Here is a 286,701-nt window from a genome sequence, read left to right on the forward strand (position 1 = left end):
GTCTCACAGCCAGGAAAATGAGGTGTGAGAACCCCAAATGTGCCCAGAACACCGGGTAGAGCTGGCCATGGCAGAGCTGGGCTGGGCTGGACCAGTGGTCAACTGCTCTAGGGTTGGCCCATCTCACAGATGGACTCTAGGTGGCGCTGTGGCTGCAAAAGTTTTGGGCGGATGAATTTTTGGCAAAGCTGTTAGGACTCTGGGAAGAAGGAGGGAAGGGAGAGAAGCAAAGAAAGAGGAATAGTGGACTGGATTGAAGGAGGGTGGGGGAGGAAGAGAGAGAGAAATAGAGAGAGATATAGATGAACAGAGACAGACAGACAAGAACTAGTAGAGAACCAAAGAGAAGAAGAGAAAGGGGACAGAGATGCTTCAGCAGGTTCTTGGTCCAGAAGAGATGAGACAGGCAGAGGGCTCATTCATTCATTCACTCAACAAGCATTAACCAAGGCCCACCCTCTGCCTGTTGATATGGTAGATGATGGGGATAAAATGGTGGACCGAGAGGCTCATCCCCAGGGTCACGTTGCATAGGAAAAGTGAGAGTGAACAACATTAATCAACCCACACATAAGTGACTAGTGGCACCGTCTAGATGGGCCCTGAAGATAGGAATGAGGACCTATGAAGGCCTGTGATTAAGGAGGTGACCTGGTTTTGGAGGAAGAGGAGAATTGTCAGAGGTGATTGCCCAGTGGAAGGTACTTGAGGTGAGATTTGAAGGCAGCCAGGAATGAAGAAGAGGGGAGGGAAAGGGAGGCATCCGGACGGGGACAATGACGTGTGCAGAGCTGGTAGTGAGAAGAGACGGGGCGTATCTGAGGACGTGAAAGGAGATCTTGGCCAAACCAGAGAAGGAGAGGGAGGAGAAGAGGCTGCAGGGAGGATGGGTCCAGTCCTTACAGCACCTTATTCACACCAGAGGTTTTGGTCTTTATCTTAAGGGCATGCAAAGGGGCTGGAGAGTATCATGCAGGGTGGATGACATGCTCAGAGTTGCTTTTGGAGACCACTCTGGTTTAAGCATGGAGACAGAGGGAAGGGTTTGACTAGATACGGGGAGACTGGTTGGGAGGCAATGAAGCAACCAAGTGAGTTGCTTCAGCTAAACAGCGACTGTGGCAATGGAGGGGAATGGATGAGCCCAGAATACTGAGGGGTAAAGTTGGCGAAACATGGTCAGTGAGTAAGATGATCCTACTGCTGATTCCTGGCATGGACGTCTGGAAGTCTATCTGCACCATCGCTGAGATAGAGGATCTTGGAAGATAACTGAGATGGAGGAAGAAGATCATGAGCTTGATTTTGGACACATTTATGGGGACAACCAACTCTCTCCCCGGTGTTCCTACACCATGGAGCCCCCAACCTTCTGGAAGAGTCAGGAAGAAAATTTCCCTCCTCTTCTGCTTCCTCCTTTATAAGGAAGTAGACAGTGACTGATCTGTTAGAGAGATGACAACAGCCAGGCATGACCCTGCCACCTCTTTCTCGCCGGGCTCCACCTGGGGATGGCTGTGTTCTGCTCTGCTCCCTCTTTCATGTGGACAGCACGTGGGGACAGGGTCCCGTCTGCTTCTAGAGGTTATCTGGAAGTCAGACCCTCTTTGCTCCTGTTACTGTGGCTCAGTGTAAAGATGTGATTCTGCAGAATTGCGTTTGCTCAGCTGATCCAAATTCCCTCCTGGGTGGGTCACCCCAAGGACCGGAGTCAGGGTAAATTTTAGGAAGCAGAGTTGTGGCTATGTATTCAAGCAGTATTTCCCATCTGGATTCACTAGCGCTAAAGCTGCCATTTTTATCTTCACCTACATGATTCCCATATCTTTCTCTCAGTTGGTTTAGAGTGGAAGAGACAGGTGTGCCTTATTGCCTTAGAGACATCCACGTGCAGATGTCAAACAGGTCTGAAGCTGGGAGAAGAGGTCTGGGCCAGAGAGATAAATATGAGTCACCAGCGAAGAGGCAGAATGGGGGAGAGAAGAGGCCTTTAGACTGAGTTTTGAGGAGCTTCAGCATTTAAAGGCTGGGTAGAGAGGGGTGATCTTGCAAAGCAAACAAAGCAGGAAGAGTAGAAGGAAAGTCAGGTGATACTGATGCTTGTTGAGAAGGAGAGAGTGGCCAACAAGGGACATGTCTGTTAGATTAAGTGACAGGGAGGCTACTGGTGACCTTAGTAATCCATGTTTGGGGGGGTGATGGGGGCCACATAAGCCAGATTGCAATGGAGGGAGGAAGTGGGAGGTGGAGCAGACATGACCGGTGGAAACCACTCTGGAGAAGTTTGTGTGAGCTGTAGACGTCGACAGCTGTCATTCCTTTTGGTTGCCCAGTAACCACCTCACTGCCCTATGTTTGGGGATCTCCCTACCTATGAATCTTGCCTAGAAGCAGAGCCTGCCTCTCATTGGGTATGAGGAAGGTGCCAGATACTTGTCTTCCCAGCTGGCCTTGAGCTGGGATGAGCAAAGGACAGGGCTTGCTAACCAGAAGCATCACTTGGAATCAGGAGTTAGTGAAGCACAAGAGGAAGGACACAGAGGAATGTTTTCTGAGAGCAGCGGTCGTCATGAAAGGAAGAGTTCCTTGGCTAGTGGACCAGCAGGGCTTGTTGGTGAGAGTGGTGTGAGTGGGTCTCACCGTGGCACCAAAAGAAAGGGCCATGGTGGTGATGGTGGTTATAGAAGCAGACCCAAGCTGGTCTCTCTATCCTCCTGGCAATTCTCTAAGCAAACCAAATGTCTACCTGCCTATCTATCTATCTATGTATCTATCTATCTATCTATCATCTAGCTATATTTCTGTAACTTTTAAAGTCAACTTTAGGTATGGTAGTTTATGTACTAAAAATGAACTTGAGGTACAGTTCAATGAGTTTTAAAAAATGTATATGCCCGTGTATCCACTACTCTAATCAAGATTTAGAACACTTGCATCACCCCCCAAAATTTCCTTGTGCCCCTCTGTGGTCTTGCTTCCCCCACCCCTGGTCCCAGAGATGTTTCTGTATCTATAGATTAGTTTTACCTGTTTTAGAATTGTACACAAATTCAATCAGTATTCTGTGTCTGGCTTTTTTTCTTCAGCTTAATGCTTTTTAATATTTGTGCATGTTGGGATATGTTTACCAGTAGTTCATTCCTTTTTGTCGCTGACTAGTATTCTACTCATTAACATACCACACTCACCTGTTCATGCACTCACCTGTTGGTGACTGTTGAAGTTGTGTCCAGTTTTGACTGTTATCAATAAGGCTGCTGTGAACATTTGTGTACTAGTCTTTTTGTGGACATGTGTTTCAATATCCATTTAATCAGTTACATTTTTGTTTAAATCAGCAAGGGCTGGCTTCTGTCACTTGTAGCCAAGAAATCTGACTGCAACAGAAGGGCAGAAGAGAAATGAGTTGGCAGCTGGAAGGGGATATTGGATCAAGGAGAGGATTTTATTTTTAAGATACAAAAGACTTAAACATGCTTGAATATTGATGCTCATGATCTGGTTGAGAAGGAACTATTGAGAGAAAAGAAATTGATCACATGAATTTCTGTGAAGGTGGGAGGGGAGAGGCTCTGAAGTCCAGTAGCAGGAATGGCTTGAATGCAGGTGGGGCAGAGCCTCAAGTGGAGCAAGGGGTATACCCAGAGGACGGGGTAGGTGGGTATGTAGGTATGGTATTTGGAAGTTCAGGGAGATTTCATCTGAGAGCTTCAACTTTTACCATGAACTAGCAGTCAAGTTAGGAGACTGTGCTGAAAATCCTTGCCCTACCCCCCAGGATCTAACTCAGCGCCCTGCATGTGGCAAGTTAAATATTTTTTGAATGGGTGAATGAGTTTAGAGGTCAGGAGAAATCGGAGCTTAACACTGGTCTGGCCCAACTTCCTTACTGTATAGAGGAAAAACCTGAAGTACAGAGAAGGGAAGGGTCTCGGCCAAGGTCATGCAAGCCGGTGGCAGACATGGGACTTTTCCTCAGGTCTGTCTGATCTCAAGTCCAGTGTTCTTTCCACTAGTGCTTCTGTCACTTTGAGTAGACAGAGGTCTGCTTTCAGTTCTTGTCTCTGGCACTGGCTTGCTGTATGACTTTGGGTTAGTCACTAAAATTCTGGAAAGCCTTATTTCCTCCATTTTATAGATGTGGGTGCTGAGTCTCAGAGAGGTTAAACCATTAGTGTGAGACCACACAGCCGGGGGCAGGTAGAGCACATTCTTTCACTTAGTCAATATTAACTGGGTATTGGGATGGATTAAGTTATTGGACCCAATTCTTCATTCCCTTGTAATAGGATTATGCATCCATGCTTTTTGACGTGCACTTTAAAATTTTATCTATTTTATTTATTTTTATTTTGGTTAAATATACATAACATAAAATTTACCATCTTAACCATTTTTAAGTGTCCAGTTCAGTGGCACTAAGTACATTCACATTGTTATGTAGCCATCGCCACCCCCCATCTCCAGAGCTCTTTTCATCTTGCAAAATTGAAACTCTGTGGTCATTAAATAATGACTCCCCAACCCCTCTTCCCCAGCCCTTAGAAACCATCATTCTACCTTCTCTCTAAGAACTTGACTACACTAGGTAACTTATAATATAGAATCATATAATATTTGTCCTTTTGTGACTGATTTATTTCACTTACCGTATTGTTCTCAAGGTTCTTCCATGATGTTCCACATGTCAGGATTTCCTTCCTTTTTAAGGCTGAGTAATATTCCATTGTATATATGTACCAAATTTGTTTATCTCTTCATCCATTGATGAACATTTGGGATGCTACCACCTTTTGGCTATTGTGAATGAGGTACAAATATCTGTTTGAGCTGTTGCTTTCAATTCTTTTGAGTCCATACCCAGAAGTGGAATCGCTGGATCATATGGTAGTTACTATATAGAAATACAGCTGACTTTTGTATATTGATTTTGTATCCTAAAACTATACTGAATTTGTTTATTAGTTCTAACAGTTTTTTTTTTTTTTGGTTGAGCTTTTAGGGTTTTCCATACGTTGAGTGTTTTATCACAAAGGGGTGTTGCATTTTGTTAAATGTTTTTCTGCATCAATCAAGATGATGTGTATTTTTTCCCCTTCATTCTGTTAATGTGGTATATTACATTGATTACTTTTCATATGTTAAGCCATCCTTGCATTCCAGGAATACATCCCAGTTGGTCAAGCCACATAATCCTTTCAATGTGCTGTTGAACTCTGTTTGCTAGTTTTTTTGTGTTTTTTTTGAGGATTTTTGCATCAACATTCATCAGGGATATTGGTCAATATTTTTTTTTTTCCAGTGTCTTTGTCTGGCTTTGGTATCAGAGTAAAGCTGGCCTCACAGAATGAGTTTCGAAGTATTCCCTCCTCTTCAAGTTTTGGGAAGAATTTGAGGGGGTTGGTGTTAACTCTTCTTTATGCCATGTACTTTTGCAGTGAGGGGACTTCCTCCTTTCATTGACACTGGGCATGGTATGTGAATTGATTTGGCCAATGGAAAGTTGGTGAATGTGATGCAGGCAACAGACTTAAAGGAACTTGACTTCTGGTGATTGCCACAAGAAGAACAGCTGTAGAAAGCCACCGTACCTTCAGCCTGCCACACATGGACCAGACCTGAACCCAACCTGCAGCCTGGAGCTCACCCAGATGACCTTCAGCCTGAGCAGATCTACCCACCTAAATCCAGACTAAACAGCCAAGCTGAAGGTGACCTGCAGTCTCATTAGCAGGGGAATAAATGCCTGCTATTTTAAACCACTAAGTTTTGGACAGCTTGTTTATAGTATTATTGTTGCAATTACTAACTGATACAGGACCAGATCCTGTGGTAAGTGCAGACTTGGGTTCCAGAAATGAATCAGATACTGTCTCAATTTTCTGGAGCTCACAATTTAGTGGGGGTGAGGATGGCATAACTCAAATAATTTTTCAATTAAATTCTAATATCTAAAATTCATATACAAATCAAAGAGGCAAATACAAATTTTTTCAATACTTCTTTTACGGCCAGCCTTAGAATATACTTGGAAGACAAAGTCAACAAACTAGAAGAGAACTTGCTGAGTGTATACAGCATACAAATGGCAGAGTCTAATTTGTGATCACAAGAGGCATCCAAGCTGGCAAGGTGCCTTTCTTGAATGACACCATCTAACAGCACATTTAATGAGCCTAAAGACAAACAGCTGGTTTAATGAGTAAAGTTAACTTGAATTTTTACCCTTGAGTTGTATGAAAACATAAGTATTAATGATTTGGCCATTTTTATTTTTTTATTTATTTAGTTTTGGTTGTGTTTTTGCTCAACGTATGATGACATTTGTGAAAACATATTATTTTGCAAAATACTTGAAGCAATTTTCAACAAAACATGAGTTTTTGGTGAAGGTTGAATCCACTGGATGAATACATGGCTGTGTGAGCCGGGGTAGACGGGGAGGGAGTGCTTGCATCCAGGCCACTGCATGCGCTCATTCACTGAGAACACCTCACCTCCGTGGGTCTGCTTCCTAATGTTAATGGTGTCTTTCAAAGGTAGCCCAGAGGATGGATTTTATTGAAATATACAAGTAGTGATTTTACTATTTACCCCATAGAGTAAATTGTAATGAAATTAGAATTGATTTGGAAAGCACAGATGCTCTTTGGAAAACCCATAAGAAGATGTATGTCAATGTTTTCAATCTGAGGGTCAAGTTGTTGTATTTGTTATTCCCTTGATGGCTTGAGTGATGTGCTAAGGTAGAAGGCACTTGAGCCTGATTTTACACTGAAGGAAGGAGCCAAAGAAGAGGGAGAGGCTGAGGATGGAGGAGAGGGGGAGCCTGATGGATCAAGGCCCTGAAGAATATGATGGGAGAGTGTTCAAGAGGAGGGACCAGCTTGGAAATGGAAGATTGATCCCCCATAGTTGAGATTGGGGTTGACGATGTGGAAGTCAGTTTGGCGTATCTAGGTTGGGTTGGAGCAGGGCAGAAGGTTGAAGAACTTCAAACCAAAGGCCTCAGAGAAGTAGGAGGCAAAGATCTCCCCTTGTGAGTGAAGGCCATGGGAGCAGGAAGAAAACAATAAAGGAAGTGGTAGCAGAATGAGGCGATTGTCTAGGGACCAGGAGCTGACAGAAGTGCAGGTGGAGGAGTGGGTATCCTGATGAGGCTGCCTGAATTTCTAAGCTCCTGTCTGTTCAGCTGTGTATCTTTGTCTTTCAGGAATGCTTATTCTTCATGATACAGCTTCTACAGTGCCTCCTCCAGGAAGCCTTCCATGATTTCATTCCCATGCACACACACTCTGCCTCCACAGGCTGGGTGGGCTCCCTCTGGGATGCTCTGGAAGCCCCGAGGGTTTCTTTCTGATAGTAGCCTTCCCAAGGTTTGCAGGTCCCCTTAAGCTTTGTGTTCCCAGCCTGTGCAGGACACAGATGTAAGCCAGTCCTGGGCCTTTGATAGTCTGGATGAGGAGGCCAATTCCCCTCCTTCCCTCAGTCAGACCCAGGCTGAATGGCTGATGTAGGGCAAGTCTGCTTTTCCTGCCCGCTGCCCCTCCCCCCACCTCTCTGACCTCTCCCCTGGGGCCCTGTCTACTTTCTCTTCTTTTTGTCTTTTTAAAGATTTTTTTTTTTTGATGTGGATCATTTGTAAAGTCTTTATTGAATTTGTTACAATATTGCTTCTGTTTTACGTTGTTTTTGGTTTTTGTTTGTTTGTTTGTTTGTTTTGGTCATAAGGCATGTGGGATCTTAACTCTCTGACCAGGGATTGAACCCACACCCCTGCATTGGAAGGTGAAGTCTTAACCGCTGGACCATCAGGGAAATCCCTGCTTTCTGTTCTTACTTTGACTCTCCCTTGGCCCTCATATGACGCAAGTTCCAGCATTCCTGCGAGGAGCCCAAGTTCTTGTCCTCAGGAACTCAGTTTTCCCATCTGTAAAAGGAGGATAATAACGCATCCTCTTTAGGGTTGTGGGGAGGTGAAAATGAGGCTCCAAATGAAGCACAGAGCACAGAGCCTGGTGCTGTGAATGGGGGTCCCACTCCCCTCAGCTGCCTCTCATTCCTCTACCCCCTGCTCTCTGGCGACATCACTAATTTGCGTGACTTTTCCCTCTCTGGGCCTCAGTTTTTCCATCTGTAAGTCACCACCCTCAACATATTTATTTGTGCTTCACCAGAGTGTGAACCCCTTGAGGGCAGGGCCTGTGCCTGATTCACCACCCACAGCATCACCAGCACTCATCACAGGGCTGAGCCTATAGATGGGCTCAATCAGTGCTAGTTTCCATGGCTGTTATTACTGTTTCTGTGGTGGTTTCTGTCACTGTAACCTGGAACTATGCCTTTACTTGTGCATGAGGTGGTAGCCCATGATTAAGAAACCCTGCTGTTAACTGGTGGTCCACTCACGTGGGGCCAGAAAGAAAATTCTTTACTTCTGAGTCCAGTCATATCCTGAGGAGCATGTATTATTTATCTGTGAGTCCTCGGGGTCTGGCCAAGCAATGACACAGAGCATACGTCTGACATCCGGCCAGTGGGTCAGTCCCTGAATTAGGGCCTGGGGGCCAGGCCTCCAAATTGCCTGTAATTATACACATCTCTTTAAAAATGTAACCCTAGTTTTACCACAAACAGAGGTTTCAACATTGACGCCATAAACATTTTTTGAGAGTGGGCTCTGAGACGGAGAGTGGAGGTGGAGCAGGGAACGTGCAGAGAAGGCGTGAGACGTGGGGGACTGACATTCGAGTCCTCCTGGGGCTGCTGAGTGGAGACATCAGGCACAGGAAGAAATCTGTCACATAAGGTCAGGGAGTGAATATGATATGAAGAAAACCAATATAGGATAAGGGACAGAGAGAATCCTGGGGCAATATTTTGCATGGATGACCTTCTCTCCAAGGTGACATTCAGGCAGAGACATGAAAGGAGCCATAGGAAGTCAGCAAAGACCTGGGGAAAGAGCCTTCTGGGCAGAACAAATCCTAACAATTGAAAGACGCTGGGATGTTCCAGGACTGATAAGGAGACCAATGAGGCTGGTATAGAGTAAGCAAGGAAAGGAGGGTCAGGAATGACATCAGAGAGGCACCCGGGTCAGGGAGGGCCAGGTAGGCTGCAGTCAAAATGGGGATTTCATTCTAAGTCTGGTGGGAAAGCACTGCAGATTCTGAGCAGGGGACTGCCACAACCTAACTTACATTTCAAAGGATCACTTGACCATGTGGAGTGTAGAGTCAGGTTGGGAACAACAGGGAAACCAGCTGTGAGGCTGGAGAGATGAGGGTGGCTCAGCTCAGGCGGGGGGAGGCCTGTTTCTGTATATATTCTGATTCTGTATATATTCTGAAGTGACAGGATGGCAAGGATATAGGAGATGAGGGGAGAGACATCACGATGGACTCCACAGTGTCTCCTCTGAGGGACCAGGTGAGTGGTGGTACCATTTACTGAGGTGGGATGCTGGGGGAGAGCAGATTTTGGGGGCAGAAATCACAAGTTTGCTTTTGAATATGGTGACTTGGAGATACCTTCTGACATCCAAGTGTAGAGGTCCTGGTAGCAGCTTGATGTCAGTGCAGAGGTTGGGCTGGTGTGTGGCTTTGGGACTCATCACAGAGTATTTAAAGCCTTGGGACTGGCCGAGGTCACCAAGGGAGTGAGTGTGGACAGAGAGGAGGCCCCAGACACAGGGAGTCATTAAAATATATCCAGCTACCTATAAATGGGATTCCATAATACTGACTGACATGAGTTGTAAGATGGCAAGCAGTGTACAGTGATGGGGGTCACGGGAGAAGGAAGATACCCCCAGCAATCCCGGAGGGTTGTCTGAAAGATGGAGTTGGGCTGGGGGCCAAGAGTGGGTAGATCCGGGCAGGGCAGAGTTCTGGGCTCCAAAAAGCAGGGGCTGGGGCTGGGCCAGCCTCTGGCTTAGGGTACTTGAAAAAGCACAGATTAGAGTCTTATGGGCCTTAATTCTCATTTTTGCAGCTACTTCCTAGCTGTGAGGCCCCAGGAAAGATCCCTCATCTTTCCAAACCTCAGTGGCCTGGGCTATGCAACAGGGCGGGTAGCACTGACTTCTCAGGGCCGTTGGCCATGTGGGTGAGAGAATGATACCCAGCACCCTGCCCGGGAACTCCACGAGAACGAGGGCCCTGAGAGAGTGGGTGTCAATGGACGGTGGACACAGGCCTCTTCCGTGTGAGACATGAGCTTGAGTGCCAGGTTTTTAAATCAAGGTCTCACTTTAAGACAAAGAGAAGTCATTTTCAAGGGTTTCATATAGAGAGTCCTTTGACTAAATGTTTTACCACGCCTGCTAGATGATGAATTGGTTCTCTCTGGACTCTAATGGTCTACCCAGTTCAGACTGTCCACACAACAAAATCCTCAGGCTTTTTTTTTTTTTTTTTTTAACTTGGACTTTCATTTTGGGAGTGTTTGAGCCATCCCTTGGAATGAAAATTATACACAGCTTACTATGTAGTTAACACAATCATAATTGGATTTAATGGTTCTAAAGTGCCACATCAGTGACTTTTGAGATGCGTCTTCCATGCTCCCTCACAAGTGAACTGGTAAGAATAATTACCAGGGCAGCTGAGGGCAGAACCCCGTGATGGTCTGCTTTGGATTCTCTTTTGCCTTGTCCTGCCTGATGCTTCTTGTGTGGCCGACTCCACTGGCATGCTTTCCTAATGTAACCTCTGATTGATCTGGTTGGACCCAGTGGGGTACAAAAAGGAAACGAATTTAATATTTTTCCCCAACCACTCCCCTCAACTGGCTCAGTGTTCCCTCCTCATCCGTGGATGACCTCTTGTACAAACCCACCCAGTAGCTTTCCTGTCACTATCAGGTATTAGAAGAGTCTCCTTTTCACGTATTAAACACTCACACCTGATTGAAATCAATCTAAATTTCCCATCAAATTCACGGTGGAGGCTCCTTCCCTCGCTGGAGGCTGCAGTGATTCCTGCAAGGCTGGGCAGGGAGGCGAGATGAAAGGAAGAGAGACACCAGTGCCCTCTGTGTAGCAGCTGTCCAAATGCTGGCTCTTTCTCTGGTTGGAGACATAACGCGTGAATTTCTTCAGAGCTGCCGAGCTCCTCCCTGATGTGGGCCAAGCCTCCCCTGGCTGGCATCTTCCAGCTCCCCTGCGGCTCCTGCTCTGAGAGTCCGTTCCTCATTCCCTCCACACCCCCATCCCTGCCCCGAGGGGCCTCTGGCCTCAATCCTACGCATAGGTGGGTTGGCTGGAGAGGGGTGGTATATGGGTGCTGGTCCAGTTTTGCTATCCCTCAGCAAGCCCTGCAGGGGTGGTCTGGCTTCCTTCTTCTGAATTGGGACACATTGTCTTTAGCTTTGGGTCCTCAGCTATGACTCCCTGGACACCAGGAAAAGTTCCAAGTAACATTGTATTATACTTTAGTTTCTTTGTCGCAAATGCTCAAAGAGTGGTTAAGTGTGTAGGTTCTGGAGTCTGACGTTGGCTAGGTGACCATGGGCAAATCATCTAACTTCTTGGAACCTCAGTTTCCTCATCTGTAAAGCAGGGACAATGGTCTTTAGTCTCCAGGACGTTGTGAAGGTTGAATTGTTCTTTGTCTGTCAGGTGGCACATAGCAAGCCCTCAATAAGTAGAAGCAAATATCTGTGCATTTCTGAGGAGTCCTCACTTCCTCCAACCCAGACTGGGTGTCAGTTCTTCTTGCTAATGCAGAGGTGCCTCCCTCCCGCCATCTGTCTGGCCTGCAGGGCTCTCTTTGATAAAAACAGCATATCTTGAGCATCCTTATCTCATTTACATCTCATAACAAGCCTGCAGGATACATATTACGATCGTTCCCATCTACAGATAACAAAACTGAGGCTCAGAGAGGTTGAGTCCCTTGCACAGGGTCAAATAGCTTGTCAACAGCAGAGCTGGGATTTCATCCCAGGCCTATTCAATTCCAAAGCCTGCATGTGTTCTACCACTCATTTTACCTCCCTAACCTCCTTGCTCTTTATCCTGTCTCTTTGTTCCCTCTGCCAAGAGCTCTCCTTTGCTCTGTGCATATAACAGGGCATCCCTCTGAGGGAGGACACTTCCTGCCTGGAGTGCACCCTGGAAATGGATCCCTCACTGCTCAGTAGAATGACATTTCCTGTGTTGCATGGTAACAGATCCCCATGGCAGCTGCTTAGAGGTAATATTGACAACATCCATTTCCTGTCTACTACTATTGAAGTTATATAAAGTTGCATTTTCATGAAAAGCATCTAGTTGGCATTGACTCAGCATCAACCTTGTGTCCAACACTGGATTAGTCACAAAGGGGAAGGTGTTTTTTGATATTAAGTCTAGAATCTATTTTGACAGATTAGATATGTAGGAATGCCGCCAGCCATGCCAAGATGTATGTGGTAGACCCCCGTGAAGGGGTGGAGGGTGTCAGTACCCCAGGAGCTCAAAGGCAGAGCAGTCTGGTGGCTGGGTGGGTGGGGAGGTGTCAGGTCTGGGAGAGGAAGCCAAAGAAGGCTGCCTGGCACCTCTGGGGCTGGTCTGAGCCTTGAAAGCAGTAGGAGTTGTATGGGTGAGGGGAAGGAGACGTGTTTGGTCTGTTTGTGGCAACTAGCGAGCAGGGGCTCAGACAGGCAGGAACCCAGCATGGGTGCTGGTACAATTCTTCCAAAGGAGCCTCTCTAGCTTCTCTTTTATAACCACGAGCCTCTTTGCTACCCGCTTGGGGGATTTTTATGACCCCATCCATCTGTTTGCAGTCAGCCTCAGGTTTGCTTTGAAATTCAAAAGCTGAAAGGGAAGTGTTGTGTTGGAGCCAGAGCAGCGGGCTGGGCAAGCTGTCTGTGAGGAGGGAGTGGCCTCATGCAGCATAACCACAGCAGGCAAAGCACCTCTTCTGGTTGGCCTGAGTCCCTGGGAGGCATGAGACCAGGAGTGCTTGGAGGGATGCTGGATGATAGTCTCCTGGAGGGACTTCTAACGTGGGTCTGAGCTGGCAACCTGTGTGCCCACCAGCAGGCGGCCCCCGAGAGTGCTAAGGCTAAGCATGGACATTCTGGGGTCCTCCGGCAGGGACTTCGTGCCTGATTGGGATCGGTCGGACTGTGTTTGTTTCTCTATCCTGCTCTGGCAGACGGGCTGGGGCCTGCTGTGAGAGTTGGCTCAGCCCTCCGTGCCTCCTGAATTCCCTGGCCCAGCTGCACCCCCTGCATTTCCTCAGGAGCCTCAGTATCCCAGAGGGACAAGATTTTTTCCATCTTCTCAAATAAAAGACTTCTAGTGACAGTCACTGATTAAATCCAAAATCCACAGCAGGGACTTCCACGGCGTGCTCCAGACCCCTCAGTGCTCCCTCAGTTCTACGTCCCTTAAGACTACCTCCTAGCGCAAATCCTTTGCTGGGCCCCAGATGCCCCCCTGTAGCACGTCTCTCTGTGCCCTCCTTCCTTGTCATTTACACAGCCAGCCACCGGGGGTTCAGATCCACCTCTTGGGGAAAAGTCCTCCTGAGGGGCTCCCTCTTACCGGTCCAGTCCCCCTCCCACACTCCCATTGCTCTCCTCGCCTCCCGCTCCAAACACCCCCTGAGTCTGTTCTCCATGCCACAACCAACCATGTTTGCTGGGTGTGCCTTTGGACCTGTTTAAAGATGGGCTCTGCTGGAATGTGGTTTGAGTCCTTTTAACGTGGAGCCGGGGCTTCTCACCAAGCCCTAAAGAAGTCCAATGCCCCTTTAAAAGCCAGTCGAGCTGCTGGGCTGGGAGCTGCTAAAGGCAGCAGTGAGTTGGTGAACTTTAGCGTTTGATGCAAACCAACTTTTTAGAGGGGGGTGGTTTCAAAGCCCGGGAGCTGAGCTGAGAGGTTGGAGCGTGGAGAAAGATCCTGACGTTCCAGCCTTTCAAAGCTAGAAGGCTCTCTAAAGCTCATCTGCTCTAATTCCTGCCTTCCTCAAATGGGGAAACTGAACCTCAAAAACGGGATGCCATTGGCCTGGTGTTATTTATGAAGTCAGTGGCAAGGCAGGCCTGGAACCCAGTTTGGGTTTGAGTTAAACATAATCTCCCATTTACACCGCTTGGGGTTCCTGAGTGAAGGTTGGGGTGATTGTGAAAATTCAGGGCACCTGCTTCTTTCCTCTTCCAACAATCACGATAACCTTCATTGATGTTGACTTTACATATGAAGCACTTCTGATCTGTTGTCTCAGTTAATCACCATTCCAAGCTATAAAGTAAGTTATCTTTATCCCCATTTCCCAGATGAGGCAAATAAGACTGAGGGTTAAGTCACATGCCCAAGGCAAGATAACCAGTAAGTAGCAGAAGAGTCTTCAGCCCAGGCCTGTTGCTCTTTGCAATTTATCACACTACCTCCTTATCTTTCGAAAGGTGCTAATCTCTTGGCAAATCATTCAGAAAAGGCTAGCGTAGAAAATAGGATAAAAGGTCATTAGCTCCAGATTCTAGGGACTGGTCCAACATCATAGGATTTTTCACTTCTCAGATTTGAAAGACACATGTAGAACAGGGGTTCTCAACCAATGTCCCCTTTTATTACAAGTACTTTATAATGCTCCTTCTATACTGAAATGAAATATCTGGATAATATAACACACCTACACATATGATTTTAAAGTTTAATTGAATGCTCTAACTGTAAGGAAAAAGGAAAATAGTTGATAATAAAATATTATGTAATTTGTTCTGTTAATGTTGGGTGTAAGAACACTAGCAGACGTGATGCAGTAGTCAAAAGCTCTCACCTGTCGACTGGAAAAAAATGCACAACCTAAAAGTTGAGAATTACGTTTTATTCCGCAAACTGAGGACTTAAGCCCGGAGACAACCTCTCAGCTCTGAGGGGCTGTTCTGAAAAGGTAAGTGGGGAGCCAGAATATAATAGGAGTTTTTGCAACAAAAACCAGGTCGTCAGAACATCAAAAGATTACTGTTAATTAAGGAAAAACCAGACATCTCCAGTTAATGAATTTAGCACTTCTCTCTGTATGGGAAGATGCAAGAGTCTGGGCCCATTCCTTTGATATGGCTGGAGAGATTGGCTGGGTGAACTGGGAAGTAGGATTAATAGGGAAGGAGAGGGGAAAGGAGGGATGGAAGGAGGAAGCCATTGTGCTTCCAGATCAACTGTAAGTCCTGAGGACGGCCCCTGCCCTCAGGGTACGGTCACCTGTTGTACTGGTACTCCTCCCACCCACTTCCCCTAAGCTGTAGGCTCTGGGAGAGCAGGGAGGACCAGCTCTCTAGTTGGGAGCTCAATGCACAGCATAGTGTAGACGTTCAATAATTCTTCATTGGGTGGATGAATATTTTTGAACAAATCTACACATGCCCAGTTCTGAGCATAGGGCCTGGCCCCCCTGCGGATTCAAGTTTGTAACGGGGGAAGGTTTTGGAGGCTGAGGTGAACCAGACCCTGGCCCATTGCCCTATATCCAGGTGAGCCACAGTGTGCCGAGGCCAGAAGGGCACATGGGAGCCTGGAAACTGAGGCTCTGCTTCCGCCTTCAATGTGCCAGCAGGACTTGGGCGAGTCTGCCCTTGGTGGTCCCATTATCAGTTCCCAAGCCCAAAGGTCCTCTCCAGCTCCCAAATGGAAGCCTGGCTTCTCCAGGTCACCTGTTCAGAGCCGGAGGTCACAGCCCAAGTAGCACTACCCCCTGGTGGCAGCTGCCAGATGGCAGGAGAGCCTTCAGCAACCAGCACCATCCAAGTCCAATCCCTGCTGAGGTTGGCCTCGGAGGCTCCTGGTTCTGTGCCTTTGGGTCTGGCTCAGATGGGCTGCTCCAGAGAGGGTGGGGAAGGAGAGCTTCGCAGCCAGTCATTAGGGCACTCACAGAGGAAAGTCCCTGGGACCACGAGACTTCATGTGTCATTGTGTCGCCGAGACCTGGCATAGCCTGGGGGTAGGCGGGGCTCAGTAAATAACTTCCTCCTTCATCACCTTCATCATCCTCATTCACCACCACCACAAAGCACTCAGAGCACTTAGGTTCTACGAGCACAGGCACTTTATCTGAAGTCCTCATGGGAACTCTGTGGGGTTGGGGTTTTCTTCTCCCAGTTTGCTGATGGGAACACTGAGACTCAGTGGGAGGAAGCGATCAGGCCCAGGCCATCAGGCTTTTACACCACATCGAGGCACTTTGTTTTAAAGCTGTCCATGGCTTCTGCTGCCCACAGGGCAAAGTCCCAGTGCCTTGCAGGTTGCAGCCCTTCACACCTGACCCCAGGCCCCTGCTGCAACCTTCCCTGCATCCTTCAGGTCCGAAGGCAGTTAGGTCTCCTCAGTTAGGCCCCCGAGGCCACCGATCCCTGTGACAGTGGGCACATCTCCCGCTCCACATCTGAGAGCTTAGGGTCAGGATCCATCTCGGGGTGAAAATAAACTCCCGAAGGCCAGACTTGCCCCTCCACCGACCTCCGCCTTCCTGCCCTAATCCAGGGCACAGGCACCCTTAAGGCTCCTCCACAGGACAGCCAGGGTGATTTGCAACATCACAGATCCACCAAATACCATAATGCCAGGGGAAGAGAGAACTTAGGTGACGTGCTCAGGGCCACACAGCTAACCTCAGTGGCTCCCATTGCCTTCCTGATAAAGAACCAACTTCTAAATGTGTGCAGCGAAGTGGTCCAGGCCTGCCCCTGCTCACCACTTGGGCAGGCAATCGCCATTGGCTGTGCCTGGAACCCTCCCTCCGGGGCTGAAATGCTTGCTTCCCCCTGCGGGGGCTGCTTCCCAATCCTCCACCTGGCTGCTGGTCTCTGCTGTCTGCAGGGGCAGAAATAACCTCTAACGTGTGTCGGGCCTTGGTTTCCAATGCATTTTTTTAAAAAATTTTATTTGTTTATTTATTTTTGGCTGCGTTGGATCTTCATTGCTGCACGCAGGCTTTCTCTAGTTGCGGCAAGCGGGGGCTACTCTTTGTTGTGGTGTGCGGGCTTCTCACTGCGGTGGCCTCTCTTGTTGCAGAGCACGGTCTCCAGGCACGCAGGCTTCAGTAGTTGTGGTTCGCGGGCTCTAGAGCGCAGGCTCAGGAGCCGTGGCTCACAAGCTTAGTTGCTCTGCGGCATGTGGGATCCTCCTGGACCAGGGCTCGAACCCGCGTCCCCTGCATTGGCAGGTGGATTCTTAACCACTGCACCACCAGGGAAGCCCTCCAATGCATTTTTATATCCACTATCTCATTACAACCTTATTGCAACCTGTGCCAGGACTATTTTTATTATCCCCATTATAGCGATGAGGCAGTTGAGGCTGAGAGAGGGACGGGACTACTCGGGGGCAAAGCCAGGGCCAGGCCCCAGGACCCCTGACGACCAGCCCATGACTTGGGCTGAGCCTGGAGAACCTTTGTTGGAGGATAAAGGGTAAGGGACTGCTCTACTGAATAAGGGGAACCAAGTAGGCAATTCGTGTTTTCAATTTCCCTGGGAGGGGGAGACTGTTTGCTCCCAGGCGTGCTCCTAGAGGCCCGTCCGTCATGGCTCCTCGTCCCAGGCAGCAGCCTGTGCTGGGAACCCACTCTGGGGCCATCTTATTCTGGCCGAGACCCTGCTGAGTTCTGACTCCAGGTGGTCCCGTCCCTCCCCCTGGGCCCTCTCTCATCTGTGTGTTTCTTTCTCTCCACTCAAGCCTCTTCTGACTACTCTTTCATTCTCCTCTTCATCTCTCCCCAGCACGGTCTGTCTCTCCCTTGATCCCTCACTCCTTCTGGATCCTGACTCCATCTTTCTGTACTGTTTTCTTTCTTGTTCACCTATCTCCTCCTGCATTCCTCGGCCCTATCCCCGTTACCATCCTGCTCAGCTCCCTTTCCATGCTTCCCGAGTCTCAGGGAAGAGGAGGTGGGTGGGAACCAGGGAGGGATCGTCTGGGAAGCCTGTGAGTCTCCAGTCTTTGTCTGGGGACTTGTGTCTTCAGGTTGGAAATTTTCTTTTTTTGTGGCTGATCAGGGAGGAAGAAATGGAAAATACAAAGAGAGAAAGCACAGGAACTGTTTTGCAAGCCCAGAACTGACATAAAACAGGGTTTTATGAATATTTTCTGAAAATAATTTCTTTTTATGATGCTGTGTAACAGGGGCTGGCCCGCTTGCCTGGCTTCCTGGCTGCAGCGAGCTGCAGTTGGAGGCCCCCAACTCTCTCGCCCCTCCCAGGCCCATCCAGCCAGGAATCATCCAGGCCAGGGTGTTTCCTCCACTGCGGCAGCCCTGGAAGGTAATGATGAGGTGGAGGTGGGGGACATGCGGGCGGGGGAGGTCCTGGACGACTCAGGGAGCCCTGGAGCTCCCCAAACTCTCAGCTCGTGGGCGTCCAAGGCTGGCAGGTCTAAGCTTGTGATTTCTGTCCACTTATAACCCAGACATGGCCAGGACATTCTGGCTCCAACACCCCTTGTTAAGATGGTCCTGGACACCAGCTCTGTGGCTGGAGTCCAAGCCCTCCTAGAGTCGGTGGATTCCCTGGGGCTCACACTCAGGTGGTCTTCTGGGCCTCCAGCTCCCTGTCGTTGACCTTGCCACCTCTGCTTCACCCCCTGTAATCTTGGCAGTGAAAATCAGCCCCTTCCATGGTCCCCCACCCCCATCCCAAATCTTCACAAGCAATGGAGAATGTACTGGAAATCAGCAGAGCAGACGGAGTTAGGGTTCTCACTGCAGCCAGGAAATGACTATTATCTGCAGGTTTTCTCCCCACCCAGGAGGCGCAGTTCCCACCTCCCTTAGTTTCTCTATCTTCCCAGCTCCTCCCTTCCCTTCCTTCCTTCTCTTGATTCCTTCTTTCTCTTGCCCTCCCTTTCAGAAGCAAAATGACAAAATTCCTCCCCCTGGTCATAAAGACGATCTTCCCTCCACCTCCTTTGAGGTGGGAGAAGGTGGTGATTTTCCTTCCTACCTCAGGCGCCCATGAGGCAGCCCTCCAAACGAAGATGGAGGTTGCTGTTTCTCAAAGGAATTTTAGTGACTACAATTGACTCCACTTCCTTTCATGCAGAGAAGGAAACAGGTCCGGAGAGGGGCAGAGCTTGCCAGAGGCCACAGAGCCGGCAGGGGTCACAGGCCACAGCAGGGATCTTCACACTATTGATGTCAACCCTAAAGACCATCACGGTGGGGTGGGGAGCAGGAGGCTTCTTCTCTGGAGCCTCTTCCAGAGCTGGTGGGTGGGACAGAGGTCTGGGCCGGCTCCGGGACATGGAAGGGGCTCATCGCATTGGGCCTCGGATGGGACCTAACCTTACCCACCTGGCCTGTGAAATGGGGATGCAGAGGCCTCCTTGCCCACCTCACAGTCTGCAGCCCACACATGACAGCACAGCATAGTTGAGTAAAGGTTAAGAGAATAGTCCTGGAGCTTACCCACTTGGGTTCCAATCCTGGCTCCAGTATTTACAAGCTGTGTGATTGTGTACTAGTTACTTAACCTCTCTGTGTCTCAGTCACTTCATCTGTAATATAGAGTTAAGGAAGAATAGTTGTGAGAATAAAACAATCTAAGACATAAATGTGTAGAATGTTGTCTGATGCATAATAGATGCTCAACCAACGTTAGCTTCCAGTTGCGTCATCACCTTTACCTGGGGGGGGGGGGGTTCCCACGTGCAGTCCGCATTACTCTTGTAGGAGCCAGCAAGGACTCGTTAACCATGGCCAATGAATCGCCTCTGGTGAAGGCTCTGGGGTTTCAGAACTAGAGACCTCGCCCACTCCAAACCTCTCAGTGACCTGCCCCCCTTCCCCCACCAAGTCCCAGGGGCTATGTTTTCTTCCCTGGCGGACCCTGCAGCACAGACCCCTTGTGCAGATCCCAGCCAGCTAATACTTGAAGTGTGATGTCTGATATGATATAAAAGCTCTATATTTTACCTGAAGTCTTCCCTCCCATTCTTCTTCCTTTCCTTCTTCATTGACTGTGTCTTTCTTCCACGAGCACCCACTAGATGTCAAATCCTGTGCTTTGACAATACGGAGATGACCAACCACGGTGCTGGCCCCTGGAAGCCAGGGCGAAGGACAGGCACATAAAGGTCATTTCCGTACAACCCAGGTACACAGCGGATGCGGTGCTGTGGTGATGGAGGGGAGGAGGGGCTAACTTGGCTTGAGGAGTCGGGGAAGCCTCGTGGAGCAGATACCACTGGAGCTGGGTTGTGCAGGATGTGTAGGAGCGATGAGCGAGGGGTAGAGATGCAGAAAGACAAGGGGCGCTGGGGGAACAGTGTGTGCAAAGGCAGAAGATGGGGACAAGCAGGAAGAGTTCAGGAAACACTGAGGCAGCCAGCAACCCTGGAGTGCTGAAAACCAGGAAAGGAATGGGTCAGATGGGAATTTCATGCTGGGGACGTGGGCAGGGGCCTGGTCTCAGAGCACCTTGTGGGACCTTGACCTTTGTCCTGGGAACAGTGAGGAGACATGGGTGAGTTTTAAAAAGCCAGGGAGGTTCGTGGTCATTGTTGTGGCTTACAGAGCTCACTTTAGCTGCAGGGGAGAGAGTGGGCCGGAAGGGACACAGCTGTAGGGGGCAGGGGAGGGTGAGGAGGCCTGGACCAGGGTGGAGAGAGGTGGAGGGATTAATGAAGTCGAATCAGTAGGTGTTGGTGAGTGAGGATTGAGGAAGAGGGGGCCCCGAGGGTGAAGCCAGGTTCTAGGTTGGTTGCTCAGGTGAACATGGCTGGAGAGGGCTCTCCAGACCCCACTTGGCATGGAGCCTCTTGAGCCACTGGACCCCTGCCCAAACTACCCTCCCAGAACCTGCCTGTGTTTTTGCGTAGAAAACGGGCCCATGCCAGTTCCTCTGCGTCACCGCCTCAGGTCCTGGCCCTCCCAGGAAAGGCGATTTCCCACACGTTCCCCGGCAGTAGGAGGGGAGACATTGGCATGCAGAGACACCATCACGTTAAAGTCGTCATGTCTTTTATTAATATATTATGCTACAAAAATATTTTTGGCAAAATAACATTAATAGCATCTTTCTTTGTCTTCTATTATATTCTTAAAGAACTCTTCATGAGAATTCACAGAGGTGAAGGGAAGAGGTGATTGAAAGAACAACAGCACGAATACCTTTCCAATACATTAAGATTTGAAGCTTGTGTCACACAGTGAGAGTCAGGCCAGGACGTCCTGCAGTCTCTTTGAGGCCCAGGAATGGGGCAGGGGTTCTGGCTTCCCCTGCTCTGGCCTAGGACATCTCTTGGCCAAGAATCAGCCCCTGCTGCCCCAGCCAATGGGGGCCCAAGATGTCTGAGAGCCCCGCCGCAACTTCTTTGACTTGGGTCTTGTTCAAAGCCCACTTTCCCCGCAATGGGACTTGGGATGGAGGGGCCCTTTGAGGCGTGCTACTCTTTCCCTTCCTTGCCTGCCACATGCTCCCCGTTCCATGGTGGCCCACAGGTCCTGGGAGGAAAGCCGAGCACTGGGCCTGGGGAGGGGGCGGCACCTCACCTTTGTGGAGCCTCAAGACTGTGGAGCCCCGGGGCTCCACCCAACCCCTAGAACAGTCCAAGCAGGAAACAAAGTCTCTGCTTGACAGATGAAGAGATAGAGGCTCAGAGAGGGGCAGGGACTTGCCCCAGGTCACTCAGCAACGTGAAGGAGTATCTAGAGCATCTCTGGCAAGGGAGAGCCCACGTTTGGAGACAGAGCAGGAAGAGCTGAGGGTGTGCTGATGCCCCTGGGAAAGGGCCAGGCAGGGCTCAGTCAGTTCTCATATCCCCCTTTTCTCTCCCCCAGGGTCGGGGGTGGGCAGGGAGGGAAGGAGCTCTGGGCTGGGAACAGGGGCTTAGGTTCCGGTCCAGCCCTCCCCCACTGCCTAGAAGTCCCCCTGCCCCAGGGCAGCAGGCAAGCCTGCCAATTCCCGTCAGGCCCGGCTGGGCTGTTGAAGAAAGGGGGTGGGGGGCGGGCGGGGAGGTGAGGCTGGACTGATTTCTGAAACTTACTGGTTTAGACAGCCAGGCCGGGTGATTTTTTTGGCTGCTTAGATGAATTTTTGGAAAAATAACAATGTCCAAAGAACCTGAGCATTAAAGAGCCAGGAGGGACCCTACCCCACTCCCTTGCCAAGACTTCAACTCTCCTGCCACGTCTCCAGCCAGTGTGCTACTGCCCCTGCTCATACACTGCTCCTGACGGGAAACTCAGCACTTCTAGGGGCACCTGCCATCTTCCCACAGCTTTGGCTTTGCAAAGACTATTCCACTAGCAGAGTTAAGGTCTGCCTCTCTTCCTCTTTCTTTCCTTCATTCCTTTCTTCCTCCGTCCCTCTCTACACATCTCTTGAGTGCCACCTTTATGTCTGATGAGGATACAAAGATGAATTCACATGATCCTTGCCATCGAGGAGCTCACAGTATGATAGGAGAACAGAGGCATAGACGGTCTCAACACAGAAGGCTTCCTGGAGGAGGTGCTATCTGAGTTGATCCTCAAAGGATGAGCAATTAAGGGTAATAGAAGGGCGTTTCCAGGCCTAGGAAGCAGCATGTGTGAAACATCCTGTCTATTCAGGAAATGACAAATATGCTTCAGTCTGGCCAGGCACAGAGTGGGAGAGATGAGAAGCGAGGCTGGCATGGTCAGCAGGGTCTGACTGTGGAGGGTGTAGAAAGCCAGGCTGAGGAACACGTCACCAGCCCCAGTTCTGTTCTCTGCCACACAGGGTACCAGCAAAGCTGCAATGCCCAGGTAGAACCTCTCTTGTCCTTCATGGCATTTTCCTATACTTTCCCTTTGGTGGAGGACCTTTCTTTGGGATCCCTTGTGATCATGGCCCCAGGATGGAGACTGGGCAGGTGGGACAACGGTCCTGAGTCCCTGGGCCAGCCCAACTCTAGCTGAGGCCAGGGACTGGGTGACAGAGCATTTAGTGTGAGGAAAATCTGGTCATAGTTTTTCTGTGCAAAGGCAAACTTGCCAGTCAGCACAAGCTTCCATGCTTCATAGACTCTAGATCTTTGACTCTCAGAGCCGGAGGGGCCCTCAGTGGCCCTCTGCAGCTCCCTGCAGCTTGACTCACACACCTTTACCATCCCTGCCTTCACCGGGCTGCTGGTGCTCAGAACAGCCCAGAGGGAGATTAGGAGACAGGGCCATTCTGACCTGACCCAGAAAACCCCTTGGTCATTTAGTCAGTCGTCCTGAGAGACGGGACCCGGGGCCACCACTAACATGCTGGCTCTCAGTCCTTGATCTTCTCTGCCTGCCTCAAGGTCAAATGTAAAAGTCTTAAGACGTGGACGCGATGCTCTCAGAGCAACAGGGGCATTTTATGAGGCGAGGCACACAGAATGTGCTGGAAAAAATGTCAGCAGCAGTGGTGGATAGATCATCCAAAGCACGTGAGTGGCTGTGGATGGGATGATGGTTCCCGGGCCCAGGAAGAGAGAATTCAAGTGCCCCAGCCATGCAGATTTCTGTACATGTGCCTCGGGTCTTCTGCGACATACATCAGCAAGTTCAGTTCATTTCAAACCCTGGCCAGCGGGTGGTCCTCAGGGACCAGTGAACTTAGGCTGCAGACGTCTGCCTAACTCACACTGGCTCTGGCTGTCCCATCAGCACATGTCTACCTGATCAATTGGCCCATCCATCAGCTGCCCACGTGGCTTTCTTTAAACACTCGAGTGCTTGGTGGAGGGAGAGTTTGGGATCTCCCAGCCTGCCCAGAGGAGGGATCTGGGGGCATCTGCCTGTGATCACGGGCCTGGACAGAATGACCTTTAAAGTTCCTTCTAAGAACCTAGGATTGGGCTGCTTGTTGCATCTTGATGATGAGTTCCTCTAGGCCAAGGAAGGCGGCTAGATTTGGCCCCAACACAGAGCCTGGCACTGTGTGTGTTTGATAATCACACACTGCATTAATTTACCTCTTTGGCACCGTGCCTGGTACAGATCTGGGCATGCGGTCAGATGCGTGGACTGTTTACCAAATGCTTCATCTTTAATTAACCTCAAGCTCCATCTCAATACATCTCATGCCACACTCTGCCCTGAACAGCGGGAAATCTGGCCTGTGTGTTTCTAATTCCTTTACACTTATCTCATCCAAATAGCACTCTGCACGATGTATTTGATGTCCAGCAGGCCTTCTGAGTCTGCTTTATAAGTCAGCTAAGCCCCTTCCTGCTCAGAAATAGGAAGTCACATTTCTGCCAAGGATAAACGGACTCCAGCCTTGGCTGGGGTCAAGTTCAGTTTACAGTGTGGTACCCATGGGGCTGGCTGGACCCTCTGAAGCAGAGCTCAGGGCTCCTGCCAGATCTCAAGTTCAAACACATCCATCTGGGTCAGAGCTAAAAAGAATTCAGCTGCCTGCCAAGATGCCTGTGGGACTTCTGACCATCCAACGAGCTGCCCAGAATTCTACTGTCTCAGAAGGGAGACAGCTGCCAAGCTAGGCACAATGGCCCTGATTCTAATCAGACACTACCAGGCCTGCCAGGGAAGCCCATGGTGCAGTCATGCTGGGGAGCACTGAGCTGGGAGTCAGCAGACCTGCTCAGCTGTGCAGCCTTGGGGAAATGCCTCACCTCTCTGGGCCTTATTTTTACTCTCACTGTTATTATCTGTCAAACGAGGGGCCCTTTCTGCTCTTGGGTTCCGGGACTCTGTAATTGATGAGCTGCCAGCCCAGTGAGGGTTCAGGGCTGGGAGGCAACCAACCTGGGTCCTCTGCCTTCTCAGCCACCACCTTGAGGACAGAGGAGCTGGTCAGTTTCTCTGAGTCTCAGTGGCCTGCTTGCCTCTCTTTGGCTGCTCTGCCTTACCAGGCCCATCACAGCTATCCTCCAGCCTCTCTGATTCGGCAGGAAAACCTCTCATCGGCTTCAAGATACGACAAGTCCGGACATGGGACACGTGGGAGAGCCTGTTGCCAGAGCCCTTTGGCTAGAGGGACCAACATGATTACTGTAGCCAAGTGGTCTCTCTGGCTGGAGTAAGAAGCGTGAGCCGGCCCATCTGGGTGAGACCTGCCTCCCTTGGAGATTCCCTGTGCAAAGAGACCACCACAGACTATGATCTAGGAGACAAGCATTGCTTTTGAATCACACTGATCTAGGGCCACGTCCGGGCTGGGTGACATTGAACAAGTCCCTTTATCTCTTATGGGGGTTCAGTTTCCTCATCTGTGAAACGGGGCCAATCACATCTCACAGAACTGGCGTGAGGATCTGTGATAAAGTGAATGTGCAAAATGCCTGCCACACTGCAGGCTCTGGACAAATGGCAGCTCTCATTACAAGTATCATTACCATGGGATTCCTAGAGGCCCTGCCTCTAAAACTGCCCTTCAGTGCCCACTCCTGTCCTTCGGCTCAGCTCACTCCACTTGGCCGTGACTTCAACAGCCTCTCCTGTAAGCCAAGCTGGATTAACGATATCAGAACAGGGAGGTCTGGACTCATGGCCCTGATCTCCCACTTGCTTTGTGACCTGGGGCAACAACCTTACTCTCTTTGGTGAGTTTAACCATGTGTCACATGGGGCTGTGGGACCACTTCCTTCAGCACCAACATCCCTTCCCCCACCCAAGTGCTTTGGCTGGAACACATACCAAGAGGTCTGGAGGGCCAGTTCACAGACACTCAGGGTTTTCAAAATAGCAGCATTCTCTTTCCTAAAGTACCTTCCCAGCCCCAGGATTCATCCAGGGGAAGGAAGGACCGTTAGCGTTCACATCTCTGGCTCCCAAATCCAGCTTCACAAAAGCTAAGCCTGTCTGCCTGCCCCTCCCTCTGAGGTCCCCGCAGTGGGGGAAGCCAAACCTGGTTGCTGGAGGCTTCCGCTGATCCAGAAGCAAGCCAGTTCAAAGCCACGGTCCCCATGAGGTCGCAGATGTCCTGGCAACCTGGGTTCACCTCCTGGGTTGGCGATGGGGCTAGTTAAAGTGTTATTAACATTAGCCACATAAAAATAGTTTCATCAGTAGAATAAATACATTTTCCTTTTTTAATATGGACACATATTTTACAAAACAGCCCCATAGCACTATGGGAAATTAAGATCCTTCTACAAAAAAGAAGATGTAACTCGGGTACAGTAAAGCTCTAGTGTTCTAACGGATCCCGTCTGGACTACCCATGAGGTGTCCGGCGCCCCTGGAGGTGGTGGCAGGGGCCGTGGGTGTGGCCGCAGACCCTCCCGTCGGTTTCTCTGGCTTCTTTCTCTGCACCCGGCAGGGAGGTGGGCGGCCGAGGTCAGGAGAGCCCGAGGGTGTGCAGCAGGAAGGGGGCTGTGATGCCGGCAGCGATGGCGGGGAGGAGGCCCAGGGCGGGCTGTGAGCGGCTGGGCGCTGAGCTGCTGGCCAGCCCCGGCTCTTCCTGCTGCTGGCGCGGGTCGGACAGCTGGAAGGGGGGCTTGGCCGTTCCGGAGCTGTGCGTGGTCTGGAAGGGCAGTGGTGGTGGCGAGGCGGTGGTGCTGGAGGGAGAAAAATACGTGGAACGTGGAACAGCCTCTCAGCAGCCTTGTCCTGGGCTGTGGTCTTAGGGTTCAGATCCAACTTTTTATTGAATCTGGTTTTTTCCTCATAAAATGGAGAAGGAAACAAAGGGCTCAGACAGGGAAAGTGAGCAGCCCAGAGCCACACAGCCAGCCTCAAGGGTGACCACTCAAGAGTACTGGGTCCCAGGCAGAGAGAACTGAAGTGTTTCGGAGGAGATCCATCTGGGGTCACGCTGCAGCAGGCAGCCCTCACACCTCTGCATGCAGGTGCCCCTGGCCTCCTGCTGCCCTCCCCTCCCCAGTCTGAAATAAACAGAAAACAAAACAAAACACACAACCGCCCCATCTCACCCTCATTATCACGGCTATCGTTTACTGAGCGCCCCCTGGGAATCCGCACTTTATAAGTAGCATCTCTGGTCCTCAAAACAAACGTTCGACGGGGCGCACCACCCCCTTTCACCAGATGAGAAAACGGAGGCTCAGCGAGGCTCCCTGGGCCAGGTCACAGAGGGAGCGGGGCGGTGCCTCGGGGGGCAGGCGCCCTGGTGGGCTCACTCTGCCTGATCACAGGGAGTGTCAGTGAAGGCGGTCCCTCATGAACGTATAAAAATAGAAGCCAGTTTGGAGGTCATGGGTGAGGTTCTCGGCTCAAGGAAGCCTACGTGAAAGAGAGGGAAGTACCGAGACAGAGAAATAAAAAGAGATGGAGTGCAGAAGGAATTGGCGGGCCGAGGCCAGCACTTGGTGGCATCGGGAAGTCGGGGGGAGGGCAGGGGCCAGGACCAGGTTACCGGCTCAGGTCCTGGATAGAGAGATAGGAAATGATGAACAAAGAGAGGGGCAGAGAGCAGGACAGGGACTGGGGAAGAGAGTTGACAATGATGGAGGCATAACAAAGAGAGACCAAGGGGGAGAAGGCTCTGGGATGAAGGAAAGGGCTGGGCCCCAGAAGCGTTGAGCCCACACCTGCCCTGTGCAGCCCCTGGGGGCAGGAGGCAGAGCGAGATGCAGGGGGAGGATCCGACAAACCCCATCACCCCAGAGGGTCAAAGATGGGAGGGGAAGGCCAGGGGCAGGGGGCGCACAGAGGGGCCCCAACCCAGTGTGGAGCCCGGATGGCCTCCTGGAAGAGGTGACACTGCAGTCAGCCGTGAAGGCCGCGAGTCCAGCTTGCACATGGCTGAGGGCACTCCCGGCGGCATCTGTGCCCAGCACATAGGACCCGTTAACATCTAATCCTCATGACAACACTACGAGGCAGGTAAGACTATTATCCCATTTTACTTGTGAAGAAACCAAGGCACAAAGAGGGTAAGTAACTTGCTCCAGGACACACGGCAGGGACAGGATCTGAACCGGGCACCCAGTGGGTGCTCACCAGCAGTTGATGGCGGGGCAGGAAGCTTGCACCTCCCTGGGCATCTGCAGAGCGGGCAGCCTCCTTCACGTGGGACACTGCCTGCTCTCCAGTGCTTACCCTCCCTCCCTGATGGGCCGTTCACTCCCCAGGTCAGCTGGGATCCCCCCCCCTCCCCGGTCCCACACTGGCCATGTTTCCACATGCTGGGCATGAGGCCCCGACAACTGGCCATATCACCACGGTGAGCTCTGTAATCATCACCACTGCAGCCCAGCCCCACCTCTGTCCCGGCCGGACCCTCTCACACAGCCTGGTTCAGCCTCAGGGGGTGGTGGGCAGGGACCCCGGGGGTCATAAGCACATCCCTGCCTGCACGGGGTCTGGGACCTCTGCTCTGGCATCCGTGTCCGTGTGCCCTCAGAAAAGGAGGGGTTTGTCACTCCCTGTCCTGTCCCTCCCCCTCTGCTCTAGTCCTGGTCATGCTGTGGCCGCAGGAACCCACCACATCCTTGTGTGAGGTCCTTCTCACCCTGGACTCTACAGTTGTGATGTGTGTTCCTCTGTCTATAGAAATTCCCAGAGAACTAATCAGGAGAGGAGGGAGCAAATGCTTGTCACACACCATGGGTGGCAGGAAGGTGTTCCTGAACAGAAATTGTGTGGGAAGCACCGGAAGGGAGGGGGCAGACCAGGCAGCTTCGAATGCCCCTTATGACTCCCCCAAATCCGGCACATTGTACCTCTCACCCCATGCCGGCCTTCAGAGCACCCAAGACCTCTCACATGACCTGGTGCAGGCTGACCTCACCTTTCTGGTCTCTCCCAGCACACACCACCATCCCCAGTCACACCTAATGTCCTGCTGCCATTTTCTGACTCACCTTTGAAGGCCTGATTCAATGTCTCCTCACCTGGAGGCCTCTTTGATCTGTCCTCCTGCCCCTAAGGCCACCTGGGAGAGTTGAGGCTCCCATGAAGCCTTGCGCATTTCTCACTGATCACACTGTGTCATTGGCACCTATTTATGCGCACGAGGTTTGAATGGGTTTCATATGTAAGGTGCTTAGAACATTGCCAGGCGCACCGGAAGTGATGTATGGTGTTGGCTATTTTTAGCACTATTATTATGTGTGTGTCCTTGTCTCTCTCACTAAAAGCATCCTCCACTTATGGAGCACTTCCTGTGTGCCGGCAGACACTGTGCTTGATGCTATACATGTGTCATCTTATCATTATTCCCATTTTCAAGATGGGGAAACTGAGCCTGAAGACGTGCACCAGGCTGTCTGCCTCCCCAGCCCCAGCTGGGCTGTGGTGCCGTCCCTAACTGCGGAGACAGAGAGCACGGGAGTGAAGCATGGTTCTTCCTGCAGAGACCTCGCACACCCATGGGTGGAGGCTTGCCAGGGTCAGAGAGGAGGCCCCCTGTGGCCTCAGCCCCTGGAGGGTATTGTGCCCACACCCAGCAGGATCACTACCGCAGTCCCTTCCCTCCCCTTCTTTTCTAATGAAGGGTTCCTCCCAGCTGCTGCCCCATCTTTCCAGCCCGAGCAGCTGGGAGGCCAGGAAGGCTGGCCTCAGGAGAGGAGGCTGAGCTGCCACTTGGGGTGCCCAGAGAGGGGCCCAGCAGCCCCCGCTGTCAGAAGAAGGACCAAGTAGGAATCATGAAAACTATGTCTCACAAGGCGCCCAAAGGCATTTGCTTTCACACTTTGAAAACCAAAGATGCAAACTCCCCCTTGGAGCCTGAGTGGGGGAATTATTGCTTGGAAGGAGTCCCAGGAAAACGGGGTGAGGTTAGTGGGGTGTGGACAGAAAGCCCCTCCAAATGCCCCCACCTCTTGGGCCCACTCTGCTCACAAAGCCCAGTCCAGATCCCAGCCCCACCCCAGGCCCATGCTGGGGAACAGCGTCTCATGGCAGAGTGGCCTCGAAGCCAAACCAAACACTCTGAGTGTTCCCAGGCTCCGCAGACGGCTGGCACCAAGGGCCGAGTGCGCTCGGAGCCGACAGGGCCCCTTGTGTGGGAAAAGGCCCTCTGCCTGGGTGGAAGGCAGAGCCCGATGTCCCCGTTCGCTGTGTGACTTTGGGCAGGTCCTGCCCTCTAGGCCTCAGCTTCCCCGTGTGTACAACGAAGGAGCAGGATCAGACCCTTGGACTTTAAAATGTTTTCTAGCAGCAGAAGCCAGAAGTGAGATCATAGGCAGAAGCCCAAGGTATAAAGCACAGGAAAGCAGGGCTGGTGCCTGAGATGTGTCAGCTGGCTGCCTCAAGTCTCATCTGTAGGGCTTCCTGGAGTAGGGCCCCAATCCTGGCACTAGAGGGTCTCTAAGAGCCATCAGGGCTGGGTCTGGGGAGTCTTGGAGCTGTGGCTTTCTTGCAATACGAAGGTGGTGGGTTCCTCAGAGGATTCTGAGGAGACAAAGTGGAGATGGAGCTGGGGGCACGAGGGCCCGGCTGACGGGTGGCCCTGCTGGCTGGGGTGGAGCTCGCGATGTGATCCGGCTGGAACTGTCTGGGCAGACCGGTCAGACGCAGGCAGAGATCTAAAGTGACCGGCTTGCCCATAGCTCCCTGTCCTGGTATCTAAGGCCCACGCCAGCCTCCAGGCCTTTGGCCACATGGTCTTCTCTGCTGGGAATGCCTTCACTCTCCCCTCACTGGGTCACTTCGACCCTCAGGGCCCCCAGCCCTCCAGCCCTCGCTGGCTGGATTCCTCGCCAGGCACAGGCAGAGTGGCCGTGACTCCAGGGCTCTTTCGGCTGCACCACAGGGTCTGGCCATGACCCACGACTCTTCCTGCTCTATCCCCACCAGCACTGGACACGGGCTGGGCACCCTGCGTGTAGCCAACTCGCTCCTGTTTAACGATGTGCTCACCCAGGGGCTCATTTAAGCCTAATATGCACTGAAGGCCCAGGAGCCGCTTCCTGCTGGGAGATGGGGCGTGTGGCATCCTAGACCAGACTCTGAGAGTCAGCTACCAACGCTGAGGACAGCTGTTACGGAGTGTCACCAGGGGTCTGAGGCCAGCTCACCGCTTTATAAGCACCATCTTTTTATTCTAAGCCTCCGAGCAAGTACGAGGAGGGGCTGGGGATTCTGCCTGAATTCATCTGAGCTTTTATCCGCTGAGTGACCCTGCTCCCCATTTCTCCTGGGCGTATCGTCCTCTAATCAGACGAGGTCCTGGCCTCATGCAGAGATGCTGAGCACCCTGAAGGGTACCAGGAGAAAGCCTGGCTGTGCTGGGGGAAAGGTGAGCTGGAGAACCTCAGGGCAGGATGGCAGGTCAGAGGGAGGCGTGCAGAGCCCTCCCAGGGGCCCAGGGGGAGGGGAAACGGTTCTCTTCCCCTCTGCGGGGGCTCGGGCCATCTGCTCAAACCTCTGGAGAAACTGAGGCCCAGGAGGCCAATGACCCCCTGTGCATGTGTGTCCTGCACCCCCGTCCCTGCATGGTGGCACCTACAGGGCTCTGCAGTCACCACACACAGACGCCCACCTCTGCACCTGGCTTCCGGCCAAGCCCGGAGCCCGGGAAACGCTCTCTTCCCTGCACCTGCCCCCTCATGACTGTCCTTCCCGATGGCCCAGTGCTCTGCTCCCTTGTTTATCCAACCCACTGGGGGACTGGGAGAACAACAGAGCTGGCATGACCCCCAGAGGTCAGTCAAGGCCCTAACTGTGCAAAAGGAGAAACCAAGGATTGTCACAGATCCGAGTGATTGGGGCAGTGCCCTGCACACAGCTAGCGTGGCAATGGTCTCCTCCCTGGCGTGCCCCCTGGTCACAGCCCTGCTGCCTGCTCCTGGCTCTCAGATGCGGGAGTTCCCTGAGACCACTCTGCCGCTGCTGCACAGCCATCTGCGGACACATGCCGGGCCCCTTTCACAGGTCCCCATAAATCATCCTGCCACGGGCTGCTGCTTCTCTAAACTTCCTTCGGTGTGTTTACATCTGGGGTAATGAGGGGCGAGGCGAGGCCAGCCTGCTCCAGGTGGCACTTCGGCCCTCTCCCCACTCTCTCCCCTCTTCTCTCACTCATGCATGCAGTCAACAAACCCTCAGCGAGGCCTCCGGTGACCCAGAGAAGTCCAGCCCAGCTCTGGTCCCCAGGGCCTCCCGGCCTAGAAACACAAGCGAGCGACTGCCATCTGTGGAACTGTGCCAGGACAGGGGCACCCACGGGATACCCACGGTCGGCAGGGGGAGGCTATGGGATGCAGGGGAGAGGAGCACAGGGAACACGCTGTGGGGAGGATGGGGAGAGGGGAGGAGACGCTTGCCAGGCGAGGGCAGCAGGGGCGTCTGCGTGGTGCTGGACGAATGTGACCCTCAGCATCAGACAGCCCTGATTCTGTAGGTTCTGACTCCATACCTGACTTGCTGCAAGATCTTGGGCAAGTTACCTGACCTGGCTGAGCCTCAGTTTCCTCCTTGGTCAAGCGAAGCCTACTTCCTGGACTCTTGACAGGGCTGGGGGATGTGAGGGATGTCAGTGGCTGGCACAGCAGGAGCTCAGCAAGTGTCCACTCACATCCACCCCCCGCAGAGAGAGAAGCAAGGACAAAGGTGGGGGTGGGCCGTGCATGGTCCACTGCAGGGCAGCACACAGCTTGGCCAGGACGGGGCCCAGGTATCCCGCAGGAGGAGGGCCAGCAGGTGAGGCGGGAAGGAGGCAAAGGCTCTGCATCCAGGCGAGCAGCAGGAAGTTTACTTGGTGGGGCGGGCGAGGGAAAGCACTGGGAATCTCAGGCTGAGGAGGGTAATGTGCTGGGACACAGCTAGGGGCCAGAGACCTGTTAGGGCCCCGCCGTAAGATCACAGGTGGAAGATGAGCTGGGAGATGAGCTGGGAGAGGGGATGGAGAGCAGGGGATGGACCCGGTGGGATTTAGGGGGAAGCAAATGAGAAAACTCTGAACGGAATTAAAGCTCCAAGGAAAACAATACTGTCAGAAGGGCTACAAATGGGCCCCAGGTCTCCCTCCAGAGAGCTCTCCTCTGCTCCCTATTGGAGAATAGGAAACTTGGGAATGCTAGGAGGATGGGTGGGGTGAGACCCAGGAGTGACGGAAGCTGTGCCCTGCACCTGGGCCCCTCTGGGACCTCAGGGCCGACTTCCCTGCGACGCAGAGAAACTTTCAACAAATAGGCTGCCGGTTGGTGGAAATTTCCTTCTCCAACCCAACCAGATGGAAGAAAGTTATCCAGCCACAATTTACCTGTTGGGACTGAGAAGGGGTTTCCTCTTGCCAAAGAAAAGCTGTTTCCTTCTCCTGAAACCAGGTTCTGTGTTTCAGAGAGACGTGTTGTGAAAAGGAAACTGTTTGGAGTCATTTGCTGAAATTTACATTTCAGGCGTGGTTAGGGGCTGGGGGTCCGTGGCTGGAGCTGGCAGCCCAGCCTCCTGTCACCCTGTGGGCTGGACCCACTGCTGGCAGGGTCTGGTTGCCCAGCGGGTTGATCGGGGCCCTGGGGGAATGGCCTGATTGGAGTGCTTTATGGGCTGCCAGCGCCTCCCCGGCAGCCTGCGAGCCTCCCCAGGGCTGAGAAGTGGTTCTTGGTAACTCTGTGCCCTCACTCCCGGTGGGAAGGAAGCAGCCCATGCTGGGCACACGAGCCAACTGTGTCGAGGCCAATATAGCTACAGCAGTGCCTCCACCTTGGGCAGGCTGGGCCGGTGGGGCCTCTGCAGAAGCACGTTTCCCAGGAACCCAAGTTAGGCGCTTTGAAGCCAACACAGGCCCAAAGGAGGAATGGACTCTTACTTTACTTGCTGGAAGTCTTTTTAAGACAGCGCACACCCTGTACTTTAAGACAGTGGATTGGACTATGTCAACTTTTTGTCTATGACTCAGAGACCTGGCTGAGGGAAGGTCATGAAGGGGGTTCCTGTATGACCCTGGACAAGATCCCACCCCGGGCCTTGGTTCACCATCTATAAATGCAGAGCTGGGTCTGCGTTTCCCAAAGCTGCTCAGAAGACTCAGTACACATTCAGCACATGGCTTCCCAAGCCCCTGTGCCACACATTCCAATACACGAGGTCTGTGGTGGGGCCTGGGGTATTATTTAACAAGTATCCAAGGTGATTATTTCCGGGGATGCTGAGGAAAATCCCAGATGATGATTTGTAGGGTCCACGTGGAGACTCTGAGTCTCCGAGGGCCCAGTGCTGGATCACAATGTCCAGGGCAGGGCTACTGCAGTGGGCAGGACTCTGTCCTTCCCTGACAGTCACTCCCTGGGTGCTCTGGTGATGCTATTCACCAGATGTGGAGATTTCTGCCCAAAAGTGCAATCAAGGGAGACCGCTCTGTGCTGAGCCTGCAGGTGGAGGTTGGAAGACGGCATCTTGGTTACAGCAGGAGCTTTGGTGACAGACAGGCCAAGGGAGTGGTGCAGGCAGACACACAGGCAGAGGACAGACAGGTATCAGTACAGTAGGATGATTTCTGCACCTGCCCATCTCCAACAAGGTTTTATCACAAATCCCCCAGCCCCTCCTGAGACAGAGCCCACGCCATCATCTGCCATGTCTCTCTTGCACACAGGATACCTCTTGCAGCCTCCCTGCCATCGTGTCGGCTGCTCAGGCCATCCAGGCCCAGAGAGCTCACAGCTTTCTGATTTGGCCGGCCTGTTCCATTTTCTCCTGCTTTCACCTTCTGGCCCATGGGACAAATGGGGTCCGCTTTGCACCCATCATGCATCCAAGAAAGCTAAGGGCAAAGCAGACTTTTGTCCACTGCACCTGAAGGAAGCTTCTATTCCTTCACCTTTAAATGGAGAAAACTGGAAAGTCAGGTGTAAGCGTGCTCTACGAACCCCGAAGGATGAACAGGAGGAGCCTCTGTGAACAGGGACTAGCCAGTTTCCGATCGAGTACCCACCTGCCACGCTTCCTTAGAGCCAGGCGTGCGGATAACAGAGTGTGTCTGGCCCTGGGAGGGTCTCAGGTAGGCTGACCAGACAGAGGCCCAGCTCCCGGTAGACCTGCCCCTCCCAGCTCACCTGTCCTCGATGCGGACCCAGAGGTCATTGAACTGCCGCGGCCGCTGGTGTTTGTTCTGCCTCTTGTGCCATTTCTTCTGCCGCCCAAACTCCTCCAGCTGGCTGAGGCTGTCGGGGAGCAGGAGGTGCGGGGACAGGGCTGGGTCCTCCTCCTCAGGCGGGGCCGTGGGGGCTGCCGAGGGGACCGCAGGGATGGCAGCAGCTGGGGTCGCTTGGGCGGGGCTCGCCGACGTCCCCTCGGGTGGAGGTGCCGGGCTCCGGGCAACAGGGCTGGAAAGGGGCAACCGCACATGAGGCACGCGTGTTGGGGCATGTCATTCAGGTGCGACGGGGCACGCGATTCAGTGGGAAAGTTGTCACGGCAGGAGAAGATGCCAGGGTGCCCGGCTGAGGGTCACCCAGGAAAACCATCGCCTGGTGTTGCGAGATAGAGCTTCGGTTCATTCTTTCATTTATTGATTCAGTAGATATTTATGGAGCATCTACCTGGCACCAGGAACTTTTTAGGTGATGGGTGTTAATAGTGATCAAAATAGACAAAGCCCCTGCCCTCTTAGCGCTTACATTCCGAAGCGGGAGACAGAGAGTAAGATGGGCCAGATGTCAGATGGTGATAACTGCTGAGGAGAAAAATAAAGCAGGGGCAGGAGGGAGAGCGTGGGCCGTGGGGGGAGGGGGCGTTGTTGGCAGGGAGGACAGTCTGGTCCCTGTTGGTGACATTTGAGCCCAGACTAGCAGGAGTGAGAGAGTGAGCCCTGGGCAGGTTTCTGGGAGCATATCTGATCTTGGTCAGGGTCTCGTTCATTCAACAAGCTCTGGCTGAGGGACTTGAGGCGAGTTACCCAACTTCCCTGTGTTGTGCCTCAGTCTCCTGCTCTGGAAAATGGGGATATTACAGCTGGTACTTCCTAGCGGCATCACAATGATTTTGTGAGTTAAAACAGGAAAAGCACTCAGAACAGTGCCTGGCAAATAGCAGCTGAAACACTTCAGTAATTAACTTCCTTAAATATGAAATATTAACGTTGTTGCTGTGTCATTTGTCCAACCGTCCACTCATGCATTCAACACTGGTCTCCTGAGCACCTTTTCAGGGGAGGCAGGACAGTGTTGAGCAGGGTGGAACTCAAGGTGGAGGCAGACAGACACGGGTTCACATCCTGGCTCTGCACCTTCCAGGCTATGTGACTAAGGGCAGGGACACAAGTGTCCAAGCAACAGCTGGCTATAAACGGAGTTAATACTACTCACTTCATAGGGTTGTCATGAGGATGCAAGAGACGAGGTCTTAACATAGTGCCTGGCACAGAACCGGCCTCTCTTTAATGTCACCCTCGAGCAAACGGAGCTGTCTGCAGCAGGCACTGACGTGCGGTTAAGTGTGTGGCGTGGACCCCACATTCCATACAGCGGTGCGCAGACACCCCTTGGCCCGGGAACACCCTCTGCTCCTCTCCCTTTTATTCTTCCCTCTCTGTGGTCCAAACGGAGTTCCTTCTGGGGACATCTGACCCTGGGGGAAGTTGGTCCTGGTCCCGAGAATTGTAAAGGCAAGCCGGCGCCCAAGGGAGGCTGTCCCCCGACTCCGCTCCCGCGGGCACGATGGGGTGAGGGGCTTCTCTCTCCTTGAAGGACAGAAGGCCATCAGCTCAGCCTGCCCTCCTCCAGCCCCCACGGCAACCCCAGATTCCCAGGGTCCAGGAGATGCCGCAGCTGCTGGGGAGATAATTCAAAACAGGCAGACAAAAAGACGGATCCAGGAAGCACCTGTGGCTGATGATGGCTTTTATTGTTGGGGCCTCCTCGGCATCTCCGCCCCCCTCACCCCACCCACAGGACATCAGCCTGCACTCCGAGACTCCGGCTGAGAGCGGGGCCTGCGGGGAGTGGGGGGATACCTGTTCCAATGCCCGGGCTCTGAGATGAATAGGAGCCGAGGCAGCCTCGCCGGCCTGCCCGCCCCCCGCCCCGTCCGGACCCACACAATGAGCTTTGAGGTGGAGGTCCTTGGGGCTCTGAGGAGGAGCTTGAGGAAGGCCTTGTCCCCGAGGCTACCTTGGGTCCCTCGTCCCTCCAACTCACGCCTACCCTTGGCCCGGTACAAACTGATCTGTGCTGGGCTCCAGTGGTCAGGAAGAGCGGTCTGGTCAGGCTGACTCAGAAGATGAGAAGAGGGAGGAGTCCAAGGTGAGAACGTTTATAAGTTCCTCCAGAAGTGCCACAGAGACGGGGGAGGGCATCAGCCTGGAGCTGGGAGACCAGAGGCCCAAGGCCCCAGGCCTCATCTTTGCAGAGTGAAGAGCAAGGCTGCAGTCATTTCTGAGCCCTCCCACCCCTGAGCCCCACCCCCAGCCCCTGAGGCAGTACAGGTTGTGGTGAGGACCTTAGGAAGGCCCTAGAGCTAGACTGCCATTGACATGAGCTGTGTGTCCTTCTGCAAGTGGCTTCACCTCCCTGGGCCTCAGCTTCCTCAACTTTAAGGTGGGGATACTCATAGTTCCTGCCTCACGGGGTTGTTGTGAGGATTTAATGAGTTAAAAGCGCTTAGAGCCCAACACACAGTGAACAGTCAATAAACATTAGCTATGATTATTCAAGCTTCTTTTGGACTCTGGATTTTATAACATCACGGACAGGGGTCGAAATCACACTCTGGCCACCCCTGTGAGGAAGGCTCCTGCACCGGTTGGTGCACAAGTTGCATGGAAGCCCCGGGTTTCAGGGTTCTGTCATTGTCTTCTAGCACATGCTGATGCCTCTTCGTGCCCGGCCTGGTGCTGGCACTGTGGGCCACAGGTGAACCCAGCTGGCCCCTGCCCTCAGGCAGCTTCCAGCCTGAGGGGGACAGAAAACCCACAAAGGAAGAGAGGCTGGCCACTGTATGCGCTATACGGCTCTCTGGGCGGAGCGAGTGTGCCCTGGCAAGAAAGTCAGGTGAGGGAATTGCTGCCAAGAGGCAGCAATGAGAAGGTGTGGTCAGAGGAAGGTGAGGACCAGGTGTGGGCAGGGCTGGGACACAGGGAAGAGGCCTGGCCAGGGCTCGTCCTAAACGTGGCCCCATCTCGATTCAGGGCCTGGGCATCCACCAGGTCCTCTAGGCAGCAACCCAGGAGCCCTACAGAGTTCTTGCTCCCCACCAATCGCCAGTCTCTAAATCTTGAACATCTCTCGAAACTTAACGCTCCTCCCATTCCCACCTTCACTGCTTTCCCACCGCCCTGACCTCCTGCCACTATTGCACACCAACCTCCTTCCCGGTCTCCCCACCTCCAGCCTAGCCCCCACTCTTGGGTGCCTGGCGAAGGCCAGTTGCTAGGAGGCCCCATCTCACTAGAGGCTCCTTCAAGACTCTGCCCTGCAGGCCTGAGCGGGAAGGCAGGGTGCAGCCTGCCATACAGCACGTGGTCAGCAGGGCCCGTGGACCAGCAGCAGTGGGCCAGCAAGTCCCACGCCCCCAGATGCCCCAGTTGCTTACCTGTGGATGGTCTGTCCCGCGGGCGTGTGCTCCACCTCCAGCCCTGCCTGCCGAAGGACGTCGATGACTGTGTTGTTCCCCAGAAAGTGACCTGGAACACAAGAGACAAAGTGGGCTCAGCCACATAGCAGGTCATCAGCAACTGGGGACAGCCTCAGGCCAACGACCTACACCAAAGGCAAGGGCCAGCCTCCCTGAAAGGCAGTATGGTGTAGCTGGAAGATGGGCCGGTGCCACCCTGCCTGGGTCCAAATCCTGGCTCTGCTGCTCATTGGTTGTACCATGCTGTGCCTCAGTTTTCCCATCTGTAAAGTGGGAACAATTGTATGAGCAGTCTCTAGGGCTGTTGTGAGGACTCCGGGAACAGTGGCTGGCATGCAGCAAAGGCTCACAGTGTTTATTTACTGTTGCATCACTGTGCCCCACACCGTCAAGCTGACCCCAGCCCTGGACTGTCCAGGCAGGGACAACCTCCAGTAGTCAGACAAGGTCCAGGTCTGAGGTCTATGGCTCATCTTTGTCAGTTCCACCAGCAACTTGAGGCTCCCTGCCTTAGCATGGGAATGGGGTTTGGTGTGGGCACGTCTATCTCCTCACCAGGCTCCATGGGGCAGAGACCGCATGGCTACCGCCCCCCACGTGCTCAGTATGTGTTGGCTGGATCTAAGACTTTGAAGGTTCATTTGTTCACCATCTATCCAACATTTATGGATCACACACTTGACCCAGGCCCTGGGGCGGGCCCTGAGGACTGAATGAGGTGTAAGATTCTGGGGAAGGAGTAATAGAACCCTGTGTGGGACGCAGAGGGGGCTGGTCTCCATCTCAGTCTCCACCCACTAACCATTCATTCAACAGACATTTATGACGCGTTTGCTCTGCGGCCAGCCCTGGGCTAGACACTGAGAATATAGAAATGAATCATTTGGTCCACAGCCGCAGATGAGACCAGGCAAGGCCCTCTGGCTGGCTGCAGGCTCGAGGTCTGAGAACACGGCGGAGGCTCTCCCAGGCTTCGGTTAGGGAGACTCCTCGCGAGGCCAGTCGCTGTTGGGAGTCAGCCCCGGGCAAGCCCCTCCTCCTCGCTGGGCCTCAGTCTCCCCACTCGTTCAATGTGGGCAGAGTGGTGGTGGCCCCTGCGCCCTCCCAGCCCGTGTCCTTCCCTGCAGCCCCACTCCCACGGGCAGTTCGCTCCCCTCCTGCTCACCATTCATCCCAGAACCTGGGGGGAAATTCCTGCACTATTATTCTAATTGCCTGTGACGGGTGGTGACAGGTGGGAAGCTGGAAGGTCAGTATGCTGACAGCCCCAGGGAGGTGTGAGGAACACAGGAGGTGGACGAGCTTTTGGGGAGTGGAGAGGCTCCGGCGCAGAGGAAGTGAGGCTGGGAGTGCACAGCGGCTGGAACAGGGGGGCGAACCCCACAGTCCGCTGCCGCCCAGCCCTGCGCACCTCTGGGCTGGTTTCAAGACTCCCCAGCAAGTGCCCCACCCAACAGTGTCTCTCTCGGTGGCCTGCCACAGCCCCTGAAATCCCACCTCTGGATCACTGCAAAAAAAATCACAGGTCTGGGAATGGGAGACTTGGACCAGAACCCACCACACTGGCTCTGGGACCTTGGGCAAACCCATTACGCCTGTATGCTCTCGGTGTCTCTCTGTGTACAGGGAGGGATTGGGCTGCGCCATGGGCTCCCCTCGTTTTCACATTCATGGGGAAGGCATTAGTTTGACTCCAGAGACCCTTATGAAATTGTACTCTCCCTCCCTCCCTCCCTCCTCCTCTCCTTTTCTCTACCTATTTATTGCATTTATCTGACGAACACTGATTGAGTGCATATCCAGTGCTGGAGGGTGATGAACAGGTAGGGGCTTGTTCTAGGCACTCAGGGTCTTGAGAATCAAGGTCTTTTGATCCAGGGTAAGTACTATGCCGAGGGAAGCACACAAGGTGGTGAGCGTGCACAGGAGGCCTCTAATCTAACCTGGGGGGCAGGGTAGACTTCCTGGAGGAGGCATCCCTAGCTGAGGGATGGGATCAGAGTTAACTAGGTGAAGATGAGAGTGGGGTGGCACAGGGTGGGGCGGGGCGTGTTCCAGGTAGGGGGAACAGCATGTGCAAAGACTGTGAGGTCAGTGAGGCTCACCTGGGAAGCCAGCTGCAGAAGACACACAGACAACGCCTGCGCAGCTCTGGCCCTGACCCAGTGCTGCAGAGGATGGAAGACCCAGGCTTCTGCCAAAGCTCTGAGTCTCCCATACGTGATCCTGAGCAATTAGCTGCCCTGCTGCCAGCCTCAGTTTCGCTGTGTGTCAAATGGGCCTGGATCCCTGTGGCTGCCTCCTTGGGGAGGCTGTAAAGTCCTAACGAGGCAGAAGGAGTGACCGTCCTTTGGAAAAGCCCAGCGTGCACGCTTGAGTGAGGGGCTGAGCCATCCCTGGCTGTGGCCACGGGGTCGACCCCACTCTTGCCTGCCCCCCGAACGTGATCAGGCTGGAACTGGGCGTGGTGGCCCCAGCGCACAGGCTGCAGGAACTCCCTGCCCACAGCTCTTGGAATGCACTCCTGGCAGCAAAGCAATTCCTTCCTTGCCTCCATGGAGACCCATTTAAAGACAGGGGCCTCCAGGCCCAGCAGTGGTCCGCGCAGAAGATTTCAAGAGCCGTAGGGAAAACAGGCCACCTCAGGCTATACCGGAGTAGCACGAATATTTACTGATGGCCGTGTGGCCGCTCTAATAGGAGCATTCCTGGAGCTGACAGAGGGGGCATTCGGAGGAGCCCAAGCCTTACAGGATGCTGGCCGGACCCTGAGCACTGCCTGGCAACGTTTCAGTGTCTGGTCTGCACCCTGCCCATTCCCTCAACCTCAGTGGTTCCAGGCCCTTACTGTGTATTTTAAGACCCTAAACAGAAGACTTTAGATACTTGGAGAAATGAGAAGCAGTCAGCAATGATTTTTCCAAATTCCTATCCCCTCCGTCTCTAAGCCACACCGGCCTTCACCTCCTTCCCTCCAGGGTGGGAAGGTGTCCGCCCCCTGCCAGGGGCAGCTTCTGCAGGAGGCCCCTCCCATGGGGTTCCTGCCCCAGGACCGTCCAGAGCAAGCCCTCACTCCCGAGACCAGGTTCCCATCGCGACCCCCTCTTTGCCCTCTTTGGGGCTTGTTTTTCTCAGGACCCCACGACACCACAATTTCTGTCCTGTTTTCTTCGTGCTCCTCTCACTGCTCCCTCTCTGTCCTCCTCGTAGGTTCCTCTTTCCCTTGCCCGATAAGTGTGGGTGTCCCTGGGAACCCTTTCCACAGCCTTCTTTTCTTCTCACTGTATTCACACTCTGTGGAATGTGAATCCATCCATTCATATGGTTTCAGTTACCACTCTGGACCTGCTGCCCTAGCCCAGACCCATTTGTCCAGCGGCCTCCTGGGCATCTCCACCCAACATCCTCCAGAGCCCCCCCACCTCCCCTCCTGGATGTGTCTCAGCTGAGTTCCACTATCCAACACAGATGGGCCCGTCTTCACTCTTCCTTCTCTCTCCTCATCCTCATCCATTCGGTCACCAGAATACCCTGGATGTTACCTCCTAACCATGCTCGACCCTGGCCCAGGTCATCATCACCTTCCGCCTGAATCACTGCAGACAGCATCCGCCTTGCTCTCTCCGGTTCACCCTCTTCACCATGGCTGGAATGAGCTCCCCACACCCTGGAGCTGCCTCTGTCAGAATGTGTCCCCAACAAGCCACTTGAGGGGAGACCAAGAGCTTTTCGAGGGCAGGGGCCACGCCTGATCCATCTTTGTCCCCAGGGCTGAGATCATGTCTGGCACAGGGTGCTGGCTTTATGAGTGTTTGTTGAATGAATGAATGACAGACTCTGTCACTCCCTCTCCTTTCTGTGATCTCATCTTATCCCCAGGAGACCTGAGCTTGAGGATCCCTTCCCCTCATAGCCGTGGCCCAACCCCTTGGTGATGCTCCTGCAGATCCCACCAATCCCAGGAGCCTGGCTGTCAGAGCAGCCCCGGAGTCAGGGCCCAGTGCATGCCGTCCCCAGGGGCTGGCAGACAGGGCTTGGGCTTGCCTCCAAGGTCACAAATCCCGAAAAAGGCACCACATCCATCCTGGAACCTGCAGGGAAGGTGTGGAAAGTTTCCAAAGGGGCCCCTCGGTGTCAGAGCTTAGCCCGCATGGCTTGCCCAGGCTCCCGGCTTCTCCTGGCCGCTGCTCAGCAGCTCCTTCCAGCACTGACGGCTGCTCTCTGGCCAGCTCTCTGCAGGAAGGAATGTCCCATTTCATCTGCTGAGGCCGTGTGGACCAGGAGACGAGGGAAGAGAGGGAGGACAGTGGGGGCGGGGCACACAGAGCCACAGAGTGGGAGAGAGGGACACACGGAGAGAGGCAGAGAAAGAAGAGACGCTCAGAGACAGATAGGGAGGGGGAGAGAGCTCCAGAACACAGGGAGACAGAGAGAAGAAAGAAGAGAGGAGGTGACAGGGGCTGGGAGACAGGCTGCAACAGACACAGAGACACAGAGACAACAGTAAAGAGAGAAGGAAAAGGAGAGATGTCGGGACAGAGAGAAAGAGATACAAGGAGACAGAGACAGAGAGGGAAGGAGAGGAGGGAGAAAGAGGAGAGAGGAGAAAGAGAACCCAGAAACAAAAACAAAGGGCACGGAGGAGAGATCCATACACCAAAGACACCGGGAAGGCTTCCTGGAAGAAGGGCCCAGAAAGGGTGGATTCAAGCAGATATGGGGGGGGGGGGGAGTTGGGAAACAGGCAAGGGGAGGAGCAAGGGACTGGATGAGGATTATAGGTTTGACAAATTGTAAGGCTGGTTTGGTGATTGTGTCCCCTGACCATGCAAGCCGGAGTGCCACTTAAGGGACATCATATACAGGCAGGGAAGGTGTCCTGCTCTGAGTGGGCAGAGGCCCATGATGTTTTAGTGCAGAGACAAAGGCTCCCCTTCTTCCAGGCACAAGCAGGCCTGTGCTAGGGCACAAGGCTCAGTGAGCAGAGCATAGGCTGGGTCTAGTCCCTACCCATCAGCTGGGCATAGCCCAACAGCCCCCATTTACCCTCCGACATGAAAGGCAGGGTAGGACAGAGCTAAGAATCCTGTCCTGAGGTTAGGACAGAAAACCTGGCTCAACAGCCAACCAGCTGTGTGACCTCAGGCAGCCTCCTTCCCCTCTCTGTCTCAGTTTCCCTACAAAGGTCTCATGGGTCCTCCCACCTCTATGATTCCATCATGTGATGACCTGAAGGCAAACTCCTCCTCAGTGAGTCTCCTGGGCACAAGATGCTTTTCAAATATTATTTCATTTCATCTTCACAGCAGCATTTCCAGGTACTCCCAGTTTACAGATGAGGGAACTGGAGCTCAGCGAGAGGACGGGACTTGCTCAAGGTCACACAGCCGGTAAAAGGCAAAGCTTGGGCTTCCATCCAGAGATGTCCTAGTTGGCTGCATGGCCAGTACATCTACTCTGAAGTACTGGCGGCTGCGAGGGATCCTGAGCTCACGTTTTGGGGGCGGTGAATTGTCAGAAACATGTGTCCCCTCCAGGTTTCACCAGATCAGAGAGGAAAGTGTGTGAGTATTCAGCTCGAAGAATATGCCAATTAACAGGGCAATTTCCAGACAGTATTGGGGGGCTTGGTGGAGGGGAGGAGGGGAGAACCAGATGTTCCCACAAAAGCTCCAAAGTAACACGGGCTCCCCTCGGCCAGCACACATGTTTTCTCTCCAGTGAGTCCAATGGGTTTCCAGTTTTCTCTTCCTGGAAGAGGGAGTCCAAGCCCATATTTATGCTCCGTCTGAAATTAATGCAAGGGGAACTTTCAAGTGTTACTCTCGCTGCCAGGATCAGCCGCCGGGTATCAAGCAACAGCGGTGTTTGTTTACCCGAGGAAGTGTGACAGGAGAGCTAGACAGATGGACCTGGGGGTGGGTGGACAATTGGGGGTACCTCGGGGCTTCAAACCTTCCAAAGAGGGTCCGTCTGGGAAACTGGCAGGGCCGAGCTTTCTTTCTCCTGCTCTGCCGGCCAGGCAGGGCTGGACTGGGGCCTTTTCAGTTCAGCAAAGACTGAGATGATGTCTCCCCTGTACCCAGTTTTGTGCCAGGAGCTGAGACACATGGTCCCCACCCTGGAGGACATCACAGGGTGGAGGCGAGACGGGCACGCAAACAGTTACAGGGCAGTGTGAGCTATGCAGTGAGGGAGGGACGCCGGGGCTACGGGGCTGAAGAGGAAGGGACAGGACACAGACTAGGGGGTGAGCCTCCCCCTTGGGCCCTGCCCTTGTCCCACAATGAGGACATAAGCCCTGGGGGTTTTGGGGAACCTGTACCCTAAAGGCCTGGAGCCGCACAGCCTCTTCATGTCAAGGGACCTCCTACATGTCAGGCACGTGCCAAGCCCTGGGGACCCTGAGATAGGTCAGACGTGGGGCCTTCCCCTCCTGGGGTCTGACACCACCCCAGACTCGGGCAGTGACTGCGCAAAGTGATTGGAGGTCAGCACGAGGCACTGCGGGGAGAGCCCTGGTTACGGAGCCTGTGATGGGTTCTGTGACCTGCAGGGGCAGCGCCCGGCGCAGGGCTCGCTGCGGTCATGGTTACCACTCTTTATAAATCCAGAGGCTCCTTTCCCAGAATGTCAGCCCCCAGCACCCAGGAGAGCACCCTGTTGGCCAACCATGCAGGCAGGGACGGGGCCCAGCGCCCTGAGCCTCACCGTCCCTTGGAGCTGAGACCGGCCGTGGGGGTCTCCCTGCAGGGTCCCAGCTGGGTCCTCAGAGGCCACCGAGCACTTCTGCCCCATCCCCTGGGGGGGAGTCCTGTTCTTGGAGGACCGTGGGCTCTGAAATAATACTGACGACGCAAGAGCTCACGTGCACCAGGCCTGAGCTGCACATGTGCTGCCCACTGACGCCAGGCTCCTCTTAGAGGGACTCTGAGGGCCGAGAGAAGCCAAGTACCTGGTCTGCCCAGGCTCCTTCCTACGAGGACAGGCGCTGAGCTTCTCACGCGGGCAGTCAGGCTCCGAAGCCCATGCCCTTCACCTAGGACACTCTCTCCTCCCCCTGCCTTCCCCACATGCCCAGCAAGAGTGCTGAGCCCTTAGCTGACATTCCGGATGCCCTGGCTCACAGACAGAGGTCCAACCTGGTCCAGTGGGCAGGGCTGGCTCCAGTTAGGGCCAAGCTAGCAGATGGGATGTTCCTCTGGCTGGCTGGGTGCTCTGGGCTGAAACAGGAAGGGTGACTCTGGCCAAGGATCTCAGCCTGGAGCAGGCGTGCCAACTGCCAGATGTGTACATGGTGGGGCGGCAGGGCCCTTTGAAACACCGTCGGAAAACTCTGAAACACTTCTGGACGCTGTGGCCTCATGTTCCAAAGTGGGGAGAATGGCAGGCCATGGGCATTTGCCCGGGAGGAGAGAAAGTGGCTGGGCGTGTGCTATTTGCTGGGTCCCTCGTTTCTAAGGTTACCAGGGCCCTGCATGGGCTGTGGCTGCTCTTCTGTGCTCAGCCATGAGCTCTGAGGAGTTTTTGTTCCTGAGGCCCCCGAGTGGAGAACCAGGGGGGGAAGGAGGTGGCTGGGGTCTTGCCCTGAGGACTGTGGGGATGAGGAGAGGAATTGGAAGGCAGCTGCACATGCATCAGGGAAATTTCAACCAACCAATTCTCACCTCCTCCAGGAAGTCTTCTCTGACCTACCCTCCCCTTCCTAGACTAGAAGATGACAAATGTGCTCAGCATGAGCAGAGCTGTGATAGGGAAATCCTGTGGGACTATGGGATCCCAGAGAAGAGGTCACAGAAGGCCCAGGCAGGAGAGGGGAAGGTCATTCTCAGGAGAACAGAGGGCCCAAGTAGCAGCTGGATGGCTTTTTAGGGAGACGGGCATCAGAAAGAATGGCCTAATCAGTGTTGACCATTGTTCCACTCCAGTTCTAAGATTCTCTCACTTCTCATCTCTACCTTGATTTACCCATCTGCCAAATGGAATAATAAATACCATCCTGTCTCCCTCCAGGAGGCACTGAGGACATGAAAGCCACATAAGCTGATGGATATGGGTGTTTTTCAAGCAGGATGGTGCCCACTCTCCAAGGAGCAATTGCTGCTGTTTTTAATTTTTAAATGTGACTGGTGTTCTGTGTGTCGGGCTTCTATCTCGCCCTTCTCTCAAGCCCGGGTCTTCACCATGAGTCAACTTCTGTGTCCCAGCCCCACAGGCGTGTTCCTGATTATGGGCCTGTGGCACTTCAGCTGGGGCTCAAGAGAGGCTGGCGCGGCCTGGAGGCTGGGCGTGCTGGATGTGCAGGTGCTCGGGGTAACGGCTACAGCACCTCTGTCTCCGATGCTCACACAGCCTGGCTTTGAACTCTTCAAATCCTGCTTTATGCTTGGACTTCTGCTTCCTGTGGGTGGGTGGTGTGGGGCACAGGTGGCAGTAGTCCTATGTGGAGGAATTTCCAGGCCCTAGAGGGCTCTTAGCTCCATACTCCTCCCAAGGAATCCAAGAGAGATGGAAGCAAACTCTGCTAGAGGGTTAGAATTCTATGATGATGGAAGGCTGGGATATCAGAACCACACAGTCTTAGAACAACAGACTGTTAGGGTCAAAGGACTTTGTAAGGTCAGAAGTTAGAATTATATTCAGACTGTAGCACACTGGGGTTACAGAATATACCAGTGGCTCTCAGAGTTCACAATGAATGGGCCCTGCAGGTTAACTGGTCTACCCTTGAGTCTGGCTCGTGTCTCCAACCCAGCTCAGCCAGCCCCCACATTATGCATTCTGTTCCAGATTTCAGGATGGCTGCACAAGTGAACACAACCTGAGAAAGCCCCAGTTCCCTAGAGCTAGGGACGAAACTGTAATTTTCTTCTAGTGCCTGGGACTGAGACCCCCTCTCCCTCCACCCCAGAGGCCTGAGGCCCAAGAGATACCATGTGACTGAATGGAATGAACTTGTTTCTGGGTGATTTGGTCTAGTATGTCTTTATAGAACATCTCCTGGGTGTTGGCAATTCTGCGGAGATATGGGCCCTGCCCTGGAGTAGTTCACAATCAGTGGGATGCTTATTGAGCAGGGGGTGCTAGGATGAAATCATGAAAAGGCCTGGAGTGTAGATGCATCTACCTTTACACCCTAGATGTCCAGTGCTGCTGTAGAAAATCTTACAAGCTGTGATTTGGGACCACTGCAGGTTCACAGGCCCTCAATCACCAATCAGCATGGTCTATGTTCCCAGCAATCAGAGCAGATATGGGGCAGGCATGTGGCCTAATCCAGGTCCACAGCAGACGCCCCTAATCAATCAGACCTCTTCTCTGCTGAGCTTCAATATGGTCTTGTCATCCTTTATATACCGCACTCCAGGCAACCATACCAATCAATCACAGTTGGCTCAGGATATGAAATTCATTTAACTTCCTGTCAATGTCAGTTCTTGTGGCCAATCTCTCTTACATTTATGTCAAATGTTCTCCTGTCTTCAAACCAAGAACAAGCTCCCAGCCCCCTCTTTCTCTGCACATGACTTCAACTTCTACTTTACAGAGTGGAGCTCTGATTAGAGGCCATCAGGTCACCTTTCCACCACCAAATTACCTTCCTGCCAGCCTTCTCCCTTCTCCAATTACAGGTGAGGAAGTGCTCTTTTCTATCCACGGCCATACCCTCTACCTGAGCTCTGGCCGCCCCCTTTCTTGCCTTCTTGGAAACTTGGGCTAGTCATTTTTCCCAATTTCTCTCCTGTATCATTGGCCTCACCCCTCCTACTGTACGCTTTTCATCATGTTTTAGGCTTGCTCGATTCTCTCCTATCTGAAGAGAAGGCGGGTGGGTGGGAGAAACAATACAGTTACCAACTTTTAATTTTGCCAAACGAGGGCTTTGAAAGCCCTGTTTGTCTCATATCACCACTATTTTCTTTTTAAAGCGAAAGATGTTTAACTTCAAACACAGTAGAAAGAAGATAATTTCAGAATGTAAGCCTGTAAAGTTAATACACTTCATTAATAAAAAATTCACCGTCTTGTACTTATTTTTCTCAGTTATTTGTAGGCCAGAGGAAATCCGAGGACACACTTAAGATCTCTGAGGACACTTAGGCTCAGCTTGTCAAACTGCATGGGCCTGGCAGTCGGGAATCAGCCCTCCCCTAACCCTGGGCTGGTGCATCCCTCCATGGCAGTGGCCTGGCTCCTTCCAGAACATCCAGGTTTGCACAGTGGCCACAGTCACCTCCCAAGGAGGGGGGGCTTCCGTCTGGGTCCCCAGCTGTCACCCAGGCCTGCTCAGAGTTGTCACACATGTCCACACCCCAACTGCCCTGGAACCTGCTGAATAACTTCCAGAAGAGGTCAAACAGCTCCTGGATACAGAAGCATCACAAACGCTAAGGAGAGTACTCTTCTGTGGGATGTAGCAGCTAAAAAGACACTCTCCTACAAAATCGTCAACCTTTCTGGAAGTATACAGCAAGGGCACCATGTACGGGGGGAGATGGCCAGGACTAGGACCCAAGAGGCCAGGATTCAAGTTGAAGGTCTGCCTGCAAGGCCTTGAGGAAGCCATTCATCTGCTCTGGGCCTTAGTTTTCATCTGCAAAATAAGTATAATAACCCCCTTCTCGTGGGCTTATTGTGAAGATAAGAGGTGATGTAATCTAAGAGCCTGGAATGGTGGATGGCCCACAGGAGGGTCTCTATGATAAGGATCCCTCCACCACGGTAGGGGGTGTAATGCTATTATCTAAAGTACATCTAGCACAGTCTGATGAGGCAGGTGTATTATCCCCATTTTACAGATGAGAGACTGAGGTCCTTGGAGGTGAAATGGCTTTCCCAAGCTCTCTTAATTAACAGTGATGGAGCCTGGCTTTATACCCAGGCATCCTGACTCCAAAGCTCTGACCCTTTGCATCAAATCTCCCTGTAGAGCAGAACAGAGGATGGGCCGGTCGGCCTGCAGCACTGGGAATCCCAGTCTGTGCTGTGGACTCTCAGGAAGGGGTTCTGGAGCAGGGGTGGGCTGGGGAAGGATCTGGATAGGCACGGGGGGTGGCCAGGCAGGTGGAGGCTCTTTCTCTCCCTCACCCCAGCGAGCCTGAGGCTGGTCTCAGGCTGGTCTGCTGTAAAATGGCAGAACCTCAGGCTATAGAATGACAGGATGGGCAAGGCCAGGCTGTGGGTGGCCGGGAGTCTTATAATCATATTTCTGTGTCCTAAGCTATTTCCCAGAGACATTCATGAAACTGGATCTGAGAGACTGTTGCACGAACAGACACCCTCTGGGGGATGGCGAGGTGTATTTCCAGGGGCACAGACCCTCCCTCCCTCCCACAGCGCCTTCTTTGAGGGCCGGACAGGGGATGGGCAACGAGTCAGGCTGACTCAGATGCCCAGTGCTCGGGGGTCTGGGAAGGCCTGAGTTGGAAAAGGCACCCAGACGGGAACGTGTGTCATGGAGCCGGTGCGTCTGTAGGTCGCATGCTGCCAAAGAGCGCTGGGCCTGTCCCTGCATGTACGTCCTCAGCCTGCCTTTGGATGTGGGACTCAGGAGCTATGTGGCCATAAGGACACAGCAAGGCAGGCGTGGACTTCTGTCACCACGAGTTGTGTGTGGACGTGTCCCATGCTGACACACTGTTACAGCTCCTCTCAGCTGGCTCCCTGACCGCACGTGAGAACAGAGCCCCTGACCACAGCTCTGGGCCCGGGGACCAGTCCTGGCTCTGTCCCCAACTCGCCATGAGCTTCACCCACGTCCTGGCTTCTGTGGAACGCAGTCTGCCCATGGCTATGATGAGGTGGGCAGGCTCGAGCTTGGAGGCTGAGTCCAGCTTTGAAATTCTCAGGTCGAGGGTAGATTTGCAGCACCGAGCAGGCCATTTGCTCCAGGTGTTGCTGAGCCAGAAGTGGCAGCTGCCGGCAAGACGTGCCCACAACCCCGGGCCTGTTGCTATAGGACAGAGGGTCTCTAAGAGCCAAGGTGGGGCTCCCATTGCCCTCACTTTACTGCTGGGCTGTTCTAAGCTCTCCAGGCCAGGAGACCAGGATTGGAGGATCTGGTCAACATTCATTCACCTGTTCCTTCCTTCACTCATTCATTCTTTCATACCTTCACTGAGCTCGAAACATATTACACATGACTGAAAAACACAGGCATGTTGAAGTGAAGCCTGCCTTCCTGGAGCTCAGGATGCTGGCGGGAGAGAGAGCCAGCACCCTGCACTGGCTCCACCGTGGGGAGCAGCCTGGAAGCAGGGAGAGGACCAGGAGGCCGGAGCTGATGGAGGATCGGACCAGGACAGTGGCAGTGAGGATGGACAGAGTAGACAGGGGTGAGGTCTTTCTGGTGGTCTGTCAAAAAAATTGACCAGGTCCGCGCTCTCCGACTGCCAGCGATGGCAGGTCTGGGCCCCACGCTCCAGCGCCATCCATTTTCAGGCCTAGTTGATTCGGCAGAACCTCCAGAATGACCATGATCCTGCCAACATCTTGATTTCAGCCCAGTGAAATCCATTTCGGAGTTCTGAGCTCCAGGACGCCGTGTGGCTGACAGAGTCTTGGTGCTCTGGCCTGAGCCTCTGAGGTGGGAGAGCCGAGTTCAGGACACTGGACCACCAGAGACCTCCCGGCCCCATGTAATATCAATCTGTGAGAGCTCCCGCAGAGATCTCCATCTCAACGCTAAGACCCAGCTCCATCCAACGTCCAGCAAACTACCAGTGCTGGACGCCCCATGCCAAACAACTAGTAAGACAGGGACACAACCCCACCCACTAGCAGAGAGGCTGCCTAAAATCATAATAAGTTCACAGACACCCCAAAACACACCACTGGACATGACCCTGCCCACCAGAAAGACAAGATCCAGCCCCACCCACCAGAACACAGGCACCAGTCCCCCTCACCAGGAAACCTACACAAGCCACTGAACCAACCTCACCCACTGGTGGCAGACACCAAAAACAACAGGAAATATGAACTGGCAGCCTGCGAAAAGGAGACCCCAAACACAGTAAGTTAAACAAATGAGAAGGCAGAGAAATATGCAGCAGATGAAAGAGCAAGGTAAAAACCCACCAGACCAAACAAATGAAGAGGAAATAGGCAGTCTAACTGAAAAAGAATTCAGAATAATGATAGTAAAGATGATCTAAAATCTTGGAAATAGAACAGAGAAAACACAAGAAACATTTAACAAGGACCTAGAAGAACTAAAGAGTAAACAAACAATGACGAACAACACAATAAATGAAATTAAAAATTCTCTAGAAGTAATCAATAGCAGAATAACTGAGGCAGAAGAACGGGATAAGTGACCTGGAAGATAAAATAGTGGAAATAACTACTGCAGAGCAGAATAAAGAAAAAAGAATGCAAAGAATTGAGGACAGTATCAGAGACCTCTGGGACAACATTAAACACACCAACATTTGAATTATAGGGGTCCCAGAAGCAGAAGAGATAAAGAAAGGGTCTGAGAAAATATTTGAAGAGATTATAGATGAAAACTTCCCTAATATGGGAAAGGAAATAGTCAATCAAGTCCAGGAAGTGCAGAGAGTCCCATACAGGATAAATCCAAGGAGAAACATGCCAAGACACATATTAATCAAACTATCAAAAATTAAATACAAAGAAAAAATATTAGAAGCAGCAAGGGAAAAGCAACCAATAACATACAAGGGAACCCCCATGAGGTTAACAGCTGATCTTTCAGCAGAAACTCTGCAAACCAGAAGGGGGTGGCAGGACATATTTAAAGCGATGAAAGGGAAAAACCTACAACCAAGATTACTCTACTCGGCAAGGATCTCATTCAGATTCGATGGAGAAATTAAAACCTTTACAGACAAGCAAAAGCTAAGAGAATTCAGCACCACCAAACCAGCTTTACAACAAATGCTAAAGGAACTTCTCTAGGATGGAAACACAAGAGAAGGAAAAGACCTACAAAAACAAACCCAAAACAATTAAGAAAATGGTAATAGGAACATACATATCGATAATTACCTTAAATGTAAATGGATTAAATGCTCCAACCAAAAGACATAGACTGGCTGAATGGATACAAAAATAAGACCCGTATATATGCTGTCTACAAGAGATCCACTTCAGACCTAGGGACACATACAGCCTGAAAGCGAGGGGATGGAAAAAGATATTCCATGCAAATGGAAATCAAAAGAAAGCTGGAGTAGAAATTCTCATATCAGACAAAATAGACTTTAAAATAAAGACTATTACAAGAGACAAAGAAGGACACCACATAATGATCAAGGGATCAATCCAAGAAGAAGATATAACAATTGTAAATAATTATGCACCCAACACAGGAGCACCTCAATACATAAGGCAAATGTTAACAGTCATAAAAGGGGAAATCGACAGTAGCACAATAATAATAGGGGACTTTAACACCCCACTTTCACCAATGGACAGATCATCCAAAATGAAAATAAATAAGGAAACACAAACTGTAAATGACACATTAAACAACATGGACTTGATCGATATTTATAGGACATTCCATCCAAAAACAACAGAATACACTTTCTTCTCAAGTGCTCATGGAACATTCTCCAGGATAGATCATATCGTGGTTCACAAATCAAGCCTTGGTAAAGTTAAGAAAACTGAAATCATATAAAGTATCTTTTCCGACCACAACGTTATGAGACTAGATATCAATTACAGGAAAAAAAAAAACTGTAAAAATACAAACACATGGAGGCTAAATAATACACTACTAAACAACCAAGAGATCACTGAAGAAATCAAAGAGGAAACCAAAAAATACCTAGAAACAAATGACAATGAAAACACGATGACCCAAAACCTATGGGATGCAGCAAAAGCAGTTCTAAGAGGGCAGTTTATAGCAATATAATCCTACCTCAAGAAACAAGAAAAATCTCAAATAAACAACCTAACCTTATACCTAAAGCAATTAGAGAAAGAAGAACAAAAAACCCCCCCAAAGTTAGAAGAAGGAAAGACATCATAAAGATCAAATCAGAAATAAATGAAAAATAAATGAAGGAAACAATAGCAAAGATTAATAAAACTAAAAGCTGGTTCTTTGAGAAGACAAAAAAAAATCATAAATCATCAGCCAGACTCAGCAGGAAAAAAAGGGAGAAGACTCAAATCAACAGAAATAGAAATGAAAAAGGAGAAGTAACAACTGACACTGCAGAAATACAAAGGATCATGAGAGATTACTACAAGCAATTATATGCCAATAAAATGGACAACCTGGAAGAAATGGACAAATTCTTAGAAAAGCACAACCTTCCGAGACTGCACCAGGAAGAAATAGAAAATATAAACAGACCAATCACAAGCACAGAAATTGAAACTGTGCTTAAAAATCTTCCAACAAACAAAAGCCCAGGACCAGATGGCTTCACAGGCAAACTCTATCAAACATTTAGAGAAGAGCTAACACCTGTCCTTCTTCTAAAATATAGCAGAGGGAGGAATACTCCCAAACTCATTCTACGAGGCCACCATCACCCTGATACCAAAACCAGATGAAGATGTCACAAAAAAAGAAAATTACAGAAAAATATCACTGATGAACATAGATGCAAAAATTCTCAACAAACTGCTAGCAAACAGAATCCAACAGCATATTAAAAGGATTGTACACCATGATCAAGTGGAGTTTATCCCAGGAATGCAAGGATTCTTCAATATACGCAGATCAATCAATGTGATACACCATATTAACAAACTGAAGGATAAAAACCATATAATCATCTCAATGGATGCAGAAAAAGCTTTTGACAAAATTCAACACCCATTTATGATAAAAACTGTCCAGAAGGTAGGCATAGAGGGAACCTACCTCAACATAATAAAGGCCATATATGACAAACCCACAGCCAACATCATTCTCAATGGTGAAAACTGAAACCATTTCCTTTAAGATCAGGAACAAGACAAGGTTGCCCACTTTCACCACTATTATTCAACATAGTTTTGGAAGTTTTAGCCACAGCAGAGAAGAAAAAGAAATAAAAGGAATCCCAATTGGAAAAGAAGAAGTAAAGCTGTCACTGTTTGCAGATGACATGATACTATACATAGAGAATCCTAAAGATGCTACCAGAAAACTACTAGAGCTCATCAATGAATTTGGTAAAGTAGCAGGATACAAACTTAATGCACAGAAATCTCTTGCATTCCTATACACTAATGATGAAAAATCTGAAAGAGAAATTAAGGAAACACTCCCATTTACCATTGCAACAAAAAGAATAAAATACCTAGAAATAAACCTACCTAAGGAGACAAAAGACCTGTGTGCAGAAAACTATAAGACACTGATGAAAGAAATGAAAGATGATACAAACAGATGGAGAGATATACCATGTTCTTGGATTAGAAGAATCAACATTGTGAAAATGACTATATTACCCAAAGCAATCTACAGATTCAGTGCAATCCCTATCAAACGACCAATGCCATTTTTCACAGAACTAAAACAAAAAATTTCACAATTTGTATGGAAACACAAAAGACCCTGAATAGCCAAAGCAATCTTGAGAAAGAAAAACGGAGCTGGAGGAATCAGGTTCCTGGACTTCAGACTATATTACAAAGCTACAGTAATCAAGACAATATGGTACTGGCACAAAAACAGAAATATAGATCAGTGGAACAGGATAGAAAGCCCAGAGATAAACCCACGCACATATGGTCACCTTATTTTTGATAAAGGAGGCAAGAATATACAGTGGAGAAAAGACAGCATCTTCAATAAGTGGTGCTGGGAAAACTGGACAGCTACATGTAAAAGAATGAAATTAGAACACTCCCTAACATCATACACAAAAATAAACTCAAAATGGATTAGGACCTAAATGTAAGGCCAGACACTATAAAACTCTTAGAGGAAAACATAGGCAGAAAACTCTATGACATAAATCACAGCAAGATCCTTTTTGACCCACCTCCTAGAGAAATGGAAATAAATACAAAAATAAACAAATGGGACCTAATGAAAACTTAAAAGCTTTTGCACAGCAAAGGAAACCATAAACAAGATGAAAAGACAACCCTCAGAATGGGAGAAAATATTTGCAAACGAAGCAACTGACAAAGGATTAATCTGCAAAATATACAAGCAGCTCATGCAGCTCAATATCAAAAAAACAAAAACCCAATCCAAAAATGGGCAGGAGACTTAAATAGACATTTCTCCAAAGAAGATATACAGATTGCCAACAAACACAAGAAAGGATGCTCAACATCGCTAATCATTAGAGAAATGAAAATCAAAACTACAATGAGGTATCACCTCACACTGGTCAGAATGGCCATCATCAAAAAATCTACAAACAATAAATGCTGGAGAGGGTGTGGAGAAAAGAGAACCCTCTTGCACTGTTGGTGGGAATGTAAATTGATACAACCACTATGGAGAACAGTATGGAGGTTCCTTAATAAACTAAAAATAGTACTACCATATGACCCAGCAATCCCACTACTGGGCATATACCCTGAGAAAACCATAATTCAAAAAGAGTCATGTACCACAATGTTCATTGCAGCACTATTTACAATAGCCAGGACATGGAAGCAACCTAAGTGTCCATCGACAGAAGAATGGATAAAGAAGATGTGGCACATATATACAATGGAATATTACTCAGCCATAAAAAGAAACAAAATTGAGTTATTTGTAGTGAGGTGGACGGACCTAGAGTCTGTCATACAGAGTGAAGGAAATTAGAAAAAGAAAAACAAATATCATATGCTAACACATGTATATGGAATTTAAAACAAAAAAATGGTTCTGATGAACCTAGGGGCAGGCAGGAATAAAGATGCAAATGTAGAGAAAGGACCTGAGGACACCGGGAGGGGGAAGGGTAAGCTGGGATGAAGTGAGAGAGTGTCATGGACATATATACACTACCAAATGTAAAATAGATAGCTAGTGGGAAACAGCTGCATCGCACAGGGAGATCAGCTCGGTGCTTTGTGACCACCTAGAGGGGTGGGATAGGGAGGGTGGGAGGGAGACGCAAGAGGGAGGGGGTATGGGGATATATGTATACGTATAGCTGATTCATTGTGTTGTACAGCAGAAACTAACACAACATTGTAAAGTAATTATACTCCAATAAAGATGTTAAAAAAAAACAGAAACAAAAATAAAAACTGACCAGGAATCAGCTAGATTTCAGAGATGGGGAAGAAACTGGAGGTGGGTAGGAGGCCAGCGTGCTGGCCTGGTGCCTGAGTGGACATTTGTGCTGCGGTGCACTTGGGGTTTCAGTGTCAGTGGTTGCCTGGGCCATAGTGATTTTCATCTCTAGGCTCTCCTGTTTCCACACCCACAGGAAGAAGCAGGTATTAGCTACCCCCAGCCCCTGGGTGACTGGTCGTGAGCCCTGGAGCAGGTGGGGCAGGTAGAGCATGCAGAATGCTGGACCCCTTACTGGCCTCCGTCAGTGACCAGGCTCTCTAGGGGCTCGTCTTAGGCTAGGGGAGGAGCCTGGGGGCTAGTTGAGCTCCCAGTGGTGCCCCTTTTGTGGTCAGCTGTGGGCCGTTTTAGCACACGATACACTGCCCAGATGCCCATAGGAGGGAGGGCTGGGGAGCCTGCTGGGATGGTGAGTGAGGGAGAGTGCGTGTTGGGGAGCACTTACTTCCCTGCATGGTCCCCAGATCTGTTCTGACTCATGCCAGGTCCCCAGCAGGTGTCCTGCAGTCCAAGTCCTGCTTCTACTGGCTCCTTCAGGCAGCCCCTCCCACCCCTACAGGAACCGCGCTCTTCTCAGAAGTCTGTTTGAAAAGCTCCTAGAATCGCGGATGGCCCAAGTGAGTCCTGGCTGTTTCTGCTCAGATGAGTGAACTGAGGCTGCCAGAGGGGAGGGAAGAGGCACATCAGGCCGTGGCACAGCTGCAGCGTGAGCCCAGAAGTCTCCGTCCAGCTGCAGGTGTGGTCTTATAGAGGCTGTCCCAGAGGTCCTGCCTTTCTGAGGCCCTCCCATACGCCTCTGCCGTGCTGAGAGCTGAAGGGGAGGGAAGACAGGTGCAGACACACACAAACCCTGGATCTTGCCCTTGAAGTATTTGGGGTTGAATAGTGGGGGTGGGTGGGTGAGGCAGACCTCCAACAGTGGACATGCCCTGTTATGAATCAGGATGTCCATACAGGTCCTTCTGCGTTAGACAGGCTGCTCGGCTTGATCTAACTCAGCCTGACGCAGGCAGGCAGCGTGTGGGTAGCGGGGCAGGGAAGGGAGGGGAGAGAGAGGACGGCCCCAGCGAGCACAACGCCCACAGGTGCGACGCCTGCCAACCACCTCATTTAATTCTCACAAAACAGGAGGTGAATTCGTTCAGCCCAAATTGCAAGCAATTGGAGAAATACGTTTGTCCTTGTAGCTCCAGAGCAAAAGCTGATAAATAAAGGAGGCAAATGCAGTATCTTGGTCCCAAGGTGGACATCAGGAGAGACAACCATGGAGAAAGGAAGACAGAGTGAGGGAGAAGAAGCAGGAGAGGAACAGGCAGAGAGACGCTGAGCAAGTCCTGTACCTGTACCTGCGTGTCTGGACTTCCCAGAGCCCCAGAAGGAGCATCAAGGTCATGGTCCATATGGTGATGATAAAATTTGTATTAACTGTCATCATCATAATGATGCCGGTCATTGTGGCTGCCATTTTGAGTTCCTACTATGTGGTACGAATCTTTGCAACTATTCTACAAGGTAGGTCTTTTCAATTCATCACATAATTATTGTTATCACTGCCCATTCATAGAAGAGGGACTTGAGCCCTTGAGGAGGTCCCCTCCGAAGCCATGCAGTCTGCAGGGGGTTGGGCTGGGATTTAGAGCCAGGGCTGTGGGATGCCAGAGCCGCCTTCTCCCCACTGGGCCACGTGGCCCTCACTGACGTGGCTTTGGCTCTGAGGGGTGGGCCCGAGCCTGGGCTGGACGCTGGGAGCTGGCTTCAGTTCTGGGCTCTCAGCATGGCCTCCTGGGGCATGAAGGAGACACAGAAGTTATCCTGGTTTTGGCAGTGGTCACTGCCCTTGTCCATGGGGACTGTCACAAAAGATCACTTGACCAGAAGCAGGGGACCTGCTTTGGATCCCAGCTCTGCTGAACACCATGTGGCTTTTCCTGCTCATTCGGGGCCTCAGCTTTTCCCTTTATGAAGTAGAGGTCAGAAGAGGGTCCAGCAAACCTCCCAGCCCTTAAGGATTTGGCAAATAATCCCTTCCCCACTCCGGCCCAAACCTGCTCCGAAGGCAAAGAAGCAGATCTTGTCTTCGTTCTCCTGCAGAAGAGTCATGACCCTCTTCCCCATCCGCTCATTCCTCTTGTAGATGAGCTCCTGGCGGAAGTAGCTGTCGATCTCCTGGGCCGTGACCTGCTCGTGCGGCGGAAGGGTGGTGTTGATAAAGTTGGGCAGCTGTAAAGGCAAGACAGAGACTGCTGCCTTCAGTTCTTCCTGGAGCAGAGTGGCTTCCAATAAACACACACAGCCCAGTGTGGGGCTGGGTAACTTACCTTTATTCAGGTAATTGATGCTTTTCATCAGTTCCAAGATGCTTTGAGATGACTGCTGTTATCCCAGTATCACAAATAAAGAAAGAAGAGCGAAAGATCCAGACAGGTGGAGAGCCACACAGCTAACTAAATGGCAGAGCCAGGCTGGAGCCCTGGACGCCACCCTCACACACGTATCACTCCCGCGTCTCTGCCTTGTTGAACCTCGGCTTCCAGACACAGAGATCCTGGGAGGATCTCACTGTAGCACTGACCCTGTCCCTGGCACGTACAGGGAATCTGGTTCAGCAAGCAGGTGTGGAGGGTCAGCTGAGCTGTCTGCCTTGTGTAGCAAAAAGGCTGACCTGGGCTTCAGGCCTTGTTCTGATGCTGTGTGACTTTGGCCAAGTTACTTAACTTTTCTGAGTCCAGGTTTCCTCATTTACAAGATGGGGCTGATGGTATTGCAGGGGATTGCATGAGATGATGGGTGCTGTCGTGGACACCTTTCAGCCCACCCCACCTTACAGAGGTCAGAGGAGGGGTCATAACCTTTGGTTCTCCCAGTGTATCAGCCGTGGTTGGCCACCTTCTGTTGCCACCACTATCTCTGCATGACCAGCTCCACCGCTGCTCAGGATGTAACTGAAACCCTCCATCCCTTCTTGAAAATTTCAACTCCAGGACCAAGGCTTCCTTCCATAACAGTGGCTTGTTCAACAACCTGCCTTGGAGCTATCCATATTTCCCAGCTCTTGGCCCCATGTCCACACTCAGCCGCATGGCCTGGGGCCAGCATTTCTGACGTGTCCTTGAATGAGGCAGAGAGCTCCCTGAGTTCAGGGACAGCACCTCTGTCGTCCCTGGGCCCCTGCTGCCCGGCACAAAGTAGGTGCCCAGCACAGGTTTCTGGAGCCTTGAACATAAAGACGTGCCATCCCTCCTCACCACATCACCTCCTCCTGTTCTTCCGTTCCCAACATGTTTCCTCTCTAACCTGCTCCAGTGCTGTGGCCTTCAGCATGTGGCTGGGGTGGGAGAGGAAGCCATGGACCACTGAGGACCCTGAGGCCATGAGTAAGAATACCTGCTCTTTCCCCACAATCCACCAGTGTGATTCTAACCTCCAAGCCCTTGCTCACAAGGGGTGCCCCCTTCACCACTCTGTCTTCACCAACCCAGGCCCAAAGCACAGGACACAAGGCCTAGCTGACTTCTGAACTGGCCAGATGGAGAGTCTAGCACGAGGAGACTAAGTTCCTGCAGGTTTTAGCCCAGCCACATGGATTCTAGAGCCACTGACGAGTTCTCAGCCCTCTTTCTGAGGAAAATGGAGGCATCAACAGAGGCTGAACCCAGAGGGACTCTGGGGAGGCTGGGACATCTGCCTCTGCTATTTGTTGGCCAAGGACCAGGGCATTCCCTGAGTGAGAGGAGCTTCTCTGCCAGAAAGGCCTGATACGCTGTTCTGGGATGAGCAAGACAATGATACGACCGGTATGCCCTAAACTTGAGCAGTGCACAACCTAGGTAGCTGTATGCAGCAGCTCTGCCAGTGCCCAATCAGGGCCAGCACAGAGTTGGTGCTTGGGGACTGTTTGGCAAATGGATATATGAAGGAATAGAGTTCTTACTCCCTCCCCTAACCATGGAGCGGATGCTTGGCAGCCCTGATAAAACAGGCCACACTTGGACTTGATGCCACTATAGGAAACACTGCAGGCTTCTGAGTAGGGGAGGAGCACAAGAGAGGCTGTGACTCAGGAGGGTTATTTCTGGAAACCTGGCCCTCGCAGGCTTCTCTCCATTCCTTGGGTATGGAAGAGAACGTGGGACGATGTTGCACCGACAAATAAATATTTGTTCAACGAGTGGATGCATGGATGAATGGACGGGCTCGCAGGCAGCAGCTCTGGAGGCTGTGAATGTGAGTCCTGAAGTCAGACAGCTGGGTCAGCTCGGGCTGGAATCCTCCTTTTGCCACTTACCAGCTGGGTGGCCTCTGTAACTCACAAGTTACTTGGCCTCTCTGAGACTCAGTTTCCAAATTGGTCATGTAGGGGTTATATATATTGTTATAGGAATTAAACAAGATCGGTTTTGGAAAGTGCTTAGCACAGTGCATGGCACAAAGGAAGTCTTGACTAAACGTCAGCTTTGTACAACTAGCCTGGAGGATGGGGCTGGCTGCATCATCTTTCCCCTCTGATGGCAGGGGCTACAGTGAAGGGTGGCCTTGGACAGGGGATAGAGATGGAGATGACAGAGAGATGGCCGTCAGAACCCTCAGAGAGCCTGAAGGCAGCATTCTGCTTCCCTTCCCCTCTTCCAAGGGTCCAGGCAGAGGCCTCCTCCCTGTGATGTGTCCAGCCCTCCCTCCTCAGGTCCCTGACCATGAGTGTGCATTTGTGGATGATGAATCTCCATTCAATCTTTAGGGAGCTTGAAAAAAAAAAAAAAAAGAAAGAACAAGAACTAGAAAGTTCCATGTCAAAGCCACAAAGACGCTGGGCTAGCCACTGGGTTCCCTGGGCTGCCCTGCAGCTGGCTGACATTCTCTGCATGTTTCATGCTGATGGGTCCTGGCTCCACGCCAAGGATGAGGCCTGGCTGGATGGAAACAAATTAATGATGTGATTAGACTTGTTGGGAGTCTTAAATCTCTTGCAACAAGTTCAAGTGCAGGACGTACGATAACATTTTAAAGAGGACACGTCGGGTCCCCAGGACCCTAAAGTGATAGGTCCAAGATGGAGTGATGAGAAGATGGGCCAGGCAGAGCTGGAGTGGGGCTGTGAGGCTCCGCTGACCCCCGACCAGGACTGGGTCAGGTCTAGTGGTCAAGGGCTCAGGCCTGCTGATGTCACAACCTCAATGTCCTCATCCCTTCTCTTTATCCTGTCCATCCAACAGACACCTTCTGAGAACTTCCATGGGTCCAGCCCTGTGTCCAGCTAGGAGGCCACAGACAACCCTCAGACAGGGTCTGCTGCCCTGGCTGAGGCTCACAGCCAGTGGGGATCAGAACACTGGGGCACACATGTGTTAGAGGGCAGCGAGGGATGTGGGAGCCTGGAGGAGGCCCCTAATAGGATGACGTGTCTTGGTTTGTTCAAGACAATCCAGGTTCATGGCTACGGTAGATGGCTGCATGCCTATGAATTATTCTGACTCAATTACATTTGACCTTTTACTCTCAATAGTGTCTGAGTATGGACAATAAATATATATGGCTATTCGACACCTAACGCAGGCTGGGGGCTCAGAGAGGGCTTCCCAGGGGAGGGGCCTTTGGATCATCCTGCTGATTTGGGGGCCCTGACAGTGCTCGTGACCGGAGAGCTGCGGGAGGCCAGGGCCTCAGCCATTTCTGAAGGTGAGATGGAGGGGGGATGAGGTGAAGCCGACCAAGGGTGAGGTGTGCCTGGCCCCTGTCCTCCAGTATGATCATCCTGGGCCCTGCATCTGTCCGGCCCCGGCCTCCAGAGGCCCCTCCAGCATCCTCGGCACTGCAGCCGGAGGCATCTTTCTGACCACGTCCCTGTCTGGCTTAAACACCCCAGGGTGTCAGCCCCTCAGTGAACATTCTCACCCCCATATGGTCTGCCGTCTGCTTTGCAGGTCATTCCTCAGGACCTCCCACTGTCCTGTGCCCCTGCCACGCAGCTAGCTCTGCCTGCCAGCCCCTGCCTTTGTCCACACCTGGCCGGACTCTACTCTCAAGCCTGGTCCAATACCACCTTCACCTGCAGCCCTCCCCAGCTGCAGGCGGTGACTGCCCCCTCCAGCCCCTGTGACGTCGGGACCTCCAGCCGCAGACCCCTTCTCTGTTAGCACGCGGGCACTGGATTTAGCCTTGCTGCCCTGACACTAGGCTTGTCTGTGTCTGGGGGCGGGGCTGCCTAGTCCCTCCCTTGAGGGCTAGACTCGGCCTGTGCACCCCTGGGTTGCTATTCTAATCTGGGTGGGCCAATCTACCTGTGCCCTCTGCTCTACTTCAAGTACAGGCACTGCCAGGAGACCCCCGACGTAGTTCACCTGTCAGAGACACGCCAGTGGTTCTGGACACCGTGCAAAGAAAATCTGAACTTGTCATCCCCCGGGGTCACCCCATTCTTCCCTCTCTCAGCTTAGTGTCCTGCCCTCTGTGGCCAGGGCTCTGTCCTGCACACCACTCTCCCCAGCCTGGCCATGTCACGGCCAGGCCATCCTGAGTGGTGAGGGGTACCCCTCAGGCACACAGCTCCCTGGCTGCTCAGGGCTCGCCAGCCTCTGCCCAGCGGAGATTGTAAGTGCTAGGCTCTGTCACAGGGTGGATGGATGGCTGGTGAAACGTCTGTGAGCCTCGTGCTGCCAGGGTTCTCCTCCCTCTCTCCTCTACCAGAGAGAGTCAGGGCACCCGGAATCCCAGCCTTCTGTGCAGGGCCTCCGCATCCTTCCTCTCCCTCACTCTCTGCACTGCACTGAGCACAGCACACGCCTGCGTTTGCCCGTGCAGCATCGCTCACTGATACTCGCTCTGTGCCACGCCCTGTGCTGGGCAGCGCGACGAGAGTGGACAGCACACCCTTGCTCTCGAGGAGCTTGGGGTCTAGCGGGGTCCCTGGCTATGCCTCCAGCCCAAACTCTCACCCCTCCTCCTGCTGTCTCTTGCCTCCAGCTCGTCTGCGTGGTTTCCTCTGCCGGAATGTTCTTCTGCCTCCTGTCTGTGGCCAATTCAGGTTCTTCTCTGACCTCTCTTATTTCAGGAGTCTTTCCTTCTCTCCCCAGCCCTGCCCCACCCCTACCCCCAAGCCCACCTAAATTCCTGCTCCTGCCACAGGCTCCAAGGGCATCCTCTACTCCCCCTCGTAGCAAGGGTCATGCTTTGGTGCAGTTGCTTGTTGAATCTCCCCTTTTTCCCTATGAGACCCTCAGCCCCATGAGGGCAGCTCTCTCTGGCGCCCCGCCATATCCCTTTCCATAGCACTGTGCCTGGCATTTAAAAACTATTTCCTTCATTCATCCAATATCTACTGAGTTGTGCTCTGTCCCAGGTGCTGCTCTAGCCAATTATCAGTGAATAAAACAGACCCGAAACCCTGCCCTCAGGGAGTTTATGCTGTAGTGGGAAAGGACAGACAATAAATAATGATTGATCAATGAATCAAGATATATAAGTACGCGAGAAGATGATAAAGGCCATGAGGAAAAGTGGAGCATAGTAAAGGGGACAGGTTGGCGGGGGCGGGAGGGGCGTCAGGTTGCAATTCTAGACTGGGTCAGGGCCCGCCTCACTGAGACGATGACATTTGCATTATGTCTTGAAGGCAGAGAGGGGGTGAGCCATGGTGACACCTGGGGAAAGGCCTTCCTGGCAGAGGGAACAGCCAGTGCAAAGGCAAAGTGTGTGGGTGGGCTCATGGGTCAGCAGGGAGGGCTGCACAGCTGGAGTGGCATGTGGCAGGCAGGGGGGGAGGCAGAGGACACGGGGTGGAGGCTGGGGAAAGACCACGGGACCACACAGGCCATCACAGAGACTCTGGCTTTATCCTGAGAAAAATCGGGAGCCATTCAGTGTCCTGAGTGGGGAGGTGGCCTGTTCTGACTAATTCAGCTGCCTCTTGAATGAATGGATAATCAAGCACCAGACACAGAAAGCACAGGGGGCCTAGAGGTGCCCGGGAGAGAATCTAACTCCACCCAGGGTGTCAGGGCGGTTTCGCAGGTGAGATGACACTGGACCACGGCCCGAGTGGGAGGAATCTGGGAGGGAGGAGCCTGAACCAAGGCAGAGCTGTGGGAAAGGGCAAGGTGCATGGGGGAAGTGCTACAAGTGGCAGAGGTCAGCAAAATGAGGTCTTTGGGGCGGGGGACCTGGGCTGTGATGAGGTCCATGGAGGGTAGGACATGGAGAGGGGGCCTTGACTGCCTACGAAGTATCTTGGAATTTATCCCGAGGGCAACGGGAGGCCTGGTGGAGCCATGCTCAGCTCCTCGGCTCCCACTCACTGTATGCCCAGCCTGGGGGGAATCTTTCCTCTAGGACTCGAATCGAGGCAGAGAGTCCTGGGCTGGACTCAAGCCCAGGCTCTGAGCACCTGTGAGCTTTCCCTTTCCTGGGCTTTAACCTCCCCAGATGCTGGACTAAGCCTCAACGAGGCCTCCCTGTTCTTACAGGCAAAGCTTCCAGGGTCTAGGCCCCTGAGTCACACACACCAGGCTCAAGCTCTGCTCTTGACAACTTGATAACAACTAATAAGTGGTGTGGCCTTGGGCAAGTCTCTTCCCGTCCTTGAGCCTCAGTTTCGCCCATCTATAAAACAGGGATGCCAAAGCTCCTGCTTGCCATGGCTGGAGAGATGATTGCCTGCACCTGGCACACAGTAGGTGTCTAATAAATGCCTTCCTATGGGCCTGGCCTTGGGAACTGGTGTCCCGGAGGCTGCCCGGGCTGGGGGAGGGGAGCCTCACCTGGGATGTGTCGTGGTTGAAGATGACGGCGTTGAGGTCCCCGCAGTTGTAGTGCTTGATGAGGTCCTCGGTGGTGTAGGGTGCCTGCAAGCTCCCGGCCCGCACACTCTCGTGCTGCAGCAGGGTCTGGTTCAGGGCAAACAGCACCTGCGCAGAGGGAGGAGAGGCGTCAGGGCTGTGCTCAGGGACCGTGGCTGAGGCCCCTGACCCCTCCAGGACCGGCCCTCCTCCCGCTGGACTTTGGGGCAACAGGCCTGAAACAGGGTGTGTGAAAAGATGGGAGGGGCCTGACACCAGCTGGCACGGCCTGAATGTTGCATGTCTCCCGCTTTTCACTCACTGGGCTCTCACCACGTTCAGCCTGCTCTCATCTCCAGCCCTTTGCCCTCACAGGTCCCCAGTACTGCTCTGGGCATCAATATCTTATCTAATAATAGTTGTGTCCAGGTTTTGGAATGATGGGCGAGTTTTTCTTTTGACTCCTTTCTTCTCGAGTGCCTAGATAAGTTCTAGAAGGAGCACAGACTCATTTTGGAATCAAGAGCACCCCCAAACAAAGCAAAACAAACAAATGAACAAAAAACCAGAAAGCCCATTAGATGTCAAGGCCCAACCCAAATGCCACCTCCTCCAGAAGCCATCCTCACACCAGGCAAAGGCCTTAGGAGCTGAGCCCCCAAGTCAGATCCATGCTGCCATTCAGCATGTGTTTCCTCCAGTCCCTCTGTGCTCTGGGCCACCGTGCCAGGCCCTGGGGACACAGCTGTGCCCAGCCAGACCTGCCAGGCATCAGGATCACTTGGAGTGCTACACAAAAATATCAGAGATTCCAGAATTGGAATCTCTGAGGTGGAGCCCAGGATGTGTATTTTTAACAGGCTCCCTGGGAACCTCTTTAGCGGTCCAATTGCTTCTGGCATTTGAGGACCGTGGCTCTAATGGAACATGCCCTGCCCAAGGCACAAGGCCCTGAGAGATGATCTAAAATGTCCCATTTTAGATGGGGAAACTGAAGCCCAGGAGGGGAGGGGAAGTGGCCAATTCTGCACGGCTGGGACTAGAGCCAGCTTCACACAGCTATGCATCCCAGACTCCTTTGGCCAACAAAAGGGAGGAGCTTGACCAGTCAGTGGGTTATTTAGCACAAATAGAGGGAAAAACAATTGCAATTCCTGTGCAAAACGCCAGGAGGTGGTCTCGGGCCACCTGTCCTCGCTGTTTCCCCAGCTCCAGCCTCCCTGGCAGTCCTCAGGCCCTGTTCATCCTGTCTGCACACTGTCTTGGACAACACAGCCCCAGCCTTAGTCCACACCAGTTGAGGCCCAAGCCTCTCTCACTGGGTCCACTGCAACCCATGCTCCTCTCTGGAGACTCCCCCCACCCCTTCCCACCTATCCCATATTCTTCTGCCACAGCTATCCTTTAAAAACACAAATCTGATGGGCTTTATCTTTCTTTTTTTGCTCAAAACTTTCATGGATGCCTCCTGCCCAGGGGATAAAAGCCAAGCTCTTTGCTGGAGCCTGCAAGGCAGTGGCCTGGCCACTGCTGTGGTCAGCGACCTCGTTTCCAGCCCCTGTGTCTCCAAATGCTAAACTACTCAGCAGTCTTTTGTCTCTGTGCTTTGTATATGCTGTTCCCTGTGCATGAGAAACCTCCCGCCTCTGTTTTCCACTTGCAAACCGAGACTTGGCCTTCCAGGGTCTGCTCAGATGTCTCCTCCATGAAGCTTCTCTGACCATCTGGGGGCTGGGTGAGGCCCCTCCCCAGAGCTCCCACGGTCTCCCTGTGTGGCAGAGTGATACAGTAATGGCCCCAAACCTTAACCCCTCCCTATATACATACCCTTGGCCACGGAACTCTGTAGCTCCTTCACATTCTGACTCTGGACTTGCTGCATTACACATGGAGGCCAGCATGACAAGCCTCCATAGCCAAATGGAGGAAGCGTTACACATGTGCTGCTGTCTTTTACACGTCCACATTGCCTTGAGAGCAGCCCAGGCTGGCCTGCTGGAGGGTGAGAGGCGTGCATGGCAGAGCCCAGTTGTTTGCGTCGTCCCACCAGGGCGGTCCCAGTCCGGCAGACGGCCAGCCGGCTCCCAGACAAGCAAGTGAGCCCAGCTGAGCCCACTGAGCCTGCCTGCCTGCCTGCCTGCAGCTGGGTCCAGACATGTGAGTAAATGCTTCACAGCATAGCTATGGCGAGAGATGAGGGACCCACCCTGCTTCCCTCCAGCAGGACGTGAACAATAGATTGTAAATGCATTTTAGCTACCTGTCTCCCCCCTTAGGCGATGAGCGGCTTGAAGACAGGAATTGCATCCTATTTATTTTTGCATTGGCAGAACTCAGCACTGTGCCTGGTAGAGGGTGTCACCCATCCTTTCTTCGGTGCTTTGACACCTGCTGTGGTCAATTCATAGTTCAAGGTTGCTCAGTAAGCCCTTCAGACTAGCCCCTAGAACTCCGGCATTCTGTCTGCACTTGGGGCACGCTGCCACCACGTGGCAGAAGTTTCCGCCAAGTGGCATTAGCCACGTGGTTCCAGAACACATAATCTGAACAAAAAAGCTCAGGTAATAGGTACACAAAGTCTGGCTAAAATACTGTCTTGGGCGACTGGGCCAAGCTTGTGCTTGTGAGAGCACCTCCACCCATCCCCTTCTACTTTTGTTTCTGGGCGGGCAGGAGAGCTGGATTGCACTGAGCTCTGGCAGCCCAGCCTGCTTCCCATAATGAGCTGGCTGGAGATGAGGTCAGGCCCCCACCACCCCACCTCTGGGCCTTCTCCAGGCTTCCAGGTTCTGGCCACCACCCCTGAAATCCAATCTGCAGCCACCTGGCGCAGGGTGTCCACGGCAGCAGGGCAGCTGGGGATGGATCGCAGCAGGCAGTGGCCTTGTTGCCGTGGACATCGCTAAGGCAACAGGCACTTCCTCCTGCATAGCAGATGCCTGGGATGAAAGCGTCCAGGCGGGCTGGAGCTCCCTCCTCCTCTGGGGGCTGGGACACACAGACTTCCTGTGACCACACCCTGCGCTGCACACACCTGCCCTGCTGCTTCTCAGCACTGGCCCCACCTGGCCTGTGCTGAGGTCATCGGCTCAGGCGTCCAGAAGACCTGGCTCGGGGGGGGGAAATGGCCCCCCAGACCCTCTTAGACACATGGAGTCACTTCTGCAGTCATGTGGCCCTCGTGGAGCTGGGAGGTGTTCTAGTGAATGAAGCACGCTACAGTCTGCAGGGCGCTGAGAACAGTCCTGGCATGTAGTAAGTGTGGAATAAATGCTTAGAAGAAAATAGTTAGACCTAAACCTTCCCTGATTGGAGCTAGAAGGGCCCAGCAGTTTTTCAAACCTTTTGTAGCCATGGAATCCTTTTCTGTTGTTATGGTTTTCCAGAGGAAACTTACTTGGAACTCAAAATGTGTAGCAGATAGAAATGGGAACTTCCCTCATTGAGGTAAAGGAGGCAGGCTATTTACCTGAAGTCCCGCCGGCTCAATGCCCACCCCCCCCCACCCCATGACAGGCTCCCAGTGCTTCTCTGTGGAACCCACAGGTGCCCTGGAGCCTCGTTTGAGAACCACTGATCTCTTCGTATGTCCTCTTCACATGGAAGAGGAGAAAAGACAGGGGTCCAGAATAGGCAGGATGAAGCTTGCCCAAAGGCCACACGGCGAGCTGGGGGCAGAGTGGGTTCCCTGTTCCCTGACCCCCAGTCTAGGACCTTTTGCTGTGCTCTGGACCATGTCTGGGGCTGGATTTCCCGAGGTCCAAAGGCACAGTCTACATTCATCCCCCACACCTTGCCATACCCATTTTCTTTCAGGAGCCTTGTGAAATAGCCAAAAAACAGCTAGGGAGAATTTATTATTAACATGTTTAGAGGTAGAACACTGAGATCAGATTATTCAAGAAGCACCTCTAGAGTGGCACAGCCGGGATGTGGTGGAGTCGGGACTGAAATCCAGCCCGTCACTCCAGACTCCCCTCAACCCCCATCACAGACCCCGGAGCTTCCCTTGGTTGTGGCACTTATCCCACTGAGATGTCCATTTCAGGTAATTCCCTGTTCCCTGCCTGTCTAGACTGAGAGATTGGTGAGGGCGGGGAGCCTGCCTCTCTGGTCACTGCTGAACAGCAGACACTCGAGAACTATGAGAGGGAAGGATGCTGACCTTGAATCCCATGACCTTCCCCCTCTACCTCCTGCCTCGTATCCATCCTTTGCAATTTGTGAAGCAGTCCTCATCCATTGATTACTAGGGTCACTATGTTTATTGAGCACTTACTATGCGTCAGAAACTCTCTAAGCCCATATTAATTTATCTAACCTTTACAGCAACTCTAAGGTAGGGCTAGTATTAGCTCCATTTCATAGATTGGGGTGGCGGGAGGGGGCAGTTGCAGCAAAGAGATATTAAGTAACCCACTGAAGGTGACAAAGCTGGAGAGGGGCGGATGTGCATTCAAACCTTGGCCATCCAGCCCTGGAACCCATCCTCTTAGTTCACCACTGCCCTCGGGACTTCACTCTGTTCTCCTTGGGAGAGAGCGGGCAGGGAGGTGTCCCTATTCACAGATGGGAAAACAAAGAAGCAGAGGGGAAGGGGACCCAAGGCCACATGGCTTATAAAGGACAGAGCTGGGCTACGAAATTACTTTTGTCTAGCTCCAACCAGGTTCCCATGACCAGGACTTCAAAGTAATACGTGCTTCTTCATGTGCATTCTTGGTGCTTCCAACAGACATAGGGAGGTAACACTCATTCATTCATTCAACAAACATTTACTTTCTAGTGATTCTCTGCAGGCATCTGGGGTTGTTGGATTAATTGGACTTGGTTTCCATCCACACGGAGCACCTTTTAGAGGCAGATATGCCAACGGGCCTTTATAGTAGAGGATGGCTGGAAAGTGGGGCCTTCAAAGCCCAGTGCACAGGCGCGAAGAAGTGCCTTCTTGCTCTGATTTCTGTTTCCCTGTCATTCACCCTGAATCCTCAAGCCTGGCCCTGCTCAGACTCCCAGGCCTCAATGCCTTCTGCCCCCCGGCCACTTCAGAATAACCAACCCGCCTCGCCCCTAGCCTCGGTGGCCCACTCTAGGATAATGTTTATGATAAGGCTTTGACATGAAATAACAAACACGGGGTGAAGGCGAGAGCCGCCTCACTTCCCCTGGACGGCCGTGTGTGGAGGCCCGGCCACCAAGAGCCCCTGAACATCCTGGTGGCACGCCCCTCACCGGTACTTGCAGGCCAGGAGCTGGCCCGCAGCGTCTGCTGAGTGTAGGCCTGGAATTTAAACACATCTTCAAACATGGGCCTCGGATGGAGGGAGGCAGGCGCCAGGAGGGTGGGGACAGGTTTATTGTTCCAGATCAGTCTATAAACAGTCCTGGATGGGCTGGGAGGGTGAACACCGAGGCCTTGTCGGCCCAGCAGCGTCATCGTGAGAAGGCCAGACCCGCTTCGTCAGGAAGGATGTTTGAGACAGGCCTGGCTCTCAGGCTGGGACCGTCACTTCTCACCCACCCCGAACTATAGGGAAGTGACAGCAAAGGCCCCAACCCACTCGGCGGTGCTTACTGAGCACCTGGCATGGGCCACGCGCTGTTCTAGGTCAGGGGATTTAGTCAGGGACAGAACAGACCCAAATCCTGCTCTCACTGAGCTTATCTGCTGGGGAGGAAACAGAGAATAAATAAAATAATTAGTAAAATGTTAGTATTTAGTATGTTAAAGATACAACAAGAGTTCCATTGAACTGGAAGTTCAGACTGCCCGCTGTCACTTTGGGCTCCTCATGCCTCTAAACCAACAGGCAAAGCAGGGAGTTACTGGGCTGGCTGGGGGCCTGGTCCTGACGACCAAGGGGGAATTGGAGGTGAGGGAGAGCGCGTCTGCGGCATAGGATATCCCTTAGGGCGTCTCAGTATTACCAGGCCCTGTGGGTAACTAATGTCAGTGGGAAACTTCAACGACCCAGTGTAGGCAGTCTAATGGCCCAGACCCGTCAGGAATGAAGGTTTGGGTCATCCCACCAGGTAAAGAACCACAACTAGCTGAGGAGCTTGCAGAAGGCAAAGGGAATAGGTAGTGATGGGGGTAATAGAAGAAGGTAGTTATAAATGCCAGCCTGACCACGTGACCAGTTACAGAAACAAGGACTCTCCTTGTCCGGAGTATTTCTTCCTTAATTTGTTAAGAATGTGTGCGTGTGTATAAAATCTTTGTTTTCTCCTGTCTCTTCTTTTTCTTTTCTTCTCTCCTATCAAGTAACATAAGACATATTTATTGACTTTATACCATAGTGTTTAAATATTGTTAACTCAAGTACTCTTAAGTATCGCATTTAAGTTATGGTACCTCAAGGAGAAAAGTAAATAAATACCACCCAAAGACTTTGCATCCTCTTTTGGGGAAGGCATTAACTTGTTTTGGTTGCAGGCAGACTTGTAATTGTTAGGCATAAGTGAGACCTTGTTATTATCTATTTGGAGATTAAGTATGATTTAAGGAGATACTGTATGAATGCCAACTTGACAAGGGGTGGACTTGTGATGGTTAATTTTGCCGACTTGACTAGGCCATGGTACCCAGATACTTGGTCAAACATTCTAGATGTTCTTGTGAAGATAGTTTTTAGATAAGATTCACATTTAAATCAGAAGACTTTGAGTCAAGCAGATTATGCTGTATAATAATTGGATGAGGTAGGTCTTATCCAATAAGTTGAAGCCCTTAATAGATAAGACCAACCTCCCTGATGAAGGGAATTCCGCCAGCACAGTGACTTTGGACTTGAACAGCAGCATCAGCACTTCTTCCCTGGATTTCCAGCCTGCCACCTCACCCTGTAGATTTTGGACTTGCCAGCCTCCACAATGCATGAGCCAATTCCTTAAAATAAATCAGTCTGTACGTATATATGTATATGTCTGCCTATCTATCTATCTATTTATCTATCTACACATGCTCTTGGTTCTGTTTCTCTGGAGAACCCTAACAAATACAGTATGTGTTACAAAGAATAAAAGAAGCAGAAAAGGAGGGCAGAGAGTGATGAGAGAAGGGGCAACAGCAGGTGCAAAGGCCCCGTGCATATGCAAGGAGGAGCAGAGGTCAGGGTGGCTGGAGCTGAGTAAATAAGGAGAGTGATAGGCGATGAGGTCAGAGTTCATTGGCATGCCAGGTTCCATGGGCCACAGTAGGGATGTTGAGAAACCATCCCACACCTTTCAGAGAATGGACTGTTATTCCCACATGACATATGAAGAAACTGAGGTCTTGAGGATGGTGAAAGTACTTGCACAAGGTCTCACATTGAAGAACTGGAGCTGGAATTCAAACTCAGGTCCAGCTGACAGGTGTTGGGTTCTTTCTGCTGCCCCTGGGCCTGGCCCACCAAGCTGCCTCCACCCAGACACAGGTAGGAAGAACAGACAAACAGACAAACAGACAAGTAGGGGCCAGTGTGTGAAGCCCAAATTCTGAGTGGTCAGCTGGGAAAGAGGAGGGGTGCTAGGACCTCAGTCATAGGGCCTGCTTAGAGCTGACATACGGGGAGAGGAAAGAGGTCACCTGGCTAAGGAACCCCACCTGGAACATGGCCTCCTGCGCTGTTTCTACTCTTTGCCCTGCCTGATCGTTCGGCTCCAGCCTTGTGCCGAACTCATCCTCCCAGCCTCAGGACCACCTCCCTTGCTCCCCCTTCTGCCTGGAAACTTCTTCCACCCACCAGCTCTCACTCCCCTTTCACTTGGCTGCAGAGGTTCCCTTCTCAGGAGGACTTCCCTGGACCATGGGCCGGGCAGGTCCCCCAAAGCACTGTCACTTCCTGGACCATTGCACTCACCCTGCTTCATTGCTATTTAATGCTCATTCTTCCTGCTTGATGGTGAACGCTCCAAGGGCAGGCAAATTGCCTTTCTTGGTCGTGGCTGTTTCTCTAGCAGAGGGCACAGTGCCTGATACTTACATAGTAGATGCTTGAGAAATACTTGTAGAATGAGGGAATGGATGGATGGATGAAAAGCTGCACCACTCATCCCAGGACCCCGTCCTGAGCAGCTCCCTGCTGGAACCCAATACCCCCAGGGCACAGAGGTGGCAGCTGAGCCCCCTGGACCCTGGGCCACATGTCTGTCAGCCCTGAGGTGGGCTGGGGTGAACGGCAGCTCTGCTTCACAGGAAGGTTTCTCCAGCCTGGGGGAGAATTCCTCAAAGGTTAGAGCCTGTCAGGCTCTGGCTGAGGTTTATTTATTCATTCATTCTCCTTGCTCCATTGACAGCACCAAAGCAGTGCTGACGACTTCCCCGTTTCCTTCTCAGTATGTTGAGTCCCCCGGCCCCTGGCACAGAATCCTGTCTCCGGACACTGCACCACTGAGCAGCAGGCCACCAAATAAACACAAGGCTTCCTGGAGCCGGGGACTGGCTCTGTGCTGGCAGGTAGGACCAGAGCTCCCGTCTCCATCTGAATCTCTACCACAAAGCCCTGGGCAAGCCATTTTCCTTCCCTGGGCCTTGGTTTACCCACCTGCGAAAAGGACCAACTCACACATTCATTGAATAAATACTTATTGACCACTTCTGTACCAGATGCTCTTCTACACCCTGAAGGGACAGCAGTAAACACAGCAAATAAAGACCCTTGTTCTAATGAAGCTTTCATTCCAGTAGGAGGAAGCTGACAATAAACAAAAATAACCAGTAAAATATGTTACAAAGTGATAGTTGTTAAGGAGAAAATAAGGCAAGGAACATAGGAAGTGTCTGTGTGTGTGCTGGGGGTTGACATTTTATATAAGATGCCCAGGAAAGGCACAATGAGAAGTGACATTCGAGAAGAGATCTGAAGGAGATGAGGGAGATGGTCATGTGACTATCTGAGAGAAGGAAGGATGTTCTGGGCAGAAGGAACAGCAAGTGCAAAGGCCCTGAGGCAGAAGCGAGCCTGATGGGTGTGAGGAGCAGGAAAGAGGCCAGCGTGGTTGGAGAGGAGTGAGCTAAGGGGAACTAGTCGATGAGCTCTGTCTCAGGCAGAGACCCAGCAGCAAATAGATGGTGCACTGCCCGTGCAGTGAGCTCCAATGAGGTAAGTTCAACTGAAAGGGTAATTGAAGCACAATGAATGATGGGAATATTCACAGAGGTGTGGACAGGAGACGGTGGAGCGCTGAGGAACAGCGGCAGTGGGAAGCTTTCCTGCCCCTAAGCCTTAAAGGGAAAGGGGGTTCAGGGACCTGAACCCAGCCAGAGCCACGGCGGTCAGAGGGGACCACAGCTACTGCTCCACGGCCTGGACCACAGTGGCCAGCAGGGAGGAGGGCGTGGGTGGGGGGGCAAGAAATATCCCAGCTTCCTTGCCCTCCTGCCTGTTCATCCCCTGCCAATGCTTCCCACTGAAATCAGGATAAAGGAGGCAAGGTGATGTTGTGTCACTGCAGGGCTCAGAGCTGGGAGAACACAGTGTCGATCTGGAAAGGCAAGGGGGATTTCCAGGACGCAGTCAGAAAGGTAGGGCGGGGTTGGTGGGGAGCACGTCCCGTGGGGCCTGTGGGCCTCAAAGGCCTCGGGCTTCCCCCAACGGGGATGGGAAGTCCCAGAGAGGCTGAGCAGAGGTGGCTGCAGTAGCTCTGTTGACATGGAATCCGGGGAGATAGGCGTGAAGCAAGGAGATGAGACTGAAGATGAGAGGGCAGCTGTCTTCCTCCTAAAGAGGGATCTCTGAGCACGTTCCTCCCTCCCCTCCCCTTACCCTGTCCCCAGCCCCAGCCACAACCCAAGAACTTGGGCTTGGCTTCTAGCACAGACGGTCCCTGCTCCGTGGACGCCCACCAGTTGGACCTGGGCGATGCGGCCACGTCCTCCAGCTGCCCTGCAGTGTGGGCTGGCTGAGCCTTCTGTGCTTTCCCGGGCGGGCAGCGGAGGCTGACTCACCCTAGCTTTCTTTCCTTCTTTTCTCTGGATGCCTAGTCTCTCCACCCGAAGACCACCCTTAAAGATCCCAGCATTCCTCTTCTGTCCTTCAAGTCATGCCAGGAAAGGCTCATAAATCCAGAGCCACCCACAGGAGGAGATTAGCATTCTGCTGGGTAGGGAGCTAACAGCCGGGCTGAGGCAGGGGCTGGGCTGGGGGTGGGGACAGGCCCAGAGGCTTGGGGTCTCCAGGAAGGGAGTTCGTGTGGGGTCTGCCCTGTTGGATGGCAAAAGGGTCCCTTGCTCTTCAGTTTTAGGCACAGGTAAGCCCAAGGGAGGCTGGAGACCTAGATTCTGGTGCTGCAGGCTCTGACTCCAGACCAGTTGTGGGCCCACTTTCTGGTCACAGGTTCCCTCTCTGAGACACGAGGATGTAGGAGTACTTCTCAGCTCTGCTTGTCATGTTCTATGAGCCCAACATTTTGGGACGGTGACACCCCACCATGTCATGATTTAAACTGTCTATGGTTCTAGGCACTTGGCACATGGAAGCTCATTTATTCTTTATAACAGCCCTGTGAGGCCAACATTACTGACCCCATTTTACAGACGGGGAAACCAAGGCTCAGAGAAGTAGGTGACATCACATGCTCCCCCACTGTCAGGGCTACGTGGCCCCAGCCTTAGCTCTGCTCAGTGTGCCAAGCCCTCCCTGACCCTGGGGTCAACTATCTGTCATGAATTTTTTTTTGCTCCCCAATAATCATTTCTGATCTCCTAAGTTGAATACATACCGTGAATAGAGGAAAAAACCAAAATGTATCAGAAAGTCCCACAGAATCATCTAGGCCGGCCTATTTCCAGTTATAAAGCTTTGAGGAACTTCAAGGTGGTAGATGAGTTGGAGAGAGAAACAGGTAATTATAAAACCCTGGGGTAAGTTAATGATAAAAGGGAAAAACAGGGGCCTTTGGGGTCGCAGAGGGGGTTTGTGATGCAGCCTGGGAGTTGGTGAAGGAATCAGGTTTTAAGCTGGGCTGTGCAGGATGAGTGGGGTCGAGAGAAAAGCGTGTTCAAGGCAGAGGGGCTCGGAAGTGCATGATGTGTTTAAAGATGTGTCAGGAGTTAGGCCCGGAGGGGACCCGGTGGCGAAGGGCCTTCGGTCTCAGGGGGAGGGCTCCACGCTCCACCCAGCCCTTCTCTGCTGGATGTTCTGACAGTGGGCTGGTCACCTGTGGTGGCGGAAATAGCTGGGGAACCACAGATGAGCAGACTGAGACTCTCAGAGGGACAACGGTCTACTGGGCAGGCAATCAGTTGGCGGTGCCCATGGTTACCATTATCATCATCATTATTGTGAAGCGGCTGCATCCATTGGTTGGCAGTATGTAGTTTTTATTTTTCCTGCTGTCTCAGACCTGCCTGCTGACACAGCTGCCTAGACTTCAAAAGGCAAGTCTCCATTTTCATTTGCAAAATCAGTATGAAATTCCTAGAGGGCTTGTCTAATTCCTTCTGGTCTGACCACACAGCAATTACCAATTTGCAAGGAGGAGTGGGGGGAGCCTCCCGAGCCCTAGCAGGGAGGGGACCTCTGTTCTGCCTGGGGCCTGGGCAGCAGCTAGGGACAACGGATTTGGGGTGGACAGTTCCAGGTGGCCTGGGGTGGGAGGTCGGGGGTGCCGGCTCCGTGAGCACTCGGTGCTGATGAGTGAAATTGTTTCTCCGCTAAGTCACAGGCTACAAGTGCCTCGGAGACCAACCACATAGAGCAGCAGAAGGGGCAGGGCTTGACCCTGACTCAAATCTGGGTCCTGCTACATACAGGCTGTGTGAGGTTCCCATTCTGGTGATGTGCTGCCATGGGAACATGGGCCAGGCCCTTCTCTTCTCCAGGCCTCCGTTCACCCATCTGCCAAGTGGGGAGAATTGTACTTGTCTGCCCTGCCTAGGGAGCTAGCGCTCTAAAAACCTTGGAAAACATTCCTGTGCTTCCTTAGGGAATTTTAAGAAGCTTCTGTTCCCTAAGCAGCAGCGGGGCAGCTCTGCAGGGGAGCAGGAGCCAATGTGTGTGGATTATTCCCATTCACCCCTCAAAGATCAATATGGATTTGTGCCAGGCCCAGTGCTGGGTGCTGGGGCCGTGGAGCCACTTCTATCCTCAAGGAGCTCAAGGTCAAGGGTAGGGTGGAGCATGGCAGGAGGCACCCAAGGAAGGCTTGCAGCCAGATGCTAACATCACTTGTGAATCTGGGCACAGGGATGGACACAGTGCAGTGGGAGCCCAGCGGAAGGGGGGCTCATCCAGCCAGGGGAGGACCGCACACGGGACTCACGGAGGAGGTGCTCTGCAGTGATACCTTGTGAGAGCACACATCTACCATGCAGAAGAGAAAGAAGAGGAATTCCAGGCAGTGTCAAAGCCCACGTAAAGGCTGGCTGAACCTGGCCAGTTCGGGGAAGTGCCGATGATCCCCTGGTCTAAGCGCAGCGTGTGTGGCTGGTGAAGGGCGTGAGCTGGGACTGGAGCAGGGAGCTGGGGTGAGATCCGGAGCTCAGACTTTATCTAGAGGACTATGGGAAGCCATGGAAGTTATACAGACGGGAACGACCAGTCAGACTTTCGATTTAGAAGCTGCCCTCTGGCTGCTTCGCTGAGAAAGGATCAGAGGAGCACAGGTTCCAGGCAGGAGACAGTCTTAGCCCTCTTGGGGCTGGGAGAGGTGAGGAGGCCCCACCTGGGCCTGGGGGGCTTTGGGGATGCATGGAGGAAGTGAAGGCAGGCTAGAATTCCAGCTCCTTTCTGGCTTGGTTGTTCTAGAAGCCTACAACTCAGGGCTCTGAGTCTCTCCCCTTTCCCGCCACTGGCCCATCTCCCCTGCCCTGAATTTCAGGGCTGGGTCCTCACTCTCTCTTCTTCCACTCCAGGAAGCCTTGAGCCCCACTTGGGGGAGCAGCTGGACGGAAGAGGAGCAGGCCCTGAATGGCAGGAGGAAAAGGAGACAGCCTGGGACTGGCATGGGACCTGCAGCCTTGAGAGCCCAGGGAATGGACACTCTCGCTAGAGTACATCAAAGGCAACAGCTGCATAGAACTTGGCCTCATGGACAAAACTACAATACAGTCCCAACCTCTCCGGCTTTTCGCCTGTTTAGTCACAGGAGGCAATTCTTGGCAGCAGGACGGGAGCGTTGGAGACTCTGGCTCTGCCAAGAGAATGTCAGTTGAGGGAGGGCCCTTAGATCCTGTGTGGGATCTCACTGTCTAGAGAGGATGCGGTGGCCCAGAGAGGGCAGGAAGGTGCCCAAAGCCACACAGCAAGCAGGGGGATGCAGACTAAGACAGGAATGAGGCTTTACTTGAGCAGTTTGGGTCTCTTATGCCCCCTTATCCCTTCCTTCCCCCCACCACAGAAAAGGAAAATGTTTTTAGACCGGAGGCAAAAGAATGTGAAGTTGAAATCTGAGCCTTGGGTCTTGGGAAAAGAATACAGAGAAGTCAGACGTATTCTGGATGAGCAGAGATCTGCTTACCCTGCAGACGGGAAATACTCAGGGCTGTCCAAGGCCTCCTTCTGCGCAGGTCTGACCTGGGAGGGCAGGCCGAGTGTGAGCCGATGGGAACAGAGAACGCCTGTCAACACTGCTAGGTAAAGGGCCAATCTACCACAGGCAGAGGGAGGCGTGCTCAGCCTCTTAGCTCCCTGCCTGTAACCTTCTCTTGGGGCCTCAGGTCCATGCTGGCATATTCCACTGCCCGGCCTGGAACTGCCACCAGGGCCCTGGCAGATCAGGGGCAGGAGTTCTCGCTGGCCTCCACTTGTCCACACCCATACCCTTTCTGCCCCGCCTAGAAGCTCACCTCCTCTAAGAAGGCCTCCCTTCAGCTCCAGTCTTTGTCTTCTCCTTCTGTGTGCTTCTGCAGTTGAGAAGGGCAGCAACAGGCCAGAGTTTCTTTCTGCCTTGTGGTGTCTGGGGCTCTAAGAGACTGTGGGTTGTGTAAGAATGTGTGTGTAAAAGGGAGAGACCAGATGGAGATAGAGATAGACAGATGATCGACAGATTCAGGACAGGTGTTTGGACTGCCCTGTGCACTATCCACGTCAGTAGGAGTCCTAACCTGACTTACGTTCACACATGTACCAAAAAACCCCTCTATGCCAGGCGCTGTGCAGGACTCCCAGGAAGACTCAAGTAAATGTGATTTAGTTCTACTCCTTCCTGACACCAAGGCGCCCCATCAATCATTCTCCACGGTTCAGTCTTAACGCTGGCCCACCAAGGTTCTCTGCGGTCTGGCCCCCGCCCTGTTTGGGTCTGCACCCTCATCCCCCTCTACCCTCTTCCTGTTACTTTTATTTCCACGTGCTGTTGGAGGGCACTGCAAAGAATGATCTCGGACCTTGAGGCCCAGGATCCGGGCTGTACCCGGTACGTTGAGCATCCCTGACCTGATGCATGCCCACTGGTTCTGGGCCTAACAGGGAAAGGGGATGCTGTGTGTGGGCGTGATCTTTAAAAACCATAAATGAGGTCACAGCACTCCCAGGCTCAAATCCTTCTTGGCTCTGCTCTGCTCTCGGCATAACCTCTGACTCCTTCAACACGCCTCTCAGCTCTGCTTGGTGGGCCTGCCTGCCTCCTCAGATTCACCTGGTTTCCTGCCCTCCTCGCTCTGTGTTTTCAACATGCTGCCTTGACAGGCTTTATTTGAATGTGTTCTTTTGTTCCCACTTCAGGGCCTTTGCACATGCTGGTCCTTCTGCCAGGTGTGCGATTCCTGTCATCCCTCTCTTTTTTGCCCCATTAACTCCTACTTATCTTTCAGATAGTGGTTCAAGCATCACCTCCTGAAAATGTCTTCCCTGATGCCCAGATCAGTTCAGGGGCCCCCATTCAAGTCTCTGCTATACCCTGTACTCTTTCTTCAGCCTACTCATAATAGTCTGCTTCATATATTGACACATATAATCATTTGTTTAATGTCTGCTTCTCCTAATAATAATTTTAACTACCATTGATTAGCCACTTGTTCAATGCCAGACACTGTACAAAGCTCTTTACAAATATGATTTCATTTAAGTCCCCAACAACCCTCGGCAGTAGTTACCATTTTTATCACATTTTACAGATGAGGCAAAGGAGGCACAGAGTTGCTAAGTGACTTGCCTGAGGTCACACAGCCAGTAAGTGGTGGATGAATCAAGATAGTCTGGCCATTTTAGCCACGTGCCAGTCTTCCGCCCACTGTTGTGGAGACACGATGAGGGTGGGGACCATGTCTTCTCTGCTCATCCTCACATTCTCAGCACCTAATCTGGGACCTGGACTCACAGCCACCCACTAAAGGGAAGGAAGGAAGGAGAGGCTGGGGTGCCAGCTGTTGGAAAGACAGCCAGGAGCAGCCTCCAGAGGCCACGTCTTCCCTGCCTCCTGGCTCCTGAATTGGGGAGAGTTAGTGTTCAAAACCAGTAAGTGTGTTTTTGCAAAAGAGATGGGGCAGGCAGAGAATGCAGACGTGGAGCCAGAGCTGGGCAAAAGCCCAAATGTGGACCAGAGCCTCGGGGTTTGGAGGGGCCTCAGAAATCATGCAGCCCAGGGCTTCTCAGCTGCGGGGTTTCTTTTCAAAGTCCACTCCCTCCAGGGAGTGTCTCCCTGGGGACGTGCCGCAGGTCCAGGCAGAGGGCTTGTCAGTGTAGTGGCAGCGCTCATCTCCCACCCACAGGCCAGGCCATCGCAGGGCACCGACATGGACCGTGGAAAGTGATCTCCTTCTACAGTCCTGATGTCTGTCTCCTGGAGGCTGTTCCCTTCCGCTGGAGGAGCTGACCTGCTTCTGAGACTGGCATCTGTTCTGGAGATGAGGGCCCAGTCCCTTCAGGGGACACAAAGGGGGCCCCTCGCCGTCCTCCCCTTTGGCCGCACCCAGGCCCTAGCAGCCCGTGGCCCAGGAGCAGGCCTGGGAGGTCAGTAAGCCTGGGAGGCTTCCCCCCAGCTCCCCGGCCCCCCTTTGAAGGGGATCAGGTTCCCCCACAAACATAATTGAACAAAAATATGAGAGAAAAGGTCTTTGTTCTCCCATTTACAGCGTCAGAAAATATGTAACAAATTAGCTGTTTATGAGGTAAGAGAACGGGGCTGTGCGCTGTGGCCAGGAGGCATGGCCACCACACAAGGGGCCCTTTCAGCACACTGAGTGCAGGGGGCAGCCCAGCCGGGAAGGACAGCTCACCGGGCCTGGCACCGGCAGGGCAGACGGAGGCCCCACCTGACCCCTGGCTTGGACGGGGTGAAGCCTGGTGAGTGGGCACAGGGCCCCAACCAGTCAACAAAGAATGTGGCCCTGGGAAGGGCCAGGCAGCCGGCGAGCGGGAGCAGGGACCTGGGGAGGCCTGGCTTCCCAACCCACCTCTGACCAGTGCCCCCGAGCGACCCCGCTGGCTTCCTCCCCTGCTGGGGACCTGCTTCTCCACCCCGAACAGGAGGGCCTGTCCGATGCTCTCGGGGCACACGTCCACCTGCAGAAAAGCCTGGGTGATGGCTTCCCTGCCAGTTCCTCTGAACCTTAGCGGTGGGGAGGTGGCTCTTGGCAATGTGCAGGGACTAAAAAATCAAAATATCTTTGATTTTTCTTCTGGGGTTTGATCAAAAATTCCATCCGAAGCACCAAACAGAGGATGTCGTTAAGGCCAAGGAGAACCAGTGAAGGGGTGGTTGGCAGAGCAGGAAGCAGCAGGGAGAGGGGAGAGGGGAGAGGGGAGTGGGGAGAGGGGAGAGAGCTTCTCTCTTCAACCTTGCCTTGGCCGTTATTTGCTTCACCAGCGTGTCCAGAATAGCAAGGGGCGGGCTGAGAGCATTTGGAAAGAGCTTCTTTGGGCTATCCTGCTTGGTGATTCTTGGAGTTGGGATTTCACATGCCTTACTTGTCCTACTGTGGTTCTGATGCCCTATGACCTTGGCTTTGGCATCTCACGATTTGGTATTTCTTTTTTGTTTCTCAGGTTTGCATGATTTCTTTTTTTTTTTTTTAAGATTTAATTCTTTTTAATTATTTAATTATTTATTTATTTATTTATTTATTTATGGCTGTGTTGGGTCTTCGTTTCTGTGCGAGGGCTTTCTCTAGTTATGGCAAGCGGGGGCCACTCTTCATCGCGGTGCGCGGGCCTCTCACTATCGCGGCCTCTCTTGTTGCGGAGCACAGCCTCCAGACGCGCAGGCTCAGTAATTGTGGCTCACGGGCCCAGTTGCTCCGTGGCATGTGGGATCTTCCCAGACCAGGGCTCGAACCCGTGTCCCCTGCATTGGCAGGCAGATTCTCAACCACTGCGCCACCAGGGAAGCCCGATTTATTTCTTTTTTTTTTAAATTTTTCATTTTTTTATATAGCAGGTTCTTATGTTATCTATTTTATACATATTAGTGTATATATGTCAATCCCAATCTCCCAATTCATCCCACCACCATCACCCCCCCTCCCACGATTTGGTATTTCTGATTCTGTAGTTACCATGTGTTCCTGGGGCCTGTATTTCCCCCGTGTCCTTCACGCTGCTGCAGGGCTAGGCACATGGCAGGCCAGTAAATACCCTGCAGGAGTGCGGGGCTGGAGTCTCCCCTGCTGCAAGCCGTGTCTGGGACTCTCAGGCACACTGTCTGTGCTCACACTGGCCTGTACTTTCCTCTCCAGCCTCACAGGGGCAGGAGGCTCATGACGGCCCCAAGCCTCTAAGAGCACATGCCAGTGAGATCATGGGTCCATGCCGGTCTGGTGTAAGGAATCCCCGCGAAAAGCGGGGTGCTAGGCTTCGGCATGAATATCCTGAGTGTTTTGTCTGCAGTCACAAACATCGCTTTCCTGGATCTGATTTTATTTATTTTGATTGGATCTTAACAGTTCTTTACAAGACTGAAACCAAAGCTGCCTGAAGTCCCTGGGAGACTTGCTAAAACTTCAACTGCACCCAGTTTAGCAGAGCAACTTGAAAGTCAATCAGTGGTGAGGGACAATCTGCCTCATTATTTCCAGCCCTGGAATCTGGCAGCAGATGGAATTCTGGGCCTGGTGTGGACGCGGCACAGGGTGAGGAACACAGCAGGGTCTGTCGCCCCCGGCTATGTGTGTGCAGGGTCTGGGGCTGGCTGGACTGATCTTCCCTCTGAGTGTGGGTGATGCCAGGAAGGATTTCCCACGGGGGGAAACAAGGGCCATAAGCCCCCCAAACTCCAGGTTCAAGGCTGCTACTCCAGACCTGTGTGGATCAATCCTGTAGATACAGGATTCAGAGCACCTATGTGGGCTGAGCCCTTGGTTGGGTTCTGAGGAAGGAGGGATGGAACTGGACATAGTTGCTCTCCTCCAGGAAGCAGCCGGGAGACACTGGGGCAAATTCTTATAGAAGAAGGGAGTCAAGGGCCCTGGGAGCACCCAGGAGGGAACACCTGGGGCTGACGCCTTCTCCATCAGGCCTCGCTTTCTCTGTGAGGTCCACGCCACCCCCAACTTAAAGAGGTCACCCCCCCTCCCCAGGCACTATCATTTTCTCCACTCGCCACCTTTGAACACGTGATGCTAGTCACTGACTTATCACATCTCCTCCCACTAGAAGGTAAGATGCTCCATGAGGGCTGGGATATTTGTTTTGGTCACTAATATCTCTCCAGCCCCAGTACATAAAATGTGCTCAGTAAATGTCTGGGACATGAATGAATGAATGAACCTAGTGGCATTTTAATACCAGTGACCATTCCCGGGGCCTCCTGTGCAAGTCCAGTGCCCCAAATCTCTATCCCTTTAGCAGCAAGGTGCTGGTGCCGAGGAGGAGGGAAGATGGGGCTTATATACCACCACATCCAACTGCTCACTTGACAGACAAAGCTCAGAGACGGGTAGGGGCCTGTCTAAGTTCATACAGCACAGGAGCACATGTTTGGACAGACCTTAGGATGTGTCGGTGGATCCTTCTGCTTCCTTGCTGGCCCGTGCAGGCCTGGCCCACTTCAAGCTCACCAGGGCACCAGGAAAGAGCCCGTGCAGGGAAGGAGGACCAGAGGCTCTTGGCAAGGCCGGCAGTGTGGGCCCCACCTTGCTTCCTGACCATCCTCCTCTGTCGGTCTCACTTCCTGCCCTCCCTCCCTCCCAGCGTGGGAATAACAGAAAGTCAACTGATGCCGTATATCACATACTGAGAACTTTGTACACGCACATATAAAATCTCAATGAATCCTCTCCCCAGTTCTGTAATGATGAATATTTCAGTTTGAAAAGTAACAAAACTAGGCTCAGGGAGGTGGAACAACTTGCCAAGGTCACACAGGGAGTGGGGGAAGTTTTGACCTGAGTGTTCTGTCCTTGCTCCTGGGTACCCCCGCGCCCGATGTTTGTGGTGCCCGGCCTGGCATCCCTTTCCCTCCCCTCCCTTCCCCTCCTGCAGGAAGCCCCTCTGATGAGCACAGGTTCTCCCCCTCAGCTGACAGGGGTCACTGTGTGAGAAGATCTAGGGCATCACTTTCACACAACGATACTAATCGCAGGCAGTAAGGGAGTCGGAGGCTACCCGGCAAGTGCTGTTCTGTATAAGGCTCTGCGCTGCGGAGCCTTGCGAGGCGGACAGAGAATCACTAGCAGTCAGAGGCTCTGGGTTCAAGTTATGGTGGATCAGTTCACCTCTCTGAGTCATCCACGTCCTCCTCTGGAAAATGGGTAGAAGAAAGCCCAGGGCTGTTGGGAGTCGTCGTGGGTGGCCCGTGGGAGCCTGATTCAGCTCGGGACTCGGCTTTGGGAGCAGGAACTACGCATGGCTCCAGCTCTCGGGGCGGGAAGGAGCCCGCCTGTCTCCCAGGCCTGGAGGTCCGGGCAGTGCTGCTGCCTGGCAAGCAAGGGGTTGGGGGGGTTGGTGGCGGCGTGCCACGCCTCTGCGCAAGAGTGAGGGCTCCTGAGCGGCTGCAACCCACCCCAGACCACTGCAACTTCCAGAAAGTGCTTTTCACACCGAACTGGACCCTGCCCGCCCATCTCAGTCCAGCCTACCGGCCCCCAGAACCAGTCTATGCTCTGTGACCTTGGAAAGGCTGCAGGGATTTGGGGTGGTAACCACCCCCTGTGTGGTCAGCCTCCTCCAGATGGACGCCTGGCCTTGAGAGCCTGTCCCCTCCGGGCCAGCACAGACTGCAGACCCCCCAACCCCGGGCACCCTCTCTGTACGCCCCCCAGGCTGTCAGCATCCCATCCGAAAGCAGAGGCAGACATCTGAGGAAGAAAATATTCTACAGGGGTGGGAACAAGGAGGTGCTGCTGATTAAGTCTCAGCCAACCAGAAAACGTAATTAACCTCACTGCCAACCCCAGCGCTGGGCAACATGCTCTCTCTCTCTCTCAGACTTTCACACGGAGACGCACGCGCGCACACGTACAAGTGCACACTCCCACTCACGTCCATACTCCAAAGCACACCACAAGATCCTGCGTAAAGTCTCCCGTAGACACACACCTAGATGGACACAGGTCCCCAGGCACACAGACACAGAGTCTCACACACACACACACACACACACATACAGTCACACACAGTTATACACACACACACACACACACACAGACATACAGTCACACACAGTTATACACACACACACTGTCACACTCATACACACAGTCTCACGCACATGGTCACAAACACACACAGTCACACACACACACCCCTCGGGGGAGATCCTGTATGACCCTAGGTCTGACCCTAGGCCTACTACGCATTGTTCTGGCTTTTCTTCCTCCCACACACCTGTGGGCTTGCCCTGGGGAGAAATCTCTCTCTCCCTCTGCTCTGGGCATCTCTGATCTCCAAAACGAGGTCGCTGCTTAGGTGTTCAGGTTCTGGTGTGAAGGGCAGATCCCAAGTCAGCTATCTTGGGCTCAAATAGCCCCCTTCTGGTACACGCCCCACTGAGTTTCCTCATCACAGGCAGGATGTTGGTAGAGGATGGACAGACAGACTCCTACTCACTCAGTGATCTTGGGCTGGCCCCTCCAAGGCGTTTCCTCCTCTGTTTCCTCATCTCTTTCCTCATCTCCCCTCCCAGACCAGCAGTGCCCCTGCTCCCTCTGTATCAGCAAACACACACTTTCGTTCTCAAGAACCAAGCCCGTCCACCGGAGACCCATCCTCCCTGCAGCCCTAGGCCTTAGTGAGCCCCCCGTCACAAGGGGAATGCAAGCAGAGGACATCTTTCTTGCAGGGTTGCTGTGAAAGTTAGAGATAATGTACATACTACACTTTTCATTTAATTCTTTTAATTCCCTTAACGACCTTATGAGATGGGTGCTATTATTATCACCATTTTAAGGTGAGGAACCTGAGGCACACAGACCTTAAATAGCAGACACGCTTGTGACCATTATCGCAGCATTACCCGTCCCCGAGATGCCTTTACGGTTTTGTTCTGGCGCGGAGGGTCAGGAAACCAGTAAGAACACGCTAGTGGGCACTGTTTACCCCTGAGCCAGGTGGTCTTGCAGGAGAGGCTGTGGCCCCTTCAAGCACATCAGACAGAGAGCGCGCCACCCTGGGCTACACCCTTAGGTCCTGGAGTTGGTCCCCTGGGGCCATGGCTTCCCTGGTGTGGGTCCCAGCCTCATTGCCCTATGCTGCCGTTAGGGCCATGTGAGGGCCCAGGGTGGGTCTGGTTGTGGACGAGCAACGCCGATGAGGTCACCATGCACTGTGCTGTCAGCATATCAGCAGAGACAGTGCTGGGGCACAGGGTCTGGGAACACCTGTGACTTCAGATCCTGGGGCTGGGACACTTGACCCTCCCTGAGTATCTCCAGGGTGTCTTCTGCCCTGAAGCCCCTTGTCCTATGGGCGGAGTCCTCCATCCTGAGGGAACAGTGACTGAGGGGACACAACGCTGGGGAGGCTTTCGGGAGTGAAGTGCGAGCCGGGGCTGGCCCGGCAGAGCCATCACTGTATTGGTCTCGTGCTGTTCTTGCATTTCCTGGGGTACAGGGTTCTCCCTGGGGCCTGCTCTCTGCCGAGCTGGTGCAGGCCGGGCAGGCAGAAGTCCTGGACGCGTAGCTGCATGGAAGAAGCAGGCGGTGGAAAGCTGGCCAAGTTGGTGCAGTGTCAGCACATTCTTGGACCAAGGCACTGAAAAGCTCATCTTCTGACTTCACTTCCAAGCGGGAATGGAGGCCTCGCTGCCCCGGAAGGGTCGTGCCCAGTCCCTGCTTGAGGCTGGAGGCTTCGTGGGGTAGGGAGAGGCCTTGGCGGCCCCTTCTGATCTCCCTGACCCGGAGCACCAGCCTCTGCTTGCATTCCCCTTGTGACGGGGGGCTCACTAAGGCCTAGGGCTTCAGGGAGGATGGGTCTCCGGTGGACGTGCTTGGCTCTTGAGAACGAAAGTGTGTGTTTGCTGGTACAGAGGGAGCAGGGACATTGCTGGTCTGGGAGGAGACTGAAGCCTGAGAACAGGGTGGTGGGAGAGCCCTTCAGCCCTGCTGGAGCAGGAAGAGCAGCGTCAAAGCTGCAGAGGCCTGTGGAGAGCTTCCTTCTGGCCCAGCCCTCTGAGTTTTCACAGCGTGGGATGGAGGTCCAGAACCGAAGCCGCTGAGCTCCTGTTCAGAACTCTTTCTGCTGGGAAGCCACGTAAAGGGTGAGATCAGAGGGGCACCAAGATTCACCCCCCACCCCCCCGAGGAGGGCTGCCCAGAGCCGACTGAAGTGTAACGTTGATCCCTCTTGGGAGGGTGGCTGGTGTCGATTCATGTGGGCAGCTCCCCAGGCTGCCCCCCTGGGTGGGCAAGTCCTGTCCTGAGGGCCCGCTCCCTGCCCCGGGCCCTGGGAGGGATGTTGGCAACTCTCTCGTCCTTCTTGCACCTGGCTTTCCTCACCTGTAAAGTGGAGGCTGTTAAACTGCCTCACCGTGAGGGTCAGCGGCACACAGGAAATCAGCCGGCGTGGGACCCGACGTGCACGACCGGGTGTGGGTCAAGGGCCGAGAGCAAGGTGGCCGCCCCACAGGGTTGGCTGTAACTGGGAGAGAAGGGGCTCCCGGCCTAGTCATTCCTGGTCCTCTTCCCTCAGTCTTCCCGTCCACCTGCCCAGGCAGGCGGCCTCCTTAGGCAACACAGATCTGTTAGGTCCAAATCCCACCAATGCTGCAGAGGCAGGGCTGGTGGGGGGTCCTCCAGCAATGAGGGTTATCAGCTCCCACTCTACATTCCGCAAATTCAGTCCTGGATTCTGGTGAGCACCTACTGACCACCCACTCTGTGGGGTGTGTGTTCTCCAGCCCATGATCTTATCGGTCATCACTGGATCCTATGGATGGACAGGGTTGTCTCCCCATTTCACAGATGATGAAACTGAGGACCAAAGAAGTGCAGCGATGCTCCCAGGCATATAGCTCACCTAGCAGGTGGGGGAAGTGGCACTTAAACTCATGTCCAGAGCCCAGGCCCTATTCACTCCCTCCTCCAAATTGCTGGAAGCAAGGACAAAGGCGAAGGGCTGTGTAGCAGAGAGGTCCCCGAAACTAAGAGGGACAGCGCAGGTGCAAGTGACAGGATGAATTCCTGCAGGTGACATTTGAGGCTCCTGGACCTTTAATAGTTTCTTCCCTTCCACTCTGTTCCGTCATCCCCAGGCCCTGGAGCTGCCTGTGGAGTGGCTAATCATGGGCAGTTACCACACTGACACATCGTAAACAGTCTGTAAAAGGCCCGGGAGCTCAGCTCACACCACACAGAGCCAGAGAGCACCCCCCCACACACACATACACACAGCTGCCCATGGGAGGAGGCCAGCCCGGCCAGCACCGGCCCTGGACTTGCTGTGTCCTCACCTCGGAATAAGGTCCCGTGAAGAAGATGGACGGCCCGCCCAATTTTTCCTCTGGGGGTCTCGGGCTCAGAGAAAGGGGGTAACTTTTACAAGGTTACAGAGTGGGCTATGGGCGGAGCAGGACTAGATGTCTTCGTTTCAAAACACATGAGCAGGAATAAAGGCTGACCCCACTGGTCATTTCCAAAGCACTTCCAAATCTGGGTTCTCATGAATTCCCAAAATAGCTGTCTTGGAAATGCGGGAAGTGAGGCTCAGAGAAGGAAAGCCATAGTCCATCCCCAGCACAGTCACTGGAGTGACCTTCCCACAGCACAGGTCTGACCACGTTGCCTCGCTCCAAAGCCCACCGTGGCTCCCCACTGCCCCCCTACCCACACACCTGACACGTCCTGCTTTAATTTTTATTTATTTATTTATTTATTTATTCATTCATTTATGGCTGTGTTGGGTCCTCGTTTCTGTGCGAGGGCTTTCTCTAGTTGCGGCAAGTGGGGGCCACTCCTCATCGCGGTGCGCAGGCCTCTCACTATCGCGGCCTCTCTTCTTGCAGAGCACAGGCTCCAGACGCGCAGGCTCAGCAATTGTGGCTCACGGGCCCAGTTGCTCCGCGGCATGTGGGATCTTCCCAGACCAGGGCTCGAACCCCTGTCCCCTGCATTAGCAGGCAGACTCTCAACCACTGCGCCACCAGGGAAGCCCTGACACGTCCTGCTTTAGATTCACCTCCCACTCACCCGCATTATGGTTCTGAAGAGTCAACTAACTACTCATGAGTCCCCAAGACACCATTCTCTTTCACACCTCCACACTTTTGCTTAAGCTATGCCCTTTGCCTGGAAAATTCTCCTGCCACTCCACTCCTCCGGCTGGCTGACCCCATCTGGATTGAGCATCTCATCTATTCTTTATGAGTTTCCACTGAAGAATTCTTGGATCTCTGGGATTGGACGCTGAGCTCTGCAAGGCCAGGAACACCCAGCCTGGTACAAAGCAGGCGTATAGAAGGGCTCTCATTTCTGGGAGCTCTGTCTATCCTCCCAGGAAGCGCCCAGCCCCTCAGCCCCTACGAGAGGACTCCCCATGGGCTCAGGGAACCCTCTGGGGGCACTAAGTGGGAAGAAGCTGCTGAGTTCCCAGCATGTAGCTCCACCCCTTCAAGGGAAGCCCTCGGTCTGAGGCTGCAGTGGTGGGTGGGGCCTTGGGCTGGGAGACAGGTGGCTAGTTCATGTTCTGCCTCCACCACTGACTTCCTGTGTGGCACTGGGCCTTGGTTTTCTCGTGTGTTCCATGGGGAGAGATCTGAGGCTCCAAGAGAATAGAGACTAGGTCTGTGTGCCCCTCAGTGTATGCTTGGTGCCCGGTAGGTGGTAGAGTTCAGCAAAGACCTGGTAACCCACCAGCTGGGATTCTCAGTGGGGTGGGTGGGGTGTCGGGCTCTTGCTGGGGGTTGGGTGGAAGGTCGCATGTACTTAGAGTGTTAAGCAGTCCACCTGGCTTCAAGCGGCCTCCGCTGGGCTCCATCCATCACACACAGGACACGGCAGAAGGGCAGCTGGAGCTGAGCCCACAGACATAACTGTGGTTGACGGAAAAATACTTGTCTTTCTAGATGAAAAGACATTCTTAATTTTACCACTGCTTTTGGTTGTGGTTGAACTCATGATATATAATTTAATATAAAATGTATTTAACTCAGGATATAGAATGTACTTTACAAATGTCATTTATTTCAAAATATACATTTATTTTGAGTAAATAAAAGAGGGTCTGAGATGTTCGTGCTGAGTTAGAAGGAGCCATGGTGTTCAAAATACAAAGAGTTGAGAGACACTGTCCTGGATGAAGGAATGCTTGTAGGAGGACATTCTAGTAGCAGGTGCTCAGGAAGCCACCAGGAAGTACTTGGGCAGGGTCGCTGGGTTATGTCTCTGGCGTGACCTCATATGCTGGGAGTCCCTGGGCAAAGCTGGGAAAACCTTGGGGCCTCATGGTCTCACTCACGGGTCCAAGCTCCATGCAAGACCCTGCGGGATGGGTGTGTGACTACAGAGTGGGGAGGGAGAGGGTGGGGTTGCCCAGGGTGCTGCCCAGGCCTCTCGTCCCCCTTTATCATCCCAGGAGGCTCCCCAAAGTCAGCCTCTGACCTCTGAGAACTGGAAGGCGTGTGATGGGAGAGGCAGCCAGTGGATTCTTCAACCTATGACCTCGGGACTCGGGAACCATGAACTGATCAGGGAAATCTGCAAGCGGGTTGCTTGATTCCTCACATCGGCAGGCATATTTGGAGCATCTGTATGTGCTCCACGGTCAGACCTCTGGGTTCCAATGCCCACGTCACCTCCTCTGTCTATGTGGCCCTTGGCAGGTCCCTTGGCCTCTGTGCTCTGCATGTGCGGCCCTTAAATTTTCTGGACGAGAAGCACAGGGCGTGGAGATGGCTGATGGCATTCCCAGAGGGTCCGGGGCCTGAAAGAGGCATTTTCCTCTCCTCAGATTCCTGAGGCACCTGACTTGTCCTGTGGTGGGGAGGGCAAGGCCTCTCGCAGCCCAGAGGAGACAAAGGGCAGATGGAGAAGGGGCCTGTTAGGGAAAAATCATCCCAACAGCACCTTATCACTGTGCAGAATGGGAGCTGAGGCCCCAGCAGGGGGATAGCCATCAACACTTTGGCCCGCAGACTGGTCCCCTCCTTTTATAATAGGAGGGATTTATTTATTTTAAAATTAATTAATTAATTAATTAATTTTTGGCTGCATTGGGTCTTATTTGCTGCACGCGGGCTTTCTCTAGTTGCGGCGAGCGGGGGCTACTCTTCGTTGCGGTGCACGGGCTTCTCATTGCGGTGGCTTCTCTTGTTGCGGAGCACGGGCTCTAGGCGCGCGGGCTTCAGTAGTTGTGGCACACGGGCTTAGTTGCTCCGCGGCATGTGGGATCTTCCCGGACCGGAGCTTGAACCCGTGTCCCCTGCATCGGCAGGCGGATTCTTAACCACTGCGCCACCAGGGAAGTCCAATAGGAGGGATTTAAATAAGTGATTTACTCAAGCTGGGGTCATCACTACCTCGGGACAGCCACTCCAAAGGTGCCACTTCAAGGCTTCATCAGGACAGGTGGCATGCTGGGGCTTAAGGAGGTGGAGTCCCAGCAGGGCCAGCAGGGCTGTGACCTCAGGCCAGGGCCCCCGGCCGGGAGCCTCGGTTTCCCAGTGTTAGCTTGGGGAGAGCGAGCCCTCCCTCACAGGCTTGCTCCTCGCAGTATGTTCCCCAAAGGGCAGATGCTCCCTCCTCCTTGCTAGGGCTCTAGGGCTCAGCTCCCACCCTCTGCGTTCCCACCCCAATGGGGCAGCACTTTCCCTTGCTGGCTGGTCCCCTGGAATTCTGAAGTCTTCTGAAGTTTATCTGCCAAACAGACCCCTGAACCGAAACTCCCTCCCTAAGGCCGGATGGGGGTCTCTTCTTCTCTAATGTGGCCCCCACAGCAAGGGAGGGACAGTGCACACAGGAGGGTGGGGACAACCAAGTCGCTGTCCCTCCTGCCCTCTCACCCCCACTTCTACTCGGGAGAGCGTCGCTGTGAGTGGAAGGTGCACTCAGGCCACTAGGCCAGCAGCTGCTGCAGCCTTTGACGGGACATAGGGCCTCAGTTCACAGAAGAAATAACGAAGAAAGAATAGTTGGTGAACGGTGCCCTTTAATGGCTGAGCTCGCAGTGGCCGGAGGTGTGAGCCCCCTTCACCGGGGCCTCTATCTGAGCCGCTCCTTGCCAGGGGGTGGGGTCCCAGAGCAGCTCTCTGGGCTCAGGCCTCTCCCCAAAGCTGCCTGTGGCCTCTGCTATTCTAGATGGACTGAATATAACCCAATGACAAAATGAGCCTCAACACTGAGAACCTACATCCTAGAAAGGGGGACCCTTCAAAGGTCAGGGAGCTGCAGCCCCTCACGGGACAGGTGCCGCCTAGAGGGGTCTCACAGCAGGTGGGCAGCAGAGGGAGGGCCAGAACCCAGCCCCCTTCCTCCCTGGGCTCTCGGCGACAATAGGCTGCCTCTGTCCTGCGTCTACCTGCTGGGGTCTTGTTGGGTGACAGGCTATAGCCATGACAGCAGTGCTCATGGGGACTGTGGTTGGAAGATGGTGCTCTCATCCGGTGTGATGCCACCCTGAGCCTGTGACACGGGCAGGACAGGGAGGGTCATTACAGCTGAGGAAGCCGGGGCCCTGAGAGAGAACGACTGGCTCAAGGTGACCCAGAGAGGCCCTGTGCTGGCCTGGTCCGTTATGCTCAGACATCAGGACTGACCTGGCCTTGACTTTCCAAATTCTTATAGGAAGCTAATTTTAAATATCCCAGGGGGGCAAGACACGAGGAATGTGCTGGCTTCTCAGACCTCGAGGCTGTCCATAGAGCCCTATTTGGCCTCGAGGAGAAGCGTCCAGTTCCTGGGGGAGCTCTAGGCGTCACTCACCCCCTCCCTGGGAGAGAGGCCCAGCTTGGGCAGGGTGGGAGGGGAGAGGGAGGAACTCAGGGGCTGCGGCTCCAGGGACTGGGGTCTGCAGCTCAGATCCTGCCCCAACTCGTAGGGGGATGCTGGTGTATCGCTCCTCTGTGCCTCAGTGTCCTTAGCTGTCACACGGGGCTCACGATCCAAATCTACCTGCAGGAACAGATGCCCTGGTCTGGGGGTCAGCCTGGTCCCCAACCCCCACTGGATCCCCAAGTCCACCTTCCAACTCTTCAACCCACCACTCCTCTCGGCCTCTGCTCCCCTGTTCAGGCCACCTCTTGGGTCCTCCCTCCCTCATCCCTATCTGCTTCACTTCATTCTCCATCAGTTCTAAGATCCTAATCAGAACACAAACACTGATGGTACAGTCAATGAATATTCTATGAATGAAATCCTACATGACACTTAAGACACTCCTAAAACACACTGACAACAAAAAGTCATTTGCTGTACCCCACCTTTCTTAGGACAAAGTCAAGTTGTCACCCAGCGTCAGGGACCCTGGCCTCTCCCTTCTCGTCTCTCACCACTGCTCACCCTACAGTTATGATCTGCTGCTCTTTTAAAACATCAGGCCCTCTCTGGCCTCTGGCCTGTGAACCTGCTTTTCTCTTCTATGCCTTCTGCTTAACTTATGTCCATCCTTAGAAATCCCACCTAAGCATCACGCCTGAGGCCTTTCCCTGCCTGGTCAGAAGTCCTCCTGTGCGCTCAGGAGGACTGGTCTTTCCGGGGTCTCACTGGCTCACCCCGGGCCAGCCCTCTCCCTGGACCGGACCTCCTGAAGGCAGCGGTGTGCCTCCTTCATTCACCCCTGACCTTGTTCCCAGCCCCAGGGACGGGCCTGGCCCAGAGCATGCCCTCGATGCATCTTAGAGGAGCAAATGAAAGACAGATCTCTTCAATGACATCAAATACGACACTCTTGGTGGACAGCTGGGGCCAGGGAGCTCAGGGGTTCACACACACCACGCATTTGCTTTACTACTGATAAATGAAGCGGCTGAATACACTCTCCTGGGTGAGAAAACCCTCCAGGCTGGCAATCAGAAGGAGCTGGGTTCGAATCCCAGATCTGCCTCAAAGCCAAATCGCCTCCCTCCTCCAGGGCCTCAGTTTCCCCTCCTAACAAAAAGGACATGACCCCACTTTGCACTTTTTTGAGGATCAGACAAGATAATGGTGGTGAAAGGGGCTTTGACAAGTACAAAGCTCTAGCTAGACGTATAGGGTGATGGATATTATTCAGGCACAAAGAGAGGGTTCTCTAAAGCCTGTTATCTCGTCTTTATTTTCTTTCAAGGAAATCAGACCAGCCCGCCTGCATTATTGTTGGCACTGTGCACCAGGGGAGAGGGAAGCAGAGAGGGAGAAGGAATCTTTAAGAGAGACTCTCTGGGGGACACTAATATTTTTAATAGTGTGTGGGTTCTGAAGCAAATCTCTGTTCTCCGTATTATATATCTCGGCCGAGCCTGAAGAATGTTTCCAGAGTCTTTAATGAAACTGAAGCAGTAACCCAGCAGAGAGAGAGAAAGGAAGAAAGAGGAGATTTATTTGCAGAGATGTTTGCTCAGAGAGAGGAGAAAGCAGCCGGAGGCGGGGGCCCCAACTCAGCCGCATTCCCCCACCATCCAGTGCCCCTATCCTGTCCCTGGCCGCCGCCAGATCACCTGTCCTCACCTTTGAAGAGCATAGGCGGCGGCCGAGAGCATGGCCTCCTCTCTCCAGGGCTGGGGTGGGGGGGGGGCGCCTTGCTTTCCCCTCTAATCTCTGGAGAGGAGGGCGAACTCGCCAGCAGTGGGGGTATTGGCTTTTACTGCACGTAAGAGAGCCGGCTGCAGCAGACCCTCGGTGGGAGAGCGGAATTATTAATAGGTCCTACCGAGGCCTCGGGAAAAATGCAGGACTGTGTGGAGTTTAAAAGGTCAGTGTGAATAACAAAAACAGACTTTCTGGGGAGTCAGAATGGATTTAAAATACACTCAGAGGAGCCTGGGGCTCCTTTGCCACGGCGGGCGCAGCCTGACCGGCTTTGTGTGTTTGCAGGCGTGTGTGCACACCTCTGGGTTCTGGAGAAGTTTGTCAGCTCCCAGGGCGCTTGCTGGAGATTTCTCCCTCACAGGGTGTGTGCTCTGGGCAACTTTTGAGTGCCGAGAATGGCAGCTCGGCAGCCGAGCTGTTGTGCGCTGGGGTGTCCGCTCACCTCTCTCTCTATAAAGTGAGGAGAGTGGATTAGCTGGGCCTGAGAACATTCCCCACGTGGATAGTCAAAGCTGTGGAGGATGGTAAGGACCTGGCCCCAGCAGTGCGTGGACCAGGGTTCAAATCCTCAGCTGTCACCTAACTGGTTAGGGGACTCTGGGCAAGTTGGTTCCTTCCCTTTGGCCTCTGTGTGTCCTTCCCACCCACAGGGCTGCGGTGGGGATGAAGTGAGCAGAATGTGGGATGTGCCTGAACGCTTTGAGGTGTTCAAGACACGTGGTTCTGTGGTTCTTTCTCCTTGTGCCAGGCCTCTTCTTTCAGTCTGTCATCACTTGTCCTCTCTCTGCATTTTAGGAGCTTCGTTCATTCAATTAGACCAATATTTATTGAACACCTAGTATGCTCCAGGTGCTGTTTGAGGCCCTGGCATATGGTCAAAACCTCCTGTCCTCTGGAGCTCACGTTTTATGATCACTGGTGTCCGCCTGTCCTGGGTTGAAGGAGTCAGACTCTTACAGAAGGGGTTGGAGGTGGGAGCAGAGGCTGGGAACCCCAGGACTTGGGTCCAGTCAGACTTACCATATCGTGATCCCAGGTCAGCAGGGAAGAGGACACATCACAGATGAGAAGATGATGCTAGGTTGTAAGGTAAAGTCTCAGGTCCTACCTGGCTGAGCAAGTCAAAAGGTACAGCCTAGAAGAGAGGCTGGAATTTTGGAGATGGAGCAGTGGCATTTGGTTGAGTTCAGATAACCAAGACCCCAGCCAAAGGTCTGGCCAGTCAATGAGCACTGGCAGAAGAGGTTGTCAGGTGACAGAAGATGCTGGGATGGGTGAATGCACCTTCCCTCTTGGCAGTCATAGCAACCCAGGATCTCAGCTCCTCCAGGAACATTTATTTGTAATTCAGTCTACCTCAATCATACCTTTCTGAGGACTCCTATGACCTTTATTATAAACATGCCTTTTGGCACCGGCTAGACCTTCAGGATATGGCCTTCTGGTTCTCCTACACCCAACTCTCCCCTCATGCTCACGGATCCTTCGTCCAGGCAAACACGCAAGGAGTTGGACATCAGTGAGCCATGTGGTGGAGTAAGGACTTCTCAAAATTCTCCCTTCCACAAAAGCAACAAAAATACTGGAAAAAAAAAAATGAACAGAATCAACTTTTACAGAACTCTGGAAATTAGCCAAAGGCTTGCAGCGATCCAAGGAGCATTTATTCAAGAAAAACAGCTTAATTTTGGTAAGAATAGCAAATTTTCTGGCCTTTTAACTTTCCCTGTTCCCATCCCCTACACTCCCTTGGTGGTAACCTTGAAAATCAACACCTGCAATCACAATGAAAATTAGCAGCTTGACAGCCACTGGAGGGTACAAAACAGTATCAAGGGAGCTCCTTCGTAAGTCTCATATCTAGAGAACTGCCACTCTATGACCTGCCTGGTAATTCCTTGGCAAGGCCCCACTCTCAAGGCTGTATGTATTTGACCTAACTTGGAGCGCCCCTAGGGACACTTTTCCCCAGGAATGTTTGCTAAAAACAGAGGCAATTGTTTAACGTCAAAGCACCCTGAGACAATGATAACTGTTGGGACAAACAAGAGCTTATTAGCTGACCATTAAAGCTAACTTGAGCAAAGACTTCAGTTGACCACACATGACAAAAAATACACACATTATATAATTGGCTCAGAAAAGCCACCAGGGAAACAGTAATAACAACTGTTATTACTGTTATTACAACTGATCAATAGAAAGTAACCCTGAGGAAGTGCAGTAGTTGTACTTACTAGACAAAGACTTTAAATTAGCTGTTTTAAATATGTCTAAAGAATTAAAGAAATCATGTCTAAAGAACTAAAGGAAAGTATGGGAATGATGTCTCACCAAATATAAACTATCAATAAAGAGAAATTATTTTTAAAAAAGAAATAGACATTCGCACACTGTATAGTTGAAAAGCACAATAAATGAAATGAAAAGTTCACTAGAGGGGCTCAACAGTAAATTTGAGCAGGCAGAAAAAAGAATCTGCAACCCTGAAGATATGTCAATTGAGATTATTCAGCCTGAGGAACAGAAAGAAAAAAGAATTTACAATGAACAGAGACCCGTGGAACACCATCAAGGTACCAACATAGACATAATGGGAGAGTCCCAGAAGGAGAGGGGACAGAGAAAGGGGCAGCAAGAATATCGAAGAAATGATAGTTGACAACTTCCCAAATTTAATGAAAAACATTAATCTATACATCTAAGAAGCTCAATGAACTCCAAGCAGTATAAATTCAAAAAGATTCACACTAGACCTATCATAACCAAATTGTTTAAAGCCAAAGATAGAGAATCTTGAAAGCAGCAAGAGAGAAATGACTCATCATATATCTGAATAAAATTAATAGCTGACTTCTCATCAGAAATCACAAAGTTGGATGATGTATTCAAAGTCCTAAAAGGCAACAAATGTCAGTGAAGAATTCTATATCCAGCAAAACTATCCTTCAAGAATAAAGGAGAAATTAAGACATTTGCAATAAGATAAACAAAAACGAAGAGAATTTGTTGCCAGCAGACCTGCCCTACAAGAAATACTAAAGGGATTCCTTCAGCCTGAAATGAAACGACACTAGACAGTAACTTTAATCCATGTGAAGAAATAGAGGAATGGTAGGTAACTTTATAGGTAAATATAAAAGGTAGCATACATTACTTTTTGTAACTTCTTCCTTACTGTCTGATTTAAAAGGCAACTGCATAAAACAATAATTATAAATCTGTGTTGATGAGCTTTATAATGCCTAAGGATAAAATGTGTAAGATAGTAACAGCACAAAGGCGAGGGAAAGAAGCTATATAGAACAAAGTTTCTTATACTATTGTAATTTAAGTTGATATTAATCTGAACTAGGCTGTTATAAATTAAGATGTTAGTTATAATACCCAGGGAAAATATTAAGAAAATAACTCAACATGCGAGTAGTCTTGGACCTGGGTTGTATGATCAGGCCACCTAAGATGGCTGTCCTCTTGCTCTCTGTACAGCCCCTGCTCGACCAGTCCCTGCTTCACCTGCACCTTTACTCACAGGACTGACCTTCCCTGTTAATCACAGAGCCTCATCAGTAAATGCCTATATACTTGCCCTGGCCCCAGCTAGTGACTGTTCTAATTATTAGATCAGGAATATCTCCACTATGATAGTTTATCAAAGGGGCGATGAGGGATGTGCCGCTCTGCTGGTTTCCCTGGTAACCAATGAGCCAATGTGACGTCAATTCCCTCTGTAACTGGTAACCTCCCTCTCCTCCCCCAACCTCCCTCCCCTGGCAGGGAAGACTGCTGCCGTGTCCTGCTTGCTGTCTGCTGCACTGGGTGGGCCGTCACTCCAGAACCTTGCTTCAGTCATGTAAGAGCCCCCATCTATTAAACCACCGATGTCTCTGTCACTGCCTCCTGGCTCTTTCTTCCGTCTTGAGGCTGGGCGAGTACAGGGCTTGCGGGCCTGTGGGGTACAGTCCAAAATGGGCTCACACCACAGGGCTGTCATTTTATTTACTTATTTTTATTTATTTATTTATTTAAATTTATTTTATTTATTTATTTATGGCTGTGTTGGGTCCTCGTTTCTGTGCGAGGGCTTTCTCTAGTTGTGGCAAGCGGGGGCCACTCCTCATCGCGGTGCGCGGGCCTCTCATTACCGCGGCCTCACTTGTTGCGGAGCACAGGCTCCAGACGCGCAGGCTCAGTAACTGTGGCTCACGGGCCCAGCTGCTCTGCAGCATGTGGGATCTTCCCAGACCAGGGCTCAAACCCGTGTCCCCTGCATTGGCAGGCAGACTCTCAACCACTGCGCCACCAGGGAAGCCCGGGCTGTCATTTTATTGCTGGATGACCTTGGGTAAGTTACTTCCCATTTTAGAGTCTTAGTTTCCTCAACGGCTCTAGTTAATCCACAGGTTTATCCATTTCCCCAAGGCAATAGATGTGCTGTGCATATTGAAGGGAAGAGGCTGATCCCTTCCAGTGGATTGTTGGGGACACACTGGTAGCCAGGTTGTGAACTTGTTCCTCAGTCTTCTTAGTTGTATGACTTTGGACAAGTTATTCAACTTCTCAGAGCCTCAGCTTCTTCTTGTGTACAGCGGGGACACAACAGTCTATATGGAATTACATGGGGCCATGCACACTGTCCTTATTCGGCAGAGTGCCTGGCGTATAGTATTATAGGTATCCAATAAATGTTGGCGATTATTCTGAACGGTGAACAACCTAAGGGCAGGGATGCTCTTTCATCACCTCTGGGTCCCTGAAGCCTGGCATAGAGCAACTGCCTGGCAGATGGAGTGTTCATTCAGTGGAACTGTAATTTGCTGTCCCTTTTGTCATCCAGACAGAAGCCGAAGATCCTGTGAAAGTTCACACCATAGGGAAGAGGCCTGGGGCTCACGAGGCCAGGGTTGGAATTAGGAGAGAAAAGTCACTGGTGGGATCCATCTCTGTCCCCTGCTGGGCTCTGGGCGTCCAGGGCCAGGCTCAGCAGGACCTCAGCAGGAAATGTGATAACCTCGGCACCAAGAGGGGGCGGATTTGCGTTTTTCCCACATTAAGACATCTTGCTAAGAATGGGTTCCAGGCCCTGAAAGATATCTGGGATTCAAGGATGACCAGGCCCATTTAAAATTTCTTAAAGGGACCACATCCTCCCTCCTTCACAGCCGTCCTTCCTGACAGCCTCCACTTGCCACCTCCCCTTCTCTGCCCATGTCACTCGGTCTTCCTCCCCAGGTCTCCAAGAGGCTCCTCATGACTGAGGCCAAGCCAAGCGCCTTGGACCCACCTCCAGTCCTACTGTATCACCTGTACTGTCAGGTCTCTGCAAGTCCTGGAGAGGGGCTAATCGGGCTTCTGGGGAACTCTCCCTCCATGGGTTGAGAGTCCCCCTGGAAGCTCTAAGAGTGATGCGTTGAAAAGCATCCCAGAGGGCAACAGTGCTCAAATCTCACAAGGTGGGCAAAGAAGCAGGGAAGCAGGAATCACATTGCTCATTATGAGCCCCTTCCAGGCCCTTCCTATGGTGTCCTCACTTAATACTCAGCGGCCCTACAAGGCTCATCATCCCTTGAGTAATCTGAAGCCCAGAGAGGTTCAATACCGAGCTCAAGTCGCAGAGCGAGGGAGTGGATCCAGGACTGGCATCCACGCAGTCTAAGGGAGAAGGTCACACTCTCAACCAGAACCCACGTAACAGCTCAAGGTAGGATATCGGCTCCGAGCAGGCCAGGGAGGGCACCGGGGCCCTTGCCTTCGCTTAATTTAGGGCTAATTCACAACTTGGGATTGAGTTTCAGGAAAACAATCAGCTTCAAAGAAAGCAGCAGCAGGAGAATGAGAGAGGAGGGGAGGGTACAATTTGTTTGCAACTGTCCTTGTCCTCCCTTTCCACCCTACCAGGGACTCTGGTTTTCCTTTCTAGAAGGCATTCGCCCAGGGACCTGGAGACGTCTTAGCAAGAAAGAATGTAAACTGTCCTGCTTGGATGATGGGACATGTGCGGGGAAGGCTGAGGCCTCTGAGGGAATCATCCAGTATCTCTGAAGGGGGGTCAGCAGTCTGCACGCCTAAGGAGTGAGGCCACAGATCATTTCTGGGGTTCCTGCCGGCTCTCTGAGGCTCCGAGTGCCTTCAGCTTACTGGGTGTCCTCGGGCACTTCATTCACTTCGCATCTCCCGTTTGCTGCTCAGTAACACGAGGGTGTTAAAAAATTCTTTCTCGGGTCACTTACAGCTCATAGGGTTAGATATTCGCCCCCAAGTCATCCCCAGGAGAAGACTAAATCCCTTGGTAGCACTTTTAAAGAGACACAGTGTAACACACAAACCAGCAGCACCGGAAGGGACTTGACTACCCGCTGGTGCAACCCCACGACCGACAGACGGGAACAGAGGCCCAGAGGGACAAAGGACTAAAGGAGGGCCATGCAGCAGACTCAGCACGTTGGGACCTTGACTGAATGTGGGGGGAAAGAGACGGAGGAATGAGGGACTCACTCATAGGGTCAAGACTGAGCCCCAAGTGCTCCCAAAAGGGGATCAGGGAGGAGAGCAAACCGGGGGCTCCAGCGGGTAGGGCACGCGGCCTGCTGCCCGGGGCAGGTCACTGGTGGCCCCTGATACCCTCGGAGAGCTTCATGGGGTGGGGGCACTGGCCAGGCCTGGAGGCCACCCGTCAGTCCTGCTTCTCCCTCTATCTTGAGGGGGCTTCAGGCCCTGGGAACGGGCTGGGCTCACAGGCCGGTGCGAGATCACGGATGTGAAATGCTCTGGTGACAGGGCGTGCCACACAACGCAGTAGGTGTTACCGAGAGGCCTCAACCCCACCAGAGTCTATTTTGAAAGAAAAGCCCACTGCATAAAGTGCAGGGCTCTGACAGGCACAGCAGGGACCAAGTGCAGGGGTGGCAGGGGACACGGGGGACCTCCCTGCTTGGACCATCCTCCACTTCACGTGCCAGGAGCCTGGCCTCTCCTTTAATCCTATCCCCCTACACACACACACACACACACACACACACACACACACACACACACACACTTGCATTCACACACCAGAGCACTGACATACACACATGCACACACTCATGCACTCACTCACACACACATACATGTGTGCACACACACTCACTCATCTACCCAGTTTCCTAGTCGGTCTAAGCTGGCCTCTTAAATGTCTCTGGATGCCAAAGCTGATACCGCCTGCTGCCAGACTTCCTCGCCGGGTCCCTGCAACCCATGCTCCATCCAACCTGCAGCCAGAGGGAACTTCATGGAATGCAAATCACACCTCTGAGGGGAAGGGAAGAGAAAGAAAGAACTAAGGACATTCAAACCCGACAGCTCGACAGCTCGGGAGCAGGCCCAGCTCCTGCATGAGGCGCTGGGTGACTCGGGGGAGGCTGGCAGTTTCCCCCCACTCCACGACTCCGACTGCCTGGAACTCGACTACTTACTGAGCACAGTTGAAGGGCCGTGTGCTTAGCATCTGTAGCACTACTGAACCTCTCCTAGACTCTGCACAGCTGTGGAGCAGAGACCCTGTCTACCTGGTGGAATAAAGGCGAGGATGATAAGCCGACAGGTGGGCAGTGTGGAGTGTGGTGTCTGGCCCTCCATCCATGGCCAAGCTTGTTTCTGTCACTGCCATCAACCTTCCTGTAAATCTCAGCTGGCGTGGGCTTCCCCACTGCGGACTGTGAGTTCCAGGCAGGGGGTTACCTCCTCAGATTCAGTTCTGGGCCCTGGGTTGCAGCTTGAGCCTGGCCAGAGACTGAATGAACGAGCCTTTGTCAGCTCATCAGAGCTCAAAGGGGCAGAAAGTGACCAGAGGGCAGGGTTGGCAAGTCCATTTCACAGATGAGCAAAGTGAGGCTCAGAGATATTTCAGGATGGGTGTGTGCTTCCCCTAGCAGTTTATCCTTATAGAGAGGGGTTGCTTTATCCTTTTACACATGGGTGCTCTCATGCTGGGAATGAGGAGGGTAGGTGGGCCTATTCCAGGGCCGTCCTGTCATTCACCGTGGGCATCCACTGTGCACTGAGCCCTTTCACGGACATTGTCTCAATTAGTCCTCAGCACATCCTGTCCATTTTCAGAAGCACAGACTCAGAGGCTCTGAGCATTTCAGTAATGTGTTCAAGGTCACATCAGCCAGGCTGGAAGTGGTAAGAGCCATGATTCAAATCCAGATCCCCCTGAGACCAACCTTCTTTTCTTTGCTCATACACACCCTATTGCCCAGCTCCTTGGCCCTCCTGGAAACAAGACAGGGTCTAAAGCCAGCCCCAGACCTGGTCCCCAGCATTCCCCAGAGCACTCATGTTTGAAACAGAATTTGGCAGACCTACTGGGATTAATTAATTACAGGCCTATCTCCAGGGTGGCCCTGTCGGCTATCGCAGCTGCTGCATACCTGTTGATTGCATAATCCATAAATACATTTGACATCTTTAATTGGAATCAGGCCCCCCAGGCCCTGCCCGCAGTTGAGTTACGAGCTCCGAACTCCCTGTTGGCAGCCTTGAGCTTCTGCCTGAATCAGGGCCCAGGGAGGAGGAATCAGCTTGGGGCTTGATGACATTTCTCCGGGATTAGGAAGCAGAGAAAAAGATCATTGCTCTAGTGTAAGGAAGGGGATCTTCCTCCAGCTCTGGGGCTTTGGATCACCTCCAATCCCATCTCCCCACGTCCAGAAAGCCCTCCTGGGCCTTCTGCACCCTGGGCTGCTGGACCCACGTGATAGTAGAACAACCACATTGGGTTAGACATGTGGGCTTTGGGGACTCTTTTGCTGGAATCCCACAGCGTTCTGCATTGCCCATCTCATCTCCCAAGGCAGGCCCAGCCCCTTCCACATACAGATGCTGCAGCCACAAAGTAAGATGCCCTGTTTGCACGGACACTGCAGGGGTGCCCAGGCTAGTCTGAACCCTGAACTGTCACCTGCCTGGTTTGTAACTTTGCACAAGTGACACAACCCATCATAGCTTTGTGCACTCCTTCATTCCCTCCCTCACTCAGTGTCATTGGATGCCTATCACCTGCCAGGCTGTCTGAGGGGTGTGACGTAGGGGTGGAGGGGAACTGTACTCGCTGGGCAGAGCACTGTCTGGAGGAGTCCACAGCCCAGAGGGCAGAGTGTGGAGAGAGGGACCGGGTGATGCAAGGCTGAGGCAACCACCTCAACTTCGGGAGGGCTGGGCAGAGGGAAGAGCAGTTCCCAGAGCCAGGGACTCGAGCTGAGCTGGCCTTCCGGGACAGATCCTGCAGGGCCCACCCCACCGTCTCCTCTGCCTTGCTATCTTGATAATAAAGCAGTTGTTGTGAAAATTTAAACAAAAAACTTGTAGAAAGTGCCTGGTACAATACAGCTGTATTGACATTGGGCACCAAGATTTTTCCCATGTCTTGTGGAAAATGACAATATTGGGCACACTGGGATAAAAGGTGGGAGCTCTGGTCACCCCAGACCTCGCAGGACCACCCAGAGGGCTCACCTGTTGGGAAGTTCTGCCTCTGGGCATGAGATCACACACCCCCAGTCTGCCTCTAAGAGTTGACCGCCCTCCCCAGAGCATTGCCCAACCTCCTGCCTTGCTTTCTCACTCTGCTTGGTTCCCCATGGGGGCTTGGACCTCCCAGAGGGGACCGGTCCTACAGACACCGTCTCTTCCTCTCCCTCAGCACCAGCCACTGCAGAAAGTTTCCAGGTGACATGGTGTGGAAGCCCAAACTCCAGGAAAGAGAAGGCGTGTTCCACGACGGGACATGGGCGGCCAGGGCTGGATTTAGCTCCTACCATGGCTGTGTGCTGGCTGTTCGAACCCGGGCAAGTAGTTTACTTCTCTGAGCTTCATTTTCTCCTCTCCAACTCTTACCAAATGGTTAACCAGGTTATTCATTCATAGGAATGTGTCTGCTCTGTTCAGAAACTGTTTTAGATCCCAGGGATATGGCAGTGAACAAAACACTCTCCAACAGTTGAAATTATGTTCTAGTGGAAGAGGCAGGAATTAACAAACAAGTAAATATTTTGGATGGTGGGTGGTGATACCCACTGGGAGAACACAAGGCAGGGAAAGGGAGATTGGGAGGGTGTGTGGGGGGGGCTAGTTGAGTGAGTGTGGTCATGCAAGGCTTCCCTGAGAAGGGGACGTTTAGCAGAGGTCTGAAGGGGGTGCAAGAGCAGCCATGGGGGATATCTGAAGAACATTCTAGACCGAGGGAGTCTCCAGTGTGAGGACGGCGCACCACTGGCCCGTCTGAGGCACAGCAAGGAGGCCAGTGTGCCTGAAGTGCAGTGAAAGGGGTGGGGAGGAGAGGTGTTAGGTGCCGTAAGCACGGAAACGTGGGGTGATAAGTAGGACCTCAGGCCATCCTGAGCACCTTGGCTCTTCCTCAGAGCAAGGGGGAGGCCCTGGAGGGCTTTAAGTCAGGGGCGGGGAGACTTGACTTGTATTTTAGAAGCTGGCTGACCGCTGTGTGGAGAACAAGATGCAAGGAGACCAGGGCAGAAGCAGGGAGACCGGGAAGGGGGCTACCTCACGGTGGGGCTGGGGATGGGGCGGGTTCAGCCCCAGGGAGGTGGAGGGGAGACAGTGAGGGGTGGGTGCTCTGGACCCACCATGGAGGTAGAGCCAACGGGATGTGTTGAGCAGCTGGACATGCGATGTGAGGGGAAGGGGGGAGTTGAGGACGGCGCCAGTTGTCTGGGCCAGAGCACCCGCTGGAAGGAAGGGAGGCTCCACTTCCTGAGATGGAGAGGTTGGGAGCAGGTGTGTGTGTGGGAAGACTCAGAGTTTGGTGCTGGGTGGCTAATTCGGGGGCGCCTGCCAACAGCCGGACGGAGGCGTCGGGACACAGCTGAACACAAGGCTCCGGGGTGGAGGAGGGAAGTCTAGGACGGAGACAGACATTGGGGAGATGACTTCAGAATCGAGTGGAGATGGGGAAGAGGTTTGAGGACGAGCCCCACCCAGAGCCCTCGACGTGCAGAGGTCAGACCGTGAGAAGGAGCCAGGCCACTGGGAAGGAGAGCCAGGCTGGCAGGAGGCGAAGACAGGGGCGGCCTGAAATTCAAGTAGAAACTCTTCAGAAAGAAGAAATTATCAACAGAGTCAAGGCTGCCGACAATTAGACACCCTCACAGGGGAAGACGGATGAGGCGTGTGTGGACCTGAGAAGCAGAGGGACCCAGACTCCGGGTCATTCACCTCCCTCCCAGGACCCACACTCAGAATGGGTCTTTCTGGAAATGGAACGGCAAGGTTGTCGAATCTCTCTAGATGGGCTCCCGGCCCCAGGCCCATAACCGTGGAAGAAAGGCCCAATAGAGGCCGACGTGAGCCCTAACTCCTGGAATGTCTTGGAGCCCCACAAGGAAAAGCGGGAGCTCGGAAGCCGGTAATTTTAGCCAAGTGCACAGTGTTTGCTTAGAGTTTGGGTGCAGCAACCGGTTAATTACACAAGTAAATCATGTCACATCCCTGCAGCCGCCGTGCAATAACACCGTGCTGACCACACTTTTAAGGGTGATAGAAGCCTCTGAGTGCGAGCTAAGAGGTTTTATAGGCCACCCTTGAATGGGCCTCTTTCTCACAGAGCTCACAGGAGTCGTGTGAGTCTATGCCCGCTCAGTGGTGGTACCGGAAGGTGGCTCTTGGGGGCCACCTTCTTAGACAAGGTCCATATGACTTGGGGCCAGCCTAGGGCTGGCTGGTAGCCCAGCCGGGAGGTGGAGAAGTCCATCTCGTGTGTCCTCTGCTCAGGTCATTGTGATGTGTTTCTCCCACTGCCCAGACACCACTCAACCCTCCAACTCAAATCCGTATCAGGTCAACAAACATCGAGGCGGCCTGGCCCTGCGCTGAGTGCTTAGAAGCCAGGAGCCGAGCGAGGTATGTCCTCACCTCCAAGCCAACGCAAGAGATGGGCAGAAGCTCTGCTCTGAGGGGACAGCAGAATGAAGTCAGTGTTTCACAAGAGGCTAAAAAGCATAATGCCATGTGAGCACCCAGGAGGGGGCGCTGGATTCTGGAACATCTGTTCCTACAAGGCCTACAAAAATAAGATTCCAACAGACAGGATTTGGGGATAAAGGACTTGCAGGCGGGAAAGAAGCGTGAGCAAAGGCCCAGGGACAAGCTTAGACCCCTTGACTCAGACACTCAGAATCAAAGGCTCTCAGGTTGCTCCATGAGTCACGGACCGACGGGACCCTAGAATGCAGGAATTTCAGCTCCTTGAGGAAGACAGAGGACAGAGGCACACCTGGTCAGATCTCTACCCCCAGGGCAGCAGATCCTTTCACCAGTCACCAACAGGTGACACCTTCCAAGACGGGTAGACACATGGGTCAGGGTTCCATCCTGCACAGGCATCCGCTCAGCACCTTTGTCCCCATCCATCAATCTCCAGACACTGACCAGGTGCGTGCTTATGAACAGGTTTATCCCACGGTGTGCTAACGTCTCTGCCCTGACCCTTCCTCCCAAATGCGAAGCTCCCCTTCCCACCAGGGCTGGTGTTTCTGCTGCAGGTCAGGGAAAGAGCTGAGTCCATTAGCGTGCTAGTAACTGATAATGGTCTAGGACCTCGGTTAGAAGCTAGGTCTCTGGTCTAACAGTACCTTGATATATTTGATCTCCTCTTCCTTAATATTAGGATAATAGTGGGCAATTATTTTGCTCTAAGTAAGTGTTTGGCACTGGGTTAAGAGCTTTACAGGCATGATTTCTGCTAAACAATCTGTGAGAGGGGCACTACTATTCTCTTCTTTCATATTGAGAGACTGAGGCACAGAGAGGTAAAGGAATTTGCCCATGGTCACCCAGCTAGTAAACGGTGGAATTGGGATATGGACCATGGGAGTCTGACTCCAAAGCTTGCTATTAATGGTAATAATAATAATATTAATAATAATATCCTTTCCCAGGAGTACAGTGGGTGTTTGAAGTCTGTCTTTAGGGGGTTTGGATATAAAGTATATAAACATATAAGCATATGGCCCGAGGCAGTGTGACTGCTGAGAAACTGTTATTTTTTTTCTAGTGAGAAATATATTTTTATAATCTGAGTAATTTCCTTCTAATGTGTTTACTCCCCATTAAACTATGGGCCTCTTTGGGGAAATAAACATGCTGCAGTCAACTTGAAATCCCCAGAACGATGCCCAGCACACAGTAGGTGCCTAGTAGATGCTTGCCAAATGAACTGAGCTTCCTCCCAGACTCACACAGTGGGTTTCCTTTCTCTGGCACTGACCTGCATGCCCGGCACGTCAGGGGGTGGAGGGAGCACATCTGTCCTTCTGCATCTGCACTGGGGGTCTGGGTGCATGGCCAGGCATATGAACCTCCCATGTCTGGTTTTATGGCAATACTTTAACAGCTGCTGTGCAAAGACTCCTAAGCCTCTCAATGCAGGAGTTAAAAAAAAAAAGACCCAATATATAGCTAAGATGTGGTTAATACATTCAGCATGCCTCCCCCTCCAGTTAATTAGAAAACTTTATTATAGGAAAGTTGAAGTGGCTTTTTTCCCAAGGGAAATGTACCAACTTCTGAGAAGCGGGAAAGACGGATGCCAAGAGCTGCTCCATCATCATTTCGATCCTGCGCTTCTCTGGGTCTGCTGACGCTCACCCAACCACCCGTCCAGTCTGGCTCATCTGTGAAATGGGCTCAGCTCGCACCTGCACCGTGAGATGGAGCAACCTGGTAGAAATGATGTATGCCCATCCAGGAATCAGAAAGCCTGAGTTCTGGTCCTGTTTCTCCAATTTGTTGCACGTCCACAGCAGGGGGTGCAACTGTTCTGGGCTTGGTTTCCTTACCTGTTGAAGGGACTGATAGCTGCCCCTACCTTTGAGGTGCCTGGGAGGTTGTGTAAGATGGTGAGTGAGGTGCATGAAATACGGAGGCTGGGTCTCAGGGATGCCAGCACATCTGGTCACTTCAGGGAACAAAAGAAAAAACTCCCTGCAGGGTCTCATTAGGTCCTATAGACTAAGCATCGAGGAACTCACTGGGTTTTTCACAGTTCAGACCACTGTTGAGCTGGTACAGTGACAATGGGTGATCAGAGAGGGCTGTAACACCCACCTAGACTGGGAATGATTCCCATCCTGTAAGACATTCTGGCTTAACATAATGCAGGCTAGGTTAGGTTAACGCACACACACTCACTCAAAAATGAGGGCTGGGTGCCCGCTGATCCTCAGTTCAATAGCTCCCTCCCGGGCAGTGATCGTCGGGAGATAGGAGCGTCCACATCAAAGGATGGAGACGGGCAGATTTATGGGTGTGCAGGGGCTTCTCCCAGGTGTTTCTGCTCCAAACCCCTCCCCGCTGGACCATCTGGAGAGGAAGTGTTGGCCTTGGGATGGGAGACAGAAAAGGGCTTTTCCTAGAGCCAGCCCCTTCTCTGGAGTGTCGCAGGGGACCCTGGAGGTGGTCCTGCACTCAGGGAAGCTGGGCCCACTACCAAGAGGACATCACCTCAACTGACAAATCTTGAAATGGGTCCTTCCTGGCCAGGCAAAATGCTTCCCCTTCATGCTGCTCTTTGCAAACGCCTCCCCCATGAAGCCTTCCCTGGTTCCCACAGAAAGGATCAGTCACCTCCGTGTCCTCAAAACACGCAACTCCTTTCATAGAGCTCCTCTTGGAGGGAGGCCCGTATTTAATTTATCCTAGTGTCTGCAACGCCCAGCGCAGTGCCTGACATGGGGCAGTTATGCACAAAATAAGTGTAGGAATGCACTCGTTCTTGATATTATTATGCAGACCGACCTAAATAGTGCCCTCTCACTGGAAAGATGGGGAAACTAAGGCCTAGAGAGGGGAAATCACTGCCTAAGGTGGCTGCCGGGAGTTAGCAACTGATGCAGGACAGAACTCAGGACTCCCTCACGCTTGCTGCAGCGCTGGGCGGTTCCTGCACTGATCTGGGTTTCAGAAGAGACTTCTCCCTCCTTGCCCCGCCTTAATCCGCTCAACTAGGCTGTGCACAGCCCAGCCAGGAGGGGGAAATGTCCACATTACAAAAATCATACGAAAGAAATTATGGATGGAAAAATCATTACCTTATAAATCGGCTGAGCTGCTCAGAACGTGTAGGAAACAGGGCATATAAAATTCATACGGCACATTGGGGCTTTGATAGAGCCTCATTACGACCCTCAGACTCCAGTGAACTACGTCCTCACCCAGAGAGGGCTAATTTTCCTTTATTAATGACACGGGGCGGGGCTGACGCCATAAATTTCAGCTACCTGAGGGCCCTGGAGCTTGGGACAGACTCTTGTGAGCGACGTGTCCCTCAAGGCTGTACTTCCCACCACACCCCTTGACTCTGCTGCACCCACAGGAAGCAAGATGGGGAAGACGGCCTCCCGCTGCCCTAGGTCCCCAGCCCAAGGGCCACAGAAATACAATGGAGAGAGACAGAGGAGTGGGGCTCTCTTTTCTCTGATGAGGGCCCGACCCGAAGTGTTAAATAAATCAGCCCCTTAATGGGAGATGGAGTGCTGAGAAGGGGATCCACATATTACCCCCGATTTTAGGTGTGATTCCTATTAATGGGAGCAGCATGCACGACACAATCTGCACTCCTCATGGCCGGGCTGTGACCAGGGTCAGGACTCAGGCTATTCCAAGTGGGGCAGAACAGCGCTCTGGTCACAGGCCCACAGAGGATCCAAGAATATAGAGTCCTAGACATAAGATCAGAGAACAGTCAGCCAAGCCTGGTTTCTGGAAGCAAACTTGGCCCCTAGCCCGTGGTTTTGCCTTTGTTACAGCTGTGGTCAGCACCCAGGCTTACACAACTGAGAAATCTTCTAGGTTAAATTCTCTCCTTGCTCACGATACAAATGAGGAAACGAAGGGCCCACCAATATTCCCTGAATGCACAGCGGCCTGCAGGGCCAGGGAGGGTGAGCCCAGGCCACCTGACCCGTCACCCCCAGCATGGTTTCCCGGCCGCCCACACTCCCTCTGCAGCAGAGAATGATGGTAAATGCACAGTCACAGCCTGACCCACAGTCCTGGCTCCTGGCTCTTCTTGACCCTGTGCCCCGGGGAGAGAAGGGAAGGGAGAGTTTGTCTGTCTTCCCAGATAATCAATCACATGTCCCAAAACATCTCCCCTATGGCCACAGCTTCCTGAAACGCCCCAGCTGCCTTTGTCCCTTTGGGTCCACAATGAGCAACCTTCACACCTGTATGTGGTGGTCACAGGTTGCCTAGTCTGAGCTCTGGAGCAGTTTTAGACCTGGGTCACAGGTGGGAAATTTGAGGAGCAGGGCAACTGAGTGGATGTTATGGGCTGAATTGTGTCCCCCCGACTTCGTGCGGAAGCTCTGATCCCAGTACCTGAGAATGTGACTGCATTTGGAGACAGGGCCTTTAAAGGAGTAGTTAAGTTACAATGAGGTCTTTAGGGAGGGCCCTAATTCAATCTGACTGGTGTCCTAATAAGAAGAGGAGATTAGGACACACAGAGAGGCAGCACACATGCATGCACACAGCACGCGTGCATGCACAGAGGGACGGCCATGCCAGCACTCTGTGATCTCGGAAAATCACAGAAAATAGACGTCTGTTGTGGAAGCCCGCAGTCTGTGATATCTGCTAGGGCAGCCCAAGCTGACTAAGAGTGGTTTACCCAAGATTTACCAAGATGAGACCTGAACCCAAGTCTTCTGACTCCCGGTTCTGATTCTTCCCTACTGACAAGGAGGCACCTCTTGACGCCCCAAGTAGCTAGAACGTGAGTTCTGAGATGACAGATGTTGCCTCTTTGCCTTGATCTCTCCAACACCTGGCAGCGGGCCTGACAGGCAGCGGGGGCTTTGTGAGTCTTCACTGCTTTGTTGAACCATGTGTGAGCCTGTGATGTTGGCTTGCTGGGTGAGGGGATGGATGAGGCTGCCCTGGGAGCTGGGGGGGAGGGAGGAAGGACAGGGCACGCCTGGCCCCTGAAGGCAAACTTGGCCCCGACCCGTTGCTTTTGCCTTTGTTACAGTTGTGGTCGGCACCCGGGCTTACACAACCGCCCTCTCCCTCATTGTCCACCCCCGCAGCAGAAAGCAGAATCCCTTGATGGGACATTTGGCACAATGTGGGGTTTCACAGGCCTGTTCCTTCCAGAAAGAGCTGCAGACCCGGCCGACGCTGGCCCACAGATTCACAGGAGAATTGCAAAACCAAGGCGTTCACCCCAGATCAAATTCCCGGCCTTGGGTCTCTGAGACACTTGTTTATACAGAAGAAAATCTAGTTCCCACCCTCAGCAGGGAGGCAGCTGGACACACACAATTGTGTCATTGGGCCATGGCAAAGGAGGCGTGGCTTCTCAGGGGATCTTCTGCCATTCCAAGTCCTCAGAAGATGCTGCAGGCTTCTCCCCCAAGCTGGCCCAGGCCCCTTGGCTGGGGCAAAGGACAAAGGCCCGGACACAGAGTCAGTGGACACAAATGACAGTGATGAAGGACTTTCTCGCAGTCTAAGCTGTCTCACGATGCAGCAGGCTCCCCCGGTGGTGCTGAGTTTGCCGGCAAGATGGTATGAAAGCTGCTGCTGGAAGTTGAAGAAAGGACCAAACATCACATGGCAGGTTGGCCAAATGATCCCAAAGGGAGAGAGAGCCCTGCCTTGAGAGAGTATGAGTCCAAGAATCTAGATTCATCCGATCAGTGAACATTCATCCAGTACCCAAGCCCTGCACTGTGACAAATGAGACTCTGCCCTAAGGAGCTGGCGGGAGAGAGGGAAATGGACGACTACAGTCCAGAATCATGTGTGCAGTGGCAGACGTCCAGGACACTTCCATGGTAGACACTACCCACAGCTCATCATATCCCCTCACCCTTAAACACTCCTGGCCAACTTCCAACATAGAGCCCCTGTGTTTCTCCGCCTGAGGGCTTCTCTGACCACCAGGTGCCCCTCCCTCTGAGCCGGCCAGGGCTGGGGGAAGGAATGCTGTCCTCTGGACCAGACAGGACGGACAGGAACCAGGTATCGCTACCTCAGATCCCCTGCATCGTGGGTGAATAACTGTGAGACGCGTGCCCTATGCCATTCCCAGGGTGTCCCAGCATATTGGGCTCCCTCTGACAAGCTCACTTCCCCACCCCCTGGTCCAATTTCAAAAAAATGACTTGTACTCAAATCCTTCACTCACGGTCTGCTCAGGGTTTAGAGTCATAGATCTGGGAGGTGGGGGTGGGGGCAGGCAGGGAGGGGAAGACAGAGAGAGGGAAAAGATGCTTTTTGACATTATGCTCAGTAAGAAATGTAGGTCTTCTTTTGAGTGACACTTAAGCTGGAGAAATATCAGACAGTTTTCTAGAGTCAGAGGCTTCTGGTCAAGTCCTTCTCTGTTACTTGCCAGGTGAGTGACCTTAGGTGATGACACTCAGTCTCCCCAACCATAATGGGAGTGATACCTCCAACTTCACAGGGACACGGAGAGAATTAAATGAAGGGAGCACGTGTGTGTGTATCTCACAGACGCTGGCTGACTGAGTACTAGATGTGAGCAAATTACTCCACAAGCACTGCTTTCCTGACTCCTCTCGTTGACCCTTCGAGGCAGGGACTGTTATTGTCACCATTTTATTGATGAGGCAGCTGAGGCTCAGAGAGGTCAAGTGACTATCCCAAGATAACTCAGCTAATAGCTACTGCAGGTGGGATGGGAAGCCGGGCCAGGTGGCTCCAGAATCCATGCCCTTAATCAATGTGATCAACACACTAGGTCCTTGAAATGACAAAGGAGCAACGAGAGCCGGCCCAAGCCGAAGCAGGGGAAGCTGTCAAGAGCCATTTCAGAGCTCTCTGCTCAGGGCTAAGCTAGGAAAGCTAAACAGAAAGACGGAAACTGTCCAAAAAAATAACCCTGAATCCAAACACCCGCAAGCCACGATGGCGGTCCCTGGCATGGCTGGGCTCCCAGGAAACCTCGAGGGCTCTGGAACTACAGCTGGACCCAGACTGTGGCCCGAGTCAGACGGGAGGCAGGGGTCAGGGCAGAGCTGCTTGAGGAGGCCTGTGGGGCTCTCTGCCCCAACGAGCCCCACTCCTTGGAACTGGAAGGCTGCCTTCATGCTGCTGGAGACCAGGAATTCCAGGCCAGTGCGGTCTAACCGCCTATGAACAGAGTTGAGTTGCGGTCTCCCCCCCACCTCCCGACCCACCATGGGATTCATTTTCACGATCCCCTTGGAATGGTGTGAGCTGGAGAGAGCTGGAAATGGGGCCCCTGGGGGCCCACAGCACTAGGAATCAGCACTGTCCCTGTAGCCCACCAGGGCCACCACTGCCGGACAAGTCTGGCCAGACTCTGCGGGAACTTAAGCTGTTGGCAGGCCCAACAAACTCTCCAAAAACACTGTGACTGCCCTTAGCTTACCGTGAAGCAATCCACTTCTGCTTATCGAGCGCCAGCTATGTTCTGGACACTTATTATAAATTACTTCACTTAATCTCACAGGAGGAGGTACTATTGTGATCTCCACTCTGTTGATGAGGAGATGGGGTGGGAGGTGATGGTGTTAAAGTTACGTAATTTGTCCAACTTCACTTTCCCAAGTGTCTTGGACTCAAAGGCTCTTAACAACCACAATACCTGCCCCAAAGCTGAGTGACTCAGAGTGTATTGGTCATCTTTAAAATGGGGATGATGGGACTGATACCTCTCTGAGGGCCTGGCTGACTTGTCGTACTCTCGTTGATGTTTAAGCGTTTTACTTCCATGGCTTCGCAAAGGCAGCCAGTACCGGGTGGGGCAGGTAAGGGGTGGGGGGTTGGGTGGGAAAGCCCCCCCACGCCCCGCACACCCTGGAAACACACCAAACAGAGAAAAGCCTTTTCTAATGAATAGAGGCTAAGCAGAGCGGCCCCTGTGCAAATACCTTGAACGGGGGCTTGCTTGGTGCTGGGGCCGAGGGCCGCTCACCGGGGGTGGTCGAGCCGGGGATGTCAAGCTCCGGGGGATGAGCAAACAGATTCCCACAGAGTCCACATTCCTCAGCCTGCAGCCTAGGGCCCAGACCCACCCATGCGCCCTGGCATTGTCTGGCAGTGGCCCGGTTTGGGCAAGGGGCAGGATCCATATTTGCTGGTGCACATTGGGTCCCACCTTCAGCAGCATCTGTGTTTGGATAGCCCTGCCTCCCACTGCCCAGCATCTCCTTCTTCACATACTCTGGGCCCAGCAGGTCCCTACCGGAGGGTGGAGGGTGGGCATTAGACTTGGAGCCCGTGGGTTGGGAAAACTCTGGTGGGATTTCCTACAGTGTCTGACCTCTAAGTTGTGCAAGGAAGAGTCTAAAAGGAACTTGGGGAGCCTGGCTCAGGGCCTGCTTGCAGACCATGTTATTTAATATGAGATATTCTTTTTCTCTCCTTCCAAACCCTACCATCTGTCCATCCATCTATTGGTCCATCCATCCATCCATCCACCCTTCCAATATTTATTAAGCTCTAAATAGCTCTGAAAGTTTGTTTCTTCTCAATTGTCACAGGCCCTGCCCAAGTCCAAGCCCTTCCTGCTTGGGTAACTGTAAACACCTCCTACCTAGACTCCCTGCTTCCTGCTTCCCTCCCTGCAATTTATTCTCCAGGTGCACCCAGAGTGGACTTCTGAACCACCAGGACGATCACGTCTCTCCCTGCCTAAACCCTGCAACGGTTCCCACGCCTGCAGGACAAGCTCAGCTCCTCAGATGGCTTGCAGAGATCTTCTTGCTTTCATTACTGCTTCCTTCTTTCTCTGGCCTCATTCTGGCCTCCTCTCCACAATAATATGATGTAACGGTTATGAGAGAGACTTTGGAATCAGAAAGACATGGCTTTCAACCCTGCCACCTAGCCATGTCCTTTTGGGCAAGTCGCTTAAATTTCTGAGCCCCTGTAAAATGGGGATGGATTCTTGGTATTTCGAATTCTTAGCACAATGCCTACCACCTACAGAGCTGGCTACCAGCCAGAGAACAGGGAAGGGGCCGCATGACGGTGTTTGAGCGTTCTCTCTGTGAAAGGAGACTTTCACAGCCCGGTTCTCTTCCTTCCCCTGATCTCTCCACTCCAGAGATTCTGGTTCACTTTTGATCAGGGAAGGAAATTATCAGGGATGATGCGTCTGAACTAAGATTTCCTTCCTTTGAGGTTGTATAATCAATATGCAACAGAGCTGAAATGTTTTATCCAGCCAGTGAAACGGAATCATTTTGCTAACTGTCTAGAATAAGCCACAGTCCTCTATGAATTGATGGCGAGGGTCTCAGCTCTGAGTGTCAGGCACCACAAGCAAGCACTTTAACACATATTAACAACATGGACGAGGGCAGTTTAGGTTCTGCTAGGGAAGCCACGGAACAACTTGCATTTTGCCCCGAGGGCAAGTGAAGCTCCAAGTGGAAAGTAGTTCTCAAAGGTCACAGCCAGCAGGTAACAGAGGCAAGGTTCACGGTCAGGCTCTGAGCTGGTTTTCATGTTGTTTGGTGCTTGTTTGAGTTGAGTATATTTTATTAAGAAAGGCAGTTTGTATAGGCGGTGAGAGGTGGAGGAGAGAGCATGGCCTTGGGGTCACATTATCAGAGTCTGACCCTCAGATCTTCCACCTAATAGCTGTGTGACGTTGGGCAAGTTGCTTGCCCCCTCCGAGCCTATTTCCTCATTTGTGAAACGAGGATAATAAACCCCTTCTTGGAATGATGGGCAGATTAAATGTAAAAAGGTTTAATGGAACACCTTGCACAGGCCTGGCACTTCAGAGGTCCTTAGACTGTGGTTCATGTGGGTTTTCGAGTCAGACTGTCTGGGTTTTGTTTAAACATCTTTATTTAAAATGAAATATTTCAAACCAACAGAAAAGTACAGAGTACCTAACAAATACCTATGTATTTACCACTGAAATTTAACACACATTGATCTTCTACCATCTTTGCTTTGCATATGCTTTAAAATAAATAAAATATCAGAAGTCCCCTTGCCCTCTCCTTGATCCCATTCGCCTCTCTTCCCCCCGCCAGAGGTAAACACTTCTGAGGTTGGGGGTGTATCCCTTTTGTCTGCATTTTTATTCTTTTATTACATGCATATGTGTGCATAAACAATATGGAATGTTGTTCTGTTTTTAGATTTGCATAAGTGGTAGGAGACTGCACATTTTGTTCTCTGATTTGCCTTTTTAACCGGATATTATGTAAGTGAGATTTACCCGTGTTGACACATGTAGGTCATTCATTCTAACCGCCATGTACTGCTCCATCACAGGGATAGAGCATGCTTTATTTATTCACTTGACGGACAGCTCCCCAGCCTCCTGCCCATGCTGTTTTCACTAAACTATCATGAGGAAGAGAGATGGGAGAAGAGAAGCCACTTTCTCTGGAGAATGGACAAGCCACTTGCTGAGCATGTGGCTGGACACAAACAAGGTTCCCTTAAAGGCTGACCAGTCTCGGTGAGGGTTACCAAGGCAGCACAGTTTCTCCTTCCACTGTAAACACAAGCTGTGGCATTCTCTGCTGGGGGGGGAGAGAGAAGAACGGACAGGACCCCTGTCCCCTTCTGCTCATGCCCCCTCCACACACTGAGGAGTGCGCCTTGCCCCTGTGCTGAGGTCTTTCCCATGCTCCCCATGGACCCCAGGTCCACCCTCTGCTGCCCTGCTGCAGGCTCCGTGCTTGGCACACAGTAGGTGCACAGTAAATATTAGTGATGGGTGCAGAAGAGAGTGGAGTAAAAATGAATGAATGTGTGAATGATGAAGGGACTAAGTGGAGGAGTGCCATTCGTTCTCATATTTAATTTTGGGCTTAGAGAGCTGTCTTCATTGACCTTGGGAAGGCAGATTGGAGCCGGCTGAGATTTCATTCTCGGTTCTAGGCCCAGCTCTGCCACTGATGGCCAGTGCTCGCCCGCACAGCATAGCACCCAGCTGTGTTGTCCAGGGCTCTGAGCCGTGTCCCCGGGTTGCACTGTCCTGTCTGCACTCTCCGTTTTCAAGAGCACGGTCTGGGATGAATTCCTTGCTCACCACCGACGGTAAACGAGATTTATTACCCCACAAACTCTTTTTATGCTCCTGCTTCCCAGAGACTTTGATGGATTTCATCTTGATAAATGATGAGGCCTGGGCCCTGCGGGCGGGGACAGAGGTGGGCGGGGAGCTGTGAGCCTGGAAAGGAGAAGGAAAAGTAAAAAGTACTGGAGGCTCTTGCTGTTGATGTGCAGGAGGGGCTATCACTCAGAGCTCCTCCAAAGCTGGGAGATGGTGCCTGAATAGACTTTTGGACAATTCTGGCAAAGTCCCAACAACTTGCTGGGTGACGACCACAGTGTCTTCCTTGTTGGCACCCTTTGTGCTTTGGACTTGAACGTCAAAGAGGCATCTTCTGCATCTAAGTCTTGGTGCAAAGCAAGGATTTTCCTCAAGTGGCCTCTCCTTCTATCAGGCCTGGGCCTTATTCTGAGCTCGAGGCCAGACCACAGTTGTAGCTTCAGCCCTGCCCTACTGTGTGTACCCACCTGGCACCCTCCTACCTGTCCTTCCAGGCGCAGGGCTACAGACCCCTCCTCAGTACCTACCCTGGGTATCCCTCCAGGTCCCTCCTGACCACTCTGCCTGGGGCCTGGCCGTTCACCTGTCTGCCTCCTCAGGTGATCTCCTGGGGCATCAGGGCTGATCCACGTCAGCATCCCAGGGTCCGGCACAGGCTGTGCACAGAGAAGGCCTCCAAGAATGCGTAAAGGAGGTGAGGGCACGAGAGGACTCTCCCTGGGATCCTGTCCCTACCTCTAGAGGGTCGGCTCCCTGGACATGGGGAACATCCTTTACTTCTCTCAGCATCATGTTTGCCATGTAGGTGACGCTCAGTCAAAGGTAACTGCTGCTATCGGTGTCTGTGCGTTAGGCACCGCACCAAGCACTTTAGTTCTCATTTAACACTCTAATAGCTGGAAAATCAAGACTTCTCCCCCCATGCGTCAGTCAGTGAGTGTGAGCCTGAGCAGGGGGAAGCGACTTCTGAAGTTCACATGGCTCGGAAATGCAGAGTCAGGTTCAGATGTGACAACCCTGGCCCTGAAGCCCCTGGGCTCTTCACTCTGCCTCATCCTGCACTGGTGGGCAGTGGGAGCTGAGCCTTTCCAGAAGCCTGCCGGGAAAGAAGGGCTTGCCGTTGCCTTCCTGGAGGGGCTGAGCCTGCAGATACCCTGGAGAAGGGCCTCAGGCTGGTGGCCTGGTGGGGACTGGAGGGGTGACGGGGCACAGCGGGGAGCTCCTGACTGGGCATGGGGACCGCAGTGGCACTGCCTGCTCCCCAAACCAAATGCAGCCACAAATACCCCACCCCCGGCCCTCCGCCCACATACATATGCTGTCCCCCTCACCGCCAGCACACACGGCTCCTTGAGCCTCTTGGGAGGTGGTCTTTACAACCAAGCAAGCTCGGTGAGGAGCCGTGGGGCTCCTGCTGGGAGTTCATTCACCATTTTCTCAGACACGAGGCTGCCCAGCCCTTCATTCCAGCAGAATGGCTGGAATGGGTTTATTTTTTTCAGAAGTGCTGTGTGGGGTTGGTCTCTTCTCTGCTGTCCTGTTGCCACTGTCCTGTCCAGGCCCGTGTCACTCTGCCCCTGGCTGGGAGCCCTAGACTCTCCCTCCCAATTAACTCGCAGGCCTTCCTCCCCACTCCCACCGTCAGAATGGCTTTTCGGGCCTGACCCTTTTGCTTCCCATCCTTCCTTTCTTTCTCCTCCTCCTGCCCTCTCTTCCCCATCTGGCCTGCGCCTCCCACCTCCGGATGCCCTCCCAGTGCCAGCGCTGTGGTCCTGGTGGTTACCTAGAGCCAGCCACACCTGGCGGGACATGCATGTGGTGACCAGGGGCCCATCCAGCCCAGCTGGCCCATGTGAGCTCTAGTCGGGCCCCAGGCCCTGCGTCCAGGATCAGCCCGCAGTCCGGTCTGCCCCCTACCCTCCATTTATAATACCTCCTCCCAACAACTGTGTCTGAGAATAGGCTCACGGGCCCCCGGGCATGACCTGCCTTGGTTTTGACTTGTAAAGCTCTGGCCGTGGAATTCAGAAGTCTTCCTGCAGCGGCCCCTTTCTGGCCTGGCCCTGGGGTCACGGCGGCTTCTGCATGCACCAGCAGGCACACGGGCAGCGCCCAGGCAGGGCCAGAAGAGCGGTCCACGCAGGTGGAGAAGCAGGGATCACGTTGCCTGGCCCAGAGTGGCCAGTTCCCCACCAGGCCCACCTGCCCGAATGGGACAAGGCTTCTCCCAGCTGCCCCCCAGGAGGTGAAGTCCTCAGCACTTTCCAGTCCTGGCACCCCTGTCTCAGAGCTGATCGCATCCCACTCGGTGTGGTAACGATCATTTCTCATGCCAGGCAACTCTTCGTGGTTAACCAAACTCTCAGGGGCCCCTGAGCTCACTCAGCCCCACACATCCCTGGGGCGCCTGTTGACAGGTGGAAATGCAGCTCAGGGAGGCATGGCCCAGCTGGGGAGGTACTGGGCTGAAGATGTGAACCCACCTGGTCAGACGGCATCCCCGTGAGCGCCTGCGCGTCCCGGCTCAGGTGCTGGGACCGTGATGTTGCACAAGGCCCTGGTCCTTGCTGCCCTGCGGCTCCCACTCTCCTGGAGAGCTAAATGCTAGGGGGTCTGAGCCGACGTGAACTGCTGCCTCCACTTCTTCGTTCTTGCCGTTTCCCTCTCCTTAAACTCTCCTGCCTCTTCCCAAAGGCTCAGCCTAAGTCTCCTTTCTCCAAGAATTCTTTTCCACAGCGACCCGAGGCCCCGCCAGGCCCGCACAGCTGCACAGCCTCACCCCGTTGCGTGCAGCCAGCCTGTGACCCGCGCTGAGCTGAACCTCCTGGAGCAGCCCTGTCTCCTCCTGTCTCTTAACCAGCGCCTCCCGGAATCGGGCACAGGGCTGGGCACCTGGAAAGAATGCCTGATACACGAGCCAGGCACTTGAGTCTGTGAGGGAAACGGTTCCAGCCGCTGCATCCTTGTTACGAATGACACGGAGGACTGAAGAGTTCCGGACTCCTGAGTGACAGCAGGCGCCCTCCTTCTCTCCCCTGGGCCCCAGCATCTTTTTAGTAAACCGAGCGTCTCGTAGGCCAAGGGAATGCTAGCCTTGGTGAGTAGCTCTTTCAACACTCCCGTGCTACAGCTGGTCTGACCTAGGTGACCCCAATAATCCCTCCCAGGTTTAAATTCTTCGATTGTCTTCAGCCGTGCTTCTCAACCTGGAGGCAACTTTCTGCCTCCAACCCCTAAGAGACATTCAGCAACGTCTGGGGACATCCTCGGTTGTCATAATGGGGGAGGGAGTGCTACCGGCATCAGGTGGGCGGAGGCCAGAGATGCTGTACAACATCCTACAGTGCACAGGACAGCGCTCACGACAAAGAATGACTCGGCCTAGAACACCAGCAGTGCTGAAGCTGAGAAGCCCTGGTCTACACTAAGGAAAGTTACATGCTTTTCTCAAAATTTTCTCCCTCTTGTATCTGTGGCTTTTTCCCAGAGTGGTCTGAAGCCGTCTCTGTTTACTTCTTAGGAACAGATGGTGCCTCACTGGATTTTTTTTCTTCCGAGGAGCCTCATTCAAAATCCACATGGCAGCATCTCCTGGTGATGTGGTGAGGTGGCCCAGACCGAGACACAGCAGTGGGGAGAGGCCCTGCTGCCTGAGAATCAGTTTCCAGCTGAGAGGGGGCAGGACTGGAGGTACTGACCGGGGCACCTCACGAAGGGAGTGAGGAGCCAGACCTGTGTTGAAATCTTAGCTTTCCCACTCGCAGCTGTGTGTTCTTTAGCAAATCCTCGACCTCTCTGAGCCTCAGTTTCCTCATCTGCAGGTTGGGGATGATAATATCTGCCGCCTGGGGTTACTATAAAGGTCAAGTGAGATGCCTGTGTGTGTGTGTATGGCAGGGGTGGCGGGTGCCTGACTTAGGACCTGGCACTGAGCAGTTGTTCATGTGGGTCACTGATCTCCAGCACCTCCATCTCCTGTCCTCACCCCGCTCAACACTCCCACCCTACCCTGGCCTGGGTTTTCACATTTCCCACTGAGTAAAGAATTTGCAGAAAGGTAGGAACCGAGGCATCACCTTCACCTCTTCCCTCCCTTCCTGGTCTCCAGTCAGCTCACCAGCAGGTTCTGAGGGTTTATTTTTTTCAGAAGTGCTGTGTGGGGTTGGTCTCTCCTCTGCTGTCCTGTTGCCACTGTCCTGTCCAGGCCCGTGTCACTCTGCCCCTGGCTGGGAGCCCTAGACTCTCCCTCCCAATTAACTCGCAGGCCTTCCTCCCCACTCCCACCATCAGGCTACATTCTGAAGGCCCACTCGTCTTTCCCGAGAAGAGCTCCCACCCCGCTCAAGAGCCTCTGCTCGCCAGCCCCTCGGTGCCTGCAGGAGAAAGTCCAAGGGCTCTGCTCGGATGGGAGACTCTGCCCTTCTCCTTCAGCTCTCATCCGCCCAGCCTGAGACGCCTGTGAACACCGCCCTCCTGCGTGTGCCGGCAGCTCCTCTAAACACCTGCCACGTCTCCCAGCACTGCGAGCAGGCAGAACCCCTGCCCGAGTGCCCACCCCACGGCCCGCGGTCAGGCTCCGGCTCACCCTGCAGCATCCGCTCCAGGGTCAAGGATGCTGTCAGCCCCCAGCCCCCCTCAGGCCCACCAGGAGACACTACTGTCACAAGGACCACCCTGTGTCCTGAAGGGTCTAGACGGTGAGCTTTCCAGGGCACGGGCTGTGCCTTGGGTGTGTCCAGGAGCCATGGAGAACACAGCACAGAGCAGGCTGGACAAACGCCTGTAAGTGGCCTGAGTGAGGACACGAGCCATGAGTTACACGCTCCACCGTGTAGCAAAACCGCCTTCCATGCATTCTCTTTGACCCTCACAAGAGTCCTGTGCTGGGTGTGTGTTACAGAAACTACACCAAGGGGAAGAGCCAGGAACTGTTCCCAGAGATCAGAAGTGATGCTTCTTTTTTGTATCAAACATAGCTCTCCAACAAAGCCACCCAGGAGGCCAAGGTGGCATTAAGAGCCGGCATCTTTTAGCCAGTAACAGTAGCAGCCAGCAGGAGCCCGCTTCCTGAGCCAGGCACCCTGTGTCATCTCACGGACCCGCGTGATGGCCCTAGCAGGTAGGTAGCACTATCTCCATTTTGCAAATAAAGAAGCTGAGGCTCAGAGAGGGAAAGAGATGTGCCTGGGGTGACACAGCACATGGAGCTGAAGGGTCAAGGGGAGCCGCCCTTCCCACTTGGTACCTTGCCCCCAGACTGGCAAGTCTGCCAGCTCCGGGCAGAGGATGTCACAGACTTGTCCCAAGTGACCTTTGCCAGAGCAGGGCGTGTCGCTGTAGAGGAATCTGGCCATGCCGTCTGCCCAGAGGGCCTGCCTTTCTCCTCCCTCTCCAGGAGCTGGGCAGATAAGTGAGGTGCAGGTACCTCAGAAGCTTCCAGGCCTCCCCTTTCCTGTCCAACAGCCAATCCTGAACCCCACCCCCATGCCCCATGCATATTGCCTGGGGCCAGACGCCTGGCCTCGGCCTCGATGTTCTTAGATCACGGTGCAGGGGGGCGGGTTGGGGGGAGCAGGCTGGGTCTGCAGGAAGGCCTGAGTGCTGAGGGAGAGGAGGCTGAAGGGCGTCCTGGGCACAAGGCCTAGCAATCCACCCCCTTCCCCGGAAGCGGCTCTTCTGAGAAACAGTCCTCTGTGAGGTCCCAGCCTGCCTTCAGCAGCACACTCTGTCCCAGGCATCCTCTCCGAGAGGTCATCCCCTTGGCCTGCAGTGGGGACCAGAAAGCCAGGAGGGGGAAAAAGGAGGCCCGGCCTCCTCCTCGCTGGTGGGCTTCCCGCCACTGCCAGGCCTCCTTTGCTCACTACTTCTCCTTCTGTGAACTAACCTGAGGGCCTCTCTCTCCGAAGTTCAGGTTTATAGGGACTGAAGTCCACTCAATCACTGGCACTCAGGGCCTGCTGGTGGACTCTTTATTTACTAACGCTCACAACAAAGTTTCACCCAAGGTTTAATGATTAAATGGAATTTCGTTGGACGTTTGATGGTTCACCTTTATGGGAAAGAATAAAATTTTATGGCATGGGCAGTGTCCCAGAGTTCAGGAAACACGGCTGGAAATTCAGAAGAGAAGTCAGGACACTGGTTCCAGCTCTGGTCCCCACCCCCTCTCTGAGCCTTATTTTCTCACTAGTAAAGGAACGAGTTTGCACCAGTTGGTTTCTAATGGCCCTCCAGCATCCTGGGCCCCTGTCACTTCCTTCGCATGGTGGTGATAATTCTGGCTAGACCACTGCTCTGAGATAAACACGCAAACTAGTGAGAGAGGCAGACGCTCCTGGGAGGCAGAAGGACATTACTCTGCACACAGCGGATTAGAAAGCTGTCAGGCCTGGGGCTCAAATCTCGACTTTCCACTTACTGACGGCTACCTATGCAGGTCTCTTCACTCCTTCAGTCTCCTCGTCTGTAACGGCAGATGCTAAGGACTGTGTAAGGACTAAAAGTCAAATGAGGTCTGGACATAAAGGGCCTGGCACAGTGCATGAGTTATTATCACTACGATGATTGTTAATCCTCATCACAGGTCAGGGAACTCATTCGCATTGGCCCTGTACTGGGGCCCTGAGCGCAAGCAGGAAGGTGAGCCCTGCCCGCGCGCTCGGGAGCTTCTAGTCTGTCAGGAGATCAGCCTTGACACAGGAAACATCAGGGAACTGGCAGGACTGTGCAGACCCAGTTCTAACTTCAGCATCTGAAGTGCTTTGTCCCTCTGAAGTCATAGTCTGAGGGAGGCAGACACAGGCCATTTAGCTCAGCTCATGGCTGGCTAAGGTTGTCAAGAGCAAAGAGAACAAATTTCTGTGTAAGTCCCAAAAGGGAGCTTTAATTCCTAGGAGATCAGAGGAGGCTCAAGAGACATAATTTGCCTCTGGGAGTCCTGACTGTTTCCCTATACCTTACTTCCTTCTGGGGTACTGTGAGGTAAAGGGGGGCCCATCCTGCCTGCTTCCCGGAGATGAAGGCTCCTGGTCTGGGAGAGGGATGCTGGTTCAGTTTCCATGAGACTTCTGAACCAGTGAGCGGCCCAGACAGGACAGCCAATCCCACTATCACCAGCACAGACCTCCCAAACCCTTCCTAGTCCAGGAGAATCCTGGAAAATTCCCAAGGCATGTGCTGGGATGAGGGTGAAGGATAAGCCAGAGGAGGCCCCTTGGCTGTATTCCTCCTGTGCTTTAGAACTTGGCTGTGCCTGTGATGCAATTCAGTGGACCCCTCTCCACCCCACCCTTCCCGTCCAAGCCTGTTATTCCCTGACTTTCTAACAAGCGCCCAAATGAAGGCAGGCTGAAAGGCCCCAGGGGCCTCGACGTCCAGAAATGGGCTATTAGTGTATTTCAAAGGCCCAGATCTGACTGCAGTGCTGCAGCCAGCTAGACCCTCACTCTCAGGCCCTGTCATAGCCAATCGGCCCCTCACTAGCTGGTAAGAGGTTTCCCTACACTCGGCTCTACAGTCAGACTTCAGAGCCACCTGCCTGTCTCCTGCAATGACAACTGCGTTTACAGAGCTGCCCTGGATCGTGAACCCAGATGCTCTGAAATCATGCTTGGCTGTAATGTTTGCAGTGGTACATCCGCTTACAAATGAGAAAACATCGTCTTTAGCCGAGAGGGAAGGAGAAAATGTCAGTCCTTTTCTGGCTTATACCAACATCCTTTTCTACAAAATGGAGAAAAATGGTGTGGCATCAGGGTGTAAAACTAGCAGTCACTGGTGGGAGTGAGGGAGCAACATGATAAAGATGCAGCAAAATGAAGGCTGCATCTGGCGTTTCCTAGCTGGGCAACCAGGGTCAAGTTCATCAGCTTGTCTGAGCTTCAGAAGGGGCTGTTGGGAGGATTAAATAAGGTAATGTTTGTAAAGCACTTAGCATTACATACACTGGCTTCCTTCCATTTTTCTGTAAGGAAGAGGTAAGGATGGAGGGAGTGAAGAAAGAAAACGGTAATCTCTTCCAAGGACAGGCAAACATGCCCAGTGGATATCAGAAGTGTAAAACTGTGCTTTTACAGGCTCCAGAATAACCTTCCTGTAACATTTTGGGTTTTAATGGATTCCAGAAACCTGAAAATTTCTCTACAGTCAGAACAGGATGTTTAACTTTTGTCCTTCATGAAAAAAAAAAAAACAAACCAAAAACCCAATGCACTCTCTAATCCCTTCATTCACTGGAAATATGTGGGAAACAAGAAATTGGGCTTAAAAAAAAAAAAAGCCAACATGAAATGTTCTGTTTTTAAATACGAGCAAACAAGAGCGTTGCAAAGCGTGGCTGGAATCAATAACAAAACTTTTGGAGATGAACCATTGAAAGTTGATGCTTTATTAGGGGCAAAATGCTTGGGACGCTCCAATTCTGGAGGCCTTAAATGGAGTTTGACTTCCTTTAGTACCTCAAAGGCAGAGAGAGGAAATGCTTTTATCAGAAGGGGACTGGAGGTGAACTGGCTCACCAAGAAAGCACCATCTCCTTGCTCTTTTCTCTTAAATTCCTTCCTAATGGGAAATGGGGAAAAGGAAACTATTTCACAGAAAACATCAATGTGGAGAAACTCAGCGGTCCCCAAGCACCATTGGCATTTGGTACCTAGAGGGACAGTATCACTGTTTAGTTTAAAATAATGTGAATTCCTGAACTAGATGCTTTATGAAGCCAAGATGCGTTGACCTTGCCCGTCACTGTTCCCTGGACACAGGGCCGGTGCTAAGGAAATGCTTTTGAACGAAGGACGGAGGGAAGAGGAACTCACTGAGATCATGGGTGGGACACTGCTTTGTAAACTCGAAAGCATGATCCAAACTGGGGGACATCACTCTGCTCAGCTGCAATCGGCCTGGAAACAGATGGGGATTTAGAACTGCGGGGCTTCACCTTCCCCAGCTTGGCAGATGTTCTCAGTCATTTTTGTAAAAAGCCAAATGCCCATTCTCATTTGCTGGTAACCAGGTGACCCGTCCTAATCATTCCCAGTCTCTGGGGTCTTGCTCTGGACTCTGCCTGTGAGCATCACACAGTGGTCAGGGAAAGGTTCCATGCCTCTGGGAAGATTCCTGATTGGTCCCCCTTCCTCTTCCTTCCTTCTCTATTTCCCCCAAATGAGCTAGGTTCATCCTCTACCTGTGCCTCCCCCAAAAGAACTCCACATCGTGGAACTGTCTCTTGAAACATCCATTTCTCCACCATTTCTCCCAGGACAAGAGCTGTTTTATCTCCATTGCCCAGAATTTAGCTGCTTCTCAATAAAAGTTTACTAAATAAATAGGCAGATATTGCTATGATCAGCAGGAGAAAGAAAAGGAAAACTCTCAAGATCTGTCAAACACAAAACACATCAAGGGGACTTCCCTGGTGGGGCAGTGGTTAAGAATCCGCCTGCCAATGCAGGGGACACGGGTTCGAGCCCTGGTCCGGGAAGATCCCACATGCCACAGAGCAACTAAGCCCATGCGCCACAACTACTGAGCCCGTGTGCTGCGACCACTGAAGCCCATGCGCCTAGAGCCCATGCTCCACAACAAGAGAAGCCACCGCAATGAACAGCCCTTGCACCGCAACGAAGAATAGCCCCGACTCGGCGCAGCTAGAGAAAGCCCGCGCACAGCAGTGAAGACCCAACGTGGCCAAAAATAAATCAATAAATAAATTTATAAAAAAACCCAAAACATCAAAATGTTTTCTGATTTTGAGCTACAGACCCGCCATGCTCTGGAGAGTGAACTTGTCCTAACCACCAGGACAGTCAGCCAAGACAGGCGTGTTCACCGTGTCTCCAAGAGAAAGTGACGCTGCCCTGGTGTCACCCTGGTCTCCATCCTGGATGCCCACAGGCTCCTAGGCTCAGAGATCCAGCCGGGGCCGTTTGGCCAAGTCTTGGGGCTGTAGAGTTGAACAATTCTTGGCCAGGGCTGCTTCCTCTTTGTCAAGGGAGAAGGCAGGGAGAGAGCAGGAAAAGAAGGCTTGAAGAACATATTTCTGAGGCTCAAAGCCCATCAGATATCTCTCCAAATCACACTGCCTTTGAGCACAGGGGAGCTGAATCAGAAACACATGACACACATTCCCTCCCAGTCACATACGGTTTGAGAAATCAAGGCAAACCGAAGAGTACTTGGAGGCCACGGAGGCAACTAGAGCTGGGTCCCAGTCAGTGGCTGTTCTAGGGAAGGAGGGTAGGGTGTGGAGGGGTATGTCCTCTTTAGAGCTGACCCATCAGACCAACAAGAAACGGGGCCCCAGTGTATGGGTCAGGATCCAATCCGGAGACAGACACTGCATGGACTGAATGTGTATGACCCTCCCCGCAAATTCGTATGTTAAAACCTAACTCCCAGTTTGATGATGTTTGGAGGTGGGGCCTTTGGAGTTAATTAAGGTCATTAGGCAGAGGCTTCAGGAATAGGACTGGTGCCCAGAGAGTTCCCTCACCCCTTCCACCAAGTGAGGACACACACACTGAGATGACAGCAGTCTCCGAACCAGAGAGCAGGTCCTCAGCAGACACTGAATCTGCCGGTGCCTTGATCTTGGACTTCCAGCTTCCAGAATTGTGAGAAATGCATTTCTCTTGTTTAAAAGCCCCCCAGTCTATGGTAGTCTGTTGTAGCAGCCCGAACTGACTAAGACAGAACCACACAGAAATTTGAGCAGGTGTAACCGGCACACGGATGAAAAGTCTATACTAGTATCTACAGAAGAATTCACACTTTTAAAGCACTTTCGTAAATAGCTGAGAGACCACAACAACCTCTGGTCATCCTCTCAATTTCCTGCCTCTGCCCTCTCCAGCCTCAGTCAGGATGAACCCTCTGGTGAGTCCCCAGCTCTGTCCGTCCCTCACTGAGCTCTTCGTTACCATGCGTTAGAATCACTTGTGCACACGTCCCCTCCCATCTTCCAGCACACACTTAAGGAAAGAAACGAACATTGCTCACACCCCCTGCCCCAGGCCCCGTGCTTATGTTAGAGACACAGGCGTAGGTGAATCACTCTGGAAACAGGCAGGTGAGGAGGTAAAGTACCAGCCCGCACGATATACACCCAGTGCGATCCAGGTGCAGCAGGCAGCACAATCAGGGCATGGTCAACGGATCCACTAAGGGTGTTGGAGAGGACGGACCAGCTTGAGCTGAATCCGAAGGGTGAGTAGGGGTTTTCTAGGCAGATCAGACAAGAAAGGGCATTTAGGCAGAGAGAACAGCATGAAGTTCGCAAAGTATCAGGACAGCAGGGGCATGTTCCTTGGGGTTAGAGCGCACGGCACATGATAAGCATAATCACAGTAGTAATGACAGCTACACTCAGATATTCTGTATATTGTTTTATATATGCCAGACAGGATTCTAAGTGCCTTACATGTGTTAACTCTTTTAATCCTCATAAACAAGTCTATGAGGTAGGCACTATTATTTCCGTTTTACAGTTGAGGAAACTGAGGCACAGTTGCTCACCCAAGGGCACACCAGTGGTAAGGGGCCAAAGTTACCAGGGCCGAAGCTAGAGAGGTGGGCAGGAGCAGGGGGATGGGGTGGGGGTGAAGGACCCAGGAAGCCCCTGCACACCTGCCGATCAGAGGGGCCCCTCCCCTGCTCGCTCTCCCTGCTCTAACCAGGACCAGACCTGGATCAGGTTTGAAATCTGATCAGAGGCAAGACGGCTTGGGGTCAGCACGGAAATACATTCACTTCCAAGAAAATTATACTGTTGTTTAACAGGAAAGGAAAGAACCACCATCCCGCCCACTGCCACTCGCCATGCCCCAACTAACACACGCATAAACTGATGCGGCCGAACAGAATGACTCGCGTCCAGGAATGAACTCGCTGGCCCCCAGGCGAGGTCCTTGCACCCTAGGTGGGCTGCTTCCCGCAAGCCTCACACAAGCTGCTCCGACAGCGGGAGGGGAGGTGGGCAGGGCAGGTGGGAACACATGTCAGTGGGGGCTGGCCCTGCACCCTTGTTGCTGCTTCACAGACGGGGAAAGTGAGGCCTGGAGAAGGCGGTGGCCCCTGTGGGCCCGAGCGGGGTCATAGTAGAGCCTGCTCCAGGGGCCTGGTCCTCGGACCTGCATTCCAGGCTCTTTCTTTACCTCGTTCATCCATTCCCTGCTGGCCCCTGGAAGTCAGCTCTCGGTACCAGCAATCCTGGATCCTGGTACAAACAAAGGCAAAATGACCTCTGCAGGGGTCAGGGCTTCTCTGAGGAGGGGGGGCACCGAGGGGGCCGCCAGGTGCCGGTGCCTCGTGCACTGCTGTCCCCTCAGGGATGCTTGGGAGATGAGTCGACCACGGCCGCCTCTGGGGGAACCGGTGTCTCCTCAAGACCCGCTGGACCGTAAGCTCTGGGAGGCAAGGCAGCTTCGTGTTCTGGGCGTGTTATACCTGTGATGCACGGGTGCTACGGCCACCACAGGGAGGAGAGCAGCACACGGGGGTCACGGCAGTGCTGTTCCCATCCTCTCGGGGGGACCCTGTCTCCGCTGGCTCCTGTCCACTTTGCCATGTACTCACTGGCTCCAGTCCAGCTAGGCCTGCGTCTGGTCTCCTGGGATGACTCAGGCTCCTGTAGCTTCAGATGACCCTGACCGGGCTGCTGACCTCATAGACCCCACCGGCTGCCACCCTCCCTGTCACCCTAGGGAGATTTGGAAAGAATAAGGGATGGAGGGATGAATGGATGGATGGATAAAGAGATCACTGGCAGGTCCAAGGTCCCACTAGGAGCGGGGCAGTCAGCCAAGGTCCCGGCTCCTGGCCCAGGCACTTGCTTCCACTCCCCGTGCGCGCTCCGGGGGCAGCCGAGCAGAGGAGGGTGGGTGGTCAGTGTGGCTGGGGTGAGAGAACGGAAGGGGGGCTGAAGGAGGGGCTAGGCTCTGGGACAAGCCAGGGGCGAGTCGCAGAAGGACTGAGGTGTCTGCTAAGAATATTCTTGGAAAGCATTCGGCCTGGTGTTCGTATCGGCCTCAGCGGCCAGGCCGCCGAGGTTCACATACCAGCTGGTGGTTAGCAAGTTACTTCACCTCTCCGTGTCTCCATTTCTTCATTTGTCAATTGCGGATAATATTGCTGCCTACCTTATGGGGTTTTTATGAGGTTAAATATGCTGATATATTTTAAAGTACCAAGACAGAGCCTGGCACCTGCGCCCTACGAGCACTCGCTCTCATGATTAGCAAGGAAGCGCGGAGCATCAGGGCCAAGTCTCTGAGAGGGTGAGTATGAAGCTCTCAGTCCACACCCGTGGTCCCCACGTGCTGAGTGGGTCCCACCACCCCCCCAGCCCTGAGGACTGCTCCCAGAAGTCCACACTGGCTCTGGGACCGCCCCCAGCATGCCTCTCCAGAGCTGGGACGGGCTGCACAGATGCCAGGTCGCCCACCCTGTCTGCTCTCCAACGTCATGGGTAACCACAGGCATTTGCACTCTTACCTCCACTGGTTTCCCAATGACTCCATGAGGTGGGCAGGACATAGTGCCATTTACACAAGAAGAAAGTGAGGCTCTGGAAGGTCAGACAACTTGTTCAGGGCCAGCAGCGCTATAAAAGCTCAGTGGAGAGAGGAGGAGTTTTAGCGCAGCTTTGAAGGGCCCAGGAAGGCGTCACAGAAGTCTCATGTGAACCGATTCTTAGAAGTTATTTTCCTGACCTCAAAGTAAAAGATGAAGCTTGGGGAGAATCTGGCTCCCTCAGGGGACAGAAATCCTTGAGAAGCCTGAAGACTGGAGGAAGGAAGGTCAAGGGAGGTGTGTGAAGGGTCGGGGGGCCTCAGGGCTTCTGTGCCTGCCAGACCACGATGCTACTCATGTCTGAGCCCAGGACCCGGGACGGGGAAGAGGGTAGCATGCGGCTTGTCCAAACTCCACGAAGGAAGCTTTCCCAAGTGTCTGCGACGCTGATGCCAGACACAGTCTTCATGTGCCGCTCTTCCATTTCTGGCTCACTGTCTAAAGAGCCCCAAACACACACCCTTTACAACCCAAAGCAGCAAGGGCAGCAGCGGGCACGTGGCCAGGGGGAGAGGGGACCCTGCTGCCGGAGCAAGCGCACAGGGCCGGGACCGCGAGGGAAGCGGTGTGTCATTGTGATTCAAAACACAGCATCGTCTTCCAGATGTGTCTACACCACCAGATTTTCCTGTCTAGACCATGAGACTGCTTTCCCGCTCCCAGTGGAAAACTGTGAGAAGATATGAACACATTTTAAACAGTGCAGGGCCTCCATGGCCCAGTGGCTCCTGAGAGAGTGCCACACCAAACCCTACTGTGTGCCAGGCCCTGGGACTCGAACGTTCCCTGGCACACGATTTCACTAGGTCAGACCCTGCAGGAACGGATGCCAAGGGCGGAACCCCGGCACTGTGCTTGGGAGCCATTCTGCCGCTAACGAAGGTTTGTCTTTGCGTCTTTCCCTTTTTAAGATAAAAGCCTGAGTTTCTACAGAAGCACAGGGGCTATGAGAGGATGCTATGCTGGGGCAAGTGTGACGGGAGAACGTGCTGTCACATGTCTCAGAACAGGCCATGGACAGGCTGTGACCTTGTCTTCGAGAAAGAAGACTGCCTGACTAGCAGAGGTCACGACAGAGTTCACAACTTGTGAAACTGGAAACTTGCCAAGACAGAGCCCTTGTCTAGTGTGGGGCGGGGGGTGCAGGGAGGGGGGCAAGTTCCCAACGGGCAAAATGGATAATGAGTGAGCAATTCAGCAACTCACTGGGCAAAAGAGGTCAGAGGAAGAGGACCTGTGAACTGGCCTTTACAAGACAAAGGAATTTACCAGCAGATAATGAGGTGGACGGGGGACTAGGCCATTTGCAAATCAGTGTGCACTTGAACGAGAACCCTCACAGGTTTAATGCTTGGCTGGATTGAGACAAAACCACAAATTCTCTCAGCTGGAGTTTTGACTTCTGGATGCTTCAGATGGGTACCCAGGTAGCCTGGCAGAGTACAGAGGGCCGGGACGGTCAGGCGGCCTGGCACCAAGCCCAGCTGCTGTTCAAGGAGCTGCTGGGCCTAGTGCAGAACCTCAGTTTTCCCAACCACAAAACGGGAGTACAAGTTCTGTCCCTTACACCTCATCACCCCGGAGGGTAAATACAGCGCTGCGGAAAAAATAAAAGGATAGATATAAACCCTATAATAGGAGATCTTTGCAACACTTAACACTTGCTATTCAGAGCAAGTGTTAGTTGCAAGTGTTGGAGTAATTGAAAACCGAGCTGCAAAGAAACCTAGAGAAAATAGTTCAATCCTCCTCACTTTCCATTTCAGAGCTCAGAAAACTGAGGTCCAGAAAGGAAAGTGGTTATCCTTGTCTCCTCGCTCACTGAACCCAGGAGCTCCTCACACAGCAGCTCACAGTGACTTTCTGCACTAAGGGGAGGTCAGTGCTGAGGGCTCAGGGCTCAGATGGAGAGGTTTGGAATGTGCCTCTAGGGTGGGCTGAGCCTTAGGTGTTAAAAGGAGATCAGCTCCTCCCAGATAGGAAACAGTCTCTGCTCCAAGTTGTTAAAAGCCTGTTAGCACTCCACTGAGATCGCTTTCTGAGTTCAGGAACGCCTGACATTTTCCTACTATGATGAGGGCAGTGATCGTTCCTCACTACTCCCTCTCTCTCTCTCTCTCACACACACACACACAAACACACTCACACACACACACATACAGGGCCATGAATACACTGCCCATGAAGCCTAAAGCTTACAGCTTAGATGCCACCAAGCTTTCTCTTCAGCTAAGACGCACAGTGTGACTGATTCTGTCCCTCGGGAGGTCACCATACGGCCTCAAGGTCCCAAGCCCCGTGAATGTTCTGATCCCAACCCCCGGCTGAGATGTGCATCCAGTCACAGACTAGCAGTGACTCTGGCCACAGTCTCGGCCTCTACGTATATTCACACCTAGTCATGTTTGTGTTTCCCACCGAACCTTCTACCATGTTCAGTATCTCATAACACTCAATATATATATATATATATATATATATATATATATATATATATATATATATATAGAACATGTTGAAAGGAAAGGTCACAAATCAAATCCAAGACAGATGGACATGCTCTCCCACAAGACGGATGGAGCACCCAAAGGAAGCGGTGTCCTCTTCAGCCTGAGAGGGCTGCAGGAACTGAGTTCATCCATTCACTGACCCTATAGTAACAGTCATGAAGAGAAGTGTCTGCATCAGACACGCCCCATTTTGTCACTTCATAGCTGTGTAACCCTGAGCAAGCCAGCCCCCCTCTCTGAGCCTCAAGCAGGGAGAACAGCCCTGAGATCTTAGGGCTGCTGGAAAAACTCAAATAAAATGACCCACGGGGCGCCGTTCAAGCCTTAACTCAGAACAATGTGATGTCCTTACTGCCATCAGCACGAGCTCACAAAGCAGAGATCCAGCGAGGGGGACCCCAGCCCAGGTGACCTCAGCACCGTAACTATTCCTGCCTCCTGGCCCAGGGCACAGACTCTCATGTGGCCAGTGGGCCCTATCTCTGGAGCATTCAGTCATTAAGTTAGAGGGTCAAGAACTCTCGTGTGGGTGGGGCAAGAGGGTAAAAAACACCTGGATCCCTAGGAGTCAGACCGCTCTGTAGAAGGAGTCACAGGGACATGAAGCTGTAATCCTGCCCCCTAGAGAGACCCCTGACCCAGCACTGGCCTACGACATCCAGCAAGGCTGGCAGGGTCATGGGGGTCAGCGAGTGCTGCGTCCCTTCAGAGAAGGCTGATGGGGGGGGCACTCGGGCCTTTTTCTGCTTACTCATTATATACGCACACACAAAACATCAGCTATGTGCCAGGCACTGGGCTACACGCTCGGCCATCCTTCACCCATTCGTTCACCTGTCATTCCTTCAGTACCAAGTGTCTGTTGAGTCCCAACTGTGTGCCAGGTATCAAGCCAGGCACTGGGGATCTGGTAGTGGATAAATCATGCACACCCTCTGTTCACACTAAGATCACAGCCGGTAAACTTATATGGTGATGAATGTACAACATGGTGACTATAGTTAATATTGTATTGTATATTTGAAAGTTGCTAAGAAAGTAGATATTAAAAGTTCTCATCACTAGGGAAAAAAAGGTGTAACTATGGTGGTAATGGATATTAATTAGATTTACTGTGATGGTCATTTCCCAAAATATACATGTAACAAATCATTATGTTGTATACCGGAAACTAATAACTAAATGTTGCATGTCAATTATATTGCAATAAAAAAGTTTAAGTTAACTTGGGGAAAAAGAAACTTATCTGGTGAAGTGTGTCAATTATTTCACAATAAAAATGGGAAAAAATTTAAAAGATTACAGTCGGGAGGAAGGGAGACAAATACATGTTACAAATTGTGATAAGTACTGAAAAAAGAGATCTTATTAAAAACTACACATACATATAAATATATACCCATTGGAAATGGATAGGAAAGTAGTACATCAAAATGGTAATAATTATTTCAGAATGATTTTATAGAATCTGTACCCTTCTATTTCCATAATAGATTCATATCGTGTAATTAGATTTAAAGAGAGATGGCCAATCCAAACACTATAACTTCTTAGAGAGTCCAACAAGGGCCAGGCATGGGAGTGGGAGACCAACCCCACAGTCCAGAAGGTTGATGAAGTGGGGCTGATACTGTAGATGGAGAGCCACGGGGAAGCACCCCCAGCTCCAGGCTGGACTGCCCTCTTGCACTTTTAACCTCCCATTTCAGGTACTGGTGTCTGTCTGTTCCTTGTCCAGCTGTCTCACATCTTTCCCTCCCCTCAGCCTCTAGAGAAGAGGAGGCTCCTTCAAGATGTGAATAAAGAAATGACTAGATTAACCAACCCATCAATCCATCAGGAAATTCCACTTGGGTGAAAGTTGTTGTTTTTATTTTTAAATTGGGGAATAATACAAGCATACCTCACCTCGTTTTACTGCACTTCACTTTACTGTGTTTCGCAGATATTGCATTGTTTTACAAGCTGAAGGTCTGTGGCAACCTGGCGTGGAGCAAATCTACCGGCACCGTTTCCCCAACATCTTTGCTCATAAAGTGTCTGTGTGTCACATTTTGGTAATTCTTGCAAATATATTTGTTATGGTGATCTGTGATCAGTGACCTCTGATGTTACTATCGTAAGTGTTTTGGGGCACCACCAGCTGTACCCATATAAGACGGCGAACTTAATCCATAAATGTCGTGTGTATTTTGACTGCTCCTCTGACTGGCTGTCCCCCCATCCATCTCCTTCTCCTCGGGCCTCCTTATTCCCTGAGGCACCATAATACTGAAATTAGGCCAATTAATACTCCAACAATGTTCAAGTGACGGAAATAGTCACATGTCTCTCACTTTAAATCCAAAGCTAGAAATTATTCAGCTTAACCAGGAAGGTATGTCAAAAGCCAAGACAGGTCAAAATCAAGGTGTCTTGTGCCAGTTAGCCAAGTTGGGAGTGCAAAGGAAAAGTTCTCGAAGGAAATTAAAAGTGCTGCTCCAGTGAACACACAAGTGATAAGAAAGCAAAACTGCCTTATTGCTGATGTGGAGAAAGTTTTAGTAGTCTGGATTGAAGATCAAATCTCCTACAACATTCCCTTAAGCCAAAGGCTGATCCAGAGCAAGGCCCTAACGCTTCAATTCTGTGAAGGCTGAGAGAGGTAAGGAAGCTGCAGAAGAAAAGTTTGAAGCTATCAGAGATTGGTTCATGAGGTTTAAGGAATGAAGCTGTCTCCATAACACCAAAGTGCAAGGAAAAGCAGCAAGTGCTGAGGTAGAAGCTGTAGCAAGTTATCCAGAAGACTTAGCTGAGGTAATTAATGAAAGTGGCTACACTAAACAACAGATTCTCAATGCAGATGAAACAGCCTTATATTGGAAGAAGCTGCCATCTAGGACTTTCATAGCTAGAGAGGAGAAGTCAATGCCTGGCTTCAAAGCTTCAAAGGACAGGCTGACTCTCTTGTTAGGGGCTAATGCAGCTGGTGATTTTAAGCTGAAGCCAGTGCTCGTTTACCATTCTGAAAATCCTAGGGTCCTCAAGAATTAAAAATTAAATCTACTCTGCCTGTGCTCTATAAATGGAACAACAAAGCCCGGATGACAGCACATCTGTTTACAACATGGTTTGCTGAATATTTTAAGCCCACCGTTGAGACCTACTGCTCAGAAAAAAAAAGATTCTTTTCAAAATATTACTACTCATTGACAATGCACCTGGTCATCCAAGAGCTCTGATGGAGATGTACAATGAGATTAATGTTGTTTTCACGTCTGCTAACACGACATCCATTCTGCAGCCATGGATCAAGGAGTCATTTCGACTTTCAAGTCTTATTTTTTTAAGAAATGTATTTCATATGGCTGTAGCTGCCACAGATAGTGATTCCTCTGATGGATCTGAGCAAAGTAAATTCAAAACCTTCTGGAAAGGATTCGCTCTTCTAGATGCCATTAAGAACATTCATGATTCATGGGAAGAGGTCAAAATGCCAACATTAACAGGAGTTTGGAAGAAGTTGATTCTAATCCTCACAGATGACTTTGAGGGGTTCAAGACTTCAGTGGAGGAAGGAACTGCAGATGTGGTATAAATAGCAAGAGAACTAGAATTAGAAGTGGAGCCTGAAGATGTGACTGAATTGCTGCAATCTCATGATAAAACTTTAACAGATGAGGAATTGCCTCTTAGGGATGAGCAAAGAAAGTGGTTTCTGGAGTTGGAATCTACTCCTGGTGAAGATGTTGTGAAGATTACTCAAATATCAACAAAGGATTATTTAGAACATTACATAAACTTAGTCAATAGAGCAGTGGCAGCTTCTGAGAGGATTGACTCCGATTTTGAAAGAAGTTCTACTGTGGGTAAAATGCTATCAAACAGATTGCAAGCTGCAGAGAAGTAGTTCACAAAAAGGAAGAATCCATCGATGCAGCAAACTTCATAACTGTTTTATTTTAAGAAACTGCCACTGCCAGTCCAACATTCAGCAACCGCCACCCTGATCAGTCAGCAGCCTCACCATGGAGGCAAGACCCTCCACCAGCAAAAGCATTACAACTTGCTGAAGGCTCAGATGATGGTTAGCATTTTTAGCAAAAAAGTATTTTTTAATTAAGGTATGTACATTGTTTCGTTTCAGACAGAATGCTATTGCACACATAATACAGTGTAGTGTAAACTTAACTTTTACAGGCACTGGGCAACCAAAAAATTCGTGTGACTCGCTTTATTGCAATAGTTGCTTTATTGTGATGGGCGTTCTGGAATCAAACGTGAAATATCTCCAAGGTACGCCTGTACTCACACAGACACTGTGAGGGAATCGGTGTCGGGTTCCGTCGCTAAGTTGTGGTGTATTGTTACACAGCCTGGGACACTGATGCAAGGTCAGAATTGGGGCCAGGGAAGGACGGAGCAGGGGCAGTGCACGGGGAAGAGGGGTACGGGGAAATAGCCTGTGCACAGGTCCTCTGCTCTCCATGCCCTCCACGTGGGGCACCTGTCCCCCTCCAGCACGGTCTGGAACTGTATGGGACCCATTCTGCCTCATTCTGGGACCCAGTGAGGAGGCCTCTTTGTCTCTCACAATAAGCTGTGAGCTTCAACCTGAACTTTCCCAGCATCAAGATTCTATTTGGCCCCCGTCTTCCATCATTTCCTTTTGTTTCTCAGCTGTTTAAAGCGGCACCGTTTATTGGGCGCTCCCTTGGAGCAGTGCGGGGGTGTGATGCAGGGAGAGAGGCAGAGGCAGAGCGTGGATGCCCGTGAATTTCGGTTTCTGGAGGGGAGATTGGATCTTGGCCTGAAGGTCCTGGGGAGCCACGGAAGAGTCAGTGTTTTAGCAGCTAGAAACCACACCCGCAGCATGTGGCTCTTCAGCTAAGAAGGCCTTTGGTTGGCCTCAGCTCTGCATGGCGTGGTCACGTGCTGCCATCAGCTTGGGCTGGGCTGGTGGCGGTGGGAGGAGAGAGCGTGTGTGAGCACAGGTCAGGGCCAGGCAGGTTTATTTGGGAGCCCCAGGGGATGCATCTGTGGTCTCTCTGTGTTCCCACGTGTCACTTGGTCCATTTGTGTCTTTGTGTGTCTGAATATATACGTGCGCACGTTTCCACGTGAGCCCACGACGGGGAGGGTGTTGAGAGAGCCTCCTTTCCGCTCCTGTTCGTAGTGGGCTTAGTGAGCACCAAGACCTCTGCTAAGAGCTTCTGTTTATTTTCTCATCTTTATCCTCACAATGACACCATGAGATTGGTAATGGTGTAATCCCACTTGACAGCTGAGGAAACAGAGGCACAAACAGGTTAAAAAAACAAACCTCAGGTCATGCTTCTAGCAAAAGGTAGATCCAGGAGCAGACAGAGGCTTTCTGATTCGGAAGCCATGTGCATGCGTGTCCCCATGAGTGTGGGTGTGTGACCATGAGCCATGGGTCCGGAGTGGCACACGTGCCCGGTTTATCTGAACGTAAGTGCCAGGCTGTGCTTGCTTCACCGAGTGTCCATGAGCACCCATGGGTCCGTGTACATTTAACTGTGTGCGTCTCGGTGGGGTGATGCTCTCTCGTGAACTGGCGTGTTTCTGTGTGCCTCTGGCCGTCTGGATGTGCCCATGCGTCTGCACACATCTGGTTCTGACACGGTGTCTGTGGGGAGAGTGGCAGCAGCACTAATCCCGCCGTGTGTGCCTGCGAAGCCAGGAGAAATCTGACAGACGCAGGCAGGCAGCGCACTGCTGGGGGCCTGGCTGGGTTTATTTTCCGCAACCGAGGAGGCCCTGCGGCATTCAATTAATTCCACTCCCTGTGTAAACACCAGCAAACACAGGGTTCCAAAGGCAGAAGCATGTCGCGCCTTGCACCCCCTGCGGCTGCCACTGCTCGGGGACGTCGCTGTGGGGACCGCACGTGTGTGCCTGAGTGCCTGCCAAGAGGATCTCGGCGCTTCTGCCGTTGCATCTCCTCGGGTTCTGCTCCCCGAGTCTGTCTCCTCACCCTGTCTTTGCGCCCTGGTTCGGGACTCACAGCTCTGGCCTGGACCCCTGAAATATTTGGGGGGGCTGGTCTCTGTTCCCAGCTCCTTCTGGTGGTCTACCCTCCTCAGAGGAACCCAGAAGAAGGAACCAAGCTTTTAACATGCACATTCGTCTGGTGTATGGTTCAGACGGGACAGTCTGTTGACCCTGACGTGCACGTGGGGAGTCCGCACGCGTGAGAGTCGCTTTGTGTGTAACGTAGAGCACCTATACCAGGAGAAGCAGACAGGGGCCCGCCACAGTCCCCAGTCCCCAGGCCCCAGCACTGGCTTCACCAGGACGAGCTCTGTGAACGCTGAAATACTGTGCGGGGCAGGAGAGCAGGGTTGCACAGATCTCTAAACCTTGAGGAAACCAGTCAGCGGGTAGTAGTGGGGAAATTTTTCTTTTGAGGAGTGAGGAAGGTGGGAGTGAATAAAGAGGCAGCTGGGGAGCCAAAGCAGAGGTGGATGTCAGGAAGGAGGTGGGTGAAGGGGTCCCTTGAGGGAGTCAGGGACCCAGGGATGGAGAGGAGAGTCTCAGGGAAGAAGCTCTCCTTCTCAGAGCGCCCGGCAGGTCCTGCCCCACCACGAGCCAACGGTACGACCTTGGGCACGTTGCTTAGTAACCTGGCATCTTTCCCCTAGTGTGCGAGCGCCTGACAAATGTATAGAGGACGGCCATAACTCTAGTAGCGCTCACTTCCTAAGACACAGAGCCAGGCTCTCTGGGCTTATCTCACTTACTCTTCACAGCATCCCTATGAGCCCTCTGCTTCCACCCCCAGGTTGCAGATGAGGACGTGGAGATTCAGGGATGTCAACTCTCTTATCCAAGGCAACGGATTTAATCCCAAGCCAGGCTTCTCCTAGAGCCCCTGCTCTCACACTGCCTTAGTTCTCTAGTTCAAAATACAAGTACTTTAGACTTGACGTTCATGTTCGTGTTCAGTCACCTTGGGAACTTTAATTCCACCGATACTGAGACCTACTGGCAATAAGATAGAGACATAGCTAGTGGGTAGGGAGTAGCAAAGGAAGGCTGAGAGAGGACAGAGATGAGAGAAAGCATGGTCTAAGAGGGAGGTGTCTTGGGGCTGCTCCTCTGAGATCCTGGAGGGACCAGGAGCCTGAAGCCCTTGGCTGTGTAACAAAATGAGGACATCTGGTTGGTCAGCCAGACCCAGAATAAATAAAATGCCCCTGGGCATATGTAGTATCTGCACCAAAGCAAAACACTTTAACAATTATTTTGTTCCAACTACAGGGAGGCCGAATGCTCAAACGTCTCTGACAGAGGGATGCAAATGAAAACCCACTGTTCAGTCTCCCCAGTGTCTCACTTAGATGTGCAAATGCCGTCGGCTTTCTCTTTATTTAGCAAGTTGCTTTTATTGCTCATTTTAATGAAAGTAAAAAATATGCATGAAGCATGAGGGATATCATGCCCACCCCAACTGTCCCAGAAGCTCTGAAGTTCCTGAACCGTTAATTCTCTCTCCGTGGGGATTTTAGGGAGCTGAGCCTGGGGGCTTGGAAGGGATGATTGTGCGTGTCTCCCAGGGCCGATGGGAGCATGAAACGTGACGAGCTACATGGAAATAAATTCTAGAAGCAGCGGACCAATGTTTGTGACAGCTATATAAAGGGGAAAGCCGCAGAGCCATCAGCCTCATGGTGCTGGTCGTTAGGGCCACCCATAAATTGTCTGGTTCTCCAGCCTTCCCAGAATGGGTGGCACTTTCCTACCCTCTTTGAAAACGGAAGCGGCCATTGCTTTGGCCAATGAAATGTGAATGGAAGTGGTGTGTGTCACTTGTGGGTGGCAGCTTGAAAACCAAGTGAAATCTGCCTGTTCTCATTCTCTCTCCACGTTCCACACAGCGGCTGCTCTGAGGCCCCCAGCTGACTTGTGACAGTCATGTAGTACGGTGAGAAAGAAGTCTTTGTGGTGTGAAGCCACTCGGAACTTCAGGGTTGCTCGTTGTAGCAGCAAAACCTAGCTATCTCGACTCTGACCTCCTGCAGCCCACACACCTGCTGGTGGTCCCCAAGCACGGTGTGAAAGGCATCTTGTCCACCCCAGTCCCTCTGACGCTGTCCACTCTCAGCCCTACTGTCCGTTATCCACACAGCAGCCAGGGTCACCCTTACTCTCCAGGCCACTCAAAACCCCAAAGAGGATAAGGTTCAAGGACTTCATGGAAGTAGCTCCAGCTCACCTCTCCAGCCTCAGCTCCTGCCACCTCCTGCTTCATACTCTAAGCCTCATTCAGCCCACAATTATTTCCGTGCCATGCTTTCTCTCCCCTCCACAACTTTGCACATGCTGTTCCCTACACCTAAAGCACTCTTTTCTGTCCTCACTTAACCAATTCCTATGCATCCTTTGGGCCTCAGCTTAGCTCCCACCTCCTCCAGGAAGCCCTCCCTGACTTCCAGGCCAGTCTAGGTGCCTCCTTGGTGCCTCCACTCTTACAGTTTGGATCACTGCGTACTGTCTACTTTCAGTTCCCCCATTTCGGGCTGTGGACTCGCTGAAGGCAAGAGTTGTGTCTCTTTTGTTCCTCACGGTATCCCCAGCACCTGTCACAGTGCTGGCCACTTGGTAACTATCGAGCAATATTAAACAAATGGACGATCAGTCCCCCCCATGTGCAGGTCCTCTGACTGTGGGAGGGGGCAGCCATCTAACGATGCAGGGGAAGCGTCCACGTGCACCCTGGCCCTCCCTCCCCGACCCCCACCATCTTGAAGGGGAAGGCAAGGAGTCCGTGTGATAAACGGAGGCCTTCCAAGTGGCTCAGCAGCTGAGACACTTGGAGGGCAGCAGCCTGGGGAGTAATGGCTTTCAGGAGCAGTTTAGAAATGAGTCCCACAAACAGCAAAACAAAGCATAACCTCTCCAGACCCCCTCTGTCCTGAGTGCTCAGCTCAGAGAGTGCTCAAAGGGGCTTAATGAATTATTATGTCCACATTTCTTGCTGATAAATGACAGTCTCATGCTCCATTACCAATTGCTGGTTGTAATATTTAATCAAAGTCTAGTTTCATGCATCAGTTGGTTTTGGAAATAATATTTATGGGTCTGGAATGCCTTCAACCTTCACGCATACGGCCGAAAAGAATCATTGTGTTGTAGCTACTGGTCAAGAATATAAGAAGTGAGATAAAGAAACTTCCAAAGATCATTGTTGCCTGCCCAGTGCCAACTCCTCTACTGGATGTCGGAGATGCCAAGATGGAGACAAACTAGTTCCTTCACTCTCAGATCCAAGCCTTTGCCCTTAGGTGCTTCCATCGTCTCCCAAACCCAATTCTTCATCTAACCCATCAGTTCAAGCCCCCCTCCTCCAGAGAGCCCTCCATGACCAGCCAAGCCCCCAGAGAGCTCCCATCCTCTCAGCTCTGCTTGCTCTCTGCTAGCCACACAGGCGTGTGCACAGTTCTGCACCCTGGACGAAGTTTACCCGGGAAGTCTTGGCCATCCCACTGGACTGGACTGCAGGCTCCCCCGGGGCAGGCAGGTTTGCTTCTGGTACCTCTCCACCTCTCCTCACGCTGGACACCTACTGGTGTTAGTGAAAGTCCACTTGATTGGACAGATTGAATTTATAGCCTCTGGACCTTGCACGCAAAGGAAGTTTAAAAGTTATCTGATTCTATTATAAATCACTGTCTGAATTTTGCTCTTTTCCTTGTGCTCCCTATTTCAGTGAATATGCCAAGCCAGACACCTGGAAGTCATCTGTGAGTTCTCCTTCTGTTGCTTTTAATCATTCATTCATTCATCCATTCACTCATTCTTCCATTCCTTCAATGATTACAAGAGAAAAAATGTAATATCTGCTTACTCGCTGTCAGGCCATGTGCTAGGGGCTGGGGGCCAACTATGGTGAATTAGCCAGAACTGGTCTAGTGGGGATATCACCTTCTAAAGAGCTATCCAAGTTATTTTTCTCCTCTACATCCTCAAGGCCACTGCCATGGTCTAGTTCTCTTCATCCCTAATGGGCTTCTAACTGGTCCCCTGCCTCTTGTCTCCAGCCTTCTCCGTCTCCACACCATCATCGTCATACCTGGTCAAAGTTTCGAGAACATGGAGGTGGAAGTAGGGTAGGGTAAAGAAAGCACGGAGTGAGGGCTCAGGAGGGCTGGCTTCTAGCTCCCTATGTGAACTTGGATAAGCCTTTCCCTCTCTAAGCTTCAGTTTCTTCCAGTGTAAAGTGGACTAAGAATCTGTATCTTAGTGTGGACCTACCTTGGAGGCAGAATCACAGGAACTCTTTACTGAACAGGTCAAGCACATTACACGTATTAACTCACTCCTCCCAACAATCACGGGTGAGCAGCAGTTCCCATTACTACTATTTCCATTTTGCAACACAGAAACTGAGGCTCAGAAAGGTTAAGTGGCTTACCCCAGGTCACACAGCTGTAAGTGCTAGAACTGAGATTCCATACACAGGACTGAGCCAGAGCCCCAGATCTTACCCTGGACATTTTACTAGCTCTCTCCGTCTGTGAGGCTGAGAGGGTGTACTTACTATGGCTAATGGCTTTATCTGCAGCTTTGAGTGGAGTGGGGTTTGGGAGTCATGACTCAGTTTCCCCTAAATAGAGAACTAGAGATATCCTGTCTTGGGAGGTAATCATACCTAAATCTATGACTTGTCAAAATATTTTCAGATTCTTCACCATTAAGTGAAAGGTGGGAAAGCCCCAGGGGGTGATTACGTGATAAAGCCAATAAAACAGCCTTTACCTGAGCAAAGCATGTGGATCTTGCCAAGGTCACAAAGTGCCAAATGTTATCACTGCAGATGGACGCTGGAGAGTGGTACAGAAAGGGTCAGTCTGGAGGGGGAGGGGGCCAGGTTCCTGTCTCCCAGAATTGCCTTTAGGCTCCTCCCCCCAGACCAGTCCAGGGTGCTCCCCGCCACCCCACCCTGGCAGCTTCCTCTCTCATTAGGATTTCTCTGACAACCCCAAGGATTTACAACGTGAAATGTTTCCATTTCCCTGACATGATGTCTCCGCTTCAAAGCGCCCGCGCCTGCCCTCCGGAGCCCGGGATGGAGGTGATTTTGAGAGGGAGACAAATGAATCAAGAGGCTGACACCCATCCCTTTCTTTTCTCCCCATAATACATCTGTTTATTATTGAACAGGGGCTTGCATCGTCCGTGATGAATCATCTTCTCCTCCGTAGCCGTGTCCCCAGACGGCTGGGCAGGCTGAAGTGTCTTCCAGGAGCATCTGCTTTTGATCTCTGGTCCTTTTAAATCTCAGGTTAAAATCTTTAGCCTGACGGGTCTGAAAGGCAGCTTCTAGCGGCAAAGGAGCTTTAAAACCCTCAGAGAGGATCATCTGGGTTCTCTCCAGAGAGAGCCCCACAGGATTCCCTCCGACAGGCTGAAAATAGAGTGAGGGGCCTTTCTGCTAGGAGGGAAGCCCTGGCTTTGGGCTTGAAGGCGCAGCTCTTGTCTGCAGGCGCTGTGCCCCCTGGGGCCCCGGTGGGAGAGGGGGGCTCAGGCTGTTCTCCCACCTGGGCTGGGTGCTGCCTGGAGAGAGGCTGAGCCTGGTCCCCTGGATGCCTCTGAAATGCCACTTCTTTAGGGAAGTTGCACTCGACTGCCTCCAACTGGCCACCTGCCCACCATATCATGCCCTCTCTGCTGGGCACCAGCTAGACTGCAATTCCAGCCTCCCCTGCAGGTAGGCGGGGCCACGTGGCTGGCGCTGGCCAAAGGAACGTGGGCCACTTGCAGGCCTGGACCTAAAACCCTCCCCTGTGTCATCCCATCCTCCCTTCCCACAAATGCTGCCTGGGTGTCCCCGCCCAGGGTAGAGCCTCCGTCCACCTGGGTCCCCTGACTTTTCCCTCGAACACCTACACTGGGGCTGTGAAGCCACTGAAATGTGGGGTTTGTGGTCACGGTGGTTAGTGTCGGCCCAGGTTTGGCCCCTGTGGTAACCCCCTGCAGCCCCCTGTGCTTCCTGGTTGTGCTAAGCACTCTTGATACCATTTCATTCTCTGGAGGAGTTTGTGTCATGTCTGTCTCTTCCACTAACCAGTGTCCTCTCCCAGCTGGAGACCATGTCTCTCCTTCACCACTGAAGATGCAGGCCTAACACAGCACCTGGCACGCAGCGAGAACCCAGGAGGCCACTGAAGGATGACGACTGACTGGGTGATGGTAATCCTTCCAAGACCCACCATACTCCTTGGTGTCGGAGTGGAGGTATTGGTGGGAGCTGCCTGGAATGTGAAGCCAGGGGCCCTGGTTTGGACCCCAGCCCTCACCCGCAGGAGCTGAGTATCCTTGGTCATTTCATGTCACTTCCCTAAGCCTCAGTTTTCCTTATCTGTTAACTGGGAACAGGCAATATTCTCACCTCCCAAGCTTTTGGGGAGAATAAAGGATGGGGAGTGTGTGACTCAAGTCACATCAGCACGGGTACCTGCATCTTAGAATGCCAGGGGTAGATGGGACCTTGAAGGTGACCTGGTCTAGTGTTGGTTCTCTCATAACAAACAGTGCAGAAGGAAAGGCAGGTGTTATCAGGAGACGGTCAAAATAAGACCCAAAGAGGCTGAGCTACTAGGTCAAAGGTCCACAGCTGCTGAGAATCGGTGACCAAGGATTCGGTGGGAGGATTGCTATCAAGGTCTCCGGAATCCTGGACCAGGGCAATTCGGCATCAACACACCTTCCCCGAGCCCTGAGGCATGGACTCTGGAGCCAGGCAGGGCCCTGCCTCTGACCAGCTGGGCAACCTCGGGCTTGACCTTCACACTCTCTGGGCCTAAGCTTCCCTGTGTTAGAAATAGGGGAGATGATACTTTCATCTTAAAGTCATCATGTAGATTAGATGGGTTAAAACTTGTGAATGCACCTAGCATGGTATCTGATCTGGAGGAAGCCCTCCGTAAATTCAGTTATTCGCTCGCTTTGCTCTCTGAGTTTTTTTATGACCCGGACGGCATTATCTGAGTTGCTCAACGTCTCTGTCTGAGTCTCCTTTCCCTCATCAGTACAAGACACACTGCCTACCTCACCAACCTGCAGTGATTGTCAGAGCAAACATGATGTCACTCTGTTTATGAACTGCACGGTATCCTACATGCATTAGCTGTTAGGAACAACAATAACTACGAGTAGTAGTGATAATAATATTAGGAGCTGGGGCTAGAATGGCAGAAGTAATTGTACCAGAGTTGGGTTACAGCATCAGAAGTCGGGGTGGTACCAGCAGCAGTGGTTGTGATGAATAGAACAGTAGTGAGGGTAATAAACAAGGGCTGGAGCAATGAAACTCCTGGAAGGAAGTGTCAGCAGCAGTGGGGGGGTGTGCTGTGGCCGGTGGAGGTGATGGAGGTGGCAGTTCCAGTAGGAGGGGCTGCGGTGACAGGCTGGTGGCAGAGGTGGTCACAGTGCTCAAGCCACACTGGCCTCCTTTCTGTTACCAGGCCCCTGGCAGCTTGCTCTCCTGGGAGATGCCTGGGGCCCTGGGGCCCCTCCTGAGGGTCATTGCTCTACAGTGTGACCGGGTGGTAAGAGAGCATTCCTTCAGGCACCCACCGCCGGGGAGCCCAGGTGCCCAAAGGTGACTGAGCGCCAACAGGTGGGCCCACGGGTCCAAGGGTCTGTTGCTCCAGGTCTCTGGTCTGCCAAACGCCTCCTCAAATGTTCAGCCCCAGGGACCTCCCCTAGGAAGCTTTGAGAATCCCCCAAGCAAATTGACATGTTCTCTTCTCCGCTCACGGATTCATTTAATAATTATTCACTGGGGCCCCACCATGGGCCCTGGAGAAGAGCAAGGTGGGTGTAGGCAGCTTTAAACAGACCACAGTCTAGTGAGGAATCTCGGGGCACTTAGGTCCGGGAAGTGGGCTGCTGCATTAGGGATGCTTACAAGGCTGTCCTCGGTATTCTTAGAGTCTGGTACACAGCACACACTCGGTGGCTGGATTTCTTTCATCCAACAGATATTTTTCGAGCAGCTACTGTGAAGAGGCATAGGGTTTAGTGGTTAAGAGCCATCGCTGGATCCCAATCCTGGCTCTGTATGACCTTGGGCAAGTCTCTTAATCTCTGCCTCAGTTTCTTCAACTGCAAAATGCAGATAATAAGAGTATCTAGTCCACAGGATTGTTGTGAGGGCTAAATGAGTTATTCTTACAAGTAAAGTATTCAGAATAGTGCTTAGTGCACATGGTGATGCTGTAAGAGTATTAGCTGTAAAAAGGTGCCAGGGACCATGCTGGGGCACTGGTCACAGAGCAATGAGCAAAACCAAGTCCCAGCTCTCATGGAGCTTACAATTTAGTGGTGGAACAGGTGATAAACACACATATATGTATATGTCAGGTGGTAAAATGTGCTATGAGCAATAAAGCAGGGTGTAGAGATGGAAAGTAATGGGGGCTGCTATGTAGGTAGGGAGGGCTTCTCTGAGGGTGTGACATTTGAGCAGAGGCTTGGGTAGGGTATAAGACATGTGACTACCTGGGGAGAAAGGGTTCAGCGCAGAGGCCATGACAAGTGCAAAGGTCCTGAGGTAGGAATATGCTTTGTGTGTTCAAGGAAGAGCAGGGACCAGTGTGGCTGGAGTGAGGAGGGTTGGAGATAAGGTCATTGGGGTAGCTGGGGCCAGATTAGGCAGAAGCTTTCAGGCCACACTAAGGATTTGGATTTTTTTACTCGGAGTAAAATAGGGAGCCAGCAGAGAATCTGGAACAAAGAAGTGTGAATTTATCAGACTTAATTTTTCGAAGGATTGCTCCAGCTGCTGTGTGAAGTGTAGACTCTGGGGTGGGAGAAGGGCAACAGGAGGGGACCAGTTAGGACGCTACTTATTACGTGCAACCGGGCTTGGTGGTTTGGCCGTGGGTCTAGGATGGAGAGGCGGTGGGAAGCAGTGGGATCCCAGACATATTTAGAACATGGAGACAACAGAATCTGCCAATTGATCGGATATAGGCTGTGAAAGAAAGGGAGCATTCAAGGATGACTCTAAGACTTTCGGCCTGAACACCTGGCAGAATGGAGCTGCCCCCTGCTAAGCTGAGAAGCCTGGATGAGAATCAGGCCCGGAATGTAGTGACAGGGAGAATACACTGTTTGGTTATAAAGCTGTTAAGTCTGGGATGTGTGTTTGCCATCCAAGTGGAGATTTAATCAGATAGTTGGACATTTGAGTCCAGGGAGTACAGGTGAAGGGAGAATTCAGGCTGAAGATATAAAGGTAGACCTTCTCCGTACCGACGTAAGAACAGGGACATGCAGATATAGAAGAGAAGAGGGCAGAGGATTGGGCCCTGGGACCCGGCAAAATTCAGAGGTCGGGGAGGGGAGGCAGAAGCAGCAAAGGCAATGAGACGGTGAGGAAGGAGGAGAACTAAGAGAGGGTGATTTTCTGGAAAGTAAGAGAAGGAAGTGTTTCAGGAAGGAGGGTGTGCTGATAGGTTGAGTAAGATAAAGGCTGAAAAATGACCACTGGATCTATCAGTGTGAATGAATGGCCAGGAGGTGATAACAGCTGGAGGAGATATCACATAATCTGGAGGAAATAGGAGCCGTGATGGGAACGCGGCTGTCTCGGTGGCTCCTGGAAGCCCAGTGCACTGAAACAGCAGGTATGAGCCGCATCTCCAGCTTTAGGGCCCTGGGAAGTGCAGTCTGACATGCAAAGCTTTTAAAAGTTTATGAGGCCACCCAGAGGAATAGGAAGGGGAGAAATGGTAAGCTGGTGAGGATTGATTTACGCTCACTGCGGAACTACATAAAAGGTGCCGGGGGTTCTGGGCACCTTGCACGAGCCACTGCGAGGTCAGCGGTGGAGGGTCCCATGGAGCCCATGTGGAATGGCGTCTGGCCAGACAGCTCCTCAGCTGATGGACGTGTCTTATCTCCCCAGGGTTACCAAGAGGAGGGGATAAAGTTATTGACTTCTTTATTATTTTCTGCTTCATGATTTGATTTAGTTGATTGTATATACAATTTTCAAATACCTAAGAAAATTTGCCCTCCTCGTCCCAGCTCCTGGCTTTACACAGGACAAGTGCTTCCAGACAGCCAACCACAGGGAGTGGCCAGCGACAGGTATTTTCTGAGCACCTGACAGGTGTCCAAGACCACCGGGGCTGGTGGGGCCTCAGAGGAGCAGGACAACAAGGGTCTCTGTCACGTCTCCAGCAGAGAAGGCAGGACTCCCAGGTCTAGAGTTTGAATTCCAGCTCCACCACTTCCTCAGTGTGAGCCACTCTGTGCGACACTTTCCTTCTTTGGGCCTCAGTGTTCCCATCTGGAAAATGGGAACAATGATAATTCCTGCCTCAAGGAATGGAGGGCTGACAAACAATAATGATAACAGTGACACTGCCTGTCCATATCTGCTGCAAGTGTGACAGCCTTGTGCAAACTTTACAGGCCATTGGACCAGATGTGTATTACTGAGTACAATGACTCTGGGGACAGAGACCTCAGTTCCAGATCCAGCCCTACTGTCTGCTAGCTGTGTGTTCTTGGGTTGGTCACATCTTATCTCTGAGTCTGAATTTTAGCATCTGTAATGTGGGCTCTTGGGGCTGCTGGAAAGATTGAGAACCGAGTAGGAAGTGCTTCTTCGTGAGCCATGAAGAGCCTCACGCGTGTTAGCAGCTATTATTATTGTAGCGGATCATCTGACATAATTGACAAGAGTGGCTAATGGGGCTGCTCCCTCTGTCAGGGGACAGATGCTGGGACACTGAGGTGCTACCAACACAGCACAGTGCCTGTGGGATGTAGGCACTTCCTCGTTTAGGAATTAGGCTCTGGGGCAGGGGTGGGGGGTACCTGGCACTAGGAATATTTGAAGTTCTGTGTCATGCTGGCTTTGCACGAGACACGTGACCAATTCTGCCCCTGCAGACAAGAAGCACTATGGGCACACAGAAGGAGCTTATGTGGGAAGGGAAGGTAAGATGTAGAGAATTAGAAAAAGAAGTGTGTCTTTCTAGTTTGTCAACAGATATTTCTTGGTTCCTGCTAGGAGAAGACAACGTGAATGGCGTAGATGGAGGTCTAGTCTGCCTTACTTTGGGTTCGCCCAAAACAGACCCTGAGAGAAGGACTCAAAGAGTTAATTTGGGACATGAAACCAGGAATGCTGGCAGAAAAGTGAAGAATTGAGATAGCGGAAGAGAAGAGCCAATAGAGGGTCCATTATGAAGCACTTTAGTCCCACTGGGTACTCGGGGAGCCCGTGGAGAACGTGAGCCTCCAAGTTATCTTACTCTTGGGGCCAGGGGGCGGGGGTACTCACTCGCCAATCCCCCTCTGTTACTGTGTGAGGGCATTCCTGGGGGGCCTCTTCCCCTGGCACCCGCAGCCTGCAGCAGCATGTAGCAAAGCAGACTCTAGTGGCAGAAAAAGCTCTCAAAGAAATGCAGGTGGAACAGTTGGACATCAGGTCAGAATGTACGACGGGTGAAGACAGGGCTTCTCCACTGTCTTCAAGGCGCATACAGCTTGCACAAGTTACAGAATACAATGACACAAAGCCACCGTGGAAGACTGCAGGCCAGTGACCACGGAATCAACCATACGTCAGTAACCCAGCCTAGTTTCAGGGTAAGGGCAGACTCAGATGCCATGTATTTATTATTTGTGGTTTCTCTCTTAAATCTATCACTTTTAAAACATTGTACTGACATAGAACATACATAAGAAATATGCAGAAATCATAAGTTACAGCTGGGTGATGACATTAAACCAGTACCAAGATCAAGAAACAAAACATTAGTCCCCCAAAAGCAAGTTTCCCCAAGCATAACCACTATCCTAACTTCTAAAGCCATTGATTAATTTTTCCTGTTTTTAAACTTTATATGAATGTCACTGTAGAGTGTGTATTCTTTTGTACTTAGCTTCTTTAAAAATAAAAAACAAAAACCTTGGGGCTTCCCTGGTGGCGCAGCGGTTGAGAATCTGCCTGCCAATGCAGGGGACACGGGTTCGAGCCCTGGTCTGGGAAGATCCCACATGCCACGGAGCAACTAGGCCCGTGAGCCACAATTATTGAGCCTGCGCATCTGGAGCCTGTGCTCCGCAACAAGAGAGGCCGCGATAGTGAGAGGCCCGCACACCGTGATGAAGAGTGGCCCCCGCTTGCCACAACTAGAGAAAGCCCTCGCACAGAAACGAAGACCCAACATAGCCAAAAATAAATAAATAAATAAATTTGATAAAATAGGGAGTGATTTAAAAACAAACAAACAAAAAAAACCCCAAAACCTCAATATTCTGTTTGTGATTTATTCATATTATTGCATGTAACTGTGGTTCATTTGCTCTCATTCCTGTATCATATCCATTGTGAGAATCTACTCCACTGTTGATGGGCATTTGGGTAGTTTTTAGCTATTAAGAACAGAGGTGTTAACAACATTCCTGTTTGATCTTTTGGTGAATATATGTAAGTTTTTCGTTCTGAGGAATGGACATTCCAGGCTGAAGGGGACACTTAGCTCGCCTTTGGTAGATCCTGCCGGTTCTTCAAAGCAGTTGTATCAATTTGCACCCAGCAGCAGTATGTGAGAGTTCTGGTTGTAATGGAGGACATTGCCAGTAGGAGAAAGAACAAGACAGGAATAAGGTATGTGGATGTGGAAGTGAGCACAGCATGTCACTCATTCAGCAAAGAATTGGGGGCGTTGCCTTGACCATACCCTTTGACATGTGCTAAGAGCACAGACACGGTTCACATGAGACTCTTAAGCTCAGGGTGATGGCCAGACATGACCACAAAGAAGCAGAACACCAGGTAGGAAGACCTCAGGGCAAAGGGCTGGGCCCATGGAAGTATAGGAATGAGGCTCCTGACCTCCTGCCTGATCATCCAGCAGCCTGGTCTAGTTCAGGTTCTTCCTGTCTTAGGAGGCATCTAAAAATGCACCTTAAAGACGCTGACAGATACTCAGAGAGCCCTCAGACAAAATCAGCTCCTGTAGCCCCTGCCCCATCCCAAGGTTGGCAATCTGACACTCTCCAGGGAATTCCCAAGAGAGGGAAACTTGAGTTTCAATGGATAATCCTCATCACAGCTTGAGCCCTGCACCTGGACACAGAGGATGAGCCCAGGAGAGCGGATGGCCTCGTGCGGTCCACTCACCCCACCCCAGCCTGGAGGCCCAGCCCAACACCTGCTTCTTACTGGAGTTACCATAAAGCCCCACCTGTACCCCGCCACTCCATGCAAGCGCTGCAGGGAGCCGTGGGTTGCTCTGTCGAGCTGAGGGGAAGCACACGCATTTCCAAGTTCAACAACCTTGCTGCCTGGCAGTGGATGCCCTGGGACTGCCCGGCCCTGGACCCCACCGGCCCCTCGGCCACAGTTAGAGAAAGGCTCGTTGAGGAGAGGAGCTGGTAAGGCCATGCCTCCATGTCTCGCTCCCCCGAGGCCCAGGTGTTTTGCTCGGCAGCAAACCAGACCTGTCCTGGAACCGACCTTCTCCAGACTTTGTCACCCCATCCATCACCCTGGCTTGCCTGCAGGGCTCAAGCTGGCAGGAGACGGAGTTCTCTCCTCATTTATTTTCACAATTCCCCTCTGGGGAGGCTGGAGTAAAAGTCTCTTGCAATGACAGTGTCAGAAAGCCCTTGGGTGATCCTCTCTGCTGATGGGGACCCAGAGGGCAGAGACTTCCACAGGTCCCACGGCTGGGGAGAGGGCAAGGATGGAGCTGGAGAAGAACCCGTGCTCCCCCCCACTTTCCAGTCCTGCCCCCTCGTACTGTGTTTGCCTTTCTCCAGGGCCTGCCCATATTCCCCATCACTGGGCCTTGCCACACCAGTGGAGGGAGAAAAGTTACCTGGTGCCTCGGCCCCAGGCGGCAGGACTCATTCCAGCGATGGCGTTCGGGGCACAGTGCCCAGCACCAGGCTGCACGTCGTGATCTCCAGCCCCAAACCGCAGGCCGTCCCTGCATCTGTCAAGTGCGATCTCTCCCGGGCTGCTGCTGGCCCCTCCAAATAAGCTATCTTTATGAAATGAAACGACTGCCCTTCATATATTAAAATTACACCTCCCCAGGAAGGACCTCGTGTCGGGGCTGCGCACAAAGGGACATTCACAGGCTGGCAGAGGGAAGTCGGTGGAGGCTTGGCCCGGGGCCCAGAGGGAAGAGAGGATGGGGAGTTGGGGCTCTGGGGTTACAGACAGGAGGGCGGGTTAAGGGGAGGCAGAGCTGGGGACTGTGGAGACTCAAAGCTAACAAAGAAACTCTGGGTTCAGCCAGGCGGCGCAGCTCACTCTGGGCCGATGGGCAGGCCAGGGCTCCCTCTGAGTGTGACCCTGGGCACGGCCCTTTCCAGATTGGTCCCTAATGCCACGGTCTACACTGCCTACACTGCCCGCAGGAATGCAAGCAGGGACCCTGGCAGAGAGATGGGGTGGATGGAAGCAAGTCCTCAGATGCCAGGACTTGCTTCCCAAAGATGCTGTAGCGAGAGTGGGCACAGAGGCCAGCCTGTGGGTCCACAGAAATCAGGCGGGCTTGTCTGCATTCTGCCCACGCGCTGAGCTTGCCCTCTCTGAGGTGCCTCCACCTCTCAGCCTGGGAATGCAGCTCTAGATTCAGACTGATCTGGGTTTTGGTCCTGCTACTGCCTCTTCTTGAGCAAGAAATTCAACCTTCCTTGGCATCAGTTTCCTCATCTGGAAAATAGGGATCATGGCAACTAATTGAAAAGATTTGTTATGAAGGTTAAAGAGAGTGCAGTGAGAGTACTGCACGCAGTAGGCCCTCAATACTGGTTTTCTTTCCTTACACTCCCCCATGGATCAGGATTTTTAAATAAGCTGAGATATTTCATTCTGTTCCCAGAGCTCCCAGCCTAGAGCTAGTTAGCAAGATTGAAAAGAAAATTTAAGACAGACAGACAGACAGACAGACACACACACACACACACACACACACACACACACACAGCATTAAAAACACAGAGGAGGAAGGCACTAAATAAACTCCTGAGATATCAGAAGAGGTATCATACTGTAATTCAACAAATATTTACTGAGTCCCTACTGAGCTCTATTCCAGGTATTGGGATATTCAGTGTACAACAGACCCAAATCCCTGGTCTCCTGGATCTTACAGTCTATTGTGTGTCAGGGGGTGGGACAGTAAACAAAAGACAAAAGTAAATCATATAACATATTAGAAGGAGGAAGCCCTACAGAAAAAGGGAAAAGTGGAGGAGGAACAGCAAGATTACAGCTTTTTTGGGGTTACAGTTTTCCATAGTGTGGTCATTGAGATGGTGACATTTGAATAAAGGCAGGTAGGAGATGAGGGAGTTGGCCGTGCCACTTTCTGAAGGCAGTGCTTTTGAGCAAAGGCCCCAAGGCAAGACTGAGTCCACGTATTCAAGAAACAGCAAGGAAGCCAGTGAGGCTGGGTAGAGCCTGCAGGGCAAGAGGAGACCATCAGAGAGGAAAAGAGAGCTGGGGGCAGCTGAGCATTTGGGGCCTTGTGGACCACAGTACAGCTTCTTACAACCCCATCGTCCCCCAGAGGGACACAGAATGGCCTTTGATGGATGAGGAGGAGTTCATGGGCCAGGAAGCAGGAAAGCTCAGAAGTGTGCCCAGAGAATAGACTTTTCCACAGGTGGAAGTCCCTGGAGGGAGGCTGGCGAGATGGAAGGTTTTTGACATAAGTTTTAATAAATGTCAATTTGCATCTGAGGAAGAAATAGCGCTTTGTCTTTTAGATGAGGTGCCCACGGCATCTCAGATGCTGCATTCGCTATTTTGCTTCCTAAGTATACCCCTGCCCTCAACCTCCTTCACAGGCTTGTTGGTAAGGATTAAAGTAACACTTGCAAACCACAGTATCCTATACAAACAAAAGTGTGAGATGTTGACCTGATAGAAGAAAAAAATAACTGAAATTTACCTTTCTCCTAAAAGGGTTTTCCTTCAGTATCTATACTGCCCCAATTCACTGAACAATCACAGCAATACCCAGTCGTGTGGGCACATAGTACACGCTCAGACATTTTTGTTGAATAAGCAAATAAGTAAAAGAAGGAAGGAAAGAATCCATGTGTAAAATCATGCAGTCTCCTACCCTGGGCAGGTACACTGGTGAGAGGTGTGGACGAGGCAGTCCGTCAATTGGGGCCTGTGATAGTGCTGAAGCCCTGAGCCCTGACATGGCTGGAAAAACAGGCACAGCTGCCCCCAACCCCTGAGCCCAGGCTGCTCTGGCTCACCCCCTGATAAAAGCCACCGCCCTCCCACTTAGCAGGTGACATTAGAGTGCTAATGATATGTGATTAGACCTGGTCTGAGACTCCCCTTTCTCTGACCTCAGGATGGCAGAGATTTGCCCTGGAGGTAGGGAAGGAAAAACACTCAGAGAGAGGAAAGACACAAGGAACTGGGGCCCAGCCCAGGGTCTGAGGGCAGCCAGCGAGGCATGGGGCAGTGCAGTCAGCAGTGAGGTTGGTGCTCCACATCTTCAGGAGGACAATTTTGAAGCCGGGAAGAACCTTGCTGGTAATACAGCCCTCACTCCCTTATTGGCAGTTTTGGAATCCAAGAAGCTCTGAAGAGCCACAGGTCTTTGGCAACTGGGCCTGAACCCACATGAGGCTATAGAGTCTTGATCTATCCCACTTTTCACGAATTTTCATGTTTTGCTGCACAGCTATTAATGTGTTTGATCATGGGTGCTGATGCAGGCCCCAACGGGGTGTTAACTGATAGATGGATATGCACCTTCCTTTGCCCTCTAAAATCCAAAAAATATGCACTTTTGAAACAAATGTGGATTCTAGGGTTTTGGATATGGGGTTGGGAATCTACTCGGTTGCTTTAGTTCTTGAATTGCTTGTCCATTCACTCACTCACTCACTTATTCACTCATTCATTCAGCAAGTCTTCACTGTCTTCACCATGTATGTCTACCCCTTTGCTGCTGAAGACAGAGGCCCTGACCCTCCACTCACTCAAGCACACGCTGAACCAGCTGGGGGTGAGCGCCTGAGATGGGCCCCAAAGGGGCTCAACTTGCTCTTCTCTCTGTTGTTGGACTTGCCCCACTGAGCCGTAGCTCAGTTCTGTTTCCATCTGACCTGCACTCTAGGCCAGAGTTCCTACGCTCACAGGGTTGAATCTTCTTCTGCTTTGCCAACCAGAGTGTGGCATGCACTTGGATCTCAGCAAATCAAGTGCCCTCAAGGACCTCCCATAGAAACGAAGACGGCTCAGGCCCTGCTCTGTAAGGCTCATGCACACCTGGAGAAGCAGGTCACCCAGAGCGGGACCTGGAGGAATCACAGACCAGCAGGGCAGGGAGTACTGCCGAGGTCACCTGACCACTGCTGAGGCCTACTCCATTACACACGAGGCCAGTTACAAAATGCTCTGCTATCTGTAAAAGGAAATCCACCTTCCTGGCATTCTCCCCATGAACCTCAGGAGCAGTGACAGATGCAATTTGTTCCAATAGGTGGGGGGGGAGGAGAGAAACCGAGGAAGGCTTTCTAGAGGAGGTAATATTAGAGCATTTTGAAGAAAGAAAGGATTTTGATAAGCCTGATGTGTTTGTGTGATGGTAGTCCTGTGTGTGTGTGTACATGTGTGTGTACGTGTGTGTCTACGTGCTGGGTAGATATAGTATTCTAAGGGAAGCACTTGGGAATAATCATCAGTCCTGGTCGTGGAGGACGAGGGTGATGCAGCGCCCAGACCCCGCTTCAGGGAAGGCCTTTTTGCCCAGCTGCCAGCATTGCCGTTGGACAATGCTACCCTTGACAGCTGCAGCATTCAACTGTCAGCCCCTTCAGGGCTTGCCTCAGCCAAAGAGGCACCTCATTCAAGGTCCTGCCGTTCTAGGAGCACCACGTTCAATGATGGATCGAGGCACGTGTATAAAGACCCAGGCTGCTATTTCAGATCCAAGCTTCCCCACGGGAAGGCATTCAGACCTGCATCTCCACTGCCCAAGTTGCTTCCTCCCCGACCCCTTTCCTAGACAAAGACTGATCCCAAGGGCCTCCTTAATAAACACTGGACACACGAAACTGTCTCAGAGTCTGCTTCCTGGCGACCTCAACCTGTGACACTGGGGGACTCAAAAGAGGGTGTATGAGGGGACTGTCGGAACCTAAGCCTGGAGAGTCAGGCAAAAGGGACCCAGACAGCCCATAGTGCCCCCATCTCCAAGCAAGCTTAGGGTTCTTAGCAGAGGGCCAGGCTGCTCTCTCGGGAATTAAGGGGCTAGTCTCGCCCTGTGAATTGGCACTAGCTAAGCACGTGCTCTTTGCCAGGCACTGCACACCTGTTATTTAATGGGATCTTCACAATGGCTCTACTAGTAGGTATTGTAACTCCTGATTCTTTTTTTCTTTTATTCTTTTTTTGGCCGCGTCTCACGGCATGTGGGATCTTAGTTCCCCGACCAGGGATCGAACCCACGTCCCCCTGCAGTGGGAGCTCAGTCTTAACCACTGGACTGCCAAGAAGTCCCAATAACTCCTTATTCTTAATAGGTGAAGAACCTGAACCCTGGAGAAGTTCAGTAACTAGGCAAATCATTGCAGCTAGAAAGCGGCAGGGCCTGGACTTGAATGCAAGTCTGATCCCAAAGCCTGTGTATTTACCCAAAGGTGGTCTCCACCCCCTGCAGAGCAAAAGCGCTGCGGTCTCTAAGGTCCAAACCTGTTCTAACAGTCTGTGTTCACTCTCTAGGGAGTGAAAACCTAGTTTTCTTCTCCTGGTTCTAGGAGTGCAGACTATGGCCAGGGTCAGGGCTGAGACTGTGGCTGGTCAGGGTTCAGTGTCTGACCTGGGGCTGAGCCCAGGTGTGTGTGGGAGTTCAGGTTCAGCCTGAGACCAGAGGACAACGTTTTTGCCTCTGTAAAATTAACAAACTGTGACTCTACTGGAGCCATCCTGCTCTCTCATCCCAAACACCGTCTTTTAAGAGTTAAAGAAAGCAGAAAGGGGTGGGAGTGGGCACTGAAGAGTAAGGAGACAGATTTGAAGGGGCTCTATTCAACCTTTTATCCATCATCAAAACCCTCTGTCATTAGGATAGCTGTGCCCGTCTGTCCCATAACATTTACAGACAATCATAAAAGGGAGTGTAATGACTGCAATTACAACTGAAGGACTGGTTTAATGAATATTAAACAGCTTTGAACATCAAAGTATTGACTGAAGTGGAAACCTAATATCTCTCCTCCCAGCCCCTTCCGCCCTGAGAAAGGGCAAGGCAGATGGCCTGGCCTTCCACGGGGCTGTCAGGAACAATTTGCGAGAGTCACCAAGTGGCACTTTGAACAAGCCTTTCTACCTAGGGGCCAGCCCAAGAAATAAAGGGATCTGCCATTATCTTCTCCGCAGCACTCAAACAGCAGGGGAGGAGAGGGCCCATCTTACAGAGGAAACCTGGAGCCCGGGAAGCAGATGGGGTGCCCCCTCCCAGGGGAGGCCGCTCAGGTGGGACCAGCGGGGCTCAGCAGCAGGGGGCGGGGGCCGTGAGCCTGTCTGGCCTCCTCTCACCTCCCCCTGCCTGCCCAGGCTCTTTCCTGGTTCTGTCTGCCCAGAAGTCCTCTGCCTCCGGGCAGGGCTGCCACAGAACCACATCCATCCTCCTGCTTTCACTCATTCATTCAGGCAATTAGGGAGCTGAACTAGACAGACAGGTCCTGTGCTCAAGGAGTTCACAGTCTAATGATGGATACAAACAGGTAATTCTGATGTAGAGAGTAGCAGTAGGGGCAGATTCATGGGGAAGAAGCATGGTTGGGCCAGGAAAGGAGCACAGTTAAGGCAGGTCTGGGTCCTCAAAGCACCCAAGGTTGAGTTAAGGAGACGGACATGTCAGCAGTCTGTGGCACAAGTGCAATGTGAAAATCCAGGAGAGGGGCAGTTGGGGCTCTTTAACCAATCAGGGAAGGCTTCTTAGAGGAGGTGACCCTGAAGGTGAGCATGGAAGATGATCTGTGGGGCAAGGAGGCAGAGGGCACCCCAGGAACAGGCAGCTACTCTCCCATGCTAGGCCTCCTCCTCCTGATCACTTCCACCCACTCCCAATCCCCCAACACACCTCACACTTGGCCAGCTCCCCACAGCTGCCCTGGTGATTGTTGTTCATGAACTGCCGTGAACTTCGACCAAGCCTCCCACAAGCTGCATCTTCTGGTGTTGGCCCTGACTGGCCTCTACCAAGAGTTTCTTGGCAGGGGTGGTGTGATGGGCAGGTGCTGTGCTTGCTGCTTTCTTATAGACCCTGGCGATCTCATAGCCTTGACATCACTGAGGAAGCATCTGATCCTTCTCCAGAGGCCAGGTTCCTAGGTATATGCCACTCTTGTAAACCAGGGATACAGGGCACAGAATAAGACTTCATAAAAGATTGTGGAATGAAGGAGCAGCCTCTGTATTCCAGTGCACGGAGGTCCAGGGAAGAGCTGACACTCTCCCTCCCCCAAGAAGGAGCCCGGAGTCCTTCCCAGATCACTCGAGCTCCTCACTCAAGTCTGACCCCAGTGACCCTGCAGGCTCTCTGCTGTGGATCCCTGGCTACTCTACACTAGGGCCAGTGCTGGACAATCCAACTTCCTCTGATGATGGAAATTCTTTAATACATAGGCATCACTAGCCACACCTGGCTGTTGAGCACTTGAAATGTAGCTGGTGTGACTTAAAGGCTGAATTTTAATTTTGTCTAGTTTTAATGAACTTAAATTTATATAGCCACGTGCTGCAAGTGGTGACCATACTGGATAGCACCAGTCTGGCCACAAATTCATCCTGGTCTCTCAACGTGCCAGATTTGTTTCTGTGTCTCTGGGCCTTCGTATATATCAATCCCTCTGTCTAAAATGTCAGTTCCCTCTTCTCTGTCTGGTTTCACCATGCAGCTCAAGATCGCCTTCTTGCAGAAGCCTTCCCAGGCTGAGTGAGGGGCCCCTTCGATTTCCCACAGCCCCTGGGCTTCCTCTGGTCACAGCACCTACAGTATCCACTTCCTCCGTGTGCAGTGTTGCCTACTTATTTGTCCGTCTTAGCTTCTAGCCTTGTGACGTCTGTGGAAGGCTGCCCTCTGAGGGTGTGCATCAAATTACCTGGGGGATTCTGCACCCCTACACCTGGGGCTTCTGCACACCCCTGTGCCCTGCCCTTCCGCAGAGATCTGGATGGGCCTCTCCTCCTCCCCAGTTGAGCCCCAAGGCCTTGATGACTAGCTGGGAAGTGCTGGGCAAGAAAAAGGGCCGGGAATCATTTCTCAGGGTAGAAATGAAAAGTGAGGGGACTTCTTGGTGGGGAGACACTGAGTCTGCTCACGTTTGTCCCCAGGCCCAGCACAGAAGCAGGCACAGTGATGGAGTGAGGATTCGGTGAAGAGAGAGGGAGGGAGGGACCGGGAGCTGCCTGGGGTGGAGTCCGTACATGAGAGCCCAGGAAAATAATTAGAAGCCGAAGCTCCACCTCCAGGAGGTTTCTGGGGCTTCCAGATCTGGGCAGTTGAGTCTGGTGCAGGGTGGGGCTCTGAAACTCGTCTGAAGGCAGGTGGAGGGAGTTCCCTCCCCAAATCCCCCATGGTAGTACATGCCTCCCATTGCCATAAATGAGAATGGCTGCTAAATCCTGCATTAGGCTAAAAACTTAACACCCAGTAAATATTTATTGGTCACATGTACCCCAATTAACCCCTGCTGCACCAGAGGCTGCAGCGGGCCAGGCTACAGGGTGGGCCCGCCTCCTCAGGTTGCTCTCCCTCACCCACACTCACTGTGCACACCCTCTGGGCCAGGCCTGCTATGATGAACCCGTGAATCAGAGCTCCCTCAAGGAGCTCACTCTGGGGAAGGAGAGAGATGGGCTCCATCCCCCCAAACCTAACTTAAGCATCAAACAGCACAAGACACGCAGAACAAGTTGCAACAGGGCACTGAAGGGAGGTGGATGTTTAAAGTGGGGAAATGAGGGAAGGCTTCCTGGAGGAGGAGGGATCTGAGTCTGACCTTGAAGGATGGGGAGGAAGGATGTGGTAATGGGTCAGGGTGAGAGAAGCCATTAAAAGAGATGGGAACAAGGTGACCCAAGGCTGGGATGGGGGAAGCACAGGGTGTGGGGGAGGGGAGGGGGCAGGAGGAAATGAGGGTGCAGTGGTTGGCAGGGTCCATGTCTGGGGACATGAGGCAGAGGAGTTTAGACTTCAATCTGTAGGTGAAGACACCTCTATGTCGAGTCCTTTCCCATTCTGGGCAAACTCTTATGGAGCAAATCCCCACCCCCTGCAGGAAGCCTTGTTACTGTGGTCACAGCAGCGGAGCAGGAAACAGCTGTTGCACAAAAAGTCCCCCAACCAAGTGCCTAGGATGTGTCGTCACCTCTCTCTCCTCCACGACAGCCTGGCACAGAGGGAGGAGGGTCCCAGAAGCCATGTCCACACACACCCCAGTGGACAATTCTCTCCCAACATGCATCCTTGCTCTTCCCTCCGACAGAATGCTCCCCCCGCCTCCCATCACTCCTGCCTCGTGCCAGAAGTCCCACTGTTAGTGCCAATCTTCCACTTGAGTAAGCATTGCTCTCCATGTATTATATACTGTGCTTTCAAAATTTAATTTCCTCCCTCCCCTCTTCCAACAGAGCTGACTCTTAACTCTGCAAATCACATAAATTAAATTTAGTAAGCCTCCTTTCAGATTAATCGGATTTAACTCAACATAATTTAATTCAACAGAAATCAGTCAACACGCTGAAGCCAGAGCCTTGGGCTTGGAGGACACAAGGGGGACCAGGGGCTGAGCCTGTCCTCAAGCAGCTCACAGTCAACGGGGAGGGGAGGCGACGGGGCTCAGATAACCGTGGATCTAGAGAGAAATCGTGAGTGCCAGACAGAGACTCATGGAGTAAGGGAGCTCGAACGATCAAATTAGGTGAGACGAGGTGTGTAGGAGTGCCCAGCTCACGCCTGGAGAGGGTGAGGTTCTCCGTAAATCCTTGCTAAGTTTAAACTCCACTCCTTATTTTCTCAAAGGGTCCAAGTCTTGGGGGAACATGATGGTGGGAGGAGCAATGAGAACCAACTTCCCAGAGGAGCAGGCCTGGCCAGGGCCTTGGCAGCTGGGGGCAGGGGAGGGGGCGCTAGCCAGAAGTCTGAAACACGAAGATGTCTGCACATCCCCCCAGCTCAGCCTGCCTCTTTGAGTCTGTTTCTGGTTGGAGTTCTCTGGGGAGTAAGTGCCACCACCCCTACCTCCCTGTCCCAGGCAGCAGAAGTGAATCAGCACCCTGCATCTACGCGGTTCCCCCGCCTCCGTGGCTCTCTCTGCCATGGGTGCGTGAGAGCATCAGACAGCCATGTTTGGGAGGCGTACCCCCCATTGCTCCAACACTGAGCCAGTTTCAGGGGTTAAGAGAGGGGTGCAAGGAAGGGCTTTGTTTCTGGGGAAGGCCTACCTACTGGCCGTGCAGTCCTACCTGGAATCCTGCCAGCTCCCACCCCCTGCACCTGCCACTCTTAGATCCAGGCACTCCCAGTTACTCCCGGGCTTAGAGGTCTTCATGGCACTACTGCCATCTCTCAATTTTCTGTGGCCAGAAAAGAGTTAACGACGACAGTTCAGAGAGTGGCCCACACTTGCCCGAGGTCACACCAGGGACTGTAGCAGAGCTGGGATCAGAAGCCAGGTGTCCTGACTCCCAGCTCTGAGTGCTTCCTACCCCCAAGGCCCCGCCTGTGACACTAAGATCCCATGCAAGGAACATCTAGGTGGCGCTCGCCATGTACCAGGCACTGAGTTCAGTGCTTTGCATCAAAGAAACTCATAACTCAGTTCATTTTGAAAACGACCCTATGAGGTGGATACTACTATTTCCCCCATTTCGCAGATGAGGAAACTTAGGCTCAGCAAGGTGAAGGAACTTGCTAAAGGTCAACAGCAAGTACGTGGTAGAGCTGGATTCAGCACAGGCCACCGAACACCAAGCTCCATGCCCTTGGCCATGGTGTGTTAATACCTATCTGATCACGGTCTCAAGCTGCCCTTCTTCCCCAGCTCTCAACTCTGCTCTCCCCTGACAGGGTTTGAGTGTGACAGGGATCCATCAAACCTCCCTGTGGGGACAGGGCCGATTCCCCAAGTCTGGACCTGCTCTGCTGCAACCCCACTTGGTAGCAGCCTGGCTGGGGGCTGTCAGCCAGCTGTCAACCACCCTGCAGGGAAAGTGGGATTTCTCCACAGCTGCCCTTGCAGTTCAAAGGAACAGGGGCCCAGAATCTTGGCTAGGATGGCCTGTATTATGACAGGTCCTGGAAACTCAAAAGCAAAAGACAGCTTAATAATGCAGCAAAGAAAACAGGTCTCTTGACCTGGCTCTCGAGGGCAGCCAGGAGCTTGCAGCAGGGCAGGAGGCGGCTGCCAGAGCCAATCCCTTGCGCTGTCGGTCCCCCTCTGGCAACAGGCACGACTGCCCTAGGAACACAACACACAGCGCCTGCTTCGTTTCAGCCCCTGGAACAGGCTTGCAAGTCTCCAGCCTGCACAGGACAGGTAGCCCACTCGACACTGGCCAGTGCTGGTGTGGGGAGAAGGTGGCCGGAGTCTGGCTCCAATAACACGCGTGTTCCAGGCACAAAAGTGTGGCTCTTCAGGCAGCGACGCCATAACCTCCAGCAGCTGATGCTGCAGGGCCCAGGCTGCCCTGGTAAATATGCTTTCATGCTTAGCGGAAACACTTTCTTTCATGAGGGGGGATTTGTTCATGAGTCGGGCTGGGCCACTAACACAGCTTTTTACAAGGGAATCTATGGTCACCGGATTCTGATTTTCTAAGCTGTCCTCAGCTGCTGAATAAAGGGGACATGTAACTAAGAACAAGTGGCCCCACTCCTCTTAGAGAAAATTCTCTGATAGCAACATGTATGTAATTTCAAACATTATCTGTTGAGCACCATTCTATTTGGTACCATATGCCCACCAACCACACTTCAGCTTCCCTTGTATCCCTCCCACTTAACGAAGGATGAGGAAACTGAGGCTCAGACATGAGTCAGGGCTGGAAGTTGCCCTGTAGATATGGAGGGAAGGGATTTGAACCTGGTTCACCTGACTTTTGGGCCATTACACCGTGTCAGGGCGGGAGCAGTTGGTGCCCCGGTGCATTCGTGTTTGTTCTCACTCCTTATCCGCCTGAAGGAGGAGGATCATAGGCCCCCAGAGACCCTGAGAAAAGCAGAGGAAGGAGTCCTTATCACAGAAAGCAAGTTAGTAGGAAAAAACGCACGTTTTGTTTGAACATGTTTGCCTTCTGTGTAATAACCGATTGAAAGAAATGAGCTTGAAGAGTCCTTCCAGCAATAAAGTTAAGTAATTGCAGGATTCACTGGAGACACAATGCCTTAGAACACACCCGGCAGGTCAGGTCGGGGTGAAAGGTAGCTGGGTGTGTGAGGGAAAAGGAAAGAGGGACTGGTTAGAATTTCTGCCTCTTCTCTCACTCCAAATTTTCTGGATTTATTTTCCTTTCTCATTGAAAAGTCACCTTGATAAGTGTTCTCTCCTAGGTGACTGTGGAAGCTTGGGAATGATCTAAATGTGTTCTGTGGCCACTAAAACGATATCATGGATATATTTTGACTGGAGTAGAAAGGTGTTCATGATATATGATGAACTGGATAAAAGAGCTTTCTGAACAGTATGTATAGTAATGATCCCATTTTTATAAATAAGTATTCATCTACATGCACATACACAGAGACGTAGATGGGCATGGGGAGAAGTCTGGAAGGATACTCATCAAATGTTAATAACAGCAGTTATCCCACCAGATGGTAGAATTTTATAATTTTTTGTTTATGCCTTTTATGAACACTACGTACTCTGTAATAATACATACGTACTAGTATGATTTATTTTTAGAGCAGAAAAAGAAAAAAAACCTTTGGAATCAGATCACTGATTGGGTGAACTTATGCAAGATACAAAGTTCTCTGGGCCTCAGCTTCCTCATCTGTAAGTGGGGCTCATACCCCCTACTCCCACAGTCGGTTGCTTCCATCTTGAGGATGGTCTAAGGGGTGTTCAGAGTGTCCTGGCTCCTGTTCTTGGGCTCCAGGCCCTCCCGCTTTTCCATTTCTAGTTTCTTCCCGTCTCTTCCACCCTGGTTCATCCTGTCTGCAGCCTTCTCTCCTCTGAGCCTCTCTGGCCTTCCCTCCAACTGCTGCCAACCGCCCCTTCTGAGACGGTCTTGGGCAGAGCAGTCCCTGCATTCTGGGACACTGCCCCTTGCTGCCCTTTGCTGTGCTTACCCTGAAAGGAGGCCATCCCTCGGCCGGCTCCATCCTGAACTGCAGCTTCCGGATGGGAGGAGCAGACTCACTTTACAGTAACTCCCCTACCTACAAACCTTCAAGTTTCGAACTTTCAAAGATGTGAACGTGCATCTGGTTCCAGCAAGGAACCAGAACCTGTGCCATCAAGGTCAGGCGTGAGTGAAACTGCAGCTTGCCCTCCGTCTCCTATTGCTGACGATCTACCACCTCCTACCTCCTCTCCCTCCTCCAGTCAGTAACTCTTCTTGCCTGTTCACTCGATGCCAGCCCCTGGATGCCAGCTGCTGTACTGTATTACTGTACTTTTCAAGGTACTGTACTGTAAGATTAAAAAGGTTTTATTTTTTATGTATTATTTGTGTGAAAAGTATTATAAACCTATTATAGTACAGTACTACATAGCTGATTGTGTTGGGTACCTAGCCTAACTTTGTTGGACTTACGAACAAATTGGACTTATGAATGTGCTCTCGGAACAGAACTCGTTCATATGTAGGGAACTTGCCCAGAGGATCTGGAACTCTGGCGGCAGGAGTGTTGAGCCTCCATGATTCAAGGCAGTGCCTCGTGCTGGTGGAGCACCAGAAGGCGGCCGGGCCCTCTGCAGCTTCCTGGAGTGGAGTGCCCACCAGCTGGGACTGTGCACAAGAGAAGAGGCAGCTGTCTAACAAAACGCCACTAGCCTAAGGTTGACTCCATATGGCTTCTAACAGGGAGCCTTATAAGCTCATCATGGCAACTTAATGAGATAATGTACATCAAGGGACACCTTAGTGAGGTGTAATCCGTGGGCAGCGTGCTGATGGCTAAGATGAATTTTCTCCATTGGAGTGACCCCTGGTGACTCCCTCTGGACAGGCCTGGGAGGGACGCCCACCAACATGATTCTCCTCAGAAATTAATGTACCCATTACCATTTACATCTCCGGGCCATTTTAGGATAGAAAGATACAAACATTGGGGGACAAGTGTCATTTATTCCTAGGTGGAAAAAAGGACAAAGAATCCTCTGGAGTCACACAGGACAATGCACCATCACGTCTCTATGGGCAAACATGCATTTGACAAACACCAGCCACATGTGGGCAAAGCCCTGGTCTTGGGTCCAACATGGACCCTGCCCCAGGAAGAGATCAGGATTTCTTGTGAGTGCCATATGTCCCCCAGAAGGCCACATGCTCCCAGAGGGCAGGCCCTCACCTACTCTATCCCTTGTCTCTCCTCCAGGACCGGCTGCCCAATGTGCGGCATCCAGTGCAAAATGAACACGTAGGGCCCCTCATTCATAAACTATGAAGAATTTAAAAGCAGTGACAGCAGAGCATTTAAACAAGCAGGGGGCGGTGGGAGGGTCTCAGGCCTGTGGAGCTGTCCTGCCCCACTCAGTGCCCAACTCCCTGTCCTGCACAGAGTATGCAGTCGGCAAGCAAACTGTCCATGGAAATGAATGGAACTTGTGTGGCTTGTGCAAGCCCAGAGCACTCTGGCCTCCTCACCAAGGCAGTTGGGCTGGAGGTGGTTTGAATTCTCTTTTTCCCCAGTCTCAATTCTTTACATCTCTTGGAGGAGGGGGCGGAGGGTACAGTTCACACAGAAAACACACTTCCCTGGATGAGCGAGTGGGCAGGAGGGAGCAACCAGCCTTTCTGAGCCTTTCTCCTTCTTGTTTCTTGCCACAAGATATAAACTAATCTACTTAGTTAGAAAAACATGGTTTATTGCAATCTAAGTAATTTGTATTTCTTTTTCTACCACAAGATGTAAACTAATCTAGTTAGCTAGAGTAAGTTGGTTTAACTGAATTCAGAGTAATTACACTGCAAAGTAAAGCGATGTGTGTGTGTGTTTTTTGGTTTGCCGGGCTTTTCTTTTCTTTTTTTTTCCTTCCCCTTTCCAGTATTCAAAGGTTGAGACGTATACGCACTTATGATTAAATAAAACCCAGCCGTCTTTTGGTTTGCCCGGGCCTTGGCCTCTCTGGAGGGTCTCAGCCCCCATCACCACCACCTGGGATTTCCCGAAAACGTGCTGGAGGTGGCATGGAAAATCTAGTATGTGTTCTGGTGGAAAAACAATTTGTAACAACATTTCCTGGAGCAGTCGAGTTCCAACTCATTGGGAAGGTATTTACCGTACGCTGGAGGGCTGACGGGGCAGCTCAAGGCTGGGGAGAAGGGACACTGGGCTTTGTCCTGGTCACTTCAGGTGGCGGTAGGGGATCCCAGGCAGCCCTTCTGGGTGCTGGGCCCTGAACTCCCTCTTCCCAGGCCTGCCACGTCCTGGGGCTGGCCAGGGCACACTTCAGGCTCGCTGACCGTTACCCCCCCACCATGGGGCAGGGAGAGGATGGAGGCTCACAGCTGGGAAATGACCCGTTGGAAGCCACGAAGCCAAAAGCACAGGCTGACCAGGTAACACTGCTAATCCCAGAACCCCCAACCTTCCTAACAGGCCAGGCGACCCATGCCCACCAGGGCACCCTCTGTGGGAGGTTGTTGACCAACGCCCTGAGGGGCTGGGCAGCTTGGCTGTGAGAAGTTCTTCCTTGCTTCCCCACCAGGCCCAGCTCCGGCTTCGGTGACCTGGTCTTTCCCCTCTGCTGCAGGACAGCCCTGCAGGTATCTGGGGAAAGCAACTTAGTCTTCCCCAAGCATCTTTCCTCTGTGCTGACTCTAGGCTCTTCCGGGTCCCCGGGGCTCCCCTGCTTCACTCCCACTGCCTCCTCTAGACACGGACCTCCTCTCTCCTCAGCACCCATGAGCGCTGGGGAGGGCACAGCCTTTGCTCCAAACTGCCCTGTGGGCTGGAAACAGGATTTGGCTGGGATAAGCCAAAAACGTTTCCAGTGGTTATCCCATGGAAAGAGGAACACTTGGGAGTGACCCAAGTGACACTGTTAATGGTAGGAGAGACGCCCGATAAGATCCCTTTGGTTCTGGCAGATCCAGCTGGTGGCTTACCCGGCGTTACTATGCCTGCCATCCTCAGACCAGGTGTCCCCCTTCCCCACCTGACTTTAACAGGTGAAATTCAAAGTGGCTGCTTTTTGTCCCTTGAGGCCCCAGCGCAGACCCAGGTAGGAACACACAGGGTGGCCAGCACCCCATGGATGTGAACCCTTATCAAAGCAAGTAGTGCAGCACAGAGTTCCCATTTCCCTCTCCCCTTCCTCTCCTCCATCACGCTGCCCCATCACCTGGCTTCAGGAGCAGAGCAGATATGTCCTTTCTGGTTGAAAATATCTGGAGAAGAGCAGTACACAAGTAAAGTAAAGGAACTCAGGGAGAGGAGGGGAAAGAACCTACTGTGTGCCTGCACAGGCCAATGTTCTCTCTTAATCATCACATCATCTTTGCTGCCGTTTTATAGACAAGGAAACTGAGGCACGGTCCATCAATTTGCCCAAGTTCAGCAAGTGCGTGAATGGCAGGGCCAGGCTGGAACCCAGGCTGCCTGTCTCTATATCCTGTGTCACCTCCACAGCCCCACGTGGCCTCCTAACTCCGGAAAGTGATAGAACTCCTGACTGTTTCCAGGCTTCTAGATTCTTTGTATATTTCCAGTGTTTCCAACACACCCTACAGCAGGGCTTGGATAACTGGAAATGGGGGGAAGTCACCCACCTTTGGGAAGACTTCCAGCACCTGGCAGGTGAGGCTGTGAGCCCCGACCCCTGCCCATGTCCCTGAAGGCTGGCCAGCAATCACAAATGCCTTCCTTCACAGTCACCTTGGCAAAATGACTCTGGCCCAGGCCTCCAAAGACCAGAACTAGCCTCAAGAATGCAGGCGTGAGGTTGACACCAGAGAAATCAGGAAGGGGAGGGATCTGATCCAAGACCTCTCACAATCACAAAGGTTTTTCTTAGGGCATTTCCTGCCCTCAGCTGCTTCTCTCGGGTTTCCGTCCTGGTGACCTGGACAGATTCCGTTGAGCTGGCCGTGGGAGGGGAGCTGGCTTCCTTGGGGATGGCGAGGGTGCTGGGCGCAGTGTGATGGACGGTTGGAATTAATGAAGGAAGGGGCCTGGAGCCAGCTTGTTTGCCCAGGGGCAATTTTAGCAGCAGTGTGCAATTGGATAATTGAAATCAGGGGTGAGCGCTGGTATGCAAGGCGCCGGCTTCCAATACAAATATCGACAGCCGCTCCGGCACCTACCCGGCCTCTCTCCCTCCATCGCCAAACCTGCCAGGGTGTCTGGCCTGAACCCCTCCATGGAGAGAAGGAGCCCCTGTGTTGGTGCTGATGAGGAGGCCGACTCGGCGGAACCTGAAAGTGGCCTTGGAGGGAGGATGGAGATGAAGTTACCCCTCCAGCAAGGGCCGTCGGGGAGCCGAGCCTCCCGGGAGCCTACAGGCACTGCCTGGGCCTGAGCCTACCAAGCCCTCGGCTGGATGCTGGGGGGTCCATGGTGAACCAGGCAGATGTGGCCCTCTGTGCCCCGTGCTGAGGGCATAGACCTGATTAGACATGGTCCTTGCCCCCTCCGCCCCGAGCTCAGTCATGGGGAGAACAGACTCGCAAACAATGCCCCCAATATGGTGAGATCAACCACGAGGCAGATGTGGCCAGAACAGGGGTGCCTGGGGCAGACAGGGCCTGTGCAGCCGCGTGCTCGAGTCATCAGAACACCACCCAGTGCAGAGCAGCTGCTCAGTAAGCACGTCTTGGGACTGAATGGAGTGAGACATGGGGAAAGTGTCCCAGGCAGAGGAACATCACACACAGAAGTTGGGAGGTGCCAGAGGCCAGGCGACCTGTGCCGGAGACTCAACATGTATCATACTCCACTCCAGGCCCTGCCCTGGGTCACTTGCACACATGCACATACAAGCCGCCTCTCCCTGTCCCATTCCACGACCCACTGAGAGAATCGTTACAGACCCATTTTACAGGTGAGTCAAGCAAGACTCCAAGAGGAAAAATAAGGTCCCTGGGCTTACACAGCTTGGAAGAAGCTAAGCGGGGATTAAGGCCAGGTGATTAGGATGCCTGCACTCTCACTCCCGGAGTGGAGCTGAAGTGGAGACAGTGTGGAGGGAACGAGGGCCAGGACTTTGTCCTCTCAGGGTTCACCTAGCTGGGACCAGAGTTCCCTGGCTCCGCTGGCTTGGGAGGGGGCAGACCTGGCAGTCACAGTCTCCTGGGACCAGGGCATGAGGTGGCTGCTGTCCCCCGTGATGGGCCCTGGGAGCTGAACACTCGGGGGGGCCCTGCAGTGCCCCCACCCCTCCCCTGCCCTCATGGCGGTGACCCCGAGCTGCTGCACAGCCATGGCTGACGGGTCTCTGGGAGACACCTGTTTTTCATTGCAAGCCCCTGTGGCTCTTTGGCAATGACTGTGTTTGTTTTGGTGGGGGGCAGGGTGGGAGGGGAGAGCCGTTTCTGCAGGTCTGCAAGGCCCTGGGGTTGCTGGGGAGGCCGCAGCCAGCCCTGAGGAAAACGAGCATGGGGAAAGCATCCCCGGTGCGGCACAAAGCCTGGCCTCGCTCCCGCCCTCCCTAGCAGAGGGGCTGCGGACCTGGCGGGAGCGGCAGTGAACAGCCACAGGGGGAGCAGAAGGGAGACAAGACCACGGAGGCCAGGCCCTTAAAGCAGCCTCCCCTGCCTCCCTGACTCTCCTCACAGTCGTCCACTCAACCGTCCATTCAACACTGGAACATTCACCGAGCCTTCACAAGGAGCCCACTACTGTTTGGAGCCCTGAGTCACAGGCCCCTGGCTTCAAGGGGCACATGGTCTGTCCGGTGGGGGGACAGCTAAGCAAACAGACCGGCCGTGTGATGAGTGCTGTGAAAAGGGCAGCAGCTCAGGGGGCTGGGAGAGGCATGCAGGGCGGAGGGGCTCAGGGACAGCGTCAGTCAAGGAGGGCTTTCAGGAGGAGGGGGCACTGTAGAGAGCCTGGAAGGTCAAAGTACAGGGGAAAATGACATCTCACATGGGGTGAGGAGCACCGGCTGAGGGAACGGAAGTGAAAGAAAACTTTGCACAAACAGCAAGAAATTCCACATGGCTGGAGAAGAGCCAGGACTCAGGGCCAGAAGGAGAAAGAGGGCAGGTTGGGGGGCTTTTTATCCCCGCCTTTAATGCCCTCCCATCTGTCCCCATCTCTTCCCCTAGTCAAACCCACTTCCCTTTTTTCTTCTCTTTTCTCCTTTCCATTCCCTCTTTTCAATCCTCTCCTCTGCCCCATCCCAGCAGTGATAATGAGTCACATCTTGAAAGCTCCTTCTGTGTCTCAGGCACTGGCTGAAGCACTTTACAGAGTTTAGTGTTTGCACTAAAACTGTTTTACAGATGACGACACCAGCTCTAAGAGGCTAAGTAATTTGACCAAGATTACCCCACAGCTTCTGCAGAGCAGGGTCGGGGTCGCATCCAGAAGCCACAGCTCAGGTGTCACAGACCAAGTCTAGCCCACAGAGGACCAACCCCAAAACTCCCCTGGAAGATTGTAGGACAAGAAGGTGAGAAGAGAGACTTCCACAGGCCCTGGGCCTCATCCCATGATGAGCACACCGGCCACACAGGCGACGATCCAGGGCCAAAAGCTCCCCAGGTGCAGCCCATTCGCTGGGAAGGAGCAAGGATCCTGAAACAGTGCCCAGCCAGGGTGGGACAGCCTGGGTGAGGCAGGTTGGAGCCTGAGCTTTCATGTAGGATCTCCAAGTAGGGGCTGGGGGAGGTCAGGGAGGGCTTCCGGGAGGCAGGGGCACTGGTGCTGGACTCCGTAGAGCTCGGACGGTGAGCCCGAGATGCTAGGTGTGCGTGTCCAAGATGCTCCTCTGAGTCTATCTCTTCTGCCACAGTGAGAATCCATTCCCTCATGGGTGAGAAACCAGTGTTACTGCCTCCCTCCTAGCCTTTCCCAGGCAAATTCTCCTGAATTCCTATTATGATCTGTGACACGTGTGTTGGCATGTACGTGTGTGCTGTGGGGAAGAACTTTAGGGTCAGGATGAGTAGATTTGGTTTGGTTTTGTGTGTGTGTGTGAAAAGTAGCTCTTTCTCACTACAAAGCTTGTTAACATGCATTGTCCTGCTTTGTTCTCACCATAGTTATTATTATTCCCATTCTGCAGTTAGAAGAACTGAGAGTCAGAATAAAGTAATTTAGTAGTCAGAGGTGCTGCTTGGACTCAGAAAAAACCTCCTACTTAACTCAGCTTTCAAGTCTCAGTCAGCATGTCACCTTCTCTCTAGAGCCTTCTGTGGACTTCAGACCCCGGCTCTATCAGCCTGCGTGGAAAGCACAGGTTTGGGGGCCTCTCCCAATGGCTGGGCTGTGAATACTTTCTTTATCTGGATCTGCAGCACCTTTCAGGCAATCTAACACACAGAAAGGGCTTGACCATTATGTAGCAAGTGGATGCATCATAAGACATTAGCCACGATATTTTGAGAACCTATGGTGATTCAGAATGGGCATATAAATACTGCCATCAGGCCTGCAAGTTAGATGCTATTACATTTACAGAGAAGGAAATGGGCTCAGAGGAACCCATCCAAGGTCACATAGGTAGTAGGTCGAGCAGAATTTGAATCCGGGTTTGTCCGATTCCAAGCTTAGTGGCCTTGACTGCTATCCTCCCAGATGAAGACACTGCTGTTGACTTTACTAATCCTCCCTTCCTCTCCCCTTCTTCCTTTCCAGTGGTAGAGGAGGCCACGTGGAAGTATGCACCCCAGATAATCATCTGGAAGATGGGCCGTAACCCCGTAACCGGGAGGGGCCGAAAAGAGAGAAGATCAAGCTCTTCACACCCAATCAGACTCACCACCTCCTGCATCTCCACAGTCTGGCGAAAACTGGTGACCTCGGCCACAGAGTCGGGGCCAAAGGCGAGCAGATCCAGGAGCTCGAGTTCCTTGTGCCCAGGCTGCCCAGGACAGAGGGGTTTGGGCGGCTCAAGATCTAAGCGGCTCCTCGTCAGGAGCTAAGGAACAGTCCTTCCTCCTCTCTCACCTGCAGATCTCCTGCTCATCAATCGAGGGCCACCTGGATGCCCTCTGCTGGTGGGGGGGGTCTCCTCAGAGCCCACTCTCCCTGAGCCAGTCACTCCCTCCAGGCTGCCCGCTGTCTAAAACAATCATTTTGTGTTTGGTTACAGTTTTTATATCAATTTGATTATCAGTCTCCCTGTGAGCACAGACCTACTGCTCCATGTTGGCTTGTTAAATGAATGAATGCGTCAGTGAGTGAATAAGTGGGCCTGTGAATAAGTGGGTGAATAAATGATTAAATGAACTAGTGAACAATGAAGTAAATACGATAAATGAGAGATGGAAGCGTGACTGAAGGAGTAAGTGGCTGGCTGGGTAGTGAGTGAATGGCATGCACTTGGCCGTCCGCATGGCAAATTCTCCAAGGAGACCGGAAAATCTCTCTGCCATAGACAATCTATGGCGAGCCACACAGCAAAGTCTTTCCTGAGGCTGCCTGAGGCTTCAGTCCTGTCTCGGGGAAGTAGCAGGAGGCAGAGAGGAGCTTCCTAAAGACCCTTCCAGGGAAGTGGGGAAAGCAGCTCAGCTGCTAGCCAGGCTCTGCTGTTACCTGCCAGGTGACCTCGGGAAAATCAGTGCCTCTATCTGGGCTTCAGATTCCCCACCTGTAAGATGAGAGGACTGGACTGGACAGTTCCTAAGGGCCTTTGCACAGGGCAAAAATTCTAGGGAGGATGCCACTCACATCTCCGTGTTGGCTCCTGTGCCCAAGCTGGGTCACTTCTCCAATCAGCTCTTGTAATCAGTCCTTCCAACATGGTACACCTAGTGCACAGCACGTGTCACCACGTATAACTGACTCTCAAGAACTGGGGGAGCACAGAAGGTGGGATATCAAGGAGGGCTTCCTGGAGGAGGTGGTGCCAGTGCTGGGCCAAGAAGGCTGGGAGAATTTAAATGGGTGGAGAGGTGCTAAGAAGGCTCCTGGGTGTGGTGAAGAGCACAAGCAATGTCTGGAGGAAGAATGCTTCTTTAGGTACTGGGAGATGGAAAGGGAGCTAAGAACAGACAGGCCTCAGCCTCCTGAACAGCTCTTTCACAGAAAGCTCAAATACCTTTGAGACCCTGGTCTGCTACTTTCTAGTTATGTGTGAGACTTTGGTATTTTTACAGTAAAATGGGAATAATCATGGTACCTGTATTTATAGGGTTTTCCTGAGGACTAGGTGAGGTAATGCATACCCAGTACCTGGCATAGTAAGAGCTCAGACTCCCTTGGAGGCAGGTAAGGCAGTGTTACTATCTTTTTTGTACAGTGAAGGCAGTGAGATTCAGAGGGGAAGCAATGTCCCCAGCGCCACACAGCAAGCCAACCCTAGGTCTCTAGATTTCCTGCCCCCAGACCTAATCCGAAAAATCTAAGGTCAAAGGTGCGATAGGTTTAAGACACTAGCCTCCCCTGTCCTCAAAAATGATGCATGGCCTAGACCTTGTAACTATGCATCCGAGCATTTTCCTCCAAAAAGAGAGCTGCCCATCCAAGGTGGCCCCTGGGGAAGCGGGGTGATTTCCCTAGGAAGCTGCCACCCGCCCAGCTCTGGAGGCTGCTGCCTCTTTGGAAGGCACTCTGGAAGCAGAAAAGCATCCTCAGGATGGCTCTGAAGAGGGTAACCTTGGTCTTGTGAGTCTGGTATCTGGAAGTAGCCGAGACTCTTGCAGTCGAAACTTGGAGAGAAAAAGAATTCAGCCCTGTGCAGAGTTCCCGGCAGCACCTGTCCCTGTCCTGGGCTGTCACTCCCTGGAGAACAAGACCCTGTCTTCTGCAGTGCTGAGCACACGGCTGTGCGAAACACAAAAGGAAAAAATGAACAAATGACACTGGGGGAGGTCTGGGGGGGCCTCGTAGACACCACTCGGTCTACCTGTCTTATACGGATGGCCCAGCAAGGGGCAGGGGCTTTGCCAAGGTCACAGAGTCAGTGCTGCATCCAGAACCGCAGGCTACCCTCTCGGACTCCAAGCGTAGTGCTCCTTCCACTGCACAACCCACGCTGACCATGGGGACTCCTCCTTGTGTTACAGGAACCTAGCAAGGCCACTGAGATTTGCATCCCCAGCACACTGCACCGCACTTGGCTGGCCACACACTTGCTGAGTGCTTGCCAAACTGGACTTCAGCATTTCATCTGTGCTTGGAGCTTGTGAAATCTCTCCCTTGTGGTGTCTCTCCCCGTCCGGACTCCCCAGGTATGACAGGTAAGGCAGGACTGATGCCTGTGCCAGGCTGACCCATGAAATTCTAGAAGTGGAGGCATTTCCGGGCTGCAGATGACGACCTCTAAAGATGCAAAAACACAAGTTCCCTCTGCCTCCAGGGCTGGCAGTCCAGGAAGACAAACCCACGGTAGGACTGGCGGGATGGGCAGAAGCTTGCTGAGCCCATCCTGGGCTGCTCTCAGCACGCGCCGGAATGACACACACAGCATTCATCACAGGAGAGAAAACACAGAGTCACTGTCTCCCTCCTGGTGTCCCAGACTGAGTCTCTGTGATGGGGGCTTTCTCCCCCAACACGCACATGGTGCTGTGTCCACTCCATTTGGCTGCACTGGGTCTTTAGTTGTGGTATGTGGGATCTTCGTTGTGGCACGCGGGATCTTTTAGTTGCGGCACATGGGGTCTAGTTTCCTGATCAGGGATCAAACCTGGGACCCCTGCATTGGGAGCACAGAGTCTTAACCGCTGGACCACCATGGAAGTCCCTCCACTCCATTTTAAAACTGACTGGATGTTATATGTTGGATGTCTCCACTTGATGTTAAAACTGATTGGATGACGTATGTTGGATGTTGCAAAGATGCTTCTGACAACCTGAGAGTACGGGGCTCAGTGAAGCCAACTGTCTGTGAACCCCTCTTTGGTTCCCTGACCTTCATTTGCAAAGCCCTACTTTGTACAAGGGAGTGTGCTGGAAATGCTGATGCCATGCCAGGAGATGCTGGCTGTCACCTCTGTATCCCCAGCATCTAGTAAAGGATATCATATCTATAGACATAGTAGCTGCTCAAGAAATGACTGTAAATGAAGATAAAGGACTTGTCATTTATTGAGTACCTAATATATGCTAGATTCTATACAAACAATATCTCTAATACACACCTCAATTAGAAAAGTAGGGTCTGGGATCCCCAGTTGACAGTGAGGAAACATGTTCAGAGAGGTAAGGTAAGCTGCCCAAGGCCACACAGCTAATAGAGCTGGGTTCAGACTCAGGACAAAGTCATGCCCTATCTGCTATCTGTGCTGCTGCAGTCTCCAGCTCTCTGTTTAGCTAGCAAGGGGATTAGCATCTACATTCTCTCTTCTGGCTCCCTGGATAAACAGCAGCGCCAGCTGGCTACGGGGCTGGGGCTGGTGTGTGTGCCCAGCCTAGTTCCAGGTACAGAGCAGCTGCTCGCTATCCGTCTGGAGGATGACAGAATCAAGAGGCCTCGGGCGGGACTCCACCAGAGGCCAAGACGGGGATTGAGTGGGTGGCCAGGGTCAGGGTCTGGTCTGGGGCCAGGTGGGAATTGCTCAGTCCATGGCCGGTCCAGAGCTTACTCCCACGGTTAGGGCTGAAGCCTGTGATCAAGGACTTGGAATGGACAAGATGGATTACAAAACGGAACCTAAGCCTTGGCTTTATTAGCACCAGAAAGAACCCAGCTGCATGGAAGAAAACCAGCCAGAAATGTGCCAGGGGTGGAGCGCAACAGGCCTGGGCTGTACGGCTTCGCACAGTACTGGTCGGGAAGCTTGGGCAAATCGCTGGTCCCTGACCCTCCGTCCCCTATTTATAAAATGGGGATAATTGCATGCATCTTTGATTGCTTCCTGCTCTTCACCTCCCAGATCCACACAAACATGATGTTTCGTGGATTCTACCTCCTAGATGTTCCTCAAATCTATCCTCTTCTGTCCATCCGCATGGTACTTCTTTGGCTTAAGTCACTATGGTCTCCCCCCTGGAAGTCTAGAATCACCTCCTAAGGTCTCCCCACATCCACTCTGACCTCCCTTCAGTCTCTTCTCTGCAGTCCACTGACGGTCACTTTTTCAAAAGGACCAATCTGCTCATGTGACTCCCTTGCTTCAAACCTTTCAGGGGCTCCCTAGTGCCCTTTGGCTAAAGGTGGAGATCCTGAAAGGGGCTAGAAAGCTCAAGGTCCAGCCTCTGCCTTCCTCTGCAGCCTCAGACAGGACCTCCCTCCCTTGCACAGTGCACAACCTGTGCACACCACCAGCTTCCCTCCGGGTCTCAAATGTTCCAAACACTTTCCCACCTCATGGTCTTCACACACATGGCTCCTGGGCCTGAAACCTTCTCCTCCAGCATGGTCCCCACCCATCCTTCAGGTCTCAGCTTGAACTTTGAAGTCCCCTCCTCAGAGGAGCCCCCTCCAATCCTGACCCTGGGCCAGGTCCTATCCCAGCTGTCCCCACACACCCTGTCCTACTTCTCCTCTATGGGACTCACCACCTGGAAATTAAACAATGATGGATTTGGGTGACTATATATTCAATGTGTGTCTTCACCACTGGATTCTCAGGAGGGAAAGGATTAGAGGCGACTTGTTGTACCTAACCTAGTGCCTGGTGCAAAGTCGGACTTCAATGCAGCGTGTTTACAGGATGAATCAATGAATCCCAGCCATTCTGACTATTCCACAAGGCTGTCAGAGGATGGTGTGACAGGATGGCTGAGAAAGGGGTTTTTCATTGTCACTGATTCTTCAGATGTGAAGTGGTGTGATGGTTAATTTTATGTGTTAATTTTGGCTGGATACTCAGATATTTGGTCAAACATTATTTTTATATATTTCTGTGAAGGTACTTTTTAGATGAGATTAACATTTAAATCGTGGACTTTGAATAAAGCAGATTACCCTCGATAAGGCTGGGGGCGGGGGGTTGCTCATCCAATCAGCTGAAGGCCTTAACAGAAAAACCCTAACCTCCCTGGAAGTAGGATTTCTGCCAGCAGACTGCCTTTGGACTCAAACTGCAGCTCTTCCCTGGGTCTGCAGCCTGCTGGCCCACATGCAGATTCTGGATTTGCACCTCCAATTCCGTCAAAAAAACTCTCTCTCTTTCTGCCTACAGACATACATCTGTATATGTTTTTCTCCGGAGAAACAGAACCCTATTGGTTCTGACTAATGCAAATGGTGCCTGGGATTTATGGCCTAGAATGTTCCTGAATTTTACTCAGTCCTCAGACACCCATGCAGAGGGGCAGCTGCACAGACTGTGGCCCGAGGACTTGTGGTGAAGTTATCACTGTGCTACTGAATGCATGGGTGGCCTCGCCTGCACCAGAGCTCCATCTAGGTTCTCACAGGTGAAAGGGGTCCCAATGACACTGGCCCTGCTTACTTGCTCCCCAGTGACCAGGACCCAGGATCAAAGCAGGAGACGACAGAGCGGTGCTTTGTGAGCTAGGAGGTTCTTCACCCCACCTGACACCCCACGTTCAAAACGTGGTCTCCTGCCCTGGAACATGGTCTGCTAAGGAACTCCAGCCAAGCAGCTTTCTCAGAGAGCAAGAGGGGCAGTGCTAATGATAAAAGATGATCCCATCAACCAGGACAGATGCCCCCCGCCCTTCCATCCTCTGTCCAGTTCCCACCTTCTCCTCCTTGACTCCCAGCTGGGGTGGGTGCTATTGCAACCCGGACAAATGGTGCCTTGGAAGCAGTAATTCTGCCTGCACTTTTCCAGAAAGAGAAAGGGAAGCAACCAAGTACAGGACACATAAATTCAAAGCCTCCTCCCACTGTTCTGCTTGCACCACTGCTTCTTTCAATGAAAGAAGTTTCTTCTGGGTCGTGGCAGAGGACTGGCGCTGCCCGGACTGGCGCTGCCCTGCCTGGCAGTGGGAAGGGTGCGGGGAGCGATCCCCACCCCTCGTTAGTCGTGGTCCTTCAGTGAGTAAGAACCTTCAGTGGTGAAAAGGGCAAGGCTCTGCCTGAGACCAGAGGCAGGACTCGGGCTCAATTTGGGGCCAGGGTCAAGTGTCAGGTTGTGACCCCAGACGCCTTTGATTCCTGAGAAGTCATCCAGCCCAGAAAGTAACTGAAACATTGCCTTAATATTTCCAGCAAACTGACCTAGCCTTGTTTGAAACCCAGTCCAGAAATGTCAGCCTCTCTGCATCATAAAATAGGACAGAAACCTCTCTTGATTCCACTTTTTATTGGTCCCACCTCCAGTTCCTTCTTACTTTCCCTCAAAACGTCCCTGTCCCATATCCTCTGGTCTCCTCACACATTCCATGAGAACAGCACTGAAACAGACTTCAAAGACATATCAGCACTTCACAGAGCCATATTTCCTCTTTAAACTAAGAAGAATTGAAAAAGCATCAGGGGATTAAACTGAAAAAGGAATGAGAAAGAACAGGGGTTTGAAAGAAGAATTTTAGTATTTTATATTGGGAATAATCCTGGTTGATATTTCACTTCATGAGATTCAAGCATCGATCTCTGAGTGAATGGGGAAAATACCTGCACTGTTACAGCAGTAGCAGCAACTAACATTCACTGAGAGCTAATAGCTTCCTAAGTTCTATCTTATGTGAGTGCTTTCATTGAATCCTCACTGAACACAGCCCAGAGACGTAGCTACCACCGTTGTCCACAGTGCAGACGAGGCTGGAGCCTCATGGCCTGGTTTGGTTTCGCTTAGATCTCAGAGGGCACAGGAAGTCTCAGAGCCCCACAGTTTGTTCTCTGGAGTCAAGTCTTTTCTGGGGGTGCAGGAGGTGGCCCTGATGCTTCTTCGAGCATTTACTACATGCCAAGCACATGCTGAACTGCTGGCATTATTTTGTCGAATTCTCAGATCAAGTTATGAGGCAAGTATTACCCTAGGCGCAGAATAAAGAGGATGGCTCACCGCACCACATCCCAGGGGAAAAGGCACCCAGGCCCCGAGGACACCGGGCAAGTAGCATCTGACGCCACCCAGCCGCCCGGCGCCGAGAGTGCCCGCGCTCTCCTTCTCTGCGACCCTGCCCTGGCCAAGGCACGGCGCGTTGGCTGCAGGAACCAGGAAGAGGTGTGCCCACCTCTGGAGAAGAGCAAAGGCTCCCAGGGGCTCTGGCTCCCGGTACCGAGTGTTTGTGCCTGGACCCTGCTTGATCTGCCAGGGCGTTCCCGCTTGGCAGGACTGCTGGTCCTGGCAGCCCGAGGCCAGCCTGTCTTCCTGCGACCTCCCCCCCAACCCCCGCACACCACACACACCGCCTCGGATCCTGCCACTGCGCAAGAAGCTGCCGGCTGCACTCAGAGCGGGGTGGCAGGTCCCTTTCAGGTTGGGAGGCACGGCCATTGCTACCCCATGGCCTTGCGTACAGGGGTACTGGGGAGTGCGGGAGGGTGAAGGGTGGGTCACAGCTTCCAAACATTCTTATAGAGGAAGCAGGCCAAGGTGGCTTCCCTGGGGCGTGCGGCACCACCGCCTGCTGGTACAGACCTCTCAGCCCCCACCCCCGCCCCCGGCGCTTCAGAGAGCCCATCCTAACAGCCTTTTCTAAGCGCTGATGGTGTGCTCAGCTGAGAGACACAGAAGCAGTATGAATATAAGTTCCTAGGTTTGGGCAGTGGGTGGAAACCAAGATGCACCCACAAGCAAGTCCATGCAGCCCATATATACGCAGGGTACAATGGCAGGCAAGTGCTGGATTGTGCGACGCAGGCCGAGCTCACAGAAAAGAAAGATGGAGGTGGGGGGGAAAGCCCCCTGGAAGGGCGCTGGAGGGCCTTGAAGGACGGAGGTTGAGAACAGCAAGAAGGTGAGAGGGCATTCCTGGAAGGGGACCAGCACGGGCTATGGGGTGGGCAGAGGCAGAGTTGGCCTTGTCAGAGGCCTGGCGCCTGTGAACAGTGGCCCCGAGGGCTGGGTGGGCTCAGACCACCAGAGGTGTCAAGTGCAGCCTTCCTGCTCTGGGTGACTCAGTCCTGCAGCCCTGTTTCCCTGACCATATGGGTAAATACGAGGCCTGTAAACCCATTCGCAAACATCCACCCTTCCGGTGCCTTCTACCTTCCAAGTCAACAAGCCCAAAGCCAAGGCAGGAAGTGTGAGCAAGGCAGTGCCCGGCTGGCATGAGAACAGTCCGGTGCCTTCTACCTTCCAAGTCAACAAGCCCAAAGCCAAGGCAGGAAGTGTGAGCAAGGCAGTGCCCGGCTGGTCGGGAAGAAGCCGACCCCTCCTCTTGAGCCCCTCCCTCCAGAGAGCCCATGCCCTTTTCAGGCCCAGCAGGCGGCAGGGGAGGAGCAGGCAGAAGACCCAGCAGGCACTTAGGACGCTGCTTCTTTGTCAGGAGGGCCTTACCCATTAGGGGAAATGTGGGGTCGTCCACGTTGGGAGGGGCCTAGAAGAAAAGGCCGCCAAAGGGAGAAAGCGCCCTGAAAGAGAGCTGCGGGGTATGGGGCAGAGCACTGGCCAGGCATCGCCAGGAGCAGGCAAGGCCGCTGCCTTCTCTGAGCCTCTGGTTCTTCTTCTATAAAGGAGGAGACATTCTCCTTGCCCCGATCTCTGCCTGGAAGCTGAATGGAACGAAGAGGAATTGCAAGAGTGATCTTGGTTTGAGAAGTGCCTCCTCTCCTCTCCTCTCCCCAGCAGGCGTCAGTTTCTGTGGATTGGTGGACCCTTGGCGATGGTCCAGCACTTGGTACTCCAAGCGTGGTCCATGGGCCAGAAGCACCAGCATTGCCTGGGAGCTTGTCAGAAAGGCTGCCTCGTGGGCCCTACCTCAGATCTTCTGAATTAGAATCTGCATTTTACCAAGATGCCCAGGGATTCACGGGCACAGTAAAGTTTGAGAACTGTTGAAATAGTTCATAGAGCCAGCCCCTTCAGGTTGCTAGTGAAAAAATTGACACTCAGTGGGAACAAGTCACTTGTAGGAGGTCACATGGCTCCTAAGTGTAGACATGGGCCCCAGCAGCAGTGTGATGCAAAGGAAGGCTTATGGGACCTGAAATCAGGGCAACCTGGGTTCAAATCCTGCCTCTGCCATAATATGACCTGGGTGAAAGCTAGTAAATCTCTCTGAGCTTTAGTTTTACCAGCTGTAAAATGGGTATAACAACAGCTACCTTTAATGAATATGGTGAGGATTAAAATGAGATGCTGTATCAGGTGTGTTATGCCTGGCATTCACAGTTTTGCCTTTCCTACCCTCCACTACCTCCAAATCCCATACCCCATGACTACCAGGCCCACGCGTCTGGGAAAAGACTGCTTTTCTACCCCCGACAACACAGACATGGTTGCTGAACTGAGGAGAGGAGAAAGGACAGGTGGGGGGGGGGGGCAGCAAGGCTCTTAAAGTTTAGATCCCCTCATCCTTTAAATTCTGAAAAGTTCCCAATCAAATCGTCTAGCAAAGAGCCAATCTGCAGACAGGTGCCCACTGCTTAGTAAGAGCCTCCAGCACACAGCACTGGCTCAGTCAGTTGGATGAATATGTGGCCGAGCGGTCCCTCAGGCCCTCGCTCTGCTCAGGGACTCTCACTTCCCCCATTCTCATCTGCCTGGGTTCTCTGCTCACTCAAACATCATCGGCCCCAGGAAGTTCAAGCTGATCCCCCTGTGAAACCATCTCCCCAGGAAAACCCTAACTGCTTTAACCTAAGTTATGAGGCCCTGGCTGCCTCTTAGCCTCACTTTCTGACCCTCTGGCTAGAAGCCCAGATGACTGGCAGGTACCTGAGCTCAGGCGCCTCTTGCCTCAGGGTCTTTGCACATGCTGTTCCCCCTTACCGGGAATGCTCCTTCCACAAAACCTTCTCTTCATTGAATTCCTACTCAACCTTTATGTCTCAGCCTATACGTTAGTTCAGACACAAATTTCCCCCTGTTGGGCCAGGACTAGGGTGAGGCAAATGAGGCACCTGGAGCACAAAATTTACAGAGGCCCTGGCTCTTAGGTGCTGACTTTGCACTTGCATGACCCTGACCAAATGAATCTCCTTACATTGGGAGTCCCAGGTCCCCTCGCCTCTCTCTAGTCCCCTCACTGTTTCCTGAATCTCTGGCTATTTCCATGCCCCTGCTCTGGTCTATACCCTCATCATACCCTTTCCTGAAGAGTACTGTCCTTGCCTGGGTGTCCATCAGCCTCCCCGCTGAACTGTAAGCTCCAGAGCCAAGACCTCTTCGGCTTGCTCATCTTTTTATTCCTAGAGTGTGGCACACTGAGCAGGCACTGACCCTGTGCTTGCTGACCAGACAGAAAAGTTTGGTCTCCCTCCTGTCCTCTCGAATCCCACTGAAGCACCAGTGTCACGGCACCTGTGACCACCCCTTGCCTCCTGCTCCATAAAGCTGCCCTCGTCTCGCTGGATGCGCTCCTGGGGGCCAGCCCTCACCTTTGCATGTCCGGGACCAGCACAGGGCCTGCCTCAAGGGGGTGCTCATGAGTGGGCTGGACAGGGTTATGCCAGTGGAATGATGCTCCAGTGCTGGCACTCCGGGCGCTGTAAGCAGCTGGGGCTGGACTCGGCCTGGGCAACCCCAACTATACCTCACCTATCTCCTCACCTCCAGTCTCTCCTTGTCCAGCTCTTCTCCAGCCAGAGGGGCCCACTGGAAATACACATCTCTCTGTAGCTCTCTGTTGCTTAACATTTTGCAACAAATTGCCAGGTCTTTTTAAAAAAATTTTTATTGGACTATAGTTGATTTACAATGTTGTGTTAGTTTCAGGTGTACAGCAAAGTGAATCAGTTATACATATACATATATCCACTCTTTTTTAGTTTCTTTCCCCATATAGGCCATTACAGAGTATTGAGTGGAGTTCCCTGTGCTATACAGTAGGTCCTTATTAGTTATCTATTTTATATATAGTAGCGTGTATATGTCAATCCCAATCTCTCAATTTATCCCTCCACCCCTTACCCCCGGGTAACCATAAGTTTGTTTTCTACATCTGTGACTCTATTTCTGTTTTGTAGATAAGTTCATTTGTACCCCTTTTTTAGATTCCACATATAAGTGACATCATATGATATTTGCCTTTCTCTGTCTGACTTACTTCACTCAGTATGACAATCTCTAGGTCCATCCATGTTGCTGCACATGGCATTATTTCATTCTTTTTTTATGGCTGAGTAATATTCCATTGTATACCTGTGGAACAGAACTCAAGCATGGCATGCCAGGCCCTCCGTGAGACCTGCCTCTCCACACTCACCTCTGCCACTTCCTGCTGGGCTGCCTTCCCCACTGGCTGCCGACCCCAAACTGCTGACCCTTTCTGCTCCTCCCCCACCACACACACATGCACACACACCTGTGGCATTTCACACACCTGTGCCCTTGCCTACTTCAATCCTTCTGGTTGGAATGCCCTCCTCCCCAGGTCTCCTATTCAGACTCTGAGTGGGTACCTTCTCTTCCAGGGAGCCTTCCCTAACACTCCTCTTTTGCCTCTGGGCTTTGGCATACGCTATTCCCTCTTCTTGTATACTCTTCCTGCTGCTTTTCATCTGTCTAATTGCTTCTTGTCCTTCAGCTTCCTTGAGCCAAAAGTCCATCTCACTGCACTGACTCCAGTATGAAAATAGCTGGTAATTGTGCAGACCTCACTCCCTACTCCCCCCACCTCCACCCCTCTCACATACTCACCGCCTCCATCAGACTGCAGTGTTAAGTGGGACCAATCCTCCTCTGTCTCTGATTCCCCAGCACCCAGCCAGGTGGGCACTCAGGCGTGGAGTGTAGGCTGGGTGAGCCACAGACCCTCCCAGGTCCTGGAAATCACACCATGACCTTCCCCTCCTCCCTCCCAGAAGGTGGATCCTGAGCCACGGTCAGCCGAGGTTGAGGGTCCCATTTCCTGAATGCCTTTTGATGGAAGACGCCAAAGAAGAGAAAGACCAGGAGGCCGGTGATTTATGAGGGAAGTGTTGGCTCTGACAAAGCTCGAGCCCCTGAGATTAGGACAGGCAGGACCAAAGTATGCGGCCCCTTCCTGGCGGGGTGGGCTTTCTCTGGGTACCTGCACCTGACCCCTCCAGATCAGCGTTTAGCTCCCCTGCTGCCTCCAGCACGGCCCCGGCCCCAAATCCTGAGACGGAACAAGGGCCCTGGCTGTTTGCGAGGGCGCGAGGGAAGGGAGCCTCGGTCTCAGAGGCGGTTAACCAGCTCTGCTTTGCCCCACCCTCCTCCTCCCAACTCTGCCCTCAGAGGCTGGGGGACAGAGGAGACTCCCAGCTAGCGGAGTGACAGGAGATACACACAAATCTTTGCTTGAAAGTTGGCGGCATACGGATGGAGGCTAATGTCCCTTTGTCCCCTGGCCCCCCCTCCCAGTGTCTCTTATCCTGAGAAAAAACATCTTGAGGCTTCAAGTCACCCAAGTCCTTCTCCCGCCTGACAGCCCTTGTCTCCAGGGCCCGAGGTGATTAGAATGTGATCGAGGGCCAAGTCCCTCACTTTACAAATAGGAGCACTGAGGCCCAGAGAGGGAAAGGAACTAACCCAGGGTCCCACAGCAACTTTTGAGCACAGTTGGAACCAGATCCTACATCTGATGACTCAGGTGCTCCTACAGACCGCACCCCATGGGTCCTCTCAGCACACCTGTCCAGGTGGAGAAAACATAGGTGGGGTGCGGCCACTGGTGGGGGGAAGAGAAAGGTCTGGCCTTCAGAAGGGCTGAGCTGGAGGCCCTCTAAAGTTCTCCCTGCTCTAGAACACTTTAGGACTCCAAAAAAGAAGGCAAGGCAAGAAAAACAATCTCTGTTTTTTCAAATAAGGAATCAAAACCTACACAAGATAAGTGGCTCATTCTGCACATAACTATTCATTCATTCATTCATTTATTCACTCATCCATTGTTCTGATCCCTCCTACGTGCCAGGCACTGTTTTAAGTGCTGGGGATAAAGCAGTGATTAAAAGAGAAAAGTCTCAGCCCTCAAGAAGCCTGCCTTCTGGTGATTGACACAGGACAGGTAAGAGTAACAGGTGATACACGCTGGGATGTCAATGCAGCCAATCGAGGGCGGCCCCAAAATCTTCATCATCCCTCCCATCAACGAGTGGGTCAGCGTCCCCGCTCCTTGAATCTTGGTGGGTCTGGGGCTGTTCTGACTAAGACACAGGGGGGAAGTGCTGCTGTCCCCTGTGCCGCTCTACCCAGAATGTCACTCTCTGCCTTACGTCCTTCAACTATCAGCTCAGGCATTCTCCAGAGAACCTTCTCTGACCCCCTTGAGGCCTGTTTAGGTGCCCTTCCTCTGGCCCAGCCTCTTGGCATTCCTCACACTGTCTGCCCATCTCTGCTGATAATGCTCCTTGAGGGCCGGGACAGAGTTTCCATCGTCTTTGGAACCCCAGGGCCCGGTCCAGTGAGCGGCTGCTGGACCTCACTTCTTGCAGGTAGCAGATCGTGGGCACCACTGTCCAACAGAACTTTCTGCAATGATGGCGATGCTCTGTACCTGTGCCGCCCACTACAGTGACCACTCACTTGAAATGAGCTGGTACAACTGAGAAACTAAATGTTTAAATTCAGTTGAGTTTAAATTAAATTTAAACTGTCACAGACGGCTAATGACCGCTATACGGATGGCACAGATAGAGGATGGAAGGAAGAAGCTGGGGGAGGACTGACGTTATGAAGCACTTAGTATGTGCCAGGCTTTTGACTCTGTTTAACACGTTAATCTTCATTGTTATCATGTGAGATGGGGAATATTATTATTCCCATTTCGCAGACAAGAAAACTGAGTCTCAGAGAGAGGGAGGGACTCACTGTGATCCCTCAGCAGGTCTTCTGATTCCCAAATCTCTGGTTCTTCCCACCACCCCCCAGGCTGACCCCACACCTCTCCAGGGCCTGGCCCTTAAGGTGCTTTAGGGGAAGACCCCCCCCCCAACTCTGCTGCCCATCCCACAGTCCCTGCAGCGCCCATGCCTCGCGGCAGCCTGCTAACTCGCAGATGTCTGAGGACACAGCCTGAGCGTGGTGGGGCAGGCGGGCCCCGGGCCTGCCAGCATTCTGCTCCTTGGATTCCCACTCTCGGGAGCAGCTTTGGGGAGTTCTCTCGGTGCTGTTTTAATTTATTGTTTCTGCTCTAATGATTGCTCCATGTCTGATTATAAATGCCTTCTGGCTGGGGGCCCAGATTCAGAAAATTCCCATGATCTGCTTCCAAAGTTGATGGGGCCACAAATGGGACTCAAGTCTCTGTTTCGTCATTGGCCACATTTCCAAGGTGGCTGGGGGTGGGGGCAGATCAGGGCCAGACACAGGGCTCAGAGTGGAGTTGCAAGAGGAGGCATCTGGTGGCCTGGAATTCCAATAAGAGTCCCGACGAGGCAACGCCTATGTCCTGAAGAACCTTCGAGGTGGCACTCAGATAAGCCCGTTGCCCTTCTCTCAGAATAGAAGGCAGAGTCTGAGTCAGAAGCAGCAGACTACACAGCTCATAGTGAGAGGGGCCACTACCAACACCCTTCTCCTTCGCCAGCTGGCAAATCCCCACCTATCCCTCAGGAGGAAGCTTTGGGGTCACCTCCTGCAAGAGGCCTCCTCAGATACCCCATCCCCCAGCGGTTAGTTACTCTCTGCTCCTAAGCACAGCACACAATAATCATCATCACACCTGCTATTTATTGAGGCTCTTCTCTGCCTGTGGCTGCGCCGAGTACAGTATGTACCTTATCTCATCTAATCCTTATTCCATCCTTGTGGGGCAGGCGCTAGCTTTATCCACATTTTACAGAAGAGGGAACAAAAGCTCAGAGAGGTCAAGTGACTTGCCTAAGGTCAAACAGCTGTCAAATAATGGAGTTGAACTTGAAGTCAGAAGATTCCAGCTCAAAACTTTAAACGCGCGGTGTGTGCTTTCAGACCTGTCATCACTACACTGCAATGAGCTGTTCATTTCTCTTTGCTGGAATAGAGCTTCTGGGGGCGGGCGACAGGTCCAACCCCACACAAGGTGGGGGTCCGGAATTGACCGCTGAGTGAACTTCATGTGAAGAGAGTCCTGCTGTACAAAGTAGGTAATAAAATCAGGGTTGGTATCTATGACTGGCGGCACATTTAAGTAGACTCCAAAAGCAGCGGACCTGCTTAATGAGGATGCAGAACGTGACTGCAGAGACAAATGCTACATCTCAAGGGGGACTGAAGGACCCGAGTGTTCTGGGTTAGTTCTCATTTCAAATGTCATATCCCACGAGCTGCTTATGTCACTGGAATGGCCTAGAAATCCCAACATCTAGGGATCTAAACTGTATCTCCTAAATAAACGATTTCTCATGTCCAGAAGAGGCATACCAAAGGGCCCACCACATCTTGTAATTTTTGGTTTGGGACATAAAGCCATAGAAGGAAAGACATCGACATTAGAGGTGGGCAGACCCATGCTCAAATTCCACTCTGCCACTTATTAGCTATGCAATCTTGACAAAGTACGTCCCTTCTCTGAGCCTCAAATGCAAAAATGGGGCTAAGAGCTGCTGCCTTGCAGGGCTGTTAGGAGCAGTAACAGGAGAACACATGGGAAAGCACCCAGCAGGGGCTCGGGAATTACAAGGTCTCTCCCTCTCTCTCAGAGGAGGTCAGAAAAGAATCATTCTCAGCGACAGACTCAGCTGAACTCAGAGGTGCGATGCTCTTGTAGACCAAGGGGCACAGAGAGAAGTTTGGCTTACCTGGGGCTGAGATCATAAATTGGATGCTTCATCACTTATAGATGCACGAAGAGTGTGGGTCAAATGATAGTCTACCCTAACACCAGCCCTAACCAGGGCAGAGGGAGAGAGAGAGAGAGACGGGCAAGATCTTGCCTCCCTCCTAGCTACAAGCTCACATGTGCTGGAGTGGAAAGGAGAACAGAGGACACTGCAGGTGTGAGGGTGAAGGACAGGCAGACAATGAGGGACCCAGATGCTGACGAGGAGCTCTATCAGGCCTGGAGAAGTCAGGGGAGGCTCATGCAAGAGCTGAGTCTTAAAGAATGGGTGGAACTTGTATGAAAGGGTATCTCCAGTGACAGAGGGACAGCACATAGACAAAAGAGAAGGCATGGAAAAAGATAAGAAATTTTTAAAGTTAGATTGCCATTACATTTTAGACTTGGAAGGAAGCTTAAAAAATCCACTGCACTACCCTTGTTGTCAAAGGTATTCTGCTCCTCTCATTTATGAGCTGTGTGATCTTGCCAAGTTAATCATTCAATGCCTCAGTTTTCTCATCTGTAGAATGGGGGTAATAACGGTACTCAACACATTAGAATGTTGTAAGGAATACGTACGTGAAAACCATTTACAATATATTGATCAATAAACAAGGATCATCATCATCATCAACACCATCCTCACTACCACCATCATCATCATTACAGATGAGGAAACTGAGGCCCAGAAAGGGAAGGGATTTGTCCAGGGTGACTCAGAGGGTTAGAGGCAGGTCCCAACACTTTTATTTTTCTAACAAGGGCAGGAATTTTAAAAACAAGCTTCCTGTAACAAGTGGAAGCCCAGAGGTCCCCGACAAGGGAGCAGGGGTCATGGAGACTGGTCCAATGTTTATGCCAAGGTTTCTTCTCTCAAGGTCGATCTCTCTGCCTCCTGCCCTGCTGGTGCCAACTGTCCTTCAGCTGTGCTCTCACTGTCTCCAGTTGATGGCCGAGGGCAACATCCCAAACCCAGATGCCAGGGAGAGGAAGCAAACGCCCCAGACTCGGTGAAGGGCTGTTGGTGGGGGCACACATCTGTCGTGACCTCCTCATTCCAAGAGGAAACAGGAAAACCCCCAGCTCCCACCCCAATCACACAGCGGTCACAAACAGTATCATCATTCTCTGGTTCTACCACTCATTATATATTTTGCCAGCCGCAAATGGGGCCTAAATTACATATCGTCGCCACCAAACCTCGGGCGCGGGTCGGCAGAGCACGGCTGGAGGGCAATTAGGTGAGGCCAAAGGGAACTCAGGCCTGGAAGAGGCCAGAAGCCAACAGAAAGGGACATGTGGTCCACTCCCAGGATCCTTCTCTCCTTGGGGTGGTATGCGTGTGATGGGCTTCTGGCTACAGGTGTGGAGAGAGCAAGGCAGGAGAGGGAGAGAGCAGAGGGGACAACAAGAGAGGGAGAACTCAGGGTTACAGAGTCACAAAACCTCTGGGCCACCCTAGTCCCAGCTCTACCCCTCCCTGGAACATGGCCTTCCGCAAACTTTTCCCCCTTCCCGTTGTTTCCCTGAAAACTATGGTCCCTTCTGTCCTGAATCCTGGGTAAACATACATGGCAGGTGGGTGGGGGATGGAGGCGGCATGCATGAAGACGCGGGGTTCAGGCTGTCTTCCTTCGGGCACCACTGCTTTCTGGGACTGGGGAAAGGGAATGGCGGGGTCTCCCACCTTCCTTTCAGTGGAACCCTGTGTCCCTATCTGTCAGACAATGGAGTTGGGCTGGATTCAACTCAAGTCAAGCATGAAGCACACGGCGCTGGGGACGTGCTGGGTGGAGGCAATGCACACAGCTGCAGAGAGCGCTTGTAGTGGACAAACAGTGCTCTGTGAGAGTGCCAAGGATGAGATTCACTCCTTCTGGAAGCAGAGATCTGAGAAGGCTTCTCAGAAGAAGTAGGATAAGAGGTTGACATTGATGGAGTCAGAATCCCACACAGAGAGAAGAGTAACAGTGTGTGCCTTTGTGACTGTGTGTGCACATGTGAGAGTGCGAGAGAGAGAGAGAGAGAGAGAGAGAGAGAGAGAGAAGCAGATGGACATGGGGTGTTGGGGAAAACCAATTAGGGAACTACTGGGAGGCAGGAAAGAGCTTCCCAGCCTCGGTGCCCAGGGTACCAGCATTGAGGAAGAGAACCAGGACCAAGACCCCTGAGCGCTTACAGTGAGAGCCTTGAATTCCTAACGCCCCCCAAGATTCTCTAATTACTGTTAATTAATCATTTCCACTTTGAATGGGGTTTGGCTTGGGAAGATGGGATAGAAAGAGCAGTCAGAGACTTTTTAAAAGTTTTGCGAGCCCAATAAAAGCCAGCATGACAATGAAGAACAGACACTCCACGAGCGGCTTAGAGAGCGCAGTGGACGAGGATGCAAAGATGGGTATTGTGATCTAACTTAGGGAAGATCTATTTAAACATTTCATCATCATGGAATGGTAGGAGAAGATTCTAAATGATGATGATGATAATAATAATAATAAAAGTTAGCAATAAGCAACAACGATGAGAGCAGCCATTTGTGTAGGTTTGCTAGCTGCCAGGCGCTGAGCTGTGTTCTGTCTGGATTCTCTCTTTTAATCTGCTCAACAACCCACTGAGACAGGTAGTACTGTTAAGCCCTTCTGTGGATAAAAATCACAGTGGCTTTGAGAGGTTAAGTAACTCACCTAGTGAGAAACCAGGCTGGGAGTCTAACTCTGATATTAATCAGGAGACTATATCAGTGTCTTTGTTTCAGATGGAAAGATTGAAGCCCCCAGAGTGTGAGTGACTTACTCAAGGTCACACAGAGTCTGTCTCCACCTTTCCAAGTCACTCAGCTAAACTTCTGTTCAGAGCAGCTTATGTATCAAGCTCTGCCTAGCTCAGGCCTTCAGGACCCCTCTTCTGGACTATTCCACAGCCTCCTCCCTGGCCTCACTGCCTCCAGCCTCTCCTTTCTGCTCCATCTTCTACACTGCACCCAGAGTGGTCCTTCTAAGATCCAAGCAAAGTTTAAAAATCTTGCAGGGCTTCGATGCCCCAGGAAAAACTCTGTCATTGAAGGCCCATCACAGTCTGGTCCTCATTTTCCAGCCTGTTCTCCCACCCATCCCTGATGCCCCCTTTATCCCAGCAACACGTGGCTTCCCCCGGCCCCGAGCACCACGCACTCCCCCAGGTGACTGTGCTAGCGCTCTCTGCTCCTTTGTTTACAATGTCCTTAGGCCTCTTCACTGTTCTGTCAACTCTGACTCTTCAAGGAGCAGCCTTGGAAAAGCTCCCCTGGCTCCCAGGAGGAGTGAGTGGCGCTTGCCAGCCCCTGGCGCCCTACAGGACTCTAGTGCAGCAGGATCCCACTTGCCTCGTCGCACACGTAGTGGGCCGTGCCCTGCTCCACAGTCAGGCTGTGAGCCTCTCGAAAACAATAAGAAGGCGGATGGGATATGCTGGGGGTTACTGTGCACAGGTACTATCGTCTCATTAACATCTCATTACTGTTCTCATTATTATTTTCATTACTATTATTATCTCACTTCTCATTCATAAGAAAACGGAGTCACAGAGAGACAGAGGAGCCTGCCCAGCTTTGCACACCTGGAAAAAACTGAGCTGGGGCTGACTGCGTCTATCTGAAGCACAGGCCACATGCCAACCACTGTGTCACCGCGGTCTCCCAGGGCGACAGTCACTACACGTTTCCTCCAGTGAACTGGAGAGCAGCAGTGCCCGCCCTGGAAGCCTCCTGCGCCCTGCTCCTGTGCCCTGTCCGCTTATGCCACAGGCCGGCTCCTTAGGCTGCTGCCCAGTGGTGAGCCGAGTCACGCCGCCCCCGCCACAGGTCCCCGACACAGACAGCAACAAGACCTGAGCCAGCTCTTCCGTGCGCAGTTAAGGGACGGAGGCGGCGCTCAGGAATAAAAATAGACAGGCTTCGTCAGAGAGAAATAAAGTGAGCAGTGTGGGAGGGGAGCTTGGGGGGCATGGAGGTCCAGGAATTTGGAGGAGAAAAATGCCCGTAATGGCATATTTTCCAGCAGTGAAAAACATTAAGACCCACTTTAAAAATGTAGTTCTCACCACAGCTATTCCTGGACTCCAGCCCAGGAGAGCAGTTGGGCGTATGAATGACACTCTCTGCCCACTCTTCCCTACTCCGGCTGTCTGTCTCGGTCCCAACATTTTGTCCTGGGGGCACCTCCTCGGTGCAGCCTCCCTGGGCCCACCCCCTCCCTGCTTACCATGGCCTCTCAGCTGCAGAGAGTGCCAGAGAAGGGCAAAACCTCTGGGACCCTCCTTGCCCATCACTCACCCTAACTCTGGGGCTGGGGAGAGGGGAGAGGGGAAGGGACCTGGTACGGTCCCAGAACCCCGGTGGTAGAGCCAGGATGCATGCCGAGGTCCTCAGGTCAGAATCCTTCAGAGTTTCCATCAGCTACCCACCCCCTCCTAACACACATACACACCTGCACGCGTGCACACCCATGCATGCACGTGCATGCACACACACGCACACAGAGAAACCTGTGCCTGCCAGCACACACACACATTCATGTACACACCTGCAGACACCTGCGATCACACACAAACACCCAGGTACACACACAGGCAGCCTGGTGCAGGAAAAAATAAACCACCTGAAGAGCCAGGAAACCTGAGTTCCAATTTAATCGGACCATGAACTAGATGCGTGAACCTGGTCATGTCATTTCACTCTGGTCGCCCAATGTATAAACTAGGCCAATGATCCTTGCCCACCTCTCAGGGCTGTCGGGAGGCTGAAAGAAGGCATGAGAGAGGGCTGATGAACAGGCCTGCCTTCATCTCCTGTGAGGCCGATGGCGCGGCAGCTCTGAAGCCCAGCTACTTGGATTTGAGTGCCTTCACTGCCACACACCATCTGTGTGACCCTGGATGAGTTATTTCACCTCTCTGTTTTCCTCATCTACAAAATAGAGATAATCCTAGAATTTACCCACTGGGTTTTAGTGTGAGGATTAAATGAATTCACAATTAGGAAGTTTTTAGAACGGCGCCTGGAATATTACAAGTGTTCAACGTTAGTCAATAGTATACCATTGTCAAAGTAATACTTATTAACTTTGTATGGCCTGGTGCAAAACAGGAGCTCAGGAAATGTTTGTCCAATGAATGAAGGAACACTATGGGGGGGAGGAGGTGATGCAACCAGACTTAGTCCCACCTGTGTTGGAGAACTGGTCTGAAATGACTTCTTCTGGCCCCTTTTGTCCTCAGACTCCCCGATTCACTGGGGATGCCAAGAGCTCCTGCTATGCCGCTCACGTGTCACGCTCTCCGCCTCCGCTGAGCAAAGCCCCCTGCTCTCCTGGAGAATAAGCAGGGCATTTCCTGGGCTCAGCAGCCCAGAGCACTTAAGCACTTAAGACAGAGCAGGGCCAGGGCTGGGGTGAAGGGGCCGGAGCAGGGGAGGCAGTATCTCCACAGCTGGGGTGTTTATACATTTTCAGGGTCCTGTTCCAGCAACCATCAAGCACTACTCCTGGAAACTCTCGTCTCCCAGGCCAAGCAGGGCTCAGGCGCTAACGTTGTTCCTCTCCGTGAGTTGCATGGGCTGGACTACAGCCTAACAGCTATGGCGACACTCTCCAGAAGGACATCCCTTGCCACCCACCTAGTGCGCTCCAGAGCAGAAGAGCCAGCAGAAATCCACCGGATCCCAGGCTTGGATCGAAATAACTCTGACAACGATAATAATAATGATAATAATTCCCAACGCTTATTGCATATTTACGAGGTGCCAGGCAGGCACTACTACAAGATCTCTATGCAAATTAACTTATTTAATATTTATAACAGCCTAGGAGGTAGTTACTACTGTTATAACCATTTTACAGATGAAGAGATGGAGGCAGAGGAGGTTGAGGAACTTGCCCAAGACAGGAAGGCTAGTAGGGGCACAGGTGGGATTTAAACTACGCGGGCTACTTGAGAGCTCACGCTTCTTACTTTCTATGCCCAAGCATTCACTGACTTGTCGTTTCTAAGTATTTTAGACATTTTATTGGGTTTTTGTTTTCTGTTTTGAAATCCTAAAGGCAAAAGCAATTAACCTAAAAGCAAGAAAAGCACAAGCTTTGGAGCCAGGGAGAAGTGGGTTCAAAAATCCAATCATTTGGTCGTTCCAAGCCTTTGGGAAAGTTTCTTGCTCTCTTTGAGTCTTGGTTTCCAAGTCAAAAACATGAGGATAACTCTGGCTACCCCAGAATGGGCTTCATAAGTTTCAATGCAGACATGCACACAAAATCTCTACACTAGGTCACTGGCACACAACCAGTGATTAATACATGTTAGTTTTCTTCCCCCATTTTTGGCAAGAAATTTCAAATGTGGGTGAAAGATACCTATGTTCCTTCACAGGTAAACTGTAAAATGTAATTAATATCAAGTTATAAGGTGTTTATTGAGCATCTGCTTTCCGCTATTACAAGTCAATCTGATGAACTCTCAGCTTTCCTGGAGAAAGGAGGTGGGAAGTGGAAAACGCAAAAATAATCTCAAAACAAAAAGCAAATACAAGTTCATTTCTATTGGTTCTGGACCTTATTGCAGAATCTTAGTTCTGAAGGGTTGTGGAAACTACAGTCTGATTCTCTACTACAGATGGTGAAACTGAGGACCAGAGAAGGACAGGATCAATTATCAAGCTATTGGCAGGGCCCCCGGCTAGCACTGAGGTCTCCTGAATCCAGACCCATGTGTTACCACCCCATGAGGCCTGCATATTTGTGTCCTGTGTCTCAGGAAAGACATAACACAATGCAGCTTTCACCATCTCTTTCTTTCCCAGCTCTACGTGTGATGCATCAAGGAAAAAAAAGTCACAGAATACAATAGAAGGAAACATCAGCTCCAATTTGTGAGATATGCCATCAAATGGAATTTACTGGAAATTAACCATGCTCATTTACCATGCACCTACTGCTTGCCAGGCTGCATTCTTGTTGCTTTACACACATTACCTCTTCTAATCAATCCTGACAAGTCACATGAAAGTCACTCACTCAACTCATAATTTCTGCACCCTAACATATGCTATGCACTGTCGTGAGCCGTCACTGGGGGCAGGTGTTCCTCACCCAGGAAGCTACCTAGGGTGTAAGAGATGGCATCGCAAGACCCAGGAATGCATGTGCCGGGAATGAAGGGGCCACAGGACTTGGAATGGCTGTGTGTGACTGTGAGGGGTGTGAGGCAAAGGCAGGTAAGGAAGATGCAGCTGGGTGTAGCGGGAAGAGAGCAGCCCTGGCACTGAGCTGTGGATGGTGGGCCTCGAGAAGTAGCTGCGGAATGAATGAATAAATGCACGAATTAAGAGCCAGTGGAGGAAGAAGTAAAGACCAACAAGAAAAAAAGAATAACCAAGAAGTCCTCCGGGAGACAGAAGCCAAGTCAGAGGTAGATGCTCTGTCCTAGCACAAACGCTGTGCTCTGCTGACTGGGGCCGCCTGGCAAGGGCGCAGACTCGGCTTCACGGGGCAGATCCCCAAGGCGCTGCTGCTGGAGGCCTGGGTGCCGAGAGCGGCGCACGGCCGTGGCCCCCCATAGTCAGAGATGTCACAAGTGGGCTGACAGGAACGCTGAGGAGGAGGTGTGCAGCTCTGTCCCAGGAGGGCTCCTCAGGAGGGAGCGTCTCAGGGGGGCCTCGGAGGTTGAGGAGACAGAAAAGAGGGGGCTGGAATTCCTGGAAGAGGGAAGAGCCCCCCAAGGCCACCGAGGTGGGCCCAAGTCTGACTTGGGCAGCAAATACAAAGTAGTTCAGTGTTCTGGCTCTTAGGAAGGGCTGGGGGAGTCGGGGGTGGAGGGAGCTGATGCGGGAGGGCCCTGCGGACTATGGGATGGATTCAGACCACACAGCACAGGCCAGGGGGAGCCTTTGAAAGGAGGGGCTCTGTGTGTGCGTTTCCATTTTAGATCCTGGGGCAGCATGTGCAGGGGTGGAAGGCGGGAAGGCAGGGAGGGCCACCAGGAGGCTGCTGCCCTGCTCCAGGGAGATGGTGAAACTCCAGAGCAAAATCTTGGATTGAACAGGGATGTAGTCTGAGAGGAAGAGGGTTTGGGAAAAAACCTGAGAAAGGCAGGATTTACCAGGTCCAACGATATCTGCATGCCATTCGCCTCCTCTAGAGACCTTAAAGCTTTACTAACCTGGTCTTGGGGCTTTATTTTTTTCATTATTAAGACACAGTTTACATACAGTAAAATGCACCCTTTTACGTGTATAGTGTATGTGTTTTGACAAACCCATACAGTCACGTAACCGCCCAAATTGAGATAGAAAAGAGTTCCAACACTCCAAAGAATTCTCCTGCATCCTTTGCAGTAAACCCACCCCACCCCTACCCCCGACAGCTGCTGCTGTTTTCTGTCCCTCTGGTTTTTCCCTTTCCAGAACGTCATAGAAATGCATCACACAGTCTGCAGCCTTTTGAGTCTGACTTCTCTCACTCAGCATAATGCATTTGGGCTCATCTGTGTTGTCTGCCTCAGGAGTTCTCTCCTTTTCATTACTGAGCAGTGTTTCATCTTGTGGACATACCACAGTTTGTGTATCAATTCCTCAGTTTAGGGACATTTGGGCTGTTTCCACCTCGGGGTTATTCTAGATAAAGCCACTATAAACATTTGTGTACAGTTTCTGTGTGAAGAGAGATTTTGATTTCATTTGGATAAATACTTAGCAGTGGGATTTCCGGGTGTGGCAAGTGTTTAACTTTATAAGAAACTGCAAAACTGTTTTACAGAGTGGTTGTACCACTTCGCTTTCCCAGCAGCAACATATGAGAGCTGCAGTCGCTCCATAAACTCGCCAACTCGCCGACACTTGGTATTGTCAGTTTTAATCGTAGCCATTCTAATCAGCATGCACTAGTACCTCATTGTAGTTTTAATTAGCATTTTCCTAATGACTAAAGCTGTTAAGCGATTTTTTTAATGTGCTTATTTGCCATCCATGTATCTTAAGTATCCAAGTATTTTGCTCATTATTAAATTATATTTGTTTTCTTATTACTGAGTTTTGAAAGTTCTTTACGTATTCTGGATACAGTCCTTTTTCAGATATGTGATTTGACTAGTTCCTGATCTTAGGGAAAAGTGTTCAATTTTCACCATCATGTTTGATGTTAGTTGTAGGTTTTCTGTAGATGTCCTTTATTAGATCAAGAAAGCTCCCTTCTAATCCCAGTTTACTGAGAGTTTTTACCATGAACAGTGTGGGATTTTGACAAAGGCTTTTTCTGAATCTATTGAGATGATCATACCAGGGTTTCTGGTTTAGTCTGCTGATGTGGTAAATTACATTGATTAACTTTTGAACATTAAACCAGCCTTGTAATCCCAGGATGACCTCCCACTTAGTCATGACGTATTATCCTTTTTATATAGGCTAGATCTGACTGGCTGATATTTTGTTGAGAATTTTTGCATCGGTCCACATTCATGACACAAGAAGGTCCGCTCTATAGTTTTCTTGTAATGTCTTTGTATGGTGTTGGTATCAGCATAATAATGGCTTCATAAGGTTAGGAAATGAGTTGGGAAGCGTTCCCTCCTCCATCCTCTCAAAGCTTTATATTTTCCCTTTCATTCCTCTTTGTCGTCTCTTCCATCTGATTTATCAGTTTTGCTAATTTGATTCACTTCAGAGGTCACATTGTGCTATAGACAACAGCCCAAGGGGGTGCAAAAAAAAAATAAGACTAGGTTTCTTCCCTAAGGAGGTAAAGAGAAACAATAATAAAAGGTACCATTTACTGAGCGCCTACTCTTTTCCGTGGATTTTACTAATATTAGCACAAGATGTTGCTGCAATCCTATTGTGCCAGTTTGAAGGATTTTAAGGATGAGAAGGTTGAGGCTTGGGAGAGTTAAGTAGCCTGCCTGAACTCACACAACACTCAAGGCGCACAGCTGTGGTTTGAACCCAGGTTCAAAGTTTATGTTCTTCTCACCTTATTTTGTCATCTCTCCTAATATTTATGAGTACCTACTAAGCGCCAGCTACTTTAAATGCTTTAAGCCTAGTATTCTGCTCACTGCTAATCACTGCAACTCTATGAGGTATGGGTTCCTTTCCCCGTGTTAACAGTGAGGAATTAAGATTCAGAAAGGCCAGCAGCCTGGTCGGAGGTCAGTCAATGCTGTTAGACACCAAAGACCCACGAGTGACAGGGGACAGGAGGTAATCGGCATAACAACATAGTTAACACATAGAGGTATAACTTGCATACAGAGCAACTGTGGAGAGTACCAGGATAGAGGCATGAATGGAGGGGGAGAAAGCAGGGAGGGATTAATCCTGACTTGGGCACTCTTGGAAAATGCACAGGAAAGCAGGGAAAGAGTGAAACCAGGAGAGAGGGCTGGAGGAGCCAGGGAGTAGATTGAGTTAAAAATCTCAGTAAGGGGCTTCCCTGGTGGCGCAGTGGTTGAGAATCTGCCTGCCAATGCAGGGGACACGGGTTCGAGCCCTGGTCTGGGAAGATCCCACATGCCGCGGAGCAACTAGGCCCGTGAGCCACAACTACTGAGCCTGCGCGTCTGGAGCCTGTGCTCCGCAACAAGAGAGGCCGCGACAGTGAGAGGCCCGCGCACCGCGATGAAGAGTGGTCCCCGCTTGCCGCAACTAGAGAAAGCCCTTGCACAGAAACGAAGACCCAACACAGCCAAAAATAAATAAATAAATAAATAAATAATTAAAAAAAAAATTCTCGGTAAACAGCAAGGGTGGACATGGCCCACGGAGCAAATGAAAGCCGAGACAAACAGGGCACGTAGCTGGATCTTCCAGTGTCACAATGTTGACACTGAGCAGGGCTGACAGGCACCGAAATAGGAATAGCTCACATCTGCGAAGCACTTTCCTTTCCAACACGTTATCTTCCCAGTCCTCACAAGCACCCTCTGAGGTTGTTTGTTACCCGAATTTTATAGGTGAGGAAACCGAGGCTCAACCAGGTGAACAGCTTGTTGGTGATTATGCCCAGTCGACCAGAAGTCCCGGGACCAGACCTGATTCCTGGTCCAGGATTCTGCCAGGGGCAGGAAGGCAGGGACCGGGCAGACCAGAAGGTATGGATGTGAAGTCAGATAGGCACCTGAAAGGCTTTGAGACTTTGGTGACATAGGCTTTAAAAACTGAGGCAACCAAAATTCTGGAATCTGAGGGCCATGGGCTTTGGAATCTGGAGGTCAAAAGTTTTGAAATCCTGATAACACAGGCTCTACAGTCTTGGGTCACAGACTATGAACATTGGGGGTGGGCTCTGGGATAGTGGAAACAAGGACTCAGGACCTGGAGCAAAGGTTATCCTAAAAGCCTTCCCTGGGTGACGGCCTACCAGGGATGTCCTTCAGGGGGAGCAGATAGACCAGCTAAAGGCCCGTAAGCAAAATGGCGTTGTGAAAGGTAAAAGGAGTTGAGTCCAACATTAAGCTTCCAAAGCTGTCGCCCCAGGCAACCTGCAGTCCCTGGAGTACCAGGTGGTGAATTCACTTCTCTCAGGACATCACCCTTTCACCTCCTGATGCCCCTGACCGAAGGGCAAGGAGACAGGAGTCAGTTGTAGATGACAGCTTTCAGATTTAAACCCCAAATATGTAGACATCCCTGACTCTCTCTCTCTACTCCTTGGATTTGAAAAAGAGAACCATATTTGGATTTTCAGGAGGGTGACAGAGAGGAAGTCCAGCTCAAAGACCTCACCCCAAATTCTTAGCACTTGGTGTTTTGGGAAGAAGAATGCAAAATTCCTACCCCTCCATAAGGTTCCAAGAGCTCCCCAAAGTGACAGAATAAGACATCCTCTCTCCCTTCCCTCTTTTTTGGCTCCTTTATCTCTGTATTCCTCCCTTGAAATTTCATGATGTTCTCCTTCCTCTTGGTTACTTGTGCTCCCCGTGTCTCTGCCTCTAAATCACCCCCTTTTGTTGGCCCCATCCCACCTCTGGCCAAGCCCCCTCACCCCTCTCTCTCACCCTGAGTCTCCCTCCTTCTGGCCATTAAGTGTCCAGCTCCCATGACGTGACTAAGCAGTTGATGTTCATTTTTTCATTACATCCTCATGACAAATCTATGAGGCTACTAGACTACCATTAACCTTACTTTATAAGTGAGAAAACTGAGGCTTAGGGAGGTTAGGTGACTAATATAAGGATACATGAGTTGTAAATGTCAGAGCTGAGCTCAAATAATAACTGTACTACTACTACTACTACTGCCAGTAAAAATAGCTAATAAATAATAGCAACAACAGTAATCGTTGATAATACTAATATAATGCTTGCTAATACTAATATATTATATTATAATATAATAATGCCAGGCATTATTCTAAGTGCTTTTTATGTATTAAACAATTTACTCCTTAAAACAGTCCTTGAGGGCAGTACTATCATCAGTCCCATTTTACAGATGAGGAAACTGAGGCAGAGAGCCTACAGTCCCACAGTCCGTTTGACTCTGAAGCCTGGTCACCTAACTTCTCTGCCCAACTCTGCTGCTTCTCCCCAGCAGTCTCCTCTATGACTATATCTTTGTAAGCCACGGTTCTTCAGATCTGTGTCCCCAGGGTCCCAGAAATGTACTAGAGGAAACAGTAAAATATTCTGAGAAAAAGTCCCTGCAAATCAAGACACAACATTTTGGATTTCATTCATTCATTCAAAAAAAAAATACATATACTTGGGGACTTCCCTGGCGGGCCAGTGGTTAAGACTTCCCCTTCCAATGCAGGGGGTTTGGGTTTGATCCCTGGTCGGGGAGCTAAGATCCCACATGCCTCATGGCCAAAAAACCAAAACATAAAAACAGAAGCAACATTGTAACAAATTCAAAAAAGGCTTTAAATTGGTCCACATCAAAAAAAATCTTAAAAAAAAAAACAAAACATATATTTACCAAAGCTCCTGGAATGGGCCAGGCATGGGGCTTGTATCATAGTGGGAGAGACAGAACTACAACAACAAGCACACACATAAACACTGTGATTTCAGGAAGGGACAGATGACACAAAGGAAGGGAGAGGAAGGTAAGCGGTTAAGGAGTGTGGGTGGGGGAGACCATTTAAACCCAGTGGCCCCCTCACATGTCAAGGACCAGTCACGCCAACACCAGCGGAGAGAGCTGTGGGCAGAGGAGCTGCAAGTGCAAAGGCCCTGAGACAGAAATGAGTTTGGGGAGCTGAAGAAACAGCAAACACGGAGTGAGGCCAGAGAGTGGAAAGCAAGGGAGAAGCATCTGGTGAAGCTGGAGAGGCAGACGGGGAGCAGATCAGGTAGGGGCCAGGTCTGGTTCTATTCTGTGTGTGATGAGAGGTTTCGCCAGGTTATAAGAGGAGCGAGAGAAGAAGCCTGCAGACAGGCAGGAAGGCGACTGAGGTCAGCTGCAGAGGCTGCCTCGGTCACCCTCAGCCTCTGCTGACCAACCCAGAGTGGCAGAAAGACCCCCCCCCCCAACCTCAGCCACCAACACTTGGATGTGTGAACTTGGCAAGGTGTCTACCCACTTAGAGGCTCCGTTTCCCCATCTGCGAAATGGCAGTGGCGAGAGGGGTGCTGGGGCTCACCTGAGACCTAAACCCCGGGCCTCACTCCAGGGGGGGAGGAGGGCATCACTTCTGTGGGCACAGTTCCTGGCACAGAGCATGCCCTCAACACACATCAATGGACTAGGGCTCCAAACAGAGGATCTGAGGGATCACAGGGGCATGGCAGCCCCAGAAGACGTGCGGGGCCTGCTAGGCTGGGCTGGACTGATCAGCCAGGGCCCCAGGCGTCTCCTTCCCTTCCTTCCTAGCAGCCAAGTCAAGCGGGCAGCGGCAGGCCCACTGGACCAAGGGCAGACAGGCGGGCGGGCAGGCGGGGGTGAGCTGTCGGGCACAGGGAGAAAGGAGGGCATTGTCTGCCGAAACCCAACCGAGGGGCCAGGGGTCACAATGCGAGGGATTCTTTTGGGAGAAACAGACATGGCTTTCTTTCCACCGACTGCTGCTAAAACAGCCCATTGGATTTGATTCTCTTCCATTTCGCTCCAAACAAATGATAAATAAATAAACCTCGGTGAGCTCAGCTCGCCAGAGCCAGGACCCTGGGCCCAGAGCAGACTGGCCGCCATCCTCCCAGGGCGAGCATCTCCCATGCCAGGTGGGCCCGCCTGCGTTCTCACTGCCAGGTGCGTGGACGAGTCTGCAGGGGGCAGGCTCCGGGCAGCGGCCTGAGGAAGTCCCTCCAGATGCGAGGCGGAGCTGGTGGGCTGTGCTGTCCTCGAACCCGAGGGGACCAGTGGTGGAGAGGGTGGGGAAACACATCACAGGAGGAGGCGGGGCCTGGCTGCAGGAAAGCAGATGGGCAGTCCCCGGTGGGACCAGGTCAGAAAAGGTCCCAGCATCCCCTGACCCTCATGTTTGTGGGAGGTTTGCTCTGGAGTGATTGCACCGGCGCCGTCTGCGCCATCCTCCCAGATGCTCAGCTAGGTGACGGAGTAGCAGGGCTCCACTCCCCCCACTTGATAAACCAGGCAGCTGAGTCCCAGAAGTGACGTGTCTTGCTCAAGGTCATAAGGCAAGGTAATCACAGGATGCCAGAGGTCTCCCCAGCATCCTTGTTTGCCAGGTGGTCAAACCGTGGCGTGGAGCAGTCACCCTGCTCAGACACTCAGCACGACAGGAGCCTTCTCTTGACTCCAGGATTCCTCTCCTGTACTCACTGCCCCTCGGAGAAGTGAGCTACAGCCTCATCGGAAGGTGCCGGACATTGTACCACATGCCACCATGAGGTCCCCCTCAGCCTGAGGCCCCACCATGTCTGTGTTCCCATCTGGCCCTGGTTCTATGCTCCTATCAGGTGCTCGCCCTGCTCTCCTTCCTACTTGTCTAAACCCTCCCCGTCACTGAAGCCCCAGGTTTACCTCCGCCTCCAGGAAGCCTCCCAGCTCACTCCCGCCTCCCCAAACCTAGCACTCCTTATAGTCTCTGCTGCCCGTCCTGACAGCTGGGCTCCACTCAGACCCCGGGCAAAGACATGAGGCGGCCCTTAGGCGGGGTGCAGAGTGCAGCCACACCTACACTCGCCCCACACCAGAGTCCATCGGTCAGCTTCAGGCCTCTGGTCCCGCCCACTCATTGGCTGTTGTTCCCTGTATCTAAGACACTTTCCCCTCTACTCCTTAAGTCAAACTCCTCCTCCTCCTCTAGGACTCCTTCCGGGCACCCAAGGCCCTCGGGCACACTCTGTCTCCCCACCCACCACCCACCCCGGGACTCATGTGCATGTCTGTCTCTCCCACTACCTGGTGAGCCCCTCCAGGACGGGATGCGCAGTGCGGAGGGCAGAGCCATCCCCGGGGCTCCTGCAGTCGGCACCTGTCTCTGCTCACTCAGGATTTGCTGAGACCCTGATGAGTGAGAGAATGACCCTACTCTTATATTTATATAACTGCTCTCCCACGTGACTTGTCTCCTGCCTGGGGGACACCGTGACCTCCCCAAGGGCAGGTCCAGTCTTTCTCTTCTGGGCCTTTTGTGCTGTTAACTCCGAGGGGGACAGCCTGGGTATCCTCTCATTCTGCAGTGACAGCAAAGGGGCTCTGTCGGGTCCTCACTCCCTACCCCACCCAGGTTCCTGCTCAATCCACAGGCCACTCAGCAATCCCCTGCTATCACACAGGGCTGGGGCAGTGTTTGCTTTGCTCTATTTTTCTTAGTCCCTGACCGTGCGTAATTGAAAAACGCCACAGAGGACAGCCCTAAGAGCCCAGGAGAAAATGGGACAAAAGGAGGCGGGCACGCAGGACTTGTCCCAGTGCAGATGCAGCACAGAGGGGCCTGGACCAACTCCAAGGAAGAGCCAGCGGCTCTTTGAGAGAAATCAGGACAGCTGAAAATTGAATACATACGTATGTGCAAAAGCCTAATTCCTCTCTTGGAGTTTTGGAGAGACACTTTCATAGCTTTTCATGACATCATGTCAAATGTTTCCAGGCATCCAAGACCGAGTTTGGCCTAATACTGTGTATTCAAGTCACACGGTCCTTTGCTCTTACAATCACAGGGCTCAACAGGACACAGGACACTCCTTCGCACTCTAGAAGGCTCACTCTTGCCTCTTTTCAGACAAAAGCAAACTTCTTCTAGTTCCACAGGCCTCCAGGGCTGTGGGACGGCCAGATATCTAACGCAGCTCTGCACTTAGAAGAAAATCAGTCTCGGTGACATACAAGAAACACACAATCAGGCAACCTGTAACCTACCGGCTTGAGCTAGTTACTTCACCTCTGTGAGTTGCCCGATATTATTAAATAAAACGAAGCTGATGAATCAGTACATGAGTCAGTATCCCAAGGTTGCTCTGTGGATTCATGAAACAAAATGCTGTTTGTGAAAGTGCCAAGCCTTATGCTTGGCTTCAGAAGACACTTAGAAAACTGAATTTCTTCTTCCCTTACTTAGTCTGGGGTCGGTGGCTGAGTAGAGCTGTACCCCTGACTTCAGTGCTCTTTCCAGTAAATGGCTCAGCCTCCCATTACGTGTTCAAATGAGTGCAGAGGCTTGGACAATCTGAGTTCCATTGGAAGGAGCTCTGAGCAGTGATCGGTTTCTCCTCTTTCAACAGTCCTCACTTTACAGATGGCTACAATCCATTCAAACAGGTATTTTCCGGGACCTACCAGTTATAGGAGACATTCAGGTCACAGCTATAAAAGACTGCAGAAAGCAAGTTAGAAGGAAAGTCCGGTGAGGGTCGCAGCCTAGGTACGGGTGGACAGAAAGTGATGGGCAGCTTGGAGAGGACGGTGTGGTTCTGGCAGCTGGTGCCCGGGGGCGGGGGGGTGTCCCCTCCGTCACACTTCCTCTCCTCCCACCTCCCGCCCAGGCTGCAGCCTTGAAGGCCACAGCCAAACAACCAGGTATCGGTCCAGGCCCCTACTGGCCCCAGCTCCCTTCTCATGGGAACTCTCCTCAACCAGCTGACACCAGTTCAGTGGCCCTGTGTGCTATCCAGGGCACCACCGGGGGAACAGGCCTGCAAAGCTCATGTCTGGTGGGCAGACCCTCCACAAAGCAGGTAATTGCTGTCTCATCTGATAGGTGCATGGAGAGGAGGGGGAGGGGCTGCAGGGATGCAGAGGAGGGAGGAACTGAACCGGCGGCGCTTGGGGCAGGGAGCTGCTGAGAGTTTTCCGGAGGAGAGAATACCTGAGCTGGCACTTGACGAAGGTCATGGGGTTGCACTGTGGTGCTTGCATGTGTGTGTGTGCACACAAGCACGTGTGTGTGTGTGTGTGTGTGTGTGTGTGTGTGTGTGTTGGGGACAAGAATTGCAGCAGAGGGTTCGGCCTGGGCTAAGCTGCAGAAGCCCTCCAGGCTGGGCACAGGGGGAAGCTGTGCTCTCCTGTTTGCCTCTGATGACACCTCTGGCCACTATGAACGCGTCCTCTGAGGTGTTGCATCTCCTCTCCCTCCTCTTGGCCCCGAGGATGGCTGTTGTCCCAACTTCTGTCACTGGTCTCCTCTCTTTCTCTCTGTGCTTCACCTCTTCCCCGCCCGTGGCTTCAGCTCTGCCCCGAGGCCTTCTTAATTCTCCTCTCTAGCCCAGGCCCCACTCCCTAGGGCCCCTGCCTGATGGCCTGTCCACTGGGGCCCTTCACACTCACCTTGAGTCCTACGAGATGGAAATGGAACTCATTTCTGCCCGCAGCTGGCCTCCCCTCCAAAACGGGGACCACCCCCATACGCATGCCTTCTGTAGCTCATCAGACACTAGGCCCTAGGGCTTGTTGCTTCACAATGTTTCTCCCATCTCTCCTTTCCTCACTGTTCCTGATGCCTCCGCCCAGGCCTCTGTACTGTCCAGGCTATTCACCACAAGGGTTCAGTTAAGAAATCTCCTCCCCCAGTCTCATGCTCCTTCCACCACCCCTCCTGAGCCTCTCCTTATGATCCAATTGTCTACAATATAGTCATACAGAGACTCTGGACGCATCGGATCCACTGTGACAGTGCTCACAGAATGTCCAGTGCTCTTCATCACCAGCTCGGTTCCAAGGCTCCCCTGCCCTGGCCTTGGCCCCTGAGTCTCCTCCCAGGCCTCTCCCCTTCACACACAGCCTCCACTATGTTCCAGGCCCACACGTGTACTCAGATTCCTGGATCTCATCAGGCGCAACCCCACCTGCATCTTCGCTCTGTTCTCCCCCTCTGCCCAGAATGTCTCAGTTCTGGTCATCCAAGTCCTGACCATCCTCCCAGGCGCCATCTCAACGCAAGGCCTTCATCAAGCCCCTCTACACCTCCCTCCTATTCGGGATGCGGATGACTCTGCTCCCGTGGTCCTCAGACCAAGCCCCGCCAGGCTGGAGTCTGCTGACCAGCAATGCCAGTAGCAGGGGCTTGTGGTCTGGCTGCGAGAGACCTGATTTCGGTTATGGCTGCCAGGAGCTCTGGGCAACTTGTATCTATTAGGCTTTTGCCTCAGTTTCCCTACTAGGCACTCAGATAAACCCCTGAACCCTAGTAGGCTCTGGACCGCCCTACCTGATCTTGCGTGTTTTCTGGATGCTGTTTGCTAAACTCCCACCCATTCAGTAGGAGTGTGTGTGTGTGTGTTGGGAGGGTAGGTGTTTGTTCCTTAGAACCAGAACCAGGAGGAAGCTGCTGGCCACCCGATTTCACCTATGACCTCCTGCCTCTACTTCTGTAGAAACCCACCGACCAGATAAGACCTGAGGGCTACAGAGAGCCACAGCTTCAGAAATCCACTCAAACTGACCACAGCCCTCTGAACAATCTACTTCCAACTGCAGCTGCCCTTCTCCTCCCACCCTTCACCTCTCTAGAAAATGAGCTGTCCTATAGGTCCTGACAACTCCCCCCTCTCCAAAATAATAGTAACATGAAAAAGAGCTAATATTTAATTAGTACTTACTCTGTGCCAGGCCTGGTTCTGAACACTTTACATATATTGATTCACTTAGGCCTCACAGCAACACTTTGAAGTAGGTACTATTCTTCCTCCACTTGATAGATGAGGAGATGAAGAGGTGACATTAGTACAGGAACCTAAGCACTCCAGTTTCAGAGTGTGCGCTCTTTACCTCTCTGTTTCCCCCCACAGCCCATCCCACCCAGCAGGGCCACTGCACACACTAGTGCAGTCTGACCCCTGCCCCGAAGTTCCCAGCCAGGATGAGCCATGCATCCAGCAAGGGGCCCCATGCATGCAGAGGAAGGGCTGTCTGCATCTATGCCACACAAAGACACCATGCAGGTGGGCCTGCTCCTTGGCCGTGACACAAGGTAAGTCTGGCCGCTGCTTTACCTCTGAGTTAGAAATGAATTTCTGTAATTCCAGTATCCATTCATTCACTCAGTAACTACTGATTATATGCCTGCCACTGCTTAGCACTAGCTGTGTCCGTCTCAGGGCAGTAAGCACAGACCGACTGAAACATTCGTATGCGTTTACCTGATGGACCCTCTCCAAACAGGGATTAACAGACTCCTGAGAGAAGGGGTCACCTCACAGACAGGGCCCTGGCAATATGCATTCACTGGACATTCAGGACATGCTTGTTAAGGACTCGGACAGACAGCAGGTGACATTTGGATGAGGCTTGGATGGTCTCTACTGCCTCTGCCCCCAGGTGACAGGTGATAAACAGAGAGACCAGGAGGCTGGGGACTAGGACCCATCCCTCCTGACTCCCCACTTCTGGAGCTGCCCTTTGGGGAGAAGGAAAGTCATCGCCCCACCAAAGCACTTCAGAGAAAAAGAGCAGGTCGGTCCTTTAAATAAGGGCATGAAGAGCCGTGAGAGCAACTTCAATTAATCCCAAATGTGGGAAGAATTCTGAAGGTCAGAGGAATGGAAAAGGTAAGTCAAGAAAAAAAGTTGGCATTTAGCAGTGGAGATAAACTGAGTTGATAAAACGGCCTTTGAACACTCGGGTTATTTATTTATTTGCTTCCAGTTCTTATGCGGTTGTTAATTCCAGCTAAAATTCCCCAGTGCCCTGCTCACATGTGTGGTACATTATGTACCCATCTGGCAGCAAAACAGACACCTCCCCTAGCAGCTGTGCTCTGAGGTTTCGAACACACTTACATGTTTGTGTCACAACAACAACACAGAAAAGAATACCCCGGAGTTTACTGCACTCACTCTCTGGCAGGACTGCTAGTTAACAGTGTCTTGTCTGCGGTTAGGAGTTCAACAAACTGGAAGCAAACTGGGGCCAGGCCCAAAGCTGGGCTAATTGAGATACCGTGTGAAGTGAAAGGGACAAGGCAGAGTCAGGGAGAGACATGGCCGGGGTAACCGTGAGGCTGCCATCTGAGGTCCCCTTTGCAAGATGAAGGTAATTTGTTCTGGAGGGTTTTTTTTCGCATTCCCTCTGCTTGAACAAACCCTGCTGAAAAGAACTCCTGCTCTGATTGTCCATGGAAAGGTTCCCTGGAATGTTGGACTAAGTCTCTGGAATGTATAGATTTAACGAGCCAATTTGGAAATTAACAGAGATGGAAAGGGAGCGTTCTGGTTACATTGCACACAGAATTACTACCTGAGTGAGTGCAGGGGGGCCAAAGATACCTCGGAGCTTCCAGTGAGCGGGCTTAGCACTTTCCAGACCTGAATCTTGGCCACTCTTCAAGTTTAGGGTTGGAAGATCATCCTTCACCCGGCAAAGATCACCCACAGTGTTGTTGAGAGAAGGACACAAACTTCATTAGGAACTCTGAAACACTGTTAACATGGTTTCCAAACTTTTTACTGAGCAAAGACCCTCCCTTCCCACCCATAGCCTGTTGACCATCACGTTTTGCAGTATTTCCCCTATTGAACAAACGGCATCCCTGTCCCAAATGATTTTGTCAAAATGCTGACCCAGTCTTCTGACCGGGAAACAGAGTTTGAGCCAAGGATACTGATGTATTTGGGGGTTAAAGACTTGACATTTGAGTTATCTTTGCAGTTTTGCTTCCAATAAATATTCCTTCAGTTGTTTGTTTGTTTAATATTGAACAGCCTTCGGATTTCAACCAGCACCTTCTACACAGCTGGGGAACTCGGGGCCAGGCTGGGCTTGGTCACTTTATCCCGTTTCTCTCACGTTGCAGATGAGGCGATGGGAGTGCTGGGAAGGAAGACAACACACCCACCAGGTACAGAAGCCCTGCCCGGGCCGGGCTGGGGGGTGCTGGCCCCGACCACAGGCAGACACCATCTCGCTTCATCCCAGGGTTCTACCTAACTCTTTAGAGCTTTTCCCTCCATGCAGGGCACCGAGCCATCTGACTCAGTCTTCAAAGAATAAGTCTTTTTGTGTGGAGATGTATTCAGGACTATAAGCACCTCACATGATTCTTCCTCGACAGCCTTTGATTTTTCTTCCAGGACTTGATCAAGTGGGTTCAACTCAAGCATCAAGGCCAGGTTGTGGTTTCAACCCAAAGTTCCTGGTGGGGGGGGGCGGGTGGGAGGGTGGGTGCCCCTAACAGATGGGGGTGGGGCATGATGAAAGGGGTTCCAATAAGGGCACAAGTCTGACTTTTCTGGGAACTTGGGGGCTACGCCTCCGCATTCCAACGTGATGGGGGGACTTCCCTGGTGGCACAGTGGTTAAGAATCCACCTGCCAATGGAGGGGACACGGGTTCGAGCCCTGTCCCGGGAAGATCCCACATGCCGTGGAGCAACTAAGCCTGGGAGCCACAACTACTGAGCCCGCGTGCTGCAACTACTGAAGCCCGCACGCCTAGAGCTCATGCTCCAGAACAAGAGAAGCCACCACAATGAGAAGACCTCGCACCGCAACGAAGAGCAGCCCCTGCTCGCCACAACCAGAGAAAGCCCGTGAGCAGCAACGAAGACCCAAACGCAGCCAAAAAAAAAAAAAAAAAAAAGTGATGGATGGGATACCTGGCAGGGTCCACGACCAGGTTACAGAGCCAGACTTGCAATTAAGCATCCCCCATCCTTGCAAAAGACCTCCTCTGAGACCAGAAAGTCTAGTGAACGCCTGTGGAGGATGTTGGGGCAGAGGGAGGGAGAGCCTCAGTGACAGCTGACATCTAGCTGTGCTCTCCCTCCCGTGTCCTGAGGATGGCTGCCCAGCTGACCCCGGTCCTGCCCCTTCCCCAACCCAGATCCAACTCCTAACCTGGTCTGTGGTTAGGAATTCAACAAACTGGAAGCAAACTGGGGCCAGGCCCAAAGCTGGGCTAACTGAGATACCATGTGAAGTGAAAGGGACAAGGCAGGGACTTGAAAGGGACAAGAAAGGGACTTCTGGGGGATTCTGTTTCAGCAGGGCTTCTGACAAGGTACCTGATACCTAAATGTGACCTCACACCCTCTTCCTACTTCAATCCATGGGAAAATGGGATCCCACCTTCCTTCTTGACACGATGTGATCTGGGGTTGGCTTGAGTCAGCCTGAGTCCCTCGCACTTCTAACTGCTCAGGGCTTGAGGTCATTGAGAGCTGGGGTTCTCAAAAATGGCTTTTGGAAACATGTGGCCCCCGAGTCACAAAGAACAGAGCAGGGAAGGAAGAATTCCCCTCTCTCAACTCTTCCCATCCTGCCAGGAAGACAATTTTGCAGGCAGACACTCCTCTCTGTTTATAAAGGGGGGAAGAACCCAAACAAATAAAGCCCAAGCTGCACTTGGCATCACAGCCACGCGGAGCTCTACGTGTCGCTTGAACAACTGTTTGGCGCTGTTTACAAAGAGGCCTATTAAATCCTTTTGAACGCCAGCACAGGGTCCTAGGGTCTGAGTCCCATGTAGTGACTTGGCTGTAAATAGTAGGGAGGTGGCAGGGCTGCACATGTGACATCTGGCAGCACTGTCCAGGCCATGGGAACCCAGGCGGCTGCTCCCCAATGCAGACACAAGCAGCCCAGAGCCCTGCACGTGTCTTCTGGAAGGCAGTGGCCTACACTCGTCGGTATTAATGGCCTTACAGCTGGGCTCTTGACTTGCCCGGCTGTCATCTGACACCCAAGGAAATGTCGCCCATTTCTAGCTGTTTAAGATGAAGGTCTCACCTTGGGAGCCAGGGAGGGACACGTCGGCACTCAGCTGTCAATGTGACTGACAGAAGGAGGTGCTTCCCAGACTGCCTGATAAACTCGTGGCAGAAACCTCAGTAATTCAGACACACCTGGTACAAGGGTGGCTTTCTTAGTCAGCTCGGGCTGCCAAAACAAATACCATAGACTAGGGAGTATAAACAAGAGAAATATGTTTCCTCACAGTTCTGGAGGCTGGAAGTCCAGTATGTCCAGTATGGCTGAGTTCCAGTGAGGCCTCTCTACCTGGCTTGCAGACAGCAACCTTCTGGCTGTGTCCTCATGTGGTAGAGAGAGAGAGAGAGAGGACAAGCACTCTGGTGTTTCTTCTTAAAAGGACACTAATCCCATCACAAGGGCTCCACCTTCATAACCTCATCCAAACCTAATTGCCGCCCAAATGCCCCATCTCCAAATACCATCACATTGGGGGTTTAGGATTCAACATACAAATTTTGGGAGGATACAAACATCTAGTTCACAACAGTCACTAAGGTGAATTGCAGGATGCCATGATGTGTATACTTATATTTTGATAACACAGCTTTGTCCAGTCTTAAACACAGATTTTAAAAATCAACCATGTCCAGAGTGAAGTAAGTCAGAAAGAGAAAAACAAACACCGTATGCTAACACATATATATGGAATCTAAAAAAAAAAAAAAAGTGGTTATGAAGAACCTAAGGGCAGGACAGGAATAAAGACACAGACATAGAGAATGGACTTGAGGACACGGGAAGGGGGAAGGGTAAGCTGGAATGAAGTGAGAGAGTGGCATGGACATATATACACTACCAAATGTAAAACAGATAGCTAGTGGGAAGCAGCCGCATAGCACAGGGAGATCAGCTCGGTGCTTTGTGACCACCCAGAGGGGTGGGATAGGGAGGGTGGGAGGGAGACGCAAGAGGGAGGAGATATGGGGATATATGTATATGTATAGCTGATTCACTTTGTTATAAAGCAGAAACTAACACACCATTGTAAAGCAATTATACACCAATAAAGATGTTAAATAAATAAATAAAAAAAAAAAAAAAAAAAAAATCAACCATGTCGACCTTTCAAATGTATACAGTTCAGTATACATCGATTATACTTTAATAAGTTGAAAAAAATTTTAAATTTAAAAAGCAGGTCAATCACTTGACAATGTTTAAATCCCCTCAACCATGTCCTTAGATGTGTAGTTACCTGGCCTTCATTAGAACAGTTCCAGCACTAGGAACTCACAGCCCCCAAGGCAGGCGTCCCACGACTGAACTTCTCTATTAGCAAATTCTTCCTTTACTGAGCTGAAACCAGCCCCCTAGAAGCTTTTATCCACTAATCAGGGCCATAAAGAACACACTGGATCCCTGTGTCAAAAGAAAGCCCTTCAGAAACTGAATTAACCATCCCACCCCACCCCATGGCTCATGTGAATAAACACACACACACAGAGTAATACTTCCTGTATCTATAAGTCCTATATCTAGTAACTTCCTGTGTCCAGAACACATGTTCAAACAACAAAATTGGTCCCACACCACATTCGAGCACTTGACTCCTAGAAGAATGCCTCAGCGTCTTCATCTTCATCTGAAATTAGTTTAGCTTTGGACGCACTTTTAATAAATCTGGTTCTCTGGCTTCCTAGTCCATGAAAGATTAAAAGCAACCAAAAAGTTGCAAAGGATGTTGGCTCCAGGAAGCAAGTCAAAACCTTCAGCCTGACTCTCATGGGAGAGATAGAGAAACGGTCAGCAAGACTCCCAGAAAGTAGAGAATGACAGCAGCCGAGGGCCATCCAGCACACGTCATCTAGGCCACCATGGATGACCCTGAGTCTCTAAGCAAAAGGTGGACCAATGGAAGAGGCTGCTCTTGTGTGCGACAAACATACTTTTAAAAGCTTCCCATCCAAAGTGGGTATGTCAGCTAACATCATGACCTGAGGGTTATGATTTTATTATCTAGATAATTATCTAAACTTAATTATCTAGATAATTCATTTTTGGTGGAAGAGCTCACAAAACTGATGTTGCCTAAATGAGGTATCACTGTGTGTTATCTCACAGCGTACAATGTGGTTTTCAAGGACAAACAGTACTGATGATTATAATGCTGAGTGCAGTGATGGGCACGTGCTGGGAACCACCCTGGCTGACTGATTCCCATGGTAACTGGAACTAGGCAAGAAAGTACTGCCTAGTAGAGATGCTTACACTACCTGCTTTCACAGAGATAAGAACTGTTGAAATTAGCATATTCATATTTGATTCAAAACAAATAACATTCCTGCCTTGTGATAACTGCATGCTCATGACCCGTATGCATATTTCCTCATGCATATTTATTTTAAATTTAAATTTGCTCAGTAAATCAAGCCCAAGAAGGTAAACCACAGGCTGCTCCTATGACAATAATTGTGGTTTTACTTCCTCCACCACCCCAGTCCCCAAGCCCCTAAACCACCTGTCAGAAGGCCAGGACCTTGGGCATGAGCGGCCACAAAGGAACAATAACTCTTAGTTGTCTGGGCAGCTGAAGGAAGTACAGCTAATGCCCAAACGGTTAATCCAAAGTCATTCATCTCAGGGTCAGGAACACAGGATCACACCCAGGTGTGCACATGCACACACACACACACACACACACACACACACACTCCAAGACAACAACACCCTTTGGAATCACCTCAAGTGCTCAGCACGTATGAGCCCCAGGGGCAGAAGCACCAGCCACGGTTAGGGGTCATATGCTGTTCTGAGGGTATTAAACAAGACTGTCTCTGGGGGATGGGGTGGTGGGCACGTCAGAGCCTCTTTACCCTGTCTTATTCCTATTTTCGCAGCACACATTACCTTCCAGCCTACTATTATTTACTTATGGTATTTATCATTTGCCCCCTGCCTGTCCCCTCTAGAATGTAACGTGCACAAGGGTCCTGCACGTTGTTTTGTTTCGGAGCTGCAGTCTCAGCACCCAGGACACTCCCCCACATAGAGCAGGGGCTCAGTAAGAATTTGTCAAATGGATGATAAACTATGGGTGACCCTGCAGCCTGAAGAAAGAGGTCGGCCCTCACAAGCGCTTGGCACAGGTGCCACCTGCAGTTTCTCCTGTGAGCATCATTAAGCCCTGTGTCCCAGTAAGTCCAACGGAGCCTCAGAATCATTCTCAACCCAAGATTTCAGGAGGCCACTACAATTAGCTCCTCTTTAACACAGGAAACAGGCTCTGGTACCATTCCTGGCCCAAGCTATTCTCACTGAAGACTGGGGGTTCCGTCTGCTTGTTTATATTTCTTTCCCTAGTGGATCCATGGGTGAGGGTTGATGTCTCCTGACCTGGGCCACGTGCAAATAAAGGTTCCTGGGGTGAGTGTGCTCACACAAGCAGGATGCAGCCCTGGATTGGGGGCTTATCTTCATCTCAGCCAGCCTCGGGCACTTTTTAAAAAGCCGCTGTTCTCTGAGAGTTCACCTCGGCCTCTCTCCCATGTGCCATCCCACAGGATCTTCCCATCTTGCAGGAAAGGCGCGAGACCACCTTTCAGAGCCTCAGTCAAGTAGCGACTTGCTTAAGGCCACACAGCCAGCAAGGTACAGACTTGGGATTTGAACCCAGGCCTCTCAGTGGCCATTTTACAGCTGAGGAAACAGACAGGGAGAGGGCCAGGATTTGCCAAAAGTCACACTTTAGAGATTTACGAACCACTGAACTATGCGTTCCTCTAAGCAAGGGACTGCCTCTTAGTCTTCAAAGCCTCCTTGCCACCCAGCCTCGGGCTGGCCCAGAGCAGATGAGTGAATGAAAGTGTGGACACAAAGCCTAAAAAGATTGGATAGCCTGGTCTAAAGGAGAAAGTCAAATATAATTGAAATTCCCAAACCTAGTAACCCCTGCAGAAACAGCCACGGGTTTCAGAGAGAGGACGAGGGACACTGTCCTGGTCCCAGGTGAAGCCAGCAGAGATGACATTCATCCCCACTGTGTCCTCATGACCAGGACAGGGGTGCACACCCTTTCTCGAGGTCCACCGTTCCCACGCCCAACTGCCACCTCTCTCACATCCTCACCCTCCCGTTCTAGCCCTACCTCCTGGTTGGCCTTTTCAAGAAGGTATGGGAAGGGTCCCTCCTCAGGCTCTGAGCAGCCCTGCCCCAGATTCAAGTACTTATCTATTTCAAGGGCTCAACAAACACAGGTGAAAAAATAAATGGGTAAATAAGTGAATTATCAGAGACTTCTGTTGTCTAAGTCTTCATTACCAAACCCCTGGACAATTTTGTTACACGTTTATTCATTCACCAAATATTTATTAAGTACCTACTGTATAAGAGGCACAGTGCTCGGCTCTGGGATACAGTGGAGAGCAAATAATAGCAGCTTTCCAACAGGTCCTTTGGCCTTTGTCTCCTCCCCTCTGCATTTTAACCATTCTGCACTTATTTTCCAGTTTACCTTCTATAGCTGGTTTGGATCTCATCCCTCTAAGCTCAACAACTTTCAATGTCTCCCACTGCCTACTGGAAAATGATCCAATTCCTTACACTGAAATTCAAGACCTGAGATTTAGTTGGAACCTCTACTCCCAGCCTCATCTCTGCCCCTCACTCCCTCTTTCCCTCCATTACATATGTTATGGGCCAGCCCCTGCTTGGGATGCCCTTCTCATCTCTACCTGTCAGCTACTGCTGTGTTACAAACCACCCCAAGACTCTGTGGCTGAAAGCAACAATCCCTTCTTTTCACTGTGGGTCACCTAGGGGTTGGTTGATCTGGGTTGAGGGAAAGCTGTGTGTCCATCCGGGCTTGGCTCTTCATTGTCGGTCTGGTTCAGGTCTCCTGTGTTCATTGCGGGATCCAGGTCGAGGGGCCAGCAGCCACATGGGGAATCTCTTCTCATGGTGGTGGCAGGCGCATGAGAGCATGAGCCCAACTAAGCAAGCACCTTAAGGTTCTGCTGGCTTCGAGTTTGCTAACGTCTCATTGGCCAAAGCAAGTCACATGACGGAGCCCAAAGTCAAGGAGCCAGGAAGCATACTCTGCCCAACAGGCCAAAGCAAGGCACATGGCCAAACACTGCATCACTGGAGGCTGGCAGAAAGGGGAGGCTGAGAGTGAATATTTCTGAACAATAATCTAACATATCATCTCTGCCTAATGAAATTGGGCAGTACGGTAAAAGGAATCAGGCTTTGAAAATGGGAGGCCTGAGTTTGTATCATAGCTACACATCCTACTTTCTGAAGCCCTCCAACGCAGTATGCTCCCAGAAGACTTCACTAATTCAATGCACATACCCCAAGACACTACTGTGTGTAAGCGTACCACCCGGACCCTGAGCCAGACTGGTGAATAAAGAGGCCCGCCCTTGCTCTCCTGGTGGTATGAATGAAGCTCTTAGCCCTCTGAATGTGACTCCTTCATCCACAAAGTGGAAAGAAACAACCTTGAGATACATGAGGAAACTAAGGGAAGCTGGCCGGCCTTGAATGCAGTTCCAAGTGGGGAAAGGCCTGTACCAAACACCACTTCTTCCGTGATGCCCAGGCTAGTCTTGTGGGAAGCGATCGCTCATCAGTCCGAATCCTTAAAACAATTAACTACCATGTGGTTAAAGGCTCACCCAATCAATGAGAATTTATTGAGGTCCACCCTGTGTCAGGTAGGCCTGACTAGTCCAAACCCCCGGCCCTCACCACAGACACTACCTCCTGATGGGAAGACAGGTGCCCTCTTCCTGCATCCCAACAGCGCCAGGCCCACCACAACCGGTGTTCCATCCCTTCCACTGACCAAGACTCCAGAACCCCCTCAATCACTTTTCTCACTCTTTCCTGGAAACAGCCTCCAAGACTGAGATTTCCACCAAAGGCTTCCCATTCACCCAGAAAGAAAAATGCAGTTAATCAAAGCAATCTGGACTTCTCTTTCCATTCCCACCACTCCTCCACTCCCACCCCAGAGCGAAACCTCCCTAAGTGATTAAATGTTATAATAAGGATTTGGCGTATTTACCTTGTCAGAGATTGTGCTTTTGTGGTATCTCATGGAACACAACCAGATTAAAGAGCCAGCAGTGAGACAGACTCTCAGCAGAGACCAACGAGGAAAGAAAACAGCAAAACCTCGCGATAAAAAGGTCCCTCCTGCTCTCAGTCAATAACCTCTAATCACACGCAGACGGGGCCAAGCACGAAACTAACAGCTCCTTTCCGGCAAAAATAACGCTAATTAAGTAGTTATAAAAATTATTGTTATTATCAGCAGTATCATTATTATTATGAAAAATAACATACTGGCTAGAAATTCAAAAGTCTTTCTTCAGGATATGGTTCCTTCCACTTTTCTTAGACAGTGGTTCCCCGTGGCTCATAGGAGACAATGGACTCCTTCATCCTCACCATCAGAGGCCCTCCAGGCAGTGGTATCAACCTACTTTCCAATCACTCACCCCTCCAACAAATAGTTTTTAGTTTTTAGCACCTATTCTGACACCATGCTGGTAGATGGGCCATAAATTTACCTCTCCAACCCTTTCTACCTCCAATTGCCTAACAGAAACCCTGGCCACATGGCCCGTTCCCCTCAATGCCCTTCCAATTTATAGCTCTGTTTCCGTCTCCTCCAGGGAGCCCTCCCTGATACCTCCATGCATCCCTGGAGACTTGTGCTTTCTCTCCTGTACACGGATGGTGGTACACTTTTTGCCAAATATGCTACCTACACTCGGTCCCTTTACTGTGTTTACGTCTTAAATTCCCACTGAGGCAGGGACCACAGCACCACACAGTAATTGGTGTTGAATCAGTACTTGTTGACTGACTTTACTGTGGACATAATTCAACACCAACCAACATATGCTTACTTAGTGGCAGCTGGGATGGAAAAAAACAACTTCCCATGGGCTGGGCATGGGGAGAGGCAGGAAGGCGTCCTGCTCAGTGCCTGGCACATGCCCAGCAGGGTGGGGCAGGCAGCCAGCCCCCTCAGTAACCGGTCCACTCTTCACATCCGGATCGCCTTCCAGGGACATCTGCCCTTGGCACTCAGCCCTCAGTAGCGTGGACTGCCAAGGAGAAAGGTGGCGACTGAATCAGCAAACAGAACACTGTCCCGATCCCTCCAGGTATGTGGTGTGACCCAAAGGGGCTACTGACAGCGATGCTGGCAAGCGGGATTCTGAGGGAGCTACTCTAATGCATCTGAGTATTTGCACTTTCACCTCCCTAACGTGATCCTCCTCAGCCTCCCCTAATTTCAGTTAATGGTACCACCAGGGACCAAAGAGTGCAAGCATGCAACAGTTTCTTGATCTCTCCACAAGCAACTCATCAGATGCATTGTCAGCTCCACCTCCAAAACGGAGGCAGACCTACCTCCATCTGCTCTCCCCAGGTCTGAGCCACCATCATTCACGGTGGTGTCCCAGCTTCCTCCGCTCTCAGCTCCAGGAGAGCCCATTCTGCACACCACACCCAAAGCCATTGTTTATACATGAAAGCAAATCCAGTCTCCCCTGCTTCGAACCAATGGCTTCCATGGTTGGAATAAAATCCACATGCCTTCCTGTGATGTGTAGGTCTCTCGAGATCCCACCCCACCTCCTTTCTGCTCCATCTCCTGACACCGTCCAGTACACACAGGGCTCTGATCACGACATCCTTTCTGCTCCTTAAACAGGCCTCAGTGTTTGGCATCTGCTGCTCCTTCTGCCCAGAATTTGCTGCCCAGGTGCTCGTGGCTGGTCCCTCCTCACCCCTCTAGACTCAGCTCAGAAGGCACCTTTTCCTGAAAACCCAAGGAAACAAGCAGCTGCTCCTCCCCCTCCTTTACCCCCTAGCACCCAGGTCCCTCTCTGGCCCATTGCCTTTTTTTCTTTATACAACTTACCATGCTCTAAAGCGATGTATTTATTATTAAACCCTCACTTGAATGAAATTTCCATGTAGGAAAAGAATCTTTTCTGTCTCATTCACAGCTGTGCTTTCAGCATCTGTAACAGTGCCCAGCACAGAGCAAGCATTCCAAACACATCGGTTGAAGGGAAACAACATTCCCCACACCTTAGGTATGGGCCGCTCATAGTGACTTCTTGCCAAAATGGACAGTATGGAAAGATGGGGGAAAAGGAGTAACTTTTAGTGGAGAAACCTGACACAGTGCCTCAGCCAGGTGATCAAGGTTAATACCAACAGCGATAAATCAGGTTGGCAGTATGTGTCCTTGATATGACGTGATGAATATGGCCCTTTATCTCTGGTCATCCTCCCCCAAAAGCTTAACCCCAGTCTAATCATAAGAAAAACATCAAAACAAATCCCAATTGAGGGACAAATATCTGATCAGTATGCAATGGCAAGGTCATCAAAAACAAGGAAAGTCTGAGAAACTGTCACAGCCAAGAGTAATCGAAGGAGAGATGACAGGTAAATGTAATATGGGATCCTGGAACAGAAAAAGGACATTAGGGGAAAACTAATGAAATCCGAGTGAAGTATAGACTTTAGTTAATAATAACGTATCAATATTGGTGCATTCATCGTGAGAAATGTACCATGCTAATGTGAGATGTCAACAACAGGGGGAAGTGGGTATAGAACTGTCTGTACTATCTTCTCAATAATTCTGTACATCAGAAACTAGCTAAAATTTAAAAATTTATTTAAAAACCACATTTGTTAGGTGAATGAATGTACAGCAGTAAATGCTAGAAAGATACTTTCATGTCTTTTTGTAAGAATTCACTGAGCACAGGCTCTAGTATGATGCCAGGAAAGAGACAAATTCCTGGAGTCTGTTAAGCACTGGGGCTGCTCTGTTTACAGCATTAGTTTGTTAACAACACACTCAGAAAAACTGTAAAGGCAGACTCATCCCTCTAACTGGACTTCCAGTGGTTCAAGACAAGGAGAGTTTAGGTCAATGACAAAAATAACAAATCCTGCCCTCTTTGAAGATGAATCACATTTTTCCAGTGCTCTCGAGTCCATCCAGCCACAAGCACTGTTGAGGGTCTACTGTGTACCTAAGCCTAAGTTCAGCTTAGTAGCCAGCTCCTGCCCCAGATGGAGGGTCAAGTCCCACCCACAGTGAAGCTGGTCCCCTCTCTCATAAGAGGTCAAACAGTGCAATACAGACTATAAATGGCACAGATGTTCAAAGACAACAGATCGTGGGAACTAGGGCAATCAAGGAAGCCTTCCTGCAGGAAGGGCCAGGCTGGATCTGGAAGAGGAAATAGGATTTAGAGAGACAGAGGAAAAGAGAGAGGCAGGCAGGGGTCGCAGCATCAGCAGAGCCGGGGCATCCAGAACCAGCTACAGGGAGCAGTATGATTAGAGTTGCCGGGTCCCCTAGGGGAGCCATGTAAGAGGAAATTGGTTCGCTGAGCTGGGGCTGGACCAGAAAAGGCCTGGAGATCCTCCCAGACTTTTCAGACCAGGAATCAGTACCTCCTCCACGGAGCCTTCCCCAAGCACCCTGGCCACAGGTGAGCCCTCCTTCCTCAGCACCCCTCCCCCAGCACTCTTACTTGGCTCACACCAGCTTCACTCTTCCTTGTCATGGGCTGTTTCCATTCCTGTCCCATCTCTCCTACCCACCCGTAGGCCTCCTGGGGGCAAGATCCTTTCCTGCCTCCTCTCTGCCTGCTCTAGAGGGCCCCGCACATAGTAATGGCTCAAAGAAACATCTGGTAAATGAATAAAAAGAAGAGTGAATGAATGAGTAGATCACAATCTAAGAAGCCAGGACTTTACCCCTCACACAACAGGGAGGCCTGCAAGATTAGCAGAAAAATACATGATCAAAATGACATTTCCTCCACCATCTCACCCTCCCCTTCTCTGCTTTCTTTACCTTTAGTACTTAGCCCATCCTGACTTGTTTCTTATCTGTCACCTCTCAGCCATTCAACACACTTTAGCTGAGTGCCTACGATATGCCAGGCATGTTCTAGGTGCCAAGGATACAGAGAATACAGACAGAATACTCTCATGGAGCTGACATTCTAGTGAGAGAGTAAAGGGCAATAAACAAAATAAGTAAGTAAAATATATAGAATGCCAACTGAGGACAGGTGCTATGGAGGAAAAAGGCAGGAAAGGAGGACAGGAAGTTCAAGGGAGTGATGTGCAATCTTAAGTAGGGTGTCAGGGAGACCACCTTTGAGCAAAGACCTGAAGGAGGTGGGAAAGAGGATTTTTTTTTTCTTTCGTGTCCACTGACACATGCCTAGTACCTGGAGTAGCACCTGGCCTGCAGTGGGCGCAGAAGAATGAGTGTGATGGGAAGGTTAATTCATTTTCCTCATTAAACTTTTTATTTTGAGATAATTATAGATTTACATGCAATTGCGAGAAAGAACACCCTTCACCCAACTTCCCCCAGCAGTGACGTCTCACATAACTGGAATTCAGTATCAAAACCAGGAACGTGACCTTGACACAATGCACTGATGTGATTCAGACTTCACCAGTTTTACATGTATTAACTTGTATATGTGTACGTGGTATACTTAGTTGTATGCAATTTTAAGTATCAATCCCTTTCTAACAATTAGAAGGCCACTTGAAGAGTCCAGAGTTGAAGGAAAGTGGGATGGAGCAGGCTGGGTATCTCCACACATGGGAGCTCCATTTAATCCTCACAGCCATCTAAGAGGGTAGGTGTTCTTATCCTCATTTTACAGACGTGAAGACTGACAACTGCAGGGCTCAGAGAAGGAACTTGTTGGCAGCCATACAGTTGACAGGTGGAGAAACCAGAATTCTCCAACCCATGACTGTCTGGTTCCTTCCCTGGGGCGCTTTCCTAAACACAAGAATGGCCTGAATTAAAACATAAAATAAAATAAAAAAAACAGAGGAAGCAGGGACCCAGAGGAAGACCTGGCTCCAGGAAGGGAGAGGAAATAAGGGAGGAGTTGGTGAGATCTGCTGGGATCTGAGTGAGGGAGAACAGAACTACCATTCATGAGAAAGGATGGAGAGCTAGAGGGTCCTCAGGGAGGAGAGAAGACGTGTCCTGGCTCAGCTGGACCTGATGTGTAATCTTGGGCAAGTTGATTTACGTCTCTGGGCTTTGTGTTCCTCAACGAGACAAGGGTGAGAATGGCCACCCAACCCATTTGCTCTAAGGCCAAAGAGAGATGAAAAGGTAGCCCTCCGCAAAGCCAAAGTGCTAGACCAGCTGCCAAAGCCAGGAAGAAGGCGACCCAACCCAACAGGCCAGACTGCCTGCGGTCTCCCGGCTAGAGTGACTGGCTGGCTTTCCAAAAGATGAAAATGCAGAATTTAGGTCAGCATGCAGAGAGAATCTCACTTTGTTTACAAGAGATGGAGAGCGTGTGTTCCTATTAAATGCCTTTGAATCCCAGTGATGATGAGAGACCCAGGGCTGTTTGCCACTTGGGATATTTACTTTTCTCATATACAAATCAGCTTGGGTGTCGTCAGAGCTGACGCCATCTCACACTGCAGCCCTCTGACGTCCCTGCACTTCCCCAGTGCCCACACATGGTTTGAATTTATCGGTTTTAGCAGCTTTCATTTATATTGTGTGAGAATCACTGAATGACCAGCAAACAGAAGCTCTGATCCGTGTCCTGGAAAAAACACAGAAGTGTGAGGAAGGGGGTTGGAGGGAGGGCTGGGAAGATGCCTCCAATCCCAGGAGAAGCCCTTAGGGCCCCTGTGGGAATGAAGGATCAGGGGGAAACCACAGCCCCATGTGGGGGTGAGAAGGGGCTCAGTGGGCACAGTCACCAAAGCCAAACACCTGGGTGCCACAGTGGGACACACGGAAGGCTGCCTAGATGTTTGACCTCCTGGAACCAAACATCTGGAAATCTGGGAACAAAGCGGGGGTAGTTGGGGGACTCTCTGTTTTCCACCTGGATACTCAGGCCATGATGTGTAGATACAGCTGGTAATTTTACAGCTACTCCCAGCATCCCTGAGTGTATACTTGGAGCCAGGCCCTAGGCAAGCTCAAGTCATTAGATGAGGTTCCTGCCCTCAAAGAACTTCAGTCTATGGAGGAGACAGACCTGTAAACACATAAAAGACAATAAAATAAAAAATGCTCTTTTCCAATGAGGTCAGAGCCAGCTGAGACAGTGGCTTTGAAGCAGCGGGGTGCCGTTTATGGTTTACCAAGCACTCACACCTGTCGAGAGGGGTCGGCCAGTGAGGGACCTGCCCATGCTCATTCTGCTGGACTCCTGATCCAGTGCTCTCATGACTTACGGACCATTTACGAACTGCAGATCCTCCCATCCCCCACCTCCACTTGGTGGGCATTCCGGAACCGCCTGCCTCACACCACTTCCACCTCTAACAGGTGGAATCCCCCCAGATCTGCCATCAGAGGGGCCACACGAAATGCAAGGCCATGTTATCCCACAGTAGCTGTTTTATAACTGGTGATCAGCATCTCAGGCGCCTCACAAAAGGCTGATCTTTCACTACGGCTGGTCTCATTGAGCCGCCAGACTACTTTTATGATCCAGTTTCTAAGAGAAAACACACCCGCGTTCCTGTTCCAGAGGCTGAGCGTCCTTCTCCTCTGGCCCAGCAGTGAGAACATCCTGGATCTGATGAGGGAAAAGACCTTCACACGGCAGCTCCTTCCTCAAGCCAAGGGGCTTGAAAACTTCCAAGCAAGTTTGGGTGAGATAGATGTTCCAGCTTGACGAATGAGTGAATTACAGAACACAGGAGTGGGGAACAATGTCCCCCAGTGCACCCAGGATCAAGCCCATGCTTCTTAACATGGCTTACAAGCCCTCCACTATGTGGCCCATGAGCCTCTCTGGCCAGTTCCCTGGTCTCCTATTCCTCCAGCAAGCACTCTCCATGACCATGAGTAAGTATGGTCTCTCAGTCTGAATCAATACCACCATCAGCCCCCGCTCCCATACCTCGTGCTCCTCCTGAACCCTGGGAACAACCCATTTGTCCTTCAATACTGAGCTCAGGTAGCATTGTACTGCCAAGTATAGTATGAGTAGATGTATGAGTACTCAGCCCAGCCAGGTACTCATAAGGAGGGGAGGTCTGTCTGTTGTATACAATGAGCATCTCACCAGCAAAGAAAACTATCTGGACAGAAAGGATGCAGTCTCATCCATCTCGGCAGCATCTGTAGGGCTTCCAGAGGACCCCAGGGCCTGCAAAGCCCCAGCCACCCTGGGGCGGGGGCTGAGGGTCAGTGCTCAACCACGACAGGCAGGCAGGAACTGCTACCCAACCCAGCAGGGACTCCTTGGGCTTGGGGATGGGGGTGGCCCTCTGTCACACTTCCTTACTCCTGCCCCAACCCTAGAGAGTTACACGAAGAAGCGTCCCAGCCATCCAGACTGGTGCAGTTACAGATTCACAGCTTCCACTTCTATTGGGCCCTCAGCCTGCCCTGCCCTTCCTTCACCTGCCAAGGTCAGCTTCTGCTCTCAACCTGTACCTCTCTCCTCACACCCCCTCCTCACCTTAGGTCCTGGCCAATAGGCCACCTCACTCTCTCCTTCCCCAAGTGGCAGCCTTCCTCAGCGGGGAACATCAGAAGTCTATCAACTCCCTGGCTCTCCCAGTCTTTCATACTTCAGGTCCCAGAAGATGAGCTATTACCCCACCTTTCTCCCCCCACCCCCCATTGTCAGATTTCAGTCCCTTTTCATAGATGCAGGGAGGGTGAGAGCACAGGCTCTGCAGCCAGACTTCCCGAGTTTGAATTCTAGATCTTCCCCTCAATGGCTCTGTGACCTCAGGTAAATGAAATAACCTATCTGTGCCTCAGTTTCCTCACCTGTAAAATGGGGTTGAATAGTAGTATGTACCTAAGAGACTGTGGTGAGGATTCAGTGGGGCAGTGCATATAAAAGACTCAGACCCATTCTTGGCACTCTGCTGTGAAGCACCTCTCTCTGGGGTCTATTCAACCCCTCCCTTCCTCACCAGCCCCAGATTCATGACCTGGAACTAAGCCTGGCACAATGTAGTTCCCAGTAGTGCTTAGTAAACAACTGAAGGAAGGAATGGATGGGTGAACAGTTTCATAGTAACTAATTCAATTCACTAAGTATGTGCAGGGTATTTCTCTGAGAGAAAGAGAATAGGAAAAAAACCTCACATACTGAGTACCACAAACAGCACGGCACACTTAAGGGCTAATAAAATCCTTGCCAGGCTTTATCCCCGCTTCTCCCCATCACTCTGAGTTACTGCTATTAACATCCCACCTACTTATGCAATAGAGGAAAAGGACCCTCAGAGAGGGAATCGCCCCAGGTCATGCACGGGTCTAACCCATGGCAGAGCTGGGCCTGAAGCAGGGGGTGGGGGGGGGGGGCCTTCAGCCTAAACTTTTTTTCCCTCCTTTTGATGTGTCCGCACTCCAGGGAGCAGTGGGAGATTGTAGGGAAGCTGAACTAGAACGAGCATGGCCAGACGGTCAGAAAAAAATAACCACGCTCCGGGCGGCTGGGCGGCACGGTTCCCATCAGGCCGACCCCCAAACCTGCTCTGGATGATACTTGGTGTGTGAGAGACTAAAGGATCAAGAACCATTTTCTCTATGGCATGGGCTTCACCTCGAGACACAGTGTGAAAATGGGCCAATAACAATAATTAAAATGACCACGACTTAAACCACCGCAATTAACATTCATTACCTCTGAGTGTGTGCCAGGCAGTCAGCTATGTGGCTGACATGCATTACCTCATTCACTCCTCACAACACACCAGGAGGTGAATGCTATTAGGAGCCCCAGTTTTTCAGATGTGGAAACAGACCCTCAGTCATCCTGCCCGAGTGGTGGAGCTGGCATTCCACTTCCAGTTCAGTCTTTTTCTTAAAGTATCAAAAGATCTAAGTAGAAATCCTGGCTCCATCATTTTGCACAAAGCACTTAGCCTCAATTTCCTAAAATGGGGGAAGTAATACTTACCTTTCGGGATTATTTTAGGAATTTACTGTGATAAACCCGAGGCCTAGCACGTAATAGGCACTAAATAACAATGGCTGTCCTGCGTGCGAGCTGGAGAGGAAAAGGAGAGAGTACAGTCAATGGAGGGAGGGGTAGAAAGACTTTTCTTTGCAAACCTTCTTCATTTCCCATCCCAGCACTTCTGCCTAACAGTCTCCTTTCTCTTTCTCCTTTCTCTGGCAAGGCTTTTTCCATTCCCATCTCCATGGGCCTTAGTACTGTTCAACCTGCAAGATCTCCATCAAGAATCCTGCATTGCTTTCTCACCACCCTCTCCACAAAACTATACTGATGGAAGCAAAATAATATAAAAATCACCTGCAAGACCACCAGCAGGCCTTGGCATGGGGATTATGTAGTGCTGGGTCAACTAAACATTCCAGTCAAGGTCAAGCACAGTGACAGTGCATTATTGTCACTGAGGTGCCAAAGTGACACAGTTCACCCATCCACAGCCCATCCATAGCTCTTCAAGCTGCATCTCAGCCCCAGTAGAGGGTCGGGAGCTCAAAAATAATAATAATCCAGTAGACTCTACAGCCACAGGGAGGGGGGCCACTGGAGGTCCGAATAGGGGAATTTGGTGGCGGGGGAGACAGGAAACTGGTCTAGTCCCCCTCTAGGTGTCCTCCTTGGGGGGCCAGGAGGAAGAGCTATCCAGCGGTATCGCATGTGAAAGACTGTAGAAACTGCAAACCGAGATGCAAATGGTTGAAATTATCATTGCCAATTAGGCTTTTGTCTCTCCTCAAACTCAAAGCAGAGCAGTTCAAGAAAGGGAAACCGTGTGAACTAGGGCTGAAAGATGAGCCAGAGAGATATCTGAAAAGCGTTCTCTGCCCAATCTTCCTTTCTAAAAAGGGGTTTCAAATGGGGCCCGAGGCTTAAATTACAAACTGCGTTAAGTCCCCAGGAGATAAAACTGGTCAGAACACTACTGAACCTTCACAGAGAGGAAGCAGGTAAGCCCTTTAAACAGAAGAGGAAGTGGAAAAGGCCTGGCCTTTTATCTTTGCACTTTGGCTTCCGTGGGTAGGGCTGGCCAGGGGACGTGGGCGCTGGTGCCGCCTGTTTGGTCGCCAGGGCTGGCCGAGGGGCAGGCGGGGCCGTGCGCAGCAGTTCTAGGAAATGTGCACTTTCGCTCTCGGCATCCCGTCCATTGAGGCGGCCCGAGCAAAGCCGACTGCGCCGAGCGGCGCTCTGAGCCGGGCTGGGGCGGAGGTGGGCAGGCCTGGGAAGCGTGCATCTTCTGTGCCCCCACAAGACACCGCGTTACCTGCCAGGGCCACACACCCGCCCCCCCGCCCCACAGTGTAAGGCACTTCTGCTCCTTCCCCTCCCCACCCTGGAAGGGCGCACAGGGAAGAGCATCATAGTTCTTGGACACTTTCGTATCTCCAGCACAAATCCCAGCATCTGGCACACAGTGGGAGCTAAAAAGCATTTCTTGAAAAATTATATGATGATGCTAATTTAAAGATGCAATAATAACTATGTGTGTCTGGCACTTTTAATCAGTTAATCCTCACAGCTAGCAGATGAAACTGACAGACAGGAAACAAAGGTGCAGGAAGGTTACCCAACTAGCCTCAGGTGACCTGCACTCCCAATGGGTGCAATGATTCTGGGCCCTGAAGGAGCACCGGCCACTCCTGGGCCAGTGCCCTGAGGTGTCCTAAGGGACTTCGGAGCTGAGTCTTGTGCTGTGCTGTGTGAATATAGACTAATTCTTGGTTCTGAAGGTTAAATCAGACCAGGATGTCCCTCTGAATGAGGGAGGGAGGGAGGAAGCTTTATGCAGAGAAATAGGCTCACAAGGTAAGAGAAGTAAAACTGAGTGCTTTCCGCTGCTCTTCCTGACAAGCTGGGGAGAAAAGGGAGAACCTCAAGAATAAAAGATGACAGGGTCTCAGCACTCAGGGCCGGGGAATATATGCACTGCCTACGGGGGAGGTGGATGGTGGTCAGGGACCAATCTGAAAGCCTGTAGGTTCCCCCAGGGAAACTACCTTTGCCTAGTCAGGGAGGAACACAGGCTAGCAGCAGGTGCCACTGAAGAGAGACTGCACAGGACCTAGGCCTTTACCCAGAAATGGCCCCAGGGCCCTGACTTGTGTGGGCCAAATCTGACAACCTTCTGGCTCTTTTCAAGGGTAGCCAAGCATTCAGAGTGACCCCGGTACAACTCACCCACTGTTAGGGACTGAATGTTTGTGCCACTCCATTCATATGTTGAAGCCCCAACCTCCATTATGATAGTATTTGGAGATGGAAACTTTACAAGGGAATTAGGTTTAGAAGAGGTCATAAAGGTGGGGTCCTCATGATAGGATTAGTGCCCATCACCAGAGCTGGCTCTCTCTCAATCTCTAATATAATGTGATGTCCATTAAGCCTCAATAAAAAAATCAAAAAAGAAAAGGAAAAAACCCACAATGCTCAAAACCAGTCACATCACTGCACCTAAACTGAAACTGCTGAGTTATGATCAGGTGGTATCAGCCCAGAGGGGACAGTCCAATCTGGTGACCATAGATGAAAGTCTGGCTATAAAGGATCATTTGCTTGAAGAGTCCAGGCTTTTCAAATGACTGCCCTCAGGAACCTTTATAGCCAGACAATAAAAACTGGGAAGGGCTCTCAGGTAGAAGGAACAGCATAAGCAAATGCTTGGAGGCCTGACCATGGATTGTGTGACAGACAGAGGAAGGGAGAGAGAGGTAGAACAGGTCAGCAGCATTGCAGTCCCAAGCAAAGTAGCAGGTAATGGATAAAATTAAACATTTTTAAATGAAAATTAAGTGGGGGATGGAGTGAACCTGGAGAAGCTCACATGAACTCTGGGTAGAGAAGAGGAGAAAAAAAGAAGGCTTTGTCTGCAAGGAACAGACGAGGAAGAGAAAACAACAAAGTGTTCCAGGATGGAGAGGGAGAAATCCAACAGTGACCTGTGGATGTTACAAAGCCCTCACCAAATGGACCAGTGACAGTGCTGAACTGTCTCCGTGTCTCAGGTGGGCAGGCTGAGGCTTTCTGTGAATACAGAGGCCGAGACGCAGCCCCCGTTAGCATCCAGAGCTGCCAACACCTCAACCACAGGATACACCACAGGGCCCCAACTTCAGAACTGGAACACATCCAGTCTCATTTTGTAATCAATTGTGAGCATATTTTGAGCTAGGTTTTGAAGCCAGGTTGATTAGGAAAGAAAAGACTGCCTCAGTAATAATTATAATAGAATGTAAAATACGTAAGTGCCGAAAGAATATCATAAAATGCCATAAAAAATTCCACGGAGGGAAAGAATAGATGTGGCTGGGTCATCAAGGAAAGACCTGCACAAAGTCTTCCCAAGCCAATGAGATTTAGGAGCATTCTGGGAAGACTTCCTGGAGGAGGTACAGCATTGGGCTGAGCCTTGGATATCTCATAGGAATCAGGAGTAGAAGAGGAAAGGAGGAAATTCCTGCAGAGGGAGAGGGCCCAGAACAAGCAACAGCATTTCCAAGCTTGGGGCAACGTTTTGTGTTCCAGCGGATATTCTGCGCAGATTTAAAAGCCTGCGGATACTGGAGGAGCTGCTCAGCCAGACGGCTTGGCAGCCGCTGAGCAGAACTGAAGGCTGGGCCACCGGCTGCCTGTGGATTAAGTGGGCGGACAGAGAGCCAGTGATGGGAGATAAAAGGGAGTGAAGTGGATAATATTTAGAAGAAAACTCGAGGGGGAGAGAATGCGGCAGCCTGGCTGGCAGGCAGCAGGCTTGTCCCATTCTTCAGTTTCCTCCTTCGGAAAGCTGCATTACCAGGCGACCTCTTCCTGGCTTTGAGAGATGTCCAAATCGGAACTATTAACAAAGGCACGGGCACGCTCCCATTTTTATCTCCGTCTCAAAGTGCTTTGCCGCTCAGGCTTTTCTCTTTGGCCTGGGATCGGCTGGTGGGTGAGTTGCTGCGGAAAGGAGATCACTCTGTTTGTGGATGGGACTTCTTGGAATTCTTGAGAACTGGTCCCTTCCAACTCTAAGATTTTAGAAGTCTGTGTGTATGAGCTGAAAAAATGTCTTCAAAGCTAAGGGGCTAGGATTTCACGATGTGAAGATTCTTCGAGTCCAAAAATGCCTCTGAGCCTAATGTTCTAAGATTTCACCATTCTTAGATTCCCTGAGCCTCCAAGTCCCGGCTCAGGATTCGGAGATTCTGTAAATCAGGAAGACGTCATGCTGTGTGACCTTCTGATTCTGAGACTAGAATATTTCATGACATCTTGGTCACCTCCGGCTTTATGGCCTCACTCTCCTTTGATGGAGGTACCTAAGCCATCCGTGCGTCTGCTCCTGAGTTTTTTTCCCCGCCCCCGCCCCATGTTGGGATAATATATTAAATGCTAAAGTCTGAGTTAACCAAGTCAGGGAAAAAAAAAAAAAAAAAGGCCAGAGCCTGCTGTGCTGGCAGGGGCTCTTTGCAAACAGCTCTCCGGGCACACAAAGAGTCTGAGAGTACACATGCCTAGGGGTCAGTGCTAGGGGTCCCCCAAGTGACTTCCACACCGTGTGACAGACATTTGCTGAACAGCTCCTAACCACAGGGCTCGGCGCGGGAGCCACGGTGGGTGTGGCAGGCTTCCAGAAGCGCAGCGTGGAGGCGGGGCCAGAAGCAGCCAGCTCCCAGGCCAGGATCTGGAGTTACACGTTCAGATTAGGCCAGCCCGTGCTTGGAGCCAATACTGACCCAGGGGCGCTCACTCTGTGGCTGTCTTCCGGGGAGAAGAGGGCTCAGCATGGTCGGACGTCCTTAGGGGTGCCCAACGGTCTCAGGGGAGGTGTCTGGCCCCTTCACTCTGGGGAAGGCACATAGATCTGATGGGAAGCCAGAAGTAGGGACGAGTACTGAGGACTTGAGGGACCAAAGGTCGGTGCTGCTGTAGCTGCCACGGAGGCTCAGGTGGGGTGTAGGACCCAGCAATAGCCATTCTTGGAGGATGGGAAGTGAGAGTGGGTTCTGCAAGATGGAAACATATAACAGCAAGAGAAAGGAAGAACAGGCTCTCCGTGTGACATGTGGAGACAGGACACCGGGGAGACTAATGCACAGGTGCTCCATGCCTCAGTTTCCACGGCTGTAAGAAAGGACTAATAATGCTCACTCTCCCTGACTTGGCAGTGAACTCTCCAGGGGAAAAATCTAGGCTGTTTCCCAGTCTCTGCTCCCAGCATTGTCCTGGCTGACACTAAGGTGGTCTGGCTGAAAGACTGAGGGAGCCAGTGAGGGAAAGGGGTCCTGATGACGACCAGGCTCCAAGGCTGGGCAGCTGTCCACCAGACTGTGCCACGACGGGCTGGCGCTCTGTCTGCCCTGCAGGCTGGCAACAAGAGGCAGCAGGTCACCCACCGGAACCAGCAGGCTTCCGGATGAGTAGGTATCGGCAGCAGCCCGCCACAGACAAGCCTGCTGGCCCCTCCCAAAGGCGGAGAACTCAGGCTCGAAATCTCAGGGTGGCCCGGGGCCTCCAAGATACAAGGACCGAAGATGAGAACCGCAGAAGTCAGAACTGGGTCGGGCCTGGATCGTGGGACAGAGGGGCAACCTAGGCCCAGAGAGGGACAGGACAAGCCCAGAGTCACAGCCAAGGTAGGGATGGGGTAGGGCTAGAGCCTCCTTTGTATTCAACTACCCACTTCATGATTTCCACATTTTGTGTCCTTGTAGGATGGTGTGGACCTATTAAAGTTCAAAGAGGAGGCTCTTCACTGTGGCTTGTGTCATCTTTCTTCATTCATTCGTTCATTCATTCATTCAATAGTGCTGGATGGAGGAAGGAAGGGAAGCAGGGATCGTCATATCATGGTTTCTGACCATTCATTCATTCATTCCCTCTCTAAATACTAATTGAGCACCCAATAATATGTGGTATAGATATAAGACCTCTGACTATAACCAAGAACACCCTTTATTCAACTGTGCTGCCTAGCCTGTGTTAGGGGTGCCGTCTTCACAGTGGTCCCTTGGAAAGCTGGGCATGCCTTTGGGAACTCCTAGTTTAGAATAAGATTCAATTTCTAAGCCAGGGAGAAAATCAGTTTCAGCACTTTTCAATGATCTCTTTCTATACATTTTTTATATTTTATTTTACTTTTTAGAAAGATATGGTGATCTCCCTCCACTCCAATACACACACACGTCACCCGATAATGCCATCTGACTGTTAAAAACAAAACTATGTCAGCTCTCGGAATCTTGAAAAACATGGACTCTGGCATCAGACACACTTGAGTTTGAATCCTGAGCCCGCCTCACCTGGCTGTATAATCACAACCAAATGACTTAACCTTTTTAAGCCTTAATTTATTGTCTGTAAAAGAGATATGATACTCTGCCTTGTCCTATCTCTGTGAGGATTAGAGATGATGTACTTACGAGGTCTAATGTAGCGCCCTGTACAGAGATACGGCTCAATAAATGATGACTTTGGGGTTTCTAACTCCCTAGAGAGGGGGCTGTAGAATTTTACAAACATTTCGGACACCCTTGGCAGCCACGCCCAAGTGTTCAGGCTCTACGCACATTGGATGGAGAGCATCGGCATGTTAGCTAAATCACAGCCAAGTGCAGAACGGCAGTGTCCCGTTGTCTTATTTTGCCTCGGAGAACCACACAACTTAGAGGTCTCCTCATCCAGTGCCTCCACTGTACTGAGTGGGGGGGACTGAGGCCCCCTAGAGGGAGAAGGAGGTCTCCTAATCAGCCCAGTGTGTTCGTGGCAGCTGGTACCAGTCCCCAGAGGCAGCCAGCAGAGCCGACTGAAATCTGCAGGTCCCAAGATTGTCACAAGATCTGGACTCAAAGCTCAGGCATCCCCAGGCCCCTGAGGGCAGGGGCTGCCACCACCCCCTATTACTCCAGCTTTACTTTGTTCAGCAAAGCATGGGCAGCGGACAGGGCTGCTGGCAGAAGGTGCCAACAGGGCAGAGCTGATGCTTCCCACGCAGCCTTCTCCTTTCCTTGTCCTGAAGCCGCCCGGACTCTTTTCCAAGAACAAGCCTTACCATCTAGGTAGTCATTTTACCCTCTCAACAACCTCCCACAGGTAGTAGCTTCTCACGTCCTCACAAAACCAACTCAGTTGTGAAAGGCTGAGCCCTACTGCCCGATTCGGTTGTTAGTTAAGAACACCAGAGTTACATACAAGTCATTGGTTTTAGAGCCAGAGCTGGGACTGAAACCTAGAAGCTAGTCTCCCATCTCTCAGCCCACTATACTGAGCTGTCTGTAACACATCACAGAAATCTTCAGAGGCCCTGCCTTTACCATCCCTGCTCCAGCCACATAGCCAAAGGAAATAATTTCTCTAGAAGTATAAATTCTCCAAGAAGTAAAATTTTAAGCCTTTAAGCTCTAAAGGAAAGAAGAAAACAGAAGAAAGGACTGAAGGAAGAATTGCAGGACATGAACTACCTACATGGAGGAAGTCTAGAGAACCCGCATGGGGCGGCAGGAGGAGCGCATCCTTCCTTTAGAGTCAGGCAGACCGGCTCTGTTCCTTATTAGCCACGTGACCTTGGGCAAGTCATCCAGCCTTTCTGAGTGCCCACCCTAGAAAGTTCCAGGGTTGTGAGACTCCAACAAGATGAAAAAGCGTGCGGAGCCTCCTGCAGGGTGCCTGGCATATGGAGTTGATTATAATCGTCCCATGGAATGTCAGGGCTGGAGTGGCTTGAATGATGACCTAATCCTGATGTCTCATTTCACAGGTGGGAAAAACAAGGTCCAGAGAGGTGACATGACTTGCTCAAGGACACAGAGCAAACTCATGGTGATGTTGGGTCTAGCACCCTCAGTTCAAATTAAAATCAGAGACCACGGCCAAGAAGCTGGATCTTTCAAGCTGTGCGATGATGGAAGAAAGTTTTTCAGTCATTCCTGTAGCCCATGTGGCTTTCTTTCTCCATTTAGCAAGGGAAAATGTGGTATTTCTGACCAGAAGAAAATTTAATATTTTGAGAAATACTAAAATTAAAGCTAAAATCGGGCTTCCCTGGTGGCGCAGTGGTTACAGAGTCTGCCTGCCAGTGCAGGGGACGTGGGTTCGAGCCCTGGTCCAGGAGGATCCCACATGCCGTGAAGCAACTAGGCCCGTGCACCACAACTACTGAACCTGTGCTCTAGAGCCCGTGAGCTGCAACTACTGAGTCCGTGTGCCACAACTACTGAAGCCTGCGCGCCTAGAGCCCGTGCTCTCCAACAAGAGAAGCCACTGCAATGAGAAGCCCGTGCACCGCAACGAAGAGTAGCCCCCGCTCGGCGCAACTAGAGAAAGCCCGCGCACAGCAACAAAGACCCAACGCAGCCAAAAATAAATAAATAAAATAAATAAATTTATTTAAAAAAAAAAAACACTAAAATTCCAGTCTTAACAAACAGGCACTCTCTTTTAAGGCTTTTTTTCCCTCCTTCCTCTCTCATTGCTCCCCCCTCCCCAAATATTTTGCAATAACAGTAATGCTGGGAGGAAAGAAAAAATAAAAATCTGATGCACTTAACAGATATTTCAGTACAATAATGCATCACAGATGTTCATATCAAACTGTGCACGCGTGCATACAATTTTACTGAGAAGGCTGTTGCATTTCTGACTTTGGGGTTGGGGATCCCTAACAACCCCAACTGCCCAGGCTCTGGAATCCCTCCCTTAACAGTTAGCCCACGGCTGCCCACGGGGATGGAGGAGAGATTTCATCACCTCGCTCCAAAATGATAACAGGACAAATTGGCGGCGTCAGGCACTCTGGCAGGTGGTGAAGGGTGTGCAGATTAGGGAACCGAGAGGAGTCCTGTTTTCTTTTGTTCAGGACTTGCTTCCTACAGCCCTCTCGAGGAGCTGGACCCAAGAACAATTTTAAGAGCGGGCCCAGGCTGGTGATGGGTGGGTGCATTTTTGAAACCAGAGGTTTGAGTCTGTTTGATCTTCAAATGTGGGCTTTGGAGACTGTCAGCGGGCTCCTCGCTGGCCGATGAATGGCTCTCAGGAACTTTTCCTAAAACATAACCTCACGCACTTTCCAGAAAATGTTTTCAACCTACCAAAGCCGTCCTTTGGTTGAACAGCAGTGTTTCCAGACCTCGAAGAAAGATAGTTTTGTTGTTTTAAGAGAGACAGATTAAAGCCAGGGGCTGTTTAACCAGAGGGTCTGTGTGCTCCCTTCGGCTCTGGTCGGATTCCTCTGTGGTTGGTACAAAGAGGGTGTTGAGAGTGACGGTGGATTCCCCCACCTCCCCAGCCTAAAAAAGATATCAAGGCCAGACGTGAGGCCTCTGAACAGAGAGGCCTCCTACAAACCTGCCTCCAAAATGAGATGGGCGGCGAGCACTGGGGAGCCCGACGCAGATAATATCAGCTCCCGAGGCTGGCAAGGGAAAAGTCACTTCAGAGGGAGAAAGCCGGTACGTTCAGAGGAATCAGCGCTGGGCCAGAGAATGCACAGGATTTTTCCCCGCGGAGAAGGAGTCAGGGGTAGTCAGAACCCTGCGGGGCGTGACTAACTGCCCCAATATTCCTGCCACCGGGGCCCTCTGGGTAAGGGCTCCACAATTATGGGAGAGCCAGCAGGAGAACCGACAAACCCGCCTTTCATTTGGCCGGCAAATCAATCTGGCTTCTTACCTCCCCGGGGACAATATTGCATTTCCCCTGGAAAAACAAAAGCCAGAGATCTCCGAAGGGGGATCAGTTTCTGCCCCTGTTTCCCTGGTGAAGAGCTTGCAACATCTCAGGAGCAGCCAAGCAGGTCTGGTTCCAGTGGTAGAGTTTCTAGTCTGGCCAATTTATGGGGCTGCCTCCTTACTGGAGGAGCGTGTCTTGGGGACCACACCACGCTTGGGGCGTGGGCCCGGCCTCCTTGCAGGAGCCACCAGCCCTGACTCAGGGACTGACAGCCCGTTCTCAAGGCGCAGATGTGAACTCATTGTTCCCTGGGCCTCAGAGTTGAGTTTGGGGCCAGTGAGTTGTGAGTGACCTCTGACCATGGAGATGGGGCTTTTAATGACATTTTGCTGGATCAGGTCTCTGGCAGCCAGAGACTTTAAACCTCCTAAGCTCCGCCCTTCCCCCTGCCCCTACACCTGAGGTTCAGAAATCAGAACTGTCAACCTTTAAGTGAACACATTTCTCTGAAATTATTAACCCCAAAACTATCCTTGCTGACTTTCTCCCAGCCTAGGGGAGGCAGTCTGAGGGTCGCCTGGAGCTTTGCAGAGGCCCCGGGAAATCTGGCAGCGCTTAACAGCAAGCCAGGGTCACTAGAGACCAGGCCCATCGCACTCCTCCTGCCCCCCCCGACCCCAACCCCACCTCGAGAAGCCCGTCTCCCTCTATGCGTCCTGCGTACATACACACAGCTGCCCAGATGCACCCGCACAACAGCCTCAAGACAGCCTCCTGCTCTCGAGACCCCAGGGTCTCAGGGAAAGTCAGGCCTAAACTGGAAACTCTTTCTTTTTGCTTTTCATCACTGTGATGCTCCGAGGGAAATTCTTTCTGCTCGGGCGAGCACAGCAGGTGGGGAGCGTGTATCCCCAACAGGTAGCACCACTGAGATAGAAGAAAACACACAAACTCTTACCCCCCATTCCAGCACACGCCAGTTTGCCCTCATACCACCACAAAGGCAGCTCAAGAGCTGCCCCACAGCCCAAAAGACCCTCTCCCTTTCGGGAAAGGGCAGGGTTCTGCCTGCCGAAGGAAGAGCATCAGAGAAGAGGACCAAGGCGCATGGGGGCTGCCGGGCTCTGGGGCGGGAGCTGCGCGCTTACCTGGGAGAAGTTGAGCCCATTGAGCGGATGACACTGCTCCTCCACGCGCTCCACGGCCCCGGTGCTCTTCTTCATCTTCTCGGCTCGCTGGGCCAGGTAGAGGTCCAGCACAGGCACGCCCCGGGAGCGCACGTCGGTCTCCGTAAGCGAGTTCACCATGAGCATCACCCACACCGGCCTCTTGCGCTCCCAGTTGCCCGCGATGGCGTTGAACAGATAGTCGGCGTAGAGCCCCTTGCCCCGCTGTGCGGGCGTCATCCACGACGGCATCATCAGCTTCACGTAGTCCAGGTGGCGCTTCAGGCGCCAGTAGAGTTCACGGGGCAGCACGTCCTGCAGGTTCTCCCCGTGCGGCAGCAGCTGGCAGCTGGCCAGCGCCGAGATGGTGTAGGGGTCTGTCAGGTCCAGCTCAAAGTAGACGCGGGCGCTGGCCTGGAAGGCCGCCTTGGAGTTGTCCGGGATGAAGTCCCAGACGCGGGTGTAGGGGACGTGGATGGTGCCAAACAGGTAGGCCGGGGGGTCGCGCCGAATAGTCCACAGGAAGGAATTCAGGTCCCTCTGCTGCAGGGGGACAGGTAAAGGAAGGCCGTGAGGCTGAAGGCAGCAGGATTAAGCCGAGGTTAGAACAGAGGGGGCAGGTGGAGCTGGGGATGGAAGGCAGAGAGCCACATGGGGCCATGGGAAGAAGCAAGGGCTTTGGAAGCTGAAAGACCCACATCCAAATCCTGGCTTTGTCCTGTCTTAGCTGTATGATCTTAAGCACACTGTTTCACTTCCCACAGACCCAGTTTCCCCATCTGTAAAATGGGAGCTGAAAGCAGCCACCCCAGGGATTGTTGGGAGAATGAAAAGACACAATCTATGTAAATAAGCCCTAAGAGCAATGCCAGGCACAGAGGGAGGAGGCAGTGAAGGAAGCTCTCATTATGACTGGCTCTCACTGTGAGTGCCAAGGACTGCCACACCACCTGAGAATATTCATGCTTGGCCAAGCCAAACCTTCACCGGGGGTGTTTCATGTGGAGGGTGGAGAGAGGGGGACCAAGAGTCCTGCTCTGGCAAGGAAGGAGAAAGTCATATAACTTTTAAATCCAACCATTAGAAGATACATGCCAAGAGCACTTTGAAAGCAGAACACCTATTAAAAATAGCACACCTATTTAAACAGCTACTTCCCATTGAGCAGGGTGGATACAATTTTCTTTTTGGAGGGCAGGTCTGGGGTGTCAGCTACTCTGCTCCACCCGCTGAAACCACAGATGAGAAAGTGCTTTAAAACCTGCAGGCTAAGTAAAGTCTCAAGGCCCTTGTTTGGGAGGGAAAGATTTCACAGAATTAGTCCCAAGAAATGTACATGCTTTCCGGGCTCCTCCCCTTAAAAGGTGTACCTGGTCTCCAAGTCCAATTCTCTGCCATCACCTAAGCTCTGAAGAGGGATGTGTGTGTCTGTGTAGAGGTGAAGGAGGGGCAGGAGGACATGGGTCATTTCTCCAGATCCAGTTTAGGTCCAGGGGTTAAGGGGCATGAGAAAGGGACTATCATTTCTCTCAGGCATTTTCTATCCAGAATACCCCCTGGACTGTCCACTGCCATCCACTGTCTGCAAGCTTTTGGTCAACTCATAAAATTCTTCTGCTTGATTCTAGCACAAATGAGAAGTATCTGTCAGGGTGGGCAAAGGGAACAGTACCTTACTTTACTGACAACCAAAAATTGTAAATCCCAGCATACTGGAGAGAGACTAGCTCTGAGCACCCTGCCTGTCACGGAGCTCCCTGTTTCTGAACAAGTCACGACACTGGAGGTGCACCTTGCCCAAGGTCAACTAAGAGCGCAGCCAGTGAGGACCCTACACAAACTTTTCCTGGTCCCTGGCCTCCAATTCAGGGTTATTTTCCATGCATTAATTTACACTTTGAGGGAGAGACACTGAGGGAAATCAAGGGATTCCTGAGTTTGCAAGAAAAATTAGGAGAACTAGTAATTACTCAACACCCAAGGAAATATTAGGCCAGCATGTCTTGGCACTTTCTTTCCTCTCCTCTGGAATCTTCCTCCTTTTTGTGAAATCGGGGCACTTGGGAGAGTGGGTGCTGGGACCTGGGCTGGAGAGGGAGAAAGTTTGCCTTAGGTCAAGGGTGGGGACCAGGGGGGAGAGGGAAGCCTGCAAAGGGGTCTGAGCATGTAAGAATGAGAGGAAGGGGCAGAGAAGAGAAGGGCAAGGAATGGTAGAAACAGAGTCAGAAATGAGAAGAGAGGAACCAGAGGGTAAGGACAGGCTAAAAGTAAGAAAGAGGGGAGTCAAAAAGGGCACAGAGAGGAAAGGTCCAAGCAGGACCGAAAGTCAAGGAGAGCCCGAGAGCGTCAGCGTTTGGAGAAGGAGCTGGAGAGGGAGCGCCCCAACTCGCCTCCCCGGACGGAGCTGGAGCCCCGGCGGCAGAAGCCAGGGAAGGGCGCCCGAGGCTGCGTCCGGCGGACGGAGGTGGAGCGGGTGGGCCGAGGTGGGTGAGGAAGGTAGGACCCCCCCAAACCATCGTCCCCGCAGGGCTGGAGTGGCCGCGCGGCCGGGAGAGTGGCCGGGCGGGCGCTCGCTCACCGATCCGGGCGGCCGGCACTGTCCTGCGTCCGGGGGCTGCGGGCGGGCGCGGGCGGTGGCGAGGAGGGCGGCGAGCAACGGCCCCGCCAGGGCGGCGTGCATCCTGCCGGGGCCCGCGGGGCGCGGGGGACCCTTCTGGGCGGCGCCCCTCAGCTGGGCGGGCAGCCCCCGGCTGGGCACGGAGGTTCCTCTGGAGCGCGGGGCTCCAGACACGGGATGCCGGGAGCCCTCTGGGGCGTGGCTGGGTGTCCCTGCCGGACCTGGGGGTCCCTCTGGGGCGGGGCTCCGTCTGTTGCAAGAGGGGGATCCTCTGGGGCGGGGCCCTTTCGCCGGGACGCGCAGCCGGGTTGGCCGAGCCCCGGGGTTGTGAGAGCGCGCGGGGTTGCCGGGGCGCGCGGAGGTCCCGGAGCTGCGTCGCGGTCCAGGGGCGCGCGGGGTTCTCGGGGTAGTACCGGGACGGCGGGCGCGCGGGGTCCCGGGGTTATGCTGGGGACCCGGGGCGCGCAACGGTCCCAGGGGTGCGCGGCGCTCCAGGGGGCGCGCGGGGGGACAAGTGCGGCGGCGGGCGCGGCGGGGGCGGGGGTCGGGTCTGGGGCGCCCGGTGGCCCCCGAGCGGGGCTCAGAGGGGCGGCGGGCGGCCGCGCGGCCGCTGCCCGGGCTCCGCCATGCTGCTCCGCGGCCGGGAGGGAGGGAGAGAGGAGGGCGGGAGAGCGGCGCGGAGCCGGGCCGGGCGGGGGGCTGGGGCCGCCGGGGCGGGGGGAGGGGAGGACCCGGCGCGGGGGGCGGGGGGCCGGGGCCGCGCCGGGCCGGGCCGCAGGGAGTCGGGGAGAGCTCCGCGCCCGGGCGCGGCGAGGCGGGGTCTGATGGGCATGGCAGGCGCTCGCTCGCTCCTCTCCTGCTCCCTAGCTCGCTCCCTCACACGCGGGCGGAGGGAGGCGAAGCCCGCAGCAGCCACTTCCCAACTTTCCAAACTTCCCAGCGCAACTTTTTCCTCTCCTCCCCTGCCCGCGCCTCCTCCTCCCCCTCCCTCTTCCCCTTCCCCTTCCCCTCTCCAGCTCCCCGCCGGGCCGCAGCTTCAGCGCGCGGCCGCCAGAGGGCGACCGGGCCGAGGCCCGAAGGGCCAACTTCAATCCGGCTGCGCGTTGGACGCGGACTGGCCCGGCAGCGACAAATGTGGGGAGATGGACCAGACAGGTCCCGGAGGAATGAACAGCGAGAGAGGAGAAAGGCAGGCGTGGACAAGCACTCCCAGACTGGCTGGACGGCAGCACTCAAAAGAAACCCAGGGAAGCTGGTATTTACAACATTTTATCAAGCCCCTGTTCCCAACGCCGGCATGCGGTTAGTAGGTGTTCTGCAGACACTAGGTGCATTAAAACAAAACAACAAAATAATCTTCCTCAGAATTCCTCGAGACTTACCATTTAAATAATCTATTTCTTTGGACCACACAGGATCCTGGTGAGGGGTCCTGGAAGGGTAAGGATTCATATTCCAGTTCCTTAGACCATAAGAATCGAAAAGAGCCCTTAAAACCAGCTTCCTTCTGTTCTGGAGAGGCAAATGAAACTTACAGAAGACCAAGAGGCAAGATCCCAGCTTCTGGACCGTTTCCAGCCAATGGGGAAACTGAGTCATGGGCACCACCGCTTACTTGTGTTGAGAAGAGTTCACTGACTCTTACTATACTGATGATAGAGACTGAAGGAGGAATGAGGTAGGATTGTTAGAGCCCACAGCCCACAGAGGCGGGTAGACGGGGACAAACATGCAAAGAGGTGATCAGATATAGACGATGAGTGCCAGGAGAGACGGAAGTACAGAGAAATGGGAACAGAGAGGAAAGTCTCCTCACACAGCCCTGGGGCCCAGGGAAGACTCCCGGGAGTGATCCTGAAGGATAAGTCAGGGGCAGTTGAGTAAAGGAGCAGCTGCCAGGGCGGAGAGGTGGGAGAGTGAGGGTGCCTGCAGGGTTCTGCTAGCAGTTAGGCATGGCTGGAGCAAAAACCCAGCAGCAGGAGCTGAAGTTGTGTCTTCTGGCCAGGCTGGAGCGTTTGTACTTTATAGGTACTAGGTGATGGGGAATCATTGCAAGATTTGAAGTAGAGGGTGGCTGGAGCCTTTTAGGAGCCCTGGATTGGAGGGGGCAAGCTGGAAGCAAAGAGACCAGTGGGGAGATGGGCAGTCAGTGGAGAGGTCCTGGACTCCCAGCTCTCCCACTCCTCCCACTCAAGTCTTCAGGCAGCAGATGGAGCAGCTGGAGAATGGCCACTGGAGAAGCTGCGCGAGGAAGACCAGCTGGGCTGCAGGGGCTGAAAGGCTTCCAGAGCCGGTGACCTGGGTCTTTGGGGGGAACACGGAAGGAAAGGAGAGGATACCAGAGACTTTTAGGCTGACCCACCTGAGATTGCCATTTCTGCAGGTCAGAAATAATGACTGTGGGCAGTTTCATCTGGTTCCACCTGCTGGGTGTCCACGCCACCTCGACTCTTTGCTATGCACACTTCTGGTGACAGATGCAGATCAGGCCAGAGGGCCCAGATGGTGCAAGAGAACAGTGCAGCTCCGTGCTTCCAACACAGCGCTCTGAGAACTGCAGCTGTGACAAAAGGGAAGTCCTTTAAAGAGCCTCCACTCCTCAAGGCTCCAAAACTCCCTACAAAGCCACCACTCCCCATGATGAGGACGAGGTGAAAAGCTTGGGAGGTGGGAGGAGAATTTAATTCCACTGAGAGGGAGTGTGATGGTCTTCACGGGGAACTAGAACATAAGGCAGACAGTGGGTAAGAAAGGACCTGATCAAATTAAAAACTAATCCATATAATTAAAGTGATGGTGCACGTGGCTATGTTTATGGTCTTTAAAATGTTCCAGGGCTTTTTTCCTAAAGTTATAAATGTTTTATTGACTAATTTTCACAAGTGCCAGCTATGACTTCCTCCTCTGTGGTCCTTTCCTATGGCTGTGTGACCAGTGTCCAAACAGTTAACCTCTCTGTGCCTCTCTTGCTTCATCCAGCTTCCTGTCCTCACTATTTTTCTGAGTCAATGTGTGCAATAATGCTTTAGAATCTCCACTGGTATGGTTACTCATATTGTTAATGAGATGCAAGAACAAACAGGTTTTTCCACTCCTGGGTACATAATACCCAAGAGAACTGAAAGCATCCGTCCACACAAAAACTTGTACACAAATGTTGATAGCGACACTATTCAAAAATAGCTAAAGGGGAGAGCCAACCCAAATGTCCAGCAACTGATGAATGGATATATAAAATGTGGTATATTCATATGATGGAATACTATTTGGCCATGAAAAATAATGAAGTGCTGATACATGCCACAATATGGCTCAATCTTGAAAAGATTATGCTAAATAAAAGAAGCCATTTACAAAAGGACATATATAATATGATTCCATTTATATGAAATGTCCAGAATAGGCAAACGTATAGAGGCAGAGAGGCGATCAGTGGTTGCTTAGGGCCAGGAGAAATGGAGAGATTGGGGGACCATGGCTAAAGGGGATTGCATTTTTTTGGGTAATAATGAAAATATTCTAAAATTGATTGTGGTGATGGTTGCACAACTCTGGGAATATACTAAAAAACCATTAAATTGTATAGTTTAAATGGGTGAATTGTATGGTATGTGAATTATATTTCCATGAAGTTGTTACCCCCAAAAAAGAACAAACATGTTTGAGGCCCCAGGAGAGGGTGCTCCCCAAGAACAAGGGTTTCCGTGTTTTCAAACAATTTTTTCTCCCACCTAGTGTATCGAGAGCAGCCCCTGACGAGCAGACTTAAAGTCCTAGAGATTCCCCGTGCTTCTGCTAACAGCTCCCTGAGCGGCTTCTGGTAGTTCAGCTGTCCTGGCTGGACCTCAGTTGCCCTGTCATCAGGATGAACAGCTCAGGGAGCAGATACCCTTAAGGTCTTCTGCCCTCAACACTACAGCCCAGAGTTCCATGGCCACCGCCTGCCCAGGGACCTGTAGGCAGGATGGGAAGGGGCACAGGGCTCAGGAGGCAGGCGGTGGACTCAGACGCCTGTCTCCTCTCCCGGATCACATCCGGCCCACTTTCCTTTTACTGCATTTTAATTAAGTTGTTCAATCAGACGGGTACCAGGAATCTGTAGGCTGTAACAGCCAGGACAGGAACAGAAGCCTTGTAGCGGAACTAAACCAACAAAGTCTGCCTCTTGAGCAGATCCAGGAGCCCTGGTCCTGCCGAAGGGCATCTCTCAGGCAGGGAGATGAGGGGCTCCCCTGCTATGCTGGACCAAAGGAGAAGCTTTGCTCTGGGCCTGAAGGCTGCCCTCTTGACCGGCCATAGCCTGGGCTGTGGACCACACTGGTATTTTCCAGTGGACCTGGCCTGGCCTGACTCCCAGCTTCAACTCCTATCCCAGATGTGCCGACCTCCCACCCAGCCCCAGGCTCTGTCTCCCCCCAACCCACCCCCCCGGTCTTAGTGGGTTAGAAGTTAATCCTTGATGGTTGAAGGTCATGATGTCCTTGGGGGGTGGGAAAGAAGGGAAGAGGGTTCTAGGACCACGCAGAGGTCAGTAGTGCTTAACACAGTCTAGAATGATAGCGAGAGCCAGAAAAAAAGGCATATGCTGAGATGGTTCCAAAAAGGACATTCCCTTACAAGAGTGGGGAAACACACACGCCATCATAGAAGTACAACAGAGGATTAGGCTTGCCATACAAGATGGTATTTGTTAAAAACAGAAAGTTCTACTAGATCCAGCCCAATGGGGGAGGAGGACACAGAGGAATCAGCCCAGGAGTCTGTCCTCAGGGAGCTTGCCACCCAGAGACTGAGACAGAGGTACCCACAAATAGGGTGCTTTGGGAAACAGATGGGGGGTGGGGGAGAGCAGCAACCTTAGGAGAGAAGAAAGTGGGGCTTAGGAGAGAGAAGGCCAGCGAAGGTCTTTGCCAAGAAGGTGACGTCTGGGTTGGTCTCTAAGGATGAGCAGGACTGGGGCAGGGAGTGTGAGGAAAGGAAGGTCACTTCAGACAGTGGGAACAGCGTGTGCAAAGGCAGGGAGTTGTGTTTGGCCTACTGGGAGCTCTGTAAACAAAGATGGGGGAGCTAGAACATGAGAGCTATTGGGGAAGATCAGAAATAAGACTGCACCAAGAAGGGCCATGCATGACCCTTAGAAAGCCCTTCATCTTGCCCTTCAGAGGATATAATCGTCTTAGCTTGCTCTCCATAAATGGTGCTGGTGGAGGGTGGCTGGCATATCAGTTTCCAGACGAGGCGTGTTCACAGCCTGATGTGTGCAGCCATTAGTGATAGAACAATGATATGCATTGACTCTGCCAACTCACAAATACTTATGGGGCCCCATGTGTATTGTAGTGTCTAGGCCTGAAGGAATACAGTCCTGACCTCTGGCTACTTGCAGTTATTGAACAACATTCAGGTGACTAGTTAAAATGCATTTCAGTGCCAGGTGAATCATGTAGTATCATAAAAGTCCTGGAGAAGCCAGTGAGAGCTGGACAAGGGCATTAATCTGGGAGGAGTGGGATTTGAATTTGGCTGTGCAGGAAAGTAGGATTTAAACAGGTGGAAAGAGACTTGCTTGCAATCCAGTTAAGGGGAATGATGAAAGCCAAGGGGTAGAGGTGGGTCAGGACCTAGGAAATTCTGGCTGAAGAAGAGGGGTGATATTAAGAATGGGCTGGAGTAGGGCGAGGTGGCACGGTCCAGGTGTTGACAAGTGAAGGAGGAACGGGAACTGGGGATTATTTTAGACCAATTCTCTGCCAGACCCTTTAGCTAAAGGATCTCAGCAACACTTTGGGACATATATTTTTACTCCCATTTTATTTATTTGTTTGGTTGCTTGGTTGCGCCTGGTCTTAGTTGCAGCAGGCGGACCCCTTAGTTGCGGCTCGCAGGCTCCTTAGTTGTGGCATGCACGTGGGATCTAGTTCCCTGACCAGGGATCGAACCCGGGCCCCCTGCATTGGGAGCCCGGAGTCTAATCCACTGCGCAACCAGGGAAGTCCCTTTACCCCCATTTTAAAAATGAGGCAACTGAGTCTCAGAGGGGACACATGGCATATTCAAACTACACAGCTGATATTTAGAAGGCCTGAGTTGTCTAGTTCTTCCTACTAAACCACTTGCTTCCTTTAAGACACCAGTGGGAAGGTAGCGCAGGTTGTATGGGCCAGACCGGGTGGGTCTTGGGAACACACACACACACAACCACTGGGGGACAGATTCACACCACATACGACACGTCCTGGGCTGTCTCTCCCAATCTAATTAGGACAGTGGGACGTTTGTCATTTAGGGGACTTTTGCCTTTCACTTTATTCCAAGCTGTGTGAGGCTGTGTTCCTCTATTTAGGCGTTAGTAGCAGTACGGAAAGGGAAAAAAGAAACGTGATGCTTGAAACAAAATACCCCATCGAGCTGACCACTAAATAGCATTTAGACCCCAAGTATACACACAGCTGCTTTATGTAATGAAGGCTGTGGACCATGTTCCTGGATATAAAATAACAAACCACATATAACGTTTTACATGGCTGTGTAATTAGCACGGATCTGTGAGTGTGTGAGCCGAGCAGGCTGAGGGAAGGGGGGCTCGGGCTTCTAGCACAGCGAGCTGGAGGGAAGAGCATGTGCTGTTGGGCCAGGAAGATGGGAGTTTGAATCCTTGCTCCTCACTTGGTAGCCCTAAGACCTTGGGCAACTTATTTAAACTCTGTCAATAGGAGTAAAAGTATATGCCTTATAACAAATGGTTTGGCCCTTCCTGCCCCCACAGGAACATTTGGCAATATCTGAAGACATTTTTGGTTATCCTAATTGGGAATGTGCTACTGGCATAACACCTAAGGGCCCAGTGGGCAGAGGCCGGGATGCTGTTAAACATCCTACGATGCACAGAACGGTTCCTACAACAAAGAATGGTCCTACCTGAAATACCAGTCGTACTGAGATTGAGAAATCCTGTCCTACAGAGTTGCTGTTTCAAGGCTATAATCATTATTAACTTTTATTGAGCATTTACTGTGTGCTCAGCACTGTTCTATCACTTTATTTAAATGTGCTGCCTCTTGCCTGTTCATAGCAAATCGATGAGGGAGGTACTATCGTTAACCTCACTTTACAGATGAGGAAACTGAGGCCCCAAATTTGCCCAAAGTCCCCCAGCCAGTCAGTGGTGGAGCCAGGTTTGAACCCAGAGGGTGCCACAAGCTGAACGGAACTCATGTGACTGCTTCAGTGCCTGGCACGTGGCAGTGATGGTAAAGTGGGTGAGAGGACTCGCTCATTTGTTAATGCGGCACATATGTTTTGAGAGCCGAATTGATGCTAAAGAATTGGTGAACAAATAGGCAGGGATCTGTCCACACAGGCCTTACTTTCTAGTTCATGAAGAAAAATAATAAAGAGGTAACCCAGACCAGTGGTAGAGAGGGTCTGGTGGGTGCTAAGGAGTCTGCCAGGAGAGGATCTGGGGGAAGAGCATTCCCAGCAGAGGGACTAGCCTCGGCAATGCCTGGAGGGAGGGACCACCTTGGTGTGTTCAGGAAACAGAGAAAATTCCAGCAAAGCCTGCCTCTTAGGTCACAAGGGGGAAATTCTAAGAAATTACATTGGGGAGATGGGAGGGGCCAGGTGAAGTAAGGGTTTGAAGGTCAAAGTGAGGAGTTGAATTCCAGCTTTATAAGAAGCCATAGGAGGGTTTTAAAGAAAAGTAACACAATTTGATTTACATTTTTAAAAGCTGGTGCAGACTTTGGTGTGGAGGTTGGTGAGCTGGAAAGTGAGGATTTCGAGGAGCCCAGTAAGGGCGCTAGGGCAGTAATCGGGGTGAGGATGGCGGTGACTCCATCCAGGGTGCTTGTAGTGAAACTGGAGGAAAGTGAGCAGATGTGAGCTGAGGACAGAGAGGGAGGAGAGGAGGTGGACATGGCCAGTTCAGGCAACTCTTTCTCGGGTTATTGTGGGAAAGAAATAGAGTGGCGTAAGAACACGGGTCAATGGAGAGACTTAACATCACGGTCATATAGTGTCTGTATGCCGATGTGAAGGATCCAGCAGAGAGAAAGGAGCTTATGATCCCAGAGCGAGAGGGGATCTGTGGAGAAGCCCTGAGAAGTGCTAGAGAAAGCAAGAGGCTTGCGATCCAGAGACGATGGAGGGACTCATCCTTGTTAGGACAGCTCAATCTGTTATTACAGGAGCTCGGGCAGCAGGTATGTGAATGTTGTAAATAGTTGAGAAAGCTGTTCTGAAATACTTATTTCTACTTTCTCAGAGAGAGACATCAGTGCCCTGACCTGGGCCACTGGTCAGTCCAAGCCCTGACCACCAGTCCAGACTGAGCTCTGGCCCATAGACTGGATATCTATTCCACACAACCATCTCCCTTTGTTCATAAGGGAGACCCTGGGAATGACCGTGGATGACTCAATGTAACCCATCTTAACAGCTGAAAAGGCAACTTGAAGCAAAGTTCTGCAGCACCAGGACAGATCAAAAGATGAGGGCTGCCTTCAAGACAGTATCCAGAAGGGGAGTCCCCAGGACCTGCGAGAGGAGAGGGTTGTTAACAGTAGAACCATTTGTGGGGAGTGTCTTAATGGGAGGAGAGCCAAGAGGCCATCAGAATGGGTCAAAATTTGGGCTTCGTTAGAATGAGAGGCCCAGACTGATATAGGATGGAGAAATACTGAGACTGTCCACAAGGACTCAGCAGAGTGAAGTGTAAATGGGTTAAGTGGGGTTATCGGTGATTCAACTAAATCTGGGAATGCTGAGTGCTTTTGCAGCTTTTCCCTTTTATATGGGTCCTTGTAGGACCAATGTCATTTGTGCAATTAGATTTATACATTTATATGGTAATTAAGAGTTTAGAACCTTAAAATATATGCTGTATAAGAAAAAGCTTCGGGGCTTCCCTGGTGGCGCAGTGGTTGAGAATCCGCCTGCCAATACAGGGGACACGGGTTCGAGCCCTGGTCTGGGATGATCCCACGTGCCGCGGAGCGGCTGGGCCCGTGAGCCATAATTACTGAGCCTGCGCGTCTGGAGCCTGTGCTCCACAACAAGAGAGGCCGCGATAGTGAGAGGCCCGCACACCGCGATGAAGAGTGGCCCCCACTTGCCACAACTAGGGGAAGCCCTCGCACAGAAACGAAGACCCAACACAGCCATAAATAAATAAAAATTAAAAAAAAAAACAATAGAGCAATACTTAAAAAATATATATATAAAAAAAGAAAAAGCTTCACAACTCTTAGCTTAAGCCCTCAGACCTCAGTTTCCTCATTTGTGAGGTAAGAGCAATAGGAATGCACAACACACAAGATGGTGGATGTGAAGGCGCTTTGTGTACTGCAAAGGGCATGAATATTACTTTTATGATCGTTATTAATGACATTGATTAAAAAGAGGCCTCAAAAGTATCTCCCCTCCCTCGATAAGCATTTTCACGCTCTTCTAAGAAGTTATGAAAGAGCGCAAGTCATCTGCAACACGGATGCCTTATGCAAGAGGTCATGAGCGTCCAGGGCATGGTGGCACACAGGGCCACTGCACTGAGCATTTGGGCAGGTCGTGCCTTGCACAAGGGCGCTCTCCTGAGGAGGTGAGTGGGCAGTGAAATCCAGGGGCAAGGGGCTGCATCTATGTTTGGTTCCACAAAGCACGGTACAGGCTGGGAGTGGCTCTGAGGGCACCCACCTGAACACTTCCTAAAATATTTAGGCTTGCTTGGCCTTAACGTACCAAATTCAGTGATGGGGAATCAGCTGACTTTCTGCCTTCAGCTACTGACATTTTCATGATGACTTTCCAATCTGTATCTCCAGATACAGAGGGTCTCTCCTCTACTTGAGTGCCCTGTTTTTCTCTCAAACTCATCATATCCAAATTCAAACCTCCATTCTTCTCAATTCAGAATTTGGGCTGGATTCTCTACTTCTCACATTTTACGTTTGAAAGCCTTTCCTTTAATCTTATTTGCATATTGCTTGTGACATTCAGTGACAAGAAGCTTACTGCCTTCTGAAATAGCCAACTCTACTTTTAAGCATCTCTTAACATTTAGAAACTTCTATGTATTGAGCCTGCATCTGCCTACCTGCACCTTTAACTCACTAGTTGCTGGTACCCACGCTTGGGATCACACAGAACAAGTCTTCTCCATTTTCTTCATGACAGCTATTTATAGATTGACAGGGACTAAGTTACCCTGTGTCTTATTTTCTTTCTTCCATTCCTTCTAGAAAAGGTTTTGCTTCTTTCCACTCTCCTGATCTTCATTTATAAAATTCCTGTGTCTAATGGAAGCAGCCTAAATATCCATCAACAGATGAATGGATAAAGAAGATGTGGTATACATATATACAATGGAATATTACTCAGCCATGAAAAAGAATGAAATAATGCTAAGTTCTTAAGAGAGTCAATTACAAGGAATATCACATATACTGGGAAAGGGTAGGTTTAGACAGAAGCTTTATGAGGATGGAGACCAATGGAAGTGTTTTTCATTTAATGTTGTGCATTGCTCATATTCATAATAGCTGGTCCTACTAGCTGCTGTGACTAACTGATGACATTGGAGCACTTTCTCTGTGCCAGGCATTTAGCCACGTGTAGAGTTAGGAGAGTTCCAGTTGTTCTACCTCCTCACGAACACTTGGTCTTGTCCATTTTTGTAATTATAGTCATGCTAGTGGGTATGAAGTGGTATCTCACCGTGGTTTCAATTTGCATCTCTTTAATGACGAATGATGTTAAGCATCTTTTCCTGTGCTTATTTGACATTCTTATACCTTCTTTAGTGAATCATTTGTTGAAATGTTTTGCTCATTTATACCAGGCTGTTTGGCTTTTTACTGAGATGTGTTAGTTCTTTAAATATTCTGCTTTCCAGTCTTTTATGAAACAGTTTTGCAAATATTTTCTCTCAGTACATGGCTTGTATTTTCGTTTTCTTAATAGTATCTTTTGAAGAGCAGATTTTGAAGAAGTCCAAGTTATCAATTTTTTTTGTTTTATACTTTGTAATTTTAGTGTCTTATTTAAGAAATCTTGGCCTAACCCATGGTCATTAAGATTTTCTCTCCTTTGTTTTCTTCTAGAAGTTTTATAGTTTTAGGTTTTACACTTAGGTCAGTGATCCATATTTAGTTGAATTTTTATGAAGTGTGAGGTGAGGATCAAGGGCTTCTTTTTCTTTTTTTTTTTCTTCTTTTTAGAAAAGGATATCCATTGTTCCAGCACCACTTGTTGAAAAAATCATCCTTTCTATATTGAATTGCCTTGGCACCTTTATCAAAAATCATTGGTTATTTATGCATGGGCCTATATTTGGGTGCTGTTCTGTTCTGTTGATACAGATATCTATATTTATAGGAACACCATACTGTCTTTATTACTATAGATTTATAATTAGTCATGAAACTGGGCAGTGTAAGTCTTTGTTCTTCATTTTCATGTTTGTTTGGCTACCTTAAATCATTTGTGTTTTCATACAAATTTTAGAATCAATTTGTCAATTTTTGCACAAAAGCTTGCTGAGATTTGGACTGAGATTGTAATGATTCTCTAGATTTACACCTTAATAATACTGTCTTATGATCCATAAACATGGCTAATCTCTCTTTAGTTTTTCTTTAACTTCCCCTTGGCAATCTTTTGAGGTTTTCAGCGTATACAACCTGCATATCTTTTGTAAAACTTTCCCCTAAGTACTTCATAATTTTTGATTCTCTGATAAATAGCCTTTAAAATTTTTCAGTTTATGACTGCACTTTCCAAGTGTATAAAATACAATTGTATTTTGTATATTGTTCTTATTTCCCATAACACTGCATTTTCTATATCTATTGAAATGATCATATGGGTCTGTGATGATATCCCCCCTCAATGGCCAAACTCATCTGGAAATCACAGGGCAAGGGAGTATAGTTAATGCAATGCAGGGAAGCTAGCCTCTCAAAGCAAGAGAGTAGAGAAAGGTGGGAAAAGGATCTGGAAGGGCAAACAGAATATCCAGCACAACACATGTGCGTGTGTGAGTGGACGTGCCTCTGAGTTCTCTATTCTATAACAATGGCCTATCTGTTCATCTGTTCTTGTGCCAGTACTACAAAGCATTTATACCATGATTTTGTATCATGTCAGTATCTGGAAAGGTGAGCTCTTCTCTCTTCATTTTTCTTTTTTCAATATTTAAAGCTTCTAGGTTAAATGTATTTGTATTCCTCCATGTACATTTTAGAGTAAGTAGATTGAGTTCTCAAAAAATCAACTGGAATTTTGATTGGCCTTGTATTAAATGTTTATATTGATTTCAGAGAAGAGATATGTTTTTAATATTAAGTCAACCTGTCTAAGAGCAGTAATGTGTCTCTGCTTATGCAGATAATCTTCTATGTCCTATATTAGTGTTATACTCTTTTACGTAGTGGTCTGTTGTATTCTTGGTTAAATTAATTCCTGGGTACTTCCTGTGTTGCTGCTACAACGAATGGTGCAAATATTTAGTGAGTGCCTTCTATGTGCAGGCCCTGTTTTGGTTGCTAGGGGTACGGTAGTGAACGTGACCGTGTCCCTGGTCTCATGGAGGTGACACTACAAAGACAGACATCACACGTGTAAACAGACAAATATGTGGCCACACATTGTGAAGAGCTGAAGCAAAGGCCCAGCTTTCCACCCTGGCCCTCTGCCTTCCCAGGGTCATTTCTCAGTGCTCTGTGTCACTGCTCTTACAAAGATCCCAGCCAGATGTCAGGAAAGCAGGATTTCCAGCTCCAGATCTGATTCTATCTAGCCAGTTTGTTCATCTTTAGAATGAAGAGTTGCACTACACAACCTTTTCGGACTCTTCCAGCTCTATACATCTTCTTTTGTTTCTTTCTTCTCTCCCTCTCTTTTTCTTTCTCTCTCTTTCTTTCTCTTTTTCCCTCCCCACCCCCCGTCTTTCCTTCTTTCTTTCCTTCTTTCTTCCATGATTGAGTATGAAGGGAAGAATAGTATTACCTTGGGAAGAGAAACTGCTTAATTTTCTTAAAACTGTCTAGTTTTAAGTTCCGTTGAGATGCTCAGACCAAATGCCCACAGGAGAACATGCAGGTGTGACTCTTAGGAGTAGAATCCATGCTAGAGATGGACACTTGAGAGATACACTGACACTCATTATGTGAGTAAGACCACTTAGAAAGTGTACAAAATAAGAAAAGAGGAGGATTAAGAATAGAAACCAAGGACTGAGGCATTGAAAGTAAAATTAGAGAGAGGAAAGGTCTTTCAGAGGAAAATTGCCATAGGTTTAGTTTTATAAGACAAAGGTTTTTAACCTCCTATGAAGACACTTTGGAAGGAAGTTTGATGATTCATAATCAATCTTTTAGAATCCTTTTTACATCATCCTCACTCTGGAATAAAACTGGTCAAACTGATGGCCTTCTATGATTCGAAAGTATAGCACTTACTTCTAATGATTTTGTTAACAAGATGTTGGAGCAAGCCACCTCATTGCTCATTGCCTCAGTTTCCTCATCTGAAAAATGGGCATAATAAGGCCTATTTGATGAGGCTGTGGTGAATGTGAAATTTGAGTCTAGGAAAGGAAGAAATGTCTATAGAATTAGGAAATATTAGTGTAACCATTCTCTATGATAACACCAAGGGTTAAATTTGCTTTCTGTCTTTGACCTTTTTTTTTCCCCATCCAGTGGTTAATGTTTTTGTAAACTAGTGTTCGTACCATTCTCACATATCTTTTCCTTCTGTCTCAGCTCTTCTGGGCTCCCCACACCCAACAGTTGGGAGATCAGAAAGACACCATCTGCTGGTTAATAAACAGACATGTATTCGTTTATAAGCTGATTGGATCAGGGTGTCTTGAAGTCCGTGTTCTAAATGTTCATACATTCCATCACTTATCTGAGGTCACACCCAGAGGCTCTGTGGCTGGGATGAATCACAGCTGAGCTGACCATCCTTCCTGGAATCCATGGGCTGCAATGGACATGACTTTAGCCAAAGTGGACACCTGCCACCTACTCAGAACAGAAATGACTCCTGGTGATCACGTCTTTACCGAGTCCTCTTAGAGCCCCGATCAGCAAGCGCTGAGGATCATGGATGGAGCTTCTCTTGAGTATCTTCTGCATGCTCAGTACTGGGGTGCAGGCTGTTGGGGGTGGGGGTGGAATTAGCAGAAATCAAGAGACCTGGAGCACCTCAGAAGGAAAGAGGATAGCAGGGGATGGCGACAGGTTTGGGACAGAAATTTAAGGCATTTCATGGGCAGCTTGTAATTTATCTAGACCAGATTGGGGTCTAGCAATCCATAACTTCCCCCAAATGAATTAATACACTGCCTAAAGATTCTAAAACCTCTTTAGTCTCTCTGAGCTTATTGACTTCCGTTGGATCCCCTCTTGCCCTGAAGTGTGTTTACTTCTCTGGGAGTCACAGGCTCTCGTGTTCACAGGGCTTGGCAAGGGCCTTGGTCTGTCCTCCTCCAAGTGGAGATGAAGAGCTGCAGATTTATCTGGGCTCCACAGCCATCTTCCTTGCATTCTTTATCCCCCAGCTGAATATCCCAAAGACATTAATAGATGAAAGGGAGATCGTTTGCTTTTTTTTAAGAAGAGATGTTGGAGAAACAGAATGAAGCCCAAAGCCCAAAGGAGTCAGTCATCCCACCACCCAAAAGTTTACAAGAGCAAAAAAAATCCTATTGTGAGAAAGGCACCCACGGGCCCATCAGTTTGCATGGTACTGCTATTTTTCAGAAAGGTGCTCAGATCCCCAAATTTAAACATGCTTACCCAAAGTCTTATAAAAGTCACTGGCAGAATTGAGATTAAAATCCATGTGTCTTTTCCGCAGTCTGAACTTCCACTGCGTACTGCAGGGAGGACTTAGGACAGCTGAAGAAAGAGGCTGTCACAGGAGTGGCCCAGCGTGGGCGGGAGTGTGTGTGGGCGGTCCAGGACAGAGCCCGGAGCCTGCGGTCACTGTGCCAGGGCCTGCATGTCACTCACGGGTCGCTCAGGCCGGTCCTGCCTTGCTTTCTGTCTTAGTCTCTTCCCCTAGAAGGTTGGGCTTTTCAGATGTGCTCCCCTCGACACAGCAGGGCTGATCTGGTGGCAGGGGCAGAGGCACCAGGGCCGTGTCTGTTGGGATGTCTGACCTCTCCAGGCCCACTCTGAGCTGCACACCCACCGCCAAAACAGGGTCTGAAAGCCAGTGGGTGGTGAGTGGATATTGGTACTAGAGATGGAATGTGGACTCACAGTCAGACAGATTGAAATTCAGGACCCAAATCTACCAATTCTTAGTTGTACCAGCTTACACAAGCCATTTTCTGAGCCTCAGTTTCTGAATTTGATTTTCGCACCAACCCAGGCGAAGAAGGCATATTAGAAAACTAAGCATCAGAGAGGTGGAATGGCGGCCCCAATGTCATACTAATCATACGAGGGGGTAGGTGCTGGCCGAGCTAGCCCACATCAGTGCCAGGCAATATGTATTAATCCTCACTCCAGCTCTGGGAGGGAGGTACCATGCTTATCCCACTTTATGGATGAGGGAACTTAGGTATTCCTCCTGTGTTCCCTGAGGCTGGCAAGGAAATTCCTCCCACTTTGTAGGGGAGGAGCTGGGGCGCAGAGAGGATGATAGATAGTGTGCCCGGCTCACCCAGGAAGGAGTCGGTGGAGGAGCTGAGTCTGAGTCCTGGTCTCCAGGCTCCCAGCTCAAGGCTCTCTCACCGCCCACACTTGCTGGGCCCCGCCAAGCCCCAGGGAGGGCATCCCGCCCTGGCATGTGCTCTCCTTGGCCAGCTTCGCCCCTCTTGCCTGGGAAGCACTGCCCTCATCCACTGCCAGACAGACTTGTTGCCCAACTTGTGGGCAGGAGCCAAGCCTGGCAGCCTTTGGTGCTCATCCAAGTCGAGCTGCTCTTTCCTGTGCCGAGTTTAGCACACAGCTCGGCTTCATCATCCAAATATGTCCTGCCAGACAGGCCTCAGCTGCTGGCCGGCAGGGCACCTGGCGGCCCGAGAGAGCTTGGCACTAATCGGATCCAGCGGACATAAATCAGGGCTCTCGTTGAGAGGAAGTCCAGCCGTTCCCTGGCAGGCAAGGGGTGAGAGGTCAGAAGGCTGGTAGGGTGAGAACCTCCCACTAAAAGGGGTTGAGTCTGCAAGGGCCCAGTGACCTTAGCAAGTGTCCTGAACCCTCTGGTGTCTCCATCCATCCGAAGTTAAGAGGTTGTACCCAATGATCTCTGATAGTTCATGCCAAAGTGTAGAGCGGTCCTGTTGCTTGTGTGTCTGTGTTTGTGTGTGTGTGTGAGACATCTTTCCTTTCTGCTTGGAGCACCATCAGGGATAAATCTCATTATATCCTGTGGAGCGGAGGGCTGAGTGCCTTCACCTGACTCGGGGGAGGTAAGAGATATTCCTTCCCATGAACGCAAGATGTCCCAAGGGCTTTCTATGTCCGGAACCTTTGTGGCAGAAGGCTTGGATACACCTGGAAACAGAGCAAGGCCCTCTAGGAAGGGAGGGCTTCCCAGTTAAGCTGGGTGGCTCACTGACAGGTGGGTAGGAGGTTGCTTGTCAGGATCTGTCTTAAGAGCAGCCTTGAGCTGGAAGCAATCTGTGGTCAGCTGTGCTGAGATGAAGCTGGAAAATGGTGGGTCATGTTTGAAGACAGATTATAACAACTCTACAACCTGTGATTTTGCCAAGCACACATGCGCTTAACCAGCCATGCAGTTACTAGTGCATCTACTCACATGCTCAGTGTTTAGAAAGCACCCACTATGTGCTGGGTGCTGTGCTGGGCACTGGGAATATCGACGAATCGGGCTCCACTGCTGCCTTCTTCAAAGTCACGGTCTACAGGGAAGGACGTGCATCGGAAACATTGATGACAAGACAGTGTGATAAGTCCTTTACCAAAGATATGTCCACACTCCTCTGAACGCAGAGGAGGGCGTTAGGGACTCTGACTTGGCAGGGGTGGGGGTGGTGGAGGGGGCAGACAGGCTGCCCAAGAGAAGGTGGCATCAGCAGCAACTTGGAGAGTAAGTTCAAAGCCCTGGAGGGGAGAGTTAGAGGGGAGAGAGCATGAGCAAAGCTGAACGGAAATACCAAAGGGATGCTGTGATCAGAGACCAGCAGAATTCCATGTAGCCTGAGGGAGGATGGATGCTCGGTGGAGGGCAGGGGTGGAATAAAGGCCAGAATTAAGGCTGAGGCTTGGTCAACTCAAACCATGTCCCAGTTGGGGAGGGGAGGACCTTAGTTTGTTCCAGTATGTGTTTTATTTTTTTAAACAGCTGTTCCTAACCCTGCCTGTGCATCAGAAACACCTAGAGAGATTCTATACAATACAAATGGTCCACACCCTTGAGATCCAGACTTAGATGGCCTGCTAATTCTAAGGTAGCTAGCTGAGCAGCCTAGCATTTCTTAAAAATGTAAGATGCTGATAAACGCAATGGAGAAAAAGAAAGCAGAAAACGGAGTCAGAGAATGTTGAGGGAGGAAGGTGGCACAACCGTAAATAGTGTTTTAAAGAGAAGACCTGAGGGAGGAAGACGTGGGAAAATCTGGAGAAAGACCCCTCCAGGTGGAGAAAACAGCAGGTGCAAAGGCCCTGAGGCAGGGCTGACTTGTCTTAAAGGAAGAACAACGAAGTCAGTGTTGCTGGAAGGTAAGAGATGAGGTCGGAGAGATAATGGGGGCAGGTGGGTTGTGTTGGGCGTATACCCTGGCCTTTTTGAACCATTGATTTAGTCCATCTCATCCAGCAGCTAGTGAGATACGTCTTTTCTGTGTCCCTCTTTCACACAAGACTGAACTAGGCTGTGTGTCTGGGTGGTGTAGAGGAGCATATTGCTGAGTAGAATACAGGCTCTGTTTCCCCAAAGATCCCAGGCCGGGAGGAGAGGCCCAAGCCCATGCAACCCTTTCCAGCAGAAAGCAGATTTCAACCCATGCTGCTATCCTGATTTCAACTGTAGCAGAAATATCGTCACAGTTCAAGGTGGTCTTAGAGAGAGGGGGCACATGAAGGGTGGGTAGGGCTTCAGCAGGCACAGCAGGAAGCACTTGCCCAACGAAACAGGACAAGTGCATGGCCAAGATGGAGCCAGAATGGATGTCCGTGGTTTGGGGGAGGCAGCTTGAGACTGTGGAGTCAGTAAGTCCCGGGTTTCAAGTCTGCTCAGCCTTGAAATTTGAGACCAACTGATTGCACATGGCTTTACGTCTTTGTGTCTCCCTGGTCTCAATTTTTCCCATCTTTTCCATGGAGTTAATCCCATCTCTGAAGATTGGCTGTGAAAACTGATGAAGTAATGCGTGTGCACATGTCTACCAGCCCAGGGACTGGTGGGGAGCGAGTCTCGGGAAGTGAATATCACGTGGTCCCTGTTAACGGTGAGAGCCCCTTCTCTTTTGCTGCACTGGGCTGCTTCCATCAACTGCAGGAGGAGGAAGAAAGCCAGGTGGCGAGGGCAGGAGAGCACGGCTTGGTTGTTTTCCTCTCCACATCCAACACCTCTTTCTGGCTTTATGGAAGCCATTATGGGCAAGGCGCCACCTGGCAGTACCCATAGCGATTCCCATTGCCCATCCCATTGACCATTGTGCTCCATATGTCAACCACACCCTGGAGCTGCCATCCCTGTTATTATTGCCTTATTTCATGGGGTGGGGGCATGGGGAGGGGACAGCAACATCAGGGAAGGAACCAGGGCTTCTCTGTGTGTTTTTTCCTCCCTACCATACTGACGTTCACGTCCAGGCCATACGGACCTCGGAGGAACCTAGCACACCAAGGTGAGCTGTGAGCTGTGGAGCAGGTGGCAGGGCTGGGGACACCCCCCCCCCCCCACAGCATCCATCCTAAGTCACATTGGTCATTTGGCCCTGTCCCCGCTGCCCTGCCAGGACTCCCAGCTTGGCCCTGCCCCAGCTCTACCCTCTGGCCTAGGCCCCCTTCTAATTTGATTTAGGTTTCTGGGGAGAGGGGCTGGACTGGGGAGGGGTAGGCTCACACCTACAGGTTAACCCTCTCTCTGCCAAGGAAGGAACATTTCTGAGGCAATTTGTTTAGATGCAAGTTCTTTGTTCTCTTGATCATTCATTCTTTCAATAAGCCCTTTCTTACGTCTCTCGGGCACCGTTCCCCGATGCTGCATCCTCAGCACTGAGGATAAAGAGGCAAGTCAGGACGAGTCCTTGCCCTGGATATGCTTACCACTTCTTTGGGAGGCAGAAAGGGAGACCTGTAATCACTGGGTACGCTGAAAGACATGAGAAAGATACTTGGGGGATACAGGGATCAAGAGGTTGATTCTAGTCCATCTCCGTCTGATGATCATTCATTCATTCATTCACTGAGCCTGGGCCCTGGTGGGGTCCTCAGAACTGGTGTGGGGCTGGGGATGGGCAGGCCCAAATTTAACTTTGAAACAGGCCATTAAAGAGACAGTGTCAGGGAATTGAGGGGGGTGGGAGCAACCTCTTCAGGAGAGGAGGGTTAGAGTGGGGGGCAGGGGGCAGCTCCCCGGACAAGGAGGAATTGACTTCGGCCTTGCAGAACGGAAAGGCTTTGGCTTCTTGGAGATACAAAGATGGGCTCCTGGAGACCCACATTTACCACCTGCTGGGTGTCCTGGGATAGTTCTTATTTAAACTACCTGGGTCTTATTTGAAATATCAATTTGGGGCTGGTTTTTATACACATATTTATGTAATAGTAGTTTCACTAAAGGCTATATGTGCTCACAGACTTTTTAAGATGTAATTGCTTTGATCAAACTTTTCAGAGGAAAAAATTAATCAAATAAGAATAGGCCATTCCCGATAGCACGTGTCTTGATTTCTGGTCCAGAAATATCGGCTCTGTGCTTATATCCACCAGCTGGGGTCTAGTTTGACCTCTTAACCCAACCACAAGGTGTCCTCAGGAAAGGTTCTGCCCTCAGTCAGCTCCCCTGAAGTGGAAGAGGTAGTGGGGAGAAGGAGATGAAGGGATGAGGGGTCCCAGGTCCTCTCATCAGGTGCAAGGTGGGGTAGCATTAGCACTCCCAGCTTGAAATGACCCTGAGCCCCAAGAAAGGAAGTTCAAGGATAGAGAAGGTGTGGTTCTCTTACTGGTTAAGAACAAGTGATTTTGAATCAGCTCTGTCTTTGGGCTAGTCAATTACCTAATGTACCTGTGCCTGGTATGTCTTCTGCGGGATTACTGAGGGCATCATATGAGATCATGTAAAACACTATTAACTTGTATCTGGCACTTAGTAAGGTGGCTGATTTAGTAGTTGTAGTTATAGCACTGGGAGCCTGCAACGGATATGACCTTTAGGACCAGAACCTTCACAATCCTTGAGATCCTGTTACCACCAGGACTGTTACCTAGCCCTCCCTCACCACTTCTAATTCACACACACCTGAGCAGGTACCACCAGAGGCCAGAGGTTGAAGTGCTCAAAAATCATAAAACAAAAGAATGAAGATGATGACAGACCTAAAATTGTCACTGTGGGAATCGGGGACCCCCCAGGCCCCCAAAGCCAGCAGTTTCTCTTTGGATACAAACTTCAGAAGAGCCCAGGGGCTCTGTGCCTTTACAAGGCCCTTTATTCTCCTCTGCATTCTGCTGGTTCTATCCATTACCTCTGAATGGAAATGGAAGCTTAATTTTTCTCGCTTGAAGCCATTAACACTCTGGGCTCTTGACAGGAAACACAGCTCAGCTTTAATTAGCCACAGCAAGCTCCCTGCATGAGCTTCTATCACAGCCGAGGACTTCAAAGATAAAGGCTTCTCCATTCTCTCTAATCACAGCTATTAATGAGCCAATTAAGGCTTTCTCTGGGGCCAAGGCAAGCAGCTCCCTTAGTACCTTGGGCACACAGCTCTGCCCTGCTGCCAGGAAGCTTGAAAATGCCTGGGACTGGGAGCTCTGGCTCTGCAGCGTATCCGCTGTGGGTCCTCGGATGGAACTAATGTCCTCGATGAGTCACTTTCCACAACAGGGGAGAATAACACTATCTCTTCCAAGGAGCAATTCTTATAACAGGAATAATTGCAGGTCAGTGCTTCTCAAATTTTAGCTTGCTTCAGGAGGCCTTATTAAAACTCTTGACTGGGCTGCATTCTGGGCTCCTGACTCAGTTGGTCCGGAAGGGGTGGCATGCAAGGATTTGCATTTCTGACTTATTCCCAAGTGATACTGATGCTGCTGGTTCAGGGACACATCTGGAGAAGTGCTGCTCTAGACAAGCGTGAGGTATTACTTGAAGATTTTGATTGCACTCCCATCTATAAATGTCCCCCAACCTCTTTCCTTCACCTGCGCCTCACCTGACAGTTTCCAGGGGCCTCCCACTTGGGCTATGAACACGTGGACACACCAGTGTTTATGGCGGTGCGGTGGCCAGCCAGAGAGTAACTCCAGGTGCTATCAGTCCTGGGCAGAATTTGGCAGGACCACTTCTTTGCTTAATCTCCGTACTAAGATTCCAGGTCTTGGTGTTGACCAGAAGCCACTGAAGTCTCCAGCATCTCCTTCGGGAGGGGAAATGCGTCGGGACTTCCTGATTCCAGAGAAGGCAGAGAGCGTGGAGTCCTCAAAGTCTTCTTGACAGATGCACTTCCTGGTGGACACTGGCAAGATGGAAATGAACAGGAAAGAGGGCAGCTCAGCATGGGGAACATGAGCAAAGCAGTGTGTCAGGCTCATGCATGTGATTTTAGGGGACTAGTTAGATCTTCTACTGATGGCCTGACTGAAGTCTAACTGGAGTCCCTCGGGCTGCATTTTGCCTGTTTCCTTAGGCAACAGAGACAGACTCGTACTCATTTCAACTGCTGCCTTCTGCTTGCAATGGCTGAGAGCGTGACTAGTGTCACCCTGTGCTTCCAGCTTTAAAGACAAACTTTTGTTGTCAAAGATGTTACCAGTTCAGGTACTTAGGATGCTGGGTTTCAGCTGGGGCTGTGGCCTCCGTGTCCAGACCCTCGTGATGCTCACCCCCACCAGCCATGCCGTTCTTCATCCCCCACCCCACCCCCAGGTCTAATTCAGCCTTCGCCGCCCACCTTGAGTTCTTCAGAGAGCTCACCCCTGAGCACGCCTGCTTTGGCGGTATTTGCTTTCTAGACAGCACGTCCCAAAGCGTGTGCCCACGGTCCTCAGGGGATGTTAGCAGCTATAATGTGACTGAGGTGTCCCTTGGGGAGTGCTGGACCAGGTGAAGTAAGTCAGGTTTCTTCTCTGTAGGACCTCTCAGAGCCTTGAATATACTAGTGGAGGTGGGTTGGAAGACTCAAGAGGGATGCTTAACAAGCAACATTTTCCAAACTCCTTTCACCACACGGTGTATACTTTTCCCACAGAGGACCTTGCTTTGGTATAGAAGAGTTAAATAAGCTTCCGAGTCCAGTGGACTTGGGTTCCCCATCCTGGGACTCACACCTCTTTGAACCTCAGTCTCTTCATCTGTAAAATGGAGAGTGGTCCTTAGTTTGGAGGGCTGTTGGAATGTTTAAGTGAGGTGACATATGAAAGATGCACTGCCCAGGGGGAGGTATACAGTAGGGGCTCAATAAATGTGAATTTTCTCCTCTCCTTTTTGCTTTTCTGGTGGAAGCTTAGCATTTGAGTCAAATATGAACTGTACCAAATAGGTTGTGTGGCAAGTACTTGGCCTGTGAGGGTGAAACCGCACTTGAATTCACAGGGTCGGAGGAGTGAGAGCTCAGAAGGGACCGGGCCATCCAAGCAGGCTTCCTGGAGGAAGCTGTCTTTGCTGGGCCAGACTCTGAAGTTAGTTCTCCAGCAAAGGCCTGGGGCAGGGGAGGCAGGAGGGGGAACCTTTAGAACTGCATCTCTCTGCAAGCAAGCTCCAGCGGGAATCCTTTTCTTTATTTTTCTTTTCCACCCTGGAGGCCCATTTCCCCACCAAATCCAGCCGACACAGCACTTGCCTTCTCCTCCCACAGCCTGAACTTGGCCAACATCTCAAGTTCCAGAGGTGTGAGCCTCAGAGTGGGGCCCTCCTGGCTTGTGGAAATTCACTGGGCCCGCTGAAGCCTGTTATACTGTTACCGTCAGGAAGCTCAGGGCAAGCAGGCCACCAGGACCCGGGGTGCTGGCCCGGAGCCTACCGACCCTGACCTTGGCCACAGGGGTGGGTGGGAGGAGTTCACTCAAAGCTGAGGAGGAAGCAGTACTGGAGATTTTCTCCCCCAGACTCTGTATCACCCCCTGAGCCCTGACCTCCACCAGCCAACCATTTCAGGAGATGCCACTTTGAACCAGGCATATTTCCTCCTGAACTCATTTAATCTCCTAAAGTATCATTACAGTTTCCATTTTACTGATGAGAAAACAAAGATGCAGAGAGTCAGTTTGAAACTAAGTCCATTTGGTTCAAAGTCCAAGCTTTTTCCACTAGTCCTATGGAGCCATTATTTCCCTTTGTGCCTTTCCTAGTTTGTCTGGCATGTCACCACCTCCAGGAAGCCTTCTTGGTCATCACCCGAGGCCATGCTTATGTCCCCTTCTGAGTGTCTACAGTTGGAACCACAAGACACATCTCCTGTCAGTCCATCTTTCCCGGCAGGGAAGGACGGGATGGGTGTCCTATACTGTACCCCTAGTGCCTGGCACGGCCCACATCATAATCTCTGCTGAGAGAAGAGGTGAAGAAGTATAATTTTCAGGAGTATGCAGACCTATCAGGTGCTTTGCATCTCCGTCCAGTTCTGAGGCGCTCAGCATCTTTTAACCCCGCCAAAATCCTCCACCCTTCCTTACACCCGATGGGCTGGCGTCACAGATACTCACTGACTAGGCTTTCCAAGGCATCATCTGCTTCAACTCCTGTGACTCAGCTTGCTTCCTGGACTTCAGCAGGACCCCCAGGTATTCATGAGCAGACTCCTGTGTCTGGACACTCTCAGGAGGGCCCTGTAAGATCTCGGCTCCAATTCTCTTCCTCCAAACCAGCCGTGGTCCAGCACGTCTGCGTCTGACCCGGAGCTCACCCTCCACCCGCCAACACCCGCTTCAGTGATTAGCGAAGGTGCCAGGGAAATTACAAAAACCATGTGACAGGTAAATGGCTGTTCCTGCAACTTTCTTAGGTTTCAAAGGGAGGACGGTTTGCTCCAGCATGTGGGCTGGGAATTCAGGCTTTGCAAGCACTTTCCAGAAGGCATGGGCAAGGCAGACCTTACAGGAGTCTGCTTTCCCTTCAGTGGAATCCAACTGGGCCTCTCGGCCCCTGGGACTGAGATCGACCATGAACCAGGCTCCATCCAAACACTGTGGCTTTGTTCCCCTGCATGAAGAGCAGACATGCAAATGGGTTGTGAGCAGGAAGGTAACAAAGTAAACAGAGGGTGCCAGAGCTGGAGAACACCTTGGGTCACTAAGTGCAATCTTTTCACTTTCAGGACAGGGAAACTGAGACCCAGAGCATGGCGTTGACCTAGTGTCCAACAGCTTCTTGGAGACTGAGCCGTGGCTGCAGGGAACACATCGGTGTCTCTCTAAAATCTTGGGAAATCTAGAGTGATAAATGAACGTCCGGGAGGAATTGTGTCCAGAATCTTCTCTCTGTACTGGCTGGTATAAATGTCACAGGCACATGGATTGCGCTTGTCCCATCTGTGGATAATGCTGGGCACGGGCTGCTGAGGTGTATAAGGACAGTGAAGGCTGGTTGGGATGTATAGCCAGACGCTTGTCTTCCAGCCTCTGGCCACCTGGCTCTGTCCTCCAGGAATCTGGATGCCCATAGAACTCACAGGCAGACTACCTCCTGGAACAGAGCTCAACTTGGGCACAAGTTGCCTTTGGCATGGGGAGACAAGAATCTACAGTTGCCAAACACCACACTGTTTCTACAGGGTCCCAAGAAATACCTGTGAAAGCAACTTCCACACATCAGTACTGGGGCGCCTACTTGGGGTAGTACTGGGGGTCCTTATGTAAACGTATATTGAGCAACTCTTATGTGCTAGCACCTTCAATAGCTCCCTATTGCCTACAAGAAGTGGAGCCTAAGCCCTTCCCACAATGCTCAAGACCCTTATGGACTTATCTGTCCTTTTCGTCACGTGTCATCTTTGAAAATTCAGTACATACCATTCACAGCCATCATTCGGAAAGCACCATCCCCTTTTTGGCCTCTGAATCTTTTAAAAATACTGCCTGGAGTGCTCTTTTCTCTTTCTATATCTGGAGGACTCCTCATCCTTCTCTCTAACCCAACAACCCAACAAAGAAAGTGACACTTCTCCATCAGGCCTTCCCTCTCCCAATCCCCAGGCAGTTGTACCTTCAAAATATATCTCAGACCTGACTCTTTTCACTATCTGCACTGCCAACTCCCAGCTCCACGCCACCATCAGCCCTTGCCTGGTCTACTCCGTTAGGCTCCTAACTGGTCTCCCTGCTTCCAATCTTTTCCCACCACAGGCTGTTCTCTCTGAAGCAGCCAGGGTGATCTTTCATACATCATAAATCAGATCAAATCACTTCTGTGCTTAAGACCCTCAATGGCTGCCCGTTGCCATCCGTACCATGGTTGACATCATCTCCCCTGCCTGTCTCTCCACTGCCATGTCATCCATTCTCCACCTTTTCCAGCCACATGTTCCAGCCACAGTGACCACCTTCTTGTTCCTTGAACAACCAAGGTTATTCAGGAACCTTTGCCTTCCTATGTCCCTGGAAGGCTCCCCAACCCCAGCTCCTCTCTCACGCTGGGCTGTTTTCATAATTTGGGTCTTAGCTCAAATATCACTTCTGAGAGGGGTCCTCCCTGACCATTCTATCCAAAGTAGCCTCCCTTATATCTCCCGTTTATTGTCTTTGCAACAATCATCCCTATGTTAAGTGACTGTATGTATTTCTGTGTTTTCTGTGTCTCCTGCTGCAGTAGAAGCTCAATGATAGCAGAGCTGTTCTTGTCTTTAGTGATGTATCCCCAGCATATAAAACAGTCCAGGTGCTGAGTGGGCGATTAATAATAAACATCTGTGAAGGACTGCCTTAAGCAGAGCCCTGGCAGACAGAGCCTTACGGAAGAAGGAGATCTTTGTGGGCTTTCTATAGGAAGAGAAACCTGGATGAGCCATAAAAAGACGGCAGGATTTATGTAGGCAGAGGGATTCAGAGATGGTGTCCCAGGAAGTGGGTCCCGCCAGGAGCATAAGCTGAACGGTCGGAAGGAGAGAAGAGGGCAGGGGAGAGCATGGCTGGGGCAGGGAGGCTGAGTGCTGAGCAGAGAAGGAGGCAAGGTCAGCCCTGTGCCCAGGCGAGAGGCTTGGGGTGGGGGAGTGGGGCAGACTCTGGAGTCTTTTTTTTTTTTTTTTTTAACATCTTTCTTGAAGTATAATTGCTTTACAATGGTGTGTTAGTTTCTGCTTTATAACAAAGTGAATCAGTTATACATATACATATATATATGTTCCCATATCTCTTCCCTCTTGCGTCTCCCTCCTTCCCACCCTCCCTATCCCACCCCTCTAGGTGGTCACAAAGCCCCAAGCTGATCTCCCTGTGCTATGCGGCTGCTTCCCACTAGCTATCTATTTTACGTTTGGGAGTGTATATATGTCCATGCCACTCTCTCACTTCGTCCCAGCTTACCCTTCCCCCTCCCCATATCCTCAAGTCCATTCTCTAGTAGGTCTGTGTGGAGCTCTTGAAGGCCAGACAGGAGAGCCCTTTTCCCTTGCTCACCATTGCACTGTTTCCCTGCAGCCTTGCTTTGCACGCACACTGTATTATTTCTAATTGAAAAGGTAGACAGGAGCCACAGGAACTTAGGAACTTAGGGCGTCACATAATATCCTCATCAGTGAATGGAAACGAAACGCACCCCTGCTGGGACTGAGCAATGTCTGTGCCAGTATGGGGCCTCGGAGAGGCTGGGGCAGAACTATCTGGATGGGCGGGAATAGCAAATTATAGAGACTTTGCCGGCAAATGGGCTCAAATAGGATCCAGTTACAGAGTTTTAAAACCACAGATGTTCAGAACACACTGCCCTATAGGCTCACAGAGGCTCTCAGCCTGACCTCCAACGTCCTTCAGCCTCCCGTTCAAAAGGACCTCAGTGACTCCTTGAATGCCTCCAGGGATGGAGAGCTCCTCACTCACATGCTGGAAGGCTCTGACTCTCGGAAAGCTTTCCTCATATTGAGGTGGCTCTAGTCTTCCTGGAACACCTTGACTGGACTTCCGTCTGCCCCCCGGACAGTACAGTGGACACACAATGGCAGCCGTCACACCTCCAGGGCCTTCTCACCAGACCTCGCGCTCTGGGCCCTTCTACCCCTTCTCCGTGTAGTTCCAGTTCCCTCCACGCTTGAAGTACCTCCTCTGGGCTTGCCCCGGTTTGTCACCACTCTGCTTCCAATGCTTGGAGGAAAGTCTCCACAGGAGGGTGCCCTGGGAGTCCATCTCACACCCTTTTAACTCCTCCTTCAAGACCATATGGCATTGCTGGTGGGAATGTAAAATGGTGCAGCTGCTGTGGAAAACAGTATGGTGGTTCCTCAAAAAATTAAATGTACAATTAACTGTATGATCCAGCAATTCCACTTGTCAGAATAGACCCAAAGAATTGAAAGCCGGGACTTGAACACTTGTATACCAATGCTCATTGCAGCACTCTTCACAATAGCCAAAAGGTAGAAGCAACCCAAATGTCCATCAGCAGATGAATGGATAAACAAAATGTGATACATCCGTACATATTATTCAGCCTTAGAAAGGAACAAAATTCTGACACATGCTACAACATAATGAACCTTGAAAACAGAATGTTAAGTGAAGTAAGTCAGATGCAAAAGGACAAATACTGTGTGATTCCACTTATATGAGGTACCTAGACTAGGCAAATTCATAGAGACAGAAAGTAGAATAGAGTCTACTAGGAGCTGGGGGGAGGGAAGAAAGGGAGAGTCATGGGTACAGACTTGTAATGGGTACAGAATTTCTGTTTGGGATGATGAAAAAGTTCTAAAGATGGATATTTGTGATGGTTGCACGACACTGTGAATGCACCTAATGCCATTGAATTGTACACTTAAAAATAGTTAATATGGCAAATTTAATGTTATGTATACTTTACCACATTTTAAATGGCCACATATATCTACCCTCCATTCTCTGCCAAAGAGCAGTCAAGCACCAGGCATTTGCAAAGTACCTACTAAGTGCAGGGACTCTCTGACACGCTGTGGGCCACTGGGACTGGCAGTAGAGACTATCCTTGTTCATAACGACGCTAGCTTACGCAGGTACCATGAATTACTTTATTTAATCCACGTTGCCTTCTCAGGTAACTATTGTACAAATTTAGACAAATAGGGCTTCCCTGGTGGCGCAGTGGTTGAGAATCTGCCTGCCAATGCAAGGGACACGGGTTCGAGCCCTGGTCTGGGAAGATCCCACATGCCGCGGAGCAACTAGGCCCGTGAGCCACAATTACTGAGCCTGCACGTCTGGAGCCTGTGCTCCGCAACAAGAGAGGCCGTGATAATGAGAGGCCTGCGCACCGCAATGAAGAGTGGCCCCCGCTTGCCGCAACTAGAGAAAGCCCTCGCACAGAAATGAAGATGGCCAACACAGCCATAAGTTAAAAAAAAAAAAAAAAAAAAAATTTAGACAAATAGAACTGAGACTCAAAAGAGGCTGATTAGTTTGCTCAAGGTTACACGGGAACGGACTCAGGATTCCAATGCGAATGTCTGATTCCAGAGGCTAGGTTCTTAGTCATGCTACTTCTTGGAAGAGACTTGGGAAATGCTTAAGAGCGAGAAGATACACACACACACACACACACACACACCCTCTGAGATGGTCTGCTGGGTGAAAGGTGTGCAAAGACCCCTCTTGGAAGGGAGCAGCCTTAAACTCCATGAGTGGCAGCTGGTCTCTGGCTCACCCTTCTACCCTCAATCAGCATCTGTTGAATGAGTGCCCATCATTGTGTCCTGAGAAAATCCTGAAGGAGGTGGCATTTCAACTGGGCCCTGCGGTGTGGGCAGAAGGGAGGGAGGAGGACCTCAGCGTCCACTTTGTCCAGGAGCCTCCGCTGACCTCGGGGCTGGGCTTCTGGGAGCCTGTGCTCTCCTGCCCTCCTCCACCCCCTCCACCACCTCCACCCTCGAGCTTCCTTGTGATAGTCCACTGTTTACTGCTGGACCAGATGGGCTCTCCCGGTGGCCGGTGCCCCATCTAACCCTGTCTGTGCCCGGTGTCCAGCCAGGAGCTGGCCTGGAGTCGGTGATCTGGGGTCTCTCACTGGAGAGAAGAACAAGAGGAGAGTGCTGGAGAAACCCGACAGAAGAGTTCAACCTTGAACCTTGTTCAATTCTCCTTATTTCCCTGTAATTAGAACAAATTCCCTGTTAGCTCAGTTTCCATTCCCGAAGGTGGAAGGAATTCAGGAAACTTCTTCCAAGATGCCGAGCCCCATTCTCAGTCTGACTGTCTAGACGTATGACCCTGAGGCTGCCCCCGTCGTGATCTCGCAGAACTGGCGGGGGCTGCGGTGGCAGCTGGCGCACATTACCTCTGGGGCTGGCAAGGCCTCCATTCTGGGCCCAGGAGTCCTTACCCCGAGAACAGCAGCGCTGGCTGAACCGCGGAGACCCACACCTGGCTGACAGTCGCCAGTGCAGGTGAGGGCCGGGCTGCTGCTGTATCGCACAACGTTGGGGGCACACTTCACATCGAAGGCAAAGCGAATGGGCTTCCCTGGAGATGCGCAGCGCGGCCCCCAGCGTGTGAACCTGCTGCCCTCAGAGCTTGCCTGCCCGGACCCCTCTGCCCTGGGGCCCGGATCCCCTGCTGCCAGCACTGCAAGTTACTTGGACTTAGCTTCTCTCACCGAGCAACACGGAGTAGAGGAAGGAGTACAGGACAGACCTGGGTTCAAACTTAAAGTAGTCACATTTTAGTAGCTTTGAGGCCCTGGAAAAGTTATTTCATCTACTGGCGTCTTAGCCTTCTCATCTGTAAATTGGGGATAGTAAAACCTACCTTCAGGGTTCTTAGGAGGATTAAATGAGATCATATTTATAAAGTGCTTAGAACAGTGGCTGGTACATAGTTCGTTTTATATAAGTGTTTGTTAAATGAATACGAATTTATCTCAGTATTCCAAGCATCCAGTCTTGGAACTTGGAAGATAGTTTAAAAAAAAAAAAAGATTGTGGGGTAAATGAACACCTGAATCGTGTATCTGAGTCCTCACCTCACCACAAACATGTGGTGTGACTTTGGTAAGTGCTCTGCCCTCTCTGAGCCTCACTTATCCGTTTGTACAGTGGGGGCGCATGACACATTATCCTGACAGTCTCTTTGGGCTTGAACATTCTAGGACCCAAAAGCTTGCGACACGGGAGTCCACCATCCATCCTCAGCTGGCTCTAGTCTTGGCCTACTTTATCCTCCGATCCCTGGTGGATCCAGGCTTTCTGAACTGCCGAACTCAACCCCTTGGAAATACCAGATCCAGGGATTGTCAGCATGGATTAGTTCTGGGAAACACTACAGCCAGCAGAGTGTCCCCAGTGAGGGCACTTATCCTGCCTGGCCACGGAGGGGGTGAGCTGAACATTCCAATCAGCCAAGTGGCCTCAGGGGAGCATTAGAGAAAAGGACAGTGGGAAGCTGGTGTTGGAGATCTCTTAATCCTGGGGAATTTAGAGTCACCACAAAGTGGACTCCTAAATGAGTAAGGATTTGCTTCTTCTCCCAGCCTCAACAGACTGCTTCTGCACAGGCAGAGGTTTTAAAGAGCAAAGGTGACTTGGCTTGATTTGGCCAAGCTCACAGCTGGACACATTCCTCCTTTGGTTCCCAGGGTTCAGAAATAGTCTGGTGGGGGCATGGAAGTGCCCTGGGAGAAAGGAGATGCGGTCTTCTCAGGTGTCCCTGAAGAGGACATAGGCTGCGTCAAATAAATGTGGAGGGGGCGTCCTGAACTACCATGGGGCATTTTAGGCTTAGTGGGTCTCGGAGTTGTCTTATGTGGTCCTCCTAGATGGAGACACTGAGTCCCATGAAAGAAAAAAGATCTGCTCAAGGTCCCCCTTGAGCAAAAGAACGCATGGCAGAGCCAAGGGTAAGACCTGGGTCTCCGGACCCTAAAGTTGGCTGACTCCTACTCCTTAGATATACAGCTTCTGCACCAGCTACAACCAGCACAAATCAGTGCAATGTTTTATTTAGTGCATGTTTACCAAGACTTTGCCACATGCAGGTCCTGGGCGAGGCACAGGGATAGGTGGGGCTGGGGTGGGACAGAGATGAACGGGGCTCCACCCTTGTCCTCCAGCTGCTAAAGCAGGGACTTTAGCAGCCTGAGAATGGATGCTTTAGGAGGGAGGAGCTAAGCGAGGGGAGCACATCTGGCTGGAAGGAGGAAGCGGCTGGGAGCTGGAAAGCTGCTCCTGTTTTCTCTTTTCTCATTTTCACTGGTCTTGTCTCCCCTGTTAGTCCGAGGGAGGGATTAAGGTTCCCTCATTAGCTGGGGCGCTCCCTCTGGTCTGTCCGCTAAGGCAGCCTCTCCTCTCCCAAAGCCCAGAACGACTCCCCTGGCTTCTCCCTTCCAGTGGCCCTCTGGTTTGTCCCAGCCTGGCTCTAGCCTGCCTGAGGTGAATCCTCTCTCACCTGGCGTGTTCCTGGGCTCCAGCCCACAGTTGTCGCATGCCCCTTGCTCATTGCTGCTCCAGTGGCCTTCCTGCAGCAAAACAATCTTTAGGAACTGAGCTTTGTGGGAACCTGATGCTGCCTCCAATTCTCTCCAGGGCTGTCCTGGGACAGGTGCAGCCAGACAGGTTCTGGCAGCCCCAGAGGTCAGAGTCAGGACCAAGTGGGAGAAGCACAAGGGCAGGATTCAGCTCCGGGGGAGGCAGCACGGTCTGTTACCCAGAGGCTCTGGTGTTCTAAGGGAGGGCTCTGGCGGCAGGGTGGGGAAGAGGAAAGAGAGGGAAATGGTTTCCGCCACCTTGGGAGATATACGAGCAAGGCCTTGAGACCTTGTCACTTGCTCCCATGTTGTAGAGGGTGTTTAAGCATCAGATATAGGCACCACATTCCAGACCAGGACCTAGGATTGTAAGCGCTCCAGCGCACTGGAGTTCCATGCCTGCATCCCTTCTCGGGCGGGGCACAATTTGAGAGCATTTGTGGTTGCAAATAAGCATGTGGGTCAGATTCATCTCAGCCTCCTTAGCCTTCAGCATAGAGCCCGGCACTTGCTAGGGGCAGACGTGCTTGCTGAGTGAACGAATGATTTGTGAGTGCTGAGATCCCAGAATCACACCCGGACTGGGCCCAGTCTCTCCAGCTGAGGGATGGCTGGGGACTTGGGTGTGGAGCAAAGGCTCCCCTCTGGCTGCTAGTCTCTGAGAGCTCCCCCACTTCAAAGGACTTGTAGATAAGGAGGGCTTTCTGGGCTAAGTGAGATCCGGCCCTCCCCCAGCCTCCCCTCCCCCCAACCCCACACCAAATGTGCACATGAAAATCTAGCTTTCTTATCTGCCTAGGCTCAGATTTGGCACCCTGGGGCTTGAAAGGCTGACAGAGCAACTGATGGTACATCCAGATGTCCTTAAAGACCTCCAGCTGTGGACCATGAGACATTGTTCCTTCTGAGGTGCCAGCCCCAACTTCCACCTGCGTGAAGGTGTGAGGACCTGCTTGGCTAGGAATGGTAGAGGCTGCACTAGGAAGGCAGAGGATCCCAGTGAGAGTGACAGACCTGGCTGGAAGGATCCCAGGAGGGGAAAGAATGCTAGAGGACAAAGAAATCAGAGGATGAAAGCCTCCAGTTTGAACGTAGAATGCCCTGCATTAGACAGAGTCCTTAACCTCACATTTGAAGAGTGGATGATTGGATGGCTGGAGGATGGATGGCTGAAATGGATGGTGGTCCATTCAAAGATTTATTGAATGCTTCCTTAGACTCCATGTGATGAATCAGACCCAGCCTCTGTCCCCAAGGAGCTCACAATACACAGACGATGACACCACAGTTGTAATTCGACTTGGAGATGGGCCTTGAAAAATGGAGGGGGTTGCAGCTACATGCTGAAGACAGGACTGAGCAGAATTCTCAGTGAAGTTCAGGGGTCACTCCCCTGGGATCTGAGATGTCATGAACCACTTTGAGATGATATTCAAAATGAGCAAATATCTTGGTTGAGGTTTATGCCTTCTTAAAGTGGATTTCAGTATGGTTAAGATACAGTGGCCATAAAAGTTCATGAAAAGCTTATGGAAAAAAATTAAAAATTGAGAAAACTGTACCTCTCCATGCAGTTTGTGTGTGAATTGACAACTTGACGGGAGGACTACTCTCTCTACAGTCTTTTATTTAATACAATCCAGAAGATTATTACACGCACACTTTTCAGATAAGAACACTTGGGTTCAGGGAGGTTAAGTAACTCATTCAAGGTCGCACAACCAAAGTGGCAGAGCTGGGATGTGGTGTCATAGCTGTGACTTGAAAGCCAGCTGATCCTTCTTATATCACTGGATCTTAAGCTTTCCCTCAGCAGAAGGACCCCTGGTACAACTCCTGCAACTCCAGAGCCTAAGGAAACAAGATCGAAAGTCTTAGTTCTGCACAAAGTCCTGGAAGCAGGAGAACAGGGTCAGCTTGCTGGAGAAGTGGTTATTGTTCAGTGGGACTGAAGAGAGCCTTTGCTCAAGGCAGAAGAGCGAGATGGGTGAGGGAGGGAGAGCAGGCCCCTTTCCAGGGGGCTTTGAACCCCAGACCTGGAGCTGCCCCTATGTACAGTTGATGCCCAGTAGCTGTTGGTTGGAGATCTTTACAAACCAACACAATGCAAAAGAAGCTTGGTATGGTAGAGGGAAAAGAAGGTTTGAGTTACTTGAATTCAGTTTCTGCTGCTCCTTTGAACAGAATTTATGGCAAGGGCTTCAGCTATTAGTAACATTTATTAATTACTTACTTTGTGCCAGGAACAGTTCTAAGAAAATTACATAAATTAACTCATTTATCCTCACAATGCTCCAGTGAGGTGGATACAGCTATGAACCCATTTTACATATGAGCAAGTAGAGGCAGTGGTTGTGCACCTTGAACAAGTGACCCATTCTCTAGGTCCCAGATTTTACACTTAGAGCATAGAGAATTGAGCTAAATGAGATAACTCATGTGAACATGGCCCCCCCACACAACTGGTATGCAAGAAACATTTGTTGAATTGTAGTCTGACGTTAGTAATGAAGTGACAAGGCCAGTGTTTTCTGATTCCAAACTCTTTGGTTCCTTTGCCACTCCATCCCCCATCCCAAGGGTCCAGCACGTAGTAGGTGAGCATTCAATGTCTCAGAAGTGGTTGACGATATTTTTGTGAATTCCAGGGCCTGTCTTGGCCCGGCTGCTTCCTTGTTCTCCACCCATAGAAGGGATGGGGTGTGTTTTCTTGAGGTGGGAAGTCCCCCCCACAGACACTGCTTCCCTGACTCACGGGCCTGGTCTCAAAGGGGAGCATTTGTGGGCAGCCTCAGGGGAGAGGTGGCGGGGATCCCCTGGCGAGGTTATGCTTCCCTTTCTGCCGTGTCAGCCCTTGGGCAGGGTGGGTCCCCACTCTCTGGGTGGTATGTGCAAGACTGCGTAGGCTTGTCTGAGAGCCAAGGGTGGATGGGGCGCGCGTGTGCCTCCCACTGCTGGGTGTGTGTGTTTGTCTTAGTGTGAAACAATCAATCTTCGTGCCTGTTGCCTTCAAGAAGTGGATTATCTGGTCCTTCGAAAACAAAATCACTCAATTAAGGAAATGAGAGCTCAGCAATGTCAGGCTGGAAGTTCTGACTATGGGTGTCAGATGGTGGGTGTCCTGCCTGTGCTCTTTGCAGGGAGATCTCGCTGCCTGCCTAGGATTGTTGCGGAACTGGTGACAGGGCCCTGAGGACGACAACATCGGCTCTTGCACGGGCCCTGGAGGGAGGAAAGTGGGAGATGAAGCTAAGGAGAAAGATAAGACTGTGGGGCAGAGAGAGGCTAGAGAGAAATGTGCAGTGGGCCGGGGAGCAAGCCCGCAGGGTTCCCAGCTTCTGTCTGTCTCGTTGCTCCGGCGCAGTGGGAGGCTTGTGACCTCTGATGTCAGGTACACCTGGGGCTTGTTGCAAGACCTGGGGATCTGCCCAGAGTCCAGTCTGTGCAGAGCTAACCAGGGAGGGTCCTCATTGCACTTGGAGCAGGGAGGTGGGTGGAGTTATTTTTCCGAGTCTGCCTGCAGGCTGAGATCACAGGACCTGGAGTCAGCCCTCCCCCGAGTCTGCAGAAGGATGCATTCTAGGCCACCTTGGCTTTCTCAGGAAAGCCCAGCTCACGATGACCTGTCAGACCTGCCAGACCCTCTCCCCAGCCCTCCTTGGAACCTTCCAGCTGGAGGCTGTTTGCACAGCTGGGATGGGGTTAGACGATGGGTCGGGAGGGGCTGCCCTCTGGGTCCTGAGGCTCTGGCCAAATATCCTTAGGCCACTTGGAAGTAACCCAGAAGGATGAAAAGGGGTCTGCAGACCCGTGAATGGGGTGAATGGGACTCGGAGTCCTGGGCTGCTCAATTCCAGCTGCCTGATCTCTGTCGGGTTCCGGGGCCTCTATGAGACTTCATTTCCTTGTCTGTAAAACGGAGAGAATAAAACACACAGCAATCTTTTGGGAGAACTAAGCCTGGTCATACACATGAGTAACCAGCCTAATGTCTGACACATAGTGGGGGGCTAAAAATGTTAGTTCCCTTCCGTTTCTTCTCTATTCCTTTTCTCCTGTTTTCTCACTCTGCAGAGTCATTCATTATTATTCTGATATGCATTCACTGAATACCATTGGCAGCAGGCACTGTAGATGCCATGGTGGGTGAGGCAGGCCTTAGCTCTTGAACAACTTACAGCCTTGAGGCAGAGACAAACAGACAAGGGCAATGCCACACAGCAAGTAGGAACAGAGCTGCCTCCTCAGAAGAGGTGCTGCTGGGCTGATCCTAAAGTCTCCTCAGACTTTCCTGAGTGGTCAGATGCCCTCCTGCTGCCCTTCATCCTTTAAGCACTGCCTCCTCCATGAAGCCATCCAGGCTTTCACCTGGCTTCCCGCAAGGTGTTGTACTAAATACTTTAACATCCAATGCTTGGAACAATGCCATGAGATGGGTAATATTATTGCCTCAGTTTACAGATAAATCGCTGGGACTTAGAGAAGTCAGGTAAAATGACAAGATGTCATCTGAATTCAGCCCAGAGTCCAGGGTCCAAGCTCTTTCCACAAAGCTAACTTGCCTCTTCCTGAGGTCTTCTTTCTACCCTGGGCTCCCTCAGGACCTTTCAGAGGAGTCATCACTGGCTTTTAATGATTTGTTGACTGAGCTGTTGTCCCCACAGTCTAGAAACCCTTCAGGAGCTGGACCGTATCTGATCCCGTCTGTGACGAGGGGCCCAGCATCCATCTGGCACAGAGCAGGCATCAATGCACATTAGTTGAGGTGGAACCAGGTCAGAAGCACATCACGACTGTCTCCCCACTTCCATCGGACAGAGTCCGTGATTGGAACAGTCACTCTCCTCTCTGGATTCCACCCTGGCAGCATGACCTCACACCGTTGGCCCGGGTCCCTTCTCCCCTCCTTTCTTCCTGGTCCCAGGTGCTCTGGGGCTGGCAGGATGGAACAGGATAGGATGTGTGGTGGCCATACATGTCCAGCCAAGCAGGCCGACCCAGGAGGCAAGGACGAGAGTTCCTGATTCACACCAAGGTGAGGGTGAAGGCCAAGGGCGGAGACACGCCTGATAAGAAGTCACACCTTGGGGCTTCCCTGGTGGCACAGTGATTGAGAGTCTGCCTGCCAATGCAGGGGACACAGGTTCGAGCCCTGGTCTGGGAAGATCCCACATGCCGCGGAGCAACTAAGCCCGTGCGCCACAACTACTGAGCCTGCGTGTCTGGAGCCGTGCTCCGCAACGAGAGGCCGCGACAATGAGAGGCCCGCACACCGCGATGAAGAGTGGCCCCCGCTCACCACAACTGGAGAAAGCCCTCGCACAGAAACGAAGACCCAACACAGCCAAAAACTAAATAAATAAATAAATAAATAAATTTATAAAAAAAAAAAAAAAAAAGAATTCACACCTCATCAACCCAGTAAACCTCAGCAAGGCCTTGCTAAGGAGCTTAAGGAATTGAAGGTAGGACAAAGGGCTCCGAGAATCAGCCCCCAAAGCAGGAAGGAGATCTGGCCAACTCCTCAGACGTGGGTCCCTCTGTTGTTGGCGTCCGAGTGGCTGCTTTTCTTCCGCATCAGAGCCCAGCTCTGCTCAGCCCATTTGCTTGGGTCGCAGCAGGCCCCGAGGCCACGGGAGCCTGGGAAGGAGCTCACCCGGGGGAGTGACTGACAGGTTGTCAGGCGCCCGACTTTTGGATGGGAACTCAGGCAGATCAGACGGCAGCTGAGATCCCAGGGGGAACTGGCCGTGGTGATGGATGCTCTGAGTCTCTCCCGTCTGCTTCTGCTCTGTCTCCCTTGCCCACCCCCCAACTCCCATCCCGCCTTCTTGTGCTCTCCTTGGTCACTGGCCAGTGGTGCTGGGGGTGGCAGAGCCAGCAGATCCATCAAGCAGGGGATGCAGGGAGGCTGGAGCCATCAGTTCATGAATCAGCTCAGCTCTGGTGCTCCTGTCAGTGGGAGACAAAACAGCGGCATCTGGAGGATGTGCCCAGGGGCCCAGTACACGCTGGGGAGAAGGAGGCCTCTGGGACCAGACGGACCTGGCCTCAAACCCTGATGCCACCACTCACCAGCTCTGTGACCTCGGGAAGCCGCTTGACTTCTCCAAGCCTCAGGGTCCTTCTCCATAAAATAGGGATAATAGAACCTGACTTGCCTAACTCACAGGTTGTTGAGAGGATCAAATGAGAGAGAGGGTTTCCAAATTGCTACCAATGGACATTCCCATTATTGCTAAGCACACAGTGGGCTAGTGGCAGAATCCAGCTCACACCCACCTCTCTGCCTCCCTGACTTTTGTTCTCACTCTGTACTAGCATCGGTTTCAGCTTGGTTTGGAGGCAGAAGAATAGACTTGATGACCTCGAGAGTTGAGCCCCTCTGGGTCTGCCTGATTCAGTTCCAGGGGTTGAGCGCACATGAGAACCGGGCCATTGCTGTGTTTGTTTAACTGATTAAATGACTGATCGGTGAATGTGGCTCATGAAATTGTACCTTCCAGTGAATTCCTAAGCTGATGGCTAGAGACTCGCGAAGGCTGTGTGATGGGGAGGAGGCCTGTAGGAGCTCCAGCCCTTGAGAGACTTGCAAACTCTTTGGGGAGGTGGGACACCCATGTAAGAGCTATTAGCTAAAAATACAGGGCAGAGCATCCAAGATACCACGTGTGGTCTGTTAATAGCAGCATCCCCAGTGCCTAACGTACATAATCAGCGTTCAGTAAATCCCTGTCAAATAAAGGAATAAAGAACGACCAGCACATCTTTGTATGTCACCCCAAGCCACGTGGCACTTCCATGCTCCTGGGAGATTCAGTGAAAACTTGCTGTGAACCTCAGACTGCTCAGCTGTTCCACAGTTGTTTGTCGCGCTTCTCTGCCCCTGCTCATGAGAGGGCAACCTCTTCCATGTCGTGTCAAACCACTAGACTCACACGCTGTTTTGCACTTCCCCTTTCTCTACAAAAATGTAATCGCCCTTGGAATTGTGCCATCACTTTACTGAAGATTTGAGGGTGTCACAGAGGAGGGACCACTGGTTTTGCCAACTTTTACAAGTTGTCCCGTTGAACTCCCTGACCTTGGCCCCCTCCCCAGCCTTCAGAGAAATGTAGTTCAGGGGGTATCTCCACCCCCTTCCTCCCCCAACCCACGGCTTTTCCTGCAGGTAGGAGGACTGACAGTCTGCTTTCCCCAGTGCCAGAAATTCCAAAGAATACAATATTCTCTTTTTTTTCCTTCCACATGAATCTCCCAGGCCCCGTGAGTCCCCGGAGGACCATGAGGCAGGTTTGGACTCAGGGCAGAGAAGCCCTTTCTAAAGCTGAGAGCTATCTAGACTGCCGAGCTCCCTGCCATGGGAGGTGAACCAGCACAGTGAAGCTGCAGAAGCTCCTCTGGGGTGCAGATGTAAATCCTCAGGTATCTATTCAACTTGGGGGTTGGATATTACAGCAGGACACTTGTTGATTCATCTAATCGGAGGGGCAACTCTAGCACTAATAAGCATCAGCACTGCTCCAGCTTTTATTACATTCATCATATGTAAGGATATGAAGCTGGGAAGCAGGCGACCCAGGTTTATGGCCCCAGCTCTTTTACTGACTCTCAGGGTGGGCCTGCTCAAATCCCCCTCCATCAGTGGGCCTCAGTTTCCCCATTTGCACAATGCAAATTCCCTAATGGGGACTGGGTGCTTCCCTGGGGCCCTGCAGCTCTGAGACACTGTGATTTCCTGGCATCTCAAGAATAGAAGGTGATGTGTTTTTTCTGCAACAGGAACTGAGTGTCAAGTTTGTGGGAAATTGAGAGTGACTGCATCTTCTTATCGCTCTGGCTCTGGGCCCAGCTGGGGCTCTGTCTGGCTGCCACAGAGGGGGAAGGTGCTCCTTAGACCCTCCTCTGGTCTGTGGAGAAAGTGAAGCCGGACCTTGGTGTTCTGCATGGGGTGGGCCCAGCCAGGCTTCTGACCTCTGTGCAGAGACACAGCACGGTGGCCTCTGCACCGGGAAGGGGGGATGGGGAGCATCTCTCTGCATCTCTGTGCTGCTGGGGTCAGCTTTTCTCTTGGGATGGGGCTGGGATCATGGAGGCCACTCCTGTCTGTCTTCCTCTTGCAATGCAGGCTCCATGAGAGGATATGGGAAAGCATGGCTCTTTCTGACTCTCATTGAGATTGGTCCAGATATTCCAAAAATTTTCCTATCTAAGTTCTCAAAGATCTTCTTAATTATTAGTAACATTTGAAAGAAAATCAACTCCCACATGCCAGGTTCTGTTCTGGGCACTGAGGTATAGCAGCAGATAAGAAAGAAATGGCCTTCGGCTCTGGCCCCGTAGCACACACACCACCCGCCTCTGCCAGCTTCTGGGACCCCAGCCAATTTGCCATCAAGCCAGAGCGCAGGCAGCTTGGTCAGGTGAGGCGAGATCATCAAGTGCTTCAAGCAGAAGGGATTCTGCCTTGTGGCCAGAAGTTCCTTCAGGCCTCTGAGGAACATCTAAAGTAGCACAACATTGACCTGAAAGACAACCCTCTCTTCCCCGAGCTGGAGAAATGCATGAACTCAGGGCCGGTTGTGGTCATGGTCTGGAGGGGCTGAATGTGGTAAAGATAGGGCGAGTGATGCTTGGGGAGACCTATCCAGCGGAATCTAAGTCAAGCACAGTACGAAGGGACTGTTGCATTCAAGTTGGAAGGAACATCATTCATAGCAGTGATTCACTAAAAAAGTGCTGAAAAAGAAATCAAGCTGCGGTTTTAAGCCCGAAGAATTGGTGACTACGAGTCTTGTGCTATTGACTGGATCTGTGAATAACAGTGAAGCAAAGCAGCAGTCTCCTTCAGCACCGCTTGATGTGTCCCTGGGCATGGCTCTGCATTCCATGGACTTGGAAACAGTAGGATTAATCTTTCCTTCCTAAAATACTTGCCAGTAAAGACTTTGGAAACTGAGAAAAAGAAAAGGAAGATAGATAGACGGAAAGAAAGAAAGGAAGAGAAACAGAAAGAAGGAAGAAAGAGAAAAGGAAGGAAGGAAGGGAAAGAGACAAGGGTTATGATACGAGGCAGTCCATTCTCTGACAGGAGCTCACAAAGGGCTATGGGATCATGGTGGGACTGAGGGGGCTGGTACCCAGATGTGGTAGGTCCAGACAAAAATTCTGAAGTCTAAGCAGGAATTTGCTAGACTAGGGGAATGTAAGGAGGAAACTGGCCTGTTCCAGGGAGAAGGAGCAATGCCTGCAAAAGCCCATCGTAGGGAGAGAGCAAGTTTCATTCTGGGCCTTGCAGTGGCTGTTTCTTACATGTGCATGACTGGTGAAGGGCAAGGAGTAGGAGTTGGGAAGGGGAGTATAGGGCATGCGAAGGAACTGAGGCTGGCAAGAGAGGGCCAGGATCAGGCAGGGTCAGAGCCATGAAAGTGGAGGAGGCTGAACATTATCCTGGGGGAAGTGGGAACCAGGGAGGCCTTTTAGCTGGAGTGACATGGTTGCATACGTAATTAGAGAAGATGTCAGTGATGCTGTGTGGAAGATGCACAGGAGGGAGAGGAACCTGGAGATGAGTGGGGAGACTGGTTCTGTGAACCAGATGCGGGATGATGATGGATGGGCTACAGTAATAGAAATAGGACTGGAGATAATTTGTGAGACTGAAGAGGTGGAATCAACAGAACCTTGGTTCCCATGAACTCCCATGAATTCTGAATCATTTCGTTTTCCAAATCCACTGTATCCTTTAAGCAATTCAAGTATCACATCCACTAACACAGTAATAATAAAGGAACTAATATGGAATTGTATGGGCTTTATTTGTGCAGCTTTGGAAATGGGTCTCATCCACTCACCACCCATCGTGACATAATAGGAAATCAGAACTCTGGATCATCAGGAGCTGAATAACTTCACCTCACTTAGTCAATATAATCATAGCCTAAAGCAGAGAAACCTGATGTTTTAGTTACCTGAGTTGCAGCTGGTCACCAAGATCTGGTCTCTCTTGTCTCTGGCATCACCCTGCACATAGCTGTACACATTACAGTCAGAAAGACCTTTCTAAAATGAAACTCGGATCTTGCCTTCAAATCCTGTGGGAGTACCAGCGTTCCTCTCTCCCCTCTCAGCACCCTCTCCCTCAGTGGGCCTCATCCACCTCCAAGAATACCACCTACAGGCTATTTATTCTCAAATACATCTCATGGTCAGAATGCTATCCTGATCTTCAGACTCCAAATCCTACATGACAGCCCAAGCTTGGTCTTCCATCAGCCTCCCATCTACCAACCTCCGCCTCTTCTAATGCTTCCCAGTGCTGTAAATGCTTCCACCAGCCATGTGGGACTCATTCCTGGTCGCCATCTTCCCTTTCTCTTACCCTCACGCTCAAGTCATTCTGATTTACCTGCTTCTTTCCAATCCTGCTGCCGAGGCCCCCACCCCCGAATCTAGACCCCTGTGTTCTCTTGCTGGGATCCCTTCAGGAACCTTCTATCTGGAATCCCTGCTTCTGTCTTGCTTCTCTCTAAGCCATTCTTCATATAGCAGCCAAAGGGACCTTTTAAAACATGAAATGGAATATGTCATCCTCCACTTCTCTGCTTAAAATCAAGTAGCACTTCCCACTTCTCTTAAAATACCATCCAAAGATGACAGGGCTCAGCATGATCTGGCCCCTGCCTACCTGTGTTGGATTTGTAGCAAGTCAAGTTAGCTATGCTGGAACTACATTTCCCAGAATTCCCTTCACTGCATATCCCAGGTGTGCAAGGGGGCACAGAGAGGGTTTGTGGGAGATTTGGAAGGAGGAAGCTGAAGGGCAGTCATATTCTTTTACACTCGAAGTGCAGGGTTCCAGGCAGTGATTGTTGCAGCCGCTCACGCGGCATGGGGCAGGGCTAGCCTGCAGTTCCTCCATCTCCTGCCACACCGTCCTTCGGCTTCTTCTTCTCGGGCTCAGGGGAGTGTTCAGCTCCACGACGAAGGGCCCCGCTTCTCCTGCAGGCCGCCGGCATAACCCAAGGAGGAGTTTTGGAGGCCCTGAGACCTTCAGGATTCCATCTTCACTTCTTTCCTCTTCGACTCTCTGCCCTGGTGACTTCAGGCCCCAGTATCAGACACAAAGACAACAGGCTCAGATAGACAGTTACACCACCTGTTACAGCTGCAGAAGGTCAGCTCCCTGTAATGAATCCCTTGCTCTTACTCCTAGCAGTTCTGTTTCTGGGACTGGACCGTGCCGTGACCAATGCCCTGCCTCTCCAGGATCATCCTGGGCAACGCCCCCTCATGCTCACTGTGGCCAGCCCCCGTGGCCTTCAATTTGTTTTTTGTTTTCTTGAATATGTGATGCACCTCCCACTCCTGAACCTTTATGTGTACTCTCTTCTTCCTTCGTGTGTATGCTCTGCTTCACATTCTCTGCCTGGCCGACTCCTGTTCTTCCTGCGGATCTCAGGCCTGTTATGTTTTCTCATGGCACTAAGTACTTCTTTGTTTAATAGCCCTTAATGGTTTGTGGGGTTTTTTTGTGTGTGCATGTATACATGGTGTGACCATTTCTATTATGTCTGTCTCCCCAGCAGACCATGACCTTCATGTAGGCAGGGCCACATCTGATAGCTTCACCTCCTGTAGCCCAGTCTAGCCCCAGCGGAGTGGGCGCTCCATAGTAGTTCTTTCGTGATGATTTATCTAACAATTGAATGAAACAAAGAATGAGCAGACAAAGGGAAAAAAGAAAGAAAGGGAGAAGGAAAAAAAAGGATGAAAGAGAGAGAGAGGGAGGAAAGAAGGAAGGAAGAGAGATAGAGAAAGAGGAAGGAAGGAAGGGAGGGAGGGAGAGAGGGAGGGAAAGATAGAGAAGGGAATAAAAAGAGGTCTTATTTGTTGTGCAATTTTCAGCTAAGTTACCACTTCCCCAGGAGGTTGGGTTAGAGGCCCCTCTGGGTTCCCTGCTGTCACACCCCTTCCCACACTGGATCCTGAGTGTCTCCTGTTTTCTCCTCTCCCCCACCAGACTGTAAGGTCTCTGAGGTGGGGGCTGGGTGGGAGGAGCACAGTGAACGTGTGGCAAAGGTGCTGGATTCACGGGAAGCCCGAGGTTCTCAGCCTGGCGTTCCTTCCAGGTCTTTTACCATAAACTCCCTGCTCACCCCCGGGCTCAGCTCTTCCTCTCCCCAGAGTCTTCACTGTTACCTGAACAGTCATGCTCCCTGGCCTCCAAGCCTTTGCACACGCAGTTCCTTGCTTGGGCTGGCCTCCCCTTCTCTATCCGACAGCATCCAGATGCTCTTCCCACCAGCCTTCCAGAGCAGACGCCACCCGGCCAGCCAGAGGGCAGGCTGCCGGGGGCAGTGAAGGCTCACTCAGGCTGCGGGGCTGATGATTTTTTTCCAAGGGTTTTCTTCCTCCCAAAATGCTTCCCCAGTGATTGAAAGGTTTGCCTGAAACAACAAAGGTCACTGAACCAAAACACCCACCAAAACTGAAGGGAGGGCTCAAGTCAATCCTGGATATTGTTTCCTGGGTTCTGGGGACCATAACTCCCTTCCCTGCCAACGCTCTCAGCTCTGCCCCTGCTGGGGTGTCCTACAACACACCCTGCCCTCCACCCCCTCCCAACTCAGCGCCCTTCCCCCTGCACAGGCTGTGGAGTTAACTTGGGATCAGTAGTATGGCTGCCTGTGGTCCAGAGATCCAGTCCTTATGCTTCATTCATTCATTCATTCATTTATTCACTCACATGTATTCCTTTTGGACTGGGCACTAGGGGTACAAGATTAAGAGTCTCTGACTAGGTGAGAGGCATGTAAAC

The 286,701-nt window shown here is 51.5% G+C and overlaps 1 protein-coding gene across 4 annotated transcripts; it reads right to left on the reverse strand.

Moving 5' to 3' along the window:
• Positions 1-21,979: 21,979 nt before the first annotated feature.
• Positions 21,980-242,578, reverse strand: TRABD2B (TraB domain containing 2B). Of its 4 annotated transcripts, XM_007164760.3 has the most exons (7): positions 242,058-242,578; positions 239,462-240,022; positions 65,344-65,490; positions 58,639-58,813; positions 38,332-38,422; positions 34,857-35,126; positions 26,140-26,453 (listed from the first exon to the last, which is right to left on the reverse strand). In XM_007164760.3, exons 1-7 carry the CDS (start codon positions 242,157-242,159, stop codon positions 26,234-26,236), a joined length of 1,566 nt encoding a protein of 521 aa, XP_007164822.2. In that variant the 5' UTR covers positions 242,160-242,578; the 3' UTR covers positions 26,140-26,233. The 4 variants fall into 4 exon arrangements, with proteins under 4 accessions (XP_057390718.1, XP_057390730.1, XP_007164822.2 ...); XM_057534735.1 differs by lacking the exon at positions 58,639-58,813 and having other exon boundaries at positions 21,980-26,453; XM_057534744.1 differs by lacking the exon at positions 34,857-35,126.
• Positions 242,579-286,701: the final 44,123 nt, after the last annotated feature.

Source organism: Balaenoptera acutorostrata, chromosome 1, assembly GCF_949987535.1.
Source record: "Balaenoptera acutorostrata chromosome 1, mBalAcu1.1, whole genome shotgun sequence".
NCBI lineage: Eukaryota > Metazoa > Chordata > Mammalia > Artiodactyla > Balaenopteridae > Balaenoptera > Balaenoptera acutorostrata.

Bases quoted from the DNA above. Each gene is read 5' to 3' on its own strand.
- TRABD2B (XM_007164760.3), bottom strand. From the start codon at position 242,159: ATGCACGCCGCCCTGGCGGGGCCGTTGCTCGCCGCCCTCCTCGCCACC. The intron at 65,491-239,461 runs GTAAGCGCGCAG...CCCTCTGCGCAG, and splicing joins ATGGGCTCAACTTCTCCCAG to GTGCTGTTTGCCCTGAACCA. The intron at 58,814-65,343 runs GTGAGGCTCCCC...TTGCCTTTACAG, and splicing joins TCAACCACGACACATCCCAG to CTGCCCAACTTTATCAACAC.